The 265,819-nt window shown below is 36.5% G+C and overlaps 10 protein-coding genes across 22 annotated transcripts in view; 6 read left to right on the plus strand and 4 right to left on the minus strand.

The window, feature by feature from the left end:
* Nucleotides 1-892: 892 nt before the first annotated feature.
* Nucleotides 893-5,014, minus strand: tmed7 (transmembrane p24 trafficking protein 7). 2 transcript variants are annotated; one of them, XM_051116303.1, is made up of 4 exons: nt 4,898-5,014; nt 4,356-4,540; nt 1,800-2,045; nt 893-1,660 (listed from the first exon to the last, which is right to left on the minus strand). In XM_051116303.1, the coding sequence occupies exons 2-4, from the start codon at nt 4,500-4,502 to the stop codon at nt 1,424-1,426; spliced, it is 630 nt and encodes a 209-aa protein (XP_050972260.1). In that variant the 5' UTR covers nt 4,503-4,540; nt 4,898-5,014; the 3' UTR covers nt 893-1,423. The 2 variants fall into 2 exon arrangements, with proteins under 2 accessions (XP_050972260.1, XP_050972261.1); XM_051116304.1 differs by lacking the exon at nt 4,898-5,014 and adding an exon at nt 4,733-4,883.
* A 10,232-nt stretch (nt 5,015-15,246) lies between these two features.
* On the minus strand, nt 15,247-22,055 carry cdo1 (cysteine dioxygenase, type I). 2 transcript variants are annotated; one of them, XM_051116302.1, is made up of 5 exons: nt 21,852-22,055; nt 20,870-20,947; nt 18,933-19,090; nt 18,642-18,811; nt 15,247-15,887 (listed from the first exon to the last, which is right to left on the minus strand). In XM_051116302.1, exons 1-5 carry the CDS (start codon nt 22,019-22,021, stop codon nt 15,858-15,860), a joined length of 606 nt encoding a protein of 201 aa, XP_050972259.1. In that variant the 5' UTR covers nt 22,022-22,055; the 3' UTR covers nt 15,247-15,857. The 2 variants fall into 2 exon arrangements, with proteins under 2 accessions (XP_050972259.1, XP_050972258.1); XM_051116301.1 differs by lacking the exon at nt 21,852-22,055 and adding an exon at nt 21,117-21,274.
* Nucleotides 22,056-24,656: 2,601 nt separating this feature from the next.
* ap3s1 (adaptor related protein complex 3 subunit sigma 1) lies at nt 24,657-34,584 on the plus strand. 2 transcript variants are annotated; one of them, XM_051116307.1, is made up of 7 exons: nt 24,657-24,874; nt 27,885-27,976; nt 28,061-28,172; nt 29,786-29,857; nt 29,935-30,042; nt 32,428-32,469; nt 34,042-34,164. In XM_051116307.1, exons 1-6 carry the CDS (start codon nt 24,806-24,808, stop codon nt 32,461-32,463), a joined length of 489 nt encoding a protein of 162 aa, XP_050972264.1. In that variant the 5' UTR covers nt 24,657-24,805; the 3' UTR covers nt 32,464-32,469; nt 34,042-34,164. The 2 variants fall into 2 exon arrangements, with proteins under 2 accessions (XP_050972264.1, XP_050972263.1); XM_051116306.1 differs by lacking the exon at nt 32,428-32,469 and having other exon boundaries at nt 34,042-34,584.
* A 2,834-nt stretch (nt 34,585-37,418) lies between these two features.
* commd10 (COMM domain containing 10) lies at nt 37,419-62,061 on the plus strand. Of its 2 annotated transcripts, none has more exons than XM_051118090.1 (7): nt 37,419-37,559; nt 37,787-37,877; nt 37,973-38,083; nt 40,144-40,299; nt 41,044-41,157; nt 61,661-61,720; nt 61,794-62,061. In XM_051118090.1, the coding sequence occupies exons 1-7, from the start codon at nt 37,531-37,533 to the stop codon at nt 61,830-61,832; spliced, it is 600 nt and encodes a 199-aa protein (XP_050974047.1). In that variant the 5' UTR covers nt 37,419-37,530; the 3' UTR covers nt 61,833-62,061. The 2 variants fall into 2 exon arrangements, with proteins under 2 accessions (XP_050974047.1, XP_050974048.1); XM_051118091.1 differs by having other exon boundaries at nt 40,183-40,299.
* Nucleotides 62,062-75,299: 13,238 nt separating this feature from the next.
* Nucleotides 75,300-151,981, minus strand: sema6a (sema domain, transmembrane domain (TM), and cytoplasmic domain, (semaphorin) 6A). 6 transcript variants are annotated; one of them, XM_051116592.1, is made up of 20 exons: nt 151,788-151,981; nt 119,007-119,150; nt 118,162-118,279; nt 109,604-109,664; nt 109,246-109,308; nt 107,457-107,558; nt 103,589-103,679; nt 101,955-102,074; nt 101,734-101,822; nt 100,336-100,553; nt 99,939-100,070; nt 98,651-98,806; nt 96,878-97,051; nt 95,521-95,661; nt 95,357-95,434; nt 93,280-93,338; nt 90,865-90,885; nt 90,720-90,776; nt 88,003-88,143; nt 75,300-78,105 (listed from the first exon to the last, which is right to left on the minus strand). In XM_051116592.1, the coding sequence occupies exons 2-20, from the start codon at nt 119,104-119,106 to the stop codon at nt 77,024-77,026; spliced, it is 3,003 nt and encodes a 1,000-aa protein (XP_050972549.1). In that variant the 5' UTR covers nt 119,107-119,150; nt 151,788-151,981; the 3' UTR covers nt 75,300-77,023. The 6 variants fall into 6 exon arrangements, with proteins under 6 accessions (XP_050972549.1, XP_050972548.1, XP_050972552.1 ...); XM_051116591.1 differs by having other exon boundaries at nt 88,003-88,146; XM_051116595.1 differs by lacking the exon at nt 90,720-90,776.
* A 20,274-nt stretch (nt 151,982-172,255) lies between these two features.
* dmxl1 (Dmx-like 1) lies at nt 172,256-221,349 on the plus strand. 4 transcript variants are annotated; one of them, XM_051117697.1, is made up of 45 exons: nt 172,256-172,389; nt 174,795-174,915; nt 175,270-175,395; nt 179,430-179,504; nt 179,662-179,743; nt 179,819-179,945; nt 180,029-180,095; nt 182,076-182,254; nt 182,335-182,524; nt 182,606-182,774; nt 183,764-183,940; nt 186,823-187,037; nt 188,176-188,845; nt 189,196-189,317; nt 189,395-189,484; nt 190,605-190,692; nt 190,774-190,893; nt 191,466-191,681; nt 192,837-194,417; nt 195,307-195,417; nt 195,671-195,840; nt 197,094-197,191; nt 197,278-197,443; nt 197,618-197,858; nt 199,535-200,553; nt 203,345-203,533; nt 203,614-203,690; nt 206,921-207,042; nt 207,125-207,367; nt 208,911-209,089; nt 209,168-209,325; nt 209,403-209,488; nt 209,565-209,766; nt 211,209-211,326; nt 211,546-211,596; nt 213,772-213,858; nt 213,936-214,057; nt 215,405-215,546; nt 215,636-215,696; nt 217,036-217,163; nt 217,250-217,327; nt 218,614-218,705; nt 218,812-218,864; nt 218,940-219,157; nt 220,544-221,349. In XM_051117697.1, the coding sequence occupies exons 2-45, from the start codon at nt 174,829-174,831 to the stop codon at nt 220,766-220,768; spliced, it is 8,817 nt and encodes a 2,938-aa protein (XP_050973654.1). In that variant the 5' UTR covers nt 172,256-172,389; nt 174,795-174,828; the 3' UTR covers nt 220,769-221,349. The 4 variants fall into 4 exon arrangements, with proteins under 4 accessions (XP_050973654.1, XP_050973656.1, XP_050973655.1 ...); XM_051117699.1 differs by having other exon boundaries at nt 211,549-211,596; XM_051117698.1 differs by having other exon boundaries at nt 179,665-179,743.
* Nucleotides 221,350-222,455: 1,106 nt separating this feature from the next.
* hsd17b4 (hydroxysteroid (17-beta) dehydrogenase 4) lies at nt 222,456-234,668 on the minus strand. Its single transcript, XM_051117702.1, has 24 exons — nt 234,489-234,668; nt 233,980-234,033; nt 233,795-233,902; nt 233,647-233,706; nt 232,844-232,865; nt 232,719-232,765; nt 232,555-232,639; nt 232,289-232,476; nt 232,117-232,208; nt 230,890-230,914; nt 230,139-230,267; nt 229,933-230,027; nt 228,832-229,062; nt 228,704-228,755; nt 228,555-228,626; nt 227,938-228,041; nt 227,780-227,845; nt 227,184-227,253; nt 226,957-227,063; nt 225,525-225,611; nt 225,305-225,388; nt 225,069-225,207; nt 222,844-222,965; nt 222,456-222,740 (listed from the first exon to the last, which is right to left on the minus strand). The coding sequence occupies exons 1-24, from the start codon at nt 234,544-234,546 to the stop codon at nt 222,651-222,653; spliced, it is 2,187 nt and encodes a 728-aa protein (XP_050973659.1). The 5' UTR covers nt 234,547-234,668; the 3' UTR covers nt 222,456-222,650.
* Nucleotides 234,669-237,063: 2,395 nt separating this feature from the next.
* On the plus strand, nt 237,064-242,933 carry prr16 (proline rich 16). Its single transcript, XM_051117706.1, has 3 exons — nt 237,064-237,521; nt 239,826-240,536; nt 242,528-242,933. The coding sequence occupies exons 1-2, from the start codon at nt 237,387-237,389 to the stop codon at nt 240,432-240,434; spliced, it is 744 nt and encodes a 247-aa protein (XP_050973663.1). The 5' UTR covers nt 237,064-237,386; the 3' UTR covers nt 240,435-240,536; nt 242,528-242,933.
* A 12,233-nt stretch (nt 242,934-255,166) lies between these two features.
* Nucleotides 255,167-260,840, plus strand: LOC127169983 (protein-lysine 6-oxidase). Its single transcript, XM_051117705.1, has 7 exons — nt 255,167-255,672; nt 255,774-255,882; nt 258,045-258,176; nt 258,823-258,979; nt 259,123-259,218; nt 259,290-259,405; nt 259,495-260,840. The coding sequence occupies exons 1-7, from the start codon at nt 255,258-255,260 to the stop codon at nt 259,499-259,501; spliced, it is 1,032 nt and encodes a 343-aa protein (XP_050973662.1). The 5' UTR covers nt 255,167-255,257; the 3' UTR covers nt 259,502-260,840.
* A 1,962-nt stretch (nt 260,841-262,802) lies between these two features.
* The window catches only part of sncaip (synuclein, alpha interacting protein), a 12,579-nt gene continuing 9,562 nt past the window's right edge, over nt 262,803-265,819 (plus strand). Inside the window, exons 1-2 of the mRNA XM_051117701.1 lie at nt 262,803-262,922; nt 263,610-263,680. Coding sequence (XP_050973658.1) covers nt 263,624-263,680 — 57 coding nt within the window. The 5' untranslated portion in view covers nt 262,803-262,922; nt 263,610-263,623. The remainder of the gene's footprint in view (nt 262,923-263,609; nt 263,681-265,819) is intronic.

The following is a 265,819-nucleotide window of genomic DNA, read 5'->3' on the forward strand; positions in this document are numbered from 1 at the left end:
AATATTTATAAGTAATATTTTGTAGCTGATGCGGAACTTAATAGGTAGCCAGTACAGAGACTTTAAAATTGGGGTAATATGATCATATTTTGTTGACGTGGTAAGGACTCTAGCAGCTGCATTTTGGACTATCTGTAGTTAGTTTATTAAAGATGCAGGACAACCACCTAGTAGTGCATTACAATAGTCCAGTCTAGAGGTCACGAATGCATGAACTAGCTTTTAATGCATCAGAAACACAGGTAACATGTTTTCTAAGAAGGAAGAATGCCATTTTTGTAACACGAGAAATAAGATTTTCAAAAGACAAGTTGCAGTCTAATACAACACCCAGACTTTTGACTGTAGTGGAAGTAACAGTACATCCGTCTAGTTGTAGATTGTAAGCCAAGAGATTCTGTGTACTGTTTTTTGGTCCAATAAGTAATATCTCTGTCTTATCTGAATTTAATAGAAGAAAATTATTGGTCATCCAATCTTTTACATTTTTAACACACTCTGTTAACTTTGTTTCATCTGGTCATGTTGAGATATATAGTTGAGTATCATCAGCATAACAATGGAAACTAATCCTGTAAATCTGGCATATGACTGAGCATTAAGGAGCAGAGATCTGCTGCGGAGTCATGCTTTATGAGCTAATACAAACTAGTTATCATAATGCATGAAACAATCCTTTAAACCAATAAGTTTTGCTGTAGTTTATGCACAGGCAGATCCACATCTGTATAAATGGATGGAGTCAGTACACATCCAGAGATATAAAAGCTAAATATGAATACATTTTCAGGCCTTTTAATCCACCTCAGTTGATTTCCAAGAAGACTGGCATGCTCTTAATGCAGATGAACATTTAAAATTATACTTGAATAAATGTACACTTGAAAAAATCTTTGAGACGTTTCTCCAGACATTTATTAACCCATTCAAACAAGGTAAAGAAATCAATGCACCACTATTAAAAAGAAACAGCTAATAAAAATAACACACCAATTACACCAATGTCATGAAAAGAAAACGACGACTGGGAAACATTAGCAAGGATGCCTTTTTTTTTTTAACAACATAAAGCAAAAGAAGCTCTTTCGCATTCAAACACATAGTGGTTCTATGAAGATTGAACAGCTGAACTAAGTCTCAAATGATGATGATAATTCAATCAGACGAATATAAACTGCACTGGTGTGTCAAGCAGGTCTACAGTGTCTGCACATCCTTTAATGTTCACATACACGTCATGTGTAAAGAGTCAACACATAGCCACAAAATAAATAAACCAGTTTAATTTTCAGCGCTGAAATATTCTGCTGAGGATCACACACAGGACTACAGAAAACAAGCTCAAGGAGTTTAAATAACTCATACTTTGTATAAAAACCTTCCGACGTGAGTCCCAGTGTGCAAGGAGGACGGCCGGTGGGCGTTACGAGCCCACGCGGGTCGTAGTGGTTTTCTTGTCTGAGAAGAAGCTCCTGAGAAGAACCACCTGACTGATGCTGACCACCAGCAGGATGAAGGCCTCCCCGATGGACCAGAACGCCACTCTGGTGTTCAGATCTTCCGCTCGACTGCGGCCCTGAGCCTCTCGCAGACGGAAATGCGTTTGATAGTCGATCACAGACTTCAGGGCCTCGTGAATGGACACGCAGGCCGACTCCATCTGAAACAGAGCAGCATTATTAGATGCAACACACGTTTTCAGCAGCTAATGGCTCACGTCTGCTTTATATCAACTGACAACCCCACGTCAGATCAGACTGGATGATCAAACTATCAGATCAATGGATGCAATTCCTCACCTGCGTTAAAGCCGTCACTCTGTTCTCATTGGGAAAAAGCGGAGGGTCGTCGCCGACTTGAAAGTCAAAGTAGACGGTTTTGTGTGTAAAGGTGGAGAACTCGTTGCTGAAGCAGAACTTGTACGTGCCGTTTCTGGAGGCGGTGAAGGTGAAGCTGTCGTACTGTTTCTTCATCTCTTTATAGAGGACCGTCCCATCCGGATCCTCCAGACGACAGTCCACATCGTAGTGACCGCCAGTGACCACCTGCAGAAAGAAACACAGCCCACGCGTGAAACGACTCGACGCTCACATTTCCTGACAAAACTGCCAGACTCCAAATATTAACACTGCAAATGTGGGACTGGAGGAAACAGCTACACTGTTGAATCCCAAACTTTAGTAATCAGGATTTCTGCAAATGTAAGACTTTTTAAAGGCCACTTTAAGAAAATGTATATCTATTGAAGGAAACACAATACATCAATATGACGTCTAAATATAAATGTATAGAGAGCACAGCATGAGTTGCATTAGCAACAGTACAACAAAATGTAAATGAAATTAAATAAAATGAAAAATAGCTTAACTAGAATATTAGGGATGTAATGATATTATCAATATTGTGATATTGCAATAGCAAAACTGTCTCGATATTATAATGGTCACATGAAAACAATATAGGTCTTCCAGGCAAAGAGTGTAGATTTTTAAAATATCCTACAATAAAAGGTCTTTAAAGATGTGTTTTGGCCAGTGTTGCCAAGTCTGTGGTTTTCCCACGGAATTGGGCTACTTTAACACTGTTGCTGTGGGTTGTTTTTGATGTCCGTAGGTTGAAGTGACACCAATAATGTCATATTTAGCCCCTGAAATACAAAGTTACCAGGGGAACCCTGACCAAAAAATGGGTATTTCATTCCCCGGAAAGCAATTTTTAACCGGGGACCCCCTCAAAAGGCTATTGGTCTAGTTTTGAGTAGTAATCTCTTCATCAGGTCTGTTTTCACTGCGTTTCAAAGCAAAGCGAGCAAGGCGATCAGCTCCGGTGTTTTCCACACCTCAGAAAAGCTCTGTTCACAGTGAATGAGTGCAACTAGTTTATTGCAATGCTGTGAGTTTAGTGCATGTTCGCGTCCCTAAAATAAATGTGTATATACAGACTTCTGCATGCACACAAGAAACATTTTTGTTCACACACGTGCATGGGAATTTTTTGCATGTGTACGCATAATTTCTACTTTATGTAACCTATTATCTCTAATATTAAGGCCTAATGTCTAATTTAACAAATCCTCTGTGGCAGCACAAACAAATTAGGCTGTTCAAGGGTCTATAAAAAAGGCTTGTACTGTAAAAAAAACTTGGCTTTCGTTAGGGCAGTATGTCATATTTCCAGGCCTTGGGTCTCTTCAACGCATACTTTGTGGAGGCCAAGAAACCACACAGCGAAATGGGCTGATAGCACAATAGGCAGCTCAGTAATCATTGTCCTTTATGCTAAGTTTAATGGTTTCTCATGCACAGATAAAAGTCTGTATATTTTTTTATTTTTGCAAAGGACCTTGCCGGTCGCCTCTGGCTTGCTTAGTTGGGGACACTTTCTCTTAACACAATATTGCATTTTATTTTATTGTTTCTGATTAACTACCTTTACCTAAAAAGTGAGTGTTTACTGTTGCCTTTGGCATTGTTGATGTACTGTTTCCTATTTAATACTGTACAGCCGCCTTGTCACAATTCTGTATTGTTAAAGGCGGTATATAAATAAAGGTGACTTGACTTGACTTGACCTTGAGGCTATGTAATACTGTGCTAAGAATATGGTGAGAAGAAACCCAAAATGCTTATAACCTGCATTTTGTAGAATCAAAAAGCGCATATTTGACAATCACTAAAGAGTCACTAAACAGCTGCCATGAAATCTCACTTCTTGTATAATACATTTATTTTGATTAAAATCTTAATTTTCTATGATAAAAAAAATAAATAAGGGCAAAAGTCTGATAACACAAATATTTTTCCATACTCTGCTTTCTTTTTTCCATACTTTTCCAAACCCCGTAGGAACCCTGTTAGTTGTACTGGAAGATATTTTTTTACAGTGTACACAACACTTAAAGACATGACTTCATGAATTTCAGACTTTTTACTCTGAAATATCTGAACATTCTTAAATCACGATACGTTTCCTGGAGATGAAAAACGAAGATAAGCAGTCTTGTTTTCTGAGAAACTCATCAAAATAAGTTTATAAATAGAACATGAATGCGGAATAAAAACTTGTTTCCCTTTGAATTAAGTTGATTTTTCTGAGCTCATCAGCAGATATTTGTTCTAATTTGTGGAAGACATTTTAAGACCAGCATAAACCCAGGCTAGAGATGTTGTCTTATTTAATAACAACATCACTTCTACTGCTCTTACTATTAGTATTGTTTATTGCTGTTTGTTTAAAAACACTGTTCACTGCCACTCCAGTGATTCGAGAGCAGGTGCAACACTGCAGTAGTGCGCTATCAGACACCTCAGCATGACGTGTTTCTGACACTCATCGTCAGCACTACTGAACTGTACCTGGAACTCGAGCGTGCATTTGGTGCCGATGGTGATGTCCTCATAGAAGCACTGCTTGGCGTTGTCCGGCAGCTCGAAGGTGAGTTCCGACGCGCGGATCCATCCGAACATCAGCTGCACACACAGCAGCACAACCCAGGCCAACATGTTCTCCTGCAGGTCCGCTGAATGACCACTGGACAGACCTGCGCGACCGGACAGACAGCGATCAAACAATGAGAGAGAGAGAGAGAATTAGAGAGAGTTTGTGTGTGAGTGATTACTGTCAGAAACAACAGCTAGACAGTCTGTCAAAATCAAGTTTCAGATATTATTCTTGCATATGCAGCAGATAAATGAGGTTCGTGTTGTCGTTCGTCTCAATGTCCGACACGAACCCGGATGTCGATCGGCTCATCAAACGGCGGTTACGCAGACATGAGCTCGAGCTCAGCGTGTTTAAACACATCCATGAACGCAAATGCAACAAGATAGATCAATCTGCTGTTATTAATCATCAGCTTTACAGTTTAGAACGATGGATAGTGATGAGTACGGCTTACCTCGAGAGCGAACCGGAAGCAGGAAGTTATTTGACGGGTGACATTGCACGTACGTGCGTGACTACGTCACAGAGCGTCACCGTTCAAATTTTGCTTGGGAAATTTCATTTGAAACCACCGAACTGCATTGTGTCTGTGTTTGTTGAGCTTTATTAATAAAAAAATAGATTTGAAACCGTTGTTTCCTCTTTTTATTAAAAAGTTTAATAAAGTGGTTAAAGCAATTTCACCTCGATTAATTCACCTTGTTAAAAATCACTAAGTTATATTTAATCCAAGGAGTTCGGTTGTTTCTCTGATCTGCTGTTATTGGAAGATGTTGATGTGTTGGACAAGAAATGTAATAATAGGCATGTGCGGCAAATTTTTCGATTTAAAAGGAAAATTTCTTCAAGAGGAAAGTAACTTCCTCTTGAAGAAATTTTTCTTTTAAATGGAAAAAAAAAAATTGTGCATACTTTAAGTTCTACTGGAGGTCCTTGGTTGATAATATAGACTGAAAAAGAACCTAGGCCCTCATTTATCAACAGTGCGTGCGCACAGATGTGTGCGTAATGAGTGTGTAAGAACAGTTTCACGCAAAGTGTGAGATTTACCAACTTGTACTTACATAGAAAATATATCTTGTTAATTCTAATGTTTTTAAATATTTGGACGTTGACAGGTCATGTTCATTTTGCAAACAAGCAGAGGAGACTTTAGTACATCTGTTTTTGATTGTCCTTTATCCAAGCCATGGTGTGACGTAGGTTCTCATATATTTGATTCTAACAATGTTGTACACTCCTTTAGTTTAAAATATGTTATTTTTTACTATAATAATACTAAAAATAAAGCCATGGAACATACTATGATTTGTATATAACAAACAAACATTTGCAAATAGTTACCTATCCTATTAAAACTGAATTAAACTCACTTCAAAAATCTCTTCTTATAAAAAATCCTATATAAACTAAAAACCCCTAAGATTCCTGAAATATTATACAGAGGTATATAAAGAAAAACTGTGTATTTAGATGCTTTTCTTATGTGTGATTGTTTGAATATCTTTGTAATGTCACTGTAATGTCATTGACATTCTGGTGTTGTCGTTGTTGTTTTTGTAACAATTTTTAATGTGTTAACAATGTGTATGCAGTTGTGTTTAATTTATAACTATTGGTCACTATTTTATGGATTCTTATATGATCTCTTGGCTATGTTCTTCTTGTATTGAAGCATTAATAAAAAATAAAGCATTTGAATGAAGCAAACAGCCATCAAATAATGTTTTGTATAGATTTTAACATATTTTCTGACAGAGAACACAAAAATCACATTTGCATGTCTGTTTCTACACATTCCTTACTTATATAGTCAAATAGTCATACATGGTGAACATAAAAACAGCCACACAATGACAAGCTTCATATATGCAGTGTTAGGGGTAACTAACGCAAGTTACATAATCAGATTATTTTTTTCAAGTAACTAAAGTAACACATTATGTTTTAATTTACAAGAATATATCTGAGTTACTTTTCCAAATAAATATGCCAGGTACTTTGTTTTATACCATTGACTGATTCAATGTTCTTCTTCTTCAAAAAAAACAAACAAAAAAAAACAGTGAAATGCAAACTCAGTATGTGATACAAACCTGCAATAATGAAATGTTAAATAACACAAATATCCTTTATGTATTTAATCCCATTTTATTAACCAGTGACTTTGCTGCTGACCCTTGATGATCCGATTCCAGCATACACTGTAAAAAACAAAAAACACAATTTGTTGAGTCTACTTAAAATAATTTGTTACCCTGCTGCCTTAAAATTTTAAGTTCAGTCAACTCAAATAAGTTTAGTCAACTTGAAATATTAAGTTGTACTAAGTAAAAACTTAGATATTTGTGTTTGTTAAACTTAACAGATGGGTAAGTAACCCAGCTGCCTTAAAAATTTAAGTTGAATCAACTCAAATATCTAAGTTGTCCTTTAGTATAATTTAACATTTCAAGCTGAATAAACTTTTTTTGGGTTGACTGAACCTAAAATTTTAAGGCAGCCAAGTTACAAATTATTCTAAGTTGACTCAACAAATTGTTTTTCAGAGCGTACTAATAAGCAAAAATGACTTGAGATAAACATTTGTGCTTCGTTGTTTTTTCTGCATTCTACTTTACAGACATGAATTTACATTTCCTTTAGCGTGAGGCTGAAGTTAATGATGTTAGTAAGTTTTTTTTTTTGTAAGTTTTTTTTTTTTTTTTTTTACGTTTGCCAAAAATATTACTTTTTATATTAAAAACAAACAAGCAAGCCCTGTCCAGATTTAAAAAGTAATGCAAAGGTAACAAACGCAGTAGAAGAGCAGTAGAAGTAATGCATTACTTTCCATAAAAAGTTAGTTACTTTTTTTAGTGAGTAACACAATATTGTACTGCATTACTTTTAAATGTAATTTTCCCCAACACTGTATATATGTGCTTCCAAACTTGACTGGTGAGATTGTGATTTCTGTTTCATTACTAAAGAAGATCATTTCCCAGTTTAGCACACATCACACATATTACAATGATAGATATTCATGAATATGCATGCATATCTGACAGATTTTGATAACTGAGGACGACAGAGCTCACACAGACAGAATGTTCAGAAAAGTGAGAGAGATTTCAACCACAATCATGTGTGTTTAGTTACACTGCACATTTTCAACAATTCTATTACTCTTGTGCCAAAACACCTGCAAGAAATCCAAATCTGATGTGAACAACAGAGATCTGATTGTGCTGTTTTGAAAAAAAAAAAAAATCATTGTAAACTAAAGCGAAAGCGACTGAGAGAAGTGTGTCTGGTGTGCATGTGTGTAATGATCTGAGACCTGCAGAAACTCTGTAGAAACATCTGCAGAAACATCTCCATCTCTGAGACAGATCAGACCAGCAGAGAGCAGCATTCAGCAGCCTTATGTTGTGATGATGTGGCATTTGAGCCTGTATTCTGCTGGTTAGTGAGTATTCATTCTCACAAACACACCGCCTGACTGCAGAAAACACCTCCATTCTCCACGACAGCCAATAAACAAAGTTGTGTAATGTGCTTTGCTTTATTACATAATATAGAGCATATTAATATAATTATAGATGTTTACCAGTGTGTGATGCTCTTTTGTTAGTGTGTGTGATGATGAAACTAGTGAAGACGCCGTGTGTTCTTGTGTCATCAGACAGTCAGTGCTGACGTTACGTAATTTGACTTTGTTTCACATGTGAATCTTGAGCATTAGACTCTGGATGAGTTAAAATCTCTCTGTTTTACTGCAATGTGAATTCATGTTACATTTACACTGGACACACAGTGTAAGGGTTAATGGGACACATTTACACTATCATAAAAAACATTTTCCATTCCATATACAAACAATAAAACCCCTGTCCTCACTGAAGGTTTCCTACAGCAGGTGTCTGTAGTCATCAGGGATTCACACAGGTTTCCCATCCTGAACTGTGAATCATCAGTCATTTTGTTGTTTGTGCACTATTTGTTTTTTCATCTGACCTTGTTAAAAACAAATCAAATGATATGATCCAGAGATCCAGACAAACCCACTGCTCATGATTTGAAGGTTTGCTGACGAGTCCTGCTGTTCATCAAGATTATTCCTGACCTCTCGTCTGCTCAGTGTCCTTAAAAGTCACATTTTTGTTTTGTGATTTTTGGAGCTGTGACTCTGTGATGAAGACGACTGGAATCCTCCTGTTTCCATTCGAATTCCTTTGTGGGAAAAATAGCTGTTTGTCTTATTAATGTCACTGTTACTCACATACCTGCAAAATTTGTAATGGTTTTACTGGTTATAATGGGACTTGTATTGGTTTTAATGGAAACTGTAATGGACCCTGTTGGTCTCTACGAGTTATTGGTCACCTTCTATTGGTGGCCTGTTAAAATCAATAAATCCTAATGGAATATGTCCCAAAACACACTACAGAAAACCATTTTTAATGGTTTTAATTAAAAGTTGATGGTTTGCAATGGTATTTGTAATGGAAACCATTAGAATTTTCTGTGATAGTTCTATTGGTTTTTTCAGCAGGGTTATGAGACACACAGACACACAATGACTGTTCCATATCAGACCATATCCACACACACACACACACTGGTATTCTTGTCACTATGGGTTCATTCCATAGGTGTAATGTTTTTCTAAAACACAAACTGTATTTTCTATCCCCTAACCTTACACCTAAACCTACCCCTCACACGAAACAGGCATTTTTACATTCTCAAAAACACCATTTAGTGTGTTCTTTAAGCCATTTGTTTTATGAGGACAACATAACATTCACAAACCACGTTTATGATGTAAAACCAATGTCATTATACACATTTGTGTCCTTGTAAACCATATAAACCTACACATGCACACACACACAGCTTATCTTACTCTGTTGTGAATATGTTCATTACCAGTAATGGAGAAAGTTACTTTTAAATATAATGCATTACAATATTGCATTATTCCTTTAAAAAAGTAACTAACTGCATTACTTTTTTTATGGAATGGAAAGTAATGCATTTTTTAATGCATTTGTTACTCCTGCGTTACTTTTCTCATCTGGGCTGTGCTTTGTTTGTTTTATATACAAAAAACAAATAGAACATTTAAATATAAAAGCCCTTTCACACCAAAAGTAAAATGAATGAGCCTCAGGCTGAAGGGAAATGTGTTTGAATTGGATCATCGAAGGTCAACAGCAAAGACATTGTTAAAAAAAATGTGACCCTGAAGCACAAAACCAGTCTTAAAGAAACAGTTCACCCCAAAAATTAAGATTTGCTGACAATTTACTCATCCTCAGGCTTTTCAAGATGTAGATGAGTTTGTTTCTTCATCAGATTTGCAGCATTACATCACCGTCTCACCAATGGATGTGAATGGATGCCATCAAAACAGCTAATAAAAGTCCAAACAGCTAATAAAAACATCACAGTGATCCACAAGTAATCCACACCACTCCAGTCCATCAGTTAAAATCTTGAGAAGACAAAAGCTGAAACAAATGAATCAATAATACAATTTTAACATTAAACCATCACTTCTGGCCAAGTCCATATTCTTGCTGTCACATCAAAATCCACCCACATATTTGTTTAGAGCTCTTTTGGACTATTTTAGCTTGTAAACAGTGCTTGATTTGTGCATATTTCCCACCTGATTCAGATAAACAGACTTTTTCAATACTGATCAAGGACTCATTTTAGCCAAAAGTAACAGTTTGAAGTTAAAAACGTCTTAATGATGGATTTGTTTCAGCTTTTGTCTTCTCAAGATGTTAACTGATGGACTGGAGTGGTGTGGATTACTTGTGATGTTTTTATCAGCTGTTTGGACTCGAATTCTGACGGCACGCATTTACACCCATTAGTGAGCAGGTGAGGGAACGACACATTTCTACAAATCTGATGAAGAAACAAACTCACTTACATCTTGGATGGCCTGAGGGTGATTAAGTTTTCAGCAAGTTTTCATTTTTGGGTGAAGTGTTCCTTTAAGTATCAGGGGTGTATTTGTAGCAATAGTCAACAATACATTGTATGGGTTAAAATTATACATTTTTTTTATGCCAAAAATCATTAGGATATGAAGATCATGAAGATATTTTGTAAATTTCCTACTGTAAATATATTAAAACTTAATTTTTGATTAGTAATATGCATTGCTAAGAATTTCATTTGAACAACTTTAAAGGTGATTTTCTCAATATTTTGATTTTGATTTTTTATTTTTTTTTGCACCCTCAGATTCCAGATTAGATAGTTGCATCTCAGCCAAATATTACAGCCAAATACGTGAGGGACATTTGTGTTGTGTTAACATTTAATTTTTGCAAATTTGTGTCATATCTGAGTTTGCATTTCACTCTTTTTTAATCATTTTGTGGAATACTGAATCTGAGATGAGTAAATTCATGCTGACTTTTAGTCTAGAACTACAGTATCATCACGTTTACACAGCGCACACAACACCTCTGTACTTACTCCCAATTTCTCTCAATATGTGGCCAGGAGAGCTGTCAGTCAATACATGAGAAAAAACTGACCTAGATATTTTCTTGTAAAATAAAAAGGAATTCATTAATTTAGTTACTTGGAAAAGTAATGTGATTATGTAACTCAAGTTACACACACAGAGCACGGATGATTTGACGGTTTTGTTAGCACACAAACAGTGTGAATGTTTATTCTTTCTGCAGATATGAGCAGATAAAAACGCTGAGAGCAGATCAATAAATATTTTCTGTTATCTCCTGATGCTGATGAGTTATTCCTATGTGTGGTTATTAATACGTCTTCTACCTTTGTTACTGTTTCTGTTTCTGTGATGTGCGTCCTGAGGAAGAGACAATGAAACGATAAACGCAGATAAATGCAGTCGTAACATTTTATGGGTGTTTTCACAGATATGATAGTGATGAAGGAGCTGAAAACATTCATTAGCAGCAGCAGCAGAACGAGGTTATAAACACATGAAAGCATGTCTAGCGACCTTTACAGCAGAGGTCACTGACAGACAAACAGTGCTCTGGTCCGGCGGGAACCACACGTCTGCGTCCCAGAGGCTCCGAGAGGACTTGTGGGTCATTCTTCTCGTGTTAATGTGGGGCAATACGTGACTGAATTCCTGTTCTGAGTGGGCTCAAGGTTCCTGCCATGTTGATTTTGTTGGCACGTTATTAATGCAGCGGGAGCGAGTCACACGAACCCGTTACGGGTCTTACGCAACTCCACCTTTGGAGAGATGACAAAAACAGCATTAATGCAAACGACAGAATCGCACTGAATAGAACCTTCCAGATGCTACAGGAAGTGAAGGATATCGTAAACAATGATAACATGTTGTAAAAAAATCTCCACCTACTTTAACTGCAAAACTTCAGTTCAGCTGCTGCATTAAATGGTTAGGCAAATTCATTACCATCTAGACCAGCAGGGGAAATGTATGAATAATTATTTACTGCAATGTAAACATGAACTATGTAACATTTACTGCACTGACATAGAAACTGTAGAGATTCTCATTCTTATTTTGTACACATTATAGATTATAAATCATTGTGTAATGATACCTGGTCGTTGTTTTATGAGTAATAATGAGAGATAATTGTGTTTGTTTGCTAGGGTTATGAAGAATGAGTTGATTTGATACTCTATTAAGTGTTCTTAGTGCATTATGAAAATGACATTTGGTCAGGAGAACTGTGTGAAGAGATTTTGAGTGAACTAAGTAACTGTATAGGAATCTGCACTTGTTTTTCACTTAGTTGCTGCTTCTCTGCATTATAATCCCTCTCATTTTCTCCCACAGCTGTGTGTTCACTCCTGGCCCTCAGCATGGAAAATATGATCTATAGGAGCTTCTTGAACGCCATGAGTGTGAATGAAGAATCTGGCAGATGCCGGCAGACGTGCATCAACATGAATCTCTGAGTCTGTTAGTTCAGGAACACTGAGAAACAGGTTGATCGGATCATGCAAGCTGATTTTAACCATTTAGACTGTGGCTTAAGGTGATAGTTCAGCCAAAAATGAAAAATGAAAAAAAAAAAAAAAAAAAAAAAAAAAAAAAAAAAATCATGTGTCATTGAGATGGTTTTTGTTCATATTTTGAATTAGATTTTTCAATTTTGTGTTCATGTTAGTTATTTTTTTGTCAGTTTTTGTCATTTTTATGCTTTTTTGTTGTTTTTAAATATGGCTATATAGTTTTTATTAATCTTTTATTTCTTTTAGTACATAAGCTAAATGAAAATGAGAAATGTTGTCTTGGAAGCCAGCTGAAATAAGTAAATTGTTTATTTTATTTTATTTTATTTCATTTTATATTTTTATTTCAACAAACAATAAATAAGTAAATAAAAGTTTTAGTATTAGTTAGCTGTAATAAGCCTGTGTTGGAGATTTGTTTTCTTTTCTCATTGACATTGCAGGTGAATAGGGTAAAAAAATTAACTAATAGTTATAAAATCAAATGTTTTTACTGAGGGAATTTTCTGTATTTCATTTTGTCACTCTATATTTCAGAAAACACTTAGAACAGACAGAATACAGTATATTTTCCTAATTTTGGGGGGAATAAAATGTTGTATATAATCAAGCAAGTTATATATGAACAAATCCCTCTGTAAAAACCTTCAAGATATTGACAGGAATAAAAATGTAAAGTTTGGTGTGTGTGTAAGCGCTACTGAAGTGGAGATTTATGGCTCAGTGTAGAAGAAAAAACTCATTTTGAGAAAACAGCCCTTAAAAATATGTATTGTAATTGAAATCTATTGACACAACGAGATAAAGTGCTATAAAAGTCTTTCCACTAGTGTGAAAAAATACTTGATGAAAAACCAAAAAGCCCCAAATCTCAAACTTGACAGTGTTTTTGCCTGCAGTGTCTCCCCTTAAGCAAACATACATTCAAGTGTGACTGTAATGTGTCAAGACACTAGATTTGATTGCCTGGGAAAGCAAGAACTGATAAGCAGTGTGGGAAGGTTACTTAGGAAATGTAATAGGTTACAGATTACAAGTTACTCTATTTAAAATGTAATAAGTAGTGTAACTTTTCAATTACTTTATTAAAGTAATGTAACTTATTACATGTGATTACTTTTCTGAATTTCTATTTTCAACTGTTAATCGTTTTGAAACATTTAAACCAGGCAGAGTTAACCTTACAGTAGCCTTACACTCAGCACTGATTACTGTCAGACTTTCAAAATCTGTTGCTAGTAAGTGGCAAGTTGACAGAATTAAGAAATTGTACACATAATATTGAATTGAGATTTAATATTTTATTAACTAACCAAATGCAAAGCTTGCACCAGGAAAAACTATCAAACGTATAGCGCTGACTTAAGTTGCCTGGATGAGTCTGTGTTATTAGCTTTTACCAGCTGTTATCAAGAAATAACATACTTCGGAATGCCACGACTGAACAATCAGAATGAAGCATTCCACAGAGCCGTGTAATAATTTAATTTAAAGCACAGCCATCACAAATTCAGATTTAACACCTCTTATTTACTTTGAGATCATTCTGAGGTTAAATACAGGTTTGAAATTATAACAAAAAGTAGTTTAATAGCTATGATGCTGGTTTTAAAATCAAATGTTTGCAGTTATGACAGAATGAAACACTGGCATTTAACAATGCCTTGGAAAAAACAATTCATCTTAAAAAATAAAGTATACGCATAAACCCAAATAGGAATTAAAAGTGTTATCGAATATTCTGTGTCCTAAACTCCTGAAACATTTTAGAGCAGTCAATGCAATTTATGAAAGAAGTCAATTAAATCTGTATGTGTGTGTGAACATATTCAGACGTAACCCCCTTTGTAATCATTAACATTTTCAAAAGTAACTTTAATTTAATTACACATTTTTTCTCAGTAACTGTAACTATTTACAATTCCATTTATTTTGTAATTAAATTACGTTATTCCGTTACATGTAACTAGTTACTCCGCAACACTGCTGATAACATGAATAACTTTAATGCTGAAGGATCGGACAATCCTCAAATGCAAACTGTGTGTTTTGCCTCAGAGCAACCATACATTTGTGTTGTATTTTGCTTTCTTTCTTTATTCTTCATTCATTTATTCATTTATGATCATTAAATCATTTTATTATTCCATTTAATCATATAATCATTTATAATAATCATTATAGTCATTTATATATTCATTTTATTGATTCATTAATTGATTAGTCATTTATATTATATTATAGTTGTTATTTATATATTTTTTTCATTGTTGTTTAGATTTATGACTGTGTGGTTTCAAGGGCTGTCTGTCTTCACGAATAAGATATACAAGGGAATGTTTACAGAAACACAAGGTTTATGGGATGTTGTTGTGAAGCAGTTTGGTATAACAATACTTGTTGGATTTGTGTTCTTCAGATGAAATCTGAGCATTGAGACATACGCAACTAAGACTATTCAATAAACTCTGCTCCTTTGTACCATCTTTACTTCGTCTCCTGCTTCTGCTCTTCACTATTGGCTTTTCCTCAGTCAACTTCTTGGCTGATAGAAGACTGTTAATAGTGTTTTGGGTATTTTGGGTACCTGACAAAATCTCCTGTTAACAGGGTTTGGGTATTAGACTACTCTGCTGACGAGTTGTTCTGTTACCAGACAAACTGATATTTTCTGACAGGATCTGGCATCCGGGACTGGATCTTAATTGTCTAGGCATGGAGACAGCGATCTAACAATGCAGTGTAATTCACTTTGGATAACATGTCATTTATGGTGTTGATGCAGAAAGCATGCAGATGAACTCAAACAACAATATTTGGGAAACACTTTATTTACTTCAACGTTAAGACAAAAACTAATTTCCAGCTAAGATTCAGGTCCATTTTAAATAAAAGCTCCAGAGACGGTATTTGTTCCACGAGACATCGATTACTGACAGCTAGATTGATACAAATAAACTCTTGGATGCAAATGTTGATCTGGAAATGGAGACGGGAGGCTGGCGATGATCAAACACGAGCGCTGCGTTTTTTGCCGAAGCGGGATGTTGTCGACGGAGGCCGATCGAGGACAGCGCTTTCATTCGAGCGCATAAACAGATTCTTCTCACAAATTACACACTTCAACCCGCAGCTCTCGTCCCGTAACCGTACAAAAGCGTGATTACACAGGTCACAGGCACACAGGAATGCTGGGAGAACAGCCTCTTCTCAACAACAAAGAGCAGATTGACACGCAGCTCAACTAATGCGTCTATTCAGACCTTCGGCCTCGTTTGCCAGCGCTAAACTAGGCCACGATTAAGAGACTTGAATTACGGGCAAGACCCTCTTCCCACTGTCCTTTGCAAATCTTAAAAAGAGTTATAAACATCACTGCGGTTTCAATTTAATGTGGAAATGTCGTCGTGGCTCCCGCCGTCTCAGTTGTTCTCCTGTGAAATGGTGGTTTCCTGCAAGAAAACAGAACAGAAGCGGTCAGAAGAAAGCACGAGCTCACAATTAACAGATAGAGAGCGGGTGAGAGGGGTTTGCGCGGCCCGATTGGAGGCTCGGTATCTCATCTGATCAAAGTGCAGGTTGATGTTGAAACTATTCTGTCCAGACAGCGCTTTGGTCAAGGTAAACTTATGCAAGCGCTGAGTGCAGATAAGTACAGTGTGTTTGGCAGATCTGGAGCACATGTGGAACGCATTATAACCTCCATACATCAGCAGGAGCCAATGGACACCGAGCAGACGTTACGTCACTACAAGCGCTTCGAGGCTGGAACGCGCCAGAGGTGGAGGAATGTTGGCTGTGCCCAGAGAACATGCAGTTCTTTCTGACTGAACACAACACAACATCTCAGCAAACATCTTTACTGAATGGGAATTACCGCACTGAGTAATAGACAATGATAACAGTCCTCAACGCTTATCTGCAGATCAACAAATATTAACTCTAAATAACTACACTGTGTTTTAGGATTCATTTACATACTTCACCCTATTATTGTGTGTGTGTGCGTGTTTTTTTGCTTTCATGTTAATTTCAGTTAAAAATACAGTCATTTTTTTTGTCATTTTTATTAGTTTTTCTCGTTTTGTTGTTTGTTGAGTTATTTTAGTACATCAAACTAAATTAAAATAAATGAAAATGAGAAAATGGTAACTTGCTGAAACAACAGAAGTTCAAGATTTTATTTTATTTCAGTCAGTTTTGGTAAGTCTCTAAAAAGAGATTACATCTTCAATAGTGTAATTAGATTACTGTACAAATTACTCTCTCCAAAAACTATTATTTAATTTTAAAGTACTTTCTATCAATCAAGTTACCCTAGTGAAAAATAAATATACTACAATGTATTTAAAATACATTTATACAACAAGTATACTACAAATACATTTACATATTATGTACTTAAAAATACCTTCTAATTGTACTTTTAGTATACTAAACTGGTATATTTAAAGTCTGCTAAATTGGAACAACCCATTTTGTACTTTATGCACTTTAATTGTGAAGTCCAACTAAAGATATACTTAAGTATATTTGATTGTACTAAAGTGGAACTATTGCAAGTACACTTTGAATAATATCAACATTTAATTGCGAAAATCATATATTCCTCATTAATAGTGACATTAAAACATATTTTAGGCTGAATATTAATATAAAGAAAAAAAAAAATTAAAAAAATATTAAGAGATATTTTCAGTGCTGATAGCCTTGTGGGCAGCGCGCCGACATACAGCGTCTTTGCGCTCATTTCGTATTTAATGCACTTTAATTGTGCTGAAGTGCAACTACAGATATACTGAATTATATTTCATTGTGCTAAAGCGGAACTATTGCAAGTATACTTTAGGTACACTTTAAATATTTTGCATTTAAAGATTGATATTATTTAGATCATACAATTCTCATCAGTAGTGACATTAAAACACATTTTAGGCTTACTGTTAAGAAATGTACATTGAATAAAATAAATTAATTAAAACGTACTTTTTTTCATTAAGTAAGTTTTTAACGATCTTTCAGTAAATATTTTAATAGACTTGAACTATACTTAGTATAAAATAAATGCATTTTAAACCTACTACTTTTTTCACTAGGGTAATGATGCTAGGTTAGACAGTTCTTTTAATTCTTTCAAATAAATAACAGATAACTACATACATTATTCTGGTCACACTTTAGATTAGGGTCCAATTATCATTATTATTTAACTATTAACTATGACTTTTGCCTTAATATACTCCTAAATACTGCTTAATAATACTTAGTAAAGTAGTTGTTAAGTTTCAGAATTGGGTAGGATTAATGATTTAGAATAAGGTCTTCAGAATAAGACATTAATATGTGCTTTTTAAGTAATAATAAACAGCTGATATCCCATATTCATGCTAATGATCAACTAGTTACACACTGGTTTGTAGTGCAAACTGTTTTACCATTTACTGCACTTCGATATTCTTCTCGTTATTTCCCTATGGCAGATAATGAACCGGACGTCTAACACATTACCAGAAAACAGCTTACTTCCGCATTGAAAGATAAGGTGGATACACAGTATTAAGTTCAGTTACAAAAGATGTAACTGTAATTCACTTACAGAAAAAATAATAGTAATCCCTTACTTTACTTTTCCAAAGGAAAATCACAGTAACTAATTATTTAGTAAATGACACTGATTTCAGTTTACATTTGTTATATTTGAAGCAACAATTTTTTTTGTTGTTGTTGTTTTAGTTGGAAGTTCATATTTTTAAGCAAACATGCATTCAAGTATTGAGTGTTTCCATCCAAAGTTGTGAAATTAATGTGAAAAATTAAAATATGGCATAAAACATTTGTTAATGTTTTCAGTTGAACAAAATCATCACTTCCAAACTGGTGCAAAGCATCCAGCAAGTTTTGTTTGGATGCCTTATGTTTGTGAACACAGGTGATTAAACCAAATTATTCTGATGACAAACTTTCACTAATTTTAAATTATTAAAACAAAGTTTAAGATGCTTCCATCATATTTTATCAATCGTAGTTTACTCACATTTTCTTATTCACCTAAAATGAGTGCATCAGTTTTTTGGGGTTTTTTTTTTGCATGTGCATTTGAACATTTTATGCACATCTTGGCAGTATTTTTCTATGCAGCATCCCATAATTCACATAAAAACACATGGATGGTAACACATCCATCCATCTTTGACATGCAGACTTACGTAGGGCGTCCTATCTCCGAATTTGCTCCAGAAGGTCATCTTGACGGTGTTGCGATGTCCGGTGCGCTGGTCAAACGTCTGGCACGTCTGGAAGGGCGGGCTGTAGAGGTGCAGGCTGACGGCCGTCTCCGTATGGCTCACGTTCTCCACCCGATGCAGTCCGATGGAGTCTGAAATACACGCAGCGAATCGTTTGACTCTTGCACCAGTCAGCTGTTCTGATCACAGCAGTCTGATAAAACAGGGAGCGAGTGGATCATGTATGATATCATTAGCGTGTGTTGCTCTCACCGTTAATGTAGGCACACTGGTTCTCCAGCAGAACTTGCTGTGATTTCTGCACCATGCCACCGGGCTGCTTGCGGTCAGGCCATTCGAAAAGCGTCTCCTTCAGCTGACCCTGCAGGAGCTTCAGGAAGCAGTGCGAGTCTGTGTGATCGTGGATGCTGCTGCAATGGTGCCAGACACAGGCAAACTCAGAAATACAACACTCGCACTAATCATAGAAACAATGAGCATTTCTTTAGTACACTGTAAACACTGATCCCATCAGTAAATCATGGCAACATAGGCTTTTCTACTAATTTAACTCATCACAATAATTTATACAATTTCAACTTCAGTTTTTAAGTTAATATGGGTAAAAGATGAAATGAGTATCTGCATCAAATTAAAATGACACAAGAGATTTTATACACACAGAAAGCATTTAGAATGCAAGTCAAGTGTCTACTTTAAAATATGGGTGAAATAATGTAAAGAAAAAAAGAAATATACTTATTCCTGATATGCACTTATTAAAATATGTGACCCCGGACCACAAAACCAGTCTAAGGGTCATTTTTTTTTTTTAAATTGAGAATTGTTAGGATAGGACTATTTGGGGTAGAATATTTGGCTGAGATACAACTATTTGAAAATCTAGAGTCTGAGGGTGCAAAAAAAGTCTAAATATTGAGAAAATCGCCTTTAAAGTTGTACAAATGAAGTTCGTAGCAATATTACTAATCAAAACTTAAGTTTTGATATTTTTATGGTAGGAAATTTACAAAATTTCTTCATAGAACATGATCTTTACTTAATATTCTAATGATTTGTAGGATATTTTTGACCCATACAATGTATTGTTGGCTACTGCTACAAATATGTATATATGCTACATATGACTGATTTTGTGGTCCAGGGTCACTTATATCAAAGAATAAGTGATCACACTCAATTTTATGATATTTTAAATTATTAAAAACTTATTGCTGATTAAAAAAACCTAGTAGTTTGAAGGAAAGATTGGTAAAGATTTAAAATCACAATTAATTACTATTTTAGGGCTGAACTGTGATCCTTAAATAGAGTATATACCATCATTAATAATTCTGTATTAAATATGCCTGACGAGATGTTTTGGTATATAAATATTGTTTTCTGTAAATAATTGCATAAATATATATGAAGAGTTTATTTGCAAAAACAGAATATTCCGTTTTTTAAAATGGCCAAAAATCATGTTTTTATTATGTTATCATGTTATTATTGTGTTTTACTGAAATTGCATTGAGAATAATTTGAATGCATGATGAAAAAACATGATTTTTAAAAACTGTTAAATATAGACTTATATGTTTTTGCAAATTAACTAAGGCATTATTTTAAAAAATTAATTGAGCAGAACACATTCTAATTCTAATTCTATTGCAAAGCTAAATTAAACTGTAACTGTTTTGATGCTTGAAAACCCCTTTTAATTTTTGACCTTTATACCAGATTCATCTAGACAAGATTTTTTTTAAATCAAAATAGTTTAAATGATTCATACAGCCAATTTGATTATACTTAAAATGTAAGACAGCAACTAATCTTAAGTTTTTATGTTGACTTGGTGTCAACTCTAATCAAGACGTGCTGTTTTGTTTCTTATTTGTTCATATTCCAGTGATAATCGCTTATGTTTTATGAGTTGACAGCCTTGCTTTATCAGTAATTTAATCTGCGCCACTTTGCATTTATTAAAGGCTCTGGGTGTATTATCTGACTTTATGACCTTACTAATCACAAGACATTGGACTCTACTATCAGGCCATTATCTGTCTGTTAATATCTCTAATTTATTGACGCATGTTCAGTTATCGATCCACTCATGATTTCAGGTTTCTGCAGTTCAACAGGTAAATACAGACTGAGCACACCATGTCATTTCTACTACATGGATATTAGTGTGAATGAGCGGGTACCTGCCGTGCCCTTCACCCCAGCACAAAATCATCAGGTTGAACTTTCCATTTCCCTCATCCACAAGATTCCTGGTGTATCTATAAAAACAAAGTAAAGTGATTTTAATCAATCAGCTACATTAAAAGACTGGGAGGATCTTTTTTTTGCTCAACTTTCTTTCAAAAGTTCCTCCCTCCTGTATAGTAATTCATAATCCTTCATTATTACAATCACTGTTTATTATTGTTGCTGGTAAATGCAACACACCCTGCAGGCGTCACATCGGACATGAATACTATCAGTGGTAACTCAGTGGATGAGAATGTCCTACATCTCAGATGAACATCATCGAACAATCCAGAAAGCCGAAATGCAGGACTGTGTTTATCTGCGGGAATGTTTGATGAAACCGGAGGACTTGCTGAGAGCAGCGGGTGTGCGCCAGGAGCCGCGCTCTGATTGGCCCGCCTCATCCCCGCCCCCCGGCAGCGAAGCCACGCCCATTGGCAAAACACCAGCGGAGGAAAAACTTCAGTGAGCGGAGCGCATCGGCCTCGCGCATCCACTCACAAACCAGACAAAACTGGACATTTGATTCAAGTCGAGCTGTAGCAGGCCTATAATTAACGTTATACGATATCTACAAATGCTCTTCTCTCTGACTTAAGAGAAGAAAACTATTTGAGCGATGTTTGGAGTACAAACTGACTTGTACATGTTGATTGAAAACCCAAATCACGTTCAGCAAGTTTGCGTCAGCAGGCCTTTCTGTTTGTGTTTACGTCTGGATGCTTGGAGACAGATGGAAACGTTTGCAACATAAAATTAAAATTTTGCTTGTATTATTTTATTTTATTTGTATTTCCTAGGCATGTTAAAAGCAAACAAATAAATTAACAATCAACCTTTGTGATTATAAGCCTAATGCTTAACATTTACATGTCGACTGCCTAAAAAATATTCTGAGACAATATCATTAATGATAATAAAAATAATAATTACCTGTACTGGTCAAATTTGGCAAACTTCATCCACTCTTGAGGTTTACTTTCATACGATTCCATGATGTTCTGCACCTCCTCTACATTGACTTCGTCACTTTCAAAGATCTTGTGGAGAATTTTGATCAAATCATCCAGAGTTTCTGGCTTCATTACTTCGGTCTGCTCCATCTTCAGTGTTGTTGTGCTGTTTGAGTCTCACTGATGGAGTTCAAGCTTTTTATACATTCAGGAGAAGTTTAACGGACGCTACCACTGGCGCAGAAACGGTGGATCCGCGTACCGCAATCACAGCAATACTGTGCAAACTCTCATGTAAACGCACTTTAAGGTATGAACTGGATTTTATTAACGCATAACTAGTTTAACAAATAAATATACGAGAGACAATGTATATCATTTTTATTTATTTATTGATCTTTATCAACATGCCCCCCCCATTACAGTTTGGATTGACCCTCTTTATTCAATGGGTTCACTTTCCTCAAAACATTTGATTAACTTCATATTTACCTGACGCATAGAAAAAAAGATAAACACACATCAGGCATCTTTTGATGAAAAAAAACGTTTTTTTTTTTTTTTTTTTTTTTTTTTTTTTTATTATTATTATTATTTTTTTTTTGTCTGTTCACGTGCCACTCTCAAAAATTAATCAGATTCTTTAAGAGCTGCTCTGAAATTCTTAACATGAAAATCAGCCTAGCAGATGAACAAATGATTATTAACTCTCACATTATATTTAATTACTTGCATATTTAATTACTTATAAGTATTTGTTTTAGAACAACAGAATGTTATTCTGCGTTGTAAAGTGTTTCTACGTCGTTGAGTGTTTTCATACCATTTGTGGTCGAGCGCCATCATGAGGATCATGGTGAAATAAATCCAGTACATTTGAGGAGTAAAAACATTGAAAAACAAGTTTTTCATGCACACTCATAATGCCGTATTCTAAAAGGACTAAACTTTAGCTCGTCTAAAGATATGGGAGAAACAATCATTTCGAAGCTTTGAATCAACTGTATTGATTAAATTTATTATGCAAATTTGATCAAATGTAACTGTAAATGAAGCAATTGCTTTACAAAATGATTCAGTTTGGAGGCGCTCGAAGCTTGTTACGCTGGTGACGCCTGCTGGTCTGAGAGTGTAAATGCAAGTAAAACTCAGACAAACATGCATGAAAACAGCGTTTACGAACTCATCGAATGTTAAATGTATTACATGCAATTAACAATTAATCTAATACCATTAAATATTAAGTATCTGTAAAATATTTGCTCTTATATCTATTTTCAGGACTTTTGTTTTCTATGAATGGCTCAAACGATTCGCGAACCCGCTCAGTCCCGATCTGAAACAAATGATTCGCGAACCTGTTCTGAAGTCCTGACTCAAATGATTCGCGAACCCGTTCTGAAGTCCTGATTAAAACCAAATGATTCGCGATCCCGTTCTGATGTCCTGATCTGATTGAAACGATTCGCGAACCCGCTCTTAAGTCCCGAACTGACTCAAATGATTTGCGAACCCGCTCAGTCCGGATCTGAAACCGGTTCCGATGTCCCGAACTGACTCAAACGATTCGCGAACCCGTTCTGAAGTCCCGATTAAAACCAAATTATTTGCGAACCCGTTCTGAAGTCCCGAACTGACTCAAATGATTCGCGAACCCGTTCTGACGTCCCGAACTGACTCAAATGATTCGCGAACCCGTTCTGAAGTTCCGATTAAAACCAAATGATTCGCGATCCCGTTCTGAAGTCCCGAACTGACTTAAACGATTCGCGAACCCGTTCTGAAGTCCCGACCTGACTCAAACGATTCGCGAACCCGTTCTGAAGTCCCGATTAAAACCAAATTATTTGCGAACCCGTTCTGAAGTCCTGATCTGATTAAAACGATTCGCGAACCTGTTCTGAAGTCCCGATCTGAATCAAACGATTCGCGAATCCGCTCCGAAGTCCCGAACTAACCCAAACGATTCGCGAACCCGTTCTGAAGTCCCGATCTGACTCAAATGATTCGCGAAAAGTCCCGATCTGACTCAAACGGTTGCGAACCCGTTCTGAAGTCCCGATTAAAACCAAATGATTCGCGAACCCGTTCTGAAGTCCCGATTAAAACCAAAAGATTCGCGAACCCGTTCTGAAGTCCCGATCTGACTCAAATGATTCGCGAAAAGTCCCGATCTGACTCAAACGATTGCAAACCCGTTCTGAAGTCCCGATTAAAACCAAATTATTTGCGAACCCGTTCTGAAGTCCTGATCTGATTGAAACGATTCGCGAACCCGTTCTGAAGTCCCGATCTGAATCAAACGATTCGCGAACCCGTTCTGACGTCCCGAACTGACTCAAATGATTCGCGAACCCGTTCTGACGTCCCGAACTGACTCAAATGATTCGCGAAAAGTCCCGATCTGACTCAAACGGTTTGCGAACCCGTTCTGAAGTCCCGATTTAAACCAAATGATTCGCGAACCCGTTCTGAAGTCCCGACTTGACTCCAACGATCCGCGAACCCGCTCCGAAGTCCTGAACTGAATCAAACGATTCGCGAAGGCTCTGTAAGTGAGTTCATCTTTTGTGTATGCCAAACTCTGTTAATGCCAACTTCTTTGTAATGTTACATCCATTTTTCATCTGTTGTTTTTATCAGTACATAATACGCGTATGTTCATTATTTCATCTAATAATACAAGTGTATAGAAGTATGTTTTTGTTAATTATCCATATGACTTTTATTTTGAAAGTGTCGCTGCGTAAACGGAATACTCTCACTGTAGCGGAAGTCACTCTGCTGCGCTTGTTGACAGGTTCCGGCGCGCACTCTTCCGCTCTACTGTGCGCGTGAGTGTGAAGATTCCGATTATTAGTTATTGATTATTGGATTATCAGTCTGTAACATCGACAGCTTCAGCCGCAGCTGAATCTGACCAAAGCGGAGAACATGATAAAAGCCATTCTCATATTTAATAATCATGGCAAACCACGACTGTCAAAATTCTACGAGCATTACGTGAGTAAATCATTCGCTCCTCATTATTATTATTATTGTTATTATTATGCATATTGCTTACGCGTTACTGTGTGTTAAATGATGTGTGTTATTGTGAATAATTGAACAGCTGATTTGTCAGAGAAATAAAATATTTGGCGGGTTATTATTACAGCTGAAATGTTAAACATACACAGATTGTGATAATGGAAAAATGCCCTTAAATCAGTTGTCATGGAAGAATACTAGATGTTTGCCATGTAAAGCACAGAATGTAAATTAACTCAGAGATAATGTGTGTGTGTGCAGTGTGTATGTATATGAGTGTGTGTGTGTGTGTTTTTGTGTGTAAGTGTGTGCAGCCTGTAAAATATTGAAGAGCCACTCTTTGTCTCCTGACATGTGATCAGGGTCAGAGGTCACTCTCGAGTTACACGATCATTTTCACGGGCTCTTGTGACCCGCTCATGTTTGTTTCACTGTCAGCTGCCTCATCAGGACACTAAACTGTACAGTCATCATGCAGCGTCCAGCGAAACACAGTTAACATCATTTAATGAGAACTTTACATACACACTGTATTTGTAAGAAAGAGTCAGTGTGAGCACTGAAGGAATGACAGTGTGCTGGTGAAGGATTTTCATACGTTTACGTCAGTTGACTGAGGAATGAGGGTCAGTGAGACGTTGAGTCACATTAATTTCCTCATACAGGACAGAATGTTTCAACAGCTTCACAGAGATGAACAGGACAGTAACTGTGCTGCAAAAGTCTCTGCAGAAGACAGTGGTGTCATCAGCGGCTGAACTCAGATCAGTGTTAATGTCCTCATAAACACTTCACTGCATCTGAATGAGAATGAATGAATGAATTTCACTTCTGACCCTGAAGCCACAGCAGCTCCATAAACACGGCTGCTGCCAGCGTGGCGTTCACAAGTGCGGTGAAACAGCGACACCTGCTGCTCACACTGAAGAACTGCTGACATCAGTCTGCCTTATAATGCTTTCTGTGGACACTGGCTTCACATGCAGCTTATTAAGTTGGCCGGAGAAAGTCAACTTACTGAAATCCTATTTAAACAACATCAACTTCTGAGACTAAACTTTCTGACTGTATCTCCTCCTAGAGCTTTAACTCTACAAACTCCAAACTCAGCCCAGATCTTCAGACTGATCTGACCGGGTGTGCTATATCTTTTCTAACTCATCGGACTTACGGTTTTCCTAAAAGTGACGATTAAAACTGGGGAAAATCCCATAGACTTACATTGACGGAATGTTCAAATTCAAAGACTTTTCAAACTCCAACTGTCAAAACTCCCAGAATCCCTTGAGCCTCAATTAAGCTTCCTTTCTATGTACTATATTTCTAATGCATTTAAACTCATTCAAACTAGCTTAACCTAAGCTAATCATGCTAGAAACATGCTAACAACACGCTAGTGATCAGCAAATTTTTCGAACAACATGATAACAACGTGGTAGTAACATGCTAATTATGCTAGAAACATGCTATTCATGCTAAAATCATGTTAACAATATGTTAGTAACTTGCAAATCATGCTAATAACATGCTAGTAACATGCTAATCATGTTAACAACATGCTAGTAACATGCTAATCATGTTAGAAACATGCTAATCGTGCTATAATCATGCTAGTAGCTTTCTAATCATGCTAGTAGCTTTCTAATCATGCTAGAATCATACTAACAACATGCTAGTAACTTGCTAATCATGTTAACAACATGTTAAACATGTTAGCAACATGCTATTAACATGTTAATTATGATAAAACCATGCTAGCAACATGCTAATCTTGCTAGTAACTTGTTAATGCTAGAATTATGCTATCAGCATGTTAATAACATGGTAATCATGCTAGAATCATGTTAGCAACATGCTAGTAACATGCTAATCATGCTAGCAACATGCTAATAGCTTGTTAAACATGCTAGCAACATGCTATTAACATGCTAGTCATGATACAGTCGTGTTAACAACATGCTAGAATCATGCTAACAACATGCTACTGATCAGCAAATTTTTCTAACAACATGATAACAACATGGTAGTAACATGTTAATTATGCTAGAAACATGCTATTCATGTTAAAATCATGATAGCAACATGCTAGTAACTTGCGAATCTAGAATCATGCTAGCAACTAGCAAATTGTGCGAACAACATGATAACAACGTGGTAGTAACATGCTAGTTATGCTAGAAACATGTTATTCATGCTAAAACCATGCTAACAATATGTTAGTAACTTGCAAATCATGCTAACAACATGCTAGTAACATGCTAATCATGTTAACAACATGCTAGTAACATGCTAATCATGTTAGAAACATGCTAATCGTGCTATAATCATGCTAGTAGCTTTCTAATCATGTTAACAACATATTAAACATGTTAGCAACATGCTATTAACATGTTAATTATGATAAAACCATGCTAACAACATGCCGATAACATGCTAATCTTGCTTGAATTATCTTAACAACATTCTAGTAACTTGTTAATGCTAGAATCATGCTATCAGCATGTGGATAACATGCTAATCATGCTAGAATCATGTTAGCAACATGCTAGTAACATGCTAATCATTCTAGAATCATGCTGGCAACATGTTAGTAGCTTGTTAAACATGCTAGCAACATGCTATTAACATGCTAGTCATGATATACAGTCGTGTTCACAACATGCTAATCATGCTAGCAACATGCTATTAACTTGCTAACCATGTTAGCAACATACTACTAACATGGTAATCATGCTAGCAACATGCTAATAAAACTTGCTAATCATGCTAGCAACTTGCTAATCATGCTAGAAACATGCTAGCAACATGCTATCTTTCTGTCTTTTTAATCTTTAAAACTATCTAAACTTCAAACTACTTCCAAATATTCAAGCTTCTAGCTTTTAAATCTTTTTAAACTTCCTGTTTTAGCTTTCTTAAGCCAAATTAAAAGTATGTCTTGACTAAGTTTTTATCTAGTTAATGTCTGTTTTATTCCTTTCAGACTGAAGACACTGAACAGCAGATCATCAGAGAAACCTTTCATCTGGTTTCCAAACGAGATGAGAACGTTTGCAACTTCCTGGAGGGTGGACTGTAAGATGCACAGACACACGTGTTTCTTCAGCAGCGTCATGTGATTGACGTCACGCTCACGGCGTCTCGTGTGTGTGTTTTCAGGTTAATCGGCGGCTCGGACAACAAGCTGATCTACAGACACTACGCCACGCTTTACTTCGTGTTCTGTGTCGATTCATCTGAGAGCGAGCTGGGCATTCTGGATCTGATCCAGGTCACATTTAATCATACAGCACTTTATACAGAACAGACTGTGTCGAAGCAGCTTCACAGTAATAAAATAACAGAATCAATGATGCAAACGTCGTTAAACATGAGACCAATCCACATTCTGCTGTGTTATTATTCGGTTCAGTTCAGTTTATTAACTGTGTAAAATTCATCCATTATGAACAAAGTCACTTAGTGCAAAGCAGCTCTTCAATTCAGATCACGTTTTGAAATCAACTCCATTAGGCGACAGAAAAAAAACCTTAAAAGGGTCTTAAAAAGTCTTGATTCATCCTTACACTAATTAAGGCCTAAAAAGATCTTAAATAAGAGCAGAAAGTCTTAAATTCATGAAGTCATGGTATTAAATGTGGCATGCATCACAAAAAAACCCCAATAATCCTCAAATCAAGATACATCTAGCGTAAACTCAGTTCTGTTCAATTTTCTGGGAAACTGAACAAAACTGAGTTTATGATTAAAATTATTTATGATTAAGTACAAATAAGTGCTGTCAAATGATCAATTGCGATTAATCGCATCCAAAATAAAAGTTAGTGTTTATATAATATATGTGTGTGTACTGTGTATATTTCTTATGTATATATAAATGCACACACATATAGTATGTATTTTGAAAATATTTACATGTATATGTTTGTTCATATAATTGATATTATATATAAATATGTTTAATATATAAACAAATATAAACAAAACATATATTTTTTTAAATATGCACATGCATGTATTTATATATGCAGAATGTACACACAAATATATTATGTAAACAAAAACCTTTATTTTAGATGCAATCAATCATAGTTAATCGTTTGACAGCCCAAGTACAAATCGCTTACAATGGAGAATGAAAACTTGTTTTCCCTTTTAATTAAGTTGATTTTTCTGAGCCAATCAGCAATTTTTTTTTTTGCTTTAAGGATAATCTCACTTCATTTTGATTCAAGTTTTTCCTGAAAACAAGACTTCATATTTTGTAATTTTGCGTCTATAGTAAATGTTTTGATTTTAAAAATTTTACACATTTGCACTGGAAAACAGGACAGAAATACTGAGGAAGAGCATCAGTTTTTTGCAGTTTTTAAAAAGTTATTTCCATATTGTAGTGTTTGAGAGCAGATATATTTTTTTCTTTTTGTAAAATTAATTAATGTAAATCTGTAGGAAGTTATATTATAGTGCTGTGCAATCATTTAATGTGACTAATCACATCCAAAATAAAATTTTGTGTTTATATAACATATGTGTGTGTACTGTGTATATTTATTATGTATACAGTATATACAGTATATATTCTGAAAATATTTATATGTATTTACATTATTATATTTACATTCATATAAATGATATTATATATAAATATATTTAATATGTAAACATAACATTTTTTTTTCTAAATATATCTGTGCACAGAACACACATATATTGAGTAAACAAAAACTTTTATGTGGGATGCAATTAATTGCGATTAATCATTGCCCAGCACTAATTTTCAAACTTTAATGCGTTGACGTTTACATCTAGAGAACACACTGACATATTGTTTTCTATTCAGTTTGTTCGTTAAAACTGTCTCTGCTCTCTCTGTGTCTGCAGGTATTTGTGGAGACGTTGGACAAGTGCTTCGAGAATGTGTGTGAACTGGACCTGATCTTCCACATGGATAAGGTGATGCACGCTTCACAAACGAGCACTAGCGTGAGCCGCGGCGTGCTGAGAGCTGTGTCTGTTCTGTGTGTCTGCAGGTTCACAACATCCTGGCTGAGATGGTGATGGGCGGCATGGTGCTGGAGACCAACATGAGTGAGATCATCACGCAGGTGGAGGCGCAGAACAAGATGGAGAAGTCCGAGGTGAGAGCGGCGCACGTCTCCGCCGGCAGCATGCGTGTGCGTGTGGAACGCATGTCCCAGAATGCCGTTCTGTGATGCCTTGGTTCTGAATGTCTGCTGCTGCTACTCTTCTGTGATCAATCTGAAGATTATATCAGTGTGGGATTCCTCGCTTCTGTCAGGAAACAAAGCCAACTGCGTTGCATTGTGAACGTTTGAACGCGGCTCAGTTTGATCATTTCCATCTCACTCGTGCAAAACCATATAAACATTATCAGACGCTGAGAGGAGCCGCTTCGTGTTTCTCTCAATCACGTGTATTTCTACAGCGCTTTATACAATGCAGATTGTTTCTAAGAAAAAAACAGGAAAAGAATAGAATCACTGATGCAAACTTCATCAAATACGTGACCGTGGAGCACAAAAAGTCTTAAGTATATTTGTAGCAATAGCCAACAATACATTGTATGGGTCAAAAATATAAATTTTTCTTTTATGCCAAAAGTCATTAGGATATTAAGTAAATATCATGTTCCATGAAGATATTTTGTAAATTTCCTACTGTAAATATATTAAAACTCAATGTTTGATTAATAATATGCATTGCTAAGAACTTCATTTGTACAACTTTAAAAGCGATTTTCTCAATATTTAGATTTTTTTTGCAACCCTCAGATTCCAGATTTTCAAATATTGTCCTATCCTAACAAACCATACATTAATGCAAAGCTTATTTATTCAGCTTTCAGATGATGTTTAAATCTGAATTTTAAAAAAAATTGACCCTTATGACTGGCTTTGTGGTCCTGGGTCACATATGAGACTTAAAAAATAGTGTCATAATTCATATCAATTCAGAGTCAGTGTTGCAAAATTTGTCAAATATGAGCGTATTCAGTTCAGCTGTAAAACGGAAGACGGTATCATTCAGATCAATTCAGTTCTAGTTTTGTTCTCATCTGATGTGTGCATTAAAGTCGATCATATTACTGAATATTAAGTGTCTTTTAAACCCAAAGTAATCAAGTCGAAGGTGACATGTTATTTTCTGTCAGTATTATCGCTTTGATAGTGACAGAAAAGCTGTAACGCTGAAGTGTTTGGTGTTCAGATCCGAGGCGCTTCTCGTGAGTCGGTCTGACTGAATGTGAGTGTCTGATTCATCACAGACCCGCCATAGACCAGCGCTGACCGTCCCTGCGCCGCCACATTGGCTTTAGTGATGTGCTAAATGAAGAATTCTCAAGTCAAACTAAAAATAAATATTATTTGTGACTCTGGAGCACAAAACCAGTCTTAAGTAGCACGGGTATATTTGTAGCAATAGCCAACAATGCATTGTATGGATCAAAATTATACATTTTTCTGCCAAAAGTCATTAGGATATTTAGTAAAGATTATGTTCCATTGTCGGCGCCGATAGCCTTGTGGGCAGCGCGCCGACATACAATGCCTTTGCGTTATGGGCGTCCCGTGTTCGAATCCTGACTCACAGACCTTTTTTTGCACCCTCAGATTCCAGATTTTCAAATTGTTGTATCTCAGCCAAATATTGTCTTATCCTAACAAAGCATACATCAATGGAAAGCTTACTTATTCAGCTTTTTATCATGGCTGTGTGATGCAAGGAGAGCACAGGAATCTCAAACTTCACTTTATCAGTCTTTAATTAGGCAAACGCAGGGGAAAATACAACTTAGCTGACAACAAATGACATAGTATGCAGACGCTGAACCGGATGAGGAACAAATGAAAAGACAGAAACTAATATGCACGGGATAATTAGGAACGCAGGTGCATAGAATAATCAATCAACTAACAAGAACAGGAAACTGAGCATATAAGGAAAACTAGGAACAAAGGCAGGGGTAAAACAAGGCAAAACTCTGACACTGGTTTTGTGGTCTAGGTTCATATTTAATAATCAATTATTTACATTTATGTAATAATCAACACTCAAATAAAACACACATTTAGATTGCACATGAGGCAGCTTTTATGTCAAGGGCTTAATAATAGAATAATGTTTCTACTCCAGTTTTTGTTGTTGAAAAATTTAAAACAGTTCCTTTAATAAAAGCAGGTTTTCCTTTATTTATTCATAAAATAAACATGAATTATTAAAAATACAATGAATATGTAATATAGTGCATATGTTGATCAAAAATAGCTATTTTTCTATCTTTCTAGCTGCTGAAGTTTAGGTGCATTGCTGATCAACCTGTGTTTGACCCGAGCTGAATACATGACCGGCGTTCGGATCTTTCTTTTGAAATGAAAGCACGTGTTTGCGGCGGGTCGTGACAGACGTCCTGTATGAAGTGTGTTGATCTTGAGCTGCTGTAACTGTCTCTCTTCACTCTTTCCTGACTGTCTCCAGCTCTTTGCGTTTCTCTCTTTCTGCAGACCTTTATCTTTCAGTGTCCCAGACAGGACAGGTAGACACAGGTACTGCTGAATCCCACACGCAACGACTGACACATGCGCTCCTGAGGACAGACGCTCACACGGACGCGATCTCACAATCGATCTAATTAATCAGAAACAGAACAGAGCAGCATATTCAGAGCTGAATTTGCATAAAGGTATAAGAAACATGTAAGAAACCATCTGTGATGTTTGTCCGTTGTGGGAAAGTCAGTCCTCAGGATCACAGGTTAGATTAGAGCAGATGTGTGTGAACATCATGTGGATCGTTTAGAGATGACAGTAGATCTGTAGCACACACACACACATGTGGACGGTAAGTACAGTATTCTCATCTGTCCTGTTGTTTTGGCTGTTCAGTGTCTGTCTGAGCACTGTTCCATGATGCACTGCTCCAGCTGAACAGATGGCGGGTAAAGACTGACTGATTGATGAAGACTTTCACATCTTCAGGCATCTCAAACCATCTGGATGCTTCAGAGGCGTCTCTCTTATCAGAATCTGAGAGGGTTTGTTCACATGCAGTCAGTCTTTACTTGGCTGTGTACTTGTTCTGGTTAGTTAGTTTCATTTTTAACTAGTCGTTGTGCCCTCATATAATTTGATTAAACAAACCCTGCTTTAAGTAAAAGTTCATATGTCTTAAGGATGTTTGTCAAAGCGCTGCAGAACAGAATGAAGAGCAATGTTCTGTCTGAAGTAACGCAAGCTCCTTCTGTTCTGCTGAAAACAGCCTGAATCATCATTAATCAGAGTTTAATTGGATTCTGATCAGTGGAGCTGACCTGGATTAACCACATAATCCTGCCATTCAGTGACGTGAACACAGCGTTACTTTATTATCAGCCAGATACTAGTGTAGTTTTTATTAATATATTCATTTTAGTTCCATTTCCTGTAATTTTGTTGGGTGTAAGTAATTACTAGGTAATTAGTTAAAGTAATTAAAAAAATTTCCCTTGGAAAAGTAAAGTAGGGGATTACTCGTACTTTTGCTGTACTTCTTATGTAATTGAACTTAATACTGTGTATAGGCTGTAGAACATTTATATAAAATACAATAGTGGATATAAGATCAAAATTTAAAGTCTAACCTTAAAATGCATGCTTTTTGTACACTTCTGACTTGAAATACTTTGGTGAGTTAACAAGAATATTGGTAACACTTTAGTGTTCAATTCTCACTATTAGCTACTTGGTTATTCGCAAGAATATTACTGGGATATTGGATGTTTATTATAACTTAAAAAGCACAAATGTCTTATTCTGCAAAACCTTATTCTAAACCCTTAATTAGACCCAATTCGTTTGTGCGTCTGTGATTCCTCCTCCTCATTTCATCCGGATCAGTTTCTGCAGAGCTCGATCCACTCTCTGTCGTGTCTTTCATCCTTCTCTGGCTTTCGTAGTTCCCCTCGCTCCGTTTCTTCATTGGGTTCCCATTCTGTCTGATGGTTGAGTAATGCATGAGCAGAGCTTTGAGATCAGAGCGTTTGTTTGCATCCTGTGCTGTACGGCGTGACTGCTGGTCTGTGCTGGTTTGTGCCGGTCTGTGTCCGTTCTCTGCGTAACTGAGCATTTGTGTGTGTTCAGGCCGGGATCGCGGGAGCTCCGGCGCGTGCCGTGTCGGCCGTCAAGAACATGAACCTCCCGGAGATGCCCAAGAACATCAATATCGGGGACATCAGCATCAAAGTGCCAAACCTGCCGTCTTTTAAATAGTGAGCGCTGCACACGAGTGCACGCGTCTGAAACTGTGTTTACCACAATCAAGCAGATCTTGTGTTGCATCACAGATGAAGGCACTGTGTGATGCTGTCAATGAAGTATTTATTTCATTCTTCTGTCCTCTGTCTGTGTGTGTGTGTGTGTGTGTGTGTGTGCACGCGTGTGTGAGTGTGTGATTGTGAGTGTGTAGCGCTCTCAGCATCACGCCTAACAAACATTCCAGTATGGAAATATCTCAATGACGCTGTATATGCCTAAATTATATGACTGTATGTATGTATCCAGAGTATATTTATATATGATTTGTCTCCTCTTTTCTTATGCTGGTAGTTTTGCTTTGGTTTTTAAGTGCTGCTTCTATTTCTTTTTGCAACAAAATAAAGTATCAGATTATTTTTTCTTCTCTAATTCGTGTTTTCTGGACTCTTGTATGTCTTGTGTTTGATGGAACAGTCAAATGACCAAGTTTACTCAGATTTAACACAACTTTTATAAATGACAGGTTGATTAAGGGGAGACACTGCAGGCAGAAACACTATTTTTCATGCACCTGTGAAGTTTGAGATTTTGGGCTTTTTGGTTTTTCATAAAGTGTTTTTTTTTAGACTAGTAGAACAAAAACATCCACAAGATCCACTGTTAAGTGTTTCTTTTATACCACTTTATTTATATGTGTCAATAGATTTCAATTACAATACATATTTTTAAAGGCCGTTTTTTCAAAATGAGTTTTTCTCCTAAACTGAGCCATAAATCTCCACTTCAGCAGCAATTACACACACCAAACTTTACATTTTTATTCCTGTCTATATCCTAAAGGTTTTTTACAGAGGGATTTGTTCATATATAATTTGCTTGATTATATACAACATTTTATTCCACCAAAAACTGATATATATAAATATATAAAATACATTGTTTTCTGAATTATTTCTGAAGTATTTTCTGTATTAAAAAGTGACAAAAATTAGATGCCCAAAATTCCCTCTGTAAAAACATTTGATTCTAATGTCAAAAAAATTAAACAAGAATTTTGCATAATTAAACCTAACATTTTAGAAAACTTGTAATACAAAACATGTTTGCAATTATCAGTGTAATCAATAACTGGCTATAAGGCGATAACTATTAGTTTTCTTTATCCTATTCACCTGCAGTGACTTGCAATAATGCATTACAAGTAAATACATCAATACATTTATACACAGTTCTTACACATTCATGCATAACAACTTACAAACACCTATTCTTTTATTTGTGAAATAATGAAAGATAACTGTTTTTGCAGGGCTTAAAACGTCTTTATTCACCTTTCTACAGATTAAGGCCTAAAAAGTCTTAAAGTCTTACATTCATAAAGTCATGGCATTAAATGTTGCATGCACTGTTACGTTTGTTACATTTTCTTCCTCAGTGTTTTTGTCTTGTGTTCCAGTGCAAATATCTAAACATCCTTAAATCAAGATACATTTACTGGAGATGCAACATGCAGATATATGAAGTCTTATTTTCTGACAAATTTAATGAAATTGAGAACAAATATGTGACCCTGGAGCACAAAACCAGTCTTAAGTAGCATGGGTATATTTCAAAAATATCAGTTTTCCTTTTATGCCAATAATCATTAGGATATTATGATCATGTTCCATTAGGATATTTTGTAAATATATCAAAGCTTAATTTTTGATTAGTAATATGCATTGTTAAGAACTTCATTTGGACAACTTTAAAGACACTTTTCTCAATATGTTGATTTTTTTGCACCCTCAGATTCCAGATTTTCAAATATTTTCTTGGCCAAATATTGTCATAACATAGCATCAGTGTTGGGGAGTAACTAGTTACATGTAACGGAATTACGTAATTTAATTACAAAATAAATGTAATTGTAATTAGTTACAGTTACTGAGAAAAAATATGTAATTAAATTACAGTTACTTTAGAAAAATGCCAGTGATTACAAAGGGGATTACATCTGAATTTTTTCACACACCCACCCCCACTTACAGATTTAATTGACTTCTTTCATAAATTGCATTGACTGCTCTAAAATGAGACACGAATGTTTCAGGAGTTTAGGACACAGAATAAGACACATGCTTATTCGATAACTGTTTATTTCCTATTTGCGTTTATGCATAAACTCTATTTTTTTAAGATTGTTTTTTCCAAGGCATTGTTAGATGCTAGTGTTTTCTGTCATAACTATGCAAACATTTGATTTCAAACCCAGTATCATAGCTATTAAACTATTTCTTGTTAAGATGTTATTTATGTTATGATCTTGTTATGACATATAGCGCAACTGCACTCATGGTGACCCGAGTTCGATTCCCGTCTCGAGGTCCTTTGCCACTCCCCTCTCTCCTCCCAGCTTTTCTTGTGTAAGAAAACTGGTATGACTGCACTGTATTCCTAAAATGTCTAATTTGAACTTGCGGTTTGCTAGCAACTGATTTCTTCATGGAAGCTTTGCATTCAAATATTTCAACTCAGATCAGTGTTTCGTGTCTAATAATTTTGACACGAAACATCTAAATAATCTATCAAGCAGCTGTGTAATGAGTGAGACAATGTACATTCAGCCTGTTGTTATTACAAAATAAAGATGTATATTATCCCTTACTTATTATAATCTTCATTCAAGTGATAAAGGATTTTAAAAGTCTGACAGTAATCAGTGTTGAGTGCTACTGTAAGGTTAACTCTGCCTGGTTTAAATGTTTCCAAAATGATTAACAGTTGAAAATATTAGAAATTTAGAAAAGTAATCAAAAAGTAATTAAAAGTAATAAGTTGCATTACTTTAATAAAGTAATTGAAAAGTTACACTACTTATTACATTTCCAAAGTAACCTTCCCAACACTGCATAGCATAACAAACCATACATCAAAGGAAAGCTTATTTATTCAGCTTTCAGATACAAGATCTCAATTTAAAAAAAATGACTCTTATGACTGGTTTTGTGGTCCAAGGTCACATATGTTTCACTGAGGAATGAAAACCTGTTTTCCCCTTCGAGTTATGTTGGTTTTTCTGAATGTCAATGTAATCATTATCTAGTTCTTTGTTTTTGTGGACAGTAAACAAAATACTACAGTAATTATGGTATGTGGGCGGAAACTATGGTTGCCAATGGGACTTCTGCGAATCAATTTCTAAACATCGTTTCTGTTATATTGCTGTTTTTGACAGTGTTTAACTACACTTTCGTATTTCATCACATAAACACATTTACTCCAGTGTGAATGTAGTGAACGTCGTTGAGCGCGGTTGACGTGTCGACGAGCTGACGTCACGCATCACGTGCCCGAGCGCTAGGAAGTGACTGTATCTGTAAACGAAAAGAAACGATGAGTGCAATAATCCCAGAGACACAGAGGTAAAACACATCTATTTACTTCGGTCACACTGTATTTATGCGGAATTTATACTCTAAATTGAATGTGAATGTGTCTGACAGAGATGCTCGATTAACACACTGATGATCAGCTGTCATTACAGTCACTAATCAATAACTGTAACGGACTCTTCATCTCATTTATGTGTGTATATTCTGTCAGTCGTGATGATCTGCTGTATCTGTTCTCTCTTCTGTCTAATCTGCAGCATTAAAGAAGCCGTGATTCACATCAACTCCATCGACAGCAGCAAGTTCTCCAAACTCCTGTCTCGGATTCTGCAGAAGCTTCACCTGAAGGTCTCTGTCACACCTGCAGCAGTAATAATACGTCACGTGTGTGTGCGTGTGTGTGTGTGAGTGAGTGATGCTGATGCTGATGCTGTGTTTGTCAGGAGGAGCGCTCCTTCAGTGAGGAGGAGGAGGAGAAGCTCCAGAGCGCTTTATCTCTGGAGAAACAGACTCTTCATCTGCTGCTGGAAACCCTGTCCTTCATCCTCGAGCAGGTCCAGACTTTACTCGTCCTTCACTTATGAAGTGTCCGCATCCACCAGACACATACGACATAGTATTTTCCACTTTTAAATACTTTCAAGCTCCGCTTTATCACGTTCACTGACATATTACTTCTTTCAGGGTCATAAAAGTGCTTGAATTAGACGTTTTGAAATGTTAAGTACTGGAAAACAGCCATGACCATACACAAATGTAGTATACATACATTTCCACATCCATATGTGAAATATACTGTCATATTAAATAATAATTTATATGAAACCTATTCGAAATTGTCATATATAAACATATATATCTGGCCCATAAGAAAATATAAAAGACTATTAATTACAAAAGCATATATAAACATACAGATTTTTGTATATATGTTGTTTTAACAAAGTTAGTAAAATATATATTGCTGTCATATGTGGTTGCTACATATAATACCATATCAAAAAAACAAAAATATTATTATACTCACATACTACATATATTTTATTGTGTATATTTGTTAAAACTTATATTTTCATCTACACAGAGAATGTGAAAATTATATATGTGACCTTGGATCACAAAACCAGTCGTAAGGGTCATTTTTGCAAAATTGAGATTTATACATAATATGAAAGCTGAATAAATAAGCTTTTCATTAATGTACAGTTTGTTAGGATAGGACAATATTTGGCCGAGATACAACAATTTAAAAAGTATTGAGAAAATCACCTTTAAAGTTCTTAAATAATGTTCTTAACAATGTATATTACTAATCAAAAATTAAGTTTTCATACATTTACAGTAGGAATTTTACAAAATATCTTAATGGATCTTTACTCAATTTCCTAATGATTTTTGCCATAAAAGAAAAATCAATAATTTTGACCCATACAATGTATTTTTGGCTATTGCTACAAATAAACCCCAGTGATATAAGACTGGTTCTGTGGTCCAAAACTGGTCATAAGTAGCACGGGTATATTTGTAGCAATAGCCAGCAATACATTGTATGGGTCAAGATTTTTCTTTTATGCCAAAAATCATTAGGATATTAAGTAAAGATCATGTTTCATGAAGATATTTTGTACATTTTCTACTCTAAATATATCAAAGCTTAATTTTTGATTAGTAATATGCATTGCTAAGAACTTAATTTGGACAACTTTAAAGGTGATTTCCTCAAGTTTTAAATTTTAAAATTATTATTTTTTCATTTATTTATTTATTTTTGCTCCTTCAGATTCCAGATTTTCAAATAGTTGTATCTCAACCAAATATTGTCCTATCCTAACAAACCATACGTTAATGGAAAGCTTATTTATTAGGTGACGTATAAATATCAGTTTCAAAAAATTGACCCTTATGACTGGTTTTGTGGTCCAGGGTCACATACGGCCTTATAGGTGACATATGGCAACATCACTCTTGATATAGGCAAAATATGTCATATATCACATTTCCGAATGGGTGTTTATGAAGAGATATTTGAAAAGTGCTTGAATTATTGAAAGAAAATAATTCTTAAGTCTTAAATTTTTCAATATTTTTTCAAGCTTTTTAAAAACCAACAGAATGCATAATTATATTTAATATTTCAGGAAAGCTCCTAATAGAGAATACAAATTGAAACAGATCTTTTAAATCTGCCACAGACTGCACCACTTAGACATGGCAAGCTAAATAAAATCCTGCTGAATGCTTGCAAAAGTACTACTGTTCAATTAGAAGAAAATTAAATGATTTTTATTCTTCTGTTGTATTGTCTTTGAATAAGAATCGTATAAATATAAATTCTTATATTACAAGAATGACCCCATGTTACCATCAAGTGTGAAAACTGTTTAGAATTCACTGAATTCAATGATGAACTGCCTTTAACTGAAATCTGAGTGTGTACTGTTGTCATTTTGCATTATTGGCACACTATTTCTGTATTTACTACTGCAAAGCTGCTTTGACATAATCTGTATTGTTAAAAGTGCCATATAAGTAAAGCTGACTTGACTAGAATTTGTTAAGAATACGTGATCAAACATAAAAATCAGAGGTTTTCTAACATGTCCTGTTGTTGCAGGCTGTGTATCACAATGTCAAACCACCGTCTCTCAAACAGCAGCTGGAGAACATCAGCGTTGAGTCTGAGAAAGCTGAAGTGTTCAGTCAGGTTTGGGCTTCAGCCGGTCCGGATGTGGTGGAGAAGATCCGACACGGGATATTTGCCCCTAAAAAAGTGAGTTCACGCTCGCTTATAGATGTTTACATGAATCTGAGGTTTTACCAATATCTCTGTGCAATCTGAACCTGGAAAAACATTCTAAAGAGTTTTAGCATTTGCTATTCAATCCCTCATTAATGACAAATCTGATACAGAAGCATTTCTGGTTCCCAAAGAACCTTTCAGTAAACTGTTCCCTTTGTGTAAATAACATTTTACTAATCTAAAGAACCTTCTGTGTAATGTAAAGGTTCTTCCCTAAACCATTGATTCCAATAAAGAAGTTTTATTTTGAAGAGTGTAGATGTGAACAGTGGAGTCTGACTCATGAACAAACGACTCTCTAAATGATTCCTTGTAATGAATCTGTCAATGTGAGTTGGACTAATGACTCTACACTCCTTAAAAATGTTGTTTTTCGCAGTGATTCCGTAAAAGAACTATTTTTGGTTCCCAAAAGAACCTTTCAGTGATCAGTTCTTAAAGGAACCATTTTTTCTTAGTGTGAAAATTATTTTTTCATAATCTTTTGAGCATTTGAATGGTTTCCATGGATGTTAAAGGTTCTTCAAGTCCAGTAGAACCCAATAAAGATGCTTTCTTATTAGGAGTCTATGAGGACCATCTGAAGAGTTATTTTTGATTTCATAATATTAATGTCTGTTATAATCTGTAAGTGCTGGTGATTTAGATCAGACTGTTTGAGCTCATGATGTAGTTGATTGTGTTCTGTCTGAGTGTTTCTCCTGTATATTCTAGCTGGATCATGTGGGTTGGCAGCTCAACCTGCAGATGGCCTCGTCGACTCGGAGCAAACTGAAAGAGCCGCACGCCGTCCTCAATCTGGGGCTCCGGACGGAAGACGACACCGAGGTAAACGCACATCAATCTCTGTGTCGCTGTCAGATCAAACCACAACCCCATCAGATTCTGTAGATCAGACACAAAGCAGAACCTCATGCATTTGAGTGTTTTCTGTGTGAACGGAGAAGTGTTTCTCCTCTCAGTGAAGGAGAGGACGGGCGGAGCGACGAGTGGAGCTGCAGTTCAGATGTTGTTCAGATGGTGGCGCTGTGGCTGCACGTACAGAGCGACGGGCCGCGTGTGTGTTCTTCAGACGCAGATCAGAGGTCTAAAGCTCTGCAGTCAGTCTGTAGGCGAGTTCAAGGCTTCTGCTGAACTCATGCTGAGCCAACGACAGAGACGTTCAGACGCAAAAGACTAAATGTGAAGAACAAAAATCAAACATTATCAGTGTTGAGCTTGATGCTTGATGCACAAAACCTTAAATAGCACGGGTATATTTGTGGCAATAGCCAGCAATACATTATATGGGTCAAAATGATAATTTTTTCTTTTATGCCAAAAATCATTAGGATATTAAGAAAAGATCACGTTCTATGAAAATATTTTGTAAATTTCCTACCGTAAATATATCAAAACTTAATTTTTGATTAGTAATATATATCAAATGCAAAGCTTATTTATTCAGCTTTCAGATGATGCATAAATCCCACTTTCATAAATTTGACCCTTATGACTGGTTTTGTGGTCCAGGGTCACATTTACTAGTCAGGATAATATCAAATCAAATTCAGATCAAATGTTATTTATAATGCACAATAAAGACACAGGAGTTGACCGCTCTGCTGCAAACCATACTAAAACATAGGGCATAATTGTCGATTATTCCCTTGAAATTTAAAAATAAAAACAATGAGGAAAAATAACCTGATAAGATAACCTGTAGGAAAAATACACACACTCTTTCCCACACACACACCTTAAGAAAGCAAAATAATGTAATTGGATTTTTTTTTTATTTGTGACTTTGAACGATAACGTAATTGTGGCATCTGTAATGGTAATCACGATTAGAAATTTGATTAATTGTGCAGCCCTACTAAAACATTAATATAGATAAAAAGTGTATTTACACTGTATAGACTTCAAAACAGTAATAGGAAATAACAATGCAGTATTACCTCAATAGATTATTTTCTGTTTGGCACTAAGGTCCTCATAAGTTCAACTGCTTTTGTACATAATCTGAATATAGATGCATATGATGCATTAGAATTTTCTACAGATTTATAAGTAGCTTTGAATAAAAGCATCTGCTGAATGCATGAATGTAAATGCAAAAGACGCATTATGGTGACATTCAGAGACTCTAATATTGCATCATATGAAGGCTGATTTGAATCAGCGGTGTTGAAATGCAGGTTGTTTCTGTGTGTGGCATTGAGCTGCTGATGTGTGTGAGATAATCATGTGATTCTGCTGTGAACTCTTGACGTTTGTGTGTTTGTTTCTGCATTCGTCACGCTGTGCTCTGTTCTCTGCCTGGGTTTGTTTGCTGTGATGAATGCTTGCATTAATGCCGTAGAAAGAAGCAAACATTACGAATGGCTGTGTTTCCCCGTCCTGAAGATCTGTCTGTCGCTCATCCACGTCACGACGCTGCTCTGATGAGACGGAGGCTCTGGCGTGAATCTAAATGTCATGAATCTGTGCTTTATATGCTCTTTATTCCATGTTCAGAGCAGCAGGCGTTCTTCATTTGTTTTTCTGGGTTTGCTCACGGAGGAGCGGAAACTCTTTGTTGAATCCTCGCTAGTGATGCGGCGACCTCATTCTCCGTCAGCAGCAGATAAAGACAGTAATTAAACATCTCGTTTGACTGCTGGGCTCATTTCCTGTCAGAAGTGCTCGCATTCGCACAGAAACTCTCATGAAAGTTCCTCGGCGAGATTTCCGACCCTTGTGTTATATATCTCAATGTCTTCTGGGATTTTATCGTTAATGTAATTAGATGATATTTTGCTGAGTGTGGTTTTGCGCTGGATTCGGTCTGTTCTGGACTGATGACTCAAAGCTTTTCATATTCTTCATATTCTGTGCCAGAAATTAACTTTTCCATTAAGGGGCGACATTTGCCCCCTTAAAATGATCTCCGGGGGCATTTCTACCTTGATGAGGCCAACATTTTCCAACCCTGTTAGATATATGGATCATCTTTTATATCACTTTCTTACATTTAATCAATAAATTCAATTAGAATAAGAAGACACTATAGGCTGTTACCGATCAAATGAAATCGGTGTCAGTAAAATCCATGTTTGCTCTGCAGAAGAAGTACAGAAGCTGCATTTAATGAAGTTACACTTTAAACTGTAAATACAAATGTATAAATGAGATGAATGCTCTTAAAGTAATATTTTGAATATTGAAATATGAAATTATATTTTTAAAAAATGAAATGATACTTACAAATATGAAACTATGAGACATAGGACTGGTTTCACAGACAGGGCTTAGATTAAGCCAGGATTAGGCCATGGTTCAAGTTTTTAGTTAAAGGGACACTGCTCTGGAACAGTTTGCTACTTGAACTGAAAATGCAAACGGAGTTGAACATTTTTCTGAAAAATATGAAAAAAATGGTTCAAACAAAAAAAGGTTTGTGAACAATCATGTAATGTTATTCTGCATTGTTCCTGTTAAATAAACAACTAAATAAAATAAAATAAAATAAGATTAGCTTTTATAAACGTGCCTTAGAATAAACCATTACTTTTGACAAATCAATAGCAGTGATGTTTTAAGATCATTTCATTGCAAGTTTCTTTCGTTTGAAACAGTTCAGACGTGCATTTTAGTCTGGGACTAGGTTTAGTCTTAACGAGCGAGTCATTGAGTCATTTACTCAAACGATTCATTAAAACAGTTGATTTATTTAGGAACAAGGCAAGTGACTCAGTAATTCAGTGATTCTTTTCAGTGAATGTTTGATTTATTGATTTATTCAAAAAAGTGTATTCGCTTACTGTGTAATATTTTGTTTGGAACTGGTTGTTTTGCTAAATAGAGCAAAAACAGACAATATTAAAAGACAGTGTATCTATGAAATAGATGTTTTTTACATATCTTTAATATCTTTTCACACAAAATTCATGCAATTCTAAAAACAAAATACTTTTTTTCACTTACTTCAGTTAATAAAACTAGCTAAGTCAGTAGTAGTACTAACAATGTTGTGTAAACATGACTGAAGATGCAAAAAGAGGAACAGATGAACTGAATCAATTTCATTTTGAACTGAGTCAAAGTCATTTACGCTGGAACCACTCTGGTGGACTCAAACTTGTGACTTCGATCATTTACTTCAAGCGATTCACTAGCAAGAAATAAATAAAATAAAACAGATCAAATTAAAAGAGACAATTATTTGTGAATTTCGACATTGCTTGTATTTATTTTAAAAAGCACGTATTGATGGGTGGAACTGAGTTTTCTTTGAATCTCCAAATCAGTTAAACCATTGCGTTGCAAAATGATTTACTGTTTCGAAATGCTTTAATTGGATTGTGAATCATTTGATTCAGATCATGACCTCAGATTGCATATTGAGAATCATTTGATTTAGATGGGGACTTCGCAGCGGGTTCACCAATCATTTAATTTAGATTGGAACTTCGCATGTCACGAATCATTTGATTCTGATTGGAACTTCGAAGCAGGTTCGCAAATCATTTGATTCAGACTAGGACTTTAGAGCGTGGATCATGAATCATTTGTTTCAGATTGTTCAGATTTATACATCATCTAAGCTGAATAAATAAGCTTTCCATTGGTGTATGGTTTGTTAAGATAGGACAATATTTGAAAAAATTTGGAATCTGAGGGTGCAAAAAAATCTAAATCTAAAAGTCCAAATGACATTCTTAGCAATGCATATTACTAATCAGAAATTAAGTTTTGATATATTTACAGCAGGAAATTTACAAAATATCTTCATGGAACACAATCTTTACTTAATATCCTAATGATTTTTATCATTTTATCAAAAAAAATCAATAATTTTGCCCTATGCAATGTATTGTTGGCTATTGCTACAAATATACCCGTGCTACTTAAGACTGGTTTTGTGCTCCAGGGTCATTTATAGAAAGACACAAACTCATACAGGGGCATTTTTTAAATTTCAGGTCATTCTAGCTGCATTCTGCTAGGAAAGTGTGAACCCAAATGAAGTGTAAACTATCAAGATGTTTTTTTGCAGAGTAAGTGACGTCATAATGTCCGATTCCACACAACAATTACAATTACGTCACTATTGCAGGCGATACTCCTGCTCACGGATGATCCACGGGGCCTCCAGGGGCCCATGGCATTGTGTGCCGCTTTATCCGTGTGTTTACCGTGGTAGAGAGAGCAGCAGAGCGTGATGTCACATCTTTGTCTGTCTTTTGAGTGAATCTGGCCGGAGTTCAGCGTGTGGGGCCGTGTTAGGAACAGCCGCATTCCTGTGCGAATTAAACCTCTTTCTGTTCATCACGTGTGTGTGTGTGTGTGTCATATTAATGTTGATCTTACTGTGGTTTGATTTGTGAAGGCGTGTGAATGTGTTAATCACCAACGAAAACTCTTCTGATGCTCACACACATGATGCAGGCGGTGGTTGGGTGTGTTTGAGCTCTTGTGTCTGTTAATCCACTGGATTCAGAGCAACTGTAAAGAGCTGAGTGCTTTGTGTGTGTGTGTGTACTCATCAGGATGGACGAGGCCTCTCGCATTCACATGCCGGAGGCGTCTTGAAGGGCGTCTAGGTGACCGTCCAGAGGAGACTGTGAGACTCTCTGTGTCTTTCTCGTTCTGTTACAGTAATTCTAGTGTGTTGCTCTTTAATTACGGCACCATCTTGTTTGTAATGAGCTTTTATAAAGAGCCGTTCACACACAACGGCATTCCACTGCACTACTTTCCCATTGTTTTTCTTTTATGTAAACATGCAATAGATGGATGTTTGTCCACTATTGCAGCTTCTCGTGCTTGACATGCTGTTCCAGAAGTTCAGCTTTTAAGAAACATTTTTCAAAGCATAAACACATTCTGTGTGAACCAAAGTCACTTGTATTTTATATCATCCACTTATAATGTGAAAGAACTTTCATTGATCGGCTGAAAATGAACTCAGGAGTGGTTTGGTTGTGGTCAGAAAGCAATCCGACCCAGCTGATCGATGAACCGAGCTGTATCATAATTCACAATGGGAAATGTGGTATTTAAAGAGATCGTTTATCCAAAAATGAAACATCACTTATTCACCCTCAATTAGTTTCAAACCTGTAGGATTTTCTCTCTTCTGCTGAACACAAAAGACAATATTTTGAAGAATGTGGGGAACAAAACAATTTCTGGTCTCCACTGATGTAAATAGTGTTTTTTTCTATACCATGCAAATCAATGGTGCCCAACACATTTTGGGGTGAACTATGGCTTTAATAAGCAGCAGGGTCCCTGGCTCAAATATTTGATTTTGCTAATATTTTTTCTTAGGAATGCAGTTGTTTTGACAGAAGGAAACGAGATACATCTCTAGTTTCAACATTATTTGTTCTTCAGACGTTCCTATTTAAAAGAAAAGAAGTTTCGTATTTTTGCAAACTTTTCCACATTTAGTTTTTGACCACTGAAAGTGTGTCTGTTTTAACGTTTTACTACTGGAGCCATATTGAAATTTTAATATCTCTGGAACCGAATCTCATAGGGCCTTAAAAATAAAGATGCCAAAAGGAAATGTTGTTAAGACCCAATATCTAAAAGGGCATTCAGATATCTTTAATACTTCTTGAGTTACAGGCATGCAAACTTTGGAGTAAAAACTTGAAAAAAGTGCTGTTTCCCCATTTTTAAATGGTCACTGTTGGCACGTAAGTCGTACTAACACACCTGCCAATCTCTGTGTAAAAATAAACTTTCTAAAGTAATTTTACCCCTGTCTAACTTGACTCTGACTCAGGTAAAAATTGCCCTTTTGACCTTCCTCAGTAAATATTCATCCATGACATTTAATATTTTGGTTTTCATCACTGTATGTGTCTGTCTTTCCTCAGAAAAAAATATAAGCAAAATCAAAAAATTGAGCCAGGGAAGTTTTTAAAATTTGGTTGATTTGACACGGAATGAACCAGCAGTGTCTGATTCTGTAAACACATCATGAACTGATTAGTCCACAGAACACGTTCACACAGCAGCTGATGTTTTAAAGCACAGTGAACTCTTGCTTTAGAAGATCAAGGAAAGAAAAATACATATTTTTATGTCTAGTGAAAGCGGTTTGGTGGTAAATGGTGATGTTGTTGAGCATTTTTTTACTCTCCATCAGCATCATGATTTCCGACCGTGTTTGTGTTCCTCATGTTAGATTTGAGTGTTTGACATTGTGAAGCATCACATCTCATCAGACACTCCTGTGTCGCTGTCATACACAATCATGTCTCTTTCTCTCTTAAACTCTTTCCGAGGAGTTTGCTGGAGAAACGGAGCGTCTTTCAGATGTGAATGAACCTGCGCTCATCATCTCCTCTAATCATGAACGTCACGTCTGTTCATTAGAGCTGCTCGAGTTCACAGCTGAAGTTTAGAACACCCGACGTGTTTGAGAGTAAAGGTGCGTGTCTCGGCGACGCTCACGTTTGAGTCGAGGTGAATTATAGATGGAAGCAGCGCTTGTGTGTCACTCTTCAGCATTGCATCCTGGGAAAAAGAGCTTCTCAGTTCATCTGCTTCGCCTGCGGTGATGCTCTGAGCGTCTAATACAGGAGATCCCCTCTAAAATCACATCAGAAATGGAGGCTTTGCGTTTCTCGTTTCTGGCCTGGAACAGAGTTTTGCTGTCGCTTGATGTTTTAAAATGATGAAGAGGGGTTTTGTGTTGTTGTTGTTTTTCTGTTCTAACCCATCAGTCATGATAATCCAGATCACAGTGATCTTCTGTAACAGTAACAAGATGATTCCTCTGAGTGTGAATGAGGTTTCAGCTTTGAATCGCGGCTGTGCGAATGTAGGATAAACCAAGTTTAACTGGTACCGGAGGCCTCAAAGTCTATAACCCAGATGAAGAATCCTGCTGTTTATTCCTTTCTGTGTTGCTTTTCATCAGCTTTCAGGCAAATGTGCTTCTCTCATCAGCAGCGCCCGCTGAGCTCCATCAATTATTAAAGCGCATCTGAATGTTTCGCTGGAGCTGTTTACCTGTTTATGCAGCCAGAAACGTGCGTCTTATATAATTCAACCCATCAGGGACGTTTGGCAGTCTGTGGATCTATTCTTAGCTCTGTGAGGTCCATAAATTAATCTTCAATGTGATGTTGAGTCCTGATATCAGTCCTGCAATTTAGCGTGAGGAGCTCCAGTTCATCTGCTTGTGATCGCACATTAACCCTGACGTAACAAATAATAGTTAGACAAATAAATAATAGAACAGTATAGACAAAATGTAAAACAAAAGTTTGCATATGTGTTTATGTTTTGTATCTTCTTTGGCTTTTTATGGCCCATCTGCTGCAGATGCTGATATATACGCTGCCGCTCAAAAGTTTGGGATCAGTAAGACTAAGTAATGTTTTTAAAGAAGTCTCTTCTGCTCATCAAGGCTGCATTTATTTGATCAAAATACAGGAAAAAAACAGTAATACTGCAAAATGTGATTACAATATAAAATAATGGTTTTTATTTGAATATACTTTAAAATATAATTTATTCCTGTGATGCAAAGCTGAATTTTCATCAGCTGTTACTCCAATCTTAAGTGTCACATGATCCTTCAGAAATCTTTCTAATATGCTGATTTATTATTAGAATGATCAGTGTTGGAAACAAATATTTTTTTTGGAACCTGTAATACTTTTTTTTCAGGATTCTTTGATGAATAACAGGTTTTAAAGAACAGTATTTATTCAAATATAAATCTTTTCTAACAATGTAAATCTATGTTATCACTTTTTATTCATTTAACACATCCTTGGTGAATAAAAATATTAATTTATTTTCAAATAAAAGAAAGAATAAAAATTTACTGATCCTGTTTATTGTTAGAAAACCTTTCTATTTTAAATAAATGCTGTTCTTTTTAACCTTTTACTAATCAGAGAATCCTGAAAAAAATCAAAGGTTTCAAAAAAAATATTAAGCAGCACAACTTGATAATAAATCAACATATTAGAATGATTTTTGATCACGTGACACTGAAGACTGGAGTAAAGATGCTGAAAATTCAACTTTAATTACAGATATAAATTAATTTTTAATGTATATTAATACGGAAGAACATTGTTTTAAATCGTAATAATATTTCTGTATTTTTTTCTGTATTTTTGATCAAACGAACACGACCTTGATGAGCATAAGAAATGTCTTTAAAAATCTTACTGATCCCAAACTTTTGAGCAGCAGTTTATATGATGAAATTGTTAAACCAATGAAATCTTTATAACAGTAGAGCAGATACTGACATAAAATGATGTAAGTATCAGTGTTCACTCTATATTTCCAAGAATATGTCTTAGTAAGATGAGATTGAAGTGATCCAAACATATAATGCAATGCAATCCAGTGATGATTGAGAGATGAACAAATAAACGTTCCTCAAAAGATGTGAGATGTTTTAGAGGCTTGTGAAGATCATTCCTCCACTGAGGAACAATGAAAGTAAAGCTTCTGGAAACAAATGTTTCTCAAAAAATCCTGATGATCAGATTTGAGACTAAAAAATGATTCATGGAGAATCAAGTAAAGCCAACCTGCTTCAGTCCAGTAAGTGTTCATCTGAATGATTCACACTGACCAGTTTCCCATTGTCACACGCCGGCGGTGCTGCAGTCGCTCGTACCGTGAGCCTTGTGTCAGAAACTTATCTGAACATCAGACGCAGTAAACGGCATGATGTGTGTTTCCTCCTGAGACGAGCTGAAGATGTCCCGTCCCTCCTGAGGACGCGCTCATTACAGTCTCACTCACGTTAGATATAGGCCAGAGGAGAAACAGTCGAGCCTTATTAGAGCCGAGAGCCAGCGCTTCGTCAGCCGCTCGTATGCTAATGACAGTCATAGACGTGTGTTTTAATAAGGGTGCGGCACGGCATTATGGGAATCATCTGGAGTTTGGCTAACGAGTCCTGTTATTCTGTGAGTCAGTAAACTATTTTAACTCTGCTGCTCGCTTGGTGGATTTATTATAGTGAAATGAGCATACTGCATTTTAGTTTGATAATGCTTTTAATTGAATGTTTTGAATTTTTGGGGGATTTTGTAGTATTAAAGGGGTCATCGGATGCTAAGTTCGCTTTTACATGTTATTTGAACATTAATGTGTGTTGGCAGTGTATGTACAAATCTATCCTATAATGATAAAAATCCATGCAGTTGGTTTTTAATTAATCTGTAAAAATAATATTTCCTTTTTCAAATCGAGCCATTCTCAGATGCCTGTCGTTGTGGCATCACACCCACAGAGGCTGCTCCCACCATAGTTGATTGACATGAGCGTTTTACCTCAGATCAGCTGTAACAGTCCGCCCTCTTTGTTTCGATGCCGGAGCAGGGATGTAAGTTAGACAAGAATATCTCCGATTGAGCGATTGAGGTGTTGTGTTGCTGGATGTAATAATGAACGTAGTGGTCGTCATTTACTCCCGACATCTGAGGATGCAGTGGATTACGTTTGTTTGTGAAGGGAATGCACCTCCCGATCTACATATATCTGTTTATGTTCGCGCGAATCATTCATGATCCACCTTCACTTACAGCAGAAGTGAGTATAAGGGTTTTCTTAATGAATCTTTGATGATCCATGTATCCATACCTGTTAACCACTTAGCACAGAGCACAGATGTAAGCTTGTCTCTTTTTGCTGAAGTAAAAAAAAAGTTAAAGGTAAAGTTATAGAAATTTAAACTTATTGTAATGAAAAATGCATAAAACATTATTTTCTAAAGTGTACATGAAAGTGTACATTTTCAAAACATGTTTTATACTCTAATACTGCATGAAAGCATCAAAGCATCAAAGCTAAACAAGCCGTGTTCCAAATTTGAGATTGATATTGCAAATAATTTAGTTTGGCTGCAGTACCAAACTTTTCCACTAGTTGAAATTCGCTTTCTATTGACTAATTCCGTGTTTGCAAATAGTGATGATGTGTTTTTGTGGCCGGAGGTTATCTGGTTGCAGAAAATTCTGATTCTGATTCTGAAAATGACGGTTTTCAAGTGGCAGTCTATGGAGCCATGAAATTAAAGAATCAAAATAGGTAAATTTGAGTTTGTATTTCAGAATTTAGATTTTATTTTCACAATTTCAAGATTAAATCTCACAATTCTGATGAGAAAAACCAATGCATCATTCTCTCTTTTCCCTTCGGCTCTGGCTTTTTTCCCTGAGAATTGACAGACTCGCTATTGTTGAGTTAAAACGAGTTATAAAGTCCAAACTAGGAGATTTAAAATTGCAGGAGAAATAAAATTGCATTTGCGAGAAAAAGGCAGAATTGTGAGATAATTATAGTAATAGGTTTAAGGGGAGACACTGCGGGCAAAAGAGATTTTTTTAAGATTTTGGGCTTTTTGTTTTTTTTCAGACTAGTGGAAAGAAAACATCCAAAAGACACTGTTAAGTATTTCTGTTATAGCACTTTATCTATTTGTGTAAATAGATTTCAATTACAATACATATTTTAATTTTTTTTTTCTCCTACACTGAGCCATACATCTCCACTTCAGCAGCACTTACACACACCACACTTTACATTTTTATTCCTGTCTATATCCTGAAGGTTTTTACAGAGGGATTTGTTCATATACATAATATGCTTGATTATATACAAGATTTTATTCCCCCAAAAAATGTGAAAATATATTGTTTTCTGTTTGTTCTAAGTATTTTCTTAAATATGGAGTGACAAAAATTAGATACCCAAAACTACTCAATATGTAAAAAAAAAAAAAATTCAAACAAGAATTTTGAAACTGACTTCATCCAGTGTTTAGTTTTTTGTACTAGAAATTTTTAGAATTTCATTAAATAATGGCTCGTTTGCATATTTAAACCTAACATTTTAGAAAACTTGTAATACAAAAAAAGTTTGCAATTATCAGTGTAATCAATCAAGTGGGTAGGTAAGGTGATAGCTATTAGTTAATTTTTTTTTTTACCCTATTCACCTGCAGCGTCTCGCCTTAAATATTACGTCATGCTGTAACTCAGTGCATCCCATACAAACAGCATATGTGAAAATTATGTAGACATATTGTTTAAATCAAATTAATGCTTTTAAGTAGAGCAATCATAGCAGTTTTAATCCATAATCTGTCTGTTTAAATGTCTGCGTTAACTTAAAATGGCATCTTTGACAATTTTTTTTTACAAGTTTTGTACCATTCTGATGACTATCAAATTCTAACACCGTATTTTTCAGTCAAAAATGACTTGAGTGGCACCAGAGGGTTAATTTAGGGTTGAATTGTGTGAAACAGTGCTGTTTTATACTCAATACATGAAGAGTGCTGAATGACACTCAGTTCAGTTTGTCAGTAATAGAAACTTCACATTTGGCAAACATGCTCAAATACAGATTCAGTTCAGAACGATCAGGTTTTCTGAGCAGTTCTTCTGTGAATTACATAAATATCAGCCCACATCAGTTGTGCTTTTTCTCCAGATGTTTTTCTCTTGGTTTGACGTGAAAATGATAAAACAGTAAAGCGGCAGCACTGAGCATGTGCGGGCGGATCGTTTCCCGTTAAATGAGAAGCAGACGGTCACGGCCGGACGAGTTGAGCTGTGATGTGGCGAGATTGAAGTCATGAACGAATCACTCTAAAAAGAGTCGTGTGAGGATCTGTATGTGTTTTAATGAGACGACCACAATGCATCTGTGCTTCGACTGAACTTTAAAGGGAGTTCTGGTATTTGAGCCTTAATTTCAGTCAGAAACATTATTTAGCACAAAAGATTTGTGTCTCGCCCTCATGGCCTTCAGAAAGAGATTTGAGCCTGAAAATGAAGCTGATTTCAAGGGTTTTAACTCACCATTGTGGTTTTTCACCCTTTTAATCACCGCTTTTATTGCTTTTTGTGAAGTTCATTTAAAAATAGTTCTAATCAGGGCTATTATAGTTAATTAAAACCATAGAAACATTTTAGTTTTTTTTTTTTTTTATAAAATAAACCTTAAGTGAAATAAAATAAAATATACGTTTTATTTCAGATAGTTGCCAAAGCAACATTTTTCATTTAGGTTTTTTATTTTATACATTATTAATTTATTTTCAGTTGCAATTCGAATTTTTCAGAATTTAATGCTGTTGAATTGCGTCAAACATTAAGAAATGATTACATTTTTTAACAATCTGTTTATTGAGATGTATCAAAATATATAACGATGTAATACAAAAATCTTTTTATATGAAAAAACAGTAATAAACAAAAAAACAAAAAACAAAACCAAAAAAGTAGAAATTATTAAAATTAAGGAAAAGATTGTTTAATAAAATAAACTGAAATAAAAATTAAAAACTACAAACGTAAAGAAAAAGTAACTAAAGTGACAAACATTAAATAACTAAATATTAACTTAAGATAAAAATTGAAAAATGTAAAAATAAAACTAATTAGAAATAATACAATGAAAATATTAAATAAATATAAAATAAAATATAATATCTCAAATGATTGTAAAATAACACTGGTTTTAATAGTTCACTAGTTACAGCGGGGTGGAAAATTTCCAGAATTCTTGGACACTTCAGGATTTTTTGGGAAATTTTTGTAAAGTTTTGTAAAGTTGCAACAGCTGGCTTTGATTCCTTGTTTTCTACACAATAAATTTGCATTTTTTACAAGCAGTTATTTATTGAATGATCAATTAAACTCATATGAATGAAAGCTGAATGTGGTTGAACTGGTTTCAGATGTCACGTATTTTAGCAGTGTTTTCCCAGCAGCGTCTCTCAGATCAGAGTTTTGATGTGTTGAAGCATTTCTGGAGGAGGACGAGGAGGCCTCACATCCGTTTGTCAAGGTAAAGCCTCTGAAAGACGCCTCTGTACGAGAGCGGGACAATCGCGGCGTTCATGCGCTCGCCCGCGTACTGTACGGCGGCGCAGTGGGACGAGCGTGTGAAAATCCGCTTTGGCCCCGTTCCATTCATCCCGCTTTAGGGACACAAGAACCTCAATAGAACAATGAGGCTTTTTCCCCTCGACGGCTCACAAACAAAACAGCCGCGTGAATCCAGAGCGCTCTGACAGTCATGTCAACCTGACGCTCTGTGCTCTTATTTAGCCAAAACAGAGGATGTGGGTTATTCTAATACAGGAAGCGCGGTCCGTCCCGCTCGCCGCATCTTTACTAAACAAATGAGAGAGAGACGAGAGTGTTTCCCTCAACGGCCGCTACAACTCATCTGTAAAAACTCAGGCAGGAGTTTACATCAGGCTCCAAGAATGGATCCAGTCCTTCGAGCAGAAGCCTTTAGATCAGGAACAAATGTCACTGAATAAAAGATTATTCAGATGTTTTTTTAACCAGAGGAACCAAAAAAAAACCCTTTAAAACCTTTATTTTTAAGAGTTTTCCCTTTAAAAATTCACAACGCTTGTGCTTGTTCTAATGTTAATAAATTTGGAATATCCTAAATGCATAAAACATACGCAGATCATCTTCATATAAGGGTTTTGTCACTCTCAGCAAACGCATGACGCTCTATGCCGCGTGTCATCCTTAAAACCAGTTCAAACACCTTTAATACAGACCGGATTACTGAGCTCTCATTATCCAGCTCTACATGCACGCATCATCTTTATGCAGAGAAACCTCACAGCTTAAACTGTATTCTTAAAGTCACCACCAAAATCACCAAATTGACAGTTCTTAGAGTTGTGTAGAATATTGCATATTTACCATGCATGATTTATAAGTGCATGTCATTATAAATGAATGTGCCCTCATAATCTTTAATCAAAATATCTTCCCTCTTGCATCAGCTTCTCTGTTCTCTGATGATGTGTTGACTGGCATGAAGTGGGACAATAACCTGTCACTCACATGAGATCCACCAATAGAGACGGGGCGCATTGGTGGGAAAACAATCCAACACTCTTCATTGACTTTGTATTGCAGGAAGCTGCCTCCTTGTCATTTCTGACTTGAAACAAAAAACAGAACAATGTCTAAAAGCTGCTATGTGACAAGGTTTACAGTAAACAAGCTAAAAAACACAGAACTACGTTTTTATAAGCTGTCGACCCAAAAAACGAGCGTTTAAGGACACAGATAGTCAGGGTATTTCACGTTGGGCCATTAAGTTAGATAATTTCTCCAGCAAAAGAAAGGTAAGGAAAAGGAGCACTGACATAGACTGATAAAATTTAGTTTCTCAATATATCTCCTTCTCTCAGGTTTACATAGGGTGGTGAAATAATCCTTTGAAATGGATAAAAACAATGATTATTTCCTCTCACGATTAAGTTTTCCTCCAGCGGGCATAGTTCTGAGTAACATGACACGTTGAGCTCTACTTTTGTCATTAAACGCTCGTTTTTTTTGGGTTGACAGCTTATGAAAATGTGTTTTTAGCTTGTTTACTGTAGATCTTGTCACCTTGCTTTTAGACATTGTTTTGTTTTTTGTTATAAGTCAGAAATGACAAGGAGGCAGCTTCCTGCAATACAAAGTCAATGAAAAGCGCTGGATTGTTTCCCCCCACCAGTGGCCGTGGTTTTCAGATTATGACGTGTGTCGCTCTGTCTCTATAGTGAACTATAACCATTTAAAGATGCAGATGGTTCCTGATAGACAAAATCAAGTCTCATCCTACATTTTTTCTGTTTAGTTGCTGTTTTAGGGAAGAAAAGACAGTTGCAACTTCTGACTTTCAGGTCCGCTCACATTTACTGCTGTTCGTCGTCATTTGGCAGGTGAAAACGAGTCATTCTAATAAGAATCTGAGCAATCTGGACTTTGCATGTCGATTTTTTTGATAATGTTCCAGTTGGTGACTTGAATTCATCACAATGAACAATAGAAAGCTGCTCGCTGAAAGTGTCATCACTGCATTACTGACAAGAGACTGCAGACCTTTATGGGCAGCAAAATTTAGCTGAAATATTACTGTTGTGACCACACATTTACTCTTTAATCATATATGTAAAAAATGACAAAATATGTAAAATGATCTCTGTAGAAAACATAACCTAAACACATTTATAAAGTCACCCAGAGACTGCGATGTTTGCATATGTGTGGTTTCAGTTGTTCCCGTGATTTAGAATTTGAGACACAGTTCCATGCTTTGCTTTCCCACAGTTAGTGATGTGAGTATCTTTCTCTGTGGAGACTGAATCACATGAACTGTCAGATTATTCTGGAGAATTTGACCTCTCAGAGAGCCGCGGTACACACAATATGAACTTTTTGTGCTCTACAAACAGTCTCAGATAAGGGGTTTGAATCATGTGATTCAGTGAATCAATGAGTCTGTTTTAAAGATGATGTTTCTCTCTCAGACGTGTCGTGTCTCCAGTCGTGAGCAGCGTATTGTTCGGTGATTGTGTGATTCTCAGGGTTCCTGTGAGTTTCCATCATCACTGACGGCGCTCGTTTCCGTGGCAACCGTTAACCGTGACTCCTGCAGGAGAACTAGTGATCACTAATCTGACCTACTAACCCGTGGTAGAAGCAGCTGATACTACGGTATCACCACAGTAGATTATTACTAGTATTGAGCATCAGTACAGATTACTCAGAACAGACTCGTTTCTTGATGAACATGTGCTGCTTTTAGGAAACCATCAATTTCAATGTTCTTGAATTCCATCAGTTGTAAAGGTTTTTTGGAAGCTAAATGAAATCGGATGAGTTTGTGGTTGTTTTTTTTTTTTTTTTTTTTTTTTTTTTTTTTTTTTTTTTTTTTTTTTGTGGTTTGTGTCTTAACCGAATCAAGCAAATTGCATTCAGGAAATGAAATCAGGTCATTCTGTTTCGAGAGGCCTCCAGCTTTGTTTTTGATCATTTTTTGTCTACACTGTAAAAAAATACGTAAAATTTACGGTTAAAAGATGTCAGCTGTGGTTGCCAGAATTTTACTGTAAAAAATACAGTAGCAATGTTATAGGTTTTACAATTTTAAGTTAAATTTATATTTAAATGCTGTAATATTTTTAACTGATATAATGTCAATATGCCAACCTATTGAAGTACTGAAATCTGTTTTGTCCCCTAGTAGTACACTGATAACCACCAAAAGCAGGTGGTGATGAGCAAAATCACATGATGAACCGAAGCTCATCACAAGCAGATTTTTAATATATAGAACATATACAGTATAGAAGGTGCACAGTGTCATTCACACAAACACTAAACACCATCATGGAAACACACATGAAATAATGCAATAAACATTCATTTATAATATTAAATGTAACATACAGCCCTAATGTACAAAACTGATAAGGAAAAAAAAAAATCTAATTTCAAATGTAACACAGGGCATTCTGGGAATATCAACTTGAGTTATTCACAGTAAATTTTACATTCTTTCTTTACTTCCAAAAATGGTAAACTATCGTAAATTGTAAAATGTTTTTCACCATATTTAGTAGGGGAACTTATCATTAACCATTTGACTGGTTTTTACTCTAGCATTTTTACAGCCTTTTATTATTAAATTCACAGTCATTTTTTACAGTATAGTGAAAGAAATACATGAATGAAGAAGAAAGCCAGAATATTAAATGTCATGAATGAATGTCATGATGTACCATTGAAAATGTGTGCAAATTACTCCTGGAAATGAAACACAGGGCCTTAAAAATAGAGATGTCAAAAGAAAAGTTTGTTGAGAACCAAAATCTAAAAGGATATTACGATTTCTTCAATACTTGAGTTACAGCAATGCAAAGAGCAAAGCTCAAAAAGCAAAAGTGCTTTTTTTCCATTTCTGAACTGTCACTACTGGCATATAATACAACACAGATTGCTAAAGCCAACAGATTTTACTAAAAGAGCTACCAGTCTCTGTGCAGAAATAACATCATGATGCTGCCATCTTTCTGAGGTCATTTTTATTCCTCCTGTAATTTGTCTCTAAATCTCAGGTGAAAATTGTCATTTTGACCCCCTTCTACAAACTAATGGACTTACTCAGTGAATATACATCTGTGACATTTCATACTTGTCACCCTGGACCACAAAACCATAAGTGTCAGTTTTTTGAAATTGAGATTTATACATCATCTGAAAGCTGAATAAATAAGTATGGTTTGTTAGGATAGGACAATAATTGGCTAAGATACAACTATTTGAAAATCTGGAGTCTGAGGGTACAAAAAAAAAAAAAAATCAAATATTGAGACAGTCACCTTTAAAGTTGTCCAAATGAAGTTCTTAGCAATGCATATTACCAGTCATTAAGTTTACATATATTTACGGTAGGAAATTTACAAAATATCCTCATGGAACATGATCTTTACTTAATATCCTAATGATTTTTGGCATAAAAGAAAAATTGATCATTTTGACCCATACAATGTATTGTTGGCTGTTGCTACAAATATACCTGTGCTACTTATGAGGGCTCCAGGGTCACATTTTGGCTTTCATCATGATGTATGTCTGACTTTCTTCAGAAAAAATATGAACAAAATCAGTAATTTGAGCTGGGGGTGTTTCTGAAATGAGGTTGTTTTGACGACGAATGATACAATAGACAAACTGAAGTGAGGTCAGATCAGATTTCATCTTCATCTGCCATATGCTGAGAATTTCTTCATAAAGAGCTTTAGAGCTAAAAATACTCTGGTGCTGCTGCTTTTCAGCTGTTTTACGTTTGTTTTGAACGTCGTTTGCATCTGATCCGGAGAGATTTATTGTGCCGCAGCTTTAGCTCTGTTTGTGCGCTTTTACCGTATTTTACCGTGTTGTTCGCTGGATTTTACTGAGGTCAGCGATGGAAATGCAGGCGGTGTTTGTGTGAAGTGCTTTTCTGTGTCGATCTCTGAATCAGCATCAGACATCAATGTTTCATTTCAAAACACTTTCGTTTGCTGAATGTGTGTGTGTCGTCGGAGTCAGTGATCGTCCCCAGAGCTGTGATTTCTACCGTCAGCTCTGAAAGCATGCAGGAGCCATTAGCGTTAGCCTAGATATGTCAAAACACTTACTGAAACTGAGGCTGGAATTAACCCTTGATTCCTGACACACATTCACACATTCCCTTGTGCATGAACACACACACACACACACACACTATGATCTGTGATCATATTTAAGCTGTATTTCCCAGCAATCATCAAACTAGAGTTCGTTTTCTCTGCGTTTGTTCGTGTGACGGCCGTATTACGCTTTTGTCCTACATATTAGCCGCATCTCCAGCGGCTCTGCTAAAGATAACGTTTCCCCTTTTACTCTTAATTATGGATGATAATGTTGTGTCTAATTAATGTCCTCTCCGTTAATGCGTCGTGACGCGCTCCTGCCCGCAGAGACTTCGGCCTCCTTCAGACAAGCGTGTTTCTCCTCAGCAATGTGACACGCATCTTCTGCTCCATCTTCATCAGGACGTTTCTCATGTTCTGAGTCCAGTCACATTTATAGAGTACAGACTGTTTCATAGCAGCTTCATAGAGATAAACAGAAAAATAACAGTGTCAATGCTGTACAATTCATCAGTTATAGAGACAAAGTTTCAGCTGTAAAGCAGCTCAACAGACAGTAGTGTCATTATTCAGATCAAAGTTGCAAATTTACTCAAGACATTTGCGAATAAGCACCATTTCCATCCAACAAGTCAAAGAGAACAAAATCATCACTTATTGATAAACTGGCACTAAGAATACTGAATATAATAATTTCCTTGCGATTCAGAGAGAGCAGACGAAACAATACATGCGGTGATTGCTTTCGGAGGCGGATGTCAGCTGTTTGGGAACGCAGTCTTGTAAGACAGTTCTTTGAGGCAGTTATAGAAAAATACTTGGATGGCAGACTTTGCTCAGGCATCTTAGAATGACCATAACAACATACAATGAGATCAGTCTGCTAGTTAGTCAACTTATCCCGTCCCATAATGAGGTCACATAACTTTTTGGTGTTTGTGGAGGAATTAATATGCAATTATTCGCATTAACCCTTTTTCACACAATTCCAAAACCATCGCAAGCGAGCATAAAAACGTTTTTGCAAAATACCCTTATTTAATTCCAAACGTAAAACATAATTCCAAGTTTAATTCTTAACTATAAAGCAACTCTACAGAAGACAGAAGTCTCATATTTAAGATCAAGTTTGGATTAAATTCAGTTCATTAACAATCAGGGTTGCAAAATTCATCAATTCTTCAATTTTTAATTTGAAATTCAATTTCAGTTGTAAAGCAGGTCTACAGAAGACGTTATTGCCATTATTCAGATCGATTCAGTTTGAATCAGATTCAGCTCACTTTAATAGCAGTCGTTGTAAAATTCATTTTAAAACAAATTTGATTCTTTGATTCTTAATTTGTAATTAAATTCTTAACTGTAAAACAGCTCTATAGAAGATATAATTTAGTGTCATAATTCAGATCAATTCAGTTCAGTAACTGTCAATTTTGTAATAATAAATGTAACCGGTCTTAAGTAGCACAGGTATATTTGTAGCAATAGTCAAAATTGCTCGATTTTTCTTTTATGCCAAAAATCGTTATGATATTAAGTAAAGATCATGTTGCATGAAGATATTTCGTAAATTTCTAACTGTAAATATATCAAAACTTAATTTTTGATTAATAATATGAATTGCTAAAAACTTCATTTGGACAACTTTAAAAGCGATTTTCTCAGTATTTTGATTTTTTTGCACCCTCAGATTCCAGATTTTATTGTCCTATCCTAACAAACCATACGTCAATGAAAAGGTTATTTATATATTATTTTTATTCAGCTTTTTAAATCTCAATTTTGAAAAACTGACCCTTATGACTGGTTTTATGGTCCAGGATCACAAATATGAATACCACAGATGTAAATTTACTAAGTCCATTATTTTGTATAAGGGGGTCAAAATTACAACTTTTAACCTGAGATTCAGAGCCAAATTACAGGAGGATTACAGCCTTCAGATGATGTATAAATCTCAGTTTCAAAAAATTGACCCTTATGACTGGTTTTGTGGTCCAGGGTCACAAATGTCAATTCTTAATATGAAAATCAGTTTCAGCTGTTACTCAGAGTGATTATTCAGATCAGTTCAGTTCTCATAATGTCAGTTTGATAATATTTCAGAATGTTTCTCGTCATTTTTTACACGGGCTGAAACATTTATTTCTCACTGTGTCAGTTTCTTCTTTAGTGGATTTGTTTGAGAGCAAACACTGCTCTGCTGTTCAAGTGTTTTATTCCAGAGTGTGTTATTGATATTTTATTGATATGATCATGAAACTTTCACAAGCGGGTCACGCATGCACTTACAGTGTCTGAGGAGAGTGATTTCCACCGGACAGACGTGTGCTAATAATTGATGACATGCTTTTATCGCCGTTTCTTCTTCTGTTTCAGCATTTGCAGGACGTGTTTGTGGAGTTCAACCATCAGGATCTGCTGGACTTCTACAATCAGGTCAGATCGAACGCCTCATGACTCCTGATCTTCAGTGTGTTCAGACGCTTATTTTTCTCTGTTTGTCTTACAGATGGAGATGATTCAGACACAGCTGGACTCGCTCAGCTGATACAGCGTCCTTCTGCCGCCCCACGATTCCTCTGGTGACGTCGGCGTCAGCAGCTGTTTGGTGTCTGTGGTTGTTTGTGGATTTGTATGTTTCAGACTGAAGCTCTGGAGTGTTTGGTGTGAAGCGCTGATGCTGACGTGTTAATGAACGCCGTCGAGATCCTTCAGACAGAAACTGGAGCTCCGTCACACGTCTGATGATGTTTCATTAAAGATGTTTTTGATCTGAAGGTCCAGCGTCTGTATTCATGACTTAATTGCCTTCTGAAGCTTTTCTCAGGGTTTCTGAAGATAAATTTAAGACTTTTTAAGACCAGGTAAAGAAAATTTAAGGAATGAATTAAAAATAAAAAACCATACCTCAGTATGGTCTCTGAATGTAAATGTCTTGTATTTTCAAACACTTTAAAGAAAATACAACTTCCAACCGATCTCCATTACTTTATTATTAATTTTACAAAATAATAGTTCAAGGTTTGACCATCTCTGCTCCCAAATACTAAAATATGGCAATAACTTATCTTGTCTTACAGTACAAATACCTAACCAATCTGTAATTTACTTAAGATAGGAAATAACTTGCTTCATGGGAAAATTGATCAAAAGCAAGAGAAACAAGAAACAAGAACAAATTTTCTGCCAGTGGACTGTTCTTGTTTTGAACATACTGTAAACTTCATTCTGATCAATTTTTCGTAAAACAAGACTTCATATCTGAGGTAAATGTATCTTGATTTAAGGATGTTTAGACCCTATTGTAATTGTTAAAATGGTCACGAATGAGCGATTTCCATGTAAAACTGATTGTGTAGACCAAACCGTAAACCGTAGAGACTTGAAACTTGAAGGGATGGTAGTACTCACACTGCCTACAACGTCACCAATTCTCGCCCCAATCAGCCTGATGGGGGCGCTACAGCGATTCAAAGTATGAAATCGCTCATAACTCCTAAACCATCAGTCACAGACTCAAGTGTCTTATGTTGTTGGACAAAACCTGGTGGACTTGAGCCTGGTGGACTTTTCGCATTTTTTGCAAAAGTTATGCAAACTAGTCCTAAGTTTTTTGCACACTCAGAACCAAACCAGTGCAGGAAGATTCTCTGGAGAGTGAATATCAATAAATATAAAAAAAAAAGTTAAACTTTCGACTCACCGTCACAAAAGGATGCCAAAATGTTCGAAGGGGGTGGGGCCACTTTTAGTAAAAAGCCTATGACTCCTGAATGGAATGAGATATCTTCGCCAAATTTGGCACACTAATGTAAAAGCCCAAGCTGAGGTCACAGGGAAAAAAATCGTGTAGCTTGGCCACTTGATGGCACTATAAGAGGAAAAAAAAAAAAACTTTAAAATGGCTATACCTATGCAACCATTTGTCCTATTAACATGAAAATCGCTGTGCTCGGTCTCAATATGCCCGCCATTGGCAGATGAAATTTGACCATGTATTACATAAGGTTAACGGAGGCCGATCAGAATGAAACTTGGTGGGCCTGTTTGACTCACGGCCCAAAAGGTCTGTGAGAAATTTGAAAGAAATCGGTAACTGGGGGTGATATCGCATTTTTGAGGGCATAAACAATTGTACATTGCACGGTTTTCTGCACATACACGCGATATTCATATTGATTGATAGACCTCCTCGTTCCAAACAACTTTGCCTCTAGAACCACTGCTGTCAATAAAACGATGTAAAGAACCTACTTTTGCGCACTAGTCCTGGGTTTTTCACTCAGTCTGGAAAAAACACAGCAGTCCAATTCTCTGGACTCTCTAAGTCAATAATTGTCAAAAACGTGTTGAAATGTACCCTATAACAGGGTCGTTTAGAAAACGGGCCTATCGAAATATACCCGAAAGCCTATAAAACCTAAAGGAAAACTCAAAACTTCACAAAAACTGCTGAACATATGTGACAGGTGATTCTAAATAGGCATGCCAGGTTTAATGAATTAAGGCATGCTTAATTTGTGGAAGAATGAATAAAGACAATCCAGAAGAAGATCCACAGAAACCCTATCTCTTTGAGTACAGAATCTCTTGTGCTGTATGTGTTAATTGAATGGCTGGTTCAGATCGGATGCTGGTGAAGCTCTCGATCAGATGGATTCACACTAACAGGACAATGAGCGAGTTCCTCATGAAGACTCGTCGGTCAGCAGGTGCTCGTGTGCCTGTGTGCTTCATCTCGTCTTTAAGTGCACTCGTTCTCCTCTCCGCAGGGAAACGTGTGACGCGCAGATCGCTGAACAGATGGCGAGACGCTCGGTGCTGCGAGACTCCAGCAGAGACCAGCAAAACACAGAACACAGAGTTCTGGAGGAGCGAGCCGATCACAGGCCGTCTGGACTCGACACGGGCCATGTTCATTGGGAGCTTCATCTAGCGACTGCAGACGCTCCAACAGATGTGAGATCAAGCTCTCAAACACACACAAACAGATTCTTACATTAAACTCATCATCAACTCATAATCGACTAATAATCAAGTGCATTCTGTTTCTGGTCTTATTGTACAAACAAAATTGTTTTTGTCCTCACAATTTTACATCAAAATATAATAAAAATTTTAAATGACTGGATGTCCTCTACATGCTTAAAAATAAAAGGTTTCAAAAGTGTTTCCACAGTATAAATGTGCTTTACGATGCCATAGAACCATCGTTTAAATGGTTCCATAAAGAACCTTTAACATCTGAAGAACCTTTCTGTTTCACAAAGGGTTCTTTATGGTGAAAGAAGGTTCTTCAGATTATAAAAAGGTAAGAAAGAGATGCTTCTTTAGTATGACTGAATATACAAAATATATTTTAAAATGTATTTCAGGGCATTAAAATACATCTCCAATCTTACAGTAGCCTACATTTAGTCTAAATACAAATATGGAAGGAAAAGCCTATACTAGAGGTTAAAGCTAGATTGATAGTGATTTAAAAATGATTAACTTTATATATATTGTAATATGGCACTAACTCTTTGGAACATTGTAGAGTATGTTTCCGGCTGTTTTTTCTTCAAATGTGACACATGAGACTATATAGGACTGCAATATATGGAGGGCAAACTATACATTTTGAAATGCTTTTTAAAAATGTGTGTATAAACATTTTAATATATTTTAAACATTAAAAAATGTTTAAAATATATTCTATATATATATATTCTATATATAGAATCTATATATATATATATATATATATATATATATATATATATATATATAATTATATATATATAAAGGCTAAAAACGTATTGGAAGTAAATTGTTAATATATTTAGAAACATTTTAACATTGTTTGACAACCTACTTTAAAAGATATTTCAAAGTGCATTATACAAGTATACACTTTTTTATAGCTCTTTTTTGATGGGTTAAGTGTGTGTATGTTTGTGTCTCTTCATTGTCGCCGTTGCAGACTGACATACTTAATGCATTTCCTTGAGGAACAGCTCTGCATGATAAGAACTATTTTCACAGATTGCATCTCAACTATGAATATGTTTTGTCTTACTGTACTAGCAGGTATCTTCACTTTTACTTGAAACAAAAGCAAAACAAACGAAAAAATCAGTGCAAGACAAAATATACTCAAGATAAAATCTATGAAAAAACACACATACAACAGAAAAAACAGCTACATATTTTCCAGTTTATGGAAACGTCTGAGTGACAAATACTAAGAAATGAACCTGAAACTGCATAAAAACGCATATTAGAGCATCAGAATCTCTTAAAATCATATGATCCTGAACACAATCATATTGAACAACAGAGCTGAGATTTGAGGGGTTTGTGAGTTCCCAGCATGAATAAAATGTGTGGTTATTGTTTTCAATACAGATTCACTGATTTTAAACGATTGTAAATGTTTTGTCATTAATATTGGTCTGATCTTTTCATTTGTTAAATGTGACTGTTCTTAACATTTGTGTTGAGTTGAGATCTGTGTAGAACCAAAGGACAGATCTCTGCTTTACAAGATGAGCAGAAACAAAGATCACTTAGTTCATGCATGACGTGTATGATAAACTACATACATGACTGAAAGTAACACTTACTAATTGAACAAGAAGTCTGCAGTTGCCTTCATGAGTATATTGGCTGAATGAGGCTTTCAGTGAACAAAAACAAAGTAAAGTTACAGAGGATGTTTATTTAGAATCAGTAGTTGTTAAAACTCATAAATCTGCCCCGGTTTTTGAACTTTTCTCAATAATTGCTCTTTTCTGGTGAATTAAATCACAGATTCTCTGAAAACAAGCCTTGATATCTCAAGCAGCGTTGCTCCTCAAACACATTTATCTTGTTTTTGTCAGCTCTTTTGATATTCTAACTGGAAAACAAGATAAAAAGGACTAATTAAAAACCGATCTGGGTCATTCTATCAGCGCAGTGTCTCCTAATAAACACATCATGTTTGGATGAATCGTAACGAACCTCCGGAGGAAACACGGTTCCTCAAATCCTGAACACATGAACAGATGAGCACTAAACGGATTAAAGCAACAAATCACCCAAAAATCAGGATTCAGTCATTATTTATTCAGCCTCATGTCGATCCAGACCATATGCTGTTAGTTTCTGTGGAGAACTCGAGCTGGTTTTGGAGCTTGAGGTCACTGTGAGTGTTTCAAAGAGAGATTTTTAGCAAAATGAAGACAGAATCCAGATGTTTGTGAGTTTCTGAGTGAGTGTGTGAACGCTGAAGCGTTTCTGAGTTTGACTTCGAGCTGAAGACAAGCGCAGATCTTTGTGTGAAACCGGATCCGCGAGACAGATGGAGAAAATGTGCAGCCGTGGGATTTTCCGCATGGATCCGCGGGCACCTGGATTTGGGAAACAGGATTAGCGGGTGTGTAATTATGGCTGCTCTAGGGTGTGGTGTGTGTGTGTGTGTGTGTGTGTGTGTGTGTGTGTGTATGAAACGCTTCACTCAGCTTTAAAGAATTCATGAATTCTGCCCTAATTTTAGAGTTCTTGGCTGTGCTGGAATATGAAGGAGGATCTTGTGCTGATCGCACCGGGGAAATCCTCTTTCATCGCGGCCAGCCTTACTCTGACAGACAGTCGTCAGCTCCGGCCGTTCGTGTTTTAATGCTTTGGTGATGCACGTTAAGTGCTGACGGATCAGCTCAATGCAAATCTTTATGTCAGTCTGTTATCCGATGGTACAGTCCCGTCTGCTAGCACTTTGAGGTCGTAAACTCGCTAGAACAATCGCGGGCGAGCACGCGCCCGGTTCATGTGAATGCGTCTCTTGATGCATCTCGAGGGCAGGAGCAGCGTAAACCAAACGAGAAAAGAGAAAGAATTGAGTCGAGAGTCAGAGAAAGAGCCAGTGTTTGTGAAGAATGGAGGACGAGCCGTTCGGCTCCAAGACACTGGAGACGTCTTCATCCGAACACTGAGATCACTGAGGAGCTTCACAATGGCGCCACACACCCCCCCCCATCCGAACACACTCATGATTCTATTGCTATCATCAATATTAAATGACAGATTCTGTGTGTCAAGTTCTTCAACTAGGCCTACTTAAATTTTCAACCCCAGTGCGTCCGGACAGGATTCGTACAGATACTGTAAAATGAAATTCCAGGACTTTCAAGGACTTTTCAAGCACTACTTTTGTGATTTTCGAAAAGAGATCTTGCTTATCAAACAATGTCTTATCTTTCAAATTCTAAAAAAGATAAATAGTCAAATAAAAATATACAAATCGGCTATAACAAAACAGCAAAAATAAAAGGAAGCACATGCAAAGTATGCAATGATGTTAACTTCAAGAACAAAAACGGAAAGAGAAATAAAGCACATTTAACATTAAAGTCAGATGTCCCGTGAATTCACGAACCCGCTCTGAAGTTCCCATGTAAATCAAATGATTCGCGATTCGCGCTCTGAAGTCCCGATCTGGATAATTGTTCACGAACCATAGTTTCAGATCAGGACTCTAAGTGCCAATCATTTAATTCGCGAAATGATTTGCGAACCCTCTCCGAAATCCTAGTCTGAAACAAATGATTCGCAAAACCGCTACCGATCTAAATCAAATGATTCGCAAACCCACTCCAAAGTCTGATTCGCGATACGCGATTTTAATTCTTAATATGAATCAAATGATTCACCATACGCAATTTGAATTCCCGATCTGAATCAAATGATTCAACGTCATCATTCCATGACCACACGGAGGCACCGTCATCATGGAAAGAATCAGCGCAAAGGATCATGGGAGCCCGAAGTGTCCATCAGTTGTACCTCTTGAAATTCTTCATTCCAAAGGGCCATGGCGGCCATGACTGTTTTCATTCCGAAGTGCCCTTGGAAGGGTGATATATCCTGTTTGGAACGCACCGACAGTCTGAGTTTCGAAAAGCCCTGTTTGACCTATCACTATAACATAGCAAACAATGTCGAAATTCTAAAATGAATGGCCCTTTTAATTTAAACTCTGGTTTCTGCTAGTGAATCGCTTGAACTGAATGATCGAAGTCACTAGTTTGAATCAATCAGAGCGGTTCCAGCGTAAATGACTCAATTGATTCGGTTTGTCTGTTCCTCATCTTTTTGTGTCTACAGTCATGTTTACACGACACTGTCAGTACTACTACTGGCTATGCTCGCTTGTTTTATGACATTACCAGAAATAAGCGAAAAAAGAATGATGTTTACAAATAGAATATCCATATTTCCACTCCAAAAATAACATCCAACACAAATCTATGAACATATTGGGGTGAGGTAGCCGGTTTACTGCTAACTAGTGAAACACTTCATTAATATGACGAGCTGCAGCTCAAAATACATTTTAGATGGAAACATTGTGTGTTTTGTTCAATTTATCACTGTATATTTAGTAATGAATATTTAAAAGTAATCATGAGCATTGTGATGTTTAAAGCAGCGGGGCTACGTAAGCTCAACATCAGATGGGCTCCAGCGTTAATTTTGCGTAAAAATATATGTGCTTATTTACTTAAACTTATTTCATAGATACACCGTCTTTCAATAATTCAAGCGCTTTTCAAGTAACTCTTCAGGAATATTGCTATTTTCAAGGATTTTCCAGGCCTTAAATTTCACACAGTCAAACTGAAGTATTTTAAGCACCTCGTTTAAATCCTATGAGGAACATAGTCACAACACAGGTCTATGGCAGGGGTTCCTCAAATCTGGCCCACAAGATTCACTTTGCTGCAGAGTTTAACTCTAGCCCTAATCAAACACACCTGAACATGCTAATCAATGTCTTCAGGATAATTAGAAAATACAGGTAGGTGTGTTAGATCAGGGTCGGAGTGCATTAGCCCTCCAGAGCAAGATTTGAGGAACCCTATAGTAATCATGCCTGAAATTGAGGTTATTAATTGAAATTAAAACAAGCAACACTTTACAATAAGGTTACATTTGTTAACTATGTTTAACGCATTAAGGAACAGTAAGTGATACATTTGTTACAGTATTTATTAAGCCTTATTGACATTAGTTAAAATACATTCATTGTTAGTCAATGTTAGCTCAGGTTTGTTAAATAACTTTTGATTTTAATAATGTATTAGTAGATGCTAGAATTAACATGAACTAAGATTAATAAATACTTTAAGTATTTTTCATTGATAGTTCATGTTAACTAATGCGGTTAACTAATGTAGTCTTACTGAAAAATGTTGCCTGTATTTTGCAATATTGTTGCTTAAATGACTGCCAATCAAATTTAGAAAATATTAAACTTACATCAGACTCTTTGATAAATAGTTTTCACGTAAAAAAAAAAGATTGTTTCTTTATCGATGCTTTTTGAAAAATGTACACTATTGCTTGTGGAGGACTGATAGCAATGCAAGATGAAACACTTTCAGGATAACTAACCATTGGATAAATATCACAGACAAATATGCTTAATAAATCAAGAGTGAAAATCTTTAAAATAAAATTCATTCTGCAGTTCAATCTGAACACTGAACTGAACTGATCTGAATAATGTCTCTTTACAGCAGAATCTGAACTGAAGCATAGCTGAGTTTCCATCATTAATTGTTATTTTCCTGCTGATCTCTGTGAAGCTGCTCTGACACAATCTGTATAAAGTGCTGTAGAAATAAACATGATTTGACTAGACAGCTCATTGTGTTTGGTTTGCATCACAGATCAGATGGTTTCTGTGTCTCAGATCTGGTAAAAGAACGTCAGTCGAGATGTTTTCACTTTATAATGATGATGCAGTGTGCTTCTCAAGGTGAGGGAACATCTGTGTGTGTGTTTTCACCTCCATGCATTGTCAGCATGATTATGAAAGTGGGTGGGGCCGTATGCAAATCGTGTCACAGCTGTAGGACACCTGGGATGGAGGGGAGGAGCTCGTTCATTATGGATGAAGCTGCTGCTGCTCTCGTTTCAGCTTCACTAACCTACATACATGAGAGCACACACACATCAGCTGTGACATCACTTCCTCCCACTGACCCCTCCAGAGATCCTCCGCAGCGCTCAGTGTCATGAATAAGCATCTGACCTCTGACCTTTGGGTCAATGGGATGAGACTTTCACTGAGCGCTACATGAACATATATTCATATGTAAACATATGTTACACCTTGGTGTGTGTATAAACATATGTATTTCAGATGAAGCATTAATGCTTTAGAATAGGAACAGTAATATAAGTGATCCTGTAAATGTGTTAATTAAGCATGTAGTCATTATGCCGTGTCCTCTCATGTTCAATGACAGTATCATTCATTCTGAAGTGCTGCTGTTAACAGGATTCAACGCCACCGATGGAAATCATTTCCTGGGAGACAGAAAATCCATCTGAGGCTCGACACTCACGCAGATCCATCTGACCTTCAGCTCGGGCTGAAATTAGCACTTAACAGGAGCGAGGCCTTCCTCCAGCACACCTGATCCCTGCGGATCTCTGAGACAAACACACAATCACAGTCTGATGGGTCTGATCGACACACTCATGAGGAACATCAGCACACAAACCTGACAATATCAGTCTCCTAAACAGAATAATATATATATATATATATATATATATATATATACATATATATATGAAGAGTTCAGATGCAAAACCAGCTAAAAGCCATCTCAGTCAAAAATTAGATAATGATACTGAGTGAATGCTCTTGACACATATTATACATCCATCAAATACATTTTCTTGTATATATATATATATATATATATATATATATATATATATATATATACATATCAAAGGGATTCAACAGGTTTGGGTTACAAAAACATGGCTTCAACATTGTACTAACTAGTATTTAAATGTTTCCTTTTAATATTCTAAGAATGTTGAAATGTCCAGTTTTCTTGACATTATTTAACCCTTTATCTGTCAACCCCATTTTTAAACATAGACGTGAAAGTTCACTATCCAAACTTCAATTGTTATAATTCATGAACAAATTTACATGAACATTTTCAGGAATTTAAAGTACCTTTTCCATGGCAATGCAATATCAGATTTTAAAATATTTAGAAAATTTAAAAGGATGCATTTTAAGGGTTTTAAACTTTCAACTGATATATAATCTATGATATATAATCTAGTTTCTAAAACATGATAGGAAAAACGGCAACGAAAAAATACTTTCGGTGAGGTCAGAACTCCTGTTATGATGTAGAATGTAAATTAATCTATTACTGTTCCTAGATAATTTGTAACAAAAAACAGTGGTAAAATATCTATTTATGAGTCTTAGACCTTTCCAACGATATATGTAGTTTGTCGTGATTAGATTAGGATTTATTTGCAATATAGTGAAGTAAACTTAAGCGTCCCTCAGAGGGGTACATGACAGTTAAAAGGTTAAATGTTACAAAAAATGTTTCTAGTAACGTTTGCTTTTCTAATGATACATTCTAATGTTTATTTGTAACATTTTAACATTATTTAAAGGTTACAAAAACATTTCTTAGAATGTTAATGAGGTAAAAAAAAATCATAAAGACATTTTGTAAATGTTCTACGAACATTTTCTCCCATCATGAGAGTGAGAGAACGTTCATGAAGTACAAATAACATCACAAGGATGTTCAGAGAATGTTGATCTCAGAAGAATGTTCCATAAACATTACTTTAAGAATGTTTTATAACTTTAGCAAACAGTTGAGGACGTTTGCTGTTAGCTGGGACAGACTGATAAAACGTTTGAGAATGGCTGTTTTCTGGCAGCAGAGATAAAAAGCAAACAGGCCGGGCATTCTACGATGAAAAACTCAAAGCGAGCTTCCTTCAGGTTCCTCCAGAGACGAGGTCACGACCTTCAGCAGAAAACTCCCCAGCAGCAGTGTGTCAGATCGTGATGAACAAACTCCGCCGCCTGTCACAGATGATTTGCTTTCTGAAACACAACTGCGTCTGAAGTGACTGAGCTCACAAACACGTTCGCACAGGCTCACAGAGTCTCGCTTTGTTGTGGTTGGAGGGATTTCAGCGGCTCGTATCACTTCAGCAAACTCGGGCTTCTCAAGCGGCTTCACGCTCTTTATGCCCAAGAGTTTTACAAGCCGAGGCAAAGTAGAGCATCTCGTTTTGATCCCGGTGCCAGCCGCGTTCAGGCGCCGCTTTATCCCCGAGCGCCACGGCTTACATCCCTCCATCGCCGCGGTCCAGGGATTTACTCCACGCCGGGGGTCTCGCCGCTTCCTAAAGCGGCTGAACATCACATGACGAAACGCTCGTCTGGAAAACAGCGCGTGAAGCTTGTTTCAGATGCAAACGTGTCTGAATACCCATTCGTTTACAGGCCATTTAACACAGTCTAGTATTGGTCTTCATCATTACTGTGTAGTTGAGTTACAGTCTGAGTCTCATGTGATGAACCAATGACACCGTCAACACATATACGAGACCCTGTAGAGTAAAAGATTAACCAGAGCTGGGTGGATTACTTACAAATTGTAGCCCGTTACTGATTACACATTACATGACGAAAACTGTAGTTGGTAACCTTGAACATCCACTGAACCTTTCAAATGCAGAAAATGTTCTTTAGATTTTTTAAATGTTCTTAAAAATGGTTCTTTTAGGAACTGTTCACTGGAAGATTCTTTGGGGAGCCAGAAATGGTTCTTCTATGGCATGACTGCAAAAACACCTTTTTGGAACCTTTATATTTAAGAGTGTAGTTGGACACACTGTAGGATTTTTACAAAGTAAAGTCTAAAGGAGGAAAATGAAGAATTACAGAAAAGAATAATTTACTGCTATTGTGTGAATTATATGCTATAAAAGTAACTGTAGTCTGATTATGAGAATTTTAAAATGTAATGTAAAAGGAATTGGAAACTTTTTTTTTTTTTGCATTACAAGTTTTCAGAAATGTTATGTTTAAATATGGAAATAAGGTATTATCTAATTAAATATTCCCGTAGCTCAAATGGTAAATTGTAGTATAAGCAATGGCAAGGTCATGGGTTCAATTCAGGGATGTCATTTACTGATGAAACGTATAACTTACTGAATGCAGTGTGAGGCGCTTTTTGGATAAAAGCATCTGCCAAATGTATAAATGTAAATGTACACTAATTTGCATACATTTCCAACACATAAATCTGAAGACTGAATAAAGCCAGACTCAAAACTATTTCATTTTGTTGACATATTAAAGGTTTTTCCAGAGGGGGTTTTGGATTTCTGTGTTTGTCACTCCAAAAATCAGAAAATACTCTCAACAGACAGAAAACACACATTTTCACCATGTTTATAGAAGTAAAATGTTGTATAAATCAGTGTAAATTAAATATGAACAAACCTTCAGAATAGAGTGAGGAATAAAACTGTAAAGTTTGGTGTTTGCAGTGTTGGGAAAAGTTACTTTTAAAAGTAATGTGTCACAATATTGCATTGCTCCCTAAAAAAGTAACTAATTAGGTTAGTTACTTTTTATGGAAAGTTATACATTAAGTTACTTTTGCGTTACTTTTTAAATATTGGCAGGGCTTGCTTGTTTGTTTTTAATATAAAATTATATATTTTTGTCAAATGCAAAAGCCCTTTCACACCAAAAGCCTCAGGCTGAAGGAAAATTTATGTACAGTAAATGCAGAAGAAAGCTCAACACTCTTCAGCAATTAAAATCTTAGTTTATCTTGAGTAATTTTTGCTTATTAGTATGGTTGAATTGGATCATCAAAGATCAGCAGCAAAGACACTGGTTAATAAAATAGGATTAAATACATAAAGGATATTTGTATTATTTAACATTTAATTATTGCATCATATTCTGAGTTGCATTCCACAGTTTTTATTCATTTTGAAGAATATGTGAATCTGTTTGTTTTGTGAGTTTGATGAATTAATGCATGTTAACATTTATTCTAGAACTAAAGTAACATCCTGATTTCTCTCAGCATGTGGACAGGGGAGCTTTCAGTCAATAAATGGGAAAAACTTGTTTTGACTTATTTGAAATTGTAACAGCTATTTTCTTGTAAATTAAAAAGTAATGTGTTACTTTGCTAGTTACTTGAAATCTGATTACATAACACTAGGTCTTTGTAGGAGGAAAAAACTCATTAAAGATTGGAACTGAAATCTACAGACACAAATAGATTAAGTGTAATAAAATGAAGAGTGTATTTAGGATGTTCTCTTTCCATTAGTCCGAAAAAAAACATGATATGAACCAGTAGCCAGCGCCTGTGTCCATGTGGAACATGTAATCTGACTTTTATTGCAATGAAAACATGAGCAGGGTTTGCAGTGAAACAGCTTGAGAGTGAAATGTCACAAGTTATGAATGTGATTTATTACGAGACACTGACTCATCCTCGCTGTGACGGGTTCACATCATGTAGCGCTTGTGGAGTTCAAAAAGAAGTGAACGTGATTTATTCAGGATCTTCTGTGAGACTCCAGCTTTAGCTATCGGTTCGCTCAATTAAACGGCTGGTTTGTTCAACTACACGAGTGAAATGAGTCTGACAGCAGCAGAAACAGCACACGGTGACGGTCATTAGCAGATTTCAGATGCTGCAGGCTCAGGACTACAGACTGTGAATCAGCGGCGTTACGTCTCAAGTGTAAACAATTGAGTTTGACTGAGCCGAGGTTCCGGAGGTCAAAGTCATTGTGTGGATCTCGGCTGATTCAGTCTCTGTTTACAGAACACAAAGCTGGTAGTTAGTAACCGAGTTACACATTGTTGTACATATCGTATAGACAAGAGCCTTGAGCAAACAGAGCATGTTGAGACAAAGGAACAGGACACCTGAGACCTTTAATGCCCTAGAAACATTTAATCTGTCATCACGTCTGAAGACGGGCGTCTGGAGCGGCCACACGGGGCTCCAGCGCGATTCTTATCGCCATGTTTATTCACGGTCGGAGATGCCGAACAATCGAGTCTTTGCTGCGGAGGTGCCAAACCCTCATGTGACGACGCTTACCTAAAGCGCCCATCGTAGCGTCTCACGTTTCACAAAAAACACAAGCTCTGTGACAAGAATCTGAAATGCTTTTATTACTTTTTTCCATTTATTAAAGAGAATTTCTTTACAACATACATTTAGCTGTGAATCAGATGTGGGAGAGGGCCGGTGACAAAACCATATCATACAAGAATACAAACTCGTCTAGAAAGGCACCATCAAGGGAACCTCCGTCCGCAGGAGGAGAGCGGATAAATTCAGACGGCACCGATTTCGAGTCGGCTCGATTCAACATTTACAAAGCCAAAACTAGATTCCTGGACGTCAAGTTCAATAAAACGTGTGTCAAAATAGTTAAATAACAATCCCTCATATTACATCACAACCATAGAGCTAGAAAATTATATTAATCGGAATCTGTCACAAACATTGAAAACATTAATCTGTTTCCTAATATTATTGGAGTGCATATCTACACAGGAGCCAGCCTGTATTCACTGCCTAAAAACTGTGTTTGATCATATACATTAGAAAGCTCATGTGTGTGTTTGGGACAAACGTCTTATCTGATTTGTTCGTGTGTTTTTCTCTTATTGCCTCGAAGCAGCCAGATCCACAGATACACGACAAGTCATCTACAAACAGTGTAAAAACATCATCTCGACTTTGTGAAAAGTAAAAAAAAATGACAAACGAAATCAAACATTCTTCCAGCACGACGAGAGAGAGGGCCGACTCCAACGATTCATTGGCACAATCAGAAATCAAGCACAAAGTCATTTGTGGTTAGCAAAGGGACCAGAGTCGACAACGACGACGACAACACCTACATTCTTCAATTACGTGTTTTTTTGTGTCTTTTTTTAATCAAACGAGGGAAACAAACGTCATCATAAGAACTACGACAATTAACAGCTAACAAACGCTTCACTACTCAGGGGTGTAAGGCACAAATTTACAGGTGGAAGGAGAAAAACAGGCTTGTTCGGACACGATTGTGGACGGGATGAGAAAAACGTACGTTTGAAAGCGTCTTAAGTGCGGCTCGTCCTCCACGCATCTTTTGGACGGACCGGTGATGATGAAGAGGTGAGATTCAGGAGTTCCTGTCTGAGGGCTGTAAGCTCTTCCCACAAGCCCGTCTGGCACGGCTCGAGAAATATTCCTTCCGTACGGACGCTTCTGTCGTCTCTGACTTTGCTTAGCAATGTCCAAAGAGTTAGAAGTACTGGCTCCAGTTTAATGACTTTAAATAATTTCACACTTGATTAATTCAAATTAAAACCGTTGTTCCCGTCTCTTCAGAGCCTAAAAGAGACGTACTTTCTCTGCAAAAGCACTTTATTAAAAAATAAATACAACCTGCTATTAGTATTAACAGTCACGTGTTATTTATTCGACAGTTTCAGTAGACGTGTTGAACTCTTGCACGAAGGCAGAACTCGATTGCTTTGTCCAGTAACGGTAACACTGAGACAGGCGGCGGCTTTTCACAGTTTTCCATCGTAAACTCTGATGGCTCTTTTACGCCGTGCGTCCGAGTTCGTCCAAGAAAAGGACTGTACAATTGTGCCCGCCTCTGATGTGCTTTTGGCAACCACGCCACCGCCTTCTCAGCCGGAGTTCCTCCTTTCGATAGCAGACGCTCGTCCTCTGGGACAGGGACTCGTCAGCCTGAGCTCGACATGTATTACAAAATATACAAAACGAAAAGAAAAGTGAGTTGCATTTCCTGTACACAGCTGTACAAAGCAGACGCACTTTCATGTTCCCCGTCTTTGCCCCGCAGCGATTATGTGCAGGAGTCGCTGGACTTGACTTTCGTGGAAAGGGACACCAGCGACGGTTTAGGAGGGACGTCGGGCTTGAGCTGCCTGGAGAGAGAGCCGTACGAGCTCAGGCTCGGGTGGCGCGACACGCCGAGGACCGGCGGCGGAGAGGTGACGTGCATGGAGTCCACTCGCTGCGGGGCGGGCGGAGGCGTCTCCACGCGGAAGCTGTGGTTCCTGGACATGTGGGACGAGTTGGACGAGTTGGTGTTGTGCTGTTTCTTGAGCCCCGAGCTCATGGGGTATCCGCGGCCGTACACAGATGAATGCACGTCCAGCCTCTTGCCCATCTGCGGGACAGCTGGTGGGACCACGGCGCTCAGAGACGCCTCTCGCTGGGGGACGCGCGGCGGTGCTCCCTCGCCATCCGCCAGGCCGAGGCCGTGGCACGGGCTCTTGAGGGACTTGTACTCCAGCGTGGCGGCCTGGTCGTCCGCAAGGTCTCCTCGGTGTGGCTGCTCCACGTACTCGTGCTGGTAAGCCTGCTGGTGTTGAGACAAAGGTAGCACCACAACACTGGGGATATGGCCCGGAGACGCCCGCAGTGGCAAATCCGTCGGGATGACCGGAGAGCCCATGGAGGACAAGTCTTTGGTGCAAGCGTTGATCAGGTTCTGGTTGCGCTCCCACTCGCGGCTGCCCCGGCTGGGCTTGCGCCGTGGCTGCATGGGCGTGGATTCGGGCGTGGGCAGGGCGGTCAGATCCAGGTGCTGGTCGGCTTTGATGAGCATCTTGCCGTTGGTCAAGCGGCCGTTGTGCATGAGCGGCGTCAGAATTGCCTCCGGCCGTCCGTCCTTCGCTTGCGTCTCGAACAGCCCCGTCAGCTTGGTGACGCTGTTCATGGAGCCTCGTCTCGACTGAACCGAGTCCTTGTCTTTGCGTCCAGGCAGCTCGAAGTCCCGTCGCCGGTGGTGGTCACATACGCAGTAGACGATGATACCGGAGAAGATGGCGCCCATGACGAAGGCGAGGATGACGGCGATGGCCAGAAGCGTCACGGGAACCATCTGATCACGGTCTCTGTGGTACGTCTCACGGATCACCCCTGCAAACAGAGTTCAACATATGTTATCAAATGACCCAAAATTCACACAGAATACAAATCCGAACTTCGAGGGCTGTTCACACAGAATGCATTTTTCCATTCCATAGTTTTTTCTACGCCAACACGCACTAGACCGATACACTGGACTACAGCATAGTGTTGGTGGAAAGTTACTTTTAAAAGTAATGCATTACAATATTGCGTTACTCCCTAAAAAAATAACTAATTACGATAGTTACTTTTTAATGAAAACAATGTGTTCCGTTATTTTTATGCAAACATGCACTAGACGCATACGTTTGACTACTGCACAGTGTTGGGGAAAGTTACTTTTAAAAGTAACGCATTACAATATCGCGTTACTCCCTAAAAAAGTAACTAATTATGTTACTTAGTTACTTTTTATGGAAAGTAATGTGTTTCGTTATTTTTATGCAAACATGCACTAGATGGATACGTTTGACTATTGCACAGTGTTGGGGAAAATTACTTTTAAAATGCATTACAATTTTGCGTTACTCCCTAAAAAAGTAACTAATTATGTTACGTAGTTACTTTTTATAGAAAGTAATGCATTACGTTACTTTTGCATTACTTTTTTCTGTGAAGAGATTGCTTGTTTGTTCTTAATGTAAAAATGTTTCATTTTTGGCAAATGTAAAAGCCCTTTCACACCCAAAGCCTCAGGCTGAAGGAAAAGCAAATTCACGTCTGTACAGTCGAACGTAGAAGAAAAAAGTTGACACTCTTCAGCATTAAAAAAAAATAACAAATGTTAGTTTGTCCTGAGTAATTTTTCCTTAGTATGGCTGGATCATCGAAGGTCAGCAGCAAAGACACTGGTTATTAAAACGGGATTAAATACATAAAGAATATTTGTTTTATATTTAGTTTATATTTAGTTTATATGTCACTAGTCAGTCAGGACGCACATATCATTGCGGTTGAACATCTTTTGCTTAGCATAACATTTTCTTTAATAATTAATTGATGTAGCTATTGTTCAAAACAGAGCTGTAACTGAGGCCAATTCATCACCTCTAATATTCAGATAAATAATGCTTTTTTCCACACAGTAGCAGTGTTGGGGAAAATTACTTTTAAAAACTAATTATGCTAATTACTAGTTAATTTTTGCTTATTAGTGTGGTTGAAGTGGAATTTCATGCAAGTAGAAGTTAATAAAATGGGATTAAATACATAAAGGATTTTGTACAGGATATTTTATATTATTTAACATATTTAATTATTACAGGTTTGTGTCATATTCTGAGTTGCATTTCACAGTTTTTATTCATTTTAAAGAATACTGAATCTACATCTTTTTCACAATTTCTCTCAACATGGGGACAGGAGAGCTTTCAATCATTTAAATGGGAAACAAAGTAACTGGCGTTACTTATTTGAAAAGTAACAGATACTAAATTAAAAAGTAATGCATTACTTTACTATTTACTTGAAAAAAGTAATCTGATTTCGTAACTCGCATTACTTGTAATGCATTTCCAACACTGCTACTGCATACACGTCTGGTGTCTTCTACAGCATCTTGTGCATGAAACGGCATTCTGAAAACATGGCACTCGTTAAAATAAGCTCTACTTTCAAAAAATGTCTTGAGACCTTGCATTTTCCTCCATTTTTCAAAGCAAAAATGTGTTCTGTATGAATCGTCCCTTAAGCAGCCACGTGCACGACAGTGCATGCTTAAAATCAGGACTGCTGGATTGATCTGCAATACAGATAAAACTAGTCTTGATATCTCAGGAGACAAATCATGTGCATTCATGGATGAACCTGTGAGAGTGCAGCCTGATACACTATTTGTGGTGAGAAATAATGTTAGCACATCAGGGTAGACGTCTCAATCTATTCAACAGCTGATGAATTAGGTTACATTCCCATTTCTATGCAAACACCACAAGCCACAAAATTCTCAACAGATCAGCCTTTTAAAATACACACAGGTGCTGCTATAGTTCCACAGAGGCAAATAAATCTAGTGTTTTACAATTGTTGCAAACTCATAAAAGCTAATCCATTAGACAAGGCAGAAGTGTGTTACCGCTATTCAGCTGGGAGCACAGACACATTAACACGCGCACAGACCGCACGGCTAGTGTGGGTCGAGATTTTAGAGCTCGAGACATTTAATGGACACGTTTTGAATATCCGTGGCTCTCGTGAGGGCTGTACGAAGCGCTCCGGATCTTCTGAAGGAGTCTCTCTCTAAGATGACAAAACGCCGTCACACGTCTGGTTGGGAAGATCTGAGGGGCGCTTCTCTCTTTTTAACTTCACTCTCATTGTTCCTCTCAGGAGAGCGCTCTTCCTCACAGTCTGTTTGATGTTTTAAAGCGCCTCTTTCATGCGTCTACTGTACGATACCCTTGAGAAATGACACGGCTCTACCGGATTCATTTTCATGTCGGAAAGAGTCTTCCTTCGTGAAAAGTAGCATGATATATTCGGTATATAGAGCTGTTAGCACAACCAATCTGTATGGTTTATTTATTGAGCGCATCTAAAGACACGTGACGCGATCGGCGGTGCTGAACTCGTTTGGCTGGAGGTCCAGCACAGATGAAGACTCTTCCCAATCTCCTGAAGGTTAAAAGCTCTCAGTAGTGAGGATGAGGAGAGCACCGCCAGCACTCACAAAACCTTTGAAGATCCTTTTTAACCTTAATGCACTGTTACTCAACTTCAAAGAGCTATAAAAAGGACAAAACCTGGAGAAACGGAGCGCTGCAGACGGACCCTTTCTACAGGTTCAGATTGCTCTCATACTGACATAAACTGGATTTGGACACTTGAAAATCTGCCTTATCATTAATATGATTAAAATCTGATGATTAATTCTCTGTTTTAGTAAACAGAGAATCTGTTGGTTCACTGCAATTACTTTGATAATGTTTGACGGGATGAAAATAGAAACAATATTCTTTGAACATCCTCATGATCAATGTTGCTAATTCCGTGGTTTTCCCACAGAATTGAGCTAATTTTATAACGCTGCCGTGGGTTGTGTTTCTAATCCGTCAGGGTTTAAGCACTATCTTTTGTGTCAAACTGTGTGACGCTCATAGTAGAGCGTTTGTCAATTAATAAAGACTCTAGAAATCCGGCTAACATCTTTGGATTATACAAACGTTGTGGGAGTATTGTTTTGAAATGTTCCTTATTAGAATCTTTTCACAACGCTAATACATTTTTGTCATTATTTCTATTTTTATAGAAATTAAAACTGCTCACGTACATCCTGGAGTATTAGAGAAAATATCACAGCAAAATATCAAAGAAAAATATCAAACAGAAGAAAAACATGATGTGTTTGAACTGCTAAATCGATAGATGCTGAAGCTGATGACGGTCAGTATTAAGTGTGTGTTTGTGGTTAGTTAGTGGATCATGCTGCTAGTTAATTGTGTAGAGAGTGATTCTCTACACCTGTGTGAACTTGAGCAGAACTGACTTCAGACACTAAAATCAGCAAAACACCAGAGATGAAGTGACCTCTGTGAAGAAAAAAGATCTGGGCCTGTATTCACAAAACATCTTAAGGCTAAAAGTAGCTCATAACTTGCCAATTTAGGAGAAAATCTTAAAAATAATGGGCGTGTCAATCCTAAATTTAAGACTCTTACATTTTTGCTCTAAGAGTATTTCACAAAGCATTTTAGTGCTAAAACTATACCTAAATCTTTGAAACGTTAGGAGTAGTAAAGAGGACACCTAAGTCACTAAGAACAAATCACAAACTGTCCTCCCTGCTGGAAAAAAAAACCCAATACATCACAGAAATTCTAATGATTTCTACTACAAATAGTATTACAACCATTACAAACAATCAACTTTTAACCATTAAAGCCATTTAAAAAATAGTTTCCTGTAGTGTGTTTTGGAACATGCTCCATTAAGATTTAGTGGTTTTAACAAACCAACAATAGAAGGTGAGACCAACAGGCACCATTACAGTTATTATTAAAACCAGTACAATTTCCATTATAACCAGTAAAACCATTACAAATTTTTTCAGCTGGGCTTAAATGGCTGTTGCTGCTAATCTGCCATGGAACGTAAACATTTTAGAAACAAGTTGCATTTATTTGCACACACGTTTTCCCATGCATCTTTTTTTGCTTTTCTTTTCTTGTTTTCCTTTGATAATATACTTGTTTTCATTAATAAGTTGGACAAGAAGCTGTTTGGTTTTCTTTTACGTTTGCATGTCTTACTATCAACCATGATTATTTTACTCTAAAAGGTTATTTATATGCATATCCGCTAATTGTTTATGAGAAGCACGCATGTAAGAGGCTGACAATTAGCTGAACATATACTTGTTTAATTAGTGATACTTAGCCTACATTTTAAAATCTTTATTTGATTGTGGCAACATTTTTATTTTTAAACCTTTATTTGAATATGGCAACATAATATCACACTTTACAATGTTTCTATAAATAAATCTCTTGACAGAGACACCTGTGTCTATATCAGTTAATAAGCATGCTGACATCATCCACAGCAACGAGGTCAACCCCGCCCTTACTCTTAGCTTAAGACTTCTCTCTATTCCTTAGCAAAAGTTTGTCTCAGCAGCTTTGTGAATAGGTTTTAAGAGAAAAGTAAAAACTTTTACTGCTGTTTAGGAAGACGGGTAAGATAAAATGTTTTGTGAATACGGGCCCTGATCAATCACATTCACACAGTACTTCATTTTCAACACCAGATCTGACCTTTTATCAAGCGTTACAGTGTGTTTATGCTGCTTCTTTACAATAAATGACACTTGCTGTGATATTGTTTCTAACAGACATTTGTAAGTGTCCAAATGCTATTAAAATAGAATTAAAATCCATTCCAATTCAGAAGCATTGTGTTTTTAATGGTTCTTTTCCTCACAGGTTGCTCGGAGTGAATCGCCAGCGGAACAAATCTCACGCAGGCATTACACATTTGAATTTCATGAGACGTCACTCCTGACAATTAGACGTGTCGGAGCTTCACCGACACAATCCTGCAGTGGCACGCATGTAAATAAGACGATTCCTGTGCGAGACTGAGATGCGTGAATATTCACACACACACAGAACTTCCTGCTGGCTTCATCTGTGAAAATGCGTTTCAAAAGCCACGGCACTGAACGATTGTTTAAACAATTAAATCTGTTAATCAGGTGATTGTCTGAGCCACTGCTGATATTCAGAGCGTTCACCTGAAACATCCCTCTAATCCATGAGCATTAAAACATCTGAAATGAGAAGCTGTAATTACTCATTAAACATCCACAGCACAGCATACGGCATGAGCTCATGTTCAATATCGCACCGCTCATTACAGCTCACCTTTTTACCATCTACATCAGATGATTTAAGGTCTGAGGAGACGCTGAGACAAGGTTAATGCGGCGTGTGCAAATATCATTACATAATATATGAAATATCTCCACTAACCGGAGGCATATGTCCCGAGGACACGCTGTAGTGAGTTTAATACACACGCTAAGTGAATAATACACACATCTGTAGAAATAGTACTAGCATTCTTCCTCCTGTTTAACTCGCTAACCTTCAGAACAGCATCAGAAAACAGATTCTCATAGCGGCCTTGGCTGACAATGTAAATGAGCTGTTCCAGGGTAAACTGTGTTTTTGCGGCGGTAAACAGCTGATTATGTGTGTGGATCAAGCCGTGGGTGTTTTAACAGGCTTTGTCTCCAGATTGAGGTCAGTGTATAGAGGAATTACATCTGCGTCTTATTCACTGCCGCCGCTATATAAACTCTATTCATTAATGTGATGAGGAACCGCGCTGACGGGTATAAAAACACACACACACACAGAACTGCATGTGAATATCAACAATGAACAGCATGAAATCTCCTGCGTTCTGTTTTCATATTCACATCACAGCACAGTTACAGTGATTAAAAACAGTTTAGTAAATTAAAATATAGCTGAAAGAAAATTAAATAAATATGTGAACTTGGAACACAAAACCAGTTGTAAGGGTCAATTTTTTTATAATTATTTTCGTTAGATTTATACATCATCTGAAAGCTGAATAAATATGCTTTCCATTGATGTATTTGTTAGGATAGGACAATATTTGGCTGAGATTCAACTATTTGAAAATCTGGAATCTGAGGGTGCAAAAAAAAAAATCTAAATATTGAGAAAAAAAAAAATCGCCTTTGTTGTCCAAATGAAGTTCTTAGCAATGCATATTACCAATCAAAAATTAAGTTTTGATATATTTACGATAGAAAATTTACAAAATATCTTCATGGAACATGATCTTTACTTACTATCCTAATGATTTTTGGCATAAAAGAAAAATTGATCATTTTGACCCATACAATGTATTTTTGGGTATTGCTATAAATATACCTGTGCAACTTATGACTGGTTTTATGCTGCAGGATCACATATTAGATAAAAACTTGAACTACATGAAAATTTTTAATTTATAATAATAAATAAATGAAATAAATAAATAATGAAATAATAGTTTAAATACAGTAAGTTTAAGTAGACGCACTAAAATTACTAACTGAAAATAAATAACTAAAAAAGCTACAAAAAACTGAATTAAAAATAGAATTAAATAGAATTTAATTAAACAGAATTTAATAAAAATAACAAAAACTAATAAAAATGACGAAAGCATATTAACTAAAAAATTGTACTGATATTAAAATGAAAACGAAAATATAAAAAAACACTAGTTTCAAACACTAATGAAAACTGTAATAGTATATAAATAATACTAAACCAGCACAGCAGCACAAACACATTCGTACCACATATTTGTGACCCTGGACCACAAAACCAGTCATAAGGATCCGTTTTTTGAAATTGAGATTTATACACCATCTGAAAGCTGAATAAATAAGCTTTATATTGATGTATGGTTAGGATAGGACAACATTTGAAAATCTGGAATCAAAATATTGAGAAAATCGTTAAAGTTGTCCAAATGAAGTTCTTAGTAATGCATATTACTAATCAGAAATTAAGTTTTGATATATTTACGGTAGGAAATTTACAAAATATCTTCATGAAACATGATCTTAATATCCTAATGATTTTTGGCATAAAAGAAAAATCAATAAATTTGACCCATACAATGTATTGCTACAAATATACCCGTGCTACTTAAGACTGGTTTTGTGCTCCAGGGTCACATTTATGTTTTACTGCAGTAAATGTGCTGAAAGAGCTTTATGCTGATATATCAGCATAACTCGAAGACTCGTGTGAATCATATGAATCATGTGATAATAGATTCAGTCTCTGACAGTCCAGCTGCACAAAAGAGCAAATGCAAATGCGTTGTGTGGCGTTTGACTGCATCTGATCAGTGTTTGTGTGTTTGTGAGCCACGCCCGTGTGTTCGGATACCCGCTGACATCACACCAACACGAGCCAATGCTGTGTGTGTGTGCGCAGGAACACAAACCCCAGAGACGCTCCTGTGTGTGTGTTGAGTCTGTAATTGACCTATAAATTAGAGACACAGAGGAGGATGGGCGAGCGAGAGCCACAGGTCTGCAGAGAGAGAGAGATAGAGAGAGGGGCGCGTCTACTGGTTGAGCGGGAGGAGGGTGAAACACACTAGATTAAGGTTAGTCAAACGCTGTGGCTACATTAAAGGTTCAGCCTTGGAACGATCCATCGGGAGGATGAAGGTCCTGTGGAATCACAATGGTAGCAGATGGTGGAGGAGGGGGGATCATGAACACACACACACACACACACACACAGGTTCAAATGTACTGTGAACACCAGCTCAACCTGACATCTTCATCCAAAACATCAATAAATCATGAAACCACAAAATCAAATGAGAGAAAAAAAACAGAAGCTTTTTTGGATAAAGAAAATGAAATCTATTTACAGCATTACTAAGCAAATACTACTACTATGATGTATAAATGAAGAGTTCAAATGCAAAACCAGCTAAAAGCCATCTCGGGCAAAAATGAGAAAATGATACACATAGTATACGTCCATCAAACACTTTTACTTCGAACTTGCTTAAATTCCAGCCTCAGCCCAATCAGAAGTACCAGTACTTTCATAGAACCCTAAACAAAGTAGACAGAAAGAAATGCGAATTTTACAGAAATACGTCAGATGGATTTAGAGGCTTTTGCATCTGAACTCTTCAAATATTTTACAGTTTAAATAATTATATTTTCACATGAAATTAATAAATTATTGCAATTTAATAATATATTAAAATAATATCTTATTAAGGCGAGACACTGCAGGTGAATAGGGTAAAAAAATTAAACTAATTAAAAAAAACTAACAGTTATCACTTTACTTACCCAGTTGATTGGTTACATTGACAATTGCAAACATTTTTTGTATTACAAGTTTTGTAAAATATTAGGTTTAAATATGAAAATGAGGCATTATTTAATGAAATACACACTAATTTGCATACATTTCCAGTACAAAAATCGAAAAACCATAAAGCCCAAAATCTCAGACTAGATGGTTGCATGAAAAAACAGTGTTTGCCTGCAGTGTCTCCCCTTAAATTAATTAATAAGATTGTGATTTTTGATTATTTTTTAAAGTAATAAGGATTTGGGATAAAATGTCAAAATCTTTGAAAATAAATATTTGCAATGCAAAAAAATTGACTTCATTTTCTTTAAACAAACAAAATTCTTGCATTTTTTACTTTTCATGATGAATTTAGCAAATTTTGACAGTTGAACTGAACTGAATCAACACTGAACTGAATTGATCTGAATAATGAGCTGCTTTACAGCATTCTCATATTTGACGAAGTTTGCATTATCGATTCTTTTCTTTGATTTATCTAAATAAAATCTTTATTGTATAAAGCACTATAATAATACAGGTGTCTTGGATTTTCTTCTGGTGAATTACGAGCAGTTCGTGTTCGCAGCACATCTGACCGTCACACTACTGACACACAGGAGGGATGGAGGGGGCGGAGCCTGCATGAATATTCATGAGCGTTAATATGTTAAGCAGAAAGGAAATATCTGGCTGTGTGAGGAAGAGTGTTTGCCACAAGAGTCTGAAAACAGCAAAAGCAGTGAATACAGAAGCCATGCATCATAAAACACACATCATCACAGCTCACGATCAAAGAAAAGCAGAGCAACCCATATTACAATCATCAAATGAATAAAGCCTTTGAGAAGAAGCCGATGTAATGTGTGAGCCTTGGTTCAGCACCACGGTCGATGCTGTAACAGAGGCTCAGACGTCAGCAGTGATGCGTTTCTGCCACCATTGTGTGTGTTAAACAGTTGAACTGCTTCCAGCGACCGTCAAACACGCCGCTACCTTCATTCGTGCATCGCTTAGTGTTAAAACACACGTACGGAGAGATTCATGAACACGGACTGCCACGACCGACGTCTGTCAGGAGATTAACCGCTTCGTTATTGATAATCAATGTCAATTAAACACTGCCGTTTGCTAATGAGCTCAGCGCTGCTGTCGTCTGTAACACTCGATCACGCGCATCGATCCACTAAACGCTGGAATCGTTCTGTCATTCCTGATCATACTGTGAGCACCGTTTACGAGATAGTGTTAAATACATGCTTATTATAGTTAAATAGAACTAAAAATAAAACCACAAAAACAATTTTTGTTACTTGAAAAAATCTTAAATATAAAAAACCCATTAAACTCAAACCTTAAACACTTCTGCCAAATGCAACAATGTAAAAATCTCATTAGACTGAGTTGTTTGTATTGATACTGAACTGAATCTCTGGACTGTCTATGAAGATTTCGCAGTTTTGAACACAATTTTGAAAAAAATGTGTGTGTTGATGGTACGGACGCAGGAAGCAGCTCGTTTCCTCCACAGTATGATCGTTCCGAGGCTTACCGGCGCTCTCCTGCTGTGTCTCTGAGGGAACGGCCACATACGGGTCCCTCTGATCGCCCGGTGGCACAGCCTCCTTCGGCTTGACCATGCGGTCCCGGACATGCGGGCCCCCGGCGGCGGGAGGGACGGTGGTGAGGAGGCCTGCTGGAGCACAGCACACGTTGACATCTCTTTGAGACACATGACAGACCCCACACAAGCAACCACACATCCATTCACACTCAAATCAATGCTTCACGTCCAATGATTGATTCATTTGCTGATTATCCATGTAATTAACAGTAATTTACAGTAAGCTGCTCATAGTCACAGAATAAACTCCATTACATGAAACTCGCATACGACTAGCTGACCTGAAAATGAACTATTTGCTCAAATGGTCATGTGAAATAAAACTAGTTGTTGCAATGATTATCAAGACTAAACCAACCCAAATCAATCGGAAGAACAGATACTGATATCAGACCAACAAATACATAACTACAGTTAAACACCACAGTAATGCTAACAAACAGCTAGTTTACTCTAGTACAGGATATCCCAAACTGGGTTTTTGAGGGTTGATGAAAAGCTAATAATTAATTCAATAAAAAAAAGAAAAGGAAAATAAAATTGCAAAACATTTGTATTTATATTTCCATTATAATGTACAAACTTTGTCAGATGATTTCCATTTTATGAAATATCACGTGGTGCGACCATCAAGAAACTACCATTTTGGGAATTTTATGTTGAAATCCGTTCAAAGATAGGATAGGTGGCCAATTCTGTGCTTGTAAATTTTGACTGAATTAACTGAAATATCATGTGGTGCGACCACAGCAGAGTGTTTTCAATTATATATATATGTCCCAGATTGGCAGTTTTGGGCTTTTATATTCAATTGATTGTTTATATACATACATACATACATACAAGACAGAGCTGGTGACTTTTGGTATGAAACAAAGTCCACATGTTCAAATTGTGTCATTTTTTTAAGGAATTCAAACAGCAAGTTCAAGCGGCACATGAATCGCATGAATACACACCATTTTTCAAGTTCAAGTCCACCGACTGTAATCTACTCTCCTGTCTGGTGTGTTTGTCAGACAAAATGGCATATTTGACATTATGATTGGTCAGATCGCCTGTTATTCACACTCTCAGCGAAGGGTCAATTGAGTAGCCAAGATTAGGCAAATTTCAGAAATAACTGGGGGTAAAGAAATGCCTGCAGTTCATGCCATGTGTTGTACTTTTCACACGTCTCTTTAAATAGACTTTTTCAAAAATGAAATAAGGCCTTTGCCTCATTTGGAGCGACCATCACTTGTGGTACAACCAATAGTAGGAATAACTGTATTAAAATAAATATACATTTTTTTTTATTTCTGTGGTTGAAATATGAATCACTACTACAGCATGCTTAAGTAAATGGTATTTTTAAAATAATTTTTATCAGTTTTATGCAATTTACAGGAAAAAAAAGTCTACTAACTACATTTAAGAAGGCAACTCTGAAATTATAAAACAAAAATGTGAGATCGTTATTTACAAAATCTCAAAATAAATGCAAATACATTGTTTCTAAATACTTTAATTACTGAGAATATCTAAAAAATGTTAAGCATGTTAAGGAAATAAATTAATTTTAAAATAAATTATGGTTGCACCACATGAAATTTTTTAAGGCTATGCCCAGTTCATTAAGATGAAAAAACACTAAAATTACTTAAATTTAAATTTGAATATGAATTTGTGTACACAACATTCTTAATGTTTGAACAACTACCAAAGATATTATTATACGTGTATATATATATATATATATTTTTTTTTTTTTTACCATTAACCGACATATTTTACAAATTCTTGAAATATTAACTCCATTCTTTACTCAGTTCTTTTAGGTCAAAGGGGTTTGGTTGAAGTTTGTGAATCGCTGGACTAGTTTAACTCGTGTTAATCCACATCTCTGTGTGTGTTGTGCCGGTGGCCGTTGTTTATGGGCCAGTCGAGTGTCTTCCAGCCGCAGTCATTAAAATGATTTATTTAAGAAAGCGCCACGGGCCGCGAGATTACTGTGACAGCTCTATTTTATAATTCATTTTCCACAGCCAGAGGAAGAGCCGGCGAGGACGATGACACACATACGAGAGGAAAGCCTACAGAAAAATCAGCTCTAAACAGCCAGCGTCCTTTAACTAGCGAAACAGAATGAGAAACCAGCCGTCCAGACGGAAAAATATATATTTAAAAAAAACAAACATACACGCATATGAGCGCTTTATGAAGGAAATGGAGAGAAAACAACATCAAACACAGAATAAATGAAGTAGTGGAGCGACAGACACAAGGACGCTAATGAAGCTCATGAGATCGCTAATATTACCGATAAACACACACTCGTGTGATATGTAGGTCACAATTGCTTCAGCCAATCAGATTCACTCTAACAGCCAGGGGAGGGCTGTCAATCATGTGTGTGAGTGTGTGTGTGTGTGTGTGTGTTTTTAGCCTGATTGTATTTCATGAATAATTTCTGCCGGGTCTTGGGAGAAGCCCTGAGTGTTTATTCCCTGTAAACAGTCATTTGCATTCGCCTGACTCTAACCCACAATCCTTTGCTCTATGAAGCGCAGAGATCCATCCAATTAGGCAATGAAAGGTCAGAGCGAATCACTGAGGAGCGTCTCTAACTACATCTACACACAGGAAACACTGGAGACACTGACCGCGTGCAGCATTCTGGGTAATATCGTTCACACCCTGCTGCCTGCGCTGCTGATGTTCTACAAGAAAACGCAGTCAGAGAAATGAAACGTTCACCAACAGAGAAATTACGATGAGAGAGAAAGAGAGAAGAAGAGCTTTACTCACCATTGAGAGCCACGAACGAATCTGGAGACAAATGAAAAAACGTGTTAATTGGCTCAAATGTGATTCTCTCACACACACACACATCATTTATTACTGAATTAATCTAATGACACATTTAAAACTGCGGCAGCAGAACGTTTAACAAGATCATACCAGAGCTCAGAAATAACTTGAGTGCATCTAAGATGACTAAAGACTCGTTCACATCAGTGATGATAAAGATTTAGCAATTAAAAAACTACACGACAACTATAATGATATAATGAAATAATGAACTATAATGATAAAGACAAATTTGTGACATCGATGTAAAATTTCACTGGTCCATAGTCTAATTCCTATTGGAATGGAAAATTTTGCAGAGCAGCAGTAAATGTGAACACATCAGAATGATATGACAGGAATCATGGGAATCAAGCTGATGAATGATAAAAGCATTAACAGCCAATCAGAATCCACCCAATATTAAAGAGTGCAAGCATTTAAAGCTACAGACGAAAACTGTAATGCACTTACGTATAATAACTGGAACAATTGTTCAATGCAGCAAATTCACATTAACATTTTTTCACCCTGATGTCAAATTTGAGATTGGCAAATTCCTATTGGAATGGCAAAATTTCGCCAAGCAATGATAAATGTGACCACACCTGAGTGATATCACAGGAATCACAATTCACCAACTTTCAAAAAGCACAAGCATTTAAAGTGACAGACAACAAAACTGTAGTGTGCTTTTAATAAACAATATTATTGTGTGTTGGTGCAGACATATTATAGTATAGTAATATTATGGAAGCCCGTTTCCACCACTAAATAAAAAAAATAACAAAGGTAATTGCGACTTTTCATCCCGCAATTCTGACTTTTTTTTTTTTGAGAACTGCGTCAGATGAACTCGGAATTCGCACTTTTTTCTTAGAACTGAGATATAAACGCACAATTGTGAGATATAAAGTCAGAATCACGGGATATAAACTCACGATTGCAAGAAATAAAGTCAGAATTGTAAGATATAAACTCACAATTCTGACTTTTCTTGCAATTGCGACTTTGTATCTCACAATTCTGACCGTTTTCTCAGAATTGTGAGATTTCACGAGTTGACGCTTACACATAATTAGCCGGAGTATAGTAATGCATATTTGCCGAGCTGACCGGGGAAGGGCTCCGAGCTCAGGAATGGCCCGAGCCCAAAGAACCCCCCTAGGTGTAGTGAGAACTCGGGAGTGAGGAGATAGGGTTGTGGAGGGATGCTGATAAACTGTCATAAGGATAGAGGTAAGTCAGCTGTATTTGAATCTATAGCGTTGATTAACTTGAGTGGGCTCCTGCTGTGTTAATTAGGCTAGGTATCTGACGCGCTCCTCCCGAACCTTGTTAATAAAAGATTTAAACTCGCAACTGCAAGTTATAAAGTCTTAATTGCGACAATTTCTCGGAATTTAAAGTTTCTATCACGCAATTCAGACTTTATTTCTCAGAATTGCGGGTTTATATCTTGCAATTCTAACTTTATTTCTCAGAATTGCAAGTTTATATCACGCAATTCAGACGTTATTTCTCAGATATGCAAGTTTATATCACGCAATTCTGACTTTATTTCTCAGAACTGCAAGTTTATATTGCGCAATTCTGACTATTTCTCAGAATTGCGAGTTTATATCTTGCAATTCTAACTTTATTTCTCAGAATTGTGTTTATATCTCACAATTCTGACTTTATAACTCGCAATTGCAAGTTCATATATGCCTGGTGTAAAAATGAAATTTATTGTCAAAACTTTGACAAAAACGTTCTTTAAATACTTTTAAATTATTTTACCGGCAAGTTGTTTTTGAAAATGACCAATACTGATAACCATTAAAAAGCTTAATATTGGCACCGATAAACATTTAAATCTACAGTCTCAATAACGTAGCAATATATAAATCATAGCTCACACACAAATTACTGTCAAAACAAAAAGATACCTGTTGTTCAATGTGACAAATTCACATGAGCAACAATTTGAAAATGAGGGAAATCTGCATGTGGAAGTTTTTCACCCTCTTGTGTGAGAAATTGCTATTGGAAGGGCAAAATTTCACTGAGCAGAGGTAAATGTGACCACACCTGAACGATATCACAGAAATCACTTTTAGCGATTATTATCCAGCTGATGAATGATAAAAACACAAGCAGCCAATCAGAATCCATCCTGCTTTAATAAGCTCGAGCATTTACAGCAAGCAACAACAAAAACTCTTGCGATAAACAGAGGGTTATCGTCTGCTGTTGTGGATGCTAATATAGTTGTTGCTGTGGTTTCTAGTGTCGAACGAGTCTTTCTGACAAGTGCAGGAGTGTGTGAGTGTGTGAGAGTGCAGCTGTGTCTGAGGAGCGTCCAGCGCTCAGTAAACGGGTTCTGCTTACTTTGGCAGTCGCCCAGTCCATCTGTGTTGCCCTGTTCCACGTCCTGCTCGAACGGCCATCTGCGCACACACACACACACACACACACACAGTGAGCAAGTGACTTCAACACTTCCATTTCACACTCACTGACTTCAATCTCAAGTACATTTTCAAACAATATTAATAAATGTTGGAGCGAATGAATGTGTCATTCAAACACTATCATGAGAAAATGAAGCAGAAAACAGGATCATAAATGTGACGTGAATATTAATAAAAACACAGATGTTTATTTCTGAAGTTTCATTGATGCTGATTGGATTGTAATGAAGAGCGGCCTGATATCATTCAACCCTCGACCGTCCAGAGAGAGATTCATCATCTCACAGATGAGAGAGAAATACACTGCATCGAGAGCACTGATGAGAATGAAACCGAGCTCAGATGAGATCTGAACCTCATGAAGAGTCATGAGAACACCTCAAACACGAATGAATGCAGCTCAGATGACAAACAGAGACACTTCTTTGTAGGCTGGCCGTTTGTAAAAGGCCAAACAGGATATTTTCCACCTTAAACAGACTTCCAGGGACAATTTTTAACCTTTATAAGGGCAAATTTTCTAACCTTATTACATGTATGTGTCAACTTCTATATACATTTATGTGACTCCGGACCACAAAACCGGTCATTAGGGTCAACTTTTTGAAATTGAGATTTATAAATCATCTGAAATCTGAATAAATAAGCTTTCATTGATGATTTCATCAAACTATTTGAAAATCTGGAATCTGAGGGTGCAAAAAAATCTAAGAAATGAAGAAAATCACCTTTAGAGTTGTCCAAATGAAGTTCTCAGCAATGCATATAACTAATCAAAAATTGATTTTTGATATATGTATGGTAGGAAATTTACAAAATATCTTCATGGAACATGATCTTTACTTAATATCCTAATGATTTTTGGCATAAGAGAAAAATTGATAATTTTGACCCATGCAATGTATCTTTGGCTATTGGTACTAATATACCTGAATTACTTAAGACTGGTTTTGTGGTCCAGGGTGACATATGTTTATTTAATAAATGCAATTAGGGCTGTTACCAATCAAATGAAATCAATCACCAAAATTCACCTTTGACTGTTGCAGCTCAGAGATGCCATGAATGCATTTACACTGCAATTAAATTGCGTAATGTTAGGTGATAAATGATTTATAAATAAAATATACTGAGCATTTAAATAATAAACTAAAACCACCAGTAGGTACAGCAACAAGCCTTAATGAGTGAGTCACTGATTCACTCATTCAAACGATTCCTTCAAAACAGCAGATTTTTAAGGAATTAAGCAAGTGACTTCGGAACCGTGTACTAGCATACTACTCTCATTACTCATGCCACAGAAAGATGCAATAAATAGTAAGAGTAATATACTAGTATGCAGTTTTAAATTTAGCAGCTGCCATTGTGAGTGGCTTATTGAATCATTGACTCACTTGATTCGTTCAAAAACACAATCATTCAGGAATGAAGCACCACTGTGTTGATCAGAGAGCGAAACAGAGCAATAGACTCCAAAATGAATATTGTGTCTAAAATGTACATCACTTTATCTAACCATGAGCATAATATCATTTTTTATACTATACCATTGTATAAAGTATAAAACAAAGTATAAAGCAGGCTTCTTTCTCAGGGTCCATTTCATAAAAAGCTTTTTCTGAAACGACGGGCAAAGCATCAAGTCAAAAGCCTCAGATCGTATCCCATAATCCTTCACTCCAGAGAAATTGCACAAGCCGATCTCACATAACCTCCATACGGCTCCCTTTTTGAAGTGGAAAACTCAATCAGAATAGTAATAACTGCGTATAAAACACGCAATGGTGAGCTCACGTGAGGACGGCAGCGGAAACATGCCGTGCGTTCAATACACTGTATTAATAAATAGATGAGTTATGGATGGTTTGTAGGGTCAAATGCTCTTTTCCAGATGAGAAACTCCAGCAGCTCAAACCACAGTATGAGGGAAGACTGACATCAGCGCTTGGCTCGCGCCATATATAATTACAGACTGAGAATGAGGCGCTTACTTCGGGTCCAAAGAGATTTCTTTACAGGCGCCCTCTGACACCCAGCCGCAGTACGGGTCCCTGGAGGCGATACAGGACCTGAGAGAGACACACACGAGGGGTTAATCGTGCAGAACGGCCAGTGGCCTATATGAACAGGGCACATGGAGAGAAAGCAGACGCACTTTTTGCACTTGCCGTGCCGTTCGCAGCGGGACAGCGGGACTTTGACCACGCATGAGGTGAAGGCCACGAACAGAGAGTGACTCCTGCTGTCGATCTGCATGCTGATGATGCGCTTGTCCTCCACGCCGTCAATGCTGCACCTGAACACCATAGATTCACGTCAGATCACTTGAATGATCACATCAGATTGTTCACAAGAGCGTCTGAACTGACTCTGAACAAACTCAATCACTCATTCAGTCTCATCCTTCATACAGCTCATCTGTAGAGCTGATTTATGGTGAAATCGAATTCAAAAAGAGACTAATTTTACAGCATTGACACTGTTATTGACCTGAATTATCAAATTTACTTTAGTCTGAATAACTGAATTGAATAACTGTTACTGAACTCATCTTAATCAACACTGAACTGAATTGTGACTGTATTGTCTTCTGTAGAGCTGCTTTATGGTCAAATCGAATTTGAAAAGAGACAAATTTTACAACATTGACACGTTATTGACCTGAATCATCATCAAATTAACTTGGTCTGAATAGCTGAATTGAATCAACACTGAACTGAACTGTGACTTTGTCTTCTGTAGAGCTGCTTTACAGCTCAAATTGAATTTGTTTCATAATTGATGAATTTTGCAACATTAACAATGTTATTTTCCTGTTTAACACTGTAAAACTGTTTTAAATCAATTTGTATTGCAAGTCCTATAGAAAAAAAATGTGACTTGACTCAAAGTTTTAATACAGATTACTAAAGTATATTTTACAAAAAACTAGCAATGTCTGAGTGAAAACATTTGTTTAATGTGGAAAGTTTCTTGTCACTTTGCATCCAGTTATGTTAATGAACTAAGCTTGTTACTATTTATACAGGTCATCAATACAATGCAAGCATCACCCTAATATGCAAAGAACAGTCCAGTATATTGTTTTTAATATGGTAAATCGGCTCTGCTGTCTTGCTTTAATATTTAAAAAATCCTTTCTGGATTTTTTGCTTCCTAATATTGTTAGCTCTTAGACAAATTGCTTTGTTCCTCTTTTGTAAGTGGATGAAAGCACCTTCTAAATGCATGAATGTAAATGTTAATAAAGCAGATAAACATTCTATCGTTGTGGTTAAACGCAGCTTCGCTGTCCTCAAAAAGCCTGTTGGTCAGCGTTTGCCTGTTTATTCCGCTGTGACGTGGCCGTCAGCACATATTAACCAGACTCTGCGTTTGCTTTAATCATTCAGCAAACGTTCGCTCAGGCCTGGCGGTCCAAACCAGCAGCACTCTTTAATTTACTAACCGCACGCTGTAACCTGATAAACGGGTGTAAATGACAGAGCGGCTCGTCCTAATGGAATACACACTTCTCCGGGTTGTAGACATTCAGCTCTTCCAGAAACAGGCTGTCGTTGAGGAAGCCGCTCCGCATCTTGGCCAGGAACTTAAGCACGATCCCTCGCTCCGATCCCAGGAAAACCACGGTGTGGTTGCGATGAGGGCCGGCGGCATTATCCACGGCTATACGTGTCAGACGGTACCTGACGGAGAGACAAAGGGTTAAAATGCAGTCTTAATTTCATTCATGAAAACTTGACTTTAAGATGAGACTGCTCGGACATCATTAGATGCTATTGTGACTATATCAACATGCATTACTGTTGACAAAAAAAGATGAGACTAAAATGTAGTGTAAAAAACAAAAAATAAAACAAAAAATAGTTATAATAGAAAAATATAAGAAAATACAAAATAATTAATTAAAAATATTAAATTAAATATAAAATAAAATAAAAATAATGCAATTAAATATTTAATTAAAAAATCATTTTTTTAGTAGTTCATTTAATATATATATATATATATATATATATATATATATATATATATATATATATTTAAAAATCAAGTAAATAATTTAAATTATTATTATTATTATTATAAGTTAAATCATTTTAACACTATACATGCATGCATTTATGTTGATTATCCCAGAACATGTTGAATAGTTGATTCTGATTGGTCGTCAAACATTATAGGATGTTGAATTATTTTTTATAAGTCAAAGTTCCAGGTTTACTGACCGCATTATGGGTTATAAATAGTTTTCATGCTTGTTGTGGCCAAATGTCTGATGCAGTTTCAGGCGAAAAATACAAGAAAATACAAAAAAAGTAATTAAAAATAATAAATAAAATCTAAAATAAAAATAATGCAATTAAATATTTAATATATATTTTTTTAATATTTAATAATGTTTTTTATAAAGACTGTAAATAAAATCTATAAATTATAAATAGTTTTCATGCTTGTTGTGGCCAAATGTCTGATGCAGTTTCTCAAATGACAAAAATCATGATCAGTAATTGTTTTTATAATTTTACAGACATTTAGTCAATTAAATCTTGAGTAAATATGATCAAAACCGAAAAGGACATTTAACAGTATTAAGACTAAATTAAAAACAGCTGACAAAACGAACACTATTACAATGAACTTTTCAGACAAGCTCTCGCTAAAAGAATTAAAGCATTATCTGGCGACCGCCGTTCCAATTAGCGGCTCATCTCAGTGTTAATCAAATGTATGTATAATTTCCAAATCAGTATGCAAATACATTTTCAGGGTAATTAAAACTGGCAAGATGGAAATAAGACGACAAATAAATTATACACATTTTTTCATCTTTCTAAATCTGTGGAGTCTTTGAAGCCGAGGGAAATGGATACAGACACCGCTTCTGCAAATGTGTTTTCAATAACTTGAAAATTTTACTGGTGCAGACTGACACAAACCCAAATGAACAGAAACTTATCAGCCTGAAACCAGGCGTCGTTTCAAAGAGTCTCATTCTGTGCAAACACATGATTCTCCCATAATCCATTTCATTATAGGAAGACAATCTTTCACTTTGCTTTTATAAGAGAGAAACAGCATCTTTCCTTCACTGATTTAATTCATGAAATATCTCCAGATACTCGTGAATCGCTTCGTGTCTGAATCGCATGCAAATGACTCGATTCATCCACGAAAATGAGCAGCGCTTATGAAGATGGGCTCGATCCATATTTGCATGACAATAATCTTCATGCATCATTCATGTCCCAGAAGGGGACCTCTGACCCGTCTTGAGCACTCACCGAACCATCGTCTTGAGGAACCACGGGCGATTGGCAATGGAAGGAACGGCCTCGTCCATCAGCGGGTGAAGCTTGATGAAGTTCAGCGTTTCATCCGGAAACTCGTTGGACACTTTGAATTTCTCTCCGGAGGAAGATCCTGCGCAGACGCCCGGCCTGCACAAACAACACACAGCAGAACAACTCAATGCCATAATCATATGAAATCACTCTAGTGAATGTATGTCGCTTTGAACTGAACATTTAAATCACTGTAATGAATCTCAGCTGCAATAAATATGTTGGATGATGTAAGGTTTATGGGAAATGTGCCGCTTCATTCCCGCACAGAGGAAACTGAATTACACCGAAATGCGGTTGGCATGGTCGCTCTCATTAACACTTGACCTCGTTTCACACAAACACATAATTTTATGTTAATCAGCGCAGGCGATACTCCCGCCGTTCATGACACAAAGACGAGCCATATGGAAGCAGATCTTCGCTTTGTAAAAATGCTCCTGTGAGACGATTTAATCAGCTGCTGCATCTGGAGAATCAGGGTTATGTGCTCACAAACACTTGTGTGTAGCACATACAAATACGTTTAAATAGACAATACAAGGAAATACAAAAGAATTAATTAAAACTAATAAATTAAACATAACATAAAATAGGGTTGTCAAACAATTAATCACGATTAATCGCATACAAAATAAAAGTGTGAGTTTGCCTAATATATGCAAGTGTACTGTGTGTAATTATGTATATATAAATAGAAACACATTCATGTATACTTTTAAGAAATATTTACAAGTATATGTATTTGTTATAACCATTATATAATTTATATTGTATATAAATAAAAATGTTGTATACAAATAACATATTTCATATTAGGCAAACTTAAACTTTTATTTTGTATACGATTAATTGCAATTAATCCTTTGACAGCCCTAAAAATAAAATATAATAATATAAAACTAAAATAATGCAATTAAATATTTAAATATTCAATTTAATATTTTAATATTGGATAAAGTCAGGTTCAAAGTCAAAGTCAGGTTAAAGTCAAATTCAAAGATTTTGGATTTCTCTTTTTATCACTCCATAAATCAAAAAATACTGTCAACAGAGAGAAAAAACACTTTCACTGTTTTTTTAGTGCTAGTCTGAAAGAAGAGACATGATATGGAAGCAAAATAATCTCCTATTTGACCAGTGCATAAAAAACTATGGTTTTGTTTTGGCTTAAACTGGATATTGAATATCAGGTGGTTTGCTCAGCTGAATTATGTGGGATAGATACCTGGGTCTGGGCACTCTCTCCTCTGGGATGGGCGTCCAGGTGGAATCGGGTGACTTCTGCTCTTTGAAGCGTCCGGTGAAGGCCGCCGCGATCTCCGCCATGTCGTACGCGCAGACAGCCGATCCTGGGATGCTGTAACACACATTCAACACGCTTTCAGCAAAATAACAAAACTGTGAATCATTGCGGCTCAGACGGGTGCGAGCGGCACACAAGGGCCGGATTGTGCCTGTGTGAACTGTGAATCTCAGTGAGGCAGAAGAGCTGTGTCTGACTAACGGGGTCATTGTGTGTCGCCGTCCCATCAGCATGAGTTCATGCGCTTTCATTCCTGGGAATCTTGCATTTCCCGGGTGCTGGATCTTAATGTGACTGATCGATCTCAGCTCTCTGATACCTGTTGTATGGTGTAGAGAAGGTGGCCATGACCACGTCCCGCCCGCTGATGTGGATGACGTCAGTGACGGCCTGCAGGATGTTGAAGTAGAAGTGCGAGTCTCCCGGGATGGAGCAGTTGAGGCGCGTTTTTAAGAAGGACGTCCACTGTTTCTCCAGCACACGCTGTGATCCGCCGCGGTCATTCTTACACACGCGTGCCACACGCGGAAACACCACCTGATCACGCAGACACAGGCACATTAAACACTCAATTATTTTGTGGATCTTTACAGATCACTGTAGTAAAGCGAATATCTCTTCCTCTTTACTACTAGTTATAGCAGCAAATAAACATGAATGAACATCAGAAGAATCAGAACAACTCACTGAAATGACTTCATGCCGTGCCTAACAACGCCCCTTAGCTGTTATAAATCTACTGTAAACCACGACTTCTTGGGGCTATTGCTTTAATTTAAACTGAACCTATTCTTCAGTATTTCATGAATGTATTATAATACATTTTTATTATGCAATACATTTTCATTATAAAAATGCCTTATGTGCAACTTAAATGTTTATAAATCACTTTAATATAGTAATGCACCAACTGATAATTGAATGTTGGATGATGAATGTGTACAGTATTAGTTGAGACAGTTTTTATTCTTGAAAAAAAATGGACATATAATGGACCTGATTGCCTACCCTACTGAAAAAAATCAGTAGACAATTTAACTGCCTTGACACTATCAGATGAGAACAAAACTTAATCTGAACTGATCTAAATAATGATGTTGAGCTGCTTTACAGCTGAAATTTGAACTGGTTTCATATTTGTTGAAGTCTGAATCATTGATTCATTGATTCATTGATTCTGTTCTGTTGATTCTATATTGTATAAAGCGGTGTAGAAATAAATGTGATTTGACATATTCTTCCTGCTGACAGCGCTGTCATAGATTGTGCTGTAATCTGAGAGCTGTTATTGGAGTACAAGGGTCGCGTCAGGCTGGTATAATTACAGTAATCTGGCAGGTCGGTCCGTACAGTAACTGGAGAGACTCATATTCACAGGAGACGCTCAGGCTATAATTACTCCTCACTGAATCAGAGCGATGAAGCCTCTCAAATCTCATCGTCTTCTGCCTTTGAACCCACAACAATGAGCCTTTGTCCTGCACTCGTCTGTTTGCTCACAACACTCACAGACCAGGAAGTGAATTCTTGACTTACTGCTATTTAAGGCCCGTCATTCGGATAGCAGACAATGTTTGTGTTATTTTTAGTACCTGCGTCCTGACGGGCCGTGCCCAACATCCCTTAAAAAACCCTCATATATTTCATACACCCACTTCCTGTCACTTCCTGTCTGCGGCGCAGAAGCAGGAAAACACGCTAGATGTTTTTCCCGTACCTTCCCCATGCTGTTGTACTCCATGGCGATTTCCCGAAAGAAGAAGTAGATGAACTCGCCGTAATCAACCGCCTGGACGAAATACGGCTCTGAAATCAACAAGAGCATGAATTACAATCATAGCATAATGTGACAAAGTTTGTCACGTCTCTTAACACTCTCTGATGGGATTAATGCCGAGGTGACGGCAGGTCATGAGTCTGTCTGTCAAATCTGCTCACCTTTCAGCCATTTGGAGTCGTGTTTGACCGTCCTGAGGGTCGGACTGTCGCCCAGACTGCGGTAGATCACCGCATCGATTGCCAGGAAGTCTGTGACCGTGGCTGAGTATAACTTCCCCTCTACAGCAGAAAACAATAGCATTTAAACACTTCACAATGAATGTAATATCTACACAAATGTGACCATGGACCACAAAACCATTCATAATCAGTCATAAGGGTCAATTTTTGGAAATTGAGATTTATACAGCATCTGAAAGCTTAATAAAAAATATAATTTGTTAGGATAGGACAATGTTTGGTTGAGATATAACTATTTTAAAATCTGGAATCTGAGGGTGCAAAAAAAAAAAAAAAAATTAAATATTGAGAAAATCGGCTCTAAAGTTGTCCAAATGATTCTCAGCAATGCATATTACTAATCAACAATTAAGTTTTGATATATTTACAGTAGGAAATTTACAAAATATCTTCAAGGAACATGATCTTTACTTAATATCCTAATGATTTTTGGCATGATTTTTTGACCCATACAATGTATTTTAGCTATTACTACAAATATAAGACTGTTTTTGTGGTCCAGGGTCACAAATAAACAGAAACAACCTCTCAACTACACATACGGCATGCTGTGATCATTTAAAAAATAAAAACAAATAAATAAAAAATATTTAAAAAAATAAAATACTGCAGATTGGTTAGCTGATAAAGAAGCATAAATTTTAGCACATTTATTTATTTACATATATTAAATGTAGACTTAAAGGCAGACTGGCTTAAGGAAAAACAGCCTATTGCTATTAATTACAGCTCAACATTTTTATGACTAAAATTCTTTTTTTACTATAATATAATTTACTATAATATCTACATCTTTTATTTTGAATTTATTTATTTTATTCATTACGTTCCCTGCTGTAAACATGGCAAAAATACTGTTAGTTGGTTAAGTGAATAAACACAAATATCTAATTATGCATTTTTTTAAATTTATGAATAAATACATTTATGAATTTATTTATAATTCACTACATTCCCAGTTTGATTTTGTCACTTTTTAAACTAATTTTCCTAATTTTCTGGAAAATCTGCTGTAGGATTTACGCAGAAACAATTTTCTCTTTGCAACTGCACAAATTGCACAAATAAAGACACAGAAATGGCAAGTAGCACATTGAATTAAACATGACATTTTGAAAGCCTGAAATAGTATTTTCTTGTTAAACATACTCCTAAAATCTGTTTTTAACTTCTAAACATCATTTTTGCCATGTATAATGTCGTTATTTTAGCTGTACTAGCGCTGGAAAGGCAGGACTTTCTCTGGCCTGCGACTGGAATGTTTTACGGCCACTAATGGAGGAATGAGTCATGCGGGTTTTCCATCCCCAGGGTTATTTTTGATGCTGTACTTTGGGGAAGGACTCCCAGAGACGCTCTCTAACCGCACCACAATAGTTTCATGTGTTTCCAGAGTGGCCGCACACGAGCCGCTGCCAGCAAACGCTCTTCCCAGAAACAGGGAGCCACTGTTGCTCATGGCTGTGTCGGGGAGTTCCTCGTCTCGTGTTCCCGGCATTCTTCTGACAGACATTCGTTATGGAAGTGTTTCGGGCGTGATGACTGCGTCTTACCGGCGAACAGGGCCACGTTGGCATGTTTGGCGTCGTACGGGCAGCGCGCCATACCACTGATCTCATCACCCGCAGCCTCCAGACTGTCCATCTGCAGGAATAAAGAGAAAGGTCAGAGGTCAGAAGTCAAACCCACCCTAACCTTCAGTGTCTGAGACTTTCACACACTTCACGGCGTTATTTTTAAAGCTCTTCCTCTCTGAGGCCTGCCAAGACCAGCCGCTCACGCCAGCCGCTCATTTCACTTGCTATTTCTATCTTGGCGAATCTGAAGGAGGTCAGTCAGGAGTCGAGCACTCACATGTGACGTATCAGGAACCCTATTTACATTCCTCCGAAAATACACAGATCAGGAATGTCACGGTATTCCCGCTCCGCAGCGTGATGGGAGGAAGAGCAAAACAGGAATTTCACTGATTAATAAACTCGTGACAGCATCGATATGAGCAATTACAGCACAGAGTTTACAAGATCAGATAGCTGTCAAATACAGCGTTCACTTTGATCTTTAACGTCAGATCTTCAGAGCTTTCACAGCAAAATCAGTGCCTGAAAATGCTGGATTCATTATTATTTTTACAACAATAAAACAGTGCAATGACAAACTCACTTACATTAAACACAGAACAGTAATTAACACAAATCAGATGGGTGACGTACAGAGCCACACATGACAGAGATATATTTATTGCAGCCACAAATTGAGAATTCGTTCCCACGCCTCAACTCGTTCCCTCGTTTGATTAAATCATGGCCATGCTGTACTAATTCATTCCCTCGTTTTGATTTAATTAGAGTGCGGGAATGATTTAAACACTTTAAAATGAATGCAACATCTACACAGAATAAAAACATCCCTTTGACTACAGATACGACACACTGTGCTTCTTTAAAATAAAAGACAAAACTACTGTAGTTGGGTTAGCAGATTCAGAAGCACATTTATTTACATATATATTTATTAAAGATTTCACTTAATTCTTCATATTTAATCCAGTATAAACCAGTCTAGACCAGCACCAGACTGCCATTAAACAGTCTGGACTATCACAGAACCTGTATAAAACAGTCTAGACCAGCACAGAACCAGTAAAAACCAATATGGACTAGTTCAGATGCAGTATAAACCAGTCTGGACCAGCACCAGACCACCATGAAATAGTCTGGTCTATCACAGAACCTGTATAAACCAGTCTAGACCAGTTCAGAGCCAGTATAAACCAGTGTGGACTAGCATCAAACAATCCTAAACCCTTCTAGACCAGTTCAGAACCACTATAAATCAGTCTGGACCAGCTCAAGGCCAGTATGAACAAGTCTGGACTGTCACAGAACCTGTATAAACCAGTCTAGACTAGTTCAGATGCAGTATAAACCAGTCTGGACCAGCACCAGACCACCATGAAACAGTCTGGACTATCATAGAACCTGTATAAACCAGTCTAGACCAGTTCAGAGCCAGTATAAATCAGTGTGGACTAGCATCAAACAATCATAAACCCTTCTGGACTAGATCAGAGCCAGTATAAACCAGTCTGGACCAGCACCAGACTGCCATGAAACAGTCTGGATTATCACAGAAACCTGTATAAACCAGTCTAGACTAGTTCAGAGCCAGTATAACCCATTCGGGACCAGCATCAAACTATCATGAACCATTCTGGATTAGATCAGAGCCAGCATAAACCAGTCTGGACCAGCACCAGACCACCATAAAGCATTGAGAAGGGAAGCAGGCGTGCCAATCATGTTTGGAATAGTTACGGGCCGCTCGTGTTGTCAGCAATGCTCCGCTCCGCCCGGCAACAGCTGATGTAATGGACACCAGCCGTAAATCCAGCAGCTCAGAGCCGGGGCCGCAGATGGGCTCTCGGGAGGAGGCCGCGGATCGGAGCATCCGTTCAGGAGAACATTTGTACGCCGATGATTAATGTGGGACGACTTTGGCCCTCCAACAGACGCTCTTTTCAGAGGCGTCGCACCGGGGACACGGACAGCAGACGCACGGCCAGGGCGAATGCTATGCCGGCAAAACCGCGCCGCTTGAGGGCTTCCAAAGGCCGAGCGTCCGCGGGGGAAAATCTGTGAGCGGCTAGTGCTGCTTTTGGCAAACGCGCTTCAGCATCTCTCTGCTGGACCAAGCCAGTTATTAGACAGCGACGGCTGGCAGAGGATCTCGCACACGCTTGTCTTCCGGTCATTCTGTGATTCACCGACTGCAGAGCAGCAGATGATAGAGCCAAACTGAGCAAAAACACTGAACCAGCTCAAAACACAGCATTCAGAGCCAGTACATCACAGCAAACACCCTGAAAACCAGCCTTTTTTCAGGCTTCCTAACAAACACACTGGTAAACTCAACTGAAGATGATTCACTGTTTCTAAACCAGTTTAACAATCACTGCTCACACAAACATTCAATCCCGTCCCAATCTCACACTGACACTGCCTGACCCTGCAGGTTTAAGACTTCAGAGGTTTAAGACTCTATAAAAAATTAACTGTTACTTAGTTTTTTTTTTTTTTTGAAGGTAACGCATTGCATTATGTTTGTTACTTTTTGTCACCTGGGCTGGGCTTGCTTTTAGTTTTTAATAACAAAAGCACAAGAGTTTGGGCAGCTGTAAAGGTTGTTTCACACCAAAAGTGAAATGAATAATCCTCAGACTAAAGGAAGAGCAACTGTCTCTGCACATACTCCTGATTTCTGAAAAAGTAACAAGTAAAAAGTAACTCAGATATTTTGTACAAAGTAATGTTACTTGAAAAAGTAATCTGATTACATTACTTGTAATGTGTTACCCCCAACACTGCTTTACAGTTGAATTGGTCTCATATTTGATAAAGTTTGCAACAATGATTCTGTTATTTTCTGTGAAGCTTCTTTAAAACACACTGTATTGTATAAGTGCTACAGAAATGAATGTCAATTGACAACAGAGCAACATGAAGCGAAACAGTCATAATTAGTTACTAATAAGAGCGTGAATAACCTTCAGCATGAACACTTCATTAAAGCGGTTTATTCAGTCATAAATCAGTCTGGAAAAAATAAATGCCATGAAGTACTGTTTAGGGCAATGCATTATTATGCACTTAAAAAGCTGATTTATTTCTCATATCTGACTTTTTTAATGTGTCACAACAGAACTAAATTGTGAATTTAAAAATGTAGATTTAAAATGAACTGAAATTCACAGAATTTGTTAAAAAGGAAGGTTTATCAAGGCAAACTCTGAATTATGGCTTGGTAAAGATTGCGATTGAGTTAAAGTATGATAAAAGAAGAGTAAAAATATAATTTAAATTACTTAAGAAATATGTAAACAAAATGAAATAAACATTGTAGACAAGGTTCTAATGGTATTTTATTCGCTTGGAGCCACTTTAACACAGCAGTGTGAATCTGTCTTCACAGAAACGTCTCTGATCTTCCTGGCAAAATAATCAAAACGGGCAATAGTTCAGACTTTCCTCTATGTTTTTTAAGATACTTCAGATTTATTCTGGCATTACAAGTGAAAACACATTTACAGTCTTCTGATGATCTGAGTCAGACCCGAGTCAACCTAGATATTTTTGATCAATTAATTTCTTATTCTTTTTTGATGTTTTCTTTTCTTCATATTAAGCTGGATTCAAAAAGAAAAAATAAAGACATCCACGAGAAAAATAAACAAACGGTGCAGCAACATCCCATTCTGAGCATCATCATCATCGTTCAGAGCGATTCACTAAAAACAGTCTTGACCATCTGTGCATCTTTATGCTAACCTGCATGTGGGCCGCGTCACGCTTCCATTCAGCTGTTAATATCAAACATGCAGCACGTCTGAGGTCAGAGGTCACGCAGTCACTGCGGTCTTACCTTGTAGGTCCGACAGGACGGGTTGAAGGCGTTGGTTCCGCACACAAACAGAGAGTCGTCACTCTGCTGCAGCAGCACCTTGATGAAATTATGGCACTCGTCCTAGAACAAGACGAGAAACATGACTGTGTGCAGTACACTTAACCAGTCTGCTTCCTCCATCATTACACCATATCTTCTGAATGAAATCCAGTGCTTGTTTCTGAAGAAATTCGGCTGCTGATTCCAAAAGTAGTCTGTTTTGCTCTCACACTTTCTTACTGAATATGAAGCACTTCCTAGCATGTTTGCTTTTACAGTCATTTGTGTAGTGAATTAGTCTTGTATTCTCTCTTAATCAGCAGGAAAACACCACGAACACATGATTCCTGTCTGAATCTGAGTCACATTACAAATATTTAATCAATTCTCATCCTGTTTATACATGTACGACATTATTTTATGCCTTAATAAACTAATTACAGATTTGGAGAACAGTTTATTTATTTATAAACGTGTTTATTTGAATGTATTTGACATCAAATTGATCATTTGAACACTCCTTTGCAGATTGTAAGTTGAATGTAACATTTTGAATTTTGTTACATTTTGTTAAATGATACAATTTTGAAACTTCTGACATTTGCCTGATTGCCTTGATCCTTCAGAAATCATTCTAATATGCTGATTTATTAAGTTGTGCTGCTTAATATTTTTTGGAACCTGTGATACTTTTTTCAGGATTCTTTGATCAATAAAAGGATAAAAAGAACATAATTTATTTAAAATACAAAGGTTTTCTAACAATATACACTACTGTTCAAAAGTTTGGGTCATTAAATTTTTATTTTGTATTTTTTTGAAAGAAATGAATACTTTTATTCACCAAGGACATGTGAAATCAATAAAAAGCAATAGCATAGATTTACATTGTTAGAAAAGATTTATATTTAGAATAAATGCTGTACTTTTAAACGTATTTATCAAAGAATCCTGAAAAAAAAGGAATCGCAGATTCCAAAAAAATATTTAGCAGCACAACTGTTTCCAACACTGATAATTCTAATAATAAATCATTTCTGAAGGATCATGTGACACTTAAGACTGGAGTAACAGATGATGAAAGTTAGGCTTTGCATCACAGGAATAAATTATATTTTAAAACATATTAAAATAAAAACCTTTATTTTATATTGTAATAACATTTTGCAATATTACAGTTTTTTCTGTATTTTTTAACAAATAAATGTAGCCTTGATGAGCATAAGAGACTTCTTTAAAAAACATTACAACTCTTGTATATATCATCTGAAAAATGTAACATGAAAAAAAACTGTACATGAAAAGTGTTCATTTAATTATTTATTTTTGCTTTTTATGATAAAACAATATGTAGACAGGAAGTGAGACGTGAAAAGTGTTTAATTAATATTTTTGAACTTTGGTAATATGAGGCCTTTTCTTTGCAAACATAAACCAGATGTTTTCTGCTGTATCTGTGGTGTTTTACTGCATCCAAACAGCAACAGAAGACGACACATTCTGTGAAAAGGGCTTATTTTGGTAAATGGAGTATTTGAACAATTTCCACTCTCTATTGCAGACTGTAAGCTTCGCTTCTTTTTGACATTAAAACCAAAATCTTTGACATTTGCCTGCTTTTGTTATTTTGGCAAGTCAGTACAGTTTTTACTGATATTTTTGAACTTAGTATCAAATTACATAATGTTAGATCTTTGGAAATCAGCAGAAGTTTTTGAGATGCCGCGTGATCAGTGACATCATCATCACGATCGCGGCGCAGACGTACCTTGTGTTTCCCTTTCATCCTGCAGGTGTCCACGTCGGCCTGTCTGGACTTCCATGTCAGCTTCTGTCGACAGGAAATCAATGTGAGATCGATAGCTTTGACTCAATTACAGCTCTCTGTCACGGCCTGGAGGGTCAAACGAGCCGCGATGACTGATTAAACTACATCCCGCTCCGATCGATCTCCATCAATCAGCCGGTTAATCGCGGCCTCGCGTACGCACATGAATCAAGGCCTCGCGGCGTGACGCGTGACAGCGGCTCCTGATGGGATAAAGCTCTTAGAGAGAGACAGAGACGCTCGTTTCGTTTGCTGCCAGGTAATTAAGAGGAGGACAGAACTCTATCCTCAGACTCACCTTACTGAAGAAGATCTCCTCCGTATTGGCCGTCTCGATGTCCACCGTGTAAATGTGATCCCTGCGAAGACATTAACACTTTCATTCGTCTTCAGCTTCAGTATCACAGACATTCAAGTACGGAAAGAAACTGATAAATAAAATAAAAACTATATGTGACCCTGGAGCTCAAAACCAGTCTTAAGTAGCACGGGTATATTACATTAGGATATTAAGTAAAGATCATGTTCTATGGAGACATTTTGCTAAATTCCTACTGTAAATATATTAAAACCTAACTTTTGTTTAGTAATATGCATTGCTAAGAACTTCATTTGGACAACTTTAAAGGTGATTTTCTCAATATTTAGATTTTTTTGCACCCTCAGATTCCATATATTCATATATAATAGTTGTATCTCGGCCAAATATTGTCCTATCCTAACAAACCATATATCCATATATAACCATATATAATGGAAAGCTTATTTATTTAGCTTTCAGATGATGTATAAATCTCAATTTTGAAAAATTGACCCTTAAGACTGGTTTTGTGGTCCAGGGTCACATATTAGTATACAAATGCTAAAACAACTATGCCAACGTTACTTAACTAATATAACAAAATTAAACATTATAAACAAATTTATGGACAAGGGTGGAAAAACACTTCATTTCCCAGAATGCCATTAGCTGATGAGTTTCTCAGCATTGTGATTCAGTCAATTCCAGTTTAACTTTTATTGTTGTTTCTGCAATTCTGAGCTGTCAATATGTCAATATTCATGTGTTTAAAATCATCTCATGCGACTGGAACATGTTTTGAATCTGATCCAACGTTCAGTCTTGAGTTGAATTCAATAAATTCTTCCTCGCTACCTCAATCTAATAGAAAAGCCATTTGTGAAATGAGTGCTGTTGTGTGGGTCACAAGAGGCACAGTGATCTCAAGATGAATAAAATTCGTCAAACGTTATGAAAAGCCCAGTAATTAATCACTGTGGCATCATAAGTGCATGCGTTCAGCGTGATGGACAGAAACACTCGTTCAGTTCTCCAGCAGCATTAATCATATCAGCTCAATGAATCGGGCTGCTGCGTGAGCATCAGCTTCAGCACATTTGAGTTACACCAGCGATTGTGTTTCTGACTGATGCATTTCAATCAGCACAGGTACGTGTCGCTCCGCGCTCATTAGTGAAATTCCATTCTAGCGCGTAATTACTGACGATCTCAGTGAGAACTGATGAAGTTACTGCAGAGCAGAACGAGAACACTCTGTTTGTCTAATTCAGTTTCTTTTATTTCAGGTTTGATGAAATGCGGGTGGCTTTCATCTGTGAAACTCATGCTGATGCATTAACTAGTCTAAGTCTCCCTCTCCATTTTCTGAGCCAAATGAATATTCAATGCAGCTTTCAAAAGACAAAATTTTTACATTTGGTTATTAAGTTGCATAATGACTGTAGGTACAAAATTATGTTTTGTTATGAAGTCAAAATATGTCAATGATTTGTGCATAACCACAGTAGTTTTTGCCTGTCGGTGGTTCAGGGAATCAAGAAGTTGAAAAATGAATTCATTTGTCACATAGTCACATACACATAGTGAAAGAATTTGGTGTAAAAGCAATTTTCATTCATAAATTGTTAATAAAACTTCACAAATAAACTGCAAGACATCAAATTAACCACAAAATTGTGAAGCATAAAGAATGAAATGTGACCCTGGAGCACAAAACCAGTCATAAGTATCACAGGTATATTTGTAGCAATAGATTCCAGATTTCCAAATAGTTGCATCTCGGCCAAATATTGTCCTATCCTAACAAACCATACATCAATCGAAACTTATTTATTCAGCTTTCAGATGATGTATGAATGTCAATTTCAAAACGTTGACCTTCATGACTGGTTTTGTGGTCCTGGGTCACAAATAATGTTTTCTTGTAAAACACACCCCAATAATTTGTTTGATTTACAACAGAGAATCATTGTCACAGTGCAAAACAACCAAAGAGATTCAGCATTAATGAGATATGTATTGTAAATCCATTTAAACGTCAGATATTTGTGAAAATCACTTCTGATCGGTCAAACTACAGATTTCAGTCTCCGAGTCACAAATTGCTTTCAAACGCAGAGACGAGGTGGAGTTCAGCCTCACATCCAGAGAGGATGGTTTATTACAGCTAAAGCTGTAGTTATTTTTATTTGGGGTTGGATTCTTCATATAAAACACACGGTTTTATCATAAAGTTGATTACATGGTCTTCTATACATGAAAAGGATCGCTGACAGTTGCTTGGTTCAATATAAAAATTACATGATGGGGTGTGAAATGGAGCTGATATCTGTATCTGCAGCAATCTCAAATCTTCCTTAACCAGTTGGTTTAGCAGGTTAAAAAAGGAGAATGTTACTTGAATCATGCTATCCACTTTATTTTTCAGTGCAGAAATAAGTTCTGGTAATGTGTAAGACCTATGTTTTATAAGCGGCTGTAGGGAAATAACGATAACAAAGTGCAGTAAATGGTAAAACCGTTTGCACTACAAACCATTGTGTTCATAATTAAGATAATATGTTAAAATAATATGGTAAGACACACCAGTTTGCAATATCAAGCAGCAAATCAACACATTCAATCAAATACAAATGACGACGCCTGCTCTTACAGGAAAAATAAGGTGGATAGTTCAAGTTGACCAGTAAATTTTTTTTTAATAATTCTAAATTGTTATCTAGAATCAGGCAGATGTTCTGAAGCAAATCATTCTAATCTGAACTCAATCTCCACGCATGCTATAAAACGACAGACTCTGAGTCAATAAAGCAGAGCCAGAACCGGCCTGGTCATCACTGACTACCAGCAGCAGCACTAGTGACGGGTGTTAAACAGCACTAATAAATGCTCTGTCTCCAGCAGGACGTGTCCCACATCATTAACTTTAAGGACATGTATCTTGACCACTTCTCATTCCAACAGATTTATGTCTTAAACGGTTCTGCTCTGACAGCAAAACAAGTGATTGTTAGCGTGATACTGTTAATCTGAACATCTACTCATACACACGTGATCACATTCACTACAGCCCACATTTCTGAGCACATTTACACCAGTGACGGACAGCATGTTGTACTTGCGTACATTTTTCCAGAGCATACATTCTTAAAAATAAAGGGGCTTTAAAAGGTTCTTTGGTTCCACAAAGAACCATTCAGTCATACTAAAGAAGCATCTCTTTCTTACCTTTTATAATCTGAAAAACCTTCTTTCACCACAAAGAACCTTTTGTGAAACAAAAAAGGTTCTTCAGATATTAAAGATTCTTTATGGAACCATTTAGACAAAAAAAAAACTTCTTCTTCGAACTGAAGAAATCACCAGCTCACAAGCTGATTCTTTCCAATGAACCTGTTGAACTGGTTCACAATCACACTGAATGATTGATTCGCAAATCATTGAGTCTTGACTCAACTCACCAATTCAATGCAACACACGTTTGTTTTTGTGAATTGTGGGGACTTTCCATAGACTTCTATAGATTTTATACTGACCAAACAATATTGTCTATCCCCTAACCCAACCCTAACCCTAAACCTAGCCCTCACAGAAAACATGTTTGCATCGTTACACTTTCAGATAAACATCATTTACTGTTTTTAATCATTTTTTAACATTGTGTCAAATTTCAGGTTTTACTATCATTGTGGGGACATTTGGTCCCCACTATGTAGCAAAAACAAGTACACACACACACACACACACACACACACACACACACACACACACACAATATCACTGATTACATTAAGAATTGCAAACATTTGATCTTCTATTACAAGATTTCTGAAAAGTTGTTTAAATATGCAAATTATCTAATTCAATATGCACTAATTTGCTCATTTCCTGCACATAAATCTGAACACTGTTTGAATGTCATATTAGAGTTAAAGGTTTTTTTCCAGAGAAGCAGAATTTAACATATTAGATTAACATATTACTTATCGTGCTGATTTATTGTTGTATCAGTGGATTTAAATGATTGCAATTTGTCGTTTTCACTGTTTTTCTTTATATGCTGCTGACTGGATTGAGCTATAGAGGATTTCATTGTAATTCTGTTACAATGACAATAAAGAATCTTAGCCCTATGAGTTTCCATAATTGATTGTGTAATTTTCCTGTTTATCTCTGTGCAGCTGCTTTCACACAATCTGTATTGTATAAAGCTCTGTAGAAATAAATGTGACTGACTACAGAGCATCAGATTGGACAAATCAATCTGTTTATCCAAAGGAAAGAAAGCAAATAATCCATCACTTCCAAACATGCACATATCTGTCAAAAATGAACTGAAACGCACAACTCCTGTCACGTTTGATGGGTTTTATTGGTCTGGGTTTGAGAGCAGGTCTGATGCTGTTTGTGCTGGTCGTCCAGCAGCTCAACAGAGGCTCTTTGTGCGCAGGAATGCGCTTCTCATGCGGGTGAGCGCGGGCCGGCCACGTCCATCTGGTGGCCTTTTGTCAAACTCTCTCACTCTGTGTTCGCAGAGAAAGGAGCTCATTAGTATGCGTCTCACACCTGTCAATCCGCACCAGCACGACACCCCCTCTCTGAAGCTCCACCCCTTCGTCACACGCGGTTTTGCCACGCCTCTGGAGCGTTCTCGTGTTTTCTCAGCTGTTCTGGTGTCAGTGGCAGCAGCGTCTCTCTGTTCTCATGACGGGGGGGTTTGGGTTGCTACGGGACGCTGCGGCCGCAGCCTGAGGAATGTGGACAATGTCCCGCATGCACCTCCAGACCCGCTGACACCAGACCCACAGAGCTCAGCTGTGTCTCTGTGTGTGTGTGTGTGACACTTCAGCTCAATATCTCACATCAACTGAGGTCTGAATCCACAGAGTCTGCAATCATCAACTAAATCCATAATTACAGTTTTTATAGTCATATTTCTCAATACCGCGGTTTTTCAACACCCTTCACACAACAGCAGTGTCTGTGGGCTAAACTGTGGATCATTTAACATTGCTTTGGCACAAAATGCATTCAGTGTATGAATCTTTTAAATGACATGAACACAAAATCCTCCAGAACTCAATATACCTACTGGACAGTTTACATATACTTTGCAACACTGTTCAACTTAAGATCATAACCCAACATAATACAAAACTACTGCAGAAGCCTGACACATTTCTACAGTAATAGCAATCCGCTATCAAAACTACTCAATGTAGCTCAACGCCTACACTGTGTTCGCTTTGAATTGCATTACATCTATACAACAGGGAAACTCAGGATGTTTTCACGACAATGATTTGCTAAAAACAGAAAAGTTTTTCCTTTGCATTGTTTGCATATAGACGACAACTTTGTCAAAACGATTCCGTTCACACGGATCCACAAAAACTAATGAAGTGCTGAATTACTCTTGCCAGGCCATTAGTTGGTGACGTAACTGTGTAAAGAAACGCTACGTGAACACATAATACGCATGCGCCTCACATGTCCACAGAATCTTGTTTTTGTAGTTTACATTATGATAGCAGTATCGTTTTCAAAACTTCCACTTTGAAACCCGTTTTCAAAAGTTTGCATTTTCATTCTAATATTCTCCAGTTGATCTCTGTGAAGCTGATTTGGCACGATCTGTAGGGAGAGCGTGGGGCACAAACTAACGCGGGGTTAGTGGTAACACACATGGTTTAAATATTTCCACACATGCTAGCATAACCAAATTCAAAAGCCTTTTGATGAGACAAATCTGTTATTATTTTAATCTCCAATCTGTTATTTATTAGCTCATAGCAGAAGACACTAACCAGTTTTAAATTCCAGTTGCGCTGTGACATTAGCAATGTAATTTACACCATTTACTTTTATGAATTTTAATGAGAAACTACAAGAAACGTGTGAATCGATGTTTAACGTTCAGAAATTATTATTTTAAGAAACGTAAAGCATTTTGGCTTGTTTATGTGTCTCGTGTTCTTTGAGAGCTGTGTTTGGAGGAAGGGGAGTGTTTTTTTGAATGTCTGAATGTTTCTTCATTTGTGCACATTGTTTTGAACTATACTGTATAGCTGTGTGTTGCGATCGGGGCCGTCCCACGCATAGTTGCAATGTGTTTATTGTCAAAGTTCAAAACTAGATTATTTTTAATAATAATAATAAAAAAAACACCATTATTGTGTTCAAAAAAGTTTCTGTTTTGTCGTGTATATTTGGTTTTGCTTCGATCAGATAACATTAAGCTGTCATATGGTCATGTTACAACTTGGGCCTTGGGGCATATTGTAACACTTCACTTCCTTTCTTTTGAAGTAAATAACATAAAACGTATACACTGTAATTATGAAACAAAGCAACATATTTGTAATAGATAAGTGTAAAATTAACATGGATAAAAAATATATATATACTCTCAACCCCACATGGATTTACACAAACTGAGAATTCAAAAAGTGTTAGGTTGTGCCCCGTGCTCCCCCACTGTATAAAGCACTGTTAAAATAAAGCTGATTTGAGAGAGCTCAGCTGTGTGTCTGTGAGAAAGAGAGAGAGAACTTTACATTATGATCAACACACACATACACACACACTGAGAAACTTCAGCTCACAAATCTCATACATTTACTGAGGTCTGAACCCACTGAGCTGAACACACACAAGCTCAATATCATGAACTAAATCCATAATTAATATGCAGCAGATCAATGTGGATGACGCAGATTTAGATAAGACGAACAATGAGATCAGCTCTCCTGTATTTACAGTACATTTTTCTGACTATGTGTTTTATATTCACATCACCAGGGTCCAGTTGCAGAAACACAGACACTATGTTAAGACTGCCTTAAGAATTAGTTTGACCCACTAGTAATAAGCCAAGGATTAATCAGTCTTATTTTTTATATTCAAATTAGAGCAATCTACAACTGAATTTATTGTAACTGACTGTAAAATTAAAAAAAAAAAAAAAAAAAAAAAAAAAAAAAAGATGACTAATCTAAGCAGTTTATGCAACCAGCCACTGATCAGAACTTCATTCCTTCCAGCTTTTATTCCTTTAACTTCCCTAAAAGTCAGTCACATTTATTTCATTCCTTCTTTTTAATCTCTGTCCTGCTGTGTTTAAATCACTGGATTTTGTTGAGCTGCACTGTTGTTTAAAGAAACAAAACAAACGGAAAATCCAAAGAAAACTCTTTTCTCAGAGGTGTTGTTGAGTCACATCAGGCCCAAAATACAGGCCTAAATAAAGCCACAAAACAACAGAAAGCCCAGAAGAAACTGGAGCTCAAAGCGTTTTTACCAAACGACAGAAAGAAAAGAGCTGTGATCTGACCATCAGACCATAGCAAACAGACACTGATTCACCAGTAGAGCTTTCAAACCTCCTGCAATCAGCAATCAGAGATCTGATTGGTGGAGGAAGAGTGGGCGGAGACTGCAGCTATCAATCAATCAAAGCTGCAGTGTTTTCATTAGTGGAGAGTGAGTGGGCGGAGCCTACAGCTATCAATCAATCAGAGTGTGATCAGGTGTAACTCTGTATCTCAAAACACACGTCACTGTTTATCATGAGAAATAAGATCTCAAAAACTCTATCTCAAGAACACAAAAACAGATTAATAAATAAATGTTATGATTAAAAACACAACATTCAAACAGAACTAGAACAATAAGACTGCCAGCAGAAGATGGTTTCAGATCTTCACAAACGGCAAGATTTTTAATTTAGAAGATGTGATTTGTGAAGGCAAAATTTAAGACTTTTTAAAACCATTTTATTAAAAGTTTTATATATATATTTTTTATTTTATTAATTTTTAAATTATTTTAAATGTTTATGAAGTTTTATTAACATTTTTAATTTACCTTAATAATTAATTAAATGTAATTTATTTAATATATTTCATTTTCATTTTATGTAATTTTGTTGTTTTTGTCCATTTTATTAGGTTTTTTAATATCTATAGCTTTTATTTATTTTATTTGAGTACTGAAATGAAATGTGTAGGTGTTTTTTATATCTTTTTCTTTTTTATATTATTTCAGTTAAAGTTTATTTTATTTGAAGTTTACAGTTTTAGTTTTTTAATTTCTCAGTAAACAAGACATGATATTTTCATGGTCCAAGTAAATCTTGATTTAAGGATGTTTGCATATTTGTGTTGAAAAACAAAACAAACATTTTGCTGTGTATGCAACATTTAATGCCACGACTTGACGAATTTAATACTTTCTGCTCTGATTTTAAGGCCTTAATTCGTGGAAGCGCAAAGTAAGACTTTCTAAGACCCGCGGAAATGCTGATAAACGTAAAACTGTTTATAAACAAATGTTCATATTGCATGAAGGAAGTCAAGTGTGTATGCACAGCACTAATGAGCGTCTGATTCACACGCCGCTGGCTCTCTGACTCCTGAACATGTGCTCCTTCACGTCCATATGCTGTGAATGGGCTCGCTGGAATGGGCTGCTGGTTGCCATGCCAACAATCTGGTCAATCTGTGGTTTACCAGTCTCTGCTAATAACAGCGCCGATCTTTAAATAGCAAACTCACCTCGCGGCCACATAGAGAGTCCGGTTCATGATGACGATCAGCTGAATGTCCAGTTTGTGTCGTTGCGTGTTGTTCCTTCCCGGTTTGTGTCCCACGAATGCTGGGTATTGTTTGGTATCTGACAGGGAAGGAAGTGGAACAAAGTTTGACTCGCACACATTCAGCAGTGAGACGTTTCATGCCAAAAGATCGGCTCATTAAAAACACAGCTGACTAACACAATACAAACATGATAACATAATAAAAAAACATGGTTTTTGAAAATGTAAAAAATATTTCAAATATTCAAATATTTACTTGAATCCTCCTGAGACTTTAAGACAATATTTTAATAATTTATCAACACATTCACATGTTCACGGCTCTCTAATATGTGAACATATAAAGTGCAATAAAAGAAACTTAAGAAAATAAACATTTTGGATGTTTTTCTACTAGTCTGAAAGAAAACATGTTATGGAAGCAAAATAGATCAAAATCTCAAAATTGAGCAGTGCAAATTGAAAAAAGAATGCAAAATGAAAGCTTTTTGAATATTAAAAAATATTTCTGTTTTAAAGGGAAATATGTGGACACAGGAGACAAAACAGTGCATTTCATGGGGTCTTTAAGTGAGACAGTGAGAGTACACAAGTGTGTGTGTGTGTGTGTGTGTTTGTAAGTTTTTCATCCTGACAGGCAAAACAAAAGAGGATCTCTGAAGTCTCACCGACTCGGACAGCATTTACAGTTTCTCTGGGCACCAGAATCACATTTCACAGAAGCGGAGTGAGAAGAAGATGGCGGGATGAGAACAAGACGAGACAAAGCGAGGAGGAGCGAGGAGGTGAGACGCAGTTACTCACAGTTGCCGTGTGAAATACTGATTGGCTCGGTGTCTTCTGGGAAAGCGGCTCCGGCCGTCTGCAGCACCGTGAAATACAGCAACAAGGCCTGCGACCGCATGTTTGAGTCCTGCCGCTCCCGCTCGATCACTTCTGAACTTCAGCCTGCAGAAACACACACACACACACACACACCTAATCAGCAGATCGCTTTAATTGGCTTAGCGGAACATGCGTCAGAGATCGATTGTGCCGCTGAGCATCATGGGTAAACGGGGAACTGCTGACATGGACATCAGCCTATAAGCGAATGAGCTCAGAGCTGGAGCGATGGGACGGACTGATATACGGCGCTCTGATTTACACGCTGACCTCTGACCCCGCATGCTCTCAGGGACGCATGAGTTTCCTTGTGCAACAAATTACCCCACAAATCACTGCAGATCAGAGCAGGACCAAAGCATTCTGGCACAAAAACATGTGTGAGCGACGGCTCAGAGAAACGGAGCGATTAAACCTGCTGCAGGACGATCAACGCGACACAAACACACAAAACACACACTTTACATTCATGCATCTAACAGACACACTGGGAAATGAACCCATGACCTGATGCTAATGCATTTATGTAGAGAAAGACTAAAGCGTGTTTAAGTTCTTGTGTAGAGTATGTGAGCTACTAGATGACACACACTATCCCACATGCATCATCCTGTTCCAGTGAAGAATGAATCAGATCATCTGTTCACATCACCTCTCGACTCATGATTCAATCAGAGTGACAAAACGTCAGACGTTTGTACGTGTTTGTAACAGCAGTTCAGCTATTATTGCTATTAGTGTGGCAAGAACAGATCAGAAAATAGCAATATGATATCAATTGATCAAATTTATTTAATAATTTCCTCGCAAATAGAAACTAACAATAATGCAGTTTAATGTCAATTTCCTTTTAATAGAATTGTTTCTATTCTATTAGTTGTTGAAATATAAACATTCAAACATGTCTGTAATATATTTATTCACTTCAGTAAGTTGCTGTTCTGATTCTTCTGATGTTCATTCACGTTTACTTGTTGCTATAACTAGTAGTAAAGAGGAAGAGATGATAAGCAATCTGTCAACACACATTATAGAGCCACAAAATAGCATTTATTGATTGAATTTAGTAATGAAATTTAGTAATTAAAACTGGGACTAGGGCTGGGTGATAAATCGATAATGATAATTATCACGCAATATAAATTTTCTTGATAAACAACGAGTCTCGGTCACTAAACAGCGCTTTAATTCAGTGAAGAACACAAATAACTGTTTAAATCCAAGATGAAACAACGCTGACTAACAGGAGAAACACTGTGCACAACGTTACAATCAGAAGGCTTTTTAATCTACAAATCACCATCATTTTGATAATGAGCATAAATCTACATCTGCATCCTAACTCAAGCTACTATCAAATTTCTAAGAGACATAAAAATGTTATATTATTATTAATATTACCAGGCAACACAAACCTGTTTCTTGATTTTTGAAACAATATTACTCATTAAAACATGCAGAACTAAGAAATATATTTTTTTATTAAGATATTTATTTTGTTAAGGAAAAATGACTGGAAAATGCCACAATTAACGTCTGTTTTTTACGAATTTCACATTGTAGCAAAATCTGCTTTTAAAACTTAAAAGAAATAAAAATTTGACATTAATCGCGTTTAGTTATTGATATTGACTGATATAAAAAAATGATTGTGATAATTTTTTGGCCATATCGCCCAGCCCTAACTGGGACTTGTTCAAATTAAAAGTCACAAACATAAATTAAGCTTATTGTGACCCTGGAGCACAAAACCTTAAGTAGTCTTAAGTAGCAAGGGTATATTTGTAGCAATAGCCAACAATACATTGTATGGATCAAAATGATCAATTTTTCTTTTCTGCCAAAAATAAAGATAAAGATCATGTTCCATGAAGATATTTTGTAAATTTCCTACCGTAAATATATCAAAACTTAGTTTTTGATTAGTAATATGCATTGCTAAGAATTTCATTTGGACAACTTTAAAGGTGATTTTCTCAATACTTTTTTTTTTTTTTTTCACCCTCAGATTCCAGATTTTCAAATAGTCGTATCATAACAATAGTCTATCATAACAATGCATACATTGTTGGAAAGCTTATTTATTCAGCTCTCAGATGTATAAATGGCTCTTATGACTGGACCCTTATGTGGTCCAAGGTCACATATCAAACAAAAACAGCACAGACTGAAAGTCTGATCTTGAGATTGTAAAATCCATATCAGCATTGATTAACATCAAGAAATAAACATTGTTCATCCAACACTAGAGTGACACAGCCGACATGATTCTGCTGTAGTTTATTCACGTTATGCATGAAACTGCTACACTGATAGTCAAAGCAGAGAATTGCTAATGACATATCACTTTTTTAATCAATGATTTTGACCCTTCAAAACGACTTCAGTCGAAACTGAAAATTGCTGTTTCAGCCAAAAATGTCAGTTGCTGAAATTTCAGTGTACTGCTACCTAAAACCCTCTTTTGTGGACATTCTTGTTGTAAAAATGCTGTTTTAAAAAGTTAAATTGTAGTATTTTTAACTAGCTGCACATAATAGCAAATGCAAGCCTATGCAATGTATTTGTTTATATAGTGAAAGTTTGTGTGTTTTCATAATCCATGATCCATCAACACAAACACTCTGATATCAGATATCGCTGAACACATCACACTCGCATCTGATGATCATGTGATCTCTCAGGTTCAGACTGACGATGGACGGCTGTGATCAGATCGAACGTCACGTGAGCGCCGGGCGGGTCTTGTTCAGAGCCACGGCCTGTGATTAATTAAAGCAGTGCTTGACGAGCTGCCCTGTAATTGAAATGTCAGGAAACCATGTTTGTGCCCCTCCTGAAGAAAACAACACTTGTGTTAATAAACTAAAGACTGCCAAACATCATATTGACCAGCACAAATAAATGAAAAAGCAAATGTTGAGCTCCTCATCTCTGTGAGCTGCTCAAAGTCAGATTTTACTAGAAAAGGGCCAAACGTTCATCTGCTCTTCATCACACGCTGCTGAATAAATAACACACGCTGCTTTCACCACACAAACCCGATGGAGAGCAAAGATATGCATTTACATATTACAACATTCCCATTCCTGACAATCAGCAGAGAGCTACGGTTTAATACGACTGAGAGGAAAACACTCATCAGACACGGATGGAGAGTCCTCATCAAGTTAAAAAGCACCTGAGTTACACTACAGCGTATATTCACTATATTCACTAGTGATCAGCAGCTCAAGAACCGTATTTCACACTCACTGTTAGATCAGACTAATCCATGTATTTCTGCACTGACAGATCTAACATCTAATATCTATGACTTGCAGTAAAAAAACAACAACTGTAATGTAGGTAGATAACACAATTTTTAAAGCCAGATAGTAAAAATTTCAATGTCATGTCAGCAAATGAAGGTACTTTCATGGTAAGATCCGTGTTGTACATTTTTTTTACCAGTTACATAAGATATGTATCAATACAATAAAGTGAAACAGAAAAATACAATAGAAAAATACAATAAAAATTAAAAGTACACAATATGTTTTACATTTATATTTCAATAAATAAAGGCACATTTTAACTCAACTAAGACATCATGACAGAAATATATGTGACCCTGGACCACAAAACCTGGAATCTGGAATCTGAGGGTGCAAAAAAAAAAAAAAAAAAAATCAAAATATTGAGAAAATCACCTTTAAAGTTGTCCAAATGAAGTTCTTAGCAATGCATATTACTAATCAAAAATTAAGGTTGGATAGATTTACGGTAGGAAATTTATAAAATATCTTCATGGAACATGATCTTTACTTCATATCCTAATGATTTTTGGCATAAAAGAAAAATCATTAACTTTGACCCATACAATGAATTGTTGGCTATTGCTACAAATATATCTGTGCTACTTATGACTGGTTTTATTGTCTAGGGTCACATATTACTATCTATGGGGTTTAAAAGAGTATTAAAAGTTATATGTTAAATGTTATGATAAAACATTTTAAAGTAACATTTAAGAAACGTTCTTAAATCTTTATTAATTTTTTATAAACTATTTTATAATATTGAAAGAAAACATTCTGAGATCAACATCTTCTGAATGTCCTTATGATGTTATTTGTACTTGATGAAGATTCTAAGAAATGTTTCTGTAACCTTTAAATAACATTAAAATCACAAGAAGACAATTTCCTAGAATTCTTGCAATGTTCCCACAACATTTTTATAACCTAAATGAGTGATCTGGGATGTTTCATAGGTATCAGCACTGGACCGAGCGTCAGATGACAAATACAACAACACAGTAAATCTGCTTTATAAACACAGTCACAGTGACACACACACATGTGGCCGGTGATAGCGATATCAACACAAGGCAGAAACGACGGCTTCATGAACCCGTCACACCTGCAGCAGACGCTCTGTGGCCTCAAAGCAGCTTTAACCTGCGGCTCAAATGCTCCTCCAGTCTCTAGTGTTGAGCAGAGAAACACAAACTCAATCACTGAGAGCCGTCGCCGTCCTCCTGTGTGACGTCTGATCCATCAAAACAACGGTCTGAGCAGAGACACGCGGAGAGCCCAAGCTGACCTCAGCTTCCTTACAGCTGCTCTTAATTGGATCTGATGCTTTAAAGACTGCTTCTCAGTCACTCACCCTCATCTAAGTTAAACCGTACTAATCAGCAAAGATGAGACCCACCTCAACACACATTTACAGACACATTCACAGAGAAAAACACCTCACAAGAACACAAACCACAGTTTGTGAACCACAATTACTACACACCTGTTCATGAGCATTACAACACACACACACACAAACACACACACGCACACTCACACTCCAGAAGATCAACGTTTCTGTCCTGAAACTGCAGTAAACACACATTCACACCAGGGTTACTACCATTAACTACAACTAAAACAATAAAAAAACCATTTTCATTACTTGAAATAAACATTAATTGAAATAAACTTTAAAAACTTCAACTTATTTTAATTAGCTGCCAAAGCAACATTTCTCATTTTCCTTTAGGTAAACGTTTTGCACTAAAATACTACAAGCTAAAACTGAAAAATAAAAAACAAAAAATAAAAAATAAAAAATAATATATATATATATATATATATATATATATATATATATGAACCTAATAAAATTAAAATGACTTAAACTTTAACTAAATTCAAATGAAAACCAGAAAATACAAAAATAAAAACTAATTCAAATATTAATACTATAATTGTCTCTCAATAATGCTAAAATAACACAGTCACACCAGGATTATAATAATTAAAACCATAAAAAAACATTTTCGTTACTTGAAATGAAACAAACATTACCTGAAATAAAATATAAAACTTTTAACCTTTTTATATTAGTTATCAAAGCAACATTTGTCATTTTCTTTTAGGTTAATTTTATGTACTAAAATAACTGAAACTGAACTAAAAATGAATAAAAACATTAAACAACAAAAACCAAAAACTAATAAAAACAGAAGAAAACCCCAAAATTCTAAATTAAACTAAATTCAAATGAAAACACTTAAACTTATTCAAATTAAATTCTCATTTTCCTTTAGTTTAACATTATGTACTAAAATAACTAAAACTGAAACTGCAAAATACAAAAACAAATAAAAACTAAAAATGACAAACTTTAACTAAAACCATTTTCATTACTTGAAATGAAACAAACATTGACAAAAAGAAAATATAAAACACTTAAACTTATTTTAACTAGTTGCCAACGCAACATTTCTCATGTAGGTACTAAAATAACTAAAACTGAAACGTAAATAAAAATGAATAAAAATGTATTTTAAAAAACGAAAACAGAAAAAGCATGCAAAAAACACTTTTTTTTTTTACTAAATTCAAATGAAAACAAAATACAAAAATAAAAACTAATTCAATTATTAATACTATAATTGTCTCTCAACAATAAAAATTCAAAATAAAATAAAATAAACATGAACTGAAATAAAATAAAAATAACTGCTTTTTAGTTGTCAAAGCAGTATTTCTCAGTTTAATTTAGTTGAACTTGATGTATTTAAGTAACTACATAAAATATAAACTGTAACAACACAGACATATGTAAAAAAATCACTTAAAGGGATAGTTCACCCATAAATGAAACATTGGAAGAAAGAAACTCATACAGGTTTTAAACAACAAGCGGGTGAGTAAATGATGACAGAATTTTCATTTTGGGGTGAACTATGCCTTTAAACTTCAACTAAAATTAGCATTTTAATCATTTTCATCAGGGTTACAATAGTTAACTAAAACTAAAACCATTAAAAAAGCATTTTTGTTAATTGAAATAAACGAACCTTAACTGAATTAAGTTCTATTGCAGCATTTCTCATTTTCACATAGTGTAACTCTGAAACACTAGAATAACTCAAAGTGAACTAAAAGCTGATGATGCTGAAATAACACCGGTTCACGGCGGCACGTCGCTCTCATATTTCTCTTTCTCCCGGGAGATTTCCCGCAGCGCCGGCTGTTCAATATCTCATTTCTTTAGCGCGTCAGAAGACGTTTGTGACAAGCCGCTCCTGATATCAGCTGTGTCATGCAATTTTTCTAATGGAGATTTCTCATTAATTGAGCGTCTGGCGTCATAGATCACAGCTCTGCGTTTCTCTCAGAGTCATTGTCTCACTGCGAGGAAAAACAGCGACACGGGAGAAAAGCCGCTCAATTGAATTGTGTGGTTACGTGATCCGCATGCAGAGTTACGGAGCAGCTCCGCTCCTTCATTAGAGTCTGTAATTTAATTTTACACTTAGAATAATTGCTGCTAATTTGGAGCGCTCATGAGGAGAATATAGAAAGTGACGTATAGAGACGGCGCGACTGTCAGACAAAACAACAGCAATAGAAGCAATCATTATTCAGGACAGAAGAAAATGACGCCACGTTACCGCTCGCAACCAGATTACATGTCATCATCGTTTCAAGTGCTTCATAGAGAACATCAATATACACAAATAAAAGTCAACTTTAAAATCATTTCAGAGTAAAAATATCCCTCTGGAGGAATGAAACACAAATACAGGACAGATCACATCATCTGATGAGAAATGATGCCGTTCATGTTGAGATCTCTGACTCCGGTGTCTTGAGCAGAGCTCATCTCAAGCACACAAAATCAAGGTGAAATTAAACAACAACTGTACCAAAAACAATGTTCTTGTAGGCCAAAACCAGTGCATTTTAGTACTTCCGGCTCTACCAACCTGAAATCAGTGGGGTTTTTGAACACAAATTCAAGATATTTTGTTATATGTTAATTGCACTACAGAGGTTGTTGGGACAATAAACGTCATCAAAGCGAACAAAACATGTAAGAATCACACATTTTCTGCAATAATCCCAAAGCCAGTGGAGAAATCCTGTTGGTGTTTGGTGAGGGAAACAGAGTAAAGCTACAGCTTACTAGAACACAACATGTCTGTGGTTTTGTTTTATTGAAGAATATGGGTTGTTGACATGACATGGCATTTTCACCGTTCCAAAAGATAAAAAATGAATATAATATTGTTATTAAAAATTGCAGTAAATGGTTAAACATTCCTATGTCTTACATGGACCTGTTGTTATAAAAGCTACAGTGTTATACAATTTATTTATTTATTTTTTTGTGAGCCAAATGTCAAAATTGTCCTGTGGTGCGACTGTCTCAAGCATGGTTCAATAAACCTCAACTTTTATAAATTAAAAAGAAAAGCATAAAAATGTTAATAAATACCTCTGGCATAATTGTACACGTGTCTATTTTAGTAAATGGCAATCATTTCTTTCATCTATATATTTCCGAAAGTGTAGGAACTTGATATATTTTGTCTCTGAAAACCCTGTCCTCTGGTGTGACACCATATCCTGATTTTAAATTGGCCAATTCCAGAAAAAAACCTTTAATTAGGGCCCCATTCATGGTCATGTTACTGAAGCCCCTTGTCAAGCCCATGACATGTGCACATGGTACATTTTTGTCTTAGAATTGTTTTTGTTGTCCTTTGGTGTGACACTCCTAAATCATATTTTTTAATAAAAAACTGTCTGTTAAACTATATAATCATGGAAAATTATGCAAATGTGTCTTGCTAAACGCTAATGCCAGGTTAACTCGGAATAGCAAGGTCATTAATTGACACAAAATGCTAAAACGTCCTATGGTGTGATGCCTGTACTGTCACACCACAGGACAAAGATGTCATACCAGAGGACAGGGTCTCTTTAGGAAGCATTTTAAATAATTAAATAAGATATGTTTAACTTCTTTTTATTATTTTTTGATCATTTTGATCATCAGTGTTCTTAAATGCAATAATTACATTAATTAAACTATTTTCTGATGTTTTTGCAGAAAACTGTTATAATGTACTGTTATAAAGTGTCATGAAATAAAGTAAAAATGAGATACTTTGTTTGAAAGAATTAAGGGAGAAGAGAGAGGATACAGAAGAAAGAGGATACAAAAAATATAGACAGAAAATGAACCGGGCGATCCTATAAAATCCTAAGAGAACGATGCAGAAAGTAAAATCAAAATCATGTCTTAAAAAGAGTAGCCATATAGTTTAACAAATAATTCATATGTTAATGAATATAGTTTCAATCATATATCAATAATACTTAGCTGTATCATAAATATCAATCATATTTAGCTGTGTTGCACAAGAGTTTCAGTAACATACTGATTGAAAGAGACTGAATTTTGTTGATGAAAATTATTTTGTGTCTCCTTTTGAACTGTTCAAAATTAAATAGAAATACTTTAATAATTACCATTACCATTTCTGTCATTTAGTGTGACATAATGTCCTATGGTGTGACTTAATGTCCTATGGTGTGACACACATAAAGGAACCACAGATTTGTTTTTATCTAAAAATATCTTTACAAAACTGTTAAGTATTGCAATAGAGGAGATATAAATATCTATCTTAAAATGGTATAATTTTCAGCAGTTTTGAATGGATGACAGCAAAGTTTGTTTTGAAATTGTCCAACAAGTCATGGGAAACAAATTATGTTAATTATAATTTCATATTAAAAAAACAACACTATATAAACAGAAGTGTCTAACAATGAAGATGAATGTCTCTCATGCTATTTTTATTTTATTAAGAGTTTTTTTTTATTATTCATTTTGCTATGTCGCACCAGAGGACAAATTTATGACACAGTTCAGTAAAAATGTAAAAAAAAAAAAACCAAAAAAAAAAACAATGAAAGAACTGACGAAGTTAGGGACCCTTTATATTTTATCAAAGATCAGACTTCATACTGCATAAATATATCCATTTCTTCTTCAAAATTTTGATTTGAAATCACAGAATAACTGTAGTTATAATATACTGACGCTCTCAGGTTGTGTTAATTAAAAAGTTCTCTGCAGACGTCTCCATATTCTGTGAGTTCAGTCTGACGCATGTGTGCAGATGATATCTGGAGCTCACGGCCGGAGGTTGCGAAGGTTCCTGCCGTACCGTGTGCCGGATCGGGTTTAACGGGAGCTCAAACACAAAGAGACTCAAAGCTGTCAGCAACATCTCAGCGGCGAACGCCCGCCGCGAGGATTACGCTCCCTTTCAGATAAAACCCTCCGCCGCTGCAAAATAAACAGCAGCGCTAAAGCAGCTTACGCTCTAGACGCCACAAATTGCATTCTGATATCGCAAAGTGGAAGTTTTGACTTTAAAACGGCCCTGGAGGATTCCTGACGGAGAAGATGAGCATTGGCGCACCGTGAAAAATCATCTGAAGGCCCGGAGAGATTGTGTGAGACGAGCAGAACAAAGAGCCGTTATCACATCAGCCACAGGAGAACCTTTATTAGAAAACGACATCGGCCGTCCAAACGCAGCACAAATACCCTCGACCGACAGCCAAACACACATTCATGTTCACAATCATTATGAACCCTCAACCAAACACACACCCATGTTCATGTCAAACTGTCTAAACAACTCTCACTGAACATTAACAGAACAATTCTCCTGAAATGATCATTTACTCGCCCTCATGTGATTCTTTATGACTTCCTGTTCTTTATGACTATTTCTTCTGTGGAACACAAAACACGACATTTTGATAAAAAGATGAGACATTTCTCACAATCACAATTTCCAGTAAACAATGATCTTAATTTTGGGTGGTTTCAGCAGGGCTGGATGATAATCATATCGAGATAACAATAAATGTATGCAAAGCTCTCCATGACAAACCACAAAAATAAAAGATCAGTTCAATGTGAGGAAATAAAATGTAGTATTGTATACTAAAATGTACGAAGGTGTTTTAGTGCCACGTTTACAAAAAAAAAATCTAAAAATTTTAAATTAAAGTTGTAATATTTCAAGAATAAAGTTGAAATATTACATGAAGTCAAATTTTTTTGAGAATAAAGTCAAAATGATCAGAGAATAAAGTCGAAATATTACAAGAACAAAGTAGAAAATTATGAGAATAAAGTCAAAATGTTTTGAGAAAAAAGTCAAAATATTACAAGAATAAAGGCAAGGCAAGGCAAGGCAAGTTTATTTATATAGCACATTTCATACACAGAGGTAATTCAAAGTGCTTTACATAAAAGGAAGTAGAATAATCATAAAAACAATAATAAAAACAATCACAAAAAAGGAAGTAGAACAATCATAAAAACAATGATCATAACAATAAAACAAAAATGTAAAATGTAAAAACTGATTGATATAATGATTTAAAAATGATTTAAAAATTGATTTAAAATAAGTTTAAGACATTTAAAAACAGAAAATGATTATACATAATGCAATCAGTTCGAATATAAAGTCAAAATATTTCAAGAATAAAGTCGAAATTAACAAATTGTTTCAAGCTCTTTAATGTGGCATGACAGATCACTGTATTCATGTGAAACTTTAATCTCAAAATTGCTACGAATTAATTCTTATAATTTTGACTTTATTCTTGAAACATTTCGACTTCATTCTCTTAATTTCGACTATATTCTCGTAATTTCTACATTATTCTTGAAATATACAACTTTAATGTAATCTTAAATGTGGCACATAAGTAATAATAAGAATAATACTGATAGTATTTTTAAAGAATATCAAACCAAGATATTTATTCATCCATGTTTTAATTTATAAAGCTATTTTGTGCAGCATCTTATTTGGTCAAAAAAAAACGAAACAAAACAATAATGCAAAGTTTCTCTGTAAAACAATTGTTATATTTTCATTCAATTTAATTAATCTTTTGAATTTTATTAATTAATTTACTGATGATAAATTTGTATTAAATTATAAAACACAAAATTTTGAGAAAAACACAATGAAAAGGGGAAAAATAAAACTAATTTCATTTGGCTCTAAATTAAAAGCTAGCTACTCTGTGGAGTTTAATTATGAACAAACAAGTCCTGTTCACACTCATTCTCAAGGTCTGACAAACATTCACAAACATTCCTCATTAGTGGTAAGAAATATTAATATCATATGATATGGAAAAAAAAATACTGTGATAATATTTAGGCCATATCTGTGACAAAACTCATTTAAAAAATATAATGTAAAAACACACAAAAGAGCAATTTCAGACCAATCCATCTCAATCCAGTGTCATGAAGTCAATGTGACACAAACACGGATTTAATTCCAGGAATAAATGGTTTTTCCCAGCGGATCTCCTGCCATTAAATGAGCCGCAAACACAATCTGCCCATATTATCATCTCATTCAGCCGCTTTTGTCCACGTCATTTATCATCGTTGACCGAACGGGTCATTCTGTGTCTCAGATAGTGGGAGCGTCTCTGACGCCGTTCACGCAGACGTAATATCCATAAAGATAAGTTCGTCTTGCACGTGAACCAGGGTTACTATCATTAACTAAAAGTAGAAAAAACTTGACTAGACATTAACCGAATTAAAATATGAACATTTATTTCAGCTAAGGAAACATTTCTCATTTTTATTTAGTTCAACTTGATGTACTGAAATAACTAAAACAGAAATGAAAATGAATACAAAATATGCCTATATTAAGACATTTAAAAAAAAAAATCATTTTTCAAACCTTTAAAAGAGATGGGAAACAAAAAAAATGTTTAAATGTTAATAACAGCTACATATATAATATCTCACTGATACTAAAATATGACTGTTGTGAATTTTTAGGTTTCTGTCTGTAATAAGTAAAGAATGAGCTGGCTGAATAATGTAAAGCGGTGTAATGGAATTGAGGAGCTGCTTAACTTCAAATATCCACTCAGCTAATGAATCCGGCTCGGATCAGACGCTCGCTGCGTCCGGAGCCTTCATTTCCTTTGAGGAGCACTGAATGACACGCAGCACAAATGCCACAGCTGAGGACAAATGATGGATGTCCGATCAAACACACAATCACAGATTCACTGAATACATCATCTGTCTGAGCTGCTGAAATCACTCATCAGCAAATGAATCATGCTCAACACACTCAAACATACAGGGGACTAAAGCTGGCCGATTGTTCGGGTAAAATCGATTTATTTAAATTTGATGATTCACCATGATTTTTTTTTTTTTAATTGAGGAATCGCAATTTTAAATAAAACTATTGTCAAAAACAATAGTTTTGAGTTTGAATCATCTTGACTTTTTGACTTGACCCCAAGTCTGAATCTCTACATTTTGGCTCAGAAATATTTATTTCTCTATTATTTTTCTAATTTTACATTATTTCTAAACATATAAGGCATATTCAAGTACAATATTTGCAATATTTACAATATTTACAATATTTCATATTTCATTCATCTTTTCTAGAAAGATACCCAGATAGCACACGTATGTGTGCAGGATGTCTATTAAAGATGACTTGATCTGGAAAGCGTCTGCTGTGTACAAACATCTGACAGACGTCTGTAAAATGTAAGTTTTACATACATTCTAAATCATAAACATCTTAAAGACATCTAATAGACGTCTATTTGACATCTGATAGGAAATGTCCTATAGATGTATTGCAGATGAGCAAACATTAAAAAATACGTCTTGCAGATGTAAATGCAGACGTCAAATAGACGTCTATGAGATGTACATCTCTATCAGGGTATTTAACAAGTGAATTTGTTGTTCATTTACACCATCTTCATGTGTGAACAGAAATTTCTTTAACCAAATGGTTATCATGCCATATCATCCAGCCTTAGTACACTGCCAAAAATGCTTTTCTTACTTAGATTTTTTGTCTTGTTTCCAGACAAAATATCTAAAAATTCCTCAAGCAATATAATCTGCCAATGGGGTAAGCAAAATAAGCTTGTTTTCTGCTTAAAATAAGATTATTTTGCTTACCCCATTGGCAGATTATTTAGCTTGTTCTAAGCAAAAACTCACTTAATTTTGACTTACTTTTCTGAAAAGAAGACAATAATTTTTGCTTGTCTAGAAAATCCGTCTTGATTTAGGAATTCATAGATATTTTGGCTGGAAACAAGACATGTTTTCGTGACATCATATTATACGGTACATATGAACACCAGCAACACATTTCACACACGTGACCTCATTAGCATCTCTGTCTTTATCATTCTGCTCTCTAGTTCATAGGAAACACGTTAAACATGACTAGTCACTAAACTAGTCACTAAAGGTGCTAACCTACTAAACACTGGAACACAGGTGACTTGTAACAAACACTTTTGTGTGGGGTAAAAACATTCCAACACAACTTAAGTAATCGGATTACATTTAAGTAACTAGTAAAGTAATGCATTACTTTTAAATTTACAAGTTTACAAATTTAAGTTATTAACAGAACTTTTTTATATTAAAAACAAAGCCAAAAAAGAAACCCAAAAGTAACATAATGAATTATTTTCCATAAAAAGTAACTAAGAAATGCAATTAGTTTTTTTAGTGAGTAATGCAACAGTGTAATGCATTACTTTTAAAAGTAACTTCCCCCCTGCACGTGTGCAAGATATTTATGAATCCAACAAAGAAAACAGACTCAAGCTTAATTTTTTCCTATCCAACTTATTCTTCAATGCAAAAGTAAGCCTATGGGTGAGACTTCCGGATCATTATCTGCTAGAGGGAAATAATTAGAAGAATAACAATGTGCAGTAAACAGTAAAACTGTTTGCACTACAAATCAGTGTGTTCACGATTAAGATATTACATTAAAATAATATTGTAAGACACACTAATTTTCAATATCAAGCAGCAAAACGAGCTGCTTTGTACAACTAAAAGTAGCTGGATGCCCACTCTTATAGGAAAAATAAGGTGGATTGATCAAATAATTTGATGTCTACAGCAGCTCTTTCAATCACATCAGATTGACTGGGGTGTTTATATTAAGGTTTTCAGTCTGATTGAGCCATCAGTCCGATTATAAACAGATTATTTAGTTGCATGTAAGAGAAGCTAATGACAACAAGGTCACATATTAACACTCATATTTATCACTATCGCTCTGTAATGCGTTATGAGCCCTATAACTGCTGCTGCCATCAGCATCACTGTGATATCCGTGCAGAAAAAACACACAAATAATACAAAAATCTTAAAAACACTGCTACAGGATACAGATTTTCACATTTAGAAACTGCTAAACGTCACAATAATTAGACAGAAGGATTTCTGTACAATAACAAATGTTGGTTATAAAAACGTTGTTTTGTCCAATGTCCAGTTTTCTTGTCACAATTGGAAGTTATTCAAAGGTTACAAAAACATTTCTTACAGTGTTCGGATAACTTTATTTTCACCCAATATAAACCATTTATTTTTAATGCTCTAAGAATGTCAAAATGTGTCATTTTCTTGTTGATTATAAAGTTATTTAAAGGTTGCATAAACATTTTTTACAACATTCTAGAAATTTTTCATTGTCTATTTTTAATATTCTAACAACTTGAAGAATGTTGATCAAGTACAAATAACATCAGAAGGATGTTCAAACAATGTTTTCACTCAACATTATGAGAAAGTATATCAAATGTTACCCTGGAACACAAAACCAGTCATAAGGGTCGAGTTTTTTTTTTTTTTTTTTTTTTTTTGATTTATGCAATAAAACCTGAATAAATAAAAATCTGGAGTCTGAGGGTGCAAAAAAAACTAAACATTGAGAAAATTGCCTTTAAAGTTGTCTAAATGAAGTTCTAAGCAATGCATATTACTAATCAAAAATTAAATTTTGATATATTTTCAGTAGGAAATTTACAAAATATCTTCATGGAACATAATCTTTACTTAATATCCTAATGATTTTTGGCATAAAAGAAAAACTGATAATTTTGACCATTACAATGTATTGTTGGCTATTGCTACAAATATACCCGTGCTACTTAAGACTGGTTTTGCACTCCAGGGTCACAAAAATCAATACAAGATTACTTTATAAATGTTTTTTGTCCAAAAAAAACTTTAAAAAAAAATGTTAGAACGTTTTGTGTTAGCTGGAAAGACTGAAATAGTATTTTCTTGTAAAATCTTAGTTTACAAATTAAAAAAATCATTCTCTGTTTGAAGTGAATACAGTGAGCAGCTGAAGTTTCTGCAGTGCATTGCGGGAACATTTCACGAGATGTTGTGTTTTTATAAATATGATAAACTGATGGTCACGGATGATGACGATGACCGTTTAACTGATGCTTGATGCACTGGAAGAACCGGAGAACCGAGACGCTAGCTATCGCACTCATCTGTTTATGGCATTAACACACAGGTTAGGCGTGTTTGTGCTGCTGATAGTCTGAGCAGTGAAGCAGGAAGCACATCAGGACACACAGGAAGTCCAGACGGCGCCGGTCACATGACACCCGCAGCAAACAATGAACTCGTGCGACACGGAGTGAGCGCGAGCGCCGGTGACGTGGCTCGAGGTCAATCCCAGCGCAGCAGATTAAGCGTCTCTATCTGAGGGAACAGACGCCCCTCCAGCGCTGCTCCTTTATTTCACTCAACCGGATTAAAGACACTCAATCCGGCAGCACCGCTCCTCCTCATCGCATCAGATGATGCTGATCGAGCGCATGTAAGAGAACACCGGCGGACGATTAGCGCTCATTACATCAGCGAGAACGGGAACTTTGCGGCCAAACGCACAGAAAACGCTGGAGTGGATCGCTCTGAAAGCGTCAGCGTTCCTGTTGAATTCGTTCCTCACATCCCACACCACTCCTCCACAACACATCCATTCACACACGCTTACTAAATGAGGACACTCCACAGACACAAAGTTATAAATACTGAAACACAACCATCACACCAACAGCAGACCTTCTGCTCTTTTTTAATTTTACAAATTTAATTCCTCAGACTTCTATTGTTTGTGTATACAGACATAACAGAAAACTTGCTCCATAAGTGATTAAGTGTTTATTTATTAATTTATTCATTCATTCATTTACTTTATTTACAGTTTATAATTTGTCAGGTTTAGCTCACTTATGGCTACAGATTTAATCCTGTAGCCATAACTGGTTATTTCCATAGACTAGTATTACTATAACCTAACACTAAAAGAAAACTTTCTGGATTTTTAGTTTGATTTATTGTTTTTTATTTATTTTTATTTTATTTTATTTTATTTTATTTTATTTTATTTTATTTTATTTTATTTTATTTTATTTTATTCATACAATTTTACAGCTTATAACTTCTCAGGTTTAGCTCACTTATAGCTATAGATTTTCTAAAGTATGGTTAAGTGCTTGATTCCGTAGACTTTTATAATGTATATATATATATATATATATTACAATTTTAAGGTTTATAACTTAATTTTTATTTAAATTTATTTAACATAACACTTTTTTTTTTTTTTTTACAATTTTAAGGTTTATAACTTAACTTTTACTTTTAATTTATATAACCTATATAATTTAACACTATGTTCTTTTGTCTTTTTAAAAAAAACAAATTTAAGGTTTAAAACCTAACTTTTATTTTAATTCATATAACCTGACACTATCTTTTATTTATTTATTTTTATATTTTTGTAAACAATTTATTTTAATTCATTTTTGTAGCATTGTTACTAGGGGTGTAAAGGTACATGTATTTGTACTTAAAATTTTCAGTGCTGGTCTTTTGGTTTGGTACACACCTGCAAATGCAGTGTTGTTTTAACCACTGCAGATTCACAACTTCTGTGTGTAGAACATATTTAGAAAATCTGTTTGTAAGGTATGGCCATATAACAAATCGGAAATGTGTGACATTAATGTTGCAAACACATCTTCAAGATAAACACAGGACACAGAGTGAGCTGCTGCAGAAAACACATGAGATATGCTTTATATTACATGTTTATATTATGTTTCATTTGTAAGCCACTTTGGATAAAAGCGTCTGCTAAATGATTAAATGTAAATGTAAATGTAAACGTGTTTCAGACTAACGCATCATACAGTTCAAAGCGGTTTGCCCTTCTGTCAGATACGTGTGCTGTTTAATGCAGATGCATTTCCTCAGAGCATAACTTACAAATTGCAGTTTTATTCTTATTTGTAAATGTTAGAAGGTCACACAAATACTTTCATCCCGAACCATTACTTCAAAACTGAGACACGTACTGAACTGTCATTTCTGTGTACTGCTACACCCTGCGTTTTACAAATGAGGATGTCTCCAAAATGAGGTTTTGTCAGGTTTAGTTCACTTCTGGGGACAATTTGTGCCCAAAGTATGGTTAAGTAGGTACACACACACAAACATTCACAGACAGAAACAAACCAAACAGAGACTGCAATAAAAACTCAAAACACAAACAAATGAGGAGCATCTGTGTTCAAGACTGAATCAACAGATTCATTCCCACTCACAGTATTTTTACATTTTATCATTCGAATGGAGGCTGAATCAATGATTCAGAACAGAAAGTATCAGCAATACAAAAATATGAGAATTAAAGGGATATTTCAGCCACAAATGAACATTCTGTCATCGTGTCTTGAGCCTCATGTCACTCCAATCCTGTATGACTTTATTCCACAAAAGATGATATTTTAAAGAATGTTGGGAACCAAACAACACTAGACACAAACTAGCTGAGTTTCATGAGCGAGACACTGCTAAAGACACAAAGCAAATTTCAAATGTATCTGTCAAGTGCATGTTTACATACTACAGAAAAGCAATGGAGAAGCAGAAAGCTGCAGAATTTACTGACAGTCAGGAACAGTTTCAATCTTCTGGACTTTTAAAACTAAATCTTTAGTTAAAGACGAAATCTAAAACTAAACATTTTGGCTTAGAAATATTTAGCACTTTTTTTTTTTTTTTTTTTTTTTAACAAAAACTAGAACCAAAATTTGGGTCAAAATTATAGATTTTTTTTTCTTTTATGCCATAAATCTTTAGGATATTAAGTAAAGATCATGTTCCATGAAGATATTTTGTAAATTTCTTAAATTTGTAAATTACCGTAAATGTATCAAAAGTTAATTTTTGATTAGTAATATGCATTGCTAAGAACTTCATTTGGCGATTTTCTCAATATTTAGATTTTTTTGCACCCTCAGATTCCAGATTTTCAAATAGTTGTAAGTTGTAACAATATTTGCTTTTCTAATTCATGCATCTTTTTAATCGTGCTGTTGTTAAATTTTTAAGTTGACCAGTTTAATGTCAAAAAAAGATTTTTATTATTATTTTTTACCACATTGCCAAGCCCAGAGTCATTTCTTACAAACTCTTTAGTAAAGAGAGTCAATGATGCCAGAATGTTGATGTTTTGAGTGAAAGATCCCTTTAATGATGTGAATTCAGTCCCCAGAATCAGTCATGAACACCTGAAGCGGCTCCTCTTCTGCTCCTCGTTCCTTGGAGCGCATAGAGGAGAATAAAGCAGCTCTTCACACACGGATGGGCATGTGGGTCACAGATAGCGTGTTGGGGCCGAACACAGGGGTGATTTGTGGTCAGTAATGGGGCGTCCTGAGCTCTTTGTCTCGGCCCCTTGTCTCGTCTCTCTGGGAGCCTCTTTCTCAACGTCCTGCCCACGTGATCCACACTGACGCCTTTGTCCAAAACCTATTGAAAACCAGTCTGAGCCAGGACCACCAATTAGCCGAGCCCCATGGGGTGACACGGCCCCTGAATGCGCGGGGTCCCGCATACCGCTCTCAGCATGCTCTGCATGACAAGATCCACCTTATCTGTCAAACCGCTGCATCCGTAAGACGAGCCGTGTGACCGCGAACGGGAGGAAGGAGCGAGGTGACGCCAGCGCTCACATAATCACGTGTGATTGTCTTACACGGCCACCTCCGTCATCTAGAGCACTAGATGAGATTACCGGAGGATTCGGCCCTTAACCAGCCACTCAAACACACCGTAACCAGACACACGGAGAAAACACGCTACTGCTGCTGCAATACAGCTAAAACACAACACACAAATCAACATCATGTCAATATCAGTTAAAAAACTCCAATGAAAGAAAATAAGACTAATTAAAAAAAAAAAGTTAATCTAATCTTATCTAATTTAATAAAATTATTCCCAAATAACACAGAATTCTTTCAAAGTTATGAATGTTCCTCCAGCAGAGGCAGAAAGTATTGAAGTATTTTTACTCTTCTGTAAAAGTACTTTCTAAGTGTCTGTACTTTATCAGTGTTTTTCTTTAGAAAACTTTAGTTCACAACATTGCAAAGCATAATGTACTTTTTACTGCATTACGTTTCATATTAAATATCATTTAAATCTATTACTTTCTTACTTTTACTCAAGTAGAAGTAATTCAAAGATTTTCTGAGTACAAGAAAGTACTACATTTTTAATGTTCTTAAGTATTAAAAGTAAAACAAACAACATCTTTTATTTATGAAATGTAGCGCAGTACAAAATATGACATTATGCTTTGGAATGTAGTGAAGTAAAGTTTTCCAAAGAAAAACACTATAGATACCTTTTAAATTTACTTAAGTAAAGTAAAAATACTTCACTACTGTCCACCTCTGTCCTCCAGTAATTCTAATAGAACAGTCATTCAAAGTTATCTGGTCTTTAATAATGCTCTTAAAACGTTAGCACAGAAACATTATTTATACATCGTTCATGGAACATTTTTCTGAAACAATTTAGTTGGATGCTTGCAATATTGATATGTGATATAATTTTTTAAGATAATACTACCCTAACTAATGGCAGTAAATGTTATCAAAATTAGTCAGAGATAACAGAACAAAAACTAGAACCAAAATTGGGTCGAAATTAGTGATTTTTTTTCTTTTACCATAAATCTTTAGGATATTAAGTAAAGATATTTTGTAAATTTCCGACCGTAAATATATCATTAGTTAATTTTAGATTAGTAATATGCATTGCTAAGAACTTAATTTGGACAACTTTAAAGGTGATTTTCTCAATATTTCGATTTTTTTGCACCCTCAGATTCCAGATTTTCAAATATTGTCCTATCCTAACAAACCATACATCAATGGAAAACATATTCATGATGATATACAAATCACAATTTCAAAAAATGTACCCTTATGACTAGTTTTGTGATCCAGGGTCACCAGTGTGATTGAGTCCAGCAGTGAGTGATTTTCTCTTTGTCATCTGTTGTTTGACTGATGTCAATTAATGACCGTGGTCACTTTAAGATCAAATGCACGGATTGACACACATCCAATTTCTTTTGCGATTGTTTAACTGTTCACATAAGAAACAACTAACTGTGTTTACATGAATACTCTGGAAGATAGCCATTTTGACAGAGTGCTGTGTCATGCAATAAGCCATGAAATCATAACTCCATTCAGCACTCAGACGCTGTGTGACAGGCGTGAGTACCAAAGTCTCGCACTTGAATGGTTTAAAATTGCTTGAGCGTTTGAACTGGAGAGGCTTATAAATGCATGCAAATGAAAACTTCAGTGACAGCGCAGCACTGCAACACCACACGATCATACAAAATCTCTACCGGCTGACATATTTCTACCAGTTTATTTTGTCCACTAGTTGAGAAAAAAAACATCAACTTGACCCTGCTGTGGAAACTGACTGTTAGATGACAGAAGATAAATCCTGTAAACTAGCTACAGCACTGCGGTCCACTGATGCTTCTGCTTAGGAATCAGACACAATCTCACCTGAAGTTTGGCTTTAATGTCAAACTTTAATGAAATACAGCTGATCCTAACCATAATCCCAGGCTGACCGACCTCCATCCTCCTGACCTTTGACCCGCTCTAGTGTGTGGGAATGCGGCGTTACTGTAGCGTGTTGCTGGGAGACGCGCAGCTCAAATGCGACTATGCAGCGGCTGATGGAAACATCCATTAAACGGATGTATGTTCCTGCTGCTGCTGTTTAATGAAGCCCCTGAATAATCGCACGTCTGAAGAACACCATGATTCTTCTTTTGCTTCAGGGCTCATTTAATTCTGAACCAGCATGGTTAGGGTCAGATAGATGCTCTCTCTCAGTTCAGTATATTTAACTTAAATAAGAGGAAACGTTCCAGTCAGACTGGTTTCTGAAGGTCTTGCATTTGATTATTACAAGGTCTGAAGACAAGAAACCAGACAGACGCCACTTCCTGTGGCCTCAGAGTCAAATGTTTTGTCTGCGCACTCACAAACACACACACACATTTACTCAGCTATCTAAATGCCCACATCGCATAGACTTCTGTTGGTTTTTATTGAAAGCTATTTATAAATACTATAATTTAACCCAGCTATTAACTAACAACTTTCACTAATGTTTTGACATACTTAAAGCTTAAAGTAATGTTTATGGAATGTTCTTATATATATATATATTAATATTTAATACACATTTTCATAACGTTGAGAAAACATTCTTAGATCAATATCCTCTGAATCTCCTTATTTGATGTTATTTGAACTTGATGAACCTATTTGTAACCTTTAAATAACTTCCTAATGACAACTAAAAACATAACATTTTTACATTCGTAGAATGTTAATAATAAACATTCAAATAACGTTATATTTTGGGTGAAAAAGTCAGTAGAATATTGTCATAAATGCTTTTGCAACCTTTAAATAATATCCTAATAACAACAAAAAAACAGACATTTGAATGTTTTTAGAATATTAATAATTAACATTCAAATAATGTTACATTTTGGGTCAAAATAAAGTTAGCAGAACACTCTAAGAAATATTTTTGTAACCTTTAACATTCTAATTATGACAAGACACTTTGACAATTTAACATTTTAAAAACACTTTTTAAAATTTAAAAAAAAAAAAAAACCTAAAGAACTAATTTTTGCATTTTACTATTAAAATTAGGGCTGTCAAACGATTAATTGCGATTAATCGCATACAAAATAAAAGTCTGAGTTTGCCTAATATATGTGTGTGTAATGTGTGTATTTATTATGTATATATAAATACAAACACATTCATGTATATATTTAAGAAATATTTACAAGTATAAGTGAATTTTTATATAATTTATATTATATATAAATTAAAATTTTTGTACATAAATAACGTTTCTCTTACATATATATATATATATTAATTTGTGTGTATTTATATATACATAATAATTACACACAGTACACACACGTATATTGGGCAAACTCAAACATTTATTTTTAAAAGTTTAAATTATTTTAATTGCTTTTATTTTGTAAACTTTTGTTTGACATCCCTAATTAAAATAAACATTATTTACAATATGTTATACTGTTTTCACAAATGAGGACATTGCAAAAGGACCTTTTGCCAGGTTTAGCTCATTTAAGGGTACAAATTCATCCCCCAAAATGGTAAAGTAGGTAAAAAATACACACACACCCACGTTTAATCTTCATTTACCAAAGCATACAACCAAATACTTCAGCTTAGTATCAAATTTTTCGTTCTGGAAGCCAGATTCTCACAGTCTTTATTTATTCGAACTGAACCTGATCTAAAACACAGATGAATCAGCCATATTCCCTAGTTGAAACTCTTTTAACGATCATGTTTTCTGCTCTGGATTGTTGACGTCTTCTCCGTGCAATCGCACTGATTGTTCTTGACATGCAGTGCATTACAAAATGGGAAGTTCCACATGAATCAAGCTCTTGTTAACTGTTTAACCATTAAACAGCGGCTTTCACATTAACTAGCAATGGCAGTGAAGCGAACAGCCTGCGCTGTAATGAAGCTCTCCACTCGTTTGATGAGGCTCAATTAAGCCGTGTTTATTTGACACACTGTCACATTCCATATGGACGTCTGGACGATGAACGAATGCTTTCATTACAGTAACCTGGGAATAAAAGGTCCAGAGCAATTAGCATATGAAAACCTTGGAGTCACACAGATAAACGCCTGTGAGCCACAGACGATATTGAGTTACTGAAGAACCAACCGGATGACTCCTAAAAATAAAGGTTTTTAAATGGCACTGATGATTCCATGAAGAAGGAACTGTGGAACCACTAAAGATTCTTTAATGGAAAAAGATTCTTTAAAGAATTAAAATGTTCGTCACACTAAGAACTTTAAGAACTGATTAATACAATGTTCCAAAAGTGGTTCTTCAGTGGGCATCACTGTAAAAACGCCCTTTAGAAACCTCTATTTTTAAGAGTGTAGAGTCATAAGAATGATTCAAATTGTGAGTTTGAGACTGCTCATGAGTTATTTTGACTAATTCCTTACAGAGAATCAGTTTAGAGAGTCATTTGTTCATGAATCAGACTGCACTGTTCACACTGTAGTCATTACACTGATTCAAATTGTGAGTTTGAGACTCTCCGTGAGTCTTTTTGACTGATTCATTACAAGGAATCAGTTTACAGAGTCATTTATACATGAGTTAGACTGCACTGCTCAAACTATACACTCTTAAAAATGAAGCTTATTTCTTTCTTTCTAAGATCCGGACTCCATTGCATTGGATCTGTGTGTTTATGTGAATCGCTGTAGATGATCATCACCTCAAACAAAGACAAACTGAGCCATTACGTCCTGAAAGCTCATAGCAACAAGCACCAAACACCACAGAAACTCCCTGAAATCAATCCCTGAATCAGACACCCTCATCGGACCCATCACATGTGCCCAACCGCCATCTGATCTGCAGAACACGGGAGCTGCGGTGAGCTTCATCTGACGCTCCTCATGAAGCTCAATGACTGAGACGCTCTTTAGTTTCCAGAGACTCAGAAACCAGCAGACCAAGAGCTGCTTCTCAGAGATACTGAACATCAGATAAACCAGCCAAGTTTGACTAATTCAGTTTATCAGGCTGAGCAACATTCACAACTGAAGAATCAACCCACTTTAATTCACCAGTGTGGATTTGAATACAACTGGTCACACAGGAAGCCAATGTAAAAACATCAACGAAAAACGTTAATTTGGTAAATATGATGAAAATGATATAAACTACATAATAATTTAAACAGGTAATTTGAATTCAGAAAGTTAAATAATGTCATTCTGAATTTAGTTCTGAATGGAGTGCAATGCTGTGAATATGAGCATTAGTAAGATCTAATATTATATTTTCTGCCTGCAAATGGTTAAGGTTGCTATGAAATTGAAATAGCATCAGATAGTGTCATCCCCCATCAAAGTGTTGCAGATTACTGACCAAATACAAATGTAGAGCGGGGCTTGGTTCATGCATTGGTTGTTGATTGAATGTTGAAATGTGGGCGTGGCTCTCAAATGTGTATGCAGATTAGCATGAGCTTGAGGGGAGGAGGGGGGGGGCTTACAAGCACTAAATGATTAAAGATGTAGTTATGAGACCATGGTTAGCATTTTGAAAAATTGGAACATGCATGAATAAATCTCTCATAATTAAATCAATAATGTGCATTTAGAACACAGACAAATGAACATAAGTTCATTTCATGCCGACTTTTAACGGTTAATGCTGAGATCAGTAACAGATGCCTCGTTCTGCAACGTAAAATCAAGTTGACTAATTAAAGCAATCCTTGTGCGGGTATAAAAGAGCAAACTCAGTGACATGACGTGAACCCTGCAGCACAACATCCACTGTGTCCATTTACAAACAACTGACACGCTTGTCCAAACCATTCTTGAGTAACGCAGCCATGAATGAAGGCATTGTGTCGCTCGCATTCCAGAGACACGCCGTCTTATCTGCCGCCGCGCGCAAAGTGCTGTTTGTTTTAGCTCATATTCAGACGGGCCGCGGACGAGCGCGGTGGGCGATCAAACGCAGGTGCTCCGTCCCGCTCCATATGTAGGTCAGTTGTTGGCGTATATCTGGAGACTGTTGCAGCAACCCTTAAATTAGCCGCGTGACGCGGCCTGCAACAACACAAGATGGACGACCGGCTGTTTGCTGACGACGCCGTTTCTCTTATCAAGTTGAAATGGAGATGCGGCGGGTTTGTGAAATTCTACAAGCTAAAACCAGCAGCTACCGTTCGGCAGATTGCTGGAGTCTTTCAGCGTGCCGCAAAGCATTGAATCATCACGAGGAATAAACAGCTGCCCCTCTGACGAAGAACAGACGATTGTGAGGTAGAAACAGCAGCACAGAGAGACGTCTGTGATGAAAGGGCTCATGGGAGGCACATGTGTAACAGATCTGCCTCCGTTCTTCTTTTGCCAGAGGAAGGAAACGCTGCCGGCGACTCGGAGAGGTGATAAGTGCTCCTGTGTCGCTCCTGACGGACGGGTCCGAGCCCAACACTGGGAGCCTTGTGGTCGCGCTCGTATACGAGCGGGCGTGCAACGCCACATGGATGCAATTTGTTCCTTACATGTGGAATGAATGTGCGCACAGGAGCGGCATTGTGAGCGTTTGCTGAGTCTCAATCACTCCCGCCTTGTGTTTACACGCTCGCAGAACGGCAGGAAAGGCTTCATCACAAAGCCAACAAGAATAACAAAACATACGCAAACAAATCACTGAGATTATGAGCAGTGAGACGCCGGCCGCTAATCCACCGATAAAACCCTTTCAGATGAGGATCTGCCTGACGAACATGAAACCCAGTCGACAGAAACGTGCTCTAAGAATGCATGTAAAAAAATGTTTAAAAAATCTTGGTTATATAAACATTTATCATTTTGAAAACATTATGGGAATGTTACTTTTGAATGTTCTCAACAGCGTTGGGGGTAAGGCATTACAAGTAACGCAAGTTACGTAATCAGATTACTTTTTTTCAAGTAACTAGTAAAGTAACGAGTTACAAGTAATGCCAGGTACTTTTTTCCCCATTTACTGATTGAAAGCTCTCCTGTCCCCATGTTGAAAAACTGGAAGATGTTACTTTAGTTCTAGAATAAATGTGAGCATGCATTAATTCATCTCACTTACAAAAAACAGATTCAGTTTTCCTCAAAATGAATAACACTTGAATGCAACTCAGAATATGATGCAAACCTGCGATAATTAAATATGTTAAATAATACAAATATCTTTTATATATTTAATCCCACTTTATTAACCAGTATCTTTGCTGCTGACCTTCGATGATTCAATTCAACCATATTAATAAGCAAAAATTACTTGAGATAAACTAACATGTTCTTCTTTTTTTTATTGATGAACTTTCTTCTTCTGCGTTGTACAGATGTGAATTTACATTTCTTTCATCCTGAGGCTTTTGGTGTGAAAGAACTTTTACATTTGCCAAAAACAAAACTTTTTATATTAAAAAAAAAAAAAAACAAGCAAGCCCTGCCCAGATTTAAAAAGTAACATAACACAGTACTTTCCATAAAAAGTAAAGTTTTTAGTTACTTTAGGGAGTTCTTCAACGTATTTATTTACTTTTTAGGGAGTAACACAGTATTGTAATGCATTACTTTTAAAAGTAACTTTGTTTCTCAAAAGTATATTTTGTAACAAATAGTAACATTTAAAAAATGTTAGATGAACATTTAACTGAACATTCCACAAACAATGTATAAATAATGTTTTTTTGTGTTAATGTTTTGAGAACATTATTAAAGAGCAGAGAACTCCATAGGTAACACAAGTACATTCTAAGAATATTTTGCTGATGTTTCATTAGGTTATGAAAACGTTTTTTTTTCTGAATGTTTTCTAAATGTTTAAAACAGTTTTTACTAAAAACGTGAAACATTAAGGGGAATGTTCCATTTTATTATTCTAAAACATTATTGGAACATGTTCTCTAAACCGTCTTAGATGAACATCCAACGAAATGATGTTAATGTATTTTGAGTGAACATTTTGAAAACATTATTAAAGACCAGATAACTTTGAACAAACATTCTATGAGAAAACCATGCTGGGAAGGTTCCTTTAACTCTAGATTATCTAGAATCTGTGCTCGTAAGACTCTGAATTCTGTGCTTCAAAGTGCCTGTAGACGTTATGCGGATGATGTTTTAATTTACAGCCGCTCGGTGAAGCTCCACCTGCTCCTCAGAGATGATCTCATGAACTTCAAAGACACGGATTCGCTTCAGACCGTTTCATGTGTTTGTAGTTCAGAAGATCAGGTCAGTAAATCACAGTGGAATGACAAACGTCTCCATTCAGAGAGTAGAGGCTCAGGAGAATATCTCATGATTAAAGTGTCTGTCTCCCTAAAAATAACCGCGAGAAGAAGAGCGAGGTGAGGAGCTACGGGCAGCGCTAAAATCTTCATGTACTCGCCCTCATGTTGTTCCAAACTTGTACAAAAGAAGATATTTTAAAGAATGTCCCCATGTTTTTTTGTCCATATCATGACAGTCAATGTTTGCTTTCCAAAGTTCTTCAAAATATCTTCTTTTGTGCTCCACTGAAGAATGAAAGTCATACAGGTTTGGAACAACATAAGGGAGAGTAAATGATAACAGAATTATCACGTTCTTCAAAACAAGAAAAGAGCCTGAGATTGATGACAATTACAGAATCCAGAGTAAAGAAGAGTAAATATGCTTGTCCAGTGATTAAAATGATTCTATACACTCTGAGAAAAATCTAAATATTGAGGAAATCACCTATAAAGTTGTCCAAATGAAGTTCTTAGCAATGCATATTACTAATCAAAAATTAAGTTTTGATATATGTATGGTAGGAAATTTACAAAATATCTTCATGAAACATGATCTTTACTTAATATCCTAATGATTTTTGGCATAAAAGAAAAATCTTTGACCCATGCAATGTATTGTTGGCTATTGCTACAAACATACCCATGCTACTTAAGACTGGCGTTATGGTCCAGGGTCACATATTATTTAAAAAATGTTATTTAACAATTGTTTTTAAACTGTTCTTTTTCAAAAACATGAACTATTTAAAATATTTACATTTGTCTCTAAATAGAAACTGTCACTAAATTCCCCAAACGAAATATCCTAGGTTAACCAGTATTTTCTACAACCCACAACATAATACAAGGGTTAAAGGAAATGAATGTATCTGTAAGCTTAAGAGATCTGGCAGAAAATTATCAGTCCCTTCTCAGTGTTTTATTCCTAAAATGCCGGACGAGCGTGACGAGCACTAATCAGACTATCAGTCTGTGTCTGTACATTATTGTCCTGCCTAGCCCCTTTAAGCGGCTCTGCTGGTCTGTAACGTCCCATGGCCCCTCACACACACACACACACACACCAACAGTGTTTCAGCCTGAAACTATGGCAACGGAATAAGAAAGCAGTCGCCATGATTAATAGATGAGAGAGGCAGTGCCAAACGCCGGCCTGGGGACGAGACACATGCACTGTCCCTCTCTCTCTCTCTCACGCCGCTGCATGTGGAAACCACACACACACATCACAAACTCCCAAAACCTGTGAGAAAACACACACACACACAGAAAACACAAACTGTGTGATTATTCAGCTCATCACAGGCGGTTCATTAGGACACCAGCTGAAGTTTGTCGTCATCAGACTCGTGTTTACAGGACAAACACTTATAGATTTGCTTTCCTGCTCAAACAGCACAAGTGAAAGAACGGAGTTCAGATTTTACTTTGCTGATATTCCTTCACTGAGCACAATGATATTGATTTCTGTGCTTCTGCTCACAAACTTCGCCTTGAACTACTGCTTTTTAACTTTTTATTTCTATAGCACTTCCTACAGTACAGATTGTCTCAAAGCAGCTTCACATTAATAAACATAAATGGCAGCATCAATAATTTTAAATGTAAATGTCTGCATACTGTTATCAACCCAAGCTGTATTGTGTTGTTTGTTGTTAAACACCATGCCAGCCTTTTTTCATGCTGAAAACAAAGCTTAAGTTATTAAAATGTAAAATAGAACTTAATATGCTTAGTAAAACACTACAAACAGCATGCACACTTTTACTTTTTATTTCTCCATGAGGATAAGCACAATTTCTCCATCAGAATCATCAGAATGAAACTGTTAATAATCATCTACAATCGCGGAAATGACAGAAGACGAGTGAATTTTGCAGGAGCATCTACAATGAAAGCTAAAACTCAAAGCACAGTTTGACAATGTTGTTTTTTATGACATAAAATGTCAGAAATGTGAATTTTCCTTCTTCAAACGAACAATAATCCACTTAAACATCCCAATTACTCAGTAATGTGGCCACCCAGAGCCGGCTCATGCATTAAACATGATCATGTGAATCATAGATGAGAGTTATCGACAGCATTTCTGAGCCTGTGATTTACGCTGCGCTGCTTTAACATAATTGAGTGCAATTCATTGCCGTCATCAATAATTCAGGCTGAGCGAATCCCGGCCTCCACTGAGAAAATGTAAATACACGCGGGCGCGATTGACGCTCGCTGGTGTGACAAACAGCCATCAGTCACGCTCAATGGCGCTCTCATTGGCTTTGTGCAGAAGAGCACATCAGATGCCCTCGTTACAATCGCATCAAAACGCTGCTTTGTGCCACTAAATTCAGCTCATAATTCACTGCGTTATCAGCTGACGGCATTTCTCCTGTTTGTTACAGCAGCACACTTCAATTCAAGCGCTTTTCACAATGCATACTGTTTCAAAGCAGCTTCACAGAAAATAAATGTTTCTTCATTACAGTTTAAAAGTGGTGCATCAGAAAAGAGCTATATAAATGCGTCATTCAATCATTTTCTGTTACTGCTGACTAAAAGTCATGCCCATATGACATAAATGCACATTTCATGCCGTTAGCTAATGTCACTTGTTCATTTAAGCAGAAACAATGAGCGTGTAAATGCAATGATTGCATGATGAGATCTTACACTCTTAAAAATAAAGGTGTTTCACGATGCCATAGAACAACCTTTTTTGTTTAAATGGTTCCGTAAAGAACCTTTAACATCTGAAGAACCTTTCTGTTTCACAAGAGAGACTGAATGGCTCTTTGTGGAACCAAAAATGGTTCTTCTATAGCATCGCAGTGAAGAACCTTTTAATGCACCTTTATTTTTAAGAGTGTAATCATCAAAATATGGGGAAAATGTGTCAGTTTGATGTTGACTCAGAGGTGCATTTCATTCTAGGAGATAAATCAAACAAATTTCATGTTGCTTTCAATCTTTTATAGTCACCCATTTTCACAAACATCATCTATTTAATGCACCATGAACAGAAGAAATACACGCTCCCTGCCATCTCATCTTGATTGCTAGCCTTTACAAAAAAACATGCAATAATAGAAACGTGATTAAATCTGAATAAATGCAGGGATGAACGATAAGGATGCATGCCATGGTTTTATTACAGAAAATGAATCAATATCATAGAGATCCATCAGAAACAAATGATTGTACTATGACATATAATTAGTGGTCGGGCTTGGCGATATATCAACTGATAATTGTTTTTTTTTTATTATTATTATTGGCATTAGCCAGTCTTTCTGTATGGACAGTATGTCAGAAGTGGGAAAATCTTTATTTTATTTTACTTTAATTTATTTTATTTTTCCAAAACTTTAGGTTTTGGCTGTCTGAACTTACTGTAATGTTTTTTACTGATGTATAAGAAATATTAAATATGACATAAAAATAAGCATATTTTACATAAACATATAGTACTTTTAGAGGTAAATAATTTTTTAAAACAAATCGCAGAAAAGTCAAAAATTGATAGCTTCTTTTAATTGAAGACAGTGATATGACATTTATTCATTAAAAAAAAAAATTGGGATCACACCTGAGACCTTCGTGCCCAAATTTGTCCATGAAGGACAAATTAAAGGCGGATGCTTGAGGGTTAAATGTGAATAAATGCAGAGTGAATGATAAGGATACACAGCAAAACCAAGCCAAGGTTTTTTTTCATAGAAAATGAATAAACATCACAGAGTGATAAGATCCAGAAACACATGATTGCACTATGACATGCTGATACATTGACCGATAATTTGATTTTTTTTTAATTATCTGCATTCGCCCAGTTTTTTCAGTGTGGACAGTATGTCAGAAGTGGGAAAATCTTTATTTTACAGAATTTTTTTTTTTAGTAATTTCCAATTTATATAATTTAGTAAATGTTATGTAAATTAAGTATAGGTTTAATTTCAGCAACTGTTATGCATTTGTTTTTACTATCTTTAAGTTAAACAGTGTGTTACATCTCATATATCAGGTTTTTATCGGTCAACGTGCTTTCGGCATCGGCCATCAAAACATCCATATCAGTCGACCACCAGTTATAAAGCAGATCAACACAAAAGCAGCTGATCTTCACACAGCACCTCCAGTGTTTACACAGTACATGAGCTGAAGAGGGGACTGAAGCACAGTCATTCACTGCCACCGATGCACGGCGGGTGAGGCAGAACGACACCGATTCAGATCAAACACCTGAAATCCAGCTCAACACAAAGCCATGTGAATTCAGAGCAACCGATAGTTGTGGAATCTTGGCTCGGACGGGACGCATGGCCGCCTGCCATCTCACAGGGAGAAAAACACTCAACCAACAGCAGACAATGAGATTAACAAACACTATTTTCTTCTGAGCCTCCAAACCAAAGCGCTCACCGCTGAGACGGACTAAACGCTGCCGTCCTGCCCAAACAGATGCCGTTTTATTGTTACGGCCAGACGCTCGCCGCTCCACAAGTCTGTCGGATTGCGTTCATTTAGGAATAAAGTGGTAGAAACGGACAGAGCGCTGACACGGACACACCCTACACGACCTCCGGGGTCAAAGGAGAGCCACCGGCTTCACAAACCTCCAGATAAGGTTTCACACTGACGTTCTTCAGTATCACTGAACACACGAGTATCACTGAGTCTAATAAGACTGAGACTTAAACCTGTTACTGTGACAAACACAGGACATACAGTAACACTCAATAATAACAACAATACTAACTTAATGCATCAGAAGCAATTGCCTGAATCACATCATTTTAACCAGACTGTTTATATTAATCTGTGCATTCAGAACCACACGCAAAACTACAACAATCACACAATACATTATTACGCTACAATGACATTTATTTCCATCTCAGCCATTGATTCTAATTATTTAAATCAGTGAAACACGGAGATGTTGTTTGTTCTCCGTCACACCCTCATATTCAACACTCACCCTGAGCTAATGAATGAGTTTATTAGCGCGCATTAGAGAAGTTTAGCGGAGTGACGTCACCAGCCCTCCGCGGCTGAGATCAAAGTAACGCGCAACAGAAAGAAACGGTAACATTCGTAACATCATCATCATCTTTATAATAAACAGCGTAAACGGAGCGCGTGCGTGCGTGCGCGCGCGTCCGTATGGAAGAGAGGCTCGCGCTTAACTTGAATCGCTATTCTCATGTACGTACCGCGTTTGACACCTTCTTCACATCGATAGATCCATGAGAAATCCCGATCACTGATCGATCGATCCGCGGAAACACCAGAGAAACGGCGAAACGAACAATGAGCGGCGCATTCAGCTACACGCGCGAGCGGCTGCTCATCCTATTAGAGATGAAGCTTTACTGAGCTCAGCTCACACACACACAGCAGCTGTCACACACACACACACACACGCAGGGAGGAGCCTCAGACCTCAGAGCTTTTGTTTCATCGGAGCTGCTGTCAGACGCGCATCTTCAGCAGCACTGTCACACTGTGTGTGTGTGTGTGTGTGTGTGTGTGTTTACTTCACAATTAACGCAACACAAACACGTGGAGTTTACTCAGAATAGAGCCTAAACTCAGTGTTGTTTCTATTAGCTACTACAAGCACCTGACAAGCACATTTTATGTTATTTTCTTCTCTAATCACATTTTTTGTTTTCCTTTTTATTTTTTGCATTGATATACATACATATAATTGTGCTTTTTAATGGAATATTAATATTTTATAGCCCACATATGAATATATTGCATGTTATTATTGCATCGATACAGAGACATATATTCTTATCTTATTCCCAATATATTATTATGTATTCACATATTAATATTCCATCAATAAATATTCACTGGAATATCCATATTATAGTGCATATGTATCATAATACACTATATACTAATAATGCATCAATATATAAAATTTAAATTATGCATATTGATGAATTGTTTTATACCCTACATTAATATATAATATACTGATATTGCATCAATACCAATCTAAAAAGATTTTGGACAGGCAGATTTTTAATGTTTTTTAATGTTTTTCTTCTGCTCACCAACCATGCATTTATTTGATTAAAACTACAGCAAAACACTAAAATTGTTACTATTTAAAATGACTGTTTTCTATTTGAATATATTTTAGATATTTTATTATTCCTGTGATTTCAAAGCTGAATTTTTAGCATCATTTACATGTCACATGATCCTTCAGAAATCATTCTAATATTCTGATTTTCTGCACAAAAAACATGTATTATTATTACAGCTGAGCAGAATGTTCGTTTCTTTGATGAAAAGAAAGTTCAGAAAAACAGCATTTATCTGAAATAGAAATCTTTTGTAACATTATAAATGTCTTTATCATCACTTTTGATAAATTTAAAGCATCCTTGCTAAATAAAAGTATAAGTTTTTATAATTTCTTTCCAAAAATAAAAAAATAAATATATTATACTGACTAAGCTTTTAATTTCAGATAAACGCTGATCTTTGGATCTTTCTATTCATCATAGAATCCTAAAAAAATGTACTCAGCTGTTTTAAATATTGATAATAGTAATAATAAATGTTTCTTGATCAGCATACTAGAATGATTTCTGAATATATTGATATTACTCATATCTTACAGCCTTCGTATTAATATAGTATTAAGATTGCATCAACATACACAATTAGAATTGTGTGGAATATTCTTATCTTATAGGCTATATGTTAATATATAGTAATATTGCATCAATAAACAAAATAAAATGATCTATATTGATGGAATATTCATATATTTTACCTATATTTTGATATATCACATACTAATATTGCATTAATGTACATAATTAGAATTGTGCATGTTAATGGAATATTCATATCTTATAGGCTTTATATATTATATAGTAATATTGCATCTATATACACAAGTTGAAATATAAAAGAAACATTCTTGTTATAAAACCTATATATTATATACTAATATTGCATTATATACCATTAAAATGATGTGCATTGGTAAAATATTTATATTTTATAGCCTATGTATTAACGTATACCAATTTTGAATCAATATACACAAATACAGATGTGCACATTGATAGACTATTCATATTATAATCCTTAATATATATTGCATCAATTAAAAGAAAATGAAAATAAAAAGGTGACTAAAAGCATATACTATTATCATACTAATGAAGTAACCTACATTGAAATTGAATTGTGTGTGTGTGTGTGAGAGAGAGAGAGAGAGAGGGGTGGGGGGAGATGAAGCGAGACGCTCGGGGCCTCACGCTCTTTGTGTGTGAGAATCAGCGCTCCGGTGGTCCCGTCATCATCCAGCACACTGTGACCCCTGAAACAAACCTCCATTCACACACATCCACACTTCCATTCGCTCAAACGTTTCACTGCATCTGAATCACGAAACACTGGTGAAGCAGAGGCTCGCAGGCCCACAGCTCTATATAATGATGTGTTGCATGCTGTGTTTATATGCTACAGCGCTGTGTTACTGTACTGCATCATTACTCTGTCAGTCAGGTCACATATATCTACATCCAGTAATTAGAGGGTGTAGCGCTGCTTACATAATGACAGTTCATTTTACAAAGCCTGAATCACGAGATACCATATCAACCGTAAAAATGAAGAGTAAACCTAAAGCACATAAACATTCCACCTTTGACATGATGTGGTGAAACTACACTGCATCTGCTGTTTGGGTTCGCTTTCATTCACTAAAAAGCTAAACAATCTAATTTAAACAGGTGCAAAGAAGTGGTTCAAATGGAGGTTGCATGAGGAACTTCTACAGAGAGTTCTAAACATTATACAGTGACTCTGATGTTATGCTTCAATCTGACAGGAGAACAATTGAATCTCTCAGCATCTCATTGTTTGCTATTTAATCCACGTAACTGCGCGTCTGAGTGTTTTATTTGCATCCAGGCAACAGATTCCTGTGATATTTTATATTCACAGAAGTGTTTATGTTTGCATTTCCGCGCAGTTTTATAAACTAATGATCAACAGTACAGTACTGGCGGATTCTCACCGCGGCCTGTGCAAAACAAACACAGACAAACTCTGTGGAACAGCAGTGAAACATTACAGAATAACAATAATTATATATTCTCTTTCAGCTTTTCCACTGGCCACTGAATCATCCTGCTTTAATAAATAAGCCAGATGCTTAAACTAAAGCCAGTAGTGCTCTGACATTTTATTACATTTACTGGATCGTATGTATGATTTTATTCAGCAACAGGTAATTCGTTTGTCTACAAAAAAGTCGAAAACGGACGATTGCGATTACGACGTGATTGCGATGTGAAACGCGTAAAACCAAAGAACACGTACCTGTACGGTATTTTCATGACTTCTTCAGACATCAGGCCCGTGTTCTCTACAGCTGTCATTGTGGAATTTGAGAGAATTTTCATATAATATCGGATGTTTTCTACCTGACAGGATCGGTCACCGACATCCACGTTTATCATCAAATATTCATGACTAGCGGTACTTTGGGTCCAATAAGCTTTTGAGGTGGGAGGAGCTACCTGACGCAACGCCGCGGCAATATAAAACCAAGCTTTGTTTAATTTTTTTTTTTTTTTTACAAATTATTAATTTTATAATTATATATTTTTGTAACTGTATAGCCTTAATGATGTTTTGCACTGTTTAAAAAAATGATTTGCGAACCCGTTTAAAAGTCCCGATCTGAATCAAATGATTCGCGAATCCACTCCGAAGTTCTGATCTAAATCAGATGATTCGCGAACCCGCTCGAAAGACCCGATTTGGATCAAATGATTCGCGAACCCGCTCGAAAGTCCCGATTTGAATCAAATGATTCGCAAACCTGCTCGAAAGTAACGATCTGAATCAAATAAATGATTCGCGAACCCGTTCGAAAGACCCGATTTGAATCAAATGATTCGCGAACCCGCTCGAAAGTCCCGATTTGAATCAAATGATTCGCGAACCCGCTCGAAGGTAACGATCTGAATCAAATGATTCGCAAACCTGCTCGAAAGTAACGATCTGAATCAAATAAATGATTCGCGAACCCGTTCGAAAGTCCCGATTGAATCAAATGATTCGCAATCCGCATTCTGAATTCTCGAAAGGCTCACTCAATTGATTCGGCTTGTGTGTTCTTCTTTTCGCGTCTTTTGCCATGTTTACACGACACTGGCAGGACCACTACTGGCTTAGCTCGCTAGTTTTATGACATTAACTTAATTAAGTGAAAAAGTATTATGTTTAAAGTAATAAAATATCCATATTCTGATGATAACATCCAACACAAATCTACGAACATATTGAGGTGAGGTAACCGGTTTACTGCTAACTAGTGAAACACTCCATTAATTTGATGAGCTGCAGCTCAAAATACATGTGAGATGGAAACATTGTACGTTATGATGAAGTTTGTATCTTAATTCACTATATTTGTTATATGTTACATTTATCAGTGCATATTGTAATAATTTTGAGAAATTCGGGTTGAATCTGATTGTATTAGTCTATATATATAGTCAATGTAAAAAGAGCAAATGGGAGAAGCAGATGAACGCAAAACAAACATAAAGTTAAAGAGGGTAAACTCAATCATTCAACTGAGCTGTACCTGTATGTTTGAAACACAGCTCCTTATATGTTCTTACTCCACACAAGTATTAAATGTACGTCCTTGAAAGCGTGCAATTTTTCTAGCATATTTCAGTGGCATGACCTGTTTCAGATGTGGCAGAAATTACAACAACATTGGTTACGTTTAGTATCACTGGATATTGGTAGAAACGAATCATATAGCTGGAACATAACTAACAACAGTTAGTGGAAGCTAGAAATTACGGTATATAAAGTCTTAAATATGGATATTTTTCTGACATATTTATTAACTCCCTGCGGCCGTGTGGAGCATTTTTATGATGGATGAAAGCACTTTATTTTGCTTCAAAATCTCAACACCCAATTCAGTGGCATAATAAAGCTTGGAAAAGCCAGGATATTTTTTAATGTAACTCTCATTGTATTTGTCCAAAAGAAGAAAGTCATATATACCCTAGATGGCTTGAGGCAAAATCATGGGGTTATTTTCATTTTTGGGTGAACTATCCCTTTAATAGGAATTAAAATGAAATTTTTAAACATTTGAATTAAGAATGAAAGCATGTTAAGATATATTACGTAAGTTCCATAAAAGAGAGGCACACATTTTCGGGAAGGGAAATGGAGTAGTTTGGCCTGCTCTGGAGCAGATGGGCGTATACGGGTGGCAGAACTGCATCAGGCCATGAATAAGTCAAACACTTCTGACTCCAGGCCTGTAATAGACAGTGACAGTTGAGGAACCGTGGGTTCAGGCCATCTTTGGGGAGCAGCTGCCCCGTCAGCGGCGTGTCTGCTGAAATAATGAGAGCTGATGAGGCGCTGGAGCCCTAAATACACGTTTGGATCGGACTGCGCCTCTGAAAGGTTAGATGTAGGTAAACCTGCTGGTATAGTGACAAGCACTCACAGCGTCTGCTGAATAAATAATCACGCTAGCGCTGGCACACCATAGTGCTCATCAATTTTTCAGCCATGCATCGCGGTTACTTACTGGCTATGCATGCGCGTACGTGCGACGTTATCTGACTATTCGGAGCTCGCATGTCTTATTCATCATATCCTGCTAGAAAGACAGTTTCTGTTTTGTGCTCGCTGACCTTCAGTTGGGTCACTTGAAGAAGCCCGCATTTACCCGCTGCTGATTTACCAGAAGTCCTTATTTACCCGCGAGCGAGCCGGCAGATTCCTAGATACAGTACGGCGTCTCGCTGGTCTGAGAAGCAGGAGCGCAGGCATGTCCAATCATGTCTCAGAGATGTTTACGAACACTGAGAATAGGTCAGTCTCTCTTCATGATACAGCTCCACCGAGTCTGGAGGACTGGGGGTCCGATTGTGTGTGTGCACAAGCGTTACACGACAGATTTTTCATCTCAAACAGATCCTGCTGAAGCAAATCTGAGGGCATCATTTACAGCAATATCATGAATTTCACAATATGAAAGCACTGTTTGTCATTCCTTGAACATGAAGCATGTAAATTTGACATTTCTCTTCAAATATTTGCATATGTTGTAAATATTTACAATACCAGATAATTATGCACTGTGCACAATTTGTTGAGTCAACTTAAAATAATTTGTTACCTGCTGCCTTAAGTTCAAGTTCAGTCAGCTCAAATAAGTTTAGTCAACTTGAAAAGTTAAAACTTAGATATTTGAGTTGACTAAACAAAAAATTTGGTTTGTTACCTAGCTGCCTTGAAAAATTTAAGTTGAATCGCTTCAAATATAGAAGTTGTCACTTAGTACAACTTAACATTTTAAGTTGACTAAACTTTTTTGAGTTGACTGAATTTAAAATTTTAAAGGCAGCTAGGTAACAAATTATTTTAAGTTGACTTAACAAGTGTTTACAGTGTGATATTTGAAGTATACTGAAATAAATGTGGTTTAGAAAACTAAACTAAAAACTAACAAACAAAACTAAATACAAAGATACAGCAAGCAAATAATAAGTTTTGATGTAGAAAACTGAAATAGTATTGTCTTTGTAAAACTCCCTCTAATAATATTATTTTCTTTTAGCAACTGCAACTTCTTAACTTTTTTACAGTGTATTTTTTTATTATATTCCATATGAAATGTTTAGCTAACAGAGTGAGAGGTTGTCTGATTTCTCTCAGATTTCTCCCAGACCTTTGGGGCCCACCGAGTTTCGTTCCAGTCGGCCTCCTTTTCTAACAGGTGCTCAAACGTTTTTTTTTTTTTTTGAGATATGCAAATGTCCCCATAGATACTTGTGGCACTTTGGACCAAGACCATGCACAGCGATTTTCATGTTGATAGAACAAATGGTTGCGTAGGTATAGCCATTTTTATGTTTTATAGCGCCACCAAGTGGCCAAGCTCTGCATTTTTTTTCTGTGGCCTCAGTTTGAGCTTTTACATAATCTGAGTTTGGCAGAGATATCTCATAGACATTTTACTAAAAGTGACCCTGCCCCTTTTGAACATTTTTGGCATTCCTTTTGAGTCGAAAGTTTGACATTTTTTGCTAATTATTGATATTCACTCTCCAGAGAATACGCACTGGTTTGGTTCCAATCGGGTGAACTAGTTTGCTAAACTGTTTTGCAAAAAATCCAAAATACCCGAAAATTTGGCCAGGCTCATGATCGAATCTGTCGTTTATGAGTTATGAGAAATTTCATAATTTCTATCATTGTAGCGCCCCCTCAGGCCGATTGGGGCAAGCATTGGTCACGTTGTAGGCGGTGTGAGTACTACCATCCCTCCAAATTTAATGTTTCTTCGACTTACGGTTTGGTCTGCACGATCAGTTTTACATGGGGATCACTGATCCGTGACATTTCAAACAATTACAATAGGGTTTCAGCACTACGCACTTGAACCCCTAAAGGTACAGCAAGTAAATAAGAAATTTTGATGTAGAGAACTGAAACAGTATTTTCTTGTAAAACCCACTCCAATATTATTCTTTTCTTTTAGCAACTGCAACTTTTTTTTTTACAGATTCATGAACAAATGACTCTCTAAACAATTAATTGTAATAAATCAGTCAAAAAGACTCAATCTCAAATTTGTAGTGGCACAGAAATAAGATACTTTAACAATTAAAAATAATAGCAATCTGTAATATTACAAAACAGATACAAAAAGTATGTGATTCCAAAATGTGAAATATTGTCCAGTGTGGTGTTCATAATTTGAGTGCTGCGTGAGCAGCTCAAATGTTTAAGTGTGTAAATATATTCACTTCTCCTCATTAAACAAACGAGCTTTGTTTCAGCGACTGGAGAATTGATGCACGCAGATGGAACGTGTGAAGAGATTGAACTCGTTCAAGGATGAATATAGCTCATAAATAACCAGAGCATCGACGTGAGGGACCCAGATACATAAAACACGGCGTAATGAAAACACACCGAGTCGGTTTCATTCCCTGCGTCATGAGATTGATCCCAGAAAACAGAAAACATTCTCTAACGCACTGGTAAGCTTCTCTCAGTGTTAACAGAATGTTTGTTTAAGGTTCTCCGGTCTTTAATAATGTTCTCAGAACGTTATTTATACATCATATACACCATTTATACATATTTTTAATGGAATATTTTTCATTCAGAGAACATTCAAAACTAATGTTCCCATAATGTTTGGAAATGATCAAATGCAATGTTCTCTTGATGTTTACAGTATAGATCCAAGAAAAGCTGTTTGTGGCGCAGACTGTTCCACAAACGCTTAACGTGGCTTATTTTAATGTATCATACTGAAACAGTGACACTGGAGGACACACCTTATTAATAATCAACATATAGGCTACTGTTTACAGACAAGCAGAATAGGCTAACGCTTTATGCATAAACATCAGCCGCATCTTCGGGTAATGTTTGAACTGTGAAAGCTACATTTGATTATAAATGTTTATAAAGTATTCACATACAGGTTTTTTCAGCAGGCTACAATCATTAACGCATTATGTAACTCGGCAGCAGCTGATACAAGCAAATGAAGTCCCGCAAGTCTGTGGCAGGCAGCATCAACCGCGGCCATGGAAAGTGGCAGCTGAGCGTAGCGGAGCATATCAAATTACCGTATGTTTTTCAAATGTAGCTTTTACAATTCAAACCGGAGTGGGCGCGGAGTGGCCGGAGTGTGTGAGGCAGGGTCCACAAGTTGATATGATTCTTTAGGGTCTTAATGAAAAGTCTATAATATACTTTGGTTAAAAATTCTCAATGGTTGTGTAAAACAACAACCTTTTTACCTTGTCAAAATAAGCTCTGCAAAAATCATCTCATTCTGGTCGTCGCTGCTTTAAATGCAAATGAGCTCTGCTCACCCCGCCCCTCTCTTCTCTCTGTGGAGAGACGAGCCTGTTTACTTTAGCCGCATTTAGCCACTAAACTTGCTAACTAGCACATTATTAGGAAAGGCGATCGCAAAAATTCATAAAAAGCCCCTTATACTCACTTCTGCTGTAAGTGAAGCTGGATCATGAATGATTCACGCGAACATAGACGGATATATGTATATTGGGAGGCGCATTCCCTTCATAAACAAACGTAATCTACTGCATCTTCAGCAGCTAAGATGTCGGGAGTAAATGACGACCATCTGAGAATGGATCGATTTGAAAAAGGGAATATTATTTTTACAGATTAAATAAAAACCACTGCATGGATTTTTATCACTATAGGGTAGATTTGTACATACACTCTCAACACACATTAATGTTCAAACAACATGTAAAAGTGAACTTAGCATCCGATGACCCCTTTAAGCTTACGATGCTTTTAGGAAACGCAGCCCAGGGAAGATCTCACAGGCTGTTAAAACTAAGCTTGATTAAAACCTGATTAAAAGCAAAATGTTTTCGTTTCGGTTCGTTCTTGGCAATTTTTTTTTCGTTCTGGCTCCAGAACAGAAGAGCGTTTAGAAAGAATTATAATAAAATTTGCTAATATGCTTGAATCTTGCTAACACTTTGCACTTTGCAGTTTCATATTTATGCCTTATGACCAAAACGGACGGAGTATCCACTGTTTGATCGCGCCGGTGCCTCACGTGCACACTAGCCAAAAGTTTCCAGGGGGCGCTGCTGTAAAAAAGAACGTGGGTACAACTTCCGGTGAGGTGGTGGATGTAGTACACCAATGGTATTTTGTGTGCTAATTAGTGAAGTATTTTTTGGACCAGTTTACTTTGTAAAGTTGCATGCCTTTATAAGAGATGTCACTACGGTTCTTAGCGACTACATATGCTGTTTGAATTTGTGTTCCCACATCGTTAACAAGTTTGGATTGCTAAATCTTGAATGACTGTCAACTAGTGAAATGACATTTAAACCGAACCAGGACATCAGAGCTTGTGTTAACGGGCTTGCCAGATGAAGCCTCAATTCGAGGCTTGTTAACGTAGAGATCACTTTCGTAGAAGCCTCGCTTTCTGTCCAGTCATGTGCGCGATTCACTTTGCATGTCGTAATGTGCGACCCCCAGATCTTACTTTCCCAGTACATTTTCATTGGGACTTATTTAACAATTACATTTTTAAATACCCAGTCATACAAGTAATATGAAGAATACAAATTATTTCAGGAAAATTAAATATTTGCCATACGCAGTTAATATATGTGTACACTATTCTTCAATTACATCATATTGATATTTGTACTGGCATTTAATGGCACTGTTTAATTGGTAAATTAATTTATCAGAGTCAGAAATTCAACAAACAAACACACACACACATGATCCATTTTTTATATTTATATTCTGTTTTCATTTTAACTTTAGTTAAAGTTTGAGTAATTCTGATTTTGTCATTATGTCTATATAATTTTCTATTCATTTTTATTTCAGTTTTAGTTATTTTAGTATATGAAGTTACACTTAATTAAAAAAAAGAAATACTGCGTTGGAAACTAGCTGAAATAAAATATGTTTTTTTTGTTTTGTTTTGTTTTGTTTTTTTGGATACATTTTGAATCAGTTTTTAGTTTGTACATTTTCCATTTTAATTTTAATTTTAGTTAAAGTTTCAGTGATTTTGCTGTGTTTTTCTCATTTTTATTAGTTATTTTTCAATGTTTTTTTGCTCTGTTTTGTCTTTTTGTTTGTTTTGTTTTGTTTTGTTTTCCATTAAACAATTATTTTATTTTTAAATGTTTTTTTCTGTTTTTTTTTTCATTTGACATTTTTTTTTCCAAGTAATGACTTTTTTATAGTTTAAGTTTTTGTTTGTTTGTTTGTTTGTTTTTGTTGTTGTTGTTTTTATACATTTTGAATTAGTTGTTTTTGCATTAACCATTTTAATTTTAAAATTTAATTGATTTTGCTGTGATTTTCTCATTTTTATTAGTTATTTTTTATGTTGTTATTTTTTTTTGCTCTGTTTTGTCTTTTTGTTTGTGTTTTTTTTTGTTTTGTTTTTTTTTGTTTGTTTTTTTTCCATTTAACATTTATTTTATTCCAAGTAATGACTTTTTATGGTTTAAGTTTTTGTTGTTGTTGTTGTGGATACATTTTGAATTAGTTTTTAGTTTTTGCATTTTTAATTTTAATTTTAATTTTAATTTTAGTTATAGTTTCAGTTATTTTGTTGTGTTTTTCTCATTTTTATTAGTTATTTTTTAATTTTTTTTTCTGTTTTGTTTGGTCTTTTTTGTTTGTTTGTTTGTTTTGTTTTGATTTTCATTTAACATTTTTAAAAAAGTAATTACTTTTTTTAAATTTAAGTTTAAGTTTTTGTTTGTTTTTGTTGTAGTTTTTTTTATACATTTTGAATTAGTTTTTAGTTTTTGCATTTTCCAATTTAATTTTAATTTTAGTTAAAGTTTCAGTCATTTTTTTGTGTGTTCTGCTGATTTTTAGTAGTTATTTTTTAAATAGTTTTAATTTTTATTTTGGTTTTAGTTTTAGTACATCACGTCTGAATAAACTAAAATGAAAAGTGTTGCATTTTCAACTAGCTGAAATAAAAAAGCTTTTGATATTTTATCATATTTAAAGTAACAAAAACATTTTTTTTTTTGTTTAATGTTTGGTTTTAGTTAGCCATAATAGCCCTGCTTCAGAGAACATTGAGAAATAAGATTTTCAACTTTATGAGAATATCAGCAGAAGGTTCTTTAGCACACATTAGTGTTAGCTTTAGTGTTGAGTTGAGTCCTGCAGAAGTGCAGGTGATAGACAGATAATGGAGGAGGAAGGGCGCTCTGACCTCCTCATCCTCTTCCTGGATGCTGCTGGAAAGTCCTTCAGGAAGAGGGTGTAGTTAATGGGATGGGATATCCGGATCCTCCCTGTTTTTCCTTCCAGAGCCATTGTTCCCACAGCCTCGCTCACCTTTGGAGGACGTGCAGTTCTTCTGCCGAACGACGCAGGAGATACAAGGAGAAAGAAACCCCAGCATGATCTGAAGACAAACACACACTCATACATAAAACACACACACACACACACTCAGTGTGAGCTGGTGCTCTGCCAATGTCAGCCCAAGATCTGAGATTCGCCTCACAAAGCTCTCTCTCTCTCTCCCAGCGATGTTCAAAGATCTGCGCTTTAAAGGCTGCAGATGGCGTGTTCGCACAACATGCGCTGGCCTACGCTTTTTCCTCTCCGTGCTTGTTTTTCCTCCTCGAGTATGATTTATGTGTCATTACGTATCATTGTGGTTTGCTCCAGTGCATTTGAATCATACAGAGCGAGTGGAAATCATTTTCCTCCATCAGACATCAGAGAGCCGACCCGGTTCAGAGCTCAACGGCTGTCGGCCGCGGCCGCTAGACCTGCAGGCCTGTAATTACGGCCGACTGGAGTCGTGGAGCGAGCAGATACAATAACATCACAAAAACACTTCAGACCGGCCTCACGGAGGAGCCCACCACACCGCAAAGAGCTTCTGCTTCAGAAGCGAGCCGCAGCGTTTATACGTCAGGAATCCTGAATCATTTTCCATCGTCAATGTTTGTGAAGTCGGTGACATCCATCAGAGGCGGTGGGTGGATGAGGACAAACGCCAGCGCTTCATTGCTGCCACCTGCTGTCCTCAACCAGCAGCACAAGACGCTCCTGAAACAAAGCTGAAGCGTGAAGAACCGCTAACAGCCGTAGAAGCTTTCCAGTGGAAAAAGGTTCTTTCTTTACTATACCACACAATAGTTCTTTTAAAAAACGTGACCCTGAAGCACAAAACCAGTCTTAAATAGCACGGGTATATTTGTAGCAATAGCCAATAATACATTGTATGGGTCGAAATAATACATTTTTCTTTTATGCCAAAAAGCATTAGGATATTAAGTAAAGATCATGTTCCATGAAGATATTTTGTAAATTTCCTATGCTAAATATATAAAAACTTAATTTTTAATTAGTAATATGCATCGCTAAGATTGCGATTTTCTCAATATTTTGATTTTTTTTGCACCCTCAGATTTTTGTTTTGTTTTGTTTTCCATTTAACATTTATTTTATTCCAAGTAATTACATTTTTTTATGGTTTAAGTTTTGTTTTGGATACATTTTGAGTTTTTAGTTTTAGCATTTTCCATTTTAATTTTTATTTTAGTTAAAGTTTCTGTCATTTTGTTGTGTTTTAATCTTTTTTTGTTCTTTTTTGTTGTTGTTGTTTGTTTGTTTGTTTTCCATATTACTAATCAGAAGAAGTTTTAATTTGTTTACAGTAGGAAATTTACAAAATATCTTCATGGAACATGATCTTTACTTAATATCCTAATGATTTTTGGCATTAAAGTAAAATCTATCATTTTGACATACAATGTATTTTTGCCTTATTGCAACAAATATACCCGTGATACTTATGACTGGCTTTGTGGTCCAGGGTCACAAGTGATCACTGAAAGGTTCTTTGAGGAACCAAAAATGACATCACTGTGAAAAAAAAAAAAAACTTTTATTTTTTCACAATTCTTATACAGTATCTGATGCTGTGAGGGTGAATTACAGTAATCTGGGACATTTTAATGCACTTTCAGCTTCTGTTTTTTCTGCAATCATCCCTTCAAACAAGTCAGCCAAAGAAAATAAACTTCCTTATCTGCTAATGATCAATATATTAAATGATCTAATGTGTTCTGTAAATTCACGTGGTAATATATTACAGTATTTTGAATAATACATCGTGCATGAACATATGAAGAGTTCATTTACAAAAACAGATAACTCAGTTTTTAACAATTTTCAAAAATCTTGTTTTTTTGTGCATTCCAATTAATCTCAATCAAACTGCAGTTGGGTTATTTTGATTAACTAAAAAAAAAAAAAAACCTAACTATAAAACACAATAAAAACATAACAGCATTAAAGAACACATGATTTTTGAAAATTTAAAAATGATTTATTTTTAAACGTTATCTGTTTTTGCAAATAATCTTTTCATATATTTGTGTTTAAAAATACATCTCACTCAATACGTTATAACTGTTATACAGTATATCATTTTCCATCCATGTTTCCATGACTTTAACAAAGCGTCCGACTGTCAAAAAATCGTAATAATTTGTTTTCAGTCAATACTTTTTTCTTATATACCATCACACATTTTTTATTCATATGGCATGTTTATCTTTATGCAAACAATAAAGTGAGATAAGCGTTTATGAATGAGTGCAGCTTTATGTAAACATATACATTAACTTAGGAGAAATGAATGAACTGTTTCAACTGTTAATTGTTAAAACAGTTAAAAATTGTTTCATTTGAAGTGGATCAAAAAAAAGTTAATCAAAGTTAATCCACTTCAAATGTTGACTACTATATATTTTATGCATATGAATTTATAGCCCTATATAGTCCATGCATGTACTTCAGTATATTGCAAAATATAAGCATTAGTTTGTTAACATTAGTTGGTAAATATGCAAAGCAAATTTGGCTGTGAAAATAAACCTGCATTGTTTACCCTTTTGATCTTTCATTAAAGGGGTCATCAGATGCAAAGCTCACTTTTACATGTTGTTTGAACATTAATGTGTGCTGGCACAGTGTATGTACACATCCATCCTATAATGATAAAAATTCATGCAGTGGTTTTTAATTAATTTGTAAAAATAATATCCCTTTTTTCAAACTGAGCCATTCTCAGATGCCTGTGGCACCGACAGAGGCCGCTCCCACGATAATTAATTGACATAAGCATCTTATTTCAGTTGTAACAGTCCGACCTCCATTGTTTCGATGCCGGAGCAGGGATGTAAGTTAGACAAGAATATCTCCGATTGAGCGATTGAGGTGTTCTGTTGCTGGATGTAATAATGAACGTAGTGTTCGTCATTTACTCCCGACATCCAAGCCACTGAAGATGCAGTGGATTACATTTGTTTGTGAAGAGAATGCACCTCCTGATCTACATATATACGTCTGTGTTCGCGCAAACCATTCGTGATCCAGCTTCATTTACAGCCGAAGTGAGTATAAGGGGTTTTTATTCATCTTTGCAATCGCCTTTCCTAATAACCTGTTAGTTAGCCAGTTTAACGGCTAAACACAGCTAAATGCGACTAAAGTAAACAGGCTTATCATTCCACAGAGAGAAGAGAGGGGTGGAGCGAGCAGAGCTCATTAACATAATAAAAAGTGTTTTTTACACTACCATTGAGAATTTTCAACCAAAATATATTATAGACTTTTCATTAAGACCCTAAAGAATCACATCAACTTGTGGAAAACGGGCATCGGAAAGACAAAATTCGAACCTTTCATTGAAGTAGAACAATGGAAAGTGGGGGGAAAATCTAATTACGAAGTTAATGTTTTTATCTAGTTCACATTGGCCGCAATTATTGGCACCTAATTACTGCAGCATCCTTTTGCCAAGATAACAGCTCTGAGTTTTCTCCTGTGGTGCTTGATGAGTTTGGAAAACCATTTCTTCAGACAGAATCACTCCACATCCTTCAGATTCCCAGCTCCATGTTGGTATTTCTTCTCTTCAGTTCACCTCACTCAATCACTATATAGGGTTCATATCAGGGAACTGGGACGGCCATGGCAGAAGCTTCATTTTGTGCTCAGTGACACATTTTTGTGTTTGTTTTGAATCATTGTCCTGATGGAAGATCCAATCACGGCCCATTATAAGATTTCTAACAGAGGCAGTCGGGTTTAGATTTTTTTTTTCATCTGCTGGTATCTGATAGAATCCATGATGCCATGCATCTAAACAAGACGTCCAGGACCTCCGGCAGAAAAACGGGCCCACAGCATTAAAGATCCAGCAGTGTATTTAACCGTGGGCATGGGCTACGTTTGATCCCTGTTTGTACTAAACCCATCTGGTGAGTTTGCTGCCAAAAAGCTGTTTTATCTGACCATAGAAGCCAGTCCCGTTTGAAGATCCAGTTGTATTTGAAAACTGAATATCCTGGAGTTTGTTTTTGGATGAGCGAGGAGAACTTTTCTTGAAACCCTCCCGAACAACATGTGGTGATATAGGGGCTGTTTGATATATTTTTTTAGGCTTTCTGACCACAAGACTCACAACTCATCTCTGCAGTTCAGCTGTGATCCTTGGAGTCTTTGGCCACTCAAACTCTCCTCCTCAGTTAATTATTGCCCTGATAGTGGAAATGGGGATTTTCAATGCTTTAGCTCTTTTCTTACAGCCAATTTCTATTTTGTGAAGAAAATCAGAACTATATTCTTTGGTTTTGGTCAAAAAAACTCCCATAATCCTTTGAGATTCAATCCAGCTTCCCTTCTGCATACTATTTCAAATCCATTCAAACTCATTCAAGCTTCCACTCTAATATTTCTATTTAACATACGTACCAGCATGTGCAGTTTTTTTTTTTTTTTTACCAGGGTAGTCATTCTAGAAACATGCTAGCAACATGCTAGTAACATTCTTATCATGCTAACTATATGCTAATCATGCTAGAAACATGCTAGCATCATGCTAGTAACTTGCTAATCAGCATTTAGTAATAACTAAGTTAGCAAGTTAGCTAGTAACTTGTTAATAGAAACATTTTATTGACATGCTAATCATGCTAGTGACATGTTAAACATGCTAGTAATGTGCTAATCACACTAGAAACATGCTAATAACATGCTAATAATGCTATGAACATGTTAGCAACTTGTTAGTCATGCCAGAAACATGGTAGCAACATGCTAGTAGCTTGTCAATCATTCTAAAAACATGCTAGCAACATGGTAGTAACATGCTAATCATGTTAGCAACATGCTAATAACTTGCTATCCATGCTAAAAACATGCTAGTAACATGCTAATCATATTAACAATATGCTAATCATGCTAGAAACATGCTAGCAACATGCTAGTAACTCGTTAGACAAGCTAAAACACATAAACAACGTGATTATCACATGCTAATCATGATAAAATCATGCTAGCAACTTGCTAGTCATGCCAGAAACATGATAGCAACATGCTAGTAACTTGTTAGTCATGCTAGAAATATGGTAGTAACATGTTAATCATGCTGGTAACTTGCTAATCATTCTAAAAAAAAACACGCAAGCAACATGCTAGTAACATGTTAATCATGCTAGCAACATGCTAGTAACTTGCTGGTCATGCTAGTAACATGTTAAACATGCTAGAAAAAAGTTAGAAACATGCTAACTACATGCTAATCATGTTAATGACATTCTAATCATCTAATCTATCTATATAAAGACTTCAAGCTTTTACAGCTGCTTTAAATTTTCAGGCCAACATTTGTCTTGATGAACTTTTTTTTAATGTAGTTTCATAATGAGACACCCCCCCCCCCCATTGTTTTACATAAATGAAAGGTTAGAATTTCATGATTTTTTAAATGAAAGATCAAAAGGATAAACAATGCAGATTTGTTTTCTCCAAGGGTGCCAGTATTGGGAGGTTGAGGACACTGTACAGTATATAATATGTATATAGTATATTTCCATATACTGTAATATTGTATACATTTCCATATGTTTTTGTGTTATAAAAGAGTCCAACAAAATGTCATTTAATCACATGAGAAACTTGTGATAATACGGCCATGTTGACCTTAATTTTTGCTATTTTATATTCCTATGAACACAATATAATATTCAGGAGCAAAAGTACATCTTTAATGAGTCTCTGACCTACTTGAGCTGAACATTTACAGCAGCTGTCAGAGCAAACACAGCTGTAAAGCGTCTTATTGTGGATGACATGTCAGCCGGTGTTTTATTCATGTGAAGTGTGTCCGTCTCATCCAGCTCTTCACTGAGCTTCAGATGCCCTTCACTCATCTCCTCTCTGACGGATGACACACACGCACTAAATATTGAATATCATCAGATGCAGTGCACAATGTCAGGCCGTATGAATTATTAACAGACAGGAGCTGACCAGAGGTTCATTCAACAGAGATTCACCTGCGGATGAGCACATCTGATGCTGAAATGCTTCTGACTGAAGTAGATTTGATTTATTGCTGTTCTGCTGCAGTCATATCATCAATAAACACACATAACAGCCATATTAATAATTTGCTGTATGATCTGTCATTGTGCTTTGCAAATGAAATTAATTATCAATTAAAAATCCAAATATATGAACCTTGAGAATTAAAGTTTAATATCATTCAAAAATCATTCAAACTCACATATTTGCACCTTTTGGAAACGTACTGCCCCCAGTCACATCTTTTGTACCTTTTTTTCTGAGAGTGTGAGAGTGTGATGTTCAGAGCTCTTTATACTGTTGCAGTTAAATGTTTATGAGCCCTAAAATTTAAATGCTAGCTGTTATCATAAGCAGCAGCACTGTGATGTCAGCAGTAAACCGAATTAACTGTGATGCTGTGAGATGCTCATGGTTAAAGACACTGTGAATAATGTCAGCATTAAACAGCACAAACACATGCAGGTTTGATTGTCTGGTCACTGAAGTGCTGATCATCTGCTCTGATCGCATGACACTAACTCAGCACAATCACTTCAGCTTTTGCACGCTTCTCATGCCTTATGTTCTCAAATTAAAACGGTCTGCATGTTCATGTTGTTGTTATGCACCTAATATGCTTTTATAGGCAAAATATATTTTAAATACATGCTAAATGTGATCAGTTTTTGAAATTGAGATTTATACAAAATAATCTTTCCACTGATGTATAGTACAAAATATATTTATGTACAGTCACGTGAAAAAGTTAGGACACCCTATTGAATTTCATGGTTTTCTGTATCAGGACATAATAAAAAAATTATCTGGTCCTTGGCAGGTCTTAAAATTTGAAAAATAAATCCTCAGATCAACATCAACACATGACATATCACACAGTGTCATTATTTATTTAACAAAAATACAGCCAAGAGGTAAAGACCATGTGTGACAAAGTTAGGACACCCTATGAGTCAATTGCCTGCAGATCCACTTTTAGCAGCAATAACTTCATTCATTTTCTGTGTGACTTTATCAGTCTCTCACACCATTCTGGAGGAATTTGGACCACTCTTCTTTTCAATGTTGCATTTATTGAGGTTGGTGGGCATTTGCTTATGCACAGCTTTCACCACAGCATTTGAGTCAGAATGAGCTCTGGACGTGGACTAGGCTATTGCTACACCTTGATTCTTTTCTTTTCAGCCATTCTGTTGTAGATTTGCTGGCGTGCTTGGGATCATTGTCCTGTTGCATGAACCAATTTTGGCCCAACTTTAGATGTCGGACAGATGCCCTCGCATTTGACTGTAGAATACTTTGATATACAGAGGAGTTCATGGCCAACTCAATGACTGTGAGGTGCTCAGGTCCTGTGGCTACAAAACAAGCCCAAAATGATCAGCCCTTCTCCAGCATGCTTGTCTTTTGGTATGAGGTGTTTGTGTTGACATGCTCTTTAGGTTTTCACCAAACGTAGCGCTGTGCATTATGGCCAAACATCTCCACATCAGTCTCGTCTGTTCAAAGGACATTATTCTAGAAGACTTGTGTTTTGTTCAGATGCAACTTTGCAGACATAAACTGTGCTGCAATGTTTTTTTTTAGATAGAAGAGGCTTTCTTCTGCCAAGCCTTCCAAACATGCCATTTTGTCCCATATTTTTCTAATGGTATTGTCATGAACTTTATCATTTAACATGTTAACTGAGGCCTGTAGAGTCTGAGGTGTTGTTCTTGGGTTGTCTGTCATTTCTCTGAGCTTTACACGGTCTGATCTTGGGATGAATTTTCTGGGATGTCCACTCCTGTAAGGAGAGGTGTCTGTTTTAAATGTCTTCCATTTGTGAATAAACTTCAGATTGTTTGGAAATGGCCGTATTACTCTTCTCAGATTGATGGCAGCAACAATTGCTTCTCTAAGATGATTGCTGATGTCTTACCTCCTTGGCATTGTGTTAACACACACCTGAAGGCTCCAGACCAGCAAACTGCCAAAGCTTATGCTTTTATAGAGGCGCTCAGACTTGCTGATGATCAGTTAATCAAAGGTATTTGATTAGCAGTGCTTGACTGTTATTTACCCTCTTAATTCCAGTGTTAACAGTAAGGGTGTCCTAACTTTGTCACACATGGCTTTTCCATTTTGGCTTTATTTTGGTTCAGTGAAAAATGACAGGGTGTAATTTGTCATGTGTCGTTGTTCATCTGAGGTTTTATTTTCAAAATTTTAAGACCAGCCAAGGACCAGTTTTTTAAAGATGTCCTGATACGTAAAACCATGTAATTCAATAGGGTGTCCTAACTTTTTCACATGACTGTAAATATATTTTGAAACATGTTTTAGCAATTATTGGCCATATTGATATCTATCTATCTATCTATCTATAGAGAACTGTCCCAGTGCTCTTATGTGTGTACTACAGATTAACTAGTGGCTATACAAATTTCCCAAGGCATGGCTGAATGGCGGTAAGAAGTTAGATTTGACTAAATACAGAGCGTATTTACGAACACTAACCGTAACATATTTTTTATTACGAATACAATTATATTAAATATATATATTATATATGCAATATTGTTCAGATGTTCCCGTTTACAGACTGTTGTTTTGTCAAGGCAGTGTTACAATACACGAATGACTCATGTGACCAGCGTGCAGTTTAACGGTCAGACAGCGACTACAACTCCCATAATGCAGTGCGCGCTTCACTTCCTGACCCGCACCGCAGAGTCTCCGCACACAAACATCACCAAATCACTGTGTGTCTTAATTATCTCTCATAATGAGAGGAACACACATTATATTTGAACTTGAGCATAAATGAAACCCGTTTCTGAGGTAAGACGTGCGTGACTTTATCATTCTTTCTCATTGCTGATGTTCGCCTGCTGTCATGCTAATGCTACGCGGCTAATAACATCAACAGTGTCCAATGAAAATTTGTCAGACGTGTATTAATCATGATGTGAATGACATTTATAACCGAGACGGTCCAGAACTGTGGCTTTCAACTGTTTGTGATGGATTGTCATGAAATGTTCTGGTTAAAACTGTCAGTGTGGTGTTAGCATGGCTAGCTGAGGAGCTCGAGCTGTGACTGGATCCTCTGAGAGAAAATCAGAAAACTGTGGTTTATTAGACACAGGGATGATTAAATATTAAAGATAAATATATGCAACTGTATCAAAAGCGAAGCATCAGGCAGTTTAGACATTTACACGAGTGTGGAGCTCATGACTGACCGCTGATCACGTGAGTGACTGACTGACACATCACAGTATGACCATACACACACACTCACACACACTGGAACTGACAGGACTTTCTGAGTTTAGTTTGAGTGGCATGGTGTCATTTTACTGTTTTACATTAGAACATTGATATGTTAATGTTATGTATTGTCTCAGACAAATGTTTATTTGACTGTCTAAGTATCAAGCATGTGAGGAAATGGATTTAAGCCAAGACATTCTTTGAGATTATGAATCAGCATTAGAAACAAAAATTGAAACCTCACACATGAGGCGCTTATTTTATTTAATTTCTTGTAAATTCTAATTTTACCTTGGTATAATTCTTCTTTACTTATATTTTTTAGGTTGAATTGTAAAATTGTGTTCTTTTTGCCTATGGTTTAATACAACTTGTTAAAACAGGATTATAGAAGACATGAATGCATTAGCTGATATACAAGTAAATATGACTTAAGTCAAAGTATTTATGGTTATGACTTGAATAAATGTGATGTATATTCATATCAGATATATGTGTTTTAATGCAAAACACTACAGGGGAACTAACAGACATCATCATTCTTCCCCAGTTAATTAATTACAGTACATCAAGACATTATTTACAGAAATGTCATGTTGAAATGTGCAAATTAGGCATTATCTGATTAAATATGCATTGATTTGCATATATTTCCAGCACATAAATTAGATCCTTGGGTAAAATCGGATTCATAAATTCTTTTCTGATTTTGTTGTCATATTAGAGTTGAAGATTTTTTTTAGAGGGGATTCTGGATGTCTCTGTCTATCACTCCATAAATGAAAAATACTGTCACTCAACAGAAAACAAACACATTTTCATCATGTTTTTAGGAGTAAAATGTTGTATAAATCAGTGTGAATGAAATGTAAACAAACCTTATGAATATAGAGAGGAATAAAACATTAATGTTTGGTGTTTGTAAGAAAATACTCTTTAAACAGATTAAGGATTGGAGTTAAAATCTACATACGCAAATAGAAAGTGCAATAAAATAAACACGTAAATGTGTGTTTTGGATTCAGAACAGCCCAAAGTCTCAAAATTGACCAGTGCATGAAAAAATACTGTTTGCTTGTAGTGTATTGCCTTAAAATTAATTTAAGATGAAAATATATAGGTCTAATTGTGACCCTGGACCACAAAACCAGTCTTACGTAGCACGGGTATATTTGTAGCAATAGCCAAAAATACATTGTGTGTTATTTTATGCCAAAAATCATTAGGAAATTAATTAAAGATCATTTTCCATGAAGATATTTTGTAAAATTCCTACTGTAAATATATCAAAACTTAATGTTTGATTAGTAATATGCATTTTTAAATACTTCATTTGGACAACTTCAAAGGCGATTTTCTCAATATTTAGATTTTTGCACCCTCAGATTCCATATATTGAAAGAATTGTATCTCGGCCAAATATTGTTCTATCCTAAGAAACCATAGATCAATGGAAAGCTTATTTATTCAGCTTTCAGATGATGTGTACATCTCTGTTTCAAAAAATTGAGCCTTGTGACTGGTTTTGTGGTCAGGGTCACAATTCTCCTGCACTCCCTGCTACACATTATGGATTATGATTTCAGTTAATTATTAGACATGATTACTAAAATTAAAGTTAACCATTAAAGTAGAATCCAGGAAAATGTAAGTGGAACAAGTGAAACATGTAATAATCAAAAAAACAACAACAACAGACAAAAAAAAACAGGATTTAGGAAAAAAATAAAATGGATATTATATGGATATAATGGATATATATAGGCCTAATTGTCCTGCGCTCCCTGTTACACATTATGGAATATGTGTAGCATTATATTGTGATCATAACGGTTGTGATTTGGGAATATATCTGTGGTTTTTACATGTTCTAGTAACTTCCACATGATGTATGTGTGTCTGTCGTTACTACTGTGTGTTTGTTGTGTGTTTCTGCTGACAGCAGTTGCTGATTCTCCGTCTGTTTGCAGGGGTTCGTGCTGAAACTCAAGTGTGCCAAGAAGCATGAACCTGCACCAGGTGCTCACGGGGGCCGTCAATCCCGGAGACAACTGCTTCTCTGTGGGCAGTGTCAACAACCAGCCCTTCACGGTAAACCTGTAAACTTGTTATCTTTGCAGAAAAGATGCGTGAAATTTAAAGACAAATATTGTCGTAAAAATATCCTGAATATTCAGAAATAATATAAAATCAGAAAAATGCTAAATATTTGGTGGACTGACAGTGTGTCTGATTGTAACGTTTGCTAATATTTTTATTCAAAACCACAGTTCTTCTTATAAACAAATTAAACTGTGGCAAAACATTACATTCAAATGAATTAATAAAATCTGAAAAATCACCCAGTTCTAGCAGATGCTTACTCTGGCCATGAGTATCAGTCTCAGTATGTGTGTTTATACTACTGATCGTGTTTTATCTGTGTGTCCGGTGCTTGTGGGACAGGCGTACGCCTCTGGCTGTGATATTGTCATTCTGGGAAGTGACTTTGAAAGGATCCAGATCATCCCGGGAGCCAAACATGGTAACATTCAGGTGGGCTGCGTGGACTGCTCACTGCAGGGTGGACAGGTGAGACACACACACACACACTCATGATGTCAGGTGTCAGTCACATATGCCTCATTGTCATTTCTTCATTTCTGAAAGTCCTAATTTCTTAAACTTTTGAAAGGACTGATATTTTGTTATCATATCTATTGTCTCATTTCTGTAGTAGAGCAGCACCAGAATAGCAACACCAAGGTCATGGGTTCAATTCCCAGGGAATGCATAAGCTAATTTGACAAAATTTGAATGAATATATCAAAAAATAGGGCTATGCACTTAAGAAAATGCACTTAAGTATATATATATATAGTAAGTATATATATATTGACACACAAAAAGACTGCATGGAAATGTGAAGTCTGCATGGCTATGTGTTAATAAGTTCATTTAATTGCATTTTAAAATATTAATAGCAATAATATAAATATTAATAATATTTTTTTATGCCTTAATTTGATTACCATCATTTTTGCAAATAAATTTGTATTGCATCACAAATCCAGAAAAATAAAGTAGACAACACTGAATTTTTGAAAACACGTACATACACATACGTATATGTATGTATATAAATAAATAAAGCATTTCATATGACCTGTTTTTGTAAAAAAAAAAAAATTGGATTACATTTTAGAAAACTGCTAAAATGGAATCCAGTAAATTGTAAACAAAAAACATGGAATTTGTGAAAAAGAAAAAAAATTACATTTTGTGTTAATGAGTGACATTTTATTCTCACTAAAAATAACAGTAAATGTTATTTTAGAATATTAATAGTAATAATATGAATATTAATAATATTTTTTATGCCTTAATTTAATTACCACAATTTTTGACAATACATTTGTATTAAATCACAAATCCAGAAAAATAAAGTAGATAACAGAATTTTTGAAAAACACACACACACACACACACACACATATGTATGTATTTTGTATGTATGTATGTATGTATGTAAATTTATAATATAATTTATAATATAAAATAAATGTTGTAAAATAAAAAATAAAAAAAGTAAACATTGGAAAATTGCAAACTGCTAAAATGGAATCCAGTATAGTGTAAACAAAAAACATGGGATTTGTGTAAAATAAAACTAATTTTATAGGTCCCTAAAATGTAATTTTTATTTCACACTTTTAATAAATTGTTGTTAAATTGTGTACATTTCATGATTTCAGTTAATTATTAGACATGATTAATAAAATTAAATTGAAACAGAATCCAGAAAAATGTAAATGGAGTACATGGAGTTTATTCCATGGTTTTCTGTATCAGGACATCATTTAAAAAAAAAAAAGGTGCTTGGCTGGTCTTATTTTGAAAATAAAACCTCAGATGAACAACAACACATGACAAACTGCACCGTGTCATTATTCAATGAACAAAAATAAAGCCAAAATAGAAAAGCCATGTGTGACAAAGTTAGGACACCCTTACTGTTAACACTGGAATTAAGAGGGTAAATAACAGTCAAGCACTGCTAATCAAATACCTTTGATTAACTGATCATCAGCAAGTCTGAGCGCCTCTATAAAAGCATAAGCTTTGGCAGTTTGCTGGTCTGGAGCCTTCAGGTGTGCGTTAACACATTGCCAAGGAGGTAAGACATCAGCAATCATCTTAGAGAAGCAATTGTTGCTGCCATCAATCTGAGAAGAGTAATACGGCCATTTCCAAACAATTTGAAGTTTATTCACAAGTGGAAGACATTTAAAACAGACACCTCTCCTTCCAGGAGTGGACATCCCAGAAAGATCAGACCATGTAAAGCTCAGAGAAATGGCAGACAACCCAAGAACTACACCCCAGACTCTACAGGCCTCAGTTAACATGTTAAATGATAAAGTTCATGAGAATGGCATTAGAAAAATATGGGACAAAAATGTCATGTTTGGAAGGCTTGGCAGAAGAAAGCTTGATTGCAGCATTGCAGCACAGTTTAGGTCTGCAAAGTTGCATCTGAACAAAACACAAGTCTTCTAGAATAATGTCCTTTGAACAGGCAAGACCGAAGTGGAGATGTTTGGCCATAATGTACAGCACCAAGTTTGGTGAAAACCTAAAAAGCATATCAGCACAAACACCTCATACCGAAAGACAAGCATGCTGGAGGAGGGCTGATAATTTTGGGCTTGTTTTGTAGCCGCAGGACCTGAGCACCTTACAGTCATTGAGTTATCCATGTACTCCTCTGTATATCAAAGTATTCTACAGTCAAATGTGAGGGCATCTGTCCAAAATCTAAAGTTGGGCCAAAATTGGGTCATGCAACAGGACAATGATCCCAAGCACGCCAGCAAATCTACAACAGAATGGCTGAAAAGAAAAGAATCAAGGTGTAGCAATAGCCCAGTCCATGTCTAGAGCTCATCCTGGCTCAAATGCTGTGGTGAGAGCTGTGCATAAGCAAATGCCCACAAATCTCAATAAACTGGAGCAACGCTGAAAAGAAGAGTGGTCCAAATTCCTCCAGAACGATGTGAGAGACTGATAAAGTCACACAGAAAATGAATGCTTCAAGTTATTGCTGCTAAAAGTGGATCTACAGGCAACTGACTCATAGGGTGTCCTAACATTGTCACACATGGCCTTTCCATATTGGCTTTATTATTGTTAAATAAATAATGACACAGTGTGATATGACATGTGATGATGTTTACCTGAGGATTTATTTTCTAAATTTTAAGACCTGCCAAGGACCAGATAATTTCTAATTATGTCCCGATACAGAAAACCATGAAATTCAATAGGGTGTCCTAACTTTTTCACATGACTGTATTCATGTTATATTTATACATACATTTCATGATTTCAATTGATTAGACATGTTTTTGTTAATTACTAAAATGTAACAATTAAAACAGGATCCAGGAAAGTAAACATACTTCAGAGGCCTTATAAATGTTATTTATCATTAGGGAGTGAAGTGTGTTTGCAGATACTCTAATTATGTTGATCTTGAATGAATAATAAATACTGAACAGCCGTCATATGTGAACTCTTTAATTTGTTTATGATTTATTATGGATAACATGCCATTTTAGTAGAGTAAGATATTGGATTTCTTCATCCTTTTATTCATTTATGTTGATGATTCCATTCTTGAGTTCAACACCAGTGATTTGAGACATGATACGTCCTTGTAAAACAAATGCTGTTTGTCAGCTGTCATGTGTTGTACATTAAAGTCCACTTCCAAAACCAAGATTCACATATAATGTACTCACCCCCTTGTCATCCAAGATGTTCATGTCTTTCCTTTTTCATTTGTAAAAAAAATCTTTTTCGAGGACTGCTATGGTGCCCTGAGTTTGAACTTCCAAAATGCAGTTTAAATGCGTCTTCAAACAATCCCAATGCGGTTGTAAACAATCCCAGCTGAGGAAGAAGAGTCTTGTCTAGTGAAACGATCGGTTATTTTCATAAAAAAAAAAAAACATTTAAATACTTTTTAATCTCAAACGCTTGTCTTGCCTTTCTCTCCCTGAACTCTGTGTATTCTGACTCAGTGAGTACATTATATGTGAGTCTTTGTTTTGGAAGTAGATTTCTCCTTCAAGACATGGGGAGCAGTAATTAATACTTACAGTGTAATTTTCACATCAAGTATCTGCCTATAACAGTCTGATTGATCACCATCCACCACTGGTGACTTCTTGATACACGTTTTATGAATTGAACTGAAGCCCTGCATCATCCGTAAGAGTTTCCAGGCCTGTTCCTGAACCTGTAAACTAGACGTCATTGACATGCCAGACATGCGGCGGTCCAAACGTCCTGCTCGCCTCAAGAGCTTTGCAATGCTCTCTCGCTTTCCGTTAATTAAAACCATCCACCCATAGTGTGCTCACGTTACCAGCTCATTGTTCAGGCGAACACATGAGCGTGGGAACGTTTCTGAAGTGGGAAACACAACAGACGCGTTTGAATGAGTCGAAACAATGGTGTTTGAAGTGATCAGGGAATGTTTTTAGGATTCAGGGAGAGTTGGACTAGCATCCAAACAGGATTATTACTGTGCAAACTCTCTAAAACTGCTCTGTTTTCAGATCGCTGCGTCGTATGGAAACATTGTTTGTATGTTTGAGCCGGTGGAGGTCAGTCCGCAAGGGAAAGCACAAAACGTGAGTTTCTTCTGGAAAAATACACTCAGGTCATGAAATGCAAAGTCATGGGTTTGATTCCCAGGGAGTGCATGAACTGGTGACACGTGTACCTTGAATGCAATGCATAAAGGCCAAATGCCAAATGAAATGATTTGTTTTGTGTGTTTGTACTCAGCAGAAGCTGAATTATCATTGGCAGAAGAGCGGGCAGTTTGTTCTGCAGTCGGTCGCACACATCCTGACATGGCACCCCACCGGTACGTGAGATCTCAGTGCTTGCTCGTACTGTCTCAGGCGGGCTGCTCACCTCTCTTCTCTACCGCTGTCCACAGGTTCATATCTCCTGACGGGCTCGGCGTGTCTGCAGATGTGGTGTGATTTTCAGTCCAGCACAGAGACCGGAGAAGAGGCCGAAACAGCTGGTCCTCAGCGCTCCTGGAGATGCGTATGGCAATGCAAGTCAGTGTTCGTCCATTACATCACACTGAATTTCTCTGAATTCACGTCAAGCAATTCCAGTAAAATCTTTCTGGCTGTTACAGATCTGCGGCTCCCACTCACTTCATCAAGTTTTCCCCGGATGGAGAGTTTTTTGCGACCGCAGGACAGGTTAGTGTTTGTACATGCGTGACGTGTGGACGTATTCCAAGTCATTTGACTGTTTTGTGTAGAAAACAAGATGAGACTGTAGTCATGATTCACCCAAAATCTTGCTGTTCTTCAGTCGAATATGAAGCTCATGCAAGATAAGTAAGAAAATAATAAAAAAAAAAATACAATTTCTAATCCAGTCAGTTGTGTTTTTTGGAGTGTATGGGAGAGTCAGTGTACCTAGTCTGCATATAATTAAGATTTTTTCAGCTCTACTTCTACAAAATGATGAATAAGGAATGGACATTTCTGTGTTTTTGCTTTTTATGTTTTTATTTAATTATATATAAATATATGAATTATTTTTGTTCAAATATGAAATTGAAAAATGATGTATAGTATTTGTTTGTTTATTTATTTTTATTTTTTTGTACAAATATTATTGTTAAATTATTGTATATAATTTATAGAATTATTATTCTTATTAAGACTATATTTTAAATTGTATTACTCTAAAAATTTGCCATGAATATAATTCAAATTCAAGTTTATTTTTAAAGCATATTTAAAACAATACAATTGCAGTACAATCAAGAAGAAATACAGTAAAAATGTGAATGACTGAATAAGCAAACAGAAAAAAAGAAAATTTGTGACCTTGGACCACAAAACATCATAAGCATCAATTTTCTAAAATTGAAATTTATACATCATCTGCTGAACAAATAATAATTTAAATATATTAATTATTATATATTATATAATATATATTGTATGTGACCCTGGAGCAAAAATACATTGTATGGGTCAAAATTATCTTTTTTTTTTTTTTTAATGCCACAAATCATTAGGATATTAAGCAAAGATTATGTTCCATGAAGATATTTAGTAAATTTCCTACCGTAAATAGATCAAAATTTCATTTTTGATTAGTAATATGCATTGCTAAGAACTTCATTCGGACAACTTTATAGGTGATTTGCTCAATATTTTGATTGTTTTGCACCCTCAGATTTTCAAATAGTTCTGCCTCACTCAAATATTGTCTTAGTTTTAAGAAATTGACACTTATGACTGTTTTTGTGGTCCAGTGTCACAAATATTTTTTATAATTACATATACAATTATATAATTAAAATAAATTATATTATATAGTATTATTTATATTCTATTGTAATTGTATAATATTATCATATTTCATATATGCATCTTGAATAAAAATTGACTGGTTTTATTGTAAATAAAAAAATGTCATTTAAACTAATTTACAAAAAATTATATTTTTTGTTCAAATATTAAATTTTAAAATTATCTATAGTATTTTTTTTGTACAAATGTTATTGTTAAATTATTGTATATAATTCATAGAATTATTATTGTTATTAAGACTTTTAAAAAAAAAAAAACTCGTATAACTCTCGAGTTTGCCATGAATATAATTTAAATTCAAGTTTATTTATAAAGCATATTTAAAACAATAAAACTGCAGTACAATCAAGAAGAAATACAGTAAAAACACAAAACATCATAAGGATAAATTTTCTGAAATTGAGATTTATACATCATCTGCTGAATAAATAAGCTTTCCATTGATGTAGGGATTTGTTAGGATAGGATAATATTTGGCCGAGATACAACTTTTTGAAAATCTGGAATCTGAGGGTGCAAAAAAATCTAAATATTGAGAAAATCACCTTTAGAGTTGTCCAAATGAAGTTCTTAGCAATGCATATTACTAATCAAAATGAGTTTTTTGAAATTTACATAATTTTGGCTATTGCTACAAATATACCTGTGCTATATAAGGTTTTGTGCTCCAGGGTCACATTTAATGCTGCCGTAAAATGATAAATAAATGAGCAAGTTTGGTGTCAGTACAGATGCATCTATTGCTTCTCACGTGCCAAAAACTCTGAAACTTATTTATGCTCAACTCCGAAATATGATCTTCCCGACGTGACAAGTATGCACCATTATTGAGTGATTGTCTTGTTGCAGGACGACTGTCTGGTGAAGGTGTGGTACAGCACCAGTAAATGGCAGGCGGACATCACCAAACTCTTCACGCCGCTGGACGTGCGCTCAGGAGCCGAGATCAACTTCTCCTTCATTTACCTGGCTCACCCTCGATCCGTCACTGGCTTCTCCTGGAGGAAGACCAGCAAATACATGCCCAGGTGAGTAAAGGCGTGACGGCTGGCAGACGGCCCTGCAGATGCCTGACGCTCTCGCTGACCGCTGTGTCCCGCTCTTTCAGTGGCACCGTGTGTAATGTCCTGCTGACCTGCTGCAAGGACAGCGTGTGTCGCCTATGGGCCGAAACACTGTTGCCCAGTGACTGTCTGCTGTCTGGACTCAGACACAATTACAGCAGCAACGATATGAAGGCTAACAACATGAAGAAATCCTCCAGCAACATGCGAGCGCAGAACCAGAACCCGATGGAGGTGAGACGGAGGAACGGAGCATCATGTGCCACGTGTTCACTGTGATGAGAGACTACAGCGGCATCTGCTTTGTGTTCACAGCTGAAGCTGAAGCCGTCGTGGAGAGAGGAGGTGCGCTGTTTATCTCAGCTCTCATATACCGGTCCTCTGCCCCAGCAGCAGAACAAACACTATGCCCACCGAACCAACATGCTGCACGCCAACGCACTGTGCCACTTTCACATCGCCGCCAGCATTAACCCAGCCACAGGTAACACACGCCTGACCGACAGTCTTCACATGTGACACACACATGACACAGAAACACTCAGAAGGGGAAACTGTCTGCAGGATAAATACAGAGATGTAATGTGAACTCACACTCAGTTAACTTTGACAAATAAATTCTGTAGTTCATGAGTTGATAGCTAATAATTAATGAAATAAAAAAAGGTGAAATCAAGTATAGTAGTATGTGGTTTACCAAACTGGGGCTCATGAGTTGGTAAAAAGCTAATAATTAATGAAATAATACAAATGCAAAATTGAAATATAAAATATTTTTAAAAATAAAAATGATCTTTTTTGAAAATGAATACAAAAATCAAAACAAAATGCTGTATTTATTTTTTTATTATTTAGTTATTTTTACTTAATCAAAATAACCCAACTGCAGTTTGATTGAGATTATTTGGAATGCACAATGAAAAAACATGATTTTTGAAAATTGTTAAAAACAGAGTTATTAGATTTTGCAAATTAACTTTTCGTTTGTTTATCTGCATGTTACATAAATGTGAATAAGCATCCAGGATGATTAATGATGAATTAACTATGATGTGCTGTTTTTTTTTTTTTTTAAATAAATCTCGAAAACATTAAAAGTGTTAAAGAGAGTTTTATTTTTTAATATTTCCTTTTTGTTTTTGTATAAATATGATTTTTTTAAGGGTGACTTTTTTTAACATTCTGTCAAGGCTCTATAGTAAAAAATAGCCTTTTGCCTGTTGTTCATTAATGTGCATTGCCCCTGTAAACAAATTAACTTAAAACAAGAGTGTTTTCAACTTTCTCCATATGAGAGCTTTGTGTGACAAACAGGATGAAACTGACTACAAATTTCCTCCTGCTGTTGCTTTTAAATCTCATCTCTTTCTGTAGCTCTGGCGGACCTGCTGTCAAAATACATGCAGGAAGCAGTGAGCTTTGTCTGAAGACAGATAATGTAAATGTGAATGTAATGGTGATGTTTGTGTGCAGACATCCCTCTGCTGCCCTCCATCTCATCCATGAACGGCTCTGATGAGGAGGAACCGGGCGGCCCCTTCACCGTTCACTGGCTCAACAACAAAGAGCTGCACCTGACGCTGAGTATGGAGGTGTTTCTACAGCAGCTGAGGAGCAGCGGCGAGCAGAACGGACCCACAGAGCGCTACGGTACTGTGTGCATCATCTCTATCCGTATAATATAGTGCAGGACTGATTTACATCATTTACATGTGAGAGTGACACTTTTGTGAGCATGCAGAGCAGGATGTGAATCAAGTCAAGATGACTCAGAACTGTTTATTAAAGGAATAGTTCACCTAGAAATTAACATTCGCTGTTAAAGGATAACTCCATTTTCAGAATAAAAATTTCCTGGTAATTTTCTCACCCCCATGTCATCCAGGTTGCCTTTCTTTCTTCAGTCGCAAATAAATAAACATTCAATGATTTTTCTGCATGTAGTGGAATTCAGTGGTGCTCAGTGGATTGAAGGTTAAAACTGCAGTTTCAGTGCAGCTCCTCCTTCTCCTCCTTTTCTCCTTTTGTTGAGGGTGTTTGATCTTCTTTGCACATTCACTTTGTAAACACTGGGTCGGTACTTCTGCAGTGATGTAGGACGATTTTGCATGAGCATTGCAGAGCTAGACAACACGAGCATTTGAGGTTAAAAAAATATAGAAATTGTATTTTTTTTAAGAAAATAACTGATTTTTTTGCTATAAGACCTTTCTTCTGCATTTAAACTGCATTTTTAACCTTCAATCTGTTGAGCTTCATTGAAGTCCACTATATGGAGAAAAATCCTGGAATGTTTTTCTCAAAAAAACTTAATTTCTTTGCGACTCAAGAAAGAAAGACATAATCATCTTGGATGACCTGGGGGTGTATGGAAGCCCGTTTCCTTCACTGAATAAAAAATAAAAAAGGTAATTGCAACTTTTTATCTCACAATTCTGAGAAAAAAATTCTAAATTGTGAGTTTGTATTACACAATTCTGAGGAAAAAAGTCAGAATTGTGAGATGAGTTGCAATAACCTTTCTTTTATTTTTGATTTGGCGGCAGGAATGGGCTTCCATAGGGGCTGAGTAAATTATCAGGAAATTTTTATTTTGGAAGTGGAATCCTTTAATTTAATCCAAGATGTAGGTGACTTTTTTTTTTTTTTTTTTTTTTTTTTTCTTCAGCAGAACAGTAAAATATATTTTTAGCTGAAGCCATGGTCCTTGGTGATTCCTAAAGTGCAAGTGAACAGCTACTGGTTTGTGAGAATAAAAAAAGCATATCAGCCAACACAAAATGAATACTTGTTGCTCTTGACAAAATATTGAGGTCTTGTGAAGCAAAACCATTAGACTGTATAAGAAACTGAACATTACTTACAAAATTATCTGTATTTCAGAGCTTCAGGCAAACAGGAAAATATGATTTCTGAACTAGTTCTTTCAGACAGCTAATTTCAATGGACTGCTTAAATAACTGATTTACCAGTTTGTTTACATAAAGCACCCAATAATGAGGTGAAATGTGGGTGTTTTACATATCTACAGTGTATAAAGTGAGTAAACTAGTCTTCATCAACTCAAGTTTCTACATAAACAAAGAGAAACCATAAAAACTGTCATTTCTCCCTTCATTCAAGTGTTTAGTTCATGCATGCTCATATCAGCAGCTCATCGGTCTGAGTCTAAATGTTTCCTCAGTTCAGTGACTGCTGAAGGAGCTGGAGCGGTGAGTCAGGTCATTCATCACAGGATCAGATACGCCAGTGTTTTAGCTCATTTCCAGTCAGAGTGACTGTCAGGTGTCAGAAAGTGAGTTTTGATTGAGTAACTTTTAGATCTGCACTGAAAAAAAAACAAGTAAGATTTACTTCATTTTTATTTAGCAAGTTTTTTGCACGCATACATTTTAAGTAAAATTAAGTATTGAAATCAATTAAAACTACTTGACTAAGTTAGGTAAAATTAGCAAAAGAAATAAGTAATTTACGTGGCCAGTTTGAATTTGATGAGTAATTTCTACTTAATTATTTTAAGTTAAATCTGCCAACACTCAAGTACATTTCACTCAGTGTTTGAGTATGAATGGGTCATTTTGAGTAGAAAAGGAACTCCAGATATCTCCAGATGTATTTTAAATATTGTCCTATGCTAACAATACCATATATCAGGGTTGGGGTCAATTCAGGAATGAACTCAACAATTCCAATTCAAAGAAGGAAATGGAATTGGAATTCAACAACAATTACAGGAAACAGAGTTGGAATTGAATTGGAATTACAGGAAGTGGAATTCAATTCAGGGAAATTCCACTGAATTCCGTTTATTGCTGTTTCTGAGCATTTATTTGTGATTGCATTTAGAGACATATATTTGAACTTTTTATGATGCTTTACAAATACCAAGTAATGTATGAAACAGAGTTGATCAAATGCAAGTAAATAAAAATGAGAACTGTACATTATGAATCAATAATTGAATGACAGTGGTGATAAGTTTCTGGATGTACTATACATTCAATATATGATTACCACATAATATATGTCTCAACTCACAAAAAAAATGAGTCATGTTCATTCATGTATTTCACTCACTTTTTATTGCATCGAATTATCATCATTTCCTGAAAATTGTCATCGCTAAGATTGCATCTCTCAGGCCTAAATATCTCAAGTGGAATTTAGTGGAATTTATTTGATTTCAATTCTGTTTCCTGACATTCCAATTCAATTCCAATTTCATTTCCTGTCAGCTGCATGCAATTCCAATTCCATTCCAGGAAGTGAATTGGAATTTACCATTCATTCTCAATTCAATTCATGAATGGCCCCAACCCTGCCATATATCAGTGGAAAGCTTATTTATTCAGCTTTCAAATTATGAAAAGTTGACCCTTATGACTGATTTTGTGGTCTGGGGTCACAAATACTGTTGATATGAGAACATTAGATGTTCATCAACACGTATTGCTCTTTCTGAGTAAAAGTGAAGAGCATGTGCGGATTCTCATGAGTCATATGAAGCTGAAATCTCTCTGTGTTGTGAGCAGATGCTGATGAGGAGGGGAGCGCTGCTGATGCTGCGGCTCCGAGCTCCATTGCTCTCCCTGCGGCGGCTGTGGATCATCAGGTGGACGTGCTGCTGGGTGACTGGAACCGAGCGGCAGACATGCTGTTCAGCATCCACCCCATGGACGGATCACTGCTGGTGTGGCACGTCGACTGGCTGGACGAGTACCAGCCCGGCATGTTCCGACAGGCACAGGTACAGACGCCACATCCTAAAAGAGTTTGTGCTGCAGATGTGAATGATTCCTCAAATTATGCCTGGAAACAACTTGGAACACACTGAAACCACATAGCATCAACCTAGCATCCACCCAGTTGCAGTTCAAAACAAAAAACAAAAAGTTAATATTGTGCAAGTTTAATTTTAGACACAATATTGTCTGTTTTTTTCTGTTTCGGCAATGAAAATATTTTCAAACAAAGCTGGAGCAACACTGCAGTGTTTCTTTCCTGAATGAATCTGTTTTTGAATTAATAATTTAAGTCAATGATCCAGTTACTCTTTCAAAATGAATCTGCCATTTTAAATGACTTGTCACCACATACTGATGGTTTTACAGTTGAGGTCAAAAGTTTACATCCCCCTTTCAGAATCTACAAAATGTTAGTTATTTTAGTAAAATAAGAGGGATCATACAAAATGCATGTTATTGTTTATTTAGTACTGACCTGAATAAGATATTTCTCATAAAAGATGTTTACATATAGTCCACAAGAGAAAATAATAGTTGAATTTATAAAAATGGGGTGAAAACTTTTGGAATTTGAAGATCAGGGTAAATTCAGCTTATTTTGTCTTCTGGGAAACATGTTACTATCTTCTGTAGGCTCTGAAGGGCAGTACTAAATGAAAGCAAAGTATGATATTTAGGCAAAGTAAGAAAAATGTATCTTCATTCTGTTCAAAAGTTTTCACAACGCCCCACCCCCCCGCCCCCAGCTCTTAATGCGTGCTTTTTATGTCTGGAGCATCAGTGAGTGTCTGAACCTTCTGTAATAGTTGCATATGAGTCCCTCAGTTGTCCTGTGAAAAGATGGATCTCAAAATCATACAGTCATTGTTGGAAAGGGTTCAAATACACAAAAATGCTGGAAAAGTTTTTCGACATACCCTAACTGTCTTGAGCCAGAATGCACAGAGTTCTGGGAGAGCGAGACTAGACAAGCGTTTGAAATGCAGAAAACTTCATCAGCAAAATGTTAATTATCTTTATTGAGGAAAAATCCAAATATTATATCTCAAAATATTGAGATATTATTTTTTGTCAATATCACACACCCCTAATAGGGGGCTTCTCTGGTCTTTGATTTCTGAGTTCATTCTCTGTTTCCAGGTTTCCTTCGTGTCCAGGATTCCCGTGGCCTTCCCCACCGGTGACGCCAACTCACTCAGCCGCAGTGTGGTTATGTATGCCTGCAACAGAAACGTGGACCTGGCCATCCAGCATGGCCGTCAGCGTCCTGCGGGCCTCCCGCACTCGTCCTCCGCTCTGATCGGCCTGAGTCACAACAAACCCACCTCCAACAGCCTGCGTCTCAGCATCTTCACCCCCAGCGTCCTGATGATCTCCAAACACGCCGACGGCTCGCTCAACCAGTGGGCCGTCAGCTTCGCTGAGGACTCAGCCTTCTCCACGGTGCTCAGCGTCTCTCACAAGTCACGATACTGCGGCCACCGCTTCCACCTCAACGATCTGGCCTGCCACTCGCTGCTGCCACTGCTGCTCACCACCTCGCACCACAACGCCCTGAGGACACCTGACGGGGAGGCCGCTCTGACCCGGCCCACCGCTGCACCGTCCCGCAGGAGCAGAGTGTCATCCGGCGGTGTCTCACAGGATCCCAACGCCATCTACAGCGAGCTGATCCTGTGGCGGGTGGATCCGGTGGGTCCGCTGTCGTTCTCAGGCGGCGTGTCGGAGCTGGCCAGGATCAACTCGCTGCATGCATCTGCCTTCTCTAACGTGGCCTGGTTACCCGCGCTCATCCCCAGCAACTGCCTCGGTGAGGAGTGCTTCCTTTGATTTACTGTGGAAGGAAACCTTCTAGAGTTTAGATGAGTTCAGGTAAAAACAGAAAGCAGGAGTACAGTACAGGAGAAAGCACTCTGTGTGCGGATTATTTGTGGTGTTTTCAGAGATTTTTAATGAACGAGTGAGAAACATTTACAAGCATCCCTATTCTTTGCTGCATATAATATTCATAAATGTATATACAGCTCATGAATATTTAATGTGAATCTTTAAAAGTTTAAAAGCGTGTCTCGCCTGTCTATTTTTTAGCTTGCAGCTGATTGGACGCTACTGTTAGTCTGTTCATTCCTATTCTATTCATATTTAATTTTCTTCCCAAAGGTGTGTATGGAAACTCACCCAGTGCCTGCTTCATCGCCAGTGACGGACACTCGCTCCGGCTCTATCAGGCCATTATCGAGGCCAAAAAGCTGCTGAGTGAACTCTCCAACCCTGACATCTCCGTAAGAATGAGCCTGGCTGTTATATCAGTATGTCAAATAGTGGAGTCCTGCTCACCTATCATGTGTTTTTCCTGCAGAAATATGTCGGAGAGGTGTTTAACATCATCAGCCAGCAGTCGACGGCCAGACCAGGATGCATCATTGAGCTTGATGCCATCACAGACTTTGTACGTAGAAGATCCACTACAGATGCACAGTGTTTCCCATTCATTAATTAGAGTGTGGCGGCCAGAGTCTAATCTGTCCCGTCACAGTTTCACAATAAACCAAAAATATATTAATACTCATTATTTTAACATAAAAGGACTTTGTTTCTTTGTGTGTTGTGCCATTGTTTTGGCAAAGTGTCCTCAAAAGAACTAAGCGTAATATGGCTTTATTCCTTCGTCAAGTCTGTTTGTGCACTTCATTTAGGCAATCGGCTCGTGAGCTGCTTTTTGCCTCATTTCAGAGTCAAAGCAGCTTCTAGTATTTAACTAGATTTTTAATGAGATGCGTTTGTAAACCTGTTTTTACTGAAGCTAGAGTTTTCCGCCAAAATAAAGCCTCAACTGCAGTTTCTCCCAAAATAAAAGTTTTATCTATTGCAAGCAAGGACTAAAAGTAACAGACACGCACAAAGAAAATACTGTACAGGTAGAACAAGAACACTGTTTTTTGTAATAAAAATAGAAATATTGGGGTGGGGGGTTTATATGAATGTATTTCTAAAGTGAACTGGCTTCAGAAAAGTTTTGATAGCCCCTCGTATCACTGTTGTTCCATAAGCGCCACCTGCTGAAGTTCAGCCTGTCTGCTGATTTTGTTTTATGCAGGTTATAGCACAATTTCACAAAGCTAAAGTCAGACCATTCATTTAAAAACACTTCTCATCAGAGACTTGAGAGATGATTGGCCACATGTTGCATTTTTAAATGCACATTATAAGTGACTCAAACTCACAGCACTTGCATGGAGTTTGTGACAGTGCATGAAACATGCTGCACATCAGATTACGTATAATTGCAATGCAGTTTTTGCTATTTGATAATCGCACAAAACAATATTGTGTTCTCAAGCATTGTTAGAATTAATGAAAAAAGTTACCAGCTGACTTGTGAGTAGCACCATTTTATGTATTCACCAATATTGGATTTTGTGCTTGGAAAGTTTAATTTTAGGCCCTGAATGTTGCTCAGAATAAATGATTGTTCTGACTGCTGGTCTGTAGCATGTATAACTAACACTAGAGCATTATTTCATTTCCCAGAGTGCTCAGTGCTCACATCTCTCTTACTGTTTATTCAGCAGGGGAAAGAGACGCAGCTGTTGCACGTGTTTGAAGAGGACCTGATCTTGGGAAACGAGAAAATAGACGATTACCTTCAGGATTCTGGTAGGAGTTCCTTCTCTCTGATAGCGCTGCAACGTTCATTGTGTTTCTGTGCTGTGTCATGAACACTTGTCTTTCCTTCAGTTCCCAGCCGGACGCTCTTCTCCGCTCGCTTCTTCCTGGTGGTGATGGAGATCACTCAGAGCGGCAGGTCACTCCTGCACATGTGGCATCTACAGCTGGACGCAGTTCCTGCCATTATGGGTTTGTAGCAGATTTTATGATATATAATGTGACACACACTAGATTGAATTGTGAAAGTGCCAGATTGGAGTCAGACATGAGTGCAGGTTTGATTAATAAAACACAAAGCCTAAATAACAGCATGAGCACTGCTTTAAGATTATGATAAGTGGCCATTGATGTATCAGTCAGTATCGATATATATCGGATATATATATATTCCACATGTATAATGTGACTTTTATTTTGACATCACACACAGAGTGCATTGTTAGTTAGTGTTTTTATTCATATTTTTAACTATTGTTATAATTTGTGAAAAGTACTATAATTGAATTGCAGAATCAAGAAATTGCCATTTAATTTATTTATTTATTTTTTTACAGATTTATTTTTTATGAAGTGAAGCGATCAAATAGTGTGATAAATCAACTTTATATTGGCATCTGCATTGGCCGTCAAAAAATCCATATTGGTCAACAACTAATTATGATGTCTCCTGTAAATGAAAAACATTTTGATGAAAGATTATGCATGTAGTCTTTATTTTTGATTCTTTCTGTCGACTGACCAGATTTGTATCGTTCTTTCAGGGCAAACTCCAGACAGAGAGAATGTGGCTCCATCACCTTTGAACAACTCACAGTTTAACTTTGAGACGGTCGGCTCACCACAAACCCCGAGACCCAAACTAAACACGTCCAACCTCCAGAGCGCCTGCCGCCTCACTCTGACCAACACCAAAGTCTTCAGCCAGGAGCTCGATCTGCCACAGGGTGTGGAAGTCTTGCGTGTATCACCTGCTGCAGGTGAGCACAAACTACCCATGTGTACCTTTGATAATGAGATCATTCGGTGCTGCGTGATGTTCTGATTACTTACAAAAAACCCTGATTACTTCTGTATTTGAACCCTTTCCAATGTATGATTTTGAGATCCATCTTTTCACACTGAGGACAACTGAGGGGCTCATATGCAACTATTACAGAAGGTTCAAACACTCACTGATGCTCCAGAAGGAAACACAATGCATTAAGAACCGGGGGTGAAAACTTTCTAAATTTGAAGATCAGGGTAAATTTAACTTATTTTGTCTTCTGGAAAACATGCTATCTTCTGTAGCCTCTGAAAGGCAGCACTAAATGAACAACATATGATATTTAGGCAAATAATAAAAATGTAGGGTACAACGGGGCTAAAGATGTCCCGGGGTAAAAGGCACCTTTGACATCAGTTGTCCTCAGTGTGAAACGATGGGTCTCAAAATCATACAGTCATTGTTGGAAAGGGTTCAAATACACAAAAATGCTGGAAAACTAATGAATTTGTGGGACCTGAAGGGTTTTTCTGAAGAACAGCAGGAAGTTTAACTGTTCAAGACAAACAAGGGACTCATAAACAACTATCACTAAAAAAAAAAAAAAAAACAGCTGCGGATCATTCAGGTAACAACACAGTATTAACAATCAAGTGTTTGTAAACTTTTGAGTCATTTTAATAAACTAAACAATTATTTTCTCTCGTGGACTGTATGTAAACATCTTTTTTTGTGAAATGTCTTATTCAGGTGAAACTAAATAAACACAACATGCATTTTGTATGATCCCTCTTATTTTGGTAAAATAATTTAAATTTTGCAGATTCTGAAAGGGGATATAAACTTTTGACCTCAACTGTATTGTAAATTCAGTCGGGAGAGCGGAGCATAAATTTGCAGTATATGTTATCTTCAGTCATATTGTTACATAGTACAAATGAAAACATAAAGAAAATCGTTAGGCAAAGATGCAGGAACTCTTGAAATTGACTCTTGAAAATGACGGATAAGGATTATTTGTAATGCAGCCTTATGATTTGAAATGATTTGTTTCAGTCTTTTTGAGTGGAACTTCCCAAACCTGAAGTGCCTCCTAAATCTGATAAAAAAAAAAAAATCTGACAAAACATTAACATTTGCGTTGCAGGTCATTTGAGCGCTTCATCTCTGCAGCCGGCCGGCCAGGCTCCGTATCTGCTGGCCACGTCCTGCTCAGACGGATCCGTCAGGTTCTGGAGGTGCAGCGCCGTCACTGACCCCGATGGCTCTGCTGCCCCGTCATACGTCTGGGAGGAGTGGCCTCTGCTGGTGGAGGAGGGCGTGGCCAGCAGCAGCGCTCTGAGTGTGTCCGGTCAGCTCATGGGTCTCAGCTGCTGCCACACCAGCAGAGTTGCAGTAGCGCACAGGAGCGACGTAATGACCGCCATTGAGCCGCTTATGCATGTCAGCATATTCCAGTGCGACTCTACTGGAGGATCTCAGTGGATACTAGAGCAGACGCTTAAAGTCTGCGGCTCCTACAGCCCGAGTGCGAACGACTGTGATAGGAGCCTGAATAACGATTGTTTATTTGTCGGCAGTAAGAAGCAGGTGCACTTAGATTGGGTTTCCAGAGAAGACGGTTCTCATACATTAACTGTGGGTCTGGGATCCAAACTTTACATGTACGGGATGCTTTCAGGAAAACCTCCAGATCTGGGACTGTCCGATAGCAGTAGGGAGCACCGCAGCTCCCGCATGGTGCTCCTGCGAGTGGTGGATCTGGTGTCATCGGTTGAAGGTTCGCCACCCATTCCTGTCTCTCTGTCTTGGGTGCGAGATGGCATCTTAGTAGTCGGGATGGACTGCGAGATGCATGTCTACTCTCAATGGCAGCCGCCGGCTCCGATCAAACCGACACTTGGCGGTAGCGTGACGTCGCTCAACTCTGTGGTGAAACAGGATGGACTTAGTCTGAATCCTTCTAAAAAGACCCTCACCAGATCCATGACTAGTTTGGCTCAGAAACTCAGTGGAAAGAGAACAGTGTACGACCTCCCGGCTGAGATGGAGGATTCTGGGTTGTTTGAGGCGGCGTATAACCTTTTCCCGACTTTGCCGCAGTATCATCCGGTGCAGCTGCTGGAGCTTATGGACCTCGGGAAGGTGCGACGGGCCAAAGCTATCCTGTCCCATCTGGTGAAATGCATTGCTGGGGAAATCGTGTCTATGAAGGACACTACGATTAACCAGGAGCGCCGTCTGCGCTCACTCACCATCAGCGCCAGCGGAAGCACCTCCAGAGACCCGAAGATGTTCAGCAAGGCTGAAAGCTCGGACTACACCGAGATCGACTCAATCCCGCCGCTGCCTTTGTATGCGCTGATAGCCGCCGACGAGGAAACGGCTCCTAGTGCCAAAGAAAGAACAGAGAGCGTGAGCACCCACGGTGCCCGTACATCCAGCCAAACGGATGCTTATGACGAGCTCTTCCAGACCACTGGCGTCAGTACAGATGACTTGGATCCTTTTGACGGAGACGAGGAGGACGCTAATGCTAAAGTCATCGATCTGTCAAAGTACAGCCCCACGTTTTTCGGCTCTGAGCACGCACAGGTGTTATCGGGACACCTGCTTCACTCTAGCTTACCGGGGCTTACGCGCATGGAGCAGATGTCTCTGATGGCCTTAGCGGACACCATCGCTTCCACCAGCACTGACATTGGAGAAAGCCAAGGGAAAGGACAAGGTCATTATCTTTTACTAGGGATGTAATGATATTATCAGTATCGTGGTATCGCGATAAACGAAACTGTCTCGATAATTTCATGATCACATGACGATATGAAACAATATAGGTCTTCCGGACAAGTGTAGATAAAAAAAAAGTCAGAATTGTGAGATAAAATAAATAAATGTTATGTAAAAATGTTAATAGTAATAGGTTTAAATAATATTTCATGCTGTATTGCCTTCAAAACACCTAAGGTTTAAGCTTTAAAACGACTTTAAACTATCTATGTAATCTATTTCAGACTGAAAAACATCAAACTGAATACTTTTAAAATCTTTTAAAACTTCTTAAACTATCTCATCAGGTTTTCTTAAGCCAACTTCAAAGTTTGTCTTAACGAACTTTTTTTTTAATCTAGTTTATTTACAGTGCAGTTGTTTTACAAAGTATGGCTATTACTGTCATGGGAATAACATTAATATAAAATTGTTGGTATTATTATTATTATTATTTGTTAGGCTTCCTCCTAAAACACCAGTGTGAATGTAATTTAGACTGAGACAGTATATCACAGCTGAAAAGAGGGTTGAGTCTTTTTTTTGCTGACTCAAGTTTTCTTAGTTAAGAATATGGGTTGGTGTTCTTGATTTTGAACTCTCAATGTGCATTAGATAGAAGAATTTAACTTTTAAAATGTACAAAATTAATTTTTTTTTTTCAAGTCTTTATTTGTTTTTGTTTTTTTGTTTTTTTTTTAAATATCACAGTAAATAACGTCGTATCGTGGACTTTGTGACGCAATTTTATTGTAAGATTTTGATATCATTACATCCCTATCTTCACTGATATAATTGCAGTTTTTCAGCTGTAGGAATATGTTATAATGTGATGAATATTTACTCAGGTGGAGAGACACTGGATGAATGTGGGCTAAGGTTTCTCCTGGCCGTTCGTCTGCACACCTTCCTCCTCACGTCTCTACCTCCAGCTCATCGAGCTCAGCTCCTCTGTCAAGGTACACCTCAAAGCATTCTGCATCAATGTCTGTGAGTGTTTTAGAAGATACACATTGACACTGATGTCCAACGAGAGCATGCCGTTTGCAACACCAAGGTCATAGGTCCTATTCCCATTGGAATGCATGCACTGATCAAATTGTACCTTGAAAGCAATTTATTGCGCGAATGTAAATCTCAGCTGGTCTTGCTCAGCTGTTGTGTGGTCTGAAAGATGTTGAGCTGAATAACTCAGGTGTCACTGGTCTACAGGATTGTCCACCTGCCACTACGCCTGGGCGTTCCACTCCGAGGCTGAAGAGGAGCTGCTCAACATGCTTCCAACCCTGCAGAAAGGAGAGCCTACATGGCCGGAGCTGAGAGCCATGGGAGTGGGCTGGTGGCTTAGGAGCACCAATAAGCTTCGCAGATGTATTGAGAAGGTTTGACCAAACTGCTGCTTGTTTAATTGTTTTTCTGTGCATGTGCATCACATGCATGTCTTAAGAGACTATGTGACATCTTGTCTGGTACCCAAAAATACCCAAAATGAGTCTTCTATCAGCTAAAATGTTGACTGGAAAAAAGCCAGAGAAGAGCAGAAGTGGGAGATGAAGTGATGATGGTAAAACGGGAGCAGAGTTTATTGTACAATATTAGTTGTGTATCTGTGTGTCTCAATACTCAGACTTTGTCTGACAAACACAAATTCAACAAGTAGTACAAATTTGAATTTGTAAAATTAAAATACATAAATACTAAAAAATTAAATCCTAAAACTTTAAAATAATAATTAATTTTAACATAAAAATACAGCACTTCATAAAAATTGATAAAATCCTAAAAATGCAAAATAATAAATAAATAATCTTGAAATATAAAATCAAAATAAATCACTTTATAAAACCATAAAAATGCAAAAAAAATCTAAATAAAACACTTTTAAAAAATTAAATCATAAAAAGTCAAACTGAAATCATTCTAAAATCTAAATAAAACATATTAAAAGGAATTACATGATAAAATGTAAAATTGAAACAAATACTTAAAATTAAAAAATCTAAATAAAACATTGAATTAGATATTAAAAAAAATTAAAAATGTGACCCTGGACCACAAGGTGTTAGGAAGCACGGATATATTTGTAGCAATAGCCAACAATACATTACTACAAAGTATGGGTCAAAATGATTGATTTTTCTTATATGCCAAACATCATTAGGATATTAGGTAAAGCTCAGGATCCATGAAGATATTTTGTACATTTCCTACAGTGAATATCAAAACTTAATTTTTGATTAGTAATATGCATTAAGAACTTCATTTGGACAACTTTAAAGGCGATTTTCTCAATATATTGTTTTTTTTTTGCATCCTCAGATTCCACATTTTCAAATAGTTGTATCTCAACCACATATTTTCCTACAAACCATACATCAATGAAAAGCTTATTTATTTAAATTTCAGATGATGTATAAATCACAAATTATCACAAAAGGTCACAAACGATTTTAAATTAATAAAAGACAAGAAAAATAAAAACACAACACTAATGTATGGTTGGTCTCTTGAAGCAAAACACACAGTTTACATTTGAGGATCCTCAGATCCTTCAAATGTAATTTTCTGTCACATTTTTAGAGCATGAGCTTTATGAAATCTTGTGTTGTAATCAGTGATCCTCATCTCCTACCAGGTAGCAAAAGCTGCTTATCAGAGAAACAACGACCCGTTAGATGCAGCCTTGTTTTATCTGGCCATGAAGAAGAAAGCTGTGGTCTGGGGACTCTACAGGTAATTCTCACACACACAGATGTGCTGAAACGTCAAACGCTCTGTTAGCGAGGCTTCAGTCTACTGAGAGCTTCTGTGTGTTGAAGGTCCCACCAGAACGTGAAGATGACGGCGTTCTTCAGCAATAACTTCAGTGAAGACCGCTGGAGGAAGGCAGCACTGAAGAACGCATTCTCTCTGCTCGGAAAGCAACGTTTTCAGCATTCAGCGGCTTTCTTTCTGCTGGCTGGATCCCTGAAAGATGCTGTTGAGGTACGATTGCATCCGTTCAGTCTCTTCCAGACCTGTTTTAGTCCTTCCTCTGTAATGAGCTGCTGAAAAAAGGAACTTAGCGTCTCCTTGTTATTGTCAGAGTATGTTTTGCAAATTCTTCCTGTCAGTTGGTGACGTTCTGATGAGATCTTTCGGTTTTACTCGCACAATCAGGTTTGTATAGAGAAGATGCAGGATCTTCAGCTGGCTCTGGTGGTCTGTCGGCTGTACGAGTCTGAGTTTGAGATGTCCTGCACCTACAAGCGGATCCTGCAGAGGCACGTGTTGGGTCAGGACCACCAGATCGCGGGCCATCAGGACCCTTTCTTACGCAGCATGGCGTACTGGGTGTTAGATGACTACAGCAAGGCTTTGGACACACTGCTCGAGCCCAATATAGACACGTCACATGAAGGTGAGAGACGAGACAGACGCTCATAGAGAAAAATGCAATATAAAAGCAGTAAAATCAGGGTTCCTACGAGGTTTGGAAAAGTATGGAATTTGATTCAAGTATTTTTCAGGTCTGGAAAAGTATGGAAAAAAGAAAGCAGAGAATGGAAAAATATTTGTGTTTCCAAATTTTTGCCCCTATTCAGTTTTTATAATATAAAAGTAAGAATTAAATGAAAATGAATGTATTGTACAAGAAGCAAGGTTTCATGGCAACTGTTTCGTGATTCTGTAGTGATTGTTAAATGCGACTAATGAATTCAAGATGCACTTTTTCATTATGCAAAATTCAGGCATTTTGGGTTTCTTTCCACTATATTCTTAGCACTGTATTACAGGGACATTTGCAAAAATAAAAAATATACAGACTTTTATGTGCAGACGAGAAACCATTAAATTTAAACCATTAAATTCAAATTTTGAGCAAGCAGATCTCTGTTAATTCATGTGCATTCATGAACTCGTTTTATTCACAGTAAGATGGCAGTGATGCACAGAGGAAATAGGTTATATAAAACTAGAAATTGTAATGCATAAGCATGCAAAAAAATTCCCATGCGCATGTGCATAGTTTCTCGAGGGCACAGAAAAGTTTCTTGTGTGCATGTAAAAGTCTGTACTTTTTTTATTATTATTATTTCTTATTTTAGGGGCTCTGTATGTTCTCACTTTGAGAAAATCAATAAAATAATATCAAATATTTTATTAAAATATTAAATAAAAATATTTTTAAAAATATATTAAAAATGTTCAATAAAAAATAAAGATATTTACAGATGACTCAACTATATAACAAAAATGCTCTAAAAATAATGCTCTATGAATGATTTATGGTAAATATGGAGGTTTGGAAATTTGAGTCTGGAAAAGTTTGCAATTTTGAAATGGAAAATGTGTAGGAACCCTGTAAAAAGACTTTAAAAATCACCTTTATTTTTATAGCTTTATTTTTGTATACGGATATATAATGCAGATTGTTTCAAGGCAACTTCGCACTGATAAAATGTGGATGACAAAACCAGTCTTAAGTATCACAAGTATATTTGTAGCAATAGCCAAAAATACATTGTATGGGTCAACAATAATGCCAAAAATCATTAGGATATTAAGTTAAGATCATTTCCTACCGTAAATATATCAAAATGTAATTTTTGATTAGTAATATGCATTGCGAAAAACTTAATTTGGACAACTTTAAAGGCAAGTTTTCTTTTGTATTTTGATTTTTTTTTTTGCACCCTTATATTCTAGATTTTTAAATAGTTGTATTTCAGCCAAATATTGTCCTATCCTAACAAACCATACATCAGTAGAAAGCTCATTTATTCAGGGTTTATATGATGCTTAAATCTCAATTTAAAAAATGGATCCTTATGACTGGTTTTGTGGTCCCATGTCACAAATAACGGAAACAAAAAAAACAGAATGTTGCAAAGTTCATTAATTATGAAAAACATTGAATTTCATCTATGAAGCATAGATGAAGTCATTATTCAGATCAATTCATTTCAAGTTTTGTTCTAATTTGTAGGTGCAGTTCAATCGATAATATTACAGAATAGTGTCTTTTAGATGTGTTTTTGTTTCCTCACTTGCTTCCAAAATTGAATGTTATTGACAGAACTCAATCTCTTTCAGGAAGCGCCGGATCGTCTCCCTGTAGTCCTGATGTTTTTAACTTCTACACCTACCTCCGCACGCACCCGCTGCTGCTTCGCCGTCACTTCGGCTCCTCTGATAAAGCTAAAGTGGGTCTGACCGCTGAAGGACGTGCCGTCGATTCCATCAGCCTCACGGAGCGGAGACTCTTCTTCACCGCCGCTTACGCTCACTTACAGGCTGGCTGTCCCATGCTGGCTTTAGAAGTGCTCTCCAAAATGCCAAAGGTGGTAAAGCGCTCGAAGCCATGCGAGAATCCGTCCGCGTCGTTGAGCGAGCACAAGGACCAGGCCTCGGCTCTGGACTGGTCTCAGCCGGTTCTCAACGGTTTGGAGTCTGTGTCCTCGCTCTCGTCTCCTAGAGAGGACAGTCAGTCGGATTCGGTGCTCAGTTTTGACTGGAGTCAGCCGTCCGTCACCTTGCAGGACGAGCCTCTGGAGCTCAAGTGGGACAGCGACAAAGACGAATCGGACGAAGAAGAATCAGGCCTGGCGATGAAGACCATCCATCCGGAGAAAGACGGCGGAGCTCCAGAAGTGACGTCCACCCCCTCGGATTACGTTGAAGATGATTCACCCGCCCTGACCGAGGACATCCTCGCCGCCCAGCTGAAGTTCAGCTCCTGCCTGAAGATCCTCACCACTGAGTTACGGACGCTCTCCACGGGCTACGAGCTGGACGGAGGAAAGCTGCGCCATCAGTTGTGCCACTGGCTGGAGCGTGCCGTGGCGGCACTGCAGAGATGCTGCGGATACAACCCCTTTCTCCAGCACCTGCCTGAAGGCATCTCGGCCGACCTGAGCCAGGTGGAGGATCTGGAGGAGCAGGGTGCGGCGGAGCAGGCCAGAGAGCTGCAGCACCGGCGCAGGCTGTGGCTGAAGAGGAACCAGCCTTTGCTGCGCATCTTTCTGAGTTACTGCAGCCTGCACGGATCTCACGGAGGAGGACTGGCCTCTGTCAGGATGGAGCTCATTCTGCTGCTGCAGGAGTCTCAGCAGGTAACACACTTGGTTTAGAACATCAGTTTTTGGTCCACAAGATGCCACACTCTTAAAAATAAAGGTTCTTTATGTAAAAAGCTTATGTGGTAGAATAAAACATAGAAATATCCTGAGGTTGTGTTCAACACAGATATTATTTCAGCCTTTTAGGCAAAAACTCATTTAAAAAAACGTGTTGACGATGAGCTGGAAGTGCTAAAATGCAACAAAAATACGTCATTACTGCAGCACTGTATTGGTCACATCTGTGGTTCCATGAGCCTTTCCAGTGCACAGAAAGTTGTTTAAAGCAGGGTTTCTACAAGGTGCTTGAATGCGTGAAATGCTTGAATTTGACTTTTTAAAATGTTAAGGCCTGGAAAACTCTTGAAAATAGCAATATTCCTGAAGAGGTGCTTGGAAAGTGCTTGAATTATTGAAAGACAAAGTATCTGTGAAATAAGTCTTTAATTTTTTTTAATAAGCACATATCTTGACCTTATGTAGCCACACTTCTTTTCCAGGGTTGCCAGCTCTCATGCATTTGACTTGAGACACACGCTTTCAGGCTCTGTCTCACGCTCTTACTCTGCCCATGTAAATCTCACACCAAATTGGCAGCCCTGCTTGCAATTTGAAACAAAGTTTCAGCTTTCAAATGTTGTAAGTTTTGATACTAAATTCAAACGATAGATACCATTTTGGCGCAAATCGTAAAATGTAGCGCTGATCTCGCTGGTGTCACCGCGACGCGGTCATGTGATTCACAAAGCTCTCAAAACAAACCAGCGTTGACAGTACTTTTGAATGTGTTTAAGTAGGATAGAGACGACAGCTTCACTATACAGTTATTTGCAGCATTTTTTGGTAAACATTACAGCGTATTATGCATTGATTTTTACGTCAATGACATTTACAGTATAATTTTATTCTGGAGAGTAATGGAGAGGCAACCCTTACGAAAATTAAATATGGCTTTACTAGGAATAAAACCAAAAAAAAACATGGTTACTATAGTTAAACCATGGTAACCACAAATTAACCATGGTCTTGCTACACTATCTATAGTTCAACCATGACTTTGTAGTAAAACTATGGTTATACAAATGTGCCATAATCAATGCGCCAAAAAACATGGTTACTACACTTTTACTATAATAAAACCACAGGTAATTTCCATAAGGGTTAATATGGTTTTCTTGTATTTAACCCACAGGTATTGCTTACTTATAATGTGACCATACAGTTTAACTGTTTTTCAGTTAAATAAATGTTCTATATTTTAGTTCAGTAATATTAATTTAATATTTTAAGGAGATCATTTAGTACTAAATACTATTTGTCCAATAATTAGGTCCATTAATGACTTCATTTTCATTTGTAATGCCATGGTTTACCCACTAGGTACCTGTATGCCTCTTTACTAAATATACATGTATCTAGAAAATTGCTTTGTCTTTCAATAATTCAGGCACTGGTTCGTGAATCATAATTCAGATCGGGACCTCGGAGCGCGGATCGCGAATCAATTGATTAAGATCTCAACAAAAGTGGTTCTTCTGTGGAATCTCTGGAACATTTCTTTTAAAGAGTGTTGGTGACACTGGCCTGAGAGAGAGGACTAGAGAGAACAAACTATTGGAGACACAACAACAAATTGCGCACATTGATGAACAGAGATGTCAGAGTTGCAGTTTCTTTATGCAGTGCTGCAGTGATGATATATTTTTGAAGTTTGCATCACCCTGATTCTCTTGAAAACAATTGACAGAAATAAAAAGCTTATGTGGTAAAATAAAACAAGTAAATATCTTGAGGTTGTGTTCAACACAGATCTTGTTTCAGCCTTTCAGCCATGAGCTCATTTAAAAAAATGTGTTGACGATGAGCTGGAAGTGCTAAAATGCAACTCGTATTTGAGTTTTGGTGTACAAAAGACATTTTTATCGCTCTTAATTTTTAAAATTCTAAGAAATAGCACAGACACACCCGCAGCTCTGCAGAGTTTAGCTCCAACCAGCTCCAATTCACACCTGCTTGGAAGTTTCTCGTGATCCTGAAGACCTTGATTAGCTAGATGTGTGTTTGTTTAGGGTTCGAGCTAAACTGTGCAGTGCTGTGGAGTATAATTAGAGAATCTATGTATTTGGCTTTAAACGTTCACATCAGAACTGCAGTATACACTGAGCTTTAACAGAACTATTGAATGTGTTCAACAGTTATCATCAGAAAATGAAATTAGTTAAGATTGCCCAAAACTAAGGGTGTTTACACAACATCATTTTAAACAAAAAACTGAAAACGTTTTATGCATTTTGGCTGTTCGATTATATGACAGTGGCTTTTTGTGGGCCTAAACGCAAAATTTTGAAAATGGGTTTCAAAGTGCAAGTTTGAAGATACGTTTATCCACTCTTCCAAAAAAAAAAGCCACACGTGCACACACATATGGCAGTTTCAGACTATAGGCATGCTCTAGTTTCTTTTACAAAGTGATATTAGCAACTGCAGGCCTGGCATGAATAATACAGTGTTTTTAGTCGTTTTTGTCGACTTTCCAAAGATGCAAAGAAAAACTTTTCTGTCATGTAAACATATGTTATGAATTGTGATGTGTTATGTTGTCTCACAAACCTGTGAACGTTTCTGATCTGGTTTTGGTTGCTGTGTTAGGATTTGCTCAGTTCCGGATGCTCTGAGGCTTCAAACAGAATCACTCACACACACTGACTACACCAGTGCATGCTGCTGCTGTGCATTATTTCTTCTGCACATGTGAATTATTGATGTGTTTTCTCTCTTTCATCAGGATGGTGGTCTGCAGATCTCCGCTCCCGCTTCGCAGCACCTGTCAGTTCCTCTTTTCCTGGCGTGGACCGCCAGCTCCAAAACGGTAGTGGCCAATCCCATAGTGCACCTGACCAACCTCACGCACGACATACTGCACACCATCAATGCTCTGGATGCGCCTCCGCACCCCGATATCGTCAACAACGAGGTGAAGCGTGGCTCATCAGAATGAGATGTTGTAACTGTCATGATCCATCCTCTAACACGACTGTCTTCTTTCTGTCTCAGATCTATGTGATGCACACGCTGGCAGCCTCTCTCTCCGCCTGCATCTATCAGTGTCTCTGTGACGGACACAGTTACAGGTGGGTGTGACTCCGTGACCTCTGCCCTCATCACTAATTAGATTCTGTGTTACGGAATGTTTCTCTTCATTTGCTCATGTTGTAATCTTTCGGTCTGATAATGAGCGAGTGACCCATGAATGTGACGCTCATGTGACGTGTGGCATTTGCAGCAGACTCTGCTCAGATGAATGTGGTATTTATGTGAGACCATTTGCACTTTTATTCTCCGTCACGGCAGATTAAACGTGTTTTTATCAGCACTGTATCAGCCCAAACGTGTTGGAACAGAAGCCTGGATGATTAAAGGAATAGCTGGGATTCTGTCTTCATTTATTCTCCCTTATGTCGTCTCAAACCCGTATGGCTTTCTGTATGAATGTTCACGCTGCTCTTTTCTGGACAGTGAATGAATAGAGAGCGGAGAAAGTGAGTGAGATAGAAGAGATGCAGGTTTGTGATGATATGAGGGTCAAAAACCCACATTAGTATGAGCTAAGCCTTTTAAAGTCACCATGAAATGAAAATCCAACTTTTTCTAAATGCATGATATAGATCTTACGTGGAACAGTTCATCTGCGCACATTTGATTTTTACTAATGTTTTGAGCTTGTAATGTATAATAAATGTCATGACTCTGTCTCCAATCTTTTAGTCTGCCTTAAACTCCCCCCCTGCATTTTTATGTCAGCTCCGCCTCCACTATTGAGTGCCACGCCCATATCAGTTTTGGCTAAGCAATTGACCATACGCACAGAGCGTTCTTTAGAACTTCCAAATAATGATAAGCCAGCTCATAAACTTCCGGTAAAGCTCATTTTATATGTGCTATAGATAGGTGGAGACTCTTAAGACTCCTCTCCTGCCTCGTTCTTATCAGAAGCTGAGAAAAATAATAACTTCATATTCAGCTTTATATTATTTAACAACATATAAAGAGCCTGGTAATCCCAGGAGAGTACCTTGACACATAGTTGTACATTTAAATGCTGACAGCTAAACACTATCATGACTGTTTAGGCTAATGTTAGCTTACATCTTAATAGTATTCTCGATAATCAATAACTTTCCTTTATAGTCATGAACATATTTTTTAAAATCTTGTAATATTTTAAAGCCTTTTTTATTTTTCAACTCTACAGCTGTGCAGTAAAATTCACTTCAAAGATTTACTTTTCATTCATAATTTAATAACTACATCTTTTAATCGTTTTATCTTGAACTGTAAAAGCTATTAAATAGCCTATATTAAACAACACAAACTTGTTACTGCTGTAGTTTTCTTACTCTGAATTTAGTCTGAATCATTTAAAGGAGAAGTCCACTTTCAGAACAACAGTTCACAAATGATTTACTCACCCCCTGGTCATCCAAGATGTTCATGTCTTTCTGTCTTCGGTCGTGAAGAAATTGTTTTTTGAGGAAAGCATTTTAGGATTGTTCTCCATGTAATGGACTTCATTGTTGCCCCGATTTTGAATTTCCAAAATGAAGTTTAAATGCAGCTTCAAAGGGCTCTAAACGATCCCATCTTATCTAGTGAAACAATCTGCCATTTTTTTTGGGGAAATAATTTTTTTTTTATACTTTTTAAGCACAAAAGCTAGTGTAGCACAAGCTCTGGGATGCGCGTTCATGACGCTACATACTATTGAATCACTTCGAATAGTTGCGTGGAACGTAGGCGGAACTACAGACCCAGTGTTTACAAAGCAAACACGCAGACTAAGACTAAAAAAAAGTGCAAGTAAGTTTGTAAACGCTGTTTACAAACAAAAAGGTACAACGGTGTCCTCCTCAAGTTGTAGGAGAAAATAAGATGGAGTTTTTTCTGCCCTACTCTACACACACAATGAACTTAGACGTGATTCGTAGAAGTGATGGGAAGGACCTTCGAGTCTCGTTCAGCAAAATGATCGAATCTTTTTTGGAGTCATTTAGTTCATTTTAGCAAAATATAATTAAAATGTTACGTGTTACTTCCCTAACACATCTACTGCTTACACAAACGTTGATCACACTACAAACAAGACAAAACTGTAATGCTATAAGAAACAGAAAAGATCCATTCTTTGTTTACCTTGGTCTTTAGTCTATGATTAGCTCACCTCACCTCTTTTCTGAAGTTTTCAGGTTCGAGTCGTTTGTTCATCACGTCACAGCCACATAAGATGGACGAACGACTCGGAAAAACCCGAAGACTCGAAACAGGTGAACTAATTCCAGTACAGAACCTAATAGGATGTTGCGCGTGCGCCACTGAACGAATCACTCGCCCAAGACGGTTCTGGAAGTGGAGTTCTCCTTTAATGCACAGTTCTGTTTTTGACATCGGCTTGGCAGATGTTTCGGTCACTTATTACTGTCAATCATAGCAATGACTCACGCATATTTAGCGGATTTACTCACATATTTTTTACACTTTTTGCACGTTTGTCATTGTTGAAACGGTATATATGGACGCTTGGTCCTCTTAGACAAACAAAACTTTTCTTCTAATTGTAAATGGATTATGTAGAGAAAACGAGCAGGACACTCTTGTAAAAGGACACTCCTATTACGGCACAGTACAGTTGACCAGAAATGACTCAGCTGGCTTGTCTAAAACAAGGAAGTAATCAGTGCATATGGTCAATTATCCCTCCAAAAAACATCATTAGTGTTAAAAGACAAAAACACTGAATAGACATTATAAAAAGCAGCTTAGATTGGAATATGTTGATTCAACATTGCATAAATAATGAAAATAAACTGGTATTAGTGAAGCATTTAATTAAAAAAATGAATATTGAAATATGAAGTGATCTATAAAAAAAAATGAAATGATACCCTTAATATGAAACTAAAAGTGCCAGTAGGTGCCAGCAAGTCACTCTTAATGAGTGAGTCACTGAATTGTTCAAATGATTGATTCTTAAATTGTGCAAGTGACTGCTTTTATGAATGAGTCACTGAATCATTGACTCACTCGATTTGTTCAAAACTATGAATTGATTCAGTAATTAATTACCGCTGTGTGTTGATCAGAGATGCTGAACAGTTCTGCTGTGACTTTGGAACTATTTTAATTTGCGAAATTAAGCAAAACAGACAATATTGAAACTAAAACAGTGTTATTGTTTATTAAATTTTATGTAAATCAATATTACATTTGTAGTTGTGCAAAAACAGCACTGAGATTTTAAATGATTTTGTCGTAGTTAATGGCACCAAATTAACACTGTAATTCCAATATGCATGTTTTTCCTCAGCCATGTGAATCCGTTCACGGGCATCACCTACCAGAGCGTCCTGCTTACCCATCAGCCCCCGGTGAGGAGCGTCAGCATGGAGGAGGCCGTCCTGCCCAACACCTCTCCCGCGCAGTGGCCTGGTAAAGCACTGTGACCTTTGAACGACCTCTGACCTCACGATCAGACTCTGGACTCCAGACTCAGCTGTGTGTCTTTATGCAGGTGTGAGCGTCTTGATGCGGCTGCTGAGCGCGTCCGGAGAGGAGAATCAGCCGGGCCTGCCTGTGGTTCTTTGTGAGATCCTGACTGCTGTCTTCCTCAGCCTGTTCGTCCACGGTCTGGCCACTCACTCCACCCACGAGCTCTTCCGCATCGTCGCTCACCCGCTCAACAGCAAGCTGTGGGTGGCTGTGTTCGGCGGTGGAGCGCGTGTTCATGTGCCAGAGAAACCCAGCTCACCCACAGGTTCTGCTCTTCTCATGCTGCTGTTTGTCTGCTAGTTTAACTAGTCCAGGGGTGCTCAACCCTGGTCCTGGAGATTGACTTTCCTGCAGAGTTCAGCTCCAACCCTGACCAAACACACCTGAACCAGCTAATTAGGATCTGAAGGAGCACTTGATAATTACAGACAGGTGTGTTTCATTAGGGTTTGAAACTAAACTCTGCAGGAAGGTCGATCTCCAGCAACAGGGTTCCACTGAGTCCACTGAGATATTATAGTTGACTTTCAGTGTTCCTGTAAAAGGTAGCGGTATAATATATAGCGGAAAACTGCTAAAGACTGGTGCAGTTAATACACATGCACAGTCAAACAAAACATCCATTCTCAAACTTCTTAGTCATCCAAACCCCTCTGAGCTAAAACATTATTCCTCTGGGAAGTTAATATTTAAATAATTTGAAATATTGTTATTTTATTATTATTATATTAATATTATTGAAATTTGATCTCAATCATTTCAACACTCGTGATATCAGTTAATGGTCATATGACATGCAGATAAACAAATGTAATATTTAATCTTTTTTTTTAGTATATTTTATTTTAAAATTATAACATTTGATTTTTACCATTTTATTTATTTATATTTATGATTTAATTCCATTTAATAGGTGTGTTATTTTTTTAAAGTATTTATTTATTTATTCAGTTTTATATTTTTAGCATGTGTTTTATTTAAATTGCAGAATTATTTCAGTTTGACTTTTTATGATTTAATTTTTTTAAAGTGTTTTATTTAGATTTTTTTATTAGGCATTTAATTTGTGTATTTTAATCATATAATTCCTTTGAATATTTTTTATTTCATTTTCATTTTTGCATTTTATCATGTAATTTCTTTTAATATGTCTTTTATTTAGATTGTAGAATTATTTCAGTTTGACTTTTTATGATGTGTTTTTTAAAAGTATTTTATTTAGATTTTTTAAATTGTACGTGTAATTTTTTGCATTTTTATCATGTAATTCCTTTTAATGTGTGTTCTATTTAGATTGTAGGGTTATTTCAGTTGGACTTATGATTTTTTTTTTTTTTTTTTCAAAAAGTGTTTTGTTTTAGATTTTTTTTTTTTTTAAATTATACATTTCATTTTTAATTTTATCATGTAATGCCTTTTAATGTGTTTTATTTAGATTGTAGAATTGTTTCAGGTTGACTTATGATTTATTTATTTTTTAAAAGTCTTTTATTTAGATTTTTTTTTTTAATTGTGCATTTTATTTTTTGCATTTTTATGGTTTAATTTGTGATTTATTTTGATCTTTATATGAAATTATTCATTATTTAATATTTTTAGGATTTAATTGAATTTATGTATTTATTTTTTTACTTATGTGTATTTTATGTATTTTAATTTTACATTTTTATTAATTATTAGCATTTTCTTAATTCAGATTATGCCGTGTGGTACAGTATTCAGCTCCAGAGATATTAAAGCCTTCTGTTGTTTTTGAGTGATTTTATAGAATCTTGCTCACTATTTGCTCTTCTTAATTTGTGTGTTAGTGGAGGATGTGGAGCGGAAGCAGCGGCGTTTCCATCTGCGCTCATCACGCAGTAACTCCAGAGAGGTTCCCGACAGTCCGCTCAGTCCCAGACCCATGGCGATGGAGCCGGAATCATCCGTCTGTAAAGAGCGTTTCGTGCCGCCTGAGCTTAGCATCTGGGATTATTTTATCGCGAAGGTTTTTCTCTTATTTTTTAGCTTGGTGTATTTTGATACTGTTGTGTTTGTGAACTCATTCGTTTGTCCTGCTGTGAAGCCGTACCTGCCTTCGTCTGTCAGCCGAGTGGAGTACGACTCTGAGGAGAGCCAGGGCAGTGAGGACGAGGAGGAGGATGATGATGATGATGAGGATGATGGAGATTCCTTTGATCCCAACTCTCCGCTAGCAGAACATTCCAACAATAACTCGTACAGGTGAGCCATGAGTCAGTGATGAGCTGCACCTGTGCTGTGATGATGACTATGATGTTGATGATGATGTTCCCGTGCAGCTGGTGTCTGATGCGTTTGGCCATGGTGCAGACGGTGCTCTTCAACCTCAAGACCTTCTACCCAATGGCAGGTCACGATCTCTTAGGTAACGTGGCGTTACGACTGCATCGCACATATGATGTGTGTGTGTAGCGTGTAACACGTGTGTGTGTTTGTGTCAGATCTGCCCGTGTGTTCGCCGCTCTGTCATGCCGCTCTCAAGACGCTTCAGCGATGGGAGCAGCTGTTGCTCAAAAGGCTGGAGATTTTCGGAGGTCCTCCGTCAAAGTTCATCTGCACGCAGCTGCTGGATGAGAGCGTGCTGTCGGGTCCGGCTCTGCTAAGGCACAAGGCCCTGTTTGAGCCCTCCAACACACCCTTCAGGTACAGCACACTCATCACACGTGCTTAAGCAACCATAAATACTCGTCTGAAACAGCAGTTTTTGGTTTTGTAGGATAATCATTGACTGGAACACTTTTAATTGGTCTTTTTCTGATTATGTGTTTTTATTTCTCATTTTTAATCAATACTGATACGTCTTACATCTCAATGTCTTTCAGTCTGTGGGGTTTTCGTGTGAACTTCACTAAACATTATTTGTAGCTCCTGTCATGCAGTAATCATGCAGTAAACAAATTCTCAGCTTTTTAAATTTTGTTGATATTTACAGGAAATTCAAACAGTAAATGTGTTTTTGTGGCACACATTAAGTGTGCTGACAGATGGCTGTAGTAAACCAGTTTTTCCTCTTTACTGCTAGTTGTGGCACCAATAAATCTGTCAAGAAAACAAACTTTTATTATAGCCACTCTTTAAATGTTTATGTTTTGACTGGTGATGTACAGAAATAACATTTTTATATTTAATTCTATGTAATAAGTGTTTTATTGATGTTATTTATGTTTTCAATCTTATCTTGTAATTCTTGTAATTCCTTTTTAATGTGTTTTATTTAGATTTTAGTATTATTTCAGTTTGACTTTTTATGATTAAATTTATTTTTATTTATTTATTTATTTATTTTATTTTATTTTTTAAATTATGCATTTTATTTTTGCATTTTTATGGTTTAATTTTAATAAGTGAATTATTTAGATTTTGTATTTTAAAAATAGTTGTTTATTATTTTACATTTTTAGAATAAAATAAAACACAAATATGTAAAAATGTAAAAACATACATACATTTCACATAAGGCGGTTTTTAGGTAAACTTTTTAATAAGTGAATTGTTTCTACTCCAGTTTGTTGGTGAACTGTGAATGTTTAAACTGTCTGAAATAATTTGTTTTCAAGACAGGTTGATTAAGACATTAAGTAAACACATCACTAGCAGGTTATTAAAAAATATAATGAATATGTGACAGTGCATATATTTATCAAAATGTTTCTCTCTAGAGTTATTTTTCTAGCGAACTGTTTTTTTTTTTTTTTTTTTTTTTTTTCAAAACCAAAAATTGTTGTTTTGGCTGAAAATGGTCAGCAGCTGAAATTTTGGTGCATGCCTAATTTCAGCAACAAAATGGGCTAGAAACAATTCATTACTACTATAATGAATTAGAACTATTGACACAAAAATAGCCTTATGTACAGTTTAAATGTTTAAAATGTAACTTTAAAGTTAAGAATGTAATTTTTATTTGATTATATTTTAAATATATTTGATTAATTAATTGATTATTAAATAACATTTATTTTCACTTTTGGCTACGTGCATCCAGAAATTTTGGTTTCGGACCAGAATTATAATTTCAGTGCATCCCTAGTGTTTTGCGATTGATGTTCTGAGCATGTGATTTTTGTTTTTTGTTTTTTTGCTTTCAGGTCTCGGCGACGCTCTGCTCTGCCCGTCAAACGACTGTGGCAGTATCTGGTCAAACAGGAAGAGGTTCAGGAGACGTTCATACGCAACATCTTCACCAAGAAACGAGATCAGAACGAGGTATTTGTGCTGCTGTTCGCTCTCTACAGTACAGTCTGTTCCCCATCAGCTGCCTGTTTTCACGTCTGATTGTGTTTTTAACAGTCACCCCAGTCCATTGAGTCATTAATGTCCTTAATATTGTTAACTGGTGTTGTACTTGTGTTAATTGATGATGTTTGTAATTAACGTCTAATCGTGTGTTGTGCTGTGTGTGATTGACCTGCATGTTTGAATCAGGAGACTGACAGTGTGAAATGTTCTGTGCCTCCGGAGTCCACACACAACCAGGTATCTAACACCGCTTATGCTCCTTCATCATCTTCATCATCCACTCGTGAGGCTCTTTAAGATGCACATGTATCTGCAAATCAACATGAAATTGCAGATAACTGTCATTTATATTCCTGCTCTGATTGTGAATGATTAATCAGAGCTTCACTTCTGAAACACTTTACGTTCGGTCAGATATATCTAGTGATTGTTTTGTTCTGTTGTATTTGAAGCAGCTTTCTGGAATCTGCTCAGGATTTACCTAAACGTAGCCTGTAAACTAGCAGTTACCAAGGGGTAACAAGTCTTATTTTTCAGATTTAAATTACACCAAACTGTATTTGGCTTAAAAAATCATGACCAGTCCTAAAGAAAAAAAAAACATCAGATGACTAACTTATAAGACTAGTCTAAGTAGTTCATCTAAGTAGTCTGTTTAATGTGATTCAAATTTTAGTAAAAACAATAAATAATGGTATAAAGTAACTAGTTAACTGGTTACTAGTTAGACCAAATAGATGTTAGCCAAAAAGTACTAATCTTAGTCAGATTCAAATTAGACCAGTCTACATTTTTATGTAACTTGAAGGAAAAAAAGCAAATGACTAACTTGTATACTAGTCTAAGTAGTTCATGCAACTGGCTGCAGGTTGATGTGATTCAAAATTTAGCGAAAACAATAAATAAAGAAGCATCGGCACTGGGATACATGACCTTTAGCCTCCAAAGACTGTTTGTCTTAACTAGTTAACCAACTTAGACCGACTAGCAGTTAGCCAAAAAGTAATCTAACCAATCTAACTTTTCAGATTCAAATTAGATCAGTCTACATTTTTGTGTAACTGTCTTAAAGGAAAAAAAAGCAGATGACTAACTTGTTAATGTGACTAAATTTAAAGTGAAAACATTAAATAATGGTAGAAAGAAGCGGCAGTGCTGGCATACGTGACCTTCAGCCTCTGCAACCTCCTAAGACTGTGAGTCTTAACTAGTTAAACAAACTAGTTAGATCAACAAGCAGTTGGCCAAGAATAAATCAGTCCTACTTTTCAGATTCACATTGGACCAGTCCACAAAAAACAGATGACTAACTTGTAATACTAGTTTAAGCTGTTTATGCAAGCAGCTATCTAGTGAGAAAGCCTCCTCAGAAGTCGATCGCCCACAATGCGCTGCAAATGCCCAGTGAGATCTGAACATCAAGTGCTGACCTAGTTCTGTTTTTTGTGTATCTGAGTGAAACACGATATTCAGCATCAGATGTGATTTCCTGTTGATTTAAAGCATGAACACCGAGCTTTAGTGAATGAATTTGATTGTTCCGCACATCATCGAATGTTTATTCTCCTCTAGCAGCAGATCAGAAATGCTTTAAAGAGTCTTAAACAGCACAACATGTGAATGTGAATATCTATGTAATCTGTGTTAGAATTAGAGATGTAACAATTAACTCAACTCAAGACACGGTTCACGATACTGATTTCACAATACAATTTTTTTTTTTAGATTTAAGACAAATTGTTAATAAAGTGTTCTTTTATTATTTTAAAGACAGAATGCTGCACATTTCTTTGTGGAAATGAAATTTGTAAAGTAACAAAAATAAACTGAAATTGAAAAAAAAAAAAAAAAAACTAATCCCAAATGAAATAAATTATAAAATAAAAGAAATCTCCTCATATAAACAAACTAAGGCTTTGTCACGAACCAAACAAAGATACTGCACACATGCATCATGAGCAGATTCTGATTTAAATTAGATTATATAATTTCGAAATTTGAAGTGAAAACAGAATGGCTTGACTTCAGCTTCATGAAATTATACTATGTGAAACACATCTGAATGAAACTGAAATGGCAGATGGGCTGAATGAGACACAGATTCACTCTCTGACAGCAGGTGGCGCTTGTGGAACAGCAGCAATACAGCGTTTCCTGTGTTACAGCTATAAACAAAGCAGTGCTGTGCTTATAAGCACTGCTTTAATATGCGTTATATAGCGACAAGATGAAAAGAAAATACCTTCTCAACTTTTCTGACGTCAGTTCCCCTCAGAGATACACATTTTTATTGATTTTCAGCTGGCTCTGTGTGCATCGTTACATCTCTAGTCAGTATAAATGACCTTGTGCATTCATATCCCATCTGAGACGAGTGTTAGTGATGTTGCTGCACTCTCCTTCCTCCTGCAGATTGAAGCTGATCTGGGGTTTCCTGGTGGAAAAGCTCGTATCATCCATAAGGAGTCTGACATCATCACGGCGTTCGCCATCAATAAGGTTTGTGACGTGCTGCGGTGTGTTTGTGGTTGATCTGTGATAGGCTGAAGCGTAAACAGCCTCTCTCTGTGTTTCAGGCCAATCGCAACTGTTTAGTGGTCGCCTCAACCCACGACATCCAGGAGCTGGACGTGTCTTCTATCCTCGCCACGCAGATCCTTACCTGGGTCGATGACGAGAACGAGACAGAGGTCAAAGGGTGAGACATAGAACCATGTGATAAAAGTCACTCTTAAACAAGTCCGCTTCCAGAACAAAAATTGACAGATAATGACCCCCTTGTCATCCAAGATGTTCATGTCTTTCTTTCTTCTATTATGCCGTAAAGAAATTATGTTTTTTGAGGGAAACATTTCAGGATTTTTCTCCATATAATGGACTGATATGGTGCTCTGATTTTAAACTTACAAAATGCAGTTTAAAGGTGGCTTCAAACGATCCCAGATGCAGTTGTAAACGATCCCAGCTGAGGAAGAAGGGTCTTATCTAGTGAAATGATCAGTTATTTTCATAAAAATAATACAATTTATATACTTTTTAATGTAAAAAAAAAAATTAACTAATAGCTATCGCCTTACTTACTCAGTTGATTCATTACATTGATTATTACAATTTTTTTGTATCACAAGTTTTCTAAAATGTTATATTTAAATATGCAAATGAGGTATTATTTAATGAAATATGTGCTAATTTGCATAAATATCTACAAAAATCTAAACACTGGATGAAGTCAGTTTCAAAATTCCTTTTTAATTTTTTTGTCATATTAGAGTAAAATGTTTTTACAGAGGGAATTTAGGGTATCTCATTTTTGTCATGCCATAATTCAAAAATCGCCTAGAACAGATAGAAAACAACATATTTTCACAATTTTTGAGGGAATAAAATGTTGTACATAGTCAAGCTAATTATATATGAACAGATCCCTCTGTAAAAACCTTCAGGATATAAACAGGAATAAAAATGTAAAGTGGTGTGTGTAAGTGCTACTGAAGTGGAGATTTATGGCTCAGTGTAGGAGAAAAACTCATTTTGAGAAAACAGCCTTTAAAAATATGGATTGTTATTAAAATCTGTTGACGCAAATAGATAAAGTGCTATAAAAGAAAAACAGTGTCTTTTGGATGTTTTCTGCCCACTATAGTCTGAAAAAACACTTTATGAAAAACCAAAAAGTCCAAAATCTCAAAATTGACAGGTGCATGAAAAAACAGTGTTTTTGCCTGCAGTGTCTCCCCTTAAAGTGATGGTTCAGCCAAAAATGATCATTCTGTCTTCATTTACTCTCAATCATGTTGTTCCAAAACCTGTGTGAGTTTCTTTCTTCTGTTGAACATCAAAGACATTTTGAAAAATGTTGGTGAACAAACGGACCTTAGCCATTGACTTCCATAGTATGAAAAAAAAAAAACAGGAAGTCAATGGCTACCAGCAGGTGTTTTTCTGGAGTAAACACGCTCACATTGACTCTAGATAACACTGTCAGAATGTATCTGGTGTTCTTGAGAGGAAGTGGGTCTGATCATATGGTTGTGTTGTGCGGCAGGACGGATGATTTCCTGGTGGTTCACGCACGGGAAGACTTCACCACGCTGCACGGCACCACGCCCTACACCCACAGTAGCCCCGGGACGCCCATCAACATGCCCTGGCTGGGCGGTGTGCAGACGGGCAGAGGAGCCGCCGTGGTGAGCAGCACCGACACGCTAACAACACTCAATCTGTAACACTGTGAACACGCAAGCGCTCATTCATGCTCTTCTGTGTGTTCATGCAGCTCATCAAACGCAACATCAACAACGTGAGGCGGATGACGTCACACCCCACACTCCCCTACTGTACGTGACTGAATCACAGACAAACACACTTGCATAACACAGTCATTATAGTTCTCAGACTCTGCTCTGTCTCCTGAGCAAATTTAATTGAAATTAACTGCTTTAAAGGAAAAGTTCATTTCCAGAACAAGAATGTACAGATAATTTACTCCGCCAGTTGTCATCCAAGATGTTCAAGTCTTTTTTTCTGCAGTCGTAAAAAAATTGTTTCTTGAGGAAAACATTTCAGGAATGTTCTCCATATAGTGGATTCTGTGGTGAGTTTGAACTTCCAAAATTCACTTTAAATGCAGCTTCAAAGGGCTCTAAACGAGCCGAGGAAGAAGGGTCTTATCGAGCAAAACGACTGGTTATTTTCTAAAAAAAAAATTACAATTTATATACTTTTTAACCTCAAATGCTAGTCTTGTTTAGCTCTGCATGAACTGTGTAATCCGGGTCAGTACAGTTAGGGTATGTCAAAAAACTCCCATCTCATCTTCTCCTCCAACTTCAAAATCGTCCTACATCACGGCAGAAGTAGCGACCCAGTGTTTACAAAGTGACAGAGTTCGCTTTCACATCTCAGAGCTAAACAAACAAGCGTTTGAGGTTGTACAGTGTTTAAATTGTACATTTTTTTTAGAAAATAACAAATCATTTCGCTGGATAAGACCCTTCTTCTTCGGCTGGGATAATTTAGAGCCCTAAAACTGCATTTAAACTGCATTTTGGTAGTTCAGACTTGGGGGCACCCTAGAAGTCCATTATATGGAGAATATTCCTGAAATGTTTTCCTCAAAAAACGTAATTTCTTTATGACTGAAGAAAGAAAGACATGAACATCTTGGATGACAAGGGTGTGATTAGATTATCTGTAAATTTTTGTTCTGAAAATGGATTTCTCGTTTAATGCGACTAGGCAACATTTTCGCTAAGAAAGTTCTCGAAAGGATGTTTTCGAAAATCATCTTAGGAATAATCATGCCTTTTTTTAATCAAATATTGAAATGAAAACTCTTCTATGTTTGTAATTATGATGTGAGTTGGTCATCAGTGGTTTTTCATTAAGACAGTTTTTTTTTTTTATTAAATTAAAATAAACATTAATTGCAGTTAAATATAAAAATGTTAACTTATTTAATTGCAGCTAGTTGCTAAGGTGACATGTCATTTTGTACTAAAATAACTAAAACTAATAAATAAGAATGGTGTTCTAGGGTGTTGCTAGGGTGAAAGGGTGAAATCTAATTCAAAATGTTAAGAAAAACTATAATAGTATACTGAAATAATATTGGTGTCAGTGCACTTGAATGAAATGACCCATCATGCTCAGTGCTGTGTGTGTGTGTGTGTGTAGATCTGACCGGAGCTCAAGATGGTAGTGTGCGGATGTTTGAATGGGGTCACTCACAGCAGATCACCTGCTTCAGGAGCCCCGGAAACTCCAGGGTCACCAGGATACGCTTCAACTATCAGGGCAATAAGGTGCGTCAGTGGCTAACACTCATGTGAAAGCAGTGTGTGTGACTGCATTGTATGTAAATCAGCTCACGTGTGTGTGTGTGTTGTAGTTTGGGATCGTGGATGCAGACGGAGCACTCAGTCTCTGGCAGACCAGCACCTCAGGAAACACTCCCAAACCCTACCTGGTACGTCCACCGCTCTCTGTAATCCTCATGTACAGAACTTGTCAAAGTTTGGAAACATTATGATTTTTACATGATTCTTAAAGAAGTCTCTTCAGCTCACCAAGACTAACATTGATAATAAACATTTTCAACACTGATAATAATCAGAAATGTTTTCTAAGCAGTAAATCTGCATATTAGAATGGTTTCTGAAGGATCATTTGACACTGAAAGGGTTTGTACAAAGTGCTTGAAGTACTCAAATTTGACTTTTTCAAATGTAAGTCCTGGAAAACCCTTGAAAATAGCAAAATTCCTGAAGAGGTACTTGAAAAGTGTTTGAATTATTGAAAGACAATGTATCTATGAAATAAGTGTAAGTAAATAAGCATGTATCACTGTTTCGAGGCGCTCCAATCGGATCGCGTATCGCAAATCATTTGATGCAGATCAGGAATTCAAATCACATATTGCGAATCAGACTTCGGAGAGGGTTCGCTAATCATTTGATTCAGATTACGTCTTCGGAGAGGTTTCAAATCAAATGATTCCTGATCCGTGCTCCGAGTTCTGATCTGAAATGATGGTTCACGAATCATAATTCAGATCTGGACTTTGGATTCATATCGGGATATCTGAGTTAAATGTGCTTTATTTCTCTTTCTGTTTTTATTTTTGAAGTTGACATCATGGTATACTTCGCATGTGCTTTGCTTTATTTTTGTCGTTTTGCTGTATTAGTAGAATTTGCTGTCTTTTTTAGAATTTGGAAGATAAGTCATTGTTTAATACGTGAGATCTCTGTTTGAAGTCCTTGAAAATCCAAAAAGTAGTACTTAAAAAGTCTTTGAATGTCCTGGAATTTCATTTTGCAGTGTCTGTACGAATCCTGCATTGAAGACTGAGGAAATGATGCTAAAAAATTCAGCTTTGATCACAGCAGTCAATTGCGTTTTAAATTATGTTCATATAGAAAACAGCTATTTCAAATTCCAGTATTATTTCACAGTAGTACTGTATTTGTGACTGGATATGAGAACCACTGACTAGATGTACTAGATGCACTCCTATTTATTCATATTATTCGTAATGCTCAGAGTATGTTGTTATTTTTAAAAAGTTTTCTATTTTATTGTTCAAAGCTCTGTGTGATTGTGAATCTGTTGGTTTGGATGCACGTTTGCAGTTCTGAATGTGTGTAGAATAAACCTACACTTCTTAATGTAAAACTGTTGTTGAGTGACAAACCTTGATGTTGCTGCATCTCATCGTCTTCTGTGTGTGATTATCTCCTTATTCTCCTTCAGACGCTTCAGTGTCACAATAAGACGGCGAATGACTTTGTGTTTGTGGGCTCGTCATCTCTCATCGCCACCGCAGGCCTGTCCACAGACAACAGGTACAGACGAACACACATCACCAGAGCATGAAAATATAGCAGTTAAATCAGACAAAATCTAGACTTAAATTTATAAAAACAAACCAAACGCATTCTCTCATCACAGGAACGTGTGTCTATGGGATACGCTGGTCACGCCAGCATACAGTCTGGTACATGGTAAGTCATCATCTTATACAGATACACACTGTACAAATGTGTCGAATAGAGTCCGACTTACTATGTGTGATCCAGCCTTCAGCTGCCACGAGTCCGGCTCCACGGTTCTGGCTCTGGCGTCCAAACAGCAGCTGCTGATCAGCGGAGGCCGGAAGGGCTGGATCAGCGTCCTGGACCTCAGTATGAAGATCCAGCGCCAGAGTTTCCAGGCGCACGACTCGCCCGTCAAAGCGCTGGCTGTCGACTCCACCGAGAGCTGCTTCATCAGCGGCTCGGCGGAGGGAAACATCAAGGTATGAATCTGATTTATATGCTGCTAAAAACCTTAGCTTTTATTTTTATATTTTCTGTTTTCATTTTTAATTTCAGCTTGATACACTCAAAATAAGTTTTGACAAATTACTGCATAAACGTATTCTTAAATGAGTTAAAAAGTCTTAAATGATCGTAAAGACTTTGGCAAAATTCGGATATGTGCCAGATCCGCACCATGTGCATTAGGTTTTAAAGAGACCGCGCTGCTTTTAAAGTGAAACCTAACCTGCTGAAGTCTGTCATTGTAAATCAAAGAACAAAAGAAAAAGAAATCACTCGACTGCTCTAGTCGCTCATAAACTTTTGTAACTTAAATAAAGTTTAAACTGTATAGTTTATGCATAAACAATTTATAGTTTATGTGAAGATTGTTTTAAAATCACTTAAATTAAAAGTTGTTGTATATTTCCTAAAAGCCTTAAAATAAGAAATAATAGCTTTCAATTATACTGTAATGTTGAATGGCTATAATTAATAGGTAAAATGCATTTAATAGAGACACCAGTAGCAGGACAAATAAAAAACGTTGTAAATATGTTTAGTCATTGTAGTAGTAATAACTGCCTGTTTTTGCAAAAAGCGTTTCATGGGCGGTTAAAAAAAAAAAATGTTGGCCGGTACATTTTATTACATCACCGGCCACTGGCATGTGTGGCAAAAAGGCCCTGTATGTAAAAAAGCCTGTTTTTAGAACCATCAAGATTTGTTTTGTTTTTCATAAAAATTCAACATATTTTACTCTTTAAAAATTCCTATTAGTATAATACATGCGTTTTTTTGTGTGTGTGTGTGTTTGTCTGTTGAAAAAATATTACTCCATTTGTAACATTAGATTCTAATCTTAAAAAAGTATATATATTATTTAGTATTAATTACATTTTTATAATCAATTGCTCTAAAAGTAATTATTATGTAATATAATTAATATTATTGTTATTAGTAGCAATATATATTTATGTTGGAAAAAATTACTGCATTTTTTTTTTTATATTGTTTAAAAAAACTTAATAATTTTTTATCTGAAGCTGAATAAATAAGGTTTCTATTGATGTATGGTTTGTTTGGATAGGACAATATTTGGCCGAGATACAACTATTTGAAAATCTGGAATCTAAGGGTGCAAAAAAATCTAAACATATAGAGAAAATCACCTTTAAATTTTTCCAAATGAAGTTCTTAGCAATGCATATTACTAATCAAAAATTAAGTTTTGATATATTTACAGTAGGAAATTTACAAAATATCTTGGAACATAATCTTTACTTAATATCCTAATGATTTTTGGCATAAAAGAAAAATCGATAATTTTGACCTAATTTGTCAGGAGTCAGATGACAGCTGTTGTTTTGTGTTTTGTGTGTCAGGTGTGGAGCATGTCCACCCAGAGCCTTCTGCACACCTTCAGCAACGAACACGCCCGCCAGTCACTCTTCCGCAACCTCGGCACCGGCGTCATGCAGATCGAGACGGGTCCGGCCAATCACGTCTTCTCCTGCGGGGCCGACGGCACCATGAAGATGCGTGTTCTGCCGGACGCCCTGAGCCTCTACTGCAGCGGCGTCAAGAATGACGTCAAGTTTATCATGTAGCACACTCGTGACTCTTTGCACACGGTAAGGCAAGCAATACGAGAGAGACGCTCGCTGGACGTCACCGCTCCCATCCAAAAACGCAGGGATTCCTGGGTAGCCGCGTCAAGCACACTGTACGATTTCTTCAGCATACACAGTTAACCTGAAATATATCTATATATATATATCAGTAAAGCCTTAACTAGCCAAACTGTTGCTAAGCGGTGTTGTGATCGTGCTCTAGACTCAATATAGTGATAAGTGTCCTTATATTTCTACCCATCATCTTTCGCGCCAGACGTCCCGTCATCAGACCACTGTCAAACGCGTGCGGTAGTTCCTGTCGTTGTAATAATCGTTCTATGGGAAGGTATTGTATATTACTACAGTAAGCAGTATTTAGCAGGCTGATAAGCTCAGCTGTAAAGCTTTAAAGCGATAGCTCACCCAAAAATAAAAACAGTTTTCATTTACTCTCCCTCTTGTGGTTCCAAACCTGTACGAGTTACTTTATTTCTGCTGAACACATAAGATGCTGTTTTAAAGACCAAACAGTTGCTGGCAGCCATTCACTTCCACAGTATTTTCCCCATACTATAGAAGTCAGTGGGTGCCGGCAACTGTTAGGGCTTCAAAACAGTATCTTTTGTGTTCAGCAGAAGAAAGATGCTCATACAGCCTGAGGAAGAGTAAATGATGACAGGATTTGATTTTGGCTGATCGATTCCTCTCACATAGGTACTGATATACTGCTAATCGTACCTGTGGATGAACACAAAGCACTTTGCGTGTGAAAATCAGCCGTGAGGAGCAAAACGTCATTCCATGTGAATAAACCTGACGGGCTTGATCTCACGGCTGACGGTCCGCTCGCCTGCGCTCGATTTCGGAGCCGCGAACTAGAATGAAGATCACAGCTACTTTTATTTTCGGTGTAAATATGGAGTTGAACACGAGACTTGATGAAATGATTCTGTGTTGAATATAAAGCATATTTATAATCAGAGGCTTCTGCAGACGTTTGTTTTTAGGAACGTTGTTCAGGGTTTATTTTTTACGCTTTTCTTTTACCTGCCGTCAATCGACTCGGGCACAAACGCGGCACAAATCTTTGTTCGTTCTTTCGAGAGATTTTTATCCGATGAAGGTCATGGTGTTCTTCTTCGCCGCAGAAAATGATGCTTTTCTTCAGTGTTTCTGTCTTGTTTTCCAGTGCAAATATCTAAACATTCTTAAATCAACATACATTTACTGGAGAAGCAAAATTTAAGATGTTAAGTCTGAAAAACTGAAGTGAATTTATGCTTAAAATGAACAAATATCTCCCAGCGGGTACAGAAAAATAAAGCCCACTGACCATTTTTTTCCTGTTTTAAGCGTAAACTCACTTCATTTTGATGATTTTTGTAATATAAGAATTGTAATAGAATCATTCTGCATCTCCAGTAAATGTGTCTTGATCTCAGAATGTTTATATATAGGAGCTGTAAAATGACAGAAACGCAGAGTGAAATCATGTTTTGCTGCGTTTTCTCTTCACCCAGATGATTGCTGATATAATGTCATAAGGAATCGGCTGTAGTGATCATGCTTTCTGCCCTTTAACCTCTCAAATGTGAATATACACAAATGAATCTAATTTTATAATGAGTATGAAGAGATCTGTAATATACATTACTGTAATGAGAAAATAAATGACTTAATGCAACATCCTTATTTCTTTGCTGGGTTTTAAGTTTTTTATTACATTTTTATTAATGATTATCTCATCTTTTATTATAAACATCAGTACAGTATTAGCATTTGTATCAACATTATTAGAAACACTCTGAATCAGTCAATGCGGTGATTAATGCAGTCAGACGTGTGCGGCTCTCATCGATGATGATGATGTGGATCCTCAGAGTTTGGCGTAGTCCTTCAGCACGACCTCCAGCTTCTGGCTCAACATGATGTTCCCTTTGACTTTCAGCTTGCCAGCGAAAAACGCCTGCGGGAGAAACAAAGAGCAGAAAGAGTGAGAATAACAGGATGAATCTAGAGGAGACTGAAGTGAGCCGTTTGTGTGTGTGCGTGTGTGTGAGACGCAGCACCTTCTGAGGATTCAGTCTGCCCATCACCACCTCCATGAAGTCCTCATCAGAGATTGTGAAGGTCACGTCAGATTTAGTGGCTCCTTTGTGTAGAGATCCCCGGCCCGTCTTCAGATCGATGGCTGAAAGACCGATGCAGTTATGTGAGCTTATCAAACACAGACAAAAATCATCTTCTGAATCAGTATTTGTCTTGTTTTCCAGTACAAATATCTAAAGACCTATTACTTGAAAGATATGAAGTTTTCGGTAACACTTTGAAGTGAATATATGCGTTCAAAGAACAAATATCTGCCAATGGAGTTGGAAAAATAATATGGACCCCACTGAAAAATGTTTTTTTTTGTTCTTGTTTTAAGCATAAGCTTGTCAAAAAAAAAAAGTCTAATTTATTTTATTTTTTTCCAGAAAATAAGAAATAATATCTAATATCTAATATAATAATAAACAAAGATTCACATATAATGTATTCACCCCCTTGTCATCCAACATGTTCATGTCTTTCTTTCTTCAGTTGTAAAGAAATTATGGTTTTTTCCCTCAACTTCAAAATCGGCTTATATCGCTGTTTTACCTTTTTGTTAAGGCTGTTTGATCTTCTTTGCATGTTCTCTTTGCAAAGACTGGGTCAGTACTCCTGCAGTGATGTAGGATGATTTTTAAATGATTTTTGAAGTTAAGGGAGAAAATACGATTGGAGTTTTTCGACATACCCTAACTGTCTTGAACCAGAATATATAGAGTTCCAAGAGAGCAAGACAAGACGAGCGTTTGACATTAAAAAGTATTTAAATTGTATTTTTTAAATGAAAATAACCGATCGTTTCGCTAGATAAGACCCTTCTTCCTTGGCTGGGATCGTTTACAACCGCATTTGGGATCGTTTGAAGCCGCATTTAAACTGCATTTTGGAAGTTTAAAATCGGGGCACCGTATCAGTCCATTATATGGAGAAAAATGCTGAAATGTTTTCCTCTAAAAACATAATTTCTTTACAACTGAAGAAAGAAAGACATGAACATCTTGGAAGGGGGTGGGTAAATTATTTGTAAATTGTTGTTCTGGAAGTGGACTTCTCCTTTAAGTAATTTTGTTTTCTACATCTGATACATAAAAATTATGTATCAGATGTACTTGTCAAATCACAATATATATCGTTTGCAATGAGCTTTACGGAAAAATTATACATGATTAAGAGTGATTTTAAATCAAGATACATTTACTTAAAGCAAAATGACATATTAAGTCTTGTTTCCTGAAAAAGTGATCAAAATGAAGTGAGTTTATGCTTAAAATAACAACAAATATCTGCCAATGGGGTCAGAAAAATCAGCTTAATTCAAAGGGAAGCTTATTAACAGATATTTGTTCTTGTTTCAATCATAAACTCAATTTTTTGGCAAACAAGTTCTTAGGGCCAGACAGGGTTATTATAGCTAACTAAAAGTAAAACCATTTAAAAAAAAAACAACAACAAAAAAACATTTTCATTACTTGAAATATAATAAATGGTAACTGAAAAAAAATTAATTTTCTTTTAGTTTAACTTGATGTACTGAAATAATTATAACTAAAATAAAAACTAATAACTGTATTGATATTTAAAAACACACAACAAAAAAAGTTTTAACAAAAATTAACATGAAAGCAGAAAATGTAGTCAGTTTAATGATATTTAATGCCAACAAACACATCTTAACCCATTTTTTGGCTGATGTGACTGTCTGTGACAGTTGCTAATTTGTGCTGCTCTTAGTGGATTTTGCCTTTTAAAAATGGGTCAATTTATATTTTATATTATTTATATATGGGTCGATTTATACATCAATCTAGAATCTGAGGGTGCAAAAAAATCTAAATAATGAGAAAATCACCTTTAAAGTTGTCTAAATTAAATTCTTAATAATGCATATTGCTAATCAAAAATTAAGTTTTGATATATTTACAGTAGGATATTTACAAAATATTTTCATGGAGGTCCAGAAACCCAGATTATCAAAAAAAAAAAAAAAATTAAATGAAGTTGTTCTACCCTGTGTGAGCAAAGTCAGTAAATTTTAGTCCAATTGCAAATAACATTAGCTAGCATTTTCAGGAAAAAGAAAATAATCTGAGTCAAAACAAGGGTTAAAGTTTAGGTGTTTGTACTGGAAATCAAGACAGAAACACTGAGGCTGAATAAGATGTTTTTTTGTGCAGTGCAGTAGTTTGTCAGTCTCACTCACTCCAGTGTCGGACGGTTTTGCCGTTTTTGCTGATCTCCCATCCGAACACGGCATTGACCTTCTTCACCAGCTCGTCGCCCGTGTCTTTGATCCTACGTCCAATTTCAGCGAACACCAGATCGCTCTGCAGGCTGTCCGTCTGTGTGAATGAACACCGTCGTCATCATCATCACAGTCTTACTCTCTCTGAGAGTCTGATCACAGATTGTGTTAATAGTGAGTGAATGCTGACGTGCCTGCGGCGGACCGGCGCTGACAGACGCGTCTGCGTGTAAATCTATATATGCTCCAGACAACACCACGCCGCCCGTTTCCTTGACCTAGAAAGCCAGAACAAATCACTGCAACTACTGCTGCGAACCCACGCTGAATGATTTCAGAGCCGCCGGCTACTGCGTTCACAAATAGGACAGAACTGCAGCCCAGGGCATTCTGGGGGAGCGAACGCTTCCTCACCTTACACTGGATGTGAATCCTGTTCGCCTCCTTCCACATCTCCGTCTGCAGAGACTGGCCCGGATACACGGGCTTCACGAAACGCACCTGAAACACAGGTTAGGGTTATTAATAAAGCGGTGAACATTTTTTATCTAATTACACGATGTGCAGATTAATTAAATTAATATTTAAAAAATTGCACATCAGTTTGGGTTGAGAAATGACACCCCCCAAAAGATCATTTAACGTCATTATTGAGTTCAATGAGAAAAGCATTAAATAGATATTATAAAAAGCAGCTTTAGAGAAAAATGTTTAGGTCAAATATTGCATAATGATAATAAATGGGTATGAATGTTTCTTTAATGAATACTGAAATATGAAATGATTTTTAAAAATTGAAATGATTCTAAAAGTGCTAGTAGGTGAAGACAAGACAGTCACTGAACCACTGATTCACTTGATTCATTTAAAACCGCTGAATCATTCAGAAACGAAGCAAGTGACTCTTTTTATGAGTCAATGAATCATTGACTCACTTGGTTCATTCTAAACTGTTGATTCATTCAGAAATGAAACATGACTGTTTTTATGAAGGTGTCACTGAACCACTGATTCACTTGATTCATTCAAAACCGCTGACTCATTTAGAAACAAAGCAAGTGACTGTCTTTATGAATAAGTCACTGAACTGCTGACTCACTTGATTCATTCAAAATTGTTGATTCATTCATAAATAAAGCAAGTGACTGTTTTAATGAGTCAATGAATCATTGACTCACTTGGTTCATTCTAAACTGTTGATTCATTCAGAAATGAAACATGTGACTGTTTTTATGGAGGTGTCACTGAACCACTGATTCACTTGATTCATTCAAAACCGCTGACTCATTTAGAAACAAAGCAAATGACTGTCTTTATGAATGAGTCACTGAACCACTGACTCACTTGATTCATTCAAAATTGTTGATTCATTCATAAATGAAGCAAGTGACTGTTTTTATGAGTCAATGAATCACTGACTCACTTGATTCATTCTAAACTGCTCATTCATTTAGAAACAAAGCAAGTGACTGTCTTTATAAAAAAAGTCACTGACTCATTGACTCGCTTGATTCATTCAAAAGTGTTGATTCATTCTGAAATGAAGCAAGTGACTGTCTTTATGAATGAGTCACTGAACCACTGACTGACTTGATTCATTCAAAACTTGATTCATTCAGAAATGAAGCAAGTGACTGCTTTTATGAATGAGTCACTGACTCACTCACTTTGTTCAAATGGCAGATTCATTCAGTAATGACAGGTCTGAACATGGCACTGTGTTAAATGCCTTAATCATTTTAACACATTTTTTTCATAATTAATCATATCTAATAAATGTGTTAAATTTATAGCCCTATTTATTAAAGTCAAATCCAGTCACATCTTGGTGTTGTTGCTGGTTTACCTTGATAGACTTGAATCTGGACACATCGTTTCCTGCGTACTGTTTCAGAACGTGACGGGCGGCAAAGCCAAACGAACACAAGCCGTGCAGGATGGGAGACTTGAACCCTGTGGATCATTTCAATATGATCTTCAACAATCAGAAACAGTGTTTAAAAGCTAAAGTGTGTCATTCTGTGGTGTTTTCAAACTAAAATGACACACTTCCTGTTAGAAAGCATCTTTTACCTCCCATAGCGGCGAAACCAGGGTCGATGTGCAGCGGGTTCCAGTCACCACTTAGTCTGTACAGAGCCGCCTGAACATGAACCAAATAGATATGACTCACACAAACATAAACCACATTTATATTCACTGGTGTTCAGAAGCTTGGGGTTGGTAAGATTTAATGTTTCTGAAAGAAGTCTCTTCTGCTCAACAAGGCTGTGTATATTTGATCAAAAATAGCTGTTTCTATGTGAATATCTGTTAAAATGTAATTTATTTCTGTGATCAAAGCTGTATTTTCAGCATCATTACTCCAGTCTTCAGTGTGACGTGATCCTTCAGAAATCTGATTTGCTGCTCAACAAACATTTCTGATTATTAGCAATGTTGAAAACAGTTGCTGCACAATATTTTTGTGGAAACCATCATATATTTCATTTTTCAGGAATTACAGATGAATTGAAAGTACAAAAGAACAGCATTTATTTTAAATATTAATCTTTTGTAACATTGTCTTTACAGCCACGATCTTGATGAAAAACAGTGTTAATTTCTTTAGAAAAACCCAAACTTTTGAATGCCAGTTTTCGAATCTGTTTGTATTGTGTGAGTCTCACCTGATCTTTAGATGTTTGTTCAACAATCACAGCGTCTGGAGGTCTGTCAGGAAGAGGAACTGTGACCTGAAATGATAATCCATTCATTAATAATTGTTTGTGACACAAACCAGCTAAAGATGTTAAATGGCTTTTAGTGAAAGCAGCGTTTCATTCACCACAGCCTTCTGAGACGCCCGCTTCCCTCCAAATCCTCCAGCGCCAACGATGAACACCGAGAACTGATTATAACACACCAGCTCACGCCCGCTGTACGTATGAACTGAAATACACATAGAAATATATACAGTACTATTTTAAAAGAAATAAATACTTTGATTCATCAAGGATGCACTAAATTGATCAAAAATGACAGTAAAGACATTTATAATGTTACAAAAGATTTGCATTTAAAATAAATGCTATTACTTTGAATTTTCTATTGATCTGTGAATCTTAAAAAACATAATGTATGACAGTTTCCACAAAAATATAGTGCAGCACAACTGTTTTCAACATTGCTAATAATAAGAAATATTTGTTGAGCAGCAAATCAGCATATTAGAATTATATCAGATTTCTGAAGGATCATGTGACACTGAAGACTGGAGTAATGATGCTGAAAATTCAGCTTTGCATCAGAGAAATAAATTTTAGTTTAACAGTTATTCACATAAAAAACAGCTGTTTTAAATTCTAATTATTTGTAACAATTTTTACTGTACTTTTGATCAAATAAATGCACTTTGTAAGCAGAAGAGACTTTAATGTTAAAACAATCTCATCAGTAACTCACCATCTAGCAGGATGACCATTCCCGATCCTTTATCCAGCACATCTGCCACCCTGGCCTGTGACGTCAGAGTCCCTGAGGAGACAGAAACATCTTCAGCATCTGCATGAACAGACAGCATGAGCAGATACATGTGTGTTTGTGATGATCACCTGAGGTTGGCAGCGGTCTGAACATCTCCAGATACTGCTCTCCATGCAGCAGCTGCAACACACAGACGTGGATCACGCACAAAGTCTGATCAAACATGAAGAGATGTGGTAAACGGATGGACGCTCACCCTGGTGAAGTCGAGGTTGAGGCCTGGGATGCTGCCGAGGCCCATCATGGCGCTCTGGGCTGGAATCACTCCAAACGTGGGCAGACAGCTGAAGTCTTCATGGCCTTCAAAGAGGAACTTGAGGTGGTCGGGCTCTTTGGTGGACATTCCCACACCCAGAGCGTACAGGATACAGTTCATGTGTGTGTAAGTGAAGCTCATCTCCGGGAGAGTCTGTCCTACAGCTGCCGACTGACAAACACAACAACATCTTATACAGGAACCACTGAGAGATGCTACTGAGTATTGATGAATGTACTCTGTAAAAAATTATGTTCTTCTTTAGTATTTGTTTGTTTTCCAGTGCAAATATATAGACATAGAATGAGTTTGTTTCTTCATCAGATTTGTAGAAATGTGTCATTCCATCACTGTCTCACCAATCGATCCTCTGCAGTGAATGGGTGCCGTCAGAATGAGAGTCTAAACAGCTGATAAATACATCACAATAATCCACAAGTAATCCACACCACTCCAGTCCATCAGTTAACATCTTGAGAAGACAAAAGCTGAAACAAATCCATCAGTGAAGATATTTTTAGTTCATAATCCATAGTGTAAAAGTCCATTTCCTGTTGTCTCTCACATCAAAATCCAGCCACATATTTGTTTAAGGCTGTTTTGGCTTGTAAACGGTGCTTGATCTGTGCAGATTTCTCTCCTGATTCAGAACAGACCACTTTTTCACTGGAGGAAGTGTTATTATGGATTATGGATTATGTGTATTTGAGTTATAGTCTTAATGATGGATTTGTTTCAGCTTTTGTCTTCTCAAGATGTGAACTGATGGACTGGAGTGGTGTGGATTACTTGTGGATTATTGTGATGTTTTTATCAGCTGTTTGGACTCTGATGGCACCCATTCACATCCATTGGTGAGCAGGTGATGGAATGACACATTTCTACAAATCTGATGAACAAACAAGCTCATCTACATCTCGGATGACCTTTGTCATTTTGCATCTCCAGTAAGTGCATCTTGATTTAAGGATGTTTATATATTTATACTGGAAAATGAGAGGAACGGCATCACGTTCTGCAGTGTGTTGATGATGTTCTCACAGGGTTTGTGCCGGCAGACGCTCCGGTCGGATTGGCTCTGATTCCACGTTCGTCTTCCACTCTGGACAGAACCTCCACCAGCGTATGCAGCGATTCTTGATCAGCACAGTGAGTATGGTCATTAGCTCTGATGTGCACATCAAAGCGCCTGGTTTCCTAACGAGCTGTAATAGCTGCTATCAGAAGAGTGTGAGTGTGTGATTTACCCTGGATGCTGGCGGGTTTGGTGGCGTCAGTGAAGTCACAGATCTCATTCCACGTGTCCCGTACGGCCTCTGGTGTCATGCTCTTGTTCTTCTGCCGCACAGTTCGGCCCAGACTCCTCTCCCACCGCACTGCACAACAGCAGACACAGCAGTCACTGCACATGTTTTTAGCACAGATGTGACCCCTGACCATAAAGCCAGTCGTAAGAGTCAGTTTTTTTAAATATGATGATGCATAAGCTTTCCATTGATGTGTGGTTTGTTAGGAAAGGACAATATTTGGCCAAGATACAACTGTTTGAAAATCTGGAATCTAAGGGTGCAAAAAAATATTGAGACAATCACCTTTAAAGTTGTCCAAATAAAGTTCTTAGTAATGCATATTACTAATTCATAAATTAAATTTTAATATATTTATGGTAGGAAATTTACAAAATATCTTCATGGAATGTGATCTTAATATCCTAATGATTTTTGGCATAAAATAAATTGATCATTTTGACCCATATAGTGTATTGTTGGCTATTGCGACAAATATACCCGTGATACTTAAGACTGGCTTTGTGCTCCAGGATCACATATATACATGTAAAACACATTATATAACACACACACACACACACACACACACATATATACATAAATATATACATAAATATATAAAATGGGTGTTTAAGTATGAGTCATGGATCTATTTCCATTACTGATGCTGATCTTCTCCCACAGAGATCATCAGCAGAGCAGAACTTACATTTGCCGATCCAGCCTGCGCCAACCTAAAAAACACAATCAACAGTGGATGAGTCTAGAATAAACACATTTACATGTATGCACTGATCAGATGCTTTCATCCAAACTGCATTTAAAAGAGTAGTTCACTTCCAGAACAAAAATGTATAGATAATTTACTCACTCCCTTGTCATCCAAGACGTGCACATCTTTCTTTCTTCAGTCGTAAAGAAATTATGTTTCTTGAGGAAAACATTTCAGAAATGTTCTCCATATAGTAGACTTCTAAGGTGAGTTTAAACATCCAAAATGCAGTTTAAATGCAGCTTCAAAGGGCCTTAAACCATCCCAGTCGATCTAGCAAAATGATCAGTTATTTTCTAAAAAAAAAAAAAAAAAAAAAAAAAAAAAAAAGTACAATTTATACACTTTTTAATGTGTAACTCAAATGCTCATCTTGTCTTCATGTCAGTTAGGGTATGTCGAAAAACTCCCATCTCATTTCCTCCTCAAACTTCTACATTTTTTGTAAAGCGCGTTTGACCTTCTTTGCATGTTCACTTCTGCGGCGATGTAGGACGATTTTGAAGTTGGGGAGGAATACGAGATGGGAGTTTTTCAACATACCCTAACTGTACTGAACCTGATTACATATGCACGCCCATGGTAGAGCTAGACAAGATGAGCATCTGAAGTTAAAAAGTGTATAAATTGTACATTTTTTTTTCGAAAATAACCAATCGTTTCACTAGATAAGACCCTTCTTCCTTTAGAGCCCTTTGAGGCTGCATTTAAACTGCATTTTGGACATTCAAAATTGTGGGCAACATAGAAGTCCACTATATGGAAAGAAATTCTCAAATGTTTTCCTCAAAAAACACAATTTCTGAAACTGAAGAAAGAAAGACATGAACATCTGGGATGACAAGGGGGTGAGTACATTATCTGTACATTTTTGTTCTGGAAGTGGACTTCTCCTTTAATGCATTCAGTGTACAGTATATATTCAGTCAGTTCGTGCATCTGGGAACTGAACCCATGACACTTGCATTTCTCTACTGCAGTGATTCTCAACTCTGTCCCTCAAGGTCCACTTTCCCGCAGAGTTTAGCTTCAACCTTAAACAAACACATCTGAACAAGCAAATCAAGGCTTTCAGGATTACTAGAAAGTTACTGGCAGGCCAGTTTGATCAAGGTTGGAGCTAAACTCTGGAGGAATGTGGACCTTGAGCACTGCTCTACACACCTCAAACAGTCCTCCGTTCTCCTGACATGCTTCATGGCACAGCCACAGCACCAGCGGCGCCACGTATTCGGCCTTTAGCGACTGCACCAGATCTGAGAGAGAAGAGAGAGCACAGGCTGTTAGTCTGAGATGTTTCACTCACAGAAATGCTCTGATCGAAGCACTCGTGAACCTGGTGGCATGACGGTCTCGGTGAGGCGGGATCCTGCAGTTGGCGCGATGGTGTTGCAGTGGATGTTGTATTTCTGCCCTTCGATGGCCAGCGTGTTGGCGAGGCCCAGCAGACCCAACTTCGCCGCGCTGTAGTTCGCCTGGCCGAAGTTCCCGTAGATTCCCGCTGCGGACGACGTCATGATGATCCTGAGAACACACACCGTTCTCAGCTGGGGAAAATTCACGGATGGCATTTAAAGATCTGCACAAGCACGGTGTCCGTACCTCCCAAACTTCTGGTTCTTCATGTGGTTCCACGCAGCCCGTGTGACAAGGAAGGAGCCCCTCAGATGCACACGGTGAATAAGGTCTGAAACACATCAGCTTGAGTATTAGATCTAGAGTGACACACGTACAGATTGATGGGCTGATGTACAGTAAGTACGCACCCCAGTCCGTATCACTGGTCCTGGCGAACGATCGGTCCCGCAGAATCCTTTACAAAACACCAGAGGAGAATTACAACTCACGCCGCTCACGCTCACTGAGTGACCAAACACTATCATCAACTTACCCTGCGTTATTCACCACGATATCTGAAAAACAACACACACACTTCAGCATGTGTAAACTGTTCATGAGCATTCAGAACTGCTGTCGGAAATTAAAACATTTATTTAAAGAACAGTTCACACATTAATTCCTTCTGTATGTGTTTAATATTGTTTTTTGTACTAAAATTCAAAACAATAGAGTGCAACAGCCATTCCAGAAGTAAAAACTCCATTAATTTTCTCCACAGGGCAACCTGTTGTCTTTATTTATAAAAAATTGAGCATGTTTAAAGGCTGAAAACTAAATTACCCATGATGTTGCGTATAAAAAAATCCACCAATCAGTCATCCCAAGTAGCATGGGTATATTTGTAGCAATAGCCAACAATACATGTCATTTTGCTATATGTTTTAATGCATTACTTAATATATTATATTATTATAATGCATTATAACCATGGTTACAATTATTAATAAGGTCACACAGTGCATTATAAAATGCATTGCATTAATGCATTAAAAATACTCTTGTAATGCTATACATATATATATATATATATATATATATATATATATATATATATATATATATAAATATAGGTGTTACCAAAGTTGTGATTCTTCTCAAAACTGATTGGTTTGTTTAATGGCTTTTAACCCTTTAAAATATACTTTTTTTTAATCCCTATGGGGAAAGTGAATGGGATAAATACTTCCAGAACCAATGTCACAGACAAGGTAAACAGGCTCAAATGCACTCTATAGAAATACTGGAGATGATTAATGAATAAATTAAATCACATTGCAGGTCGGGAAACGGCACCTATTCGGCCAAATGCATCCAGCGCCGTCTGAATGAGCTTCTCACCATCTTCCACTGAATCTGAGAGGTGAAATGACCAAAGGTCTGATCAACATCTGAATCACAATCTGAATCACAGGTATGTTACTTGAATCGAATCTTAAGCTACCGTAATTAGCTACGGCTTTTCCTCCTTTAGCTCTGATCTCCTCCACCACTTTATCAGCAGCCGCTGAGCTCCTGCCACCTCCTTTAATATCTCCTCCCAGATCATTTACTGTGTAAAGAACAGAAAGCGGATCGTGAGGCGCGACTCATTTGAACTGAATCAATGATCCGATCAGAGCGACTCACCAATGACAGCGGCTCCTCTCTGACCGAACGCCAGCGCATATTCCCTCCCCAAACCTGCAAAACACACACGATTAACGTGATTAACATAATTATCGTAGTGATTTGTGAATATCAGTCTTATCTTAACTGAATGACACCATCATGAGCAAAGAGTCACTGACTCTTGTATCTGCTGTACTTTGATCGACACAGAAAAGCTGCACTACTGCCAAATAACACCCCTAAGTACTTACAGAGGCTTTAAACTCGGTATTCTGAGCAAAGTAATGCACGTTAATAAATATTAAACATATATATATATTCAGTAATTGACTTAAGCAGTATTCAGCAGTAACTTGCACAATAAAATGTGAATAATACAGATGTTTGTTTACTGATCAGAAAGCGTCTGTCTGATGCATTAACGCAGTAAACTTCTGCAACAATCATAAAATACGTCTATTAATAAATTCTGCATTGTCATATGTATTTATTGGCATAAATGCACGAGTTTCTGATGACAGACTGACCTCCTCCGGCTCCGGTCACCAGCACGACTCTGCCGTCGAACGTCAAAAGTCCTGACATGTTCAGATGATGTTTTATGTTTATGATGATTTAAGAAATGTTTTTCGGGACCTATCACTGTGAAAGTCTGCGGATCTGCTGTGAAACACTCCGCCGTGACTTTTGCCCCACTTCCGCGTCACGTGACGTCACCGAGCACAGCCAATCAGATCCGCGCGTCTTCACTCCACCAGGCGGCACGTGACTCTTATTTGTGCGCCTTATATTTATAGTGATGAATACTGAATATAAACAGTGTTACAGCTGATGTTTGAGCTGCTGTTTTACAGTGTCATTGAGAGTGTTAATGTGTAAAATTGCGAAATGTATGAAATCTGCCGTTTGTGTGAAATGTATGGTCCTCTATCTGGTTTATCGGCGCTGACTGCTGTAAGGAATATTTACATATATTTGAATGTAATTTTGCATATAATAACCTACAAAAGCAGACAGCTGATAGTCATATTTTATAGCGTTTTGGTAGAAACTAACTTATATGATTTGAAATGCTGACTGTATGTACAGATTTAGTATAATTTGATTTAAAATACGAACTCTGTTCGTTATTATTTTATTTTATTTTATTTTTTATTTTATTTGTTAGACATAATTTGTAACCCGCCCTCTAAATCTATCTCAGCCAACCCGATGTCAGAAACCCTTTATACCCAAAAATGACTGACAGGCAAAGACCGTTTCTGATTGGCTGCCAAAGCGCGGGCCCCTCCCCGAATCCCGTTTTCCCACAGAAACAGGTGTAATTTCGTTTGGCACCTGATTTACTGACATCTGTCAGATAATAACGACATTTTGTGTGTGATATTACAGAAAAGAAATAAAATGCAGTATAATTAAAATGCATTTGCATTTATAGTTCGCGTGTGCCGCTGTAATGTGTAATCCCAGCTAACAGGGAATGTTTAAAAAAAAAACAAAAAACAAAAAAAAGTCCGAGTAACTAGTAAAGTAACATTTATCTATCTATCCAAGCCTAGTAACTAGAATCATGCTAGTAACTTGCTAATCATGTCAGCAATATGCTAGTAACTTGCTAATCATACTAGAAACATGCTAATCATGCAATTAGCTAGGAAGATGTTAATCATGTTGAAAACATGCTAGCAACATGCTAATAACATAATAATCATGCTAGTAACATGTTAATAATGATAGAAACATGGTAGAAACACGCTATTAACTTGCTAGTCATGTTAAAACATAACAACATGTTAGTCAAATGCTAAACATGTTAGAAACATGCTAGCAACATGCTAGTGACTTGCAAGTCATGTTATAAACATACTAGCAACATGCTAGTAACTTGCTAATTATGCTAGAAACAGACTAGCAACATGTTAGTAATTTGCTAGTCATGCCAGAAACATGCTAGCAACATGCTAGAAACATGTTAATCATGTTAAAAACATGCTAGCAACATGCTAATCATGTTAGAAACAGGCTAGCAACGTGCTAGAAACATGCTAATCATGTTAGTAACTTACTAATCATGCTAAAAACATGCTAGCAATGTGCTAGTAACATGCTAATCATGTTAGTAACTTGCTAATCGTGCTAGCGACATGCTAATCATTAGAGAAACAGACTAGCAACATGCTAGTAACATGTTAATCATGTTAGAAACATGCTAATAACGTGTTAATCATGTCAGAAACATGCTAGCAACATGCTAATCATGCTAGTAACATGTGAATCATGTTAGGAACATGCTAGTAAAATGCTAATCATGGCAGAAACTTGCTAATCATGCTAAAAACATGCTAGCAACATGCTAGTAATTTGTTGGTCATGCTAGTAATATGTTAGCAACATGTTAGACAGGTGTTAGCAACGTGCTAGTAACTTGCTAATCATGTTAGTAACTTGGTAATCATGCTAAAAACATGCTAGCAATGTGCTAGTAACATGCTAATCATGTTAGAAACATGCTAATAACATGTCAATCATGCCAGAAACATGCTAGCAACATGCTAATCATGCTAGTAACATGTAAATCATGTTAGAAACATGCTAGTAACATGTTAATCATGGCAGTAACTTGCTAATTATGCTAAAAACATGCTAGCAACATGTTAGTAACTTGTTGGTCATGCTAGTAATATGTTAGCAACATGCTAGACAGGTGTTAACAACATGTTAGTAACATGCTAAACATGCTAGAAATATATATAGAAACATGTTAACTGCATGCTAATTATGCTAGCAACATGCTTATCATCTAATTATGTATCTGTATAAAGTTTAAAACTTTAAAACTTTAAGCTTTTACCGCTGCTTTAAACTTTCAGGCTAGGCTTTCTCAAGCCAGCCTAAAGTTTGCCTTGACAAACTTTTCTATCTAGTTACACATTGTTCATGGAACAGAACAAAACATAGAAACATAGTTTCAGTTAGTTGGTTCATCTAAAATGTTACACTTGTTACAGAACGTTCAGAGAACATTCAAAAGTAACATTTTACAATGGAATGTTTCCTTCATGTTAGTATTAGAAAACTGGGTTTAAGAACAGGTTGTTTTGAACATTCAGAAATAATGTTACATTCTTGTAGCATATTTGTGTTGGCTGGCATACAGATGATCTCTCAGCAGTGATGTCAGCAAATGTCAGAAGAGAACTGACTCATAACCGCTGATTTCTAATGTGTTTTCTGTATTATTATTCGGGATTCATGAGGGTCGTGTTTCCAGCATCAGTGTTTGTGTTGGGAGCGCGCATGCGCGTGTTCACCGGGACGCGCAGCTCGAGATTCTTCTGCATCTGGAGGAAAACATGCGAGCGTTAACATGTGTGATCGTCATGAGAGGACACGCCGCACACCCGTGACCCGGTCCGCTTCGGAGGATGTCCGGGAGCGCGGCGGCGGACGCGGACGGAGGCGTGAATAAAGTTCAAGTCAAACGGCAGATCAGGTGCATCGTGGAGGATCTCGAGAACATCTTGGGAGACCTGAAGGATGTGGCGAAGGAACTCAAAGAGGTGCGTGTGCCTGGCGTGTCGAGCGTTATAAGCGCTGAGTATGATGATGAAGATGATGAAGATGATTTGTGATGCGCTTATCTGATGCTCATGTCCATCGAGGCCTCGTGTAAACATGACATTTACTGTCTCTGATGCTTGACATCATCACAAACCTCTCGGGTTCGTTCGTGTGAGTCAGAATCAGCGAGTCGACTCTTTTCTGATGCGCGTGTTTGATTTCTGCTGCTCGTGTGATTGACAGCTGTCATTCTCATTCAGTATTCATGAGTACACTGAGTCTGTCAGATATGAACTAGCTAGTGAAATCAGACCTCACTATAGAGCAACAGTATTCTCAGTCTGCTCTTATGTCTCATATTAAACATTTACACCCTGAAACAAGTCATTTCTACTGTACATGAGTCAGAATGCGTTTTATGATCTCGTCTTCTGATGTTCACAACATTTTTCAAAGCAGCCTTACAGAAAACCATGATGTTGATGTTTATAATGTCTTAATATCTTCATGCCTATAGTGGCATTTGCATAAAATCAGATACATTTGTAACAGATGAGAGCTCTGCGGTAATGTAGTTACATTTTAAGACGATATAAACAATCACGAAGTTGAGATTTGCGATATATCTTTAAGAAAATGTACGTGTAACAAACTAACAGAATGTTCTAAGAACATAGCTGTAGAGTTAATTCAGTTTGTGGTGATTTTGAAGTTTTGTTTTAACAATCACACACTTGAGATTTGCGATAGTGTATCGCTTTGAGTGTGCGTGCACCAAATTAACAAAATGTTCTAAGAACGTTTTGCTAATGTTCTCAATTATAAAAACGCTATTTTTAATTGTTCATAACGTACAGTATTTAAATTGTTTTATCGAAGTTTTTTCTTGGTTATTCAAACGTTAAGAGAGCATTCTGCGAACACTATGTTACTTTTGAATGTTACATTTAAAAACATTTAAAAGTAACATTTAAGAAATGTTGCAAACATCCAACATGTTACTGTTGGGGTGAACATACTAAGAGAATGGAATGTTCCTTCAAAGTTATCGGGTCTTTAATAATGTTCTTAAAATGTCAGCACAAAAACATTATTTTATACATTGATCATGGAACTTTTTTTAGTTGGATGTTCGGCAAACATTTTTAAATGTTATTACTTGTTTGAGAATGTCCAGAGAAACATCTAAAAGTAACAATCTTATAATGTTAGGCGAATGATGCAAATGCAAACGTTTGTATAACCAAGAAAAAAAATTGTAAAACTTTGAAAAAACTGTACATTTTGAGCATTCAAAGAACATTCAGAAATAACGTTTAATGAGAACATTAGCAGAATGTTCTGAAAACATATCGTTATCTTTGAAGCTTGATATATTTATAGCTGTAGATTAGAGTTAATTTATTTTTGTGGTGATTTTGAGGTTTTGTATTAACAATCACGCACTTGAGATTTGCGGTAGTGTATATTGCTTTAAGAGAGTGTACGTGTATCAAACTAACTAAAATGTTCTAAGAACGTTTTGCTAATCTTCCCATTAAGTCATAAACATGTTATTCCTGAATGTTCATAACTTACAGTTTTTAAATTCTTTTATGGACTGTTCTTTTATGAATTAGTAGAATGTTACTTTTGAATGTTCTCTGAACGTTCTCAAACAATTGGTTATATTTAAAAAATGTTTGCCAAACATCCAACATGTTAATATTGAATAAACATGTTAAGAAAATAAAATGGAACGTTCCCTTAACGTCTGTATAACCAAGAAAAAAAAGTTTATAAAGCATTTAAAAAACTGTACATTTTGAGCATTCAAAGAACATTCAGAAATATTGTTTGATGAAAACGTTAGCAGAATGTTCTTAGAACATATTGTTAGATTACTGTTTCTTATAGAAGTCATTCATTTGTTTTGTGGTAATTTTGAGGTTTTGTATTTTGAGGTTTTGTTCCAAATTAGCATTAAGTTGACATGTTTGCAGCTTTTCATGAAAGTACAGTATGTTCATAATGATCCTACAGTATTTATGGAAACATGTACACATGAATTGTTCAGCATATGTATGAATTTATTATGGCAGCAGTGGATGAGTCGCTCATTTTCTGTTTTGTAAGTCAGTTTAGATAAAATGATTTCATGTGCAGCTTTGAGTCCTTTATGAGGATCATCAGAAGATCAGATCTTTCAGATATTGAATTGATTTTGCAGTTATGTAATGAACTGTGTCTCTAGAGCACCTTGTTTCTTGTGCATGTTTATCTGATGTTGCACGTTCAGCTCTCACATTTGACTCTCACTGCAGGTGGTTCAGGAGATCGACTGTCTGACGTCTGATCTCCGTCTGGAGGAGGATTTAACAGACAGCTCTAAGACGGACACGCTCAACAGCAGCTCCAGCAGCACCACCACCACCACGGCCTCCAGTGTCGACCGCGTCAAGATCTACCCTGAGGAGATGCTCTTCAGACCGTCGGCCGTCCCTCCCGCCGTCCTCACTGTCCTGAAGAGACCCACGCCGCCGCTCCCTCCCCCCCGCACCACCCCATCCAGAGCCGAGGAGATCACGGCCAACGGCGCGCTGATGCGGAATGGAGCGCCGCTCAGAGACTCTCTGTGTCGCGGCCCGAAAAGCCTTGTCGAGAAAGGTCACGCGAGCCGCTGTCCTCAAACCACGAGGGAGCGCGTACGCTTCAGCGAGAAAGTCCAGTATCACGGCTACTGCCCCGACTGCGACCTGCAGTACGACATGAACAACACGGATCTGCACTTACACGCCGAACTGATCGATGGCAAACCTAGTCCCGTACATCAGTGCTCGAATGCGGCACTCGTGGAGAACGGAGGCCTCGCTTTCCCCTCGCAGAAACCACAGAAGACCATTTTACGCAAGTCCACCAGCACGACCGTTTGACGCAGACTGAATCTAAACACACTTCTCTTTATAGTTTCTTTTTGTTTAGAGAGACGCTGCAGAGGAGAAACCAGAGAAAGACAGAACGGGACATGTTGAATGGTAAGAGCTTCAGAATTATGAGGGAAACTTCTTCATCAGATGTGTAGAAATGTGTCATTCCATCACTGTCTCACCAATGGATCCTCTGCAGTGAATGGGTGCCGTCAGAATGAGAGTCCAAACAGCTGATAAAAACATCACAATAATCCACACCACTCCAGTCCATTAGATGACAACTTGAGAAGACAAAAGCTGAAACTAATTCATCATTAAGACATTTTTAACTCAAATACATTGAGTCTATAATCTATAATAACACATCCTCCTGTTGTTTCTCACTTCAAAATCCAGCCACACGTTTGTTCAGAGCTGTTTTGGCTTGTAAACAGTGCTTGATCTGTGCAGATTTCTCTCCTGATTCAGACCAGACCACTTTCCACTGGAGGAAGCGTTATTATGGATTATGGAAGTTATAAAGGTTTTATTGAGTGGGCTCAGTTTGGCCATCAGGTTGTTAAAAGCATCATAAAAATCCACCTGTTGAAAAAAATCCATCTGTGAAATGAGAGCTTTGAGTTCAGAGGGAGACTGATATGATCATGAGACTCATTCCTTTTGATATTACACACATTTCTCATGGTGTTCTCAATGGATGCTTTGCACAGACTGTGATGCGCTTCCACGGTTATTAAGATCATAAATCTAGCCAAGTTTTTTATTTTTTTATTTTTTAAAAATGATGGATTTAAAATACTATCATTTGTCTTTTCTGACACTTGCACAGAATTAGAGTAAATTAGTTTACACACAGACTTTGTTTTTTGCTTTCAGAGCAAATGTGACCCTGGACCAGTCATAAGTAGCACAGGCGCAGTATATTTATAGCAATAGCCAACAATACACTGTATGGGTCAAATGATCAATTTTAAGTAAAGATCATTTTCCATGAAGATATTTTCTCAATTTCCTACCATAAATATATCAAAATTTAATTTTTGATTAGTAATATACATTGCTAAGAACTTCATTTGGTCAACTTTAAAGGCGATTTTCTCAATATTTAGATTTTTTTGCACCCTCAGATTCCAGATTTTCACATAGTTGTATCTCAGCCAAATATCCTAACAAACCATACATCAATGCAAAGCTTATACATCATCATATTTCAGATGATGCATGAATCTCAGTTTCAAAAAATTGACCCTAATGACTGTTTTTTGTGGTCCAGGGTCACAAATGAGAATGCAATATACATATATATATATTTGTTGTAGTTTCTGTTCATCACTATAGAAGTTTACCCAACTATGATGACCTCTGCTTCTGAAAACTGCAGAAATGTGTAAAGGGTCCTTAAATATCTATTATTTCAGCAGTGAGATAAAAACATCAGCGATCATTCATTTAGTGATCATAAAGATACGTGAATCCAGCGCTGATTAGTGTTTCACAACAGCATGTTGAACATGTCTACAACTAGATATATTAACTAAAACTACAACTAAAACACTAAAAAAAACATTACTTGAATAAAAAATTACTGAAATAAAATTGACATTTTATTTGAGCTAGTTTCCAAGGCAACACAATAAAAACTGACAAAAATAGAAATGTATATTTAAAAATGAAATATCAACTAAAATCAAAATGAAAAAAAAAAATTAAATTAAATTCTAATTCAAAATATAAACAAAAGCTATGAGTGATACTGAAATAACACTGCTCTAATATACATGAAGATTTGAGGATATTTGCGTCATTGTGAACGACAGATGTGATGTTCTGCCAGCAGATCTTACAGTCAGACCTGATGCTTTCAGTGTCTGAAAACATAAGACGCTGTTATGAAACAGTTTGTGTGTGTTTTCAGAGATGTTTATCTGCAGATCTGTAGGAGGACAGAAATCAATTCTCCTCATGAGTGTCTCCTACACAGCAGCATCTCATTCCACATCTACAGCACTAATGATCATCATCTCTGTCTGTCTGTCTGCATGTTCTGCTTTTCTGCTTCTGAGTTCAGCTCATGCATTTCTCTCGTTTCCCTGCAGGTCTCTCATTCGCTGATCATCTTCATCTCATCACGTTAGCTTCGGCCAGCGCTCGCGGCTCCTGACAGAAAGACCCGGAGGCGGCCGGAGAAACGTGGGATTCTAATGGAAATCACATCGGTGTTCTTCACAGCGGCTCCGCGGGGGAACGAGCGAGCGAGCCCCAGACCATCCCGGAGCGTTTGATAACCTCACCCTTTAAAGAAGAGCCGCCGCTGCTAGAGAAGAAAAACCAAAAACTACTACTAATAATCCACCATAACGAAGATCACGACTACAGTCAAACGCTGCCAGAGAATCAGAAGTTTGTAAAGACCTTCTATGTTTTTGTACAGAAAACCTTCAAATACAAGAAGCATATTTTTGATATTTTCTAAGATGATTTTAAAGATGTCACACAGTATATGATGGAAAATGTATTTATGTACTGAATAAAAACATGAAGTCATCTGCATCTGAACATGTCTTTATTAAATCACAGAGAAGAAGAAATGATGAAACTGGACACAAGGGGGCGAGCTGCTCTCATTAGTAGACTTCAGTTCCACTCCTGCTTCAAAACACCTGTCTGTAATGGACAAGTAGCTCTGAACACCTTGATCAGCTGCTTTAGGTGTGTTTGATTGGGGCTGGAGCTGAAATCTGCAGGACTTTAGCTCTCCAGGAGCAGGGCTGGAAACCTCTGGTTTAACCTGACCTCAGTCAACCATCACTAGTACTAGTGCTGATAGTGATGAATCATTTAAAATTTTGCTTCTCAACCTTTTGACTTCCAAAGCCTCTCATTTTGCACAGCTGTTTTTGATGGCACCATGACTATATATCACCTGAGCTTGGCTTAATCTCCATGGGGTTATATTAAAGGGGTCATCGGATGCTAAGTTCACTTTTACATGTTGTTTGAACATTAATGTGTGTTGGCAGTGTATGTGCAAATCTACCGTATTATGATAAAAATCCATGCAGTGGTTTTTAATTAATCTGTAAAAATAATATTCCCTTTTTCAAACCGAGCCATACTCGGATGCCTGTCGGTGTGGCGTCACACACACAGAGGCTGCTCCCACAATAGTTGATTGAATGAGCGTTTTACCTTAGATCAGTTGTAAGACTCCAACCTCCATGTTTTGATGCCGGAGCAGGGATGTAAGTTAGACAAGAATTGAGCGATTGAGGTGTTGCTGGATGTAATAATGAACGTAGTGGTCGTCATTTACTCCCGACATCTGAGTAGCTGAAGATGCAGTGGATTACATTTGTTTGTGAAGGAAATGCACCTCCCGATCTACATATATCAGTCTATGTTTGCACGAATCAGTCATGATCCAGCTACACTTACAGCAGAAGTGAGTATAAGGGTTTTTTTTTTTATAAATCTTTGCGATCCCATTTCCTAATAATGTGCTAGTTAGCAAGTTTAGCGGCTAAAGTAAACAGGCTCATCACTCCACAGAGAGAAGAGGGGGTGGGGCGAGCAGAACTCATTTGCATTTAAAGCAGCCTCGACCAGAATGGGATGATTTTTGCAGAGCTGATTTTGGCAAGGTAAAAAGAGTGTGGTTTTACACTACCATCGAGAATTTTTAACCGAAGTATATTATAGACTTTTCATTAAGATCCTAAAGAATCATATCAACTTGTGGAAAAAGGGCATCCGATGACCCCTTTAAAGATTTGTGACCCTAGAGCACAAAACCAGTCTTAAGTAGCACAGGTATATTTGTAGCAATAGCCAACAATACACTGTATGTGTCAACATTATCTTTTTTTATTTTAGACCAAAAATCATTAGGATATTAAGTAAAGATCATGTTCCATAAAGAGATTTTGTAAATTTCCTACCGTAAATATATCAAAACATAATTTAGAATTAGTAATATGCATTGTTAAGAACTTCATTTGGACAACTTTAAAGGCAATTTTTTCAATATTTCGATTTTTTTTTTACACCCTCAGATTTCAGATATTCAAATAGTTGCATCTCGGTCAAATATTGTCCTATGATGTATAAATCTCAGTGTTTAAAAAATGACCCTTGTGACTGGTTTTGTGGTCCGGGGTCACATTAGATTGCATTGAATCATACTTTTGAAATCAGGCTTCTTCATATATCCAGGTTTCCAAATTGTGTGAATCCTGGTTCTTCACAGGTCAATAAAAGTTGTTAAGGAGGTAATTTCCAGAACAACAATTTACAAATAATTTACTCACCCCTTTGTCTTCCAAGATGTTCATGTCTTTCTTTCTTCAGTTGTAAAGAAATTATGTTTTTTGAGGGAAACATTTCAGCATTTTTCTCCATATAATGGACTGATATGGTGCCCCGATTTTGAACTTCCAAAATGCAGTTTAAATGCGGCTTCAAACGATCCCAGATGCGGTTGTAAACAGTCCGGCCGAGGAAGAAGGGTCTTATCTAGCATAGTGATCAGTTATTTTAATAAAAAGAATACGATTTATATACTTTTTAATGTCAAACACTCCTCTTGTCTTACTTTGCTTGGACTGTTTTTGTTCCGGTTCATGACAGTTAGGCTCTCATGTTCTCCCTCAACTTCAAAATCACCCTATATCGCTCTTTTACCTTTTTTGTTAAGGGTGTTTCATCTTCTTTGCATGTTCATGTTGCAAAGACTGGGTCGGTACTTCTGCAGCAATGTAGGATGATTTTAAAATGATTTTTGAAGTTAAGGGAGAAAATACGATTGGAGTTTTTCAACATACCCTAACTGTCTTGAGTCAGAATACATGGAGAGAAAGGCAAGACAACCGTTTGAGATTTAAATTGTATTTTTTTAATCAAAATAACCGATCGTTTCACTAGATAAGACCCTTCTTCCTTGGCTGGGATCGTTTACAACTGCATTTGGGATCGTTTGAAGCTGCATTTAAACTGCATTTTGGAAGTTTAAAATCGGGGCACCATAGCAGTCCATTAGATGGAGAAAAATGCAGAAATGTTTTCCTCAAAAAACGTAATTTCTTTATGACTGAAGACAGAAAGACATGAACATCTTGGATGACAAAGGGGTGAGTAAATTATATGTGAATCTTTGTTTTGGAAGTGGACTTCTCCTTTAAAGTGCAAAATTAATTAACTCGGCAGGCAAAAATGCTTTTTTTCCATGCACTTGTTGTGTTTTTTCAGGCTAATGGAAAGAAGACATCCAAAAGACACTGTTAAGTGTTTCTTTTATAGCACTTTATCTATTTGTGTCAATTCTTCTTCTTTCACCAATTGAGGAAGTTTAACCTGCCTCAGGAACTACTAAAACAGTTGTACACTGCCACCATCGAAAACCTGAGAGATTTAATACTAGATTTAAATTACAATACATATTTTTATAGACTGTGATCCATAAATCTCCATTCAGTAGCACTTACACACACCAAAGTAAATTAAAAGTTACATTTTTTTCCTGTCTATATCCTGAAGGTTTTTACAGAGGGATTTGTTCATATGTAATTTACTAGATTTACTTGCCAACTTGATATTTAAACATAACATTTTAGAAAGCTTGTAATACAAAAAAAAAAATGTTTGCAATTATGAATGTAATCAATCAGCTGGGTAAGTAAGGTGACAACTTATTACTTTTTTTTTTTTTTTTTACCCTATTCTCCTGCAGTGTCTCGCCTTAAGTAAGAAATATCTTGATTTTTGGTTAAGTTTAGTTTAATTTGATGTATTTTAAATCATGTTGAGGCCCTGTTTGAGAAACACTGATATAAAGGCTCATGTCATATGATTTTTATTATCATTATTGTATTTGATTAGGCTATAATAATGCTGTGCACTTCCGTTTCAGGTCTTGTCTCCCATAATGCAGTGCTGCTGAGATCAGGAGAGCGGGGCATGTTGTCACACTGTTCTCTGCAGTGTTATTCAGGGTGGGTTTGTTTCTGAACATCTTTTAGAAATATTTTTTATATGTTCTTGATCTTTTAACATTCGTCAAGCTCTAACATGGGGCATGTTGTCACACTGTAAATGATGCTGACTTCTCATTCAAACTCTGTTATAGGCCATTAATGCATCTTTTTCAACAGCTGAATCATGTGAGGCTATAAATGGAAGCCCAGCATTACAAAAATAAATAAATATAGGTAAGGTAATTGCAACTTTTTATCTTACAGTCAGGCTTTTGTTCTTGCAATTCTGAGACAAAACTGCGAGTTTTAACTCATAAAAGTGAGATTTGTCTTGCAATTCTGAGTTTATATTTTGCAATTCTGACTTTTTGTCTCTGATTTCTAAGTTTATATCTCACAAAAATTAATAAATAAAAAAAAAATTAATTGTGACCTTTTATCTCATAACTCCCTCCTGAAGTTAACTGTTTCATAACTGTTTTTCACTCAACTAAACTAGACATTTTTTGCTGCTGCGTCTTTAAATTTTCTATGCAAATGAACTCATTTGTGACTGGCTGTGTGTGAAATGAGTGCCAGCATTGTGCTCACACACTACCACACTCATCCTTAGTTAGAAACAACATCTGACCTGCTTCATTTTCTCACTTCATCCTTCAGCCTGCTGCTGTTATTTGAATACTTTATTTAGAAAAAATATATAGTGCTATATTTTACTGTATGACCCGTTTGACCTCTGAGTTCCACTGGTTAGTGAAGATCACTGTGAAGCGGATCAGTGCTGGTTCTGCTCACTGGCTGTAGAGTTTCTTAAAAGAGCGTGATGTTTATCCTTCACGTGTTGATTTACGTCCCGTGTGATTTCGTAAAAGCTGCTGTCTCAAGCCAAACCTGTCTTTGTTCTCACAGTGTCCAAATTACAGTGATCACGAAGCTGCTGCTGACCGCTGGAATGAGCTTTTGCAGTATCTGAGATCTCAATATATTTATTCAATTCAAATTCAATTAAAATTTATTTGTAAAAATTTATTTGTTATTCGCTTTTTACGATACATATCGTTGCAAAGCAACTTTACACCAAATTAACGTTTTTACAATATATGTAGTCAATATATTTATGAATTGTGTAACAGAGACTCTCGTCGTGTTCGATCAGCAAGCGCTCTCTCTGTAGGGTTTGAGTCAGGTTCGTGCTCTCTGCCACGTCGCATGAAAAGCTGTAAATCAGCAGCTGAGATCTGCTCACAAACACAACATTGAGCATCAACAAACACAACGATCTACAGATCTAATGCTGCTGGAATCACAGATTTATCATATAATCATCATTCATCATCCTCTGCTGCAGAATTGAAGCGTGTGAAACCACAGCAAACACATTTATGTTACGAAAGCGTTGTGGGAACATTTTTTTGAAATGTTTCTAAAACATTAAAATGTCCATCATTATAACGTTATTTAAAGGTTACAAAAATGTTTCTTACGGTGTTCTACTAACTTTATTTTTAACCAAAATATAACATTATTTGAATGTTTATTTTTATTATTCTAAGAATGTTCAAATGTCCAGTTTTCTAGTCATGACTAGAATGTTATTTAAAGGTTACAGAAACATTTCTTAGAATATTCATGAAGTACAAATTTTGAGAATGTTGTTCTAAGAACGTTTACTCTCAGCATTATACGTATGATAAATATCATACTAGAGGCTTAAGTTTGTGAACAAACAGTCATTATTGTCGAGCCCTGACCTGGTGACGACCCAATATGTCGGCGAGCACTATTGAAAGCACGAAACAATACAATATTAGCAGGAGCAAGCCGTAATGGTCAGCAATTTAGTGGCTCTACGTGGCAGTATAAAAGAAATATAGTATGCATTTATTTGTCAATTTGACTGATTTGACAGTAAAAGAGTGGAGTTGAAAGAGTTCTTATCCATGAGCATTTTTGCTGAGCCAATAGTCCAGTCAGGACTGAAACGTTTGCTTTTTTGTTTATGTGTGCACAGTCACTTTTTTGTTTGTGCACTTTAGTTTTTGTTGTCACTTCTATGTAAATCTTCAGTAATAAATTCTTGTTTAAAGGACCTTGAACTTTGCATTTTGTTTTGGTGTGCTGATCTTTTGATTTTTGTACTTTTCATCTACTGATTGAATCTATGCACCCAAGCACAAACATTCTTTTTGCTTTATGTAAATGGTGCAGAATTTGTTTATATTTTTTGACTTGAAAGTCAATTATGTGCCAAACTTCCTGTTGCCAGCAGGTGGTGTTTTGACTATAACTGAATATGGGCATGTAGATCTCTTCAGATCAGGACTGTTATCAAACATGTGAGTTTTGGTGCACATCTGACATTGTATGCCTGAATTATAAGAACTTCCTGTTTCATGGCGAAATATCGAAGTTTGTCAGGCCGCTGCGGACATGCCCTTTAACGCCCTTTAAAAAGATATTTACAATTTAATGTCACAAAGGCCATTTTGCCACACCCACTTCTGAAACCCATATCAGATCTTCTGGCATGTCTGCAATGTTTCATGAGTTTTCGAGCATGTTTAGGCCCTCAAAAATGCAATTCATTTTGTAGAAGAAGAACTGGTTAGTACTGATGCTTGGGCCCTAACTACAGATCTAGGCAAAGGTCTTTTTGGAGTTTGGTGTGTGTGGCACTAAAGCCCTAGGAGGAAATACAGCCAGAAATTTCAGTCTCAGAGGAGGAAATAGTATAACAGCCAACATAGCAAAGTTGTAAGAATGTTTCATCAACATTACTTGAAGAACGTTTTGTCCTAACATTTATGTAACGCTAGTGAAAGATGTGAGGGAAAATGTGAGGTTTGCCGTCAGCAGCTCTCGATGGCTTGAATGAGCAGAACGTCCCACTGGTGTTTTACAGTGGCTGATGGGATGGGGCGCGCTGAGTTTCCATGTTTTTATATGTCCTGTGTGTGAGCAGTAGCCCGTCTCCCCGCAGAGCGCCGCCTCATTAGAATGCAGATTAAAGTCTTCAGATCAATGGCACACATCTGCAGCTCATTGAGATGTCGACCTGCAGGCCGTTATATTCGCCGCGGTACAGCGCGCTGCCTTTGATCTTTACACCCCGTATAAAAAGTGTCTCGTTCAGGAGATTCTCAGCTTTCACTGAGCTGTTGTGTTGATCCAGGGTGTTGAAATCGTGTATTTAATCACGTTCACACCAGCTCATGTCACTGAAGGCCTTTAATGCTTCATTGTGACTGTAACACTCACACAGGTTTTTAATGATGCAGCAAACAAAAGACAAACCACAAATGACAGCAAGAAGATTCAGAGATTTAGACAAACATCTGCTGTGGATGGATCTACTCATGTTTGCAAATACAGCGGCAGACACTTTAGTTTTTTTGTTTCAGGTCTCCCATAATGCAGTGCTACTCACTGTACTGTTTCTCAGGATAGGTTTGTTGTTGAAAGTCTTTCAGAAATATTTTCTGTATGTTCTTGATTACTTAACACTCAGAAACCTCTAATATGGGGCATGTTGTCACACTGTAAATAACACTGTATTCTGATTCAGACTGTACTGTAGGCCATTAATGTGTTTTCTGCAACAGCTGAATCATGTGGTGAATATATATTGAATATTTCGCCCATCTAAAAAGTAAGGTAATTACAACTTTTCTTGCAATTCTGGGGAAAGAAAATCTGAACAGTGTGATATAAACAATTCTGATAATAAACAATTCTGAGTTTGTATCTTGCAATTTCGACTTTTTTTTTTTTTTTGCTCAAAATTCTGAGAAAAAGTATGAATTAGGACTTTATCGAAGTTCTGACATCTTGCAATTCTGTTTTTTTTTCTTTTTTTCTTTGCGAACCCACTCCAAAGTTCTGATCTTAATCGTGATTCACGATTCGTGTTCTGAAGTTTCAATCTAAATCAACTGATTTGCAAAGTCCCGATCTTAATCAAAAGATTCACAAACCCGCTCCAAAGTCTCGATCTAAATCAAATGCTTTGCGAACCTGCTCTGAAGTTTTGATCTAAATCAAATGCTTTGCGAACCTGCTCTGAAGTTTTGATCTAAATCAAATTGTTCACGAATCCTCTCTGAAGTCCTGATCTGAATCAAATGATTCACAAATACACTCAGAAGTCCTGATCTGAATCAAATGATTCACAAACACTCTCCGAAGTTTTGATCTAAATCAAAAGATTAGCAAATTCTCTCCGAAGTCCCGATCTGAATCAAATGCTTTGCAAACCTGCTCCGAAGTTTTGATCTAAATCAGATGATTCACGAATCTGCTCCAAAGTCCCGATCTGAATCAAATGCTTTGCGAACCTGCTCCGAAGTTTAGGTCTAAATCAAATGATATGTGTATCCGCTCCAAAGTCCCGATCTGAATCAAATGATTCACAAATCTACTCCAAAGTCCCGATCTGAATCAAATGCTTTGCGAACCTGCTCCAAAGTTTCGAATTTAAATCAAATCATTCGCGATACATGCTCCAAGGTCTCAATCTTAATCTAATGATTCACAAATCCACTCCGAAGTCCCAATCTGAATCAAATGATTTGCGAACCCACTCTGAAGTTTAGATCTAAATCAAATAATTTACAATATGCGCCCCGGCGTCCCGTTCTGATTCAAATGATTCACAATGGCCTCTCCAAAGTCCTGATCTGAATCTAATAATTCATGAACCCGCTTTGAAGTCTCAGTCTTTTTTTCTCCTCCACAAAATAAAAAAGGTAATTGTGACTTTTTAATCTCATAATCTCACAATTCTGACTTTATATCTTTTTTTGGGGGGAATTTTGGGAAAAAAAACACAAATTTGTGTGATGAATTGTGTTTTCTTTCTGTAGCAGAAACAAGACTGCATGTGAACGCATCCCGTATAAAATGAATTATTGCATTGTTGAATTTATGAAACTTCACTTATTGAAATGAATTGCAATAAACTGCTTAGACTAGTCTTACAAGCTAGTCGCTTGATTTTGGTCAGAACTGCTTTAAATCAGCTGCATAAAAACATAGATTTTCATAGATTTGAAACTAATGCACCCTTAGTTAGCTGCTATACTTAGTCAAACTTGAATGCAGTGGCTGTTTATGCAGTGTATATATGGTGCAGAAGAGTTTGTGCTCACGTATGTGGAACGCACGCGTCACGTGATCGTAAGTGTAACTGACGTCCCACTGTGTTACACGAGCTCTGATGCCACATGTGGCGTAAGACGAGCGTTTTATTTGAGTTTAATGAGCAGAGGTCATCCTCACACGGCCTCTTCACACCCATAAAGTTGTTTAACACACAGATGGACGCAGGTTCACTGTGTCGCTTCTAGCTTTGAATCACTCAAGTTTCACTGCTGCTATTGTTTGTTGTTAAGGACAGAAGAAATTTCTGTCACCACAATAACATCAGACTCAAATCCAGCAGCCAAAACCAGAATTCCACAATTTCATTTAAGACAGTGAGAAGGTGACAAACAAATAACACTTTCTGCTCCTGAAATACCACAGTTGTAGGATTTTACTACTACCGTTTTACTACTACTACTGAGTTTTTCTCCTTTGATTATAAATAGAAGCTTGACAACAGGCACTTTATATATCAAAGCATCCTTTCACTGACTGACTCAGGATATTTTGGAGAAATCTGACTTTGTAAATGCAGCACAATGAGGCGAATGACCCTTAAGGAAATGTGTTTTTCTGCTCCCAAAGTGACAATATATAAAATGCTGCAGTATTTCTTTTTCTCTATGAAAGCTTAGTTCTGCCATGGGATAAATTATAAAAAGGTGATTGTGACTTTTTATCTCACAGTTCTAGCAATTCTGAATTTACATCTTGCAGTTCTGTTTTTTAATAAACAATAGAGGTAACTGTGACTTTTTTAAAGCTCATAATTCAGAGCTATAAAACTGCAGAAATTCTAAATTGTAAGTCTGTCTCTTACTAAACATGAATTGATTAACATGTGGCTCTAAACTTCTCTTTTCTTTACTCAGAGTTGATATAGACAAGTGAAGCTATATAGATATATAGTGTCCTCTTTACATAAATTAATTACATTTATTATTAACCTGGCAACACATCTCTTACTAAAATTAAGCAGGAAAAAAAGCCATGGTTAATATAGTTAAACAATGGTAACAAATTAATCACTAACCATAGTTTAACCATGGTATTTGTAGAAAAAAAATTTGGTTATACAAATGTTAACAAATACACTAAAAAAACATGGTTACTACACTAGTAACCATGCGCTCCGAATCCCGATCTGAATCAAAGAATTGCGATCCTCGCTCCAAAGTTCAGATCTACATCAAATGATTCGCAAACCCACACCGAAGTTCAGATCTACATCAAATGATTTGCGAACCCACTCCAAAGTTCAGATCTACATCAAATGATTTGCGAACCCACTCCAAAGTTCAGATCTACATCAAATGATTTGTGAACCCACTCCAAAGTTCAGATCTACATCAAAGTATTTGCGAACCCACTCCGAAGTTCCGATCTGATTCAAATGATTCGTAAACCCACTCCGAAGTTCCGATCTGATTCAAATGATTTGCGAACCCACAAAAAAGTTCAGATCTACATCAAACGATTTTTGCGAACCCACTCAGAAGTTCAGATTCTCATCAAATGTTTCCGATCCAAACTCTTTACCTGCGTCCCAATAATGTGCATACTACCTCATCTGCCCAAAATAGTATTGCCCAAAAATTACTACTAGCGGAGTGGAGAGGAGAGGGGATGAGGGGAGGGGAGGGGGTCGGGGTTCACCTCTCCCAAATGAAGCGGACAAGGAGGTGGGCTAAACTATGTCAGTGACACCTGACTTTATTACAAATAACGCACATTTAATTCAAAATATTACTTTGAAAAAAGGAGAAAAAAAATGATAAGCACAGACCAATAAGTTGCACTTTTTTATTCATTTAATTGTGTGAAATTGCTAATAAAATAGGTAATAAAAAACGATTATGATGTGGAGGTGAATTGGTTTAGTCTTGACTTCTGGTCGTGAGTGACAGCGTTGGGAAATCTGTTGACTGTCGATTACAAAGTAAACACAGAGATGGAGAGAAAAAGGCCAAAGCTGCCAGATGCCCAATTTAGGAAAAAAAGAAAAGAAGATGAGGAGAAACAGGCAAAAGATAAAAGTATGCAACAAAGTTCTCTCTGTATGATTAAGGTATTCATGTCATTATGTTAATTAGTGGTATAACGTTAACTCTTAGGTTTGTTAGCCTTCTTGCTTATGATGCTTGCCATGCTTACCTTGCTAAAAAAAACAAAACAAAAAAAAACACACAATAAAAGCCTAATATACATATATATTATGAACCATTAACTTTTTCAAGTGAAACTATTACAAAATTCCTTATTGTAGTGTGTTTTGGACACTTTTCCAATAGGATCTACCATCCCACCCACCAATAGAATCCATCATATACAAGCAGACACTGTTATAATTACCATTAAAACCAATACCATTCAACAGGGGAGCATATCTCATATGATGCCATTATTGATGACTTTGCATCTACAAAGGCCAGAAATCTCAGATTTTAGTTTCAGTTTGTGTTTTCTGTTCTGTAGTGAAATAAATAATTTAATTTTCTTAAGTGTGATTTATCCTATATTTATTCTATAATAAATATTATATGATGGGGTTGGGGATGAGGGGGCGCCAGGAGGGAGTCTCGCCTGGGGCGCAATTCAGTGTAGAACCGCCACTGATCTAATGATTCGCGAACCCGCTCTGAAGTTCCAATCAAAATCAAATGATTCGCGATTCGTGCTCCAAACTCTCGATCTGAATAAAAAAATCGCGAACCCGCTTTGAAGTCCCTATCTGAAATGATTCGCGATAGGCTACACGAACCGACTGGAGCGCTTCAAAACAGTGAATCATTTTGCAACGCAATAGTTTGCTGATTCGGAGTTTTGAAAAGCTTTATTTCACCCATCACTACACGTGCTTTTTAAAATCATTACAAGCGATGTGTAAGTTTGAAAATCTAAGTTCTGTTTTTTGCTAGTGAATCGCTTGAACTAAATGATCGAAGTCACGAGTTTGAATCAATCTGAGCGGTTCCAGCGTAAATGACTCGCTCAATTGAATCACTTTTCGCGTCTTCAGTCATGTTTCACGACACTGTCAGTACTACTACTGGCTTAGCTCGTTCGTTTTATGACACTAACTGAAATAAGCGAAAAAAGTATGATGTTTACAAGTAAAATATCAATATTTCCATTCCAAAGATGACATTCAACATAAATCTACGAACACATTTAGGTGAGGTAACCGGTTTACTGTTAACTAGTGAAATATTCCATTAATATGACGAGCTGCAGCTCAAAATACATGTTAGATGGAAACATTGTATGTTATGATTGTAATCTTCTTTTATGTTCCACAGAATAAGGCATAGTGGCTTGGAAGACCAAACGGGTGCGTAAATGATTATTCTTGGTGAACTGACCCATTAATATTATTAGTAAATTGTCGAATTAACAATCATTCTACTAATGCAGTGGAACTCTGTAGAATGCGTTTATTGTATTTATATAGGCTAATGCTGTTGTTGTGTATTCTGCGCTCATTATATCATGAGGTTTTAGTTGTTACCAGTGTGTCACTTGTGTAACTCTGAAACTGGTCCAGAAACTGTAAAACTTGAGCACGTGCAGCAGCTTCAACAGCTCCTCCTCATCTGATCTTCATCATCATCATCATCATCTTGATCTTGATCTTCAGCACACTCTCAAACATCCCGCGCGACGTCCTGCTGCTACTGAGCTCGCGGCGCGTTTTCTCGCCGGTTTTGCGCAGACTATGGCGCGGTTCGGTGTCGTTCTGCTGTTCCTGTGTGTTTCTGCTTGCGTTCTGACGGTTTTCTCTCAGCTTCACCCGAGATCGAGAGCGGCGGCAGGTGCGCAGCGCGCGCGGACGCGATGGACGAATAACGGGCGCATGCATCACCTGGTGAGCCCCGGATCTCAGTACGTGCCGCCGGTACGGAGAGAGGCGAACCGAGCAGCACCTGCGCCGGTGGCCGGGATCACAGACCGGCAGAACACCAGCGCGAGCGCAAACTCTCAAGACGGGATGGTGTCCGATGACCCGTACGATCCCTACAAACCCGTCAGGAGCAGTCCTCAAAATCCATATTACAACTACTACGACTCGTACTACAGACCGAGAAGCACGCAGAGGCATAACGGGTACGGAACCAGATACTTCCAGAACGGTGAGAAGAACGTGTGTTTAAGAGATGTCTTTGATGATGATGATGAAGATGATGATGATGATGATGGTTATTAGGAAAGGCTCTCTCTTAATTGTCCACAGGTCTCCCCGATCTGGTGGTGGATCCCTACATGATCCAGGTGTCCACGTATGTCCAGAGAGTGCCAATGTACAACCTCAGATGCGCTGCCGAGGAGAACTGTCTGGCCAGGTTCTAATGACCTTCTTATAATGAATTAAGAATGTTTGTTCTTGGTTACGGTGAAGGAAAGATAAACATTCCATTCTATCATTTTTAAAGTGGTTTGAGAATGTTACATTTGAATGCTACATTCTTTTTTTTACATCTAAAGAACATTTATTCTTGGTTACATTTTATCATTTTGAAACCATTATGAAAAGAGTGTATTTTTTCTACATTTTCAGAATGACCAGTTTTTTAATGTCTTAATAATTTTTTTCTTGGTTATGTGAACATCAGAGGAACGTTAGTTCTATAATTTTGAAAATGTTATCTAAGTGCCAGGGTTGCCATGTTTTCACAACAAAACCAGCCCAATTGCTGCTCAAAACTAGCCCGTTAGAAATCACATTCCAGGGGATAGAGAAACATTCTATTGTATCATTTTTAAAATGGTTTGAGAATGTTACATTTGAACGTTTCATTGTTTTTTTTGTTGTTGTTGTTGTTGTTGTTGTTGTTGTTTTTTTTACATCTAAAGAGCATTTATTCTTGGTTATGTGAGTGTTAGAGCAACGTTACATTTTGAAACCATTATGAAAACATTATTTCTTAATGTTTTTTACGTTTTCAGAAAGACCTGTTTTTTAATGTATTGATAATGTTTTAATGTATTAATAATATATTAATAATTGTTCTCTAAACACCAGTTTCTATATTTAAAGAAAATGTTTTCTTGGTTATGCAAACGTTAGACAGACATTACATTCCATCATTCTGAAAACAGTAGGAAAACATAATTTCTCAGTGTTTTTAAACAAACAAAACATCTATTTTTAAACATTTCTTTTGGTTATGTGAATGTTAGAGGAGTCATTTTGGAAATGTTAGAAGAATGTTATATTTGAATGAAGAACTTTTTTCTTGGTTGTGAATGTTAATACTGAAGATTTTTATTGAACATACTTCTGAGAACATGCGAGAACATTGTTCTAAGAACATTTCTTTAACATTAGGAGAGCATACACTGCTGCTCAAAAGTTTGGGATTAATAAGATTTGTAATGTTTTTTAAAGACTTTTCTTATGTTCATCAAGGCTGCATTTATTTGATCAAAAATACAGAACAAACTGTAATATTGTTAAATATTATTTCAATTTAAAATAGCTTTAATGTGAATATATTTTAGAATGTAATTTATTCCTGTGATGCAAAGGTAAATTTTCAGCATCATTACTCCAGTCTTCAGTGTCACATGATCCTTCAGAAATCACTATAATATGCTGATTTATTATCAATGCTGGAAACAGTTGTGCTGCTTAATGTTTTTTTTTTTTTTTGGAACCTGTGACACTTTATTTCAGGATTCTTAGATCAATAAAAGGTTAAAAAGAACAGCATTTATTTAAAATAGAAAAGTTTTCTAGCAATATACACTACTGTTCAAAAATTTGGGGTCATTTTTATTCAGTCTTTTTGGAAAGAAATTTATAGTTTTATTCACCAAGGATATGTTAAATTAATAAAAAGTGATAACATAGATTTAAATAGTTAAAACTGCTGTTTATTATAACTTGTTATTCATCAAAGAATTCTGAAAAAAAGAATCACAGATTCCAATAAAATATTTGTCAGCACAACTGTTTCCAACACTGACAATTCTAACAATAAATCAATATATTAGAATGATTTCTGGAGGATCATGTGACACTTAAGACTGGAGTGACAGCTGATGAAAGTTCAGCTTTGTATCACAGAAATAAATTATATTTTAAAGTATAGACTTGATGAGCATAAGAGACTTGTTAAAAAAAAAAAGTCTTACTGATCTAATAAATCTAATATTAATAATGTTATAAACATTATTTTAAATATGTTTTGTCTTAACATTTACATAACCTTCAAAAAACATTAGTGAAAGTCACAGGAGAGTTCCCTGTTGGCTGGGATGTTGAGGATGTGAAGTAGAAGCAGCAAAAGTTTCACAGCCTGAGGTTGCAGGAGAAAATGCTTTAACAAACCCAAAACACTGCCTTGAAGAACCTGTAATCAAACAGCAAGAGCTTTTGTAATCTACTAAGAGCCACAAAGTCACTCAGTAACTTTGCAGAGCCAGAGCTCTTTCTTCATAGTTTTTTCTGCTGAACCTGCTGATTTGAAAAATCTGTGAAATCTCCTGCTGTGTTCCTCAGTTCGGCTGCAAATGCTCGAGATTACGACACCAGGGTCCTGCTGAGGTTCCCACAGCGCGTGAAGAATCAAGGAACTGCAGACTTTCTGCCCAGCAGACCGAGATACGCCTGGGAATGGCACAGCTGTCACAAGTGAGGACAAATACACATATATCTCATGGCATTTGATAGAATAACTGTTAAAGCTGCATGTGATGCTGCTGTATGTTCAATAAAATATTTATATTGTTATATAAGTAAACAAGAATAAACAATTAGAACAATGCATGCTTTATTCATCAAGTACACATTAAATTGATCAAAAGTGACAGTAAAGACTTTTACAGTGTTACAAAAAATAAATTTTGTTCTTTTGAACCTTCATCTGAATCCTGAAAAATAAAATGTATGACAATTTCCACAAAAATTGTGCAGCACAACTGTTTTCAACATGGCTAATAATCAGAAATGCTTCTTGAGCAGCAAATCAGCATGTCAGAATGATTTGTGAAGGATCATGTGACACTGAAGACTGGAGTAATGATGCTGAAAATTCAGCAGCACATCACAGAAATAAATTACATTTCAACAGATATTCACATAGAAAACAGCTATTTGAAATTACAAAACTATTTCAAAATTGTTACTGTAGTTTTGATCAAATAAATGCAGCCTTGGTGAGCAGAAGAGACATAAACCAAAACGTAATAAACTAAAACAAGATGAAAGCATCTGTATAGCTGATGGCAGTTTGTGCAGATGAGATGTTGGTGTGATGATGATGTTTTGTTGTGCTCAGTCACTATCACAGCATGAATGAGTTTTCTCATTATGACCTGCTGGACTCGAGCACGCAGCAGCGCGTCGCCGAGGGTCACAAAGCCAGTTTCTGTCTGGAGGACACGTCCTGCGACCCCGGATACTACCGCCGCTACGCCTGCACGTCCCACACGCAGGTGCGTAATTACCCAACAATACGGACAGCAGAGCCAGAGCTTTACACAAACCCGCATTTAACTGCTGGTCCAGCAGCAGCACAAATGACAGAGAACGTGTAGCGTTTTGTAATCATTCTGCCGTGTGATTTTCTCCATTGCAGGGTTTGAGTCCCGGATGTTACGACACCTACAGCGCGGACATCGACTGTCAGTGGATCGATATCACAGACGTCCAGCCGGGGCGCTACACTCTGAAGGTCAGAAACCCTCCGTGTAAGCTGGTGTTTGTTTGAGGATTTTCTCAAGGATTTGATGTGCTTTATTTCAGATTACAGTGAACCCAGGCTTCCAGGTGTCAGAGTCAGACTTCAGCAATAATGTGGTTCGCTGTGACATTCATTACACCGGGAACTACGCGCACGTGTCCGGCTGCAGCATGTCTGCGTAAGTGACGCGCTTTCTTCATCCTACCTAATAACACCACTTCATGTGTCAGTCATGTCAGAAAAAACTTGCAATCCTTCTCTTCACAGACACTAGGATGACAGAAACCAGGAGCAGCAAACATCGCCACAGCCTGCTGATTGATCATCACAGTGCATATGTGTTTACTGTGCAGGAACGAAGCCAATATCTGCATCTCTCTGAAAATAATAATGCAGAATTATGACAGGAACTGATGCATCTACCCAGCTAACAAAAAAGATGTTCTGACAATGTTTCTTTCCCATGAAAATGTTATCTTGAAACGTTCAAAACATCCAGTATTACGAAAGTTTCTTCTTGATTATGTGAACGTTAGTGAAACATTCCATTCTATCATTTTGAAAAATGTTACATTTGAATGTTTTTTCAACATTTAAATCATGAATTTTTAAATATGTAAAGAATGTTTTTAATTCATTATTCAAACGTTAGAAAAACATTTCATTCTATCATTCTGAAACCATTATGAAAACATTCTATTGTTGTTACTGAAGAAGTTCTGAGAATGTGCAATTAACATCATAATGACGTTTTGAGAATGTTGTTCTAAGAACATTTTCTCAACAATAAGAGAATGTATATCAATTATTAATAATGTTATAAGAACATTACATAAACATTCCATAAACGTAACTTTCAAAAAACGTTACAGGAGCATTCTCTGTTAGCTGGGTTATAGTTTCACAGCAAAGCCTTACATCATTGTGTTATTTTGTCTTTAATAGTGTAAAATAATGATAAACCTCCATTCGGTCATAGTTGTAGTGTTTTTATCTAGCTTGTTTTGAGTCAAACATGTTTTCAACTTAATATCTCTGTTAATCGTAATGTTTCTACAAATAGTTTGGTTTAGTTTTAATGATGTGTGCAAAAAAGCAAGAACGTTTAATAAGAGGCTGAAAATGTGATTGTGGTTTTTCAGGTTTATATTTGATATTATCAATATATTTTAAGACATATTTATATTTTCAGCCTCTTAAAGGTGCTATTGATATTATAAGTCACTTTAGTTTAGGAGGCACGAACTTGAATAAATGCAGATGAGAATATGTTTTCTTAATTTTTATGTGTGTGCTTATTAATTGAAGAGGAATGTGATTACAAGAGCCATGTAAATATGAAAGTGTGTGTGTGTGTGTGTGTGTGTGTGTGTGTGTGGTTACTTCGTAAAGACAGATGTATAAGTGTTATTTAGTACTTTGATGAAGGGTTGTTGCTGAAACGTTGGTAAAATTAATTTGTAAATGAGTGTGCCTGTCTTTACTTAGTCTTTTTCCCAACTCACACCTCCATAAGGTGTGCGTTTGCTTTAATGCTTTTTTTGTACCTTCTCACCCATATTTTGGAGACAAATTTAGTGAATTAATCTGACAAAACCTTACAAAATGTCCTCTAATTTGTAAAAATAAAATGTAATTTAAAGCTAATATAAAAATGTAATACAAATGTTAAATTAATTACATTTAAATGAATTAAATTCAATTATAAACAGTAAAAAAAAAAGTGTGTGTGCGCCTACTTTACCATATTTTGGAGACATATTTTTATCCAGAAGTGAATTCACCACATTTAACTTAAAGCTTATCTAAAGATTTGATAACAAATAAAATGTTAACAGTAAACAGTAAAAATAAATGCAGAATAAATGCAGAATAAATGCAGATGAGAATATGTTTTCTTAATTTTTATATGTGTGCTTATTAATTGAAGAGGAATGTGATTACAAGAGCCATGTAAATATGAAAGTGTGTGTGTGTGTGTGTGTGTGTGTGTGTGGTTACTTCGTAAAGACAGATGTATAAGTGTTATTTAGTACTTTGATGAAGGGTTGTTGCTGAAACATTGGTAAAATTAATTTGTAAATGAGTGTGCAATTATATGTCTGTCTTTACTTAGTCTTTTTCCCTAACTCACACCTCCATAAGGTGTGCGTTTGCTTTAATGCTTTTTTTGTACCTTCTCACCCATATTTTGGAGACAAATTTAGTGAATTAATCTGACAAAACCTTACAAAATGTCCTCTAATTTGTAAAAATAAAATGTAATACAAATGTTAAATTAATTACATTTAAATGAATTAAATTCAATTATAAACAGTAAAAAAAAAAAGTGTGTGTGCGCCTACTTTACCATATTTTGGAGACATATTTTTATCCAGAAGTGAATTCACCACATTTTTTTAACTTAAAGCTAATATAAATATTTAATAATTAATAACAAACTAACTAATTAATAACAAATAAAAAAGTTAAATTGTTAAACAGTAAAACATGTTAAAAAAAAATTAATAAAAAAAAAGAAGAAGAAAAAAGAAAAAAAAATGTGTGTCTGCCTACTGCCTACCATATTTTAGAGACATATTTTTATCCAGAAGTAAATTCATCTGGCAAAACCTCCCAAAATTTGTAAAATCGTTTTTTTTTTTTTTACTTAAAGCTAATCTAAAAGTGTAATAATTAAATAAAAATTAATTAAATGAAGATAAATTATAAATAATAAAAAATGTTAAAAAAAAAAAAAAAAAAACTGTGTACCTACCATAATTTGGAGACCTACTTGTATCCAGAAGTGAATTCATCTGACAAAACCTCCCAAAATAACCTCTAATTTGTAAAAACATTTGTAAAATTTTTTACTTAAAGCTAATCTAAAAGTGTAATTAAAAAAAAATAAAAAAAATAAAAAATAATTAAATAAAGATAAATTATAAACAATAAAAAAATATATTTTTTTTCAATTAAAAAAAAAAAAAAAAAAAAAAAGTAAGTGTGTGACTACTTTACCATATTTAGGGACCTATTTGTATCCAGAAATGAGTTAAACTTGACAAATATAAAACAAAAATAAAATAAATAATTGGGGGACATCTGTAGTAAAAATGGAATCAAAATTAAATTAAAATTTATTAAGAAATGTATTAAGTTTAAATGAATCTTACTAAAAATCTAAAAATACCCTAAATTAATGTTGCTTTTAAAAAGTAAATAAAGTTAAATTCTAAATTGCATAAATAAATAAACGTAAAATGTGTGAAGTTTTCTGCTAGATTTATGATAAATATAATAGCAATAGAAGCAGGCTACATGCTATGTCCCCGTTTAAAGATCTACTGTAAGTAAATGTGTATGTTTAGTTAGATTAGCTCAGACGTGAGTTAAATCTTGACTAAACCTTCTTTATTAAGTAAAATGATTCATGATGTGCCTGTTCAGGGTTTGAGTTTGTATTCATTATAGCTGCAGAACTGAGCGGTTGTGTTGTGTTTGTGTGTGTCGCCCTCTGCTGGTCAGTGCGTGTACGTGCGCGTGTCTGTAGCGCCCCCTGCTGGCGCGCCTCTGTGTGCGCGCGTGTGTGTCGGGGTCGCGCGCGCTGAGGAGGCTGAAGGAGGCGCGCGCTCGTGTCACATTCTTCAGATGATCCGCTAATCAGCACAAACACGCACAGACAATCGGCGACAGACAGCAGCGGACACAAGGTACGACACACACGCACACACACAACATAAGAGACAAGAGACACAAACACACGGGAATCCGCGGACAGACGGAGAGAGAGGATGGGAGACCCTCTGAGAGATGCTAAAGCTAAAGCTAATGCTAGAAACAAAAGACACAGATACACACATACAGAGAGACACACTACTGTAAGTTATATATATATATACACACACAGACAGATGAACTGACAGACAGCTGCTTCATCATCATCATCATCATGTCATGACTATTCATCAGTTTGTTTTTGTGATCACTTCTCGATTCATTGTGTTTGAAACATAAGCATCAGTGAGTCGTTTCTTTATGATTCTGCTCTTATTGACTGATTCTTCACTTATTCTGGACACAACAAAATGTTTCATGAATTTTCATCAAAGTATGAATAACTCTGAAACGACTTTCCTTTTCACCTTATGCCATTTAGGTCATCTGCTGGTTAATGCTAACCAGTGGTTAAATGGATACTTAGTCATAGTTTTATTAAACTAACATTCAGCTCTGATAGCCACGCCCATACTCCCACCACCCAATCCCGTGCTGATGGATGCGCTCAAGCCCCGCCCCCTGCATTGTGCGGCTGATTCACTCCGAGTGACGTCACGTGAATGTAGTACAGTAGTAGATGTTCCATGCTGTAATGATAAAGTGTCCGTGTTTGTTCTCAGAATGCTGACTGAAGATGGACGTTCCTGAATACCTGGATCTGGATGAGATTGACTTCACTGATGATTTACCTGTGAGTTCATGATAGTACAGTAATTCCTGGACGTTTTTTCATCAGCTAAACTCATTTGAAGCCCCTCTGAGATTTTAAGTTAATAAAAAATTAATCAACACATTCACAAGTTCACAGTTCTCTGATGTCAGTTAAAGGAGAAGTCCTCTTCCACAACAAAAATTGACAGATAATGTACTCACCCTCTTGTCGTCCAAGATGTTCTTGTCTTTCTTTCTTGAGTTGTAAAGAAATTATGTTTTTTGAGGGAAACATTTCAGGACTTTTCTCCATATAATGGACTGATATGGGGCCACGATTTTGTACTTCCAAGATGCAGTGTAAATGCGGCTTCAGACGATCCCAATTGTGGTTGTAAACTATCCCAGCTGTCTTATCTAGCCCAACGATTGGTTATTTTCATAAAAATTATACAATTTATATACTTTTTAATGTCAAACGCTCGTCTTGTCTTGCTCTCCCTGACCTCTGTTTTTGTTCCGGTTCATGACAGTTAGGGTATGTCGAAAAACTCCCATCTCATGTTCTCCCTCAACTTCAAAATCGTCCTATATCGCTGTTTTACCTTTTTTGTTAAGGGTGTTTGATCTTCTTTGCATGTTCACTTTGCAAAGACTGGGTGTGTGCTTCTGCAGCGACGTAGGATGATTTTGAAATGATTTTTGAAGTTGAGGGAGAAAATACGATTGGAGTTTTTCGACATACCCGAACTGTCTTGAACCAGAATACACAGAGTTCAGGGAGAGCAAGTTTAAGAGTAAAAAGTATACAAATTATATTATTTTTATGAAAATAACCAATCGTTTCGCTAGATAAGACCCTTCTTCCTCGGCTGGGATCATATACGACCGCGTTTGGGATCATTTGAAGCCGCATTTAAACTGCATTTTGGAAGTTCAAACTCAGTCCATTATATGGAGAGAAATCCTGAAATATTTTCCTCAAAAAACATAATTTCTTTACGACTGAAGAAAGACACAAACACCTTGGATGACAAGGGGGTGAGTACATTATCTGTAAATTATTGTTCTGGAAGTGAACTTCTCCTTTAATGGTCACGTGACATGCAGCTAAACAAATAAAATATTTCATCTTTTAAGCAAGTGTTTTATTTAGTTTTTATTTAGATATTTAATCTTAAAATTGATTTATAATTTTGAATTTAACATTTTTTAGTTGATTTTTAGTAAGCGTTTTTTGATATTTTAATGACTAAGTGTTTTATTTTGTTTGTTGTTATTTTAAAAGCATTTATTTCAACATTTCATTTTTATTATTGAATTATTTTTGATAAGTATTTTGTTTTGTTTTTATTTTAAACTACTTATTTAAATTTGACATTTTTATGCTTTAAGCATTTTCTGATGTTGGTTAATGGTCACATGACATGTAATTAAACAAATAAAATATTTAATATTTTTAATAAGTATTTTATTTTTTAAATGATTTATTGTATTTTAACATTATGATTTAATGATTATTAAAAGCTTTATCTTTTATTTTAAGAATATTTGTTTCAATTATATATATAAATATGTATATCACATGACATGTAGCTAAATAAATTTAAAAACTGTTAAAAGCTTCATTTTTATTTTAAAATACTGATTTTAATTTTACATTTTTAAGAATTTATTCATGTAAATGTTTTATTTTGTTTGGTTTTTTTATTTCAGCCCAATGTTTTTTCAACTTTTCCATTTTTAATGATTGCATTATTAGCTTTTCATCAACTCATGAAACTCTTCTGAGAAAGTCTAGTTAAACAGCCTCAAGTTTATATTAAATGTTAAATTTAGATTTTTTTTAAATCTTACAATTGATTTATAATTTTAAATGTAACATTTTTATGTTAATTTCTAGTAAGCATTTTTTTTTTAAATTTTAATGATTAAATTACTTTTTAGTAAGTTTTTTTTTTTTTTTTTTTTTTTTTTTTTTTTTTTTTTGCTTGTTTGAAAATAATTTATTTCAACTTTTTAATTTTTATTTTATTACTTTATTTATTTAAATTGTATGCTTTAATTAACCATTCTCTGATGTTGGTTAATGGTCACATGACATGCAGCTAAACAAATAAAAAAATCCATATTTTTAATAAGTGTTTTATTTTGATTTATTTTTACCTTAAATGATTTA

Source organism: Labeo rohita, chromosome 8 (assembly GCF_022985175.1).
Source record: "Labeo rohita strain BAU-BD-2019 chromosome 8, IGBB_LRoh.1.0, whole genome shotgun sequence".
In the NCBI taxonomy this organism is placed as follows: Eukaryota; Metazoa; Chordata; class Actinopteri; order Cypriniformes; family Cyprinidae; genus Labeo; species Labeo rohita.

Excerpts from the sequence above, each read along its gene's own strand:
- sema6a (XM_051116591.1), bottom strand. The coding sequence starts at position 119,106 with ATGCGGTCGCAGGCCTTGTTGCTGTATTTCACGGTGCTGCAGACGGCC. Across the intron at positions 109,665-118,161 it reads ACTCTCTATGTGGCCGCGAG|GGATCACATTTACACGGTGG; the intron begins GTGAGTTTGCTA and ends ATGTCTTCGCAG. Across the intron at positions 107,559-109,245 it reads GGATGAAAGGGAAACACAAG|GACGAGTGCCATAATTTCAT; the intron begins GTACGTCTGCGC and ends GTCTTGTTCTAG.
- hsd17b4 (XM_051117702.1), bottom strand. The coding sequence starts at position 234,546 with ATGTCAGGACTTTTGACGTTCGACGGCAGAGTCGTGCTGGTGACCGGA. Across the intron at positions 230,268-230,889 it reads CGCAGGCTGGATCGGCAAAT|TGCGGTGGGAGAGGAGTCTG; the intron begins GTAAGTTCTGCT and ends GCTGTTGTGCAG. Across the intron at positions 222,966-225,068 it reads CAAAACCGTCCGACACTGGA|CCATCGATCTGAAGACGGGC; the intron begins GTGAGTGAGACT and ends TCGGTCTTTCAG.
- LOC127169983 (XM_051117705.1), top strand. The coding sequence starts at position 255,258 with ATGGCGCGGTTCGGTGTCGTTCTGCTGTTCCTGTGTGTTTCTGCTTGC. Across the intron at positions 255,883-258,044 it reads GAGGAGAACTGTCTGGCCAG|TTCGGCTGCAAATGCTCGAG; the intron begins GTTCTAATGACC and ends TGTGTTCCTCAG. Across the intron at positions 258,980-259,122 it reads CCTGCACGTCCCACACGCAG|GGTTTGAGTCCCGGATGTTA; the intron begins GTGCGTAATTAC and ends TCTCCATTGCAG.
- tmed7 (XM_051116303.1), bottom strand. The coding sequence starts at position 4,502 with ATGTTGGCCTGGGTTGTGCTGCTGTGTGTGCAGCTGATGTTCGGATGG. Across the intron at positions 2,046-4,355 it reads AATGCACGCTCGAGTTCCAG|GTGGTCACTGGCGGTCACTA; the intron begins GTACAGTTCAGT and ends TTCTTTCTGCAG. Across the intron at positions 1,661-1,799 it reads GAGTGACGGCTTTAACGCAG|ATGGAGTCGGCCTGCGTGTC; the intron begins GTGAGGAATTGC and ends GCTCTGTTTCAG.
- ap3s1 (XM_051116306.1), top strand. The coding sequence starts at position 24,806 with ATGATAAAAGCCATTCTCATATTTAATAATCATGGCAAACCACGACTG. Across the intron at positions 27,977-28,060 it reads AACTTCCTGGAGGGTGGACT|GTTAATCGGCGGCTCGGACA; the intron begins GTAAGATGCACA and ends GTGTGTTTTCAG. Across the intron at positions 28,173-29,785 it reads GCATTCTGGATCTGATCCAG|GTATTTGTGGAGACGTTGGA; the intron begins GTCACATTTAAT and ends CTGTGTCTGCAG.
- commd10 (XM_051118090.1), top strand. The coding sequence starts at position 37,531 with ATGAGTGCAATAATCCCAGAGACACAGAG. Across the intron at positions 37,878-37,972 it reads TGCAGAAGCTTCACCTGAAG|GAGGAGCGCTCCTTCAGTGA; the intron begins GTCTCTGTCACA and ends TGTGTTTGTCAG. Across the intron at positions 38,084-40,143 it reads TGTCCTTCATCCTCGAGCAG|GCTGTGTATCACAATGTCAA; the intron begins GTCCAGACTTTA and ends CTGTTGTTGCAG.
- cdo1 (XM_051116302.1), bottom strand. The coding sequence starts at position 22,021 with ATGGAGCAGACCGAAGTAATGAAGCCAGAAACTCTGGATGATTTGATC. Across the intron at positions 20,948-21,851 it reads GCCAAATTTGACCAGTACAG|ATACACCAGGAATCTTGTGG; the intron begins GTAATTATTATT and ends TTGTTTTTATAG. Across the intron at positions 18,812-18,932 it reads CCAGTGTGCCTACATTAACG|ACTCCATCGGACTGCATCGG; the intron begins GTGAGAGCAACA and ends CGTGTATTTCAG.
- prr16 (XM_051117706.1), top strand. The coding sequence starts at position 237,387 with ATGTCCGGGAGCGCGGCGGCGGACGCGGACGGAGGCGTGAATAAAGTT. Across the intron at positions 237,522-239,825 it reads TGGCGAAGGAACTCAAAGAG|GTGGTTCAGGAGATCGACTG; the intron begins GTGCGTGTGCCT and ends CTCTCACTGCAG.
- dmxl1 (XM_051117697.1), top strand. The coding sequence starts at position 174,829 with ATGAACCTGCACCAGGTGCTCACGGGGGCCGTCAATCCCGGAGACAAC. Across the intron at positions 195,418-195,670 it reads AGCTCAGCTCCTCTGTCAAG|GATTGTCCACCTGCCACTAC; the intron begins GTACACCTCAAA and ends ACTGGTCTACAG. Across the intron at positions 209,489-209,564 it reads GGCAGGTCACGATCTCTTAG|ATCTGCCCGTGTGTTCGCCG; the intron begins GTAACGTGGCGT and ends TGTTTGTGTCAG.